A 288358-nucleotide genomic window follows, 5' to 3' on the forward strand; every position below is an offset into this window, starting at 1 on the left:
CTCCAAAGCAGACACACAGATGACTAACAGACACGTGAAAAGATGTCCAACATCACTAACCATCAAGGAAATGAAAAGTTAAAACCACACCTGTCAGAATGGCTAAAATAACTAGTAATGGCAGGGTGCAGAATAAAATGAACATCTGTGCACTACTGGGGCAGATGCAAACGGGTACAGCCATTGTGCAGAACAGTATGGATGGTCCTCAAAAAGTTACAAAGAGAACCATCACATGATCCTTTAATTACAGTACTAGCTATTTACCCAAGGAATACGAGAACACTAGTTCAACAGGATATATGCACCCCTTTGTTTATCACAGCTTTATCTGCAGTAACCAAATTACGGAAGCAGCCCAAGTGCCCATCGATAAATGAATGGATAAAGATGTGGTGTATATATACAGCAGAATACTCAACCATCAAAGGAAGGACATCTTGCCATTTGATACAACATGGATGATATAGAGAACATAATTCTAAGTGAGATGAGTCATTTGGAGAAAGAAAAATAGCATACAATTTCACTCGTGTAGAATTTAAGAAACAAATGAACAGACCGACAACTCAAGAACGTGTAACTATAGAGAACTAATGGTTAACAGAGAGGAGGTTGGTGAGGAATAGGTTAAACAGGTGAAGGCAATCTAGACTACACTTATGAGCCCTGACTAATTTGCAGAAAGGTTAAGTCACTCTATTCAGCACCTGAAACTAATACTGTATGTTAACTATACTGGAATTAAAAATTTTAAAAAGAGACAAGCCATACAGCCGTATTTGTGTTTTAGAAAGAAAAACCCAGTGGAAGAATGATATAAAAGTGCAATAACAAAAAAGGAGTGCTCAGTGAAGACTTAAAGTGGATTTTTTTTTTTTTAAAGCAGGGGCATGGAAGAGATCCAAGAAATACCAGACAAAAGCAAGCTAAAAGTTTTCAGTAAATTCGTCAAAATTCAAACAGTACAAGACAAAGAGGATTCCTTGGTGTCTTGAACAGACATCTGTGTAAGTAATGTTACTGTTTTATGAACTATAGAAAACACATGAAGGTAGGTATATAGAGGAGGTGGAGTAGGAAAGTACTATTTATAAAGTATAGGGGTTATCATGAGACCACCACGCCATTATAAATATTCAATGGGGGGGGAGGGGCACCAGGGTGGCTCAGTTGGCTAAGAGTCTGATTCTTGATTTCCACTCAGGTCATGATCTCACAGTTGTGAGACTGAGCCCCAAACTGGGCTTCACGCTGGGTGTGGAGCCTGCCTAAGATTCTTTCTCCTTCTCCCTCTGCCCCTCCCCACCCAGGCATGTGTGCTCTTTCATGGTCTCTCTCTCAAAAAAAAAAATAAATAAAAATATGCAGTAGGTTATCACAGTTGTGGAGCTTAGGAGACAAACAAACAGAATGAATTTATGGAATAGAAGATCATGAACAAAGAATTTGTAACTTAAATGCAAATGAATGATAAAGACTACCCTAAGAATGGTCATTAAAATAAAGCCTTGGAAATACCAGTATTTAAAGCTAAGACGAAGAAATTGTTCAGATCTAAGGTTAAATGAGGACCACCAAGAAGATGAAAGAAAACCAAGACAAACTGGTATTTCATTAAGAATCTAGAGCGCAAATATGTTCAAAATGCATTGTGTAGGTAACATGGTGATTTTTGCCACCTAGGAAGCATACTGCTCTCCTTCTGAAAGAGTACACATTTTATTCTGGCTACATGCCTCTAAGCTTCTGGGCATCACCTGATTTGCTCAGGTAGATTTGACAAATCCAGCCCTCTTCTCAAAGTTATTGATTCATGAATGATCATGTGACACGATCAAAGACAATGATAATGTTCTCAATGTTTATGTGAAAACTATGACATAGGCAACTGCTGTGATCTTCTAATGATGAACAGAAACCATGACATCTCTGGGGTCCATCAGATGGAGCCTAAAAAGGAAGGAAGCAGGGCAAAGAAACACTAATGCCCTGCTCTGAGGCTATTGCTGCATTTTTATAGGGATGACAATGAATTCTACCTTTGTGTATATCAGTCTGAGTTGGGGTTATTTTTCTTTTTGGTCACATTAAAAGGAAGGGTTCTATAGTATACAAAGGGCTGTTAAAAATGTCACTTTCAAAGGAAGCATTTTCATGTATAAAAAAAACTGTTCAAGAGGAGCAAATACAAAAAGAAGAAGAGATACAGATATATTTACTACCAAATTCAATTGTACATTTGGGCCAAGATTTTTTTCATCCATGCTTATGAATGAAAGAAGTGAACTGCATAATGCCAAAATATATTGTTCTAACAAAAAAGCTATGAAACAGGACAACTGAAGTTTAATGAGGATGTTGGAAATAATACAATTCAAAGTTTATATCCAGAAATTTAGAGTCTCAATCTCAGAACAATAGCCTCGTAGTAAGAAAGGTCCCACAAGGCGCTAAGGTTATGTGTAGTCCTTGAATATAAACATGAGTATCAAATATTGGTGTCAACATGATCATTCCTATCTTGGGTTCACAAGATCTTTCCTACAACTGCAAGCACTCATTTTTAAACACTCCTAATACTTTAAGTTTTCCTATTATTTTCAGTTGTTATTTACATATCTAATTTTTATCTGAAATAGTGACATTTTAGCAGAACAATATAAATGAGGACATGTGTTAATACAAGATACGTCATAGATCCTTCCTTGCCACTGTCATCAATGAGTGCAATTATATTCTCTAAAATGTCCTAGATAATTAACAGGTTATGCTGTACACCTGAAAGTAATGTACCATCATGTATCAGCTCTACTTTTGATTAAAAGAAAATTAACAGGTTATGATTAAAGAAGTAAACAGGAAAAATTACATATAGAAATCATAAAATAGCAACAAAGGTTGGTATCTCTTTTAGCGTAAGGAGGGTCTACAAAATGTGTCTATTTTTTCCTGTGGCATTTCAAGAGGTTTATTCATTAAAATTTAAGTACTGTTGTTCTTTATTGAGGGTTAAATTTTCAAGAATCTTCTTTCTGGTCAGACAGAAAAAGCCCTTACTTTAATATTTTAAGTACCTCACATGTCCTATTTATTTCACGTAAGTGTAATCTAGTATTCAAAGTGAAAGGGTTTAGAAGAAGGCATGCAAGGGTCTAAGACAAGACTCCCACCAAATTAACGTACTTCATAACAGTTTATAATGAGCTTCAGGGAAGTGTTGCCGGATATCATAACATACTGCAAAGCTATTGTAGTCAAAACAGTATGGTACCAGCAAAAAGACAAAAATATAGGCCAATACAAATGAGATCCCAGAAATAAAAGCACACATATATGGTCAACCTATCTTTGATAAGGGTGCCAAGAACACTCAACAGGTAAGAGATGGTCTCTTCAACAAATGGCCACGACCAACTGGGTAACTACAAGTCAAATAATGAATTTGGATCAGTATCTTATACCATGCACCATCACCTCAAAAAGGGTTAAAGACTTAAATGTACGAGTGGATACTGTAAAACTCTCAAAAGGAAACATTATATTTATACGCTATTAGTGTTGGCAACAGTTAAATGGACAGGACACTAAAAGCAGTAAGTAACAAGGCCAAAAATAACCAAATGGGACTACATCAAGTTCAACACTTCAGCAAAGCAAAGGAAGCAGTCAACAAAATTTAAACGCAACGTATGGAATGGAAACAATTATTTGCAAACCATGGGTCTTAAAAAGGATTAATCTCCAAGATATTTAAGCAACTCCTACAACCTAACAGTTTATTAGGAAAAAACCTAACAGTCTGATTTAAAAATGGTCTAAAGAGTTAGACATTTATCCAAAGGAGACACCCAATGGCCTATAAGAAAATGAATAAATGCCTAACGTCCCTAATCATCAGGAAAAGCAAATCAAAACCACAATGAGGTATCACCTCACACAAGTCAGGTTAGAATCCATATAATATAGCGAAGTTTATACTTCTATTCATGTGCCTTACTTTGAGTCAAGTACTTAAAAGGTTCTTCCACCTTGTCTTCCAGATGACTTGTCCTCCTGAATTATCTATTTCATCTTCAACTAATGAGTTATTTTGACTATCGCATTTCCCTACAAGAATTTCAACTGGTTCACTTTTTTTAATACTGTGTTTTTCTGTTTCACATTATCATCTTTTAGCTGAGAAAATTAAGCTATTTAACATTCTATTTCGTCAAGTATTTTTGTCTAGCATAAGATGGTCCTTTTTTGTCTTCTATAATCCTTGTACTCCTCATGTATCTTGTTGTCCTCAATCGGAGGATATCCCTCCTGATTTATGTAAACCCTGGTAATAATTTGTACTCAGTAATTCAAGTTATTCTCAAGTTTGTGTCCCTCTGCCTGAGTTTATGAAGTAGTAGAAAAATCGATCTTAAGCTGATATACCTCTGGAGGTATCATCTGGGCTCCAACAATTCCCATCCATCACTTTTCACCAGTGATAGTGGTGCGTCTGTGCGTGTGTGTTTTAAGGGAACCGGCCTCTGACCTTTCCTCTATAGGACATTATTTGCACTGGTGTCTATGGGAAGGGAGAGGTCTGGGGACCTGGCTAGCTAGCATGCCTTCTTTTCTTATCCACTTCTACTATAAACAAAATCAAGAGCTACTTTGAATCTATGAACAGTACACTAGACTATTTCTATTTTTTCCTCTGCCAAGTAGATTTTTAACATCTATGATTATATTTTAAAGCACTCCACTTCAAGACAAATTTAGAAAAGGCTCCAATTTTATAAAAGGAGTAAACTTGAAAAGATTTTTTTTTTTTACCAGCTAAAGTACTCCTGAAATTCACTATAATTTATTGCCCATACACTAGAAGAAAAAAAGTGGCTGATAAAATATTTACCTTTCCATCAATAAATGAACAACCTAAAATTAAAGATACAGCCTAAAACTTAATCCTACAACTATCACAGCTGGGAAGTCATTAAGAGGCAGCTGGTGGCTGAAATTCTGCCAACCTGAATCTATCATTCCCCAGTGTTTGTAGTTATTGTGAAAATTCAGTTCCCAGTATACAGAGATTCTCTAAATCCCACTTTTTTCCTACTTCTTGACCTTTAACAAATTGGCAAACTACAGTCCTTATAAGTCACTTGATGACTATGATAATCTTTGGGCAGACAATATTAAGGTCTCAGAGTCATGACGGCAAAACCCCATAGCCAATGCAACTTAATAACTAACACATTCAGGTTGCTAATTAAGTCAGATATTTACTTAGAAGTTGTTTAGCATGTTTTTTCATTTTCCAGATATACTATTATGTACTTAATATACACCAGAAGAGCCCAGGACTATTGAGAAACTCAGCCTTTATATCAAGACTTTAAAATTAGTCATATGCAAAGCAATATTACTGAAGCTAGTAATTCATTTATATTCAAAGAAATTCCACATCTTAAGATGTTTGTAGTCATCAAAAATACATTAAAAAACGTGGAACATGTGGACTTATTCTGAGACACTGCTATAATAAACTATTGACTTAAATTGCCTAATAAAGTCATAATTACATCTAAAGACATAATAATTTATCATTACATAAACCCTTGTATTTTATCTCTACAAAATGAACTTGCATTCTCTTTAAAGGAAAATGGGAAAAACACAAAAATCACAAGTATATACAACAATGACATATTTTCTTCTAAATGTGTTATTTTAGGGTATAATGTACATAGGCAAATAAATTTGACACTTGTCTTTTTTTGCCTTTAACAGTTTTATTGAGGGGTAAAAGATGTACAAAAAATCTGGACATTAATCTGTACTATGAGGAATATGGAGCTATGTACACATACATTAAATTATCACCACCATCAAGGTAATAAACATATCCATCATCTCTAGAAGTTTCCTCCTGCCTGTTTGGCTTTATTGTTTCATTTTTGTGTTAAGAACATTTAATACGCTCTCACAAATGTGTAAGTGTACAATACTGAAGTGTTACTCAAACGCACTATGTCCCACAGTAAATCTTCACAATTTGTTCATCTTGCATACCTGATATTCTATACCCACTGAACAGCAATACCCCAACCTTCTCCTACCCCAGCCCCTGGCAATCACCCTTTTCCTCACTTCTAGGAGTTTCACAATTTTGTATTCTTTAAAAGTGGAATCATTCAACATTTGTCCTATGATCAGTTTATTTCAGAGTATAAGGTCTGCCAGGTTTTCACAAATAGGGACTTTCTTTTTTATGGTTGAATGATGTTTCACTATATTTATATACCACACTTTATTCATTTACTCATCTATTGACAGACTCCAGGTTTTTTCCATGTCTTTGGTATTGTGAATAATGCTGCATTAAGCATAGGAATACAAATACTGCTTTCAGATCTTGATTTCAATTCTGCTGGATATATTTCAGGAAGTGACATTGCTAGAGTATGTGGCAGTTCCATTTGTAAAGTTTTGAGAGACGTCCATACTGTTCTCTATGGTAGTTACACCATTTTTACATTTGCACCTACAGTGCGACTCAACCTAACACATGTGAGGTGATACCTCAATGTATTTTTAATTCTCCTTTCCCTAATAATTAGTAATGTGCAACAACTTTTCATGTACCTGTCAGCCATCTGTGTGTCTTCTTTGAATTCAATACTGTCTACATCAAAATCCCAATGGCATTTTTTTTCAAATTTATTTAAATTCAAGTTTGTTCTAGCTTTGAGAAGAATGCTGGGGCAATGTTGATTGGGATTGCACTGAATGTGTAGACTGCTTTGGGTAGAATTGACATTTTAACAATATTTATCCTTTCAATACGTGGGCATGGGAAGTTTTTCTATTTCTTTGTGTCTTCTTCCATTTCCTTCATAAGCTTTCTAAAGTTTTCATCATACAGGTATTTTACATCATTGGTTAGGTTTATTCCTAGCTAATTTATGGTTCTTGGTGCAACTGTGAATGAGAATCAATTTCTTGATTTCTCCTTCTGTTGCTTCATTATTGGTGTATAAAAGTGCAACCAATTTCTGTACATTGATTTTGTACCCTGTGGCTTTGCTGAATTCTTGTGTCTATCCTAGCAGACTTTTGGTAGAGGCTATCAGGCTTTCCATGTAGAATACCAGGTCATCTGCGAAAAGTGAACCCCAATGTCTATCGCAGCACTTTCAAAAATACCCCAATTATGCAAAGAGCCTAAATGTCCATCAACTGATGAATGGACAAAGAAGATGTGGTTTATGTATACAATGGAATACTACTTGCCAGTAAGAAAGAATGAAATCTGGCCATTTGTAGCAACATGATGGAACTGGAGGGTATGATACTAAGTGAAGTAAATCAGTGAGAGAAAGACAGAAACCGTATGTTCTCACTCATATGTGGATCTGGAGAAACTTAACCGAAGACCATGGGGGAGGGGAATGGGAAAAAAGAGAGGGAGGGAGGCAAACCATAGGGGACTTAAATACTGAAAACAAACTGAGGGTGAATGAGGGGTGGGGAGAGGGGAAAGTGGGCAATGGGCATGGAGGAGGGCACCTGTTGGGATGAGCACTGGGTGTTGTATGGAAACCAATTTGACAACAAACTAGGTTTTAAAATTAATTAAATAAATAAATTCAAGTTCATTAACATACTGTGTAGTATTGGTTTCATGAATATCACAGGTAACACCTAGTGCTCATCCCAACCAGTACCCAATGGTTTAACAGAAATAGAAAAAACAATTATAAAATTCATATGGAATCACACGGCACTATTAAGAGCCAAGCCAGTCTTGGGAAAAGAAAATACACATCTCACTTCCTGAGTTCAAAGTGCAATGCTACATTACAAAAACAAAACAAAACAAAAAACAAAAAACTATGATACTGGCATAAAGATAAACATATAGACCAATACAAAAAATAGCCCCTAAATAAACCCTAGCATATACAGTCCATCCATCTTCAGCAAGAGTGCCAAGAACAGTCAATGGAAAAAGTGTCTCTCTTTAACGGCCCTGGGCAAACTGGATGTCCTCATGAACAATTTGAATCCCTATCTTACGCTAAACAAAAACAAAAACAAAAAAATCAACTGAAAAAGAATCCTAGAGTTAAATATAAAATCTTCAACTGTCTAAGTCTAGCAGAAAACGTGGAGAAAAAAACTTGACATCTGTCTTGGTAGTGATTTCATGGATGTAACAATAAAAGCACAGGCAACAAAAGAAGAGACAAGCAGGACACCTCTCATTAAAAAGCTTAGGAAAAAGCCAACAGCCATCAGAATGAAAAGGCAATCTAGAGAATGAGAGAAAAGACATGCTAACCACGTATCAGAAAATGGGAGGGTTAATGCACAAAATATATAAGGAACTCCTACAAATCCATTACAAAAAAATTGTAAGTCAATTGAAAAAATTTACAAATGTGTTTATAGTTATTTCAGCAAAACACTGGTATTATCACATTTGTTACAAAAAACATTAATTCCTCAGAAATGGATTTATGAAATTTGCTGTTCCCTAAAGAGAAAAAAACTGTTAAAAAACCGTTAAAAAAATTAATTGTGTAAAACATGTTTTTCAATTTACCGAGCTATTTATTCTGCAAAATATTCACTGTAGCTTCCTAATACACTAGTTCCATTTTATCAGCTTTTGTCTTCAAATTTTTAGCTTTCCTAAAGCAAATCATACACATAGGACCCTATTATATTTAATACTTGTCAGCTGTTACAAGAGTAAGTATTTCTGTTTTCTAATGGTAACTATTTCTGGTAATCTGATACTCTTATTAGTGACATCCCCCTGAAAATTATAGGTTTTAGATTCATAGACCTATGAAGTCAACAAGTGACATCAAAAGCAAACTTAATGTCCCATCTCAGGTCTCTTCGAGCCTTTCTTTGGTCCAGCCACATTCTCAGATTTTAAGGATTCATTAGGAAACATAAGCCGTCTTTTAACCTTTTTAAATATTTTGAGAGAGACAGAGACAGAGAGAGACAGAGACAGAATGCACTTGCGCACAAGCAGGGGATGTGTTAGAGAGGGAGACACGGAATCCAAAGCAAGCTCCATGTTTCGAACTGCCAGCACAGAACCTAACACAGGGCTCAAACTCACAAATCATGACCATAGCCAAAGTTGGATGGCTTAACAGACTGCGCCACCTACGCACCTCAAGCCTGGTTTCTTAATAAACCTATGAACATTTTTACTGATGGTGTTTTGTACTAACAAAGCAGGACTCCCAATTATGACAAACTAGTCCCCGGTAGGGGCACAGTTTTCCCTGCTTTTTCTAATCCTCTCCCCGATGCATCCTTACTAGGAATGGTCATCTGACAGAACAGGTCATTTCACAGAGGCTCACCAATTGACTCCTGCCTGAATGATCCACAGAGCAGGAGATTTTCTAAAACCTACTCCTAAGAGGAAGGACCGTTAACCTAGAATGCTGATTTTGCACATTCGTTAGTCAATGAAAACAGTTTAGCCCATGCATTTATTACCATGGGTTCTGACACCAGTCACAGTGTAGTATTTTGGGGAGATATCCTATTAAAAAGAATCAAGAAAACCAAACAAATGCCTTAACTAAAATATTTACTAGAGTATTTCAAAGGAAATGATATCATCTTATAGTTTTATCTGTATACAGTATCTAATATCAGGACAAATGAGGATAATAGTGTGCTGCAATTCGATGTGCAGGCTCTGCAAAGAAACTGGGTGGGTCAACAGTCATGGTCTACCACTTAAATGGTATGTCCTTGAGAAAGTCAACTGCCACCATATGACTCAGTTTCTTTTACTGAGAAAAGGACATAGACTACCTTGAATATTAAGTTAAAACAAAGAAAACACAACCTTACCTGACTGACAGTAAACAATCTATTCAATTACGATCAGTTCATTGATGAGTTAAGGTATATTTTGCTTAAGTGCAATCATGAAAAGCACAGTCTAAATGTTCAATACACATATATCCTATATGTTTTAATAGGGCCTTCAGATTACATGATTCAATCATTAGGTTTGCATGTAAGAAACTTCTATTTGCAAAATAATCTTACCTTGAGATATTTTATGGTGTATATTTATTTGCTTGGTCATTTTAAAGCTAAATCTACTAGTAAGGAACCCATACATCCATTTCTGAATCCGTAAGGAAAAGATAGATGAAATGCTTCAAGTTTCCCTTTTTCCTTAATTTTTAGCTTACCAAGTTATTAAAAAAATTACCTCACACCTAAGCTGAAGGCTTTTCAACTGAAAGCCCCAATGGAATCATCATCAATAGCAACAGCAATCCAGTGTCTTAACACCTGTTTTCTCCCCATGGACTAAATGCCTGTTTTTAATTATTATTAATGAAATAGTAGCATTACAAAAATGTCATTCCCTTTGCAAATGAGGGGCATTTATCTCAGGATAAATTGTAGACTATTACCATTCAGACTACATAGGAAAGAACTAAGAGCAAAGAGAACTTAGTTCAGTACTCAAACGGGGCTAGTTTTCACCAGCAATTCTATTTTCCCATTAAAAACATTTCCTAAGTAAAACTGAAAACTCAACCTTTCCCAGGTCAGTGAAGTTCCTACCTTATCTGACTTACTAGGATGCAGTTCTTATTCCGCAAATTTTAACCTACCAAACACAAAGTCTTCAATCTTAGCAAGGTTCAACAGGGTAATGAACAAATCCCCCAGACCAGACAGCAAGAGACCTGGAGTGTGAGACCTTGTTCCAGAACTGATTGACTGCGCAGTCCTGAGAAATCATGTCAGGTCTCAGGGCTGCCTGCTCAAATCTCACAAGAATTTTAAAGATAAATGAGCATAATTCGTCAATGGATGAGAGATCAGGGTCATGCAAACCGGCAGACGCTCACATAAACATTAAGAAATTATGACACTGATCAAATTAAATTTTGAAAACAAACCAGTTTTTAATTTTCATGTTTAAGAACACCAATATGAATTTCATTAAAACAGTAACAGCCACAATTAACACGAATAAGGAATACAAGATAGTATTGAATGCGGTTTCAGAAAATAGATTTAAGTAACATGCTTTTAGCGGTTCCAAGGTAAGTCACTGAAGAATATGGGACAAAAAAAGTAAGGTTTTAGAAGTATCTTAATAGGTTTAGAAAATCTGCCTAGGTGGTACTCTCAGAAACCCATCAATATGGGGTCAACTTTTGAATTCCAAACAATGAACTATCCAGAATTTTCAAGGTAATCAGCTTCAGATATAGGGGAAAATTAACTATTCAATTTGTTACATTTTCCCCTAAAATAGATCTAAAGGTCTTCAGCTTTTCAGCTTTTCTATTTTTAAAACATTTAGCATCTTATAATTAAAGCTCAATGTGGTAAAAGACTGTGATGAAAATTTCAACAATTTACTTTATAAAAATCCCAACGGAAAATAACAACGTGACCTTCCTAGCAAATTAGTGAATGGAATGAAACAAAGAGGAAAACCTCTACTGGAACTCTTAACAGCCAGATATTCATAAACATACTGTTTTCTTAAACATATTGGTCCATGAACCCTTTTTTTCTTGTAGCTCTGATTTAATAGGTGCATCATGTAGGGAGGACTTCAGAGTAGCAGGTCCAAAGCATCCACGTGCATGCATTCCCATGATTAAATATGACATTTCTGGTTTATTTAGCCCAAAGACAGAACTCCAACAGTAGCTGCATAGCTACCAGGCCAGCATTCGATGTGGGCCTGGCTTTCTTGCACCAAAGCTCTCTAGTGAAGGAACAATTACCCATGGGGGACTGTCACTCTGAGAAGCTAGACTTATTGCTTCCTTCTTACACTCGGAGCTTACAGACTGGTTCTAGAATTTACATCAACAGGGTATGTTCTGCTAATCCAGGGTATGTTTACTAATACAATTCCCTCTAAAAGCCTGCATTACCTGTCAGAAGGAAACCAAATCAGTGCTAAGGCAGCTGGAATGAGGAGTTCTAGTTTTATAGCATTCTGCAGTACTTTTTCAAGAATACTGTCATTATTCAGATTTTATGGAACATGCTTTGAAAATTGCTGCTCTATTTTGAAGTGTAGCCTTGCATCAAAACACTGGGGAGGGGTGTGTGTGTGCGCGCGTGCATGCACAGAACACTATACTTTGCCTTGTTAGAATCAGTTTCATTGTATTTTGCTCATTAACTCTCCCAGTAAGAAACAACCAAATCTAATATATATTACTGTGACTATTACAGAGCTGTTGCTGAGGAATATTCTTCAACTCACAATACGCCTTCGTCTCTGTACATACAAAAGTCATTCATTGTCCACATGAAAAATTGTTCTTAGCCTCTTGGGTATTGCGAAGCACTGAAATAAATACATTTGTTTATTTGGCTGTTAGAGAACTCAGAGCCAAATTTATAGCAACACCTAGATAGTATACTGACTCATATGCTTAACTTCTAAGGTTTATCCATTTCCATGGCTTCATTTTCTCATTCTACCAGCTGTCTATTTTATTTGCTGCCTCCTATTACTGCTGAAATGATGTAGGGTGTAGTTAAGTAGATAAGCAAATATTTTTATTTTAAATATAAGCAAATATTTGTATATTAGATATATTCCTATCAATTATTAATTCTATGCATTTATAATGTATATGTGTTCACTGAATAATGGGCATAAGTGAATTGTAGTCCAAAGGAAATAAATAGGGTTTAAACCTTTAGGTGACTTAATAGGATTCAATAAACATAAAGGCACACCTTTATTCAAAGAAAGCCGACATGAAAAGCATGCTTCATTTTGATTCTGAAGACCTTGGTTTGAAATCATGTGTTTTATCACTTACATGGCTTTGGAAAAGTTACATAATATATAAATGTTTTGAAATTAAAACACTATATAAACTCAAGTAATTAACAATCAATAAACAAACCAAAAGGATTAGGTATGAGAAACACCACTGAGAAATCAACTTGTGGGAATTTTCTTCCCTCATCATAAATACTCGAGGCAGTTGAGAGTTTAGCCAAGCTTACTTATAGAGTCCACTTAAGGAATTGATTAGGTGAAAGTTAAGTAAAGGGCTTCCACCAGCTGCTGGGTCCTTGGTGTTTCTCTTGGTTTTACGGAGATAAAACTGACATACATACAGCCTAACAGAGTCTACGCAAACATAATAAACTGACTTACATGCAACGTGAAATGATTATTGTAGTAAATTTTGTTACCCCAGATAGGTACGAAAAGATCGTCTTTGCTTGCATTGAGAACTTTTAGGATTTACTCTCTCAACTTGCAGTACTTCTGTGTTTAATAAAATTCTTTTAGGAAGATACACCTGGCCTGTCTTGATTTTTTATTATAGAGAATCCTATGATTTATGCATTTCTGAGGCACTGCTGTGCCAGAGAATGAATGTTGGTCATGTAGTCATTCTTGGATGCCTAAACCAGACAGATTACCAAAGGAAGGGCATTGCCTGGGCTTGCTTATACTACATGGATTTAATAGTCACTGAACAAAACTGCAGGAATGTGCAGAAAGAGGCATCTTCAGAACTCCATCTGCTGGTTTGGGGCCTCCCAGATGCTAGGTTGGTAGCTGATGATCCTGTCATGTCCTTACCTAAATCCTTAGCCAATGTTGGTACATAGCATATCTATCCCCTCCCCCAATCCCACCCCCATTCCTCTCCCACTCCTTCCATGGAAAACAAGATTTAAAAAAAGCAAACAAGCAAACATTTGATCTATACAACAAAGGAAACCATCAACAAAATGCCAAGGCTTATTTGTACATCATGTATCTTAAAGGAGATTAATTTCCAAAATATATTCATACAACGTACTAGCAAAAACAAACAAACAAACAAACAAAAAAAAACAAAAAAACAATCCGGTTTAAAAATAGGCAGAGAACCTGAATAGACCTTTTTCCAAAGACGATACACAGGTGGCCAACACATACATACAAAGGTGCTCAACTTCACTCATCATCAGGGAAATGCCAATCAAAAATCACACTACCACCTTGTATCTCTTAGAAGGGCTATTACCAAAAAGAGAAGAAATAAGCACTGATGAGGATTTAGAAAAAAAGGAACACTTGTGCACTTTCGGTGTTCAAGTAAATGGATGCAGCCATTAAGGAGAACAGTACGGAGGTTCCTCAAAAAATGAAAACAGAACTACCCTATGATCCAGTAATCCTACTTCTGGTTACTTATCGGAAGGAAATGGAAATTGTAACTAAAAACATGTCTGTACCCTCATGTTCACTGCACTGTTACTTATAACAGCTAAGGCATGGAAGCAACATAAGTGTTCACTGATGAATGAAAGGATAATGAAGATCTAGTATGTGTGTGTACACACACAGGAATACTAATGAGTCATAAAAAGAAGGAAATCCTGTCATTTACAACAACAAGGATGGACCTGGAGGAGATTATGCTAAGTAAAATAACTAAGATAGAAACCATATGATCTAACTTTTATGTGAAATATAAAAACAAAACAAAGTCATAAAAACAGAAAACAGATTGGTGGTTGCCAGGGGTTGGAGGGTGGGTGGAACAAGCCAAAAGGTATAAACTTCCAGTTATAAAATAATTGTTCCGGGGCTATAAGGTACAGTATAGTGACCGTTATTAATATGTTCTTGAATACAGTTAATATACAACATAGTACATTTTGAAGTTGCTAAGAGAAGAGATCTTACAAGTTCTCATCACAAGAAAAAAAAAAACAGTATTTGCGGATGGATGGAAGAACCGGGCCTGTGTTCTTTTCCCAATATACACAAGTACTGAATCACATTATATACCTGCAACTAGTATGTCAATTGTATCTCAAAGGAAAAGCATTTGAGACACCGTAAAATGAAGAAAAAATAAGACACATGACTGAGAATGGACAAAGCAGTAGGCAGCCCAATAATCAGGAGTTCAAATCAAAGTGTATGAAATTGGGTGAAGTTATACAAAGTTTCTGGGCTCCAGTATGAATGTTTGTTTAAAGAACAAACTATGAAACATCCAGTTTTGCCATAAAAATTACATGATATATAGATGGAATACCTAACAGAATGCACTAAACGAACAATAAATGACCATACAGTCTCAACTTTGCCAAAAGAACGTAAATGTAATCATTTTCAGCAACCTGCACAAAATTAGAACAGATATAAGACTGGATATAATCATGTGACCAAATTTGGCATTAGCCCCTGTTACCAGCCCAGTATTTGTTTTGTGTCTTTGTTCATGGCTTCTAGCTGAGGAATGCCTAATTCAAAGTCATTTCTAAATTATATTAACTGGTGAGTCATCAAAGGTATAGTCAAGCAGGTATCTTTCTTCAGCGTAACAATGTCTCTAGCATGAACAAATCATGACATTGGATGTATGCTTGCTATCTGTACACTTTCAATTATAGTGAAAATTCTGGATGCAACTTTATCTCATATCGGGGGGGGGGGGAGGCGCAGGAGAGCGGGGGTTGGGGGGGGGCACACAGAACGCCCAGGGGAGGCGTGGGAGACAGAATCTGAAGCAGGTTCCAAGTATCAGTATAGAGCCTGACTTGGGGCTGGAACCCAGAAACCATGGGATTATGACCTGAGCTGAAATCAGTCACTTGACCAACGGAATCATCCATGCACTCTAACAACTATAGTTTTGAAGCGGTTGATGTGGTCTACAAAATGACCTGAGAATCTAAGTTAATACACGTAAGAGGATATGTTACCTAGATAATTTTAGGTAGCTGAGAAGTATATATAAACATTTAATACAAGGAAAGGACTGGAAATACTATAACCTAACTATTTTTACAGATTTTTGTAGACTTGCTCAATGTGCTTTCATAGTATTAGAATTTTTGAAAACTAAAATTGGTTATTTTACTGCATTTAGGCCATGATGCTCTGCAAAAAGTCCATTTAAGAATTTTTTTTTCAAGATAAATTAAAGCAGAATGTCAAATTTGTCACCTCAAACCAAAGAAGAAATATCTGAGATCATGAACAAGGTCTTGAAAAACTGCCTTTCTTCCAAAGAATCCAGAGAACTGAGTTATTCCCAAATGGCTTCCTCCATTGCCTCCATTCAACCCAAATGGGTTGAAAATAAATACCTTGGCATAACAAAAGTGAAGTTTAATGCCAATAGAAGCAACATATAGGAGCTGATGGTACCGGGAACAAAGATGCCCAACTTAAAAAGAGATCCTAATGGTTTTGATTATTAAATTAATTTTAGACAAATGCATGAAAAGCACATTCTAAGAGAAAGATGTGACTTTGACTTTTATTTCAATGAAATATTGATTTCAACATTCAACAGTCAATCAAATGTATATTGAGTACATCTCTAAGAAAACATATATTGGGTACATCTCCAATATATGCACATTTACATATAATAGAAAATTCATTCTGCTAAGTTAAGAGCTTTCGATCAAGTCTTGCTTCTTTGTGCTTTAATTCCAACTTAGAAGCTGCGGGTTTCAAGAGAGAAGCATAAATATGTATGCTTATTCTTAGAAAAGCATATTCAAGACAGTCAGATAACAGGTACATTTAAAAGCAGGTCTAGGGAGCGTAGTTTCATAATATGGACTCTGAACTATATGCATATTCATATATAACTTCTAATAAGTATAGAATGCTAGAAGAGTTAATTTCTAGTAGACTCTTTAGTTAAGACCCTATAGAGAGGAAAAAAAAATCTATAGAAAATATAGCTGTTCTCATATTTTGTATTAGCTAAGATTTACAGAGACTTCATAAAGGAAGTAGGAGAAATGACCCATAATAGTCTAAAAACAAATAGCTCAAGTATACTATAAAAACAGACATCCAAAAATGTAAAGCACATGATGTGACTGGGTAACCTAGAGCAACACAACGAAAGGCAAGCCAAATTATGGATAAAGCAAGGAAATCAAGCCAGTTCTAGAGCAAAAATCCAAAAAGACTGGTGAATTCTGCGTAATGACAGGAGTCTTCAATCCTTGTTTGATTTACCTAGTGTCACCCAGCGAAAGCTATCATCAAATTCTACAGCCTAGAACAAACACATTTATGTGAAGATAGTTAATGAAGTTCTTGAAAGAGCTCCTTTTTAAGTCCAGAGGTCCAGGCCTTCATTAATTTCAAGGCAGCCAAGAACTACCAAAAAGTACCATGAAGTTATTATTGGTTATCTTTATGAAATCCTGAAGCTTTTATGAATTACACAGATGAAAAATTTTCCAGCTTTGAAGGTAGAAAAAATATAGCAAAGAATGTAGTTCAAGGTGCAGCAGTAACCGCAACAATTTTTTTTCAGGGAAATTAAAAGATGACCAATTAATTCAATAAGAACAAATCAAGGGAAAATGGCCTGTTGGGTTTTCTTTCATATGGAAAGAGACAAATGAATCAAAGGGAATCCATCACATAATTTTTCATGGGTTTGAAAAAAGATTTTTAATTACAACAAGGTCCATTTTCAAGTACTTTCATCAGCATCTTCAACATTTATGCAGTATATAGTTTTTATCCATTTACTCATCATAATGAGAGTGTATGACAGTGGTCAAAAGCATATGCTCTCACATCAGACTGCCCAGGCTCAAGTCCTATTTCATGCTTCTTAGCTGTGTGAACTTGCACAAGTTCTTTGAACTTTCTTAGTTGTACAGGATTATGTGCCAAGAACAAAAGCAATAAGTCCTGGTTCAAATAGCAACTTTTTTTTCTTTTAAACCTCACAAACACACTATGAAACACATCACAGTCCCATTTAAAAGGAAGAAAAATGAGGTTTAAAGACGTCTCAGATACAACCTAACCTACTTAGATATAGCTGACCCCATGATTTGACAGCATGCTACTTCTGCAGCAGTTATCGGTTTTTAAATTTGAGTTCCTAACTCTAGTCATCCTCATTGGAATCCTATGTATGCAACCATCTTTGTGTTTCAGTAAATAGTATCCTTTTTCCTAAAATGCTAATTGAAAACAGCAAATTTTTAATGTTAAGTAAAAATCTCAATTTATCCTTAGATTCTTAAAACCATTAAAATACAATTATTTATTTACGTTATGTTTAAATACTTTGTGTTCCCCTTTAATAAAGACCAATCTTTTGTTTGCTTGGTTTCTGGTCACTGCTCTTGTTCTGCACTGTTAATGGAAATCCTACTGATGAATATATAGTTAAACTACTGCTCTCGTGAAAAATGAAGCATTTTGATTTCCCTTTCATTAAAAAATTAAGTCCATGTTTATGAGAAACATTCAGTATCAAGTCATGGGTAAGCCTGGGAATCTTCACTTGGCTCTGGTCCCATGCTTCAGTATTATCCACAGCAGTAGCACTGTGTCTGTCTCTGGATGGGAAAGAGTGTTGAGTTGTGGAAATGCAGGTATCTTCCTGGTCCTCCAAATAAACTCAGAGTTAGCTCAGAAAATTCAAGTAAATAAATATTTATTTCTATCAATAAAATGTGCATGTGATATATTTGCTACAAACTCCATTCAATTACATACTGGCCATCTCAGCATTGAGAACTCTGGTGGTTGTGAGACACTACCACACCTGTGTTCAGATTCCAGGATTCATGTGGCAAAGATTCAAGAGGTACTTCCCTAAAGAGGAACCAATATGGGTTTTGAAGTCAGACACAGACCTGTGTTTGAAACCATTTTATTCACCAGAACTACAGTGTTTGAATCTGCTCAGGTCAGCTTGGGTTCTATTTACTTGTGAAAGAAAGGTACGGCATGATGCCTACTTCAGACCTAACCAAAGTTATAGGAAATCTGTATGATGAAAACTATAGAAAGCTTATGAAAGAAATTGAAGAAGACACAAAGAAATGGAAAAACATTCCATGCTCAAGGGTTGGAAGAATAAATAGTGTTAAAATGTCATTACTACCCAAAACAATCCACACATTCAATGCAATCCCAGTCAAAATTGCACCAGCATTCTTCTCAAAACTAGAGCTATCCTAAAATTTTATGAACTACAAAAGACCCCGAATAGCCACAGTAATATAGAAGAAGAAAACCAAAACGGGAGGCATCACTGTCCCGGACTTTAGCCTCTACTACAAACCTGTCATTATGAAGACAGTATGGTATTGGCATCAAAACAGACACAAAGACCAATGGAATAGAATAGAGAACTCAGAATTGGAACCGAAAATATAGCCAACTAATCTTTGACAAAGCAGGAAAGAGTATCCAATGGAAAAAAGACAGCCTCCTTAACAGATGGTGCTGGGAGAACTGGACAGCAACATGCAGAAAAATGAAACTAGATCATTTTCTCACACCAGACACAAAAATAAACTCAACATGGATAAAGGACCTGAACTTGAGACAGGAAACCATCAAAACCCTAGAGGAGAAAGCAGGAAGCAAACTCCTTGACCTCTACCGCAGCCATTTCTTGCTTGACACATCCCCAAAAGCAAAAGAATCAAGAGCAATAATAAACTACTGGGACCTCATCAAGATTAAAAGCTTCTGCATGGCAAAGGAAACAATTCATAAAACTAATAGGCAACCGACGAAATGGGAAAAGATAGTTGCCAATGACCTATCAGATAAAAGGCTAGTATGCAAAATTTATAAGGAACTCACCAAACTCCACACCTGAAAAACAACCCAGTGAAGAAATGGGCAGAAAACATGAACAGACACTTCTCCACAGAGGACATCCAGATGGCCAACAGACACAGGAAACAATGCTCAGCATCCCTCCTCATCAGGGAAATACAAATCAAAACCACCCTGAGATACCACCTCATGCCAGTCAGAGTGGCTAAAACGAACAAATCAGGAGACTCTAGATGCTGGTCAGGATGTGGAGAAATGGGCACCCTCCTACATTGTTGGTGGGAATGTAAGCTGGTGCAACCCTTCTGGAAAACAGTATGGAGGCTCCTCAAAAAATTAACAATAGAAGTCCCCTATGACCCAGCAGTAGCACTGCTAGGAATTTATCCAAGGGATACAGGGGTGCTGATGCATAGGGGCACATGTTTATAGCAGAGCTCTCAACAATAGCCAAAACGTGGAAAGAGCCTAAGTGTCCATCAACGGACGAATGGATCCAGAAGATGTGGTTTACCTATACGATGGAATACTACATGGCAATGAGAAACAGTGAAATCTGGCCATGTGGAGCAACATGGATGGACCTTGAGGGTGTTATGCTGAGCAAAATAAGTCAGGCAGAGAAGGACAAATAATGTATGTTTGCACATATAGGTGGATTAGGGGGTAGTTAACGGAGGATCATGGGGGAGAAGAAGGGGAAAAATAGTTGGAGAGAAGGAGGGAGTCAAACCATGAGAGACTCTTGAATGCTAAGAACAAACTTAGGGCTGAGGGGGGCGTTGGGGAAATGGGAAGGGGGGTGATAGGCATGGAGGAGGGCACTTGTTGGGATGAGCACTGGGTTTTATATGTAAACCAACTTTACAATAAACTGCAAAATAATAAAGGAATACTAAATATTAAAAAAGAAAAAAAAAAAAGAAAGCAAGCTTCAGAGTATCCAAGAGTTAAGTAGTTCCTGACATACAATTGGAAGGGCTTAGCTGTGAACTACTGTTCTTTTCTTTCCTTTCTCTCCTGCCAGTAATCTCAAGGCCTATCTCCTCCTCTGATGAGACTGCAGAGTATAATGAAATTACACTGAACCTATATTCAGAAGTGCAATGTTGAAATATTGCTGAGAACTGAGGTGTCTGGGTGGCTCAGTCAGTTAAGCAGCCACCTCTTCATTTCGGCTCAGGTCATGATCTCATGGTTTCTAAGATAGTCCCACATGGGGTCTGCACTGGCAGTGCAGAGTCTGCTTGGAATTCTCTCTCCCGCTCTTTCTCGGCTCCTCTCCTGATACTTCTCTCTCTCTCTCTCAACATACATGTTTTTAAAATTTTTATGTAAAAAATATTGACAAGAATTAATCATATTGGTAACTCTAAGTAATATTTAGTTAAACTGTATTCTGAGTTCAGCAGTGTCCTAAGTATTTTGCTTGTATTGTCTCACTTCTTTCAAAACCCCTAAAATAATGGTTAATTTTATTTATAAACTTGACTGAGCAATGGGGTTCTTAGACATTTGGCCAAATGTTATTCTGTGAAGGTGTTTGTAGAGAAAAAATCTCATTGTTGCTGTTTTTATTTTTTTTTTTTTTGAGAGACAGAGACAGAGAGATAGAGAGAGAGAGAGAGAGGGAGTGTGAGCAGAGTAGGGGCAAAGAGAGAGGAAGACACAGAATCCGAAGGAGGCTCCAGGCTCTCAGCTGTCAGCACAGAGCAGGAGGCAGAGTTCCAACTCAGGAACTGCAAGATCATGACCGCAGCTGAAGTCAGATGCTTAACCGACTGAGCCACCCAGGCGCCCCTAACTTATTCTTTTCTTTTTGACATTTCAGTCAGTAGACTGTGTAAAGTAGATTGCTTTCCCCAATGTGGGTGGCCATCACCCAACCAACTGAAGAGCTGCATACAACAAATTGGCCTAGTGAGAGGGAACTCCTCCTGCCTGATTCAGCTGAGATATTGGTCTATTCTGGTTTGCAAACTTGAACTGAAACAGAGGTTACTCTTCAGTCCTGAGCCTGTTAGGTTTCAGACTGAAACTCATACCGTAACCTCTCCTAGTTTTTATGTCTTTGGACTTAAATGAATTCAACACCAGTGCATCTCCTAGATAGGCCTGCACTTGCCAACTGTCCATCTTGAGACTTCCCAGGTTCCATTATTTCATGATGTAAGTCTTTGTAATAAACCTCTTTCATCTCTCCTGGTCTTTCTCAATCTCGTGCTCTCTCCCTACACACACACACACACACACACACACACACACACACACACACACACACAGCCTTCTACTGGGAATCTGGACTATTACAGTTAACTACTGTTACAACCTCAAATTTTAGATATAGTCTTAGAGAGATTATGGATTGCAGTGCCATTAAGTGGCAGAACTGCAAGTTAACACTAAATCCAATCTATATACATGTTTTTAACAGTATATATTTAGAAGTTATTACAGCCCAAGTGCAACTCACTGTATCTATCTTTCCATCCTCCAGAGATTAGAACCTACAGGGATCAGCAAGTTTGGGGGGAGGGGGGAGAAACAGCTTGAGTGCAATATAAAGTACCTTAAATCCAATAGAAAGTTATGACAGACATTTCTCCTTAGCATGGGGACAGCATAGGGAATGGCATGGACTATGGAGAACTGAGGTAATTCTCCCCAGTATGAGGAAAGCTAGAGGTAGATAGCTCTAATCAAGTCCAGCAATATGAGAAGGTGTGTTAACAGTACCAGCTCTTTCAACTATTTGAGCAGGGGTAGAAATCTGGATTTTATAAGAACACAGTTTGTAAACACTGACAAATAACAATGTATGTTCAGACTTAGCAAACCACGTCTGTAGCCTAACTGGAGGCAGAGACTAAGCCAACATGAAGGCAAGAAAAAAAACAATCTCACACTCTCGCTATCCATCCCTTCAACCACTATCCAGCCAGCCACCGATTCTCTGCAGTCTTCCTTTTCTCTTGCCTTCAGGAATCACCACTGCATGCTGCTCCTCCTCTGTCTTCTTAATCCTTGTGTCCTACATCCCACTTCTGAAAGGCAACATCCACCACTCTAACTGTATGCACTACCATAAAGGAAGAAAGAGTTGAAATATAGAGCACGTAACACTAAAAATTTTCAAAGACAGTATACACTGTGGACCAGTAGTTTCTAATGTAAAACACCAGGACATATTTTTTTTTTAATAACCAAGCCTTTTAACCCACATATTTCAATAATAACACTGAATGTAAATGGGCTGAATGCTCCAATCAAAAGACATAGGGTAGCAGAATGGATTAAAAACCAAAATCCATCTATATGCTGTCTACAAGAAACTCATTTTAGACGGGAAGATACCTTCAGATTAAAAGTAAGGGGATAGAGAAATATATATCATGCTACAGGAAATCAAAAGAAAGCCAGAGTAGCGATACTTATATCAGACAAACTGGACTTTAAATTAAAGACAATCACAAGAGATGAAGAAGGGCACTACATAATAATTACAGGGTCCATCCATCAGGAAGAACTAACAATCATAAATGTCTACGCACCGAATATGGGAGCACCTAAATATCTAAAACAATTAATCACAAACAGAAACAAGCTTATAGATAAGAATGTGCTAATAGCAGGGGACTTTAATACTCCGCTTACAGCAATGGATAGGTCAACCAGACAGAAAATCACTAAAGAAATAATGGACTTGAAAGACACATTGGACCAGATGGATCTGACGGATATATTTAGAACTTTACATCCTGAGGCCAGGGAATTTACTTTCTTCTCAAGTGCGCATGGCACATTCTCCAAGATAGATCACATACTGGGACATAAAGCAGCCCTCAATAAATATAAAAGAATAGAGATCATACCATGCACACTGTCAGATCACAATGCTTTGAAACTTGAAATCAATTACAGGAAGAAGTCTGGAAAACCGCCAAAAACATGGAGGTTAAAGAACACCCTTCTAAAGAATGAATGGGCCAATCAGGCAATTAGAGAGGAAATTAAAAAATATATGGAAACAAATGAAAATGAAAACACAACAATTCAAAATCTATGGGATGCGGCCAAGGCAGTCCTAAGAGGAAAGTACATTGCTCTCCAGGCCTATTTCAAGAGATTAGAAAAAGCACAAGTCCAAAATCTAACAGCTCACCTAAAGGAGCTAGAGGCAGAGCAACAAGAACGCCCTAAACCCAGTAGAAGAAGAGAAATAGTAAAAATTAGAGCAGAAATAAACAACATAGAGACCAAAGAAACAATTGAACAGATCAATGAAACCAAGAGTTGGTTTTTTGAAAAAGTAAACAAAATTGACAAACCTCTAGCCAGGCTTATCAAAAAGAAAAGAGAGAGCACCCAAATAGACAAAATTATGAATGAAAATGGACTTATTACAACCAACCCCTCAGAAATACAAGCAATTATCAGGGAATACTATGAAAAATTATATGCCAACAAATTGGACAACTTAGAAGAAATGGACAAATTCCTAAACACACACTCACTACCAAAATTCACACGGGAAGAAATAGAAAACCTGAACAGACCCATAACGAGTGAAGAAATCGAATCAGTGATCAAAAATCTCCCAACAAATAAGAGCCCTGGACCTGATGGTTTCCCTGGGGAATTCTACCAGACATTTAAAACAGAATTAATCCCAATTCTTCTCAAGCTATTCCAAAAAATAGAAGTCGAAGGAAAACTCCCGGACTCATTTTATGAAGCCAGCATCACTCTGATTCCCAAGCCAGACAGAGATCCAACAAAAAAAGAGAACTATAGGCCAATATCCTTGATGAATACGGATGCAAAAATTCTCAACAAGATCCTTGCAAATCGAATCCAGCAGCATATCAAAAGAATCATCCACCAAGATCAAGTGGGATTCATTCCTGGGTTACAGGGCTGGTTCAACATTCGCAAATCAATCAATGTGATCCATCATATCAATAAAAGAAAAGATAAAAACCATATGATCCTGTCAATAGATGCAGAAAAAGCATTTGACAAAATACAGCATCCCTTCTTAATAAAGACTCTCGAGAAAGTTGGGATAGAAGGAACCTACTTAAACATCATCAAAGCCATCTATGAGAAGCCTTCAGCTAACATCATCCTCAACGGGGAAAAACTGAGAGCTTTCCCCCTGAGATCAGGAACACGACAGGGATGTCCACTCTCACCACTGTTGTTTAACATAGTGCTGGAAGTCCTAGCATCAGCCATCAGACAACAAAAGGAAATCAAAGGCATCAGAATTGGCAAAGAGGAAGTCAAACTTTCACTCTTCGCAGATGACATGATACTCTACATAGAAAACCCGACAGACTCCACCAGAAGCCTACTAGAACTGATCCAAGAATTCAGCCAAGTTGCAGGGTACAAAATCAACGTACAGAAATCGGTTGCATTTTTATACACCAATAATGAAGCAACAGAAAGAGAAATCAAGAAACTGATCCCATTCACAATTGCACAAAAAACCATAAAATACCTCGGAATAAACCTAACCAAGGATACAAGAGATCTGTATGATGAAAACTATAGAAAACTTATGAAGGAAATTGAAGAAGACACAAAGAAATGGAAAAACATTCCATGCTCATGGATAGGAAGAATAAATATAGTTAAGATGTCATTACTACCTAAAGCACTCTACACATTCAATGCAATTCCAATCAAAATTGCACCAGCATACTTCTCAAAACTAGAACAAACTATCCAAAAATTTGTATGGAACCACAAAAGACCCCGAATAGCGAAAGTAATACTGAAAAATAAAACCAAAACGGGAGGTATCACCATCCCAGACTTCAGCCTCTACTACAAAGCTGTCATCCTCAAGACAGTATGGTATTGGCACAAAAACAGACACATAGACCAATGGAACAGAATTGAGAACTCAGAAGTGGACCCAAAAGTATACAGCCAACTGATCTTTGACAAAGCAGGAAAGAATATCCAATGGAAAAAAGACAGCCTTTTTAACAGATGGTGTTGGGAGAACTGGACAGCAACATGCAGAAGAATGAAACTAGATCATTTTCTCACACCATGCACAAAAATCAACTCAAAATGGATAAAGGACCTGAACGTGAGACAGGAAACTATCAACACCCTAGAGGAGAAAGCAGGAAACAACCTCCTTGACCTCCACCGCAGCAACTTCTTACTTGACACATCCCCAAAAGCAAGGGAATCAAGAGCAAAAATAAACTGTTGGGACCTCATCAAGATTAAAAGCTTCTGCACAGCCAAGGAAACAACCCAGAAAATTAATAGGCAACCAACGGAATGGGAAAAGATAGTTGCAAATGACATATCAGATAAAGGGTTAATATCCAGAATCTATAAGGAACTCACCAAACTACACGCCCGAAAAACAAACAACCCAGTGAAGAAATGGGCAGAAGACATGAACAGACACTTCTCCAAAGAGGACATCCAGATGGCCAACAGACACATGAAACGATGCTCAGCATCCCTCCTCATCAGGGAAATACAAATCAAAACCACACTGAGATACCACCTCACGCCAGTCAGAGTGGCTAAAATGAGCAAATCAGAGAACTCTAGATGCTGGCGAGGATGTGGAGAAACGGGCACCCTCCTACACTGTTGGTGGGAATGTAAACTGGTACAGCCCCTCTGGAAAACAGTGTGGAGGTTCCTCAGGAAACTAACAATAGAACTCCCTTATGACCCAGCAATAGCACTGCTAGGAATTTACCCAAGGGATACAGAAATGCTGAGGCATAGGAGCACATGTACCCCAATGTTCATAGCAGCACTCTCCACAATAGCTAAAACATGGAAAGAGCCTAAGTGTCCATCAACAGATGAATGGATCAAGAAGATGTGGTTTATCTATACCATGGAATACTACATGGCAATGAGAAACAATGAAATCTGGCCATGTGTAGCAACATGGATGGACCTTGAGGGTGTTATGCTGAGCGAAATAAGTCAGGCAGAGAAGGACAAATATCATATGTTTGCACGTATAGGAGGATTAGGAGGAACTTGACGGAGGACCAAGGGGGAGAAGAAGGGCGGAAATGGTGGGGGAAAGGGAGAGAGGCAAACCATGAGAGGCTCTTGAATGCTGACAAAAACTGCGGACTGATGGATGTGGGGGGGGAGGGGGGATGGGCATGGAGGAGGGCACTTTGGGGATGAGCACTGAGTGTTATGTGGAAACTAATTTGACAATAAACTATTTGTAAAAAAAAAAAATCTGTAACAGTCATACTTACAACTAGCCATTTATTATGCACGAATATAAAAAAAGTTTTTAGTTCAGTGAAGTTTTACATTGATTTACATTTGTTAGTAATAGTGCTTTCTATACACTTTGTAAAAAGCCTGTGTGGAAAAAGAATAGTGTTTGTGAGTACATATGTATACACATACTATAATCAAATATGTAAGTTATACTATGTGTTGTGTCTATACAATGTGTGATACATATATATAAACACTATGTATTTGCACATACTATACACACACTCTAAATCTATGTGGACACTTTATTATGCCAAGTATAATTTTATCGGTGATAGATAATGCTTTGGTATGCACAGAGATTCTCCATTTCTTTGATTCTTCTAGGAAATGGATGACTTGGTGTCAAGAATACGCTATCCATTTGTGATACATGTTATTTGAGGCTAGTAGGTGTAGTCCTATCCATTTCATATTTCACTTAAGTATTTTCCAAAGCAATGTACTAGTCATAGTGGACATACACAAGCATATTGTCCCCAGGAAACTATGATTTAATATATGCCCAGGTGAATGTATACACAGGAAACATACTAAGAGATGTGCATGTGCCAAGAAGAGGGTGAGGCAAAACAATGAGCATCACAGAACCTGTTCTTGGAATGGACATCCATTCAAGGGATTACGAGACTTTTTTTTTTTTTTTTTTTTTTAAGTTTTTTAATGTTTATTTATCTTTGAGATTCAGAGACAGAGCATGAGATGGGGAGAGGCAGAGAGGGAGACAGAATCCGAAGCAGCTTCCAGGCTCCAAGCCGACAGCAAAGAGGCCGACACGGGGCTTAAACCATGAACCATGAGATCATGACCTGAGCTGAAGTTGGAAGCTTAACCAACTGAACCACCCAGCGGCCCAGAGACTTGACTTTTTAAACACGTCATTTAAGCTCACAGATGAGTAAAATAGACCAGGTTATTTTGATGTCCCTGTGCGATCAAGCTATTGACAATCATGTATTCTGTCTCCAGAAAAGATGGCTGTATTTGATTCCAGTTATGGTCTAACAAAAAGAGCTGAGAAGTATGCTGTAGCCAACATTTGGTGGCTTGTTCAAAACTACTTCCTCAGATGATTGGTTCTTAATCAAGAAGCTAAATGCATCATAAAAAAGGACAGAGGTGGGGGGTGGGAAGAGTGGTCTGACACATATTACTATAAAACAGATTTAACTATTTCCATAAAACCCTACATGAAATGCTGATTTCATTTAAAAAGTACCCCTTACAATTACCCTGATGAGAAATGACCTAGGAAATGGTATATTCAAAGGTAACATTTATAATGGAAGCTCAAGTCAGAACCAAAGGCTTTTGGGGATGAGGAATCAATATTCCAAGCAGCATTCAGGCTTTTAAGGTTGATGTCCTGATGCCAAGCGTACCAATAGGTTATTTATACCGCTTTTGAGAAAACCCATGTGTTCTAGTGTCTTCAGGGGTGGTGATTAAACGGATTCCTACGCCAACCTCTTGGAACTTAAGTTTTTATTTATTTATTTCTTGACAAAAAGAGCAAACACAAGCAGGAATGGGGCAGAAAAGACGGAGTGAGATAGAGAATCCCAAGTAGGCTCCACAATGTGAGCACAGAGCCCAACATGGGTCTTAACCCCACCCTGAGTTCATGACCTGAGCTGATGCCAAGAGTTGGGCACTTAACAGACTGAGCCATCCAGGTTGCCCCAACCTCTTAAAACTTCTTTAGCAAAGTGGAGGGAATGCTGCTTTAATGAGAAATTGTCCAGATCTCTAGGCATTCCAATATTAGAGTCACTGAATTAAGAGAAATAAACTCTCCACTACTGACACAGAGGGCAGTCATATGCAAAAGCCATTTCAGCACACTGTAAGATCCTGAATTCAATTTTTTTTTTAATTTTTAATGTTTTGTTTATTTCTCAGAGAGAAAAACAGCGTGAGCAGGGGAGGGTCAGAGAGAAAGGGAGACACAGAATCTGAAGCAGGCTCCAGGCTCTGAGCTGTGAGCACAGAGCCCCATGCGGGGCTCAAACCCACAAACCATGAGATCATGACCTGAGCCGAAGTCAGACGCTTAACCGACTGAGCCACCCAGGTGCCCCATAGTTTTAAAACACTAATTATGAGAAGTATTGTTTCTGTGAATAATCTCTTGTAGTAAAGATGACGGAAACAAAAATGTTACAGTCACTCTACTTTTTAATAGGCCAAACTCCCAACTCTCAGCAACCAAAACAGTCTTTGACTTTTTAGCCATGGCAGACATAGTTTGGGACCTCGATTCAACTGCCATTATCTGTATTTATCAAGAAGTTAAAACACTATGGCAGACATTCTTATCAGGCTACCCGGAAACTACATCCACTGCTAAAGCTAAACCCATTTACCAGCAATCAACTTCTGATAGGGTCTAGACCCCAACAACAGGTAACAATCTTTTTAGTTCCCTCCGATTAAGCTAATGTCATTCCCTTTATCAGATACTAGTTTATAAAAGGACAGATGATTACCAACAAATGAAATTAAAGACTTCCAGCTGGGAGAGCTCTGAAATGGTCTCCTTTGCATTCTGGCCTCTAGACTCTGCTGTGTGAGGATATGGTGCTTGGGCCTGTGGCAACCATTTTGAAACCAGAGGTAATTGGAGGGGCAGAGGGACATACAAGATAAGTGAGTCAAAAGGAAGGAATTGGGGGGGGGAGGGGAATTAGAGATAATGAAAAACCTGGACTCTCTATAGTACCTGTGAGCCCCTCAGTTAACTGTTGAACAACTTACCACATGGTTTTACAGGCCCCACTGAGGGCAAGGAACAGAAATAGGTGGACTGATGCCCATTTACTCCCTTATGCTTTTAGATGAATAAAGAAGGCAGGTGACAAGGTCTATTTTCCTTGTAAATATGCTGACAATTAGACCTACTTGTAAATAGACTAATGACATTTGCTATGATCAAGAGCCCTATCACCTAGAATGCTCTTACCAAGATGTCCGCAAATAGAGATTTACAGTAGATATATCGATAATGCACAGAATTATGAGGCATGGCTTCTTTAAAAATATTACCTAACCTTCAGTCTAAAAATGAAGAGGTCTCATTGCCTAGTCACGCCTTGCTTCTAACATAACGTACGCACCTTCTCTTTTACTGTGCATGCCCCATGCAGGAAGCAAAGACATGGGGAGCTACCTATGATGTCCAGATTTCTACCTTAGTTGTCTGACCCAATTTCCTTTTTTCTCTGTTCTTCGTGTAATTAGTTAGGCTGACACTGAGTAAGACCCTGGATTCAGATTTAACAATGCTATTCTTTGTGCTGGCTCACCCATCCTATTACTAGGTTAAATAATAAATCTCATTTTTCAAGCCATTTTGAATTAGGTCTTCTGCCTATCAACTGGGGTGCTAGCCTCAAGAGTAATACAACTGGAATGTCTATTGAAGAAACAAACGTATGAATGAGAAACACATGCTAAACCAGGAAAAAAGCAGCATAGAGCAACCTGGAACAGAAAGGCTCTAGCTAAGGATTTAGGCAACAGTGGGGCACCTCGGTGGCTCAATCCGGTAAGATTAAGACTGTTGATTTCTGCTCAGGTTATGATCTCATGGTTTAGGAGTTCAAGCCCCGCATCAGGATCCATGCTGTACGTGGGATTTTCGCCCTCTCCTTCTCTCTGCCCCTCCCCTGCTCACGCTCTCAAAATAAATGAAACCCATTAAGAATTTAATCAACAACTAGTAAGAAGAGATGGTTAATTAGCACAATAACCATGCCAATGTCCTATTGTATTTTTTAAAATTTACTATTAAGTAAATAGTCTTTGGGGGTTCTTCCAGCCAACAAGCACAGGACTTTTCTCTAATTCACACAGATGGGTACCAGAGATCATTAGACAGTATCTGGATACAGTAACAGGATACCCCTGTTAGGGGACTTCGCCGAGAAAATGGATATGCTGAAATAAAAACGAAGTATGTCATAAGAAAGAAATGGACAGATTAAGAAGTTGAGTTGGTTTCCATTTCACACATTTCCACAATTCTAATACAACTATACTTAATTATGAACAAGAAGATATTAAACAGGATGTGACCAAGTCAGCTCAGTTTACTTTTCTTTTTTTGATGTTTTTATTTTTCAGAGAGAGAGAGACAGTGTGAACAGGGGAGGGTCAGAGAGAGAGGAAGACACGGAATCTGAAGACAGGCTCCAGGCTCCGAGCTAGCTGTCAGCACAGAGCCCAATGGGGGGCTCAAACCCCTGAACCGTGAGATCATGACCTAAGCCAAATCCAGACACTCAACTGACTAAGCCAGCCAGGCACCCCAGGTGAGTTTCATTTTAATTTCTCCTCAACCAGCCTTTTAATTTTCCCCAGTAAGCATTGATTTTAAGAAGTCATTTCAACCATTACATTGGAGACTTCATATCTGAGGTCACTTTCCTGGGAATGGCAATTAGTTGACCCGACAACTTCTTCTTAAAGCTATGGATAATTCCTGTTCATGTCAGCTAATCCATGCAGAGTATTCTGATTCAGAAATCAAATATATATAAACTACCATGGGCAGGTTGTGAATACATCTTTGACCACATTGGCACAGTATCAGAAACGCAAATATTGGTTTTCAATATTGGCAATATGAAGGAATAAGACATTTTCTATGTAATAATATCCTGACCATTTGTGTGTGTGAAAAAGATAGCGAGAGAAAGAGAGAGAGAGAGAAGAGAAAGAGAGAAACTGAGATTTAAGTAGCTGTTTAAGTGTGAAGAATAATGCTACAAGCTGCAAATAAAGATAGGAAAAGCATCAAGATGATAGAGTAGTTGCTTCTAAGATCAAATATTGTGGTTTTGCAAACTCAATTTATTGCATTAAAATAGACTTTAGCTTTACTCATTATCAGGGAAGTAACACAATGTCCTCTATCAGCCCTTCATTTATCTCGTTGCTAGAGAAAATTACTTATGAGACTCTTTTGGTTCTATTTTGCATAAATTTCCAACTTTAGAGAAATACACTGGAGCTCCAGGTCCATGCCTGATCTACAAGTTAATGCTAGTTCCTTAAAATAAGGACATAATGAGAATGCAAAGTAGACAAGTATTTTAATTATGATATAAATCAAAGGGAAAAGACACAAAATTCCCAGGAAAAACTGTTTTAAATAAATAGAATGATAGAAAAGAATCAACAGGTCCAAAATGGAGTCACTTGTGCTAAGCCCTTAGGAGGGGACCAAGATTTAATAGGTAACCTAATTGCAGTTTTAGCCTCTCCCAGGAATGTAACCTAGAAACTGTCAATCTGGAATTACTTGGTCAGCACTAGTCAGGTAATCTACAAAACAGAAGCCTTCTATCCCCCATAGTAAGGTAACCTTGATTGAAGCAATTCACTCTTACTAGAAACTTTTTCCTTCCCCCTTCTGCCTAAAAAAAAAGAAAAAAAAAAAGGCTTCTATATTGTAAAGCTCTTCAGAACTCCTTTTATATGCTAGATAGGATGCTGCCTGACTCAAGAATCATTGAATAAAGCCAGCAAAATCTTTATAATTTACTCACTGTTAATTGTTATTTTTTTTTAAAGAGTAAAATAGAAAACCCAATCAAGTGATTGGAGAAATTAAGTAAAATAGATGGAAACTACTGTGTTCGATCTTGACCCTGTAGGTTTCGGAAAAACTAATGGAACTGCAGTAGTTACTATGTTGCATTTGCATATATTTTTATTCTAATATCACAAAGGTGATCCATTCTATATATTGAGTGTTCTAGAAAAATAATAATACTCATTATTTGGTACTGTTATTATCTACAGAAAAGCTCAAACAGCTCATGTGGGTCTTGTCCTTTCATTTTCTCAGCTACCAGTATTACTAGACAATGACACAGTATTGAGTGGAATTAACCAGTGAGAGTGACATTAAAGACCTGTCATATCTGATTTAACAGTGCACACTTTTTTTCTACAAAATGTATGACAGAGTTGTACATAGAATGCCTGGAAGAATTAAATCTAATTTTAAGCTACATATATTTGGGTAAATATACTGAATGATTTATGAGGCAACTTTTCAAGAAGAGAGCTCAATGAGCCCTCCATGTTAATGACTTCTAGCCCAAGATGAACATACAAGCAGAAGTAGTTCTTCTTCAACAGGGTGGCCTGAACATGCAAGGAAGCACCTCACCCCCAGTTTTATTCTGCCCCTTTTCTAAATTTCACCTCAAACTCTGATTCTGAGTAACAGTTATCCAATGGTCATACATGCATTTCAATATTTGATTTTAAAAGGCTTACATTTTTCATACAGACTACCAGTACCAGTGCCCTTTTAACCATTCATATAATTTAGAGATCCCCAGGAAAATTTCAAACAAGACACAGATTTAGATTGTAAGAACCTTGGTTATTTTGTAGACCTGATATCCGTCAGCCATAAGGGAAAGGTACAACACGGTACAAATAATTTCCTAAAAAATGCAAAGTTCCCAACACTTAAGTAAACAACCATCAAAACAAAATTCCTTCTCCCTGGAGCATTTCAAAATTCCATTACAATTTCCACTTCTTACCACCAGTATAATTAGCCATCCATGTATCAGGACATAGAAAGTAGGAAGAGAAGAAATAAGAGGGGAGAGAGTACAGTAGCCCAACTACATAAACCTTTTATCTTTGTCTTGGGAGAAGTTCTTCTAACTTCTGAGGACCTCTAGGAAACTTCAGATACTTGGTCCATGAGGTCTTAAACAACTAGTCTTTAACCCACATCTTTGGATTTTGATTTCTTGCCTGTCAATAAGTCAGCTGAAACATATTCACCTAACAACTAGGATCTGCCAAGACAGCAAGAGAAAAAAATACACAAAAGTAGTTGTAGGGGACCAGGGCAGGCAGCCCCAAGATGGCAACTATGGCATCAAGATTATTCTGAGCTGAAGGTAATCAAGACCCTAGGGGCCCAAGAGAAACTTTTACCCCTCCCTTAACCACAGAAAACAACCTAAATTGGGGATCCTTCCCAGAAAAAGGGTTATTAGCAGAGATAAATTTTATCTGAGTGACCCATCTGGTATGGCAGGGCAACCATTTAATTATATAACAGCTGCTCTTCTTACTGCCGTGTGAAGTACATTCCTTTCCTCTTAAGTCCCAAACCCTACCCCTTTCTCATTAGTTCAGGATAACATATATAACCTCATGTTGCCAGTCTTCAGATTTTCCCGGTCTGTGTGGACTCCCTGTATGTATGCTATTGAATTCTATTTTCTCCTGCTAATCTGCCTTAAGTCAATCTGATTCTTAGCCTAGCTTGAAGGACACTTGAAGGGGAAATTCTCACTCCCTGACACAGTAAGAGCATAGGCTTTGACTGACTTTCAATTCAGGCTCTGTAATGTAACAGGTACGAGACCTTAGATACATGATTCATTTGCTTTGTGCCACAATTATTTCTTTGCAAATGAATAAGAAAAATAGTATTTCCATCCTATGTGACACATTACTTAAGATGTGACACATTACTTAAGATAATATTGGTGAAGTGCTGTGAAAAGTACCTGACAAGTTATTATGAAAACAATATGAAAGCCATTTATAAGAACGCAATAAAGATTATCAACTAGTAGGTCTATTGGTATGCATCAGGGACAGAGTGCCATTTAAAGAGCTTCCTGCTATTTATGACTGCTCATTTAATGCTGAAAGACAAATACCAAAATCTGTCTTTGGAGAGATACTTTCCTTGTGCTGGGAGGTAATACCTTGATACCTGTTGGTCAATCAGATGTTCAAGTTAAATATCCATATACTCATAGAAGAATGCCACCACATATCGGCCAAGTAATCTAATACTGACTACTTCTGACTGAGGTAGCGAGAACACTAGTAAAAAACTGTTAACTGAATCACTGGTTTCATTGCTTGAAACCAGGGAAAACTATTATTTTTGTTTGTTTGTAGAAAGCCAAGAGGAACTCCCAATATGAAATGGGAGAGCAGGCATGAGCCACAGGGTACTGCCCGGAAGGCTAAGAGGAGGGCCCTTGGTGATGGGGTATGGCCAAATGACTTTAGCAGCACAACTATCACATAGCTCATGCTACATGTTCTTATCTCATGCTGCTATTACTTTAGGTTGTTCTCAAATCTTCAGCAAACAATGCAGCCTGGTGTTAGCTGTATTACGAGGAAAAGGAGGAGAGCTTATGTCCATGCTCAAAGGAAAGCATTTGGCAGGGGAGGCGGGGGTTACAGCAATCTAGAGATCCAGTTACAAGAAGCAAAAATATGGCTGACAGTGAAGCTTGGAGAGAAACATACTGGAAAAAGATATGGTAAGCAAGAAACAAGATGGATGTTAGAACCCTGCCTATGTCTGAGAATTACTAAGGGTGAGTAAAGTAATCAAAGACAGGAAGGAGACTTCACCATCATGTGGTTAGGAAGCTTATCTAGCCATATGATGACAGGAAGTCTTCCTGTCTCTGATTACTTAGTAATTCTCAGGTTCTTTTCAGAGATAGTAGGGTCCTTTCTTTTGGGTACTGAAAGCAGGTTGTCCCCCAAGATTAGAAGACCTGAGGACACTTGTACAAAACATTTCAATAATTAAATTGTTTTTAAGACCAAACTTGTTTTGATTAAGAATGAAGTAAGATGTGTCAGGAGGTCATCATTTTTTTTTTTTTGGTAATAGTCAGGTTTTTTTTTTTTTTATGTTTATTTATTTTTGAGAGGGTGAGAGGGGCAGAGGGCAGGAGGGAGACACCATCTAAAACAGGCTCCAGGCTCTGAGCTGTTAGCACAGAGCTGGCCATGGTGGTGGAAGTCATCAGCTGTGAGATCATGACCTGAGCAGAAGGTGGACCCTTAACCGACTGAGCCACCTACGCATCTGGTCATCTTTTAAGAAGTCAGTCAGCTGAGCTGCTGAGAAGCTCCACTGGGAACTTATCCAACACAGAGGAATAAGCAACATTTATCACAGGAATATTTACACTATCAATGCCAAGTTTGTGAAGACTATCTGAGGGTGTTCAGTCTGCGTGTAGTAACTCTGCTAATCTACCTAGCTCTCCAAATACTTTGGACCACTTAGCTCCTGCCATGGTTCCACTGGTTCTTTCAGCTACAGTGGTAAAATCTGACCACTGTCCTCGAAGATGATCATCTTGCTCATCAATACCACTGCCACTGTCCCCCAGCACCGCATCCAGAAATACCGAACTTCTGCATTTGCACTCGCAGATGGACATCAGCACTTAACTGGCTAAGCCATTTTTCACAAGTGCAAACCTGTATAAAGGTCCACCATGACTACAATTTAACTTCATTCATTTCATGCCCACCCCTACCTGCAACAATAGTGTAATTCATCATTGATTTGGAGGATGCCATTTTTTTATTGGCTTATTCAGAGACGACATCCTGTAGGATGTTTGGCTTATGAAATTCTTAGTGAATTAGTGTTGAATACACTGCCGGCAAAGACAAATTTAGTGCTGAAATGTAAATTTGCCTCGCTAAACATAACATGCATGAAAAATGGACAAAGAAACGCAGAATGGAAAGCTAGTGCAATGTTTGTGTTTGTGAATTTTCATACCACACAAACGCACAACACATCGCAAATGCCACATCACCAAATCACAGTTCAAGGTGAATTGTATTTGTATCATAATTTGAGTTTTTCTGTGCCACGGCCTTTTAGGGAATAAAAAACAAATGTAAATAGTAAAAAAAAAAAAAATAAACAGAATGAAGAAACATTTAGGAATTCACCCAAATAGAATATCAAAAGACAGACAATATGCGAAGCTAAGAAAACAGTTTCTATTTCCCCCATTACAAAATCTTCCAAAGGAAATACAAGCTAATAAGCATATCACATGTAACTCCACACCTAAAAGGATAAAAATACTATGAACTCGGTTTTAATTTGAAAACATCTGATTGGGGGGTGCCTGAGTGTCTCGGGTGATTAGGCAACTGACTCAATTTTGGTTCAGGTCCTTATCTCAGAGTTAAGGAGCTCAAGCCCCTTGTCAGGCTCTGTACTGATAGAGTGGAGCCTGCTTAGTATTCTCTCTCATAGACTCTTTCTCTCTCAAAAATGAATTAAAAAATAAAAACTGAAGATTAAACATGAATGCTTAACATCTTTACCCCAATGCCATTAGACTGGTAGTAAAGGGGAGGAAAAAAAAAAAAAAAACATGACCAACACTCCAAGGGACATGGAGCCAAAGAACAGAAAAATAGAAAATATAATAACATACCAACAAAATCTTGGGAGCCAAAAAAAGGCTATTTAGTAAAATTATAAGAAAATTAGAAAAACAAGTGATTCTCCATCTAACAGGGAGGCAGCATGAGAAACCAAAACGACAGCAATAATCGAACTAATTTGTACCCAAGAAGTCTCCAGAGTTTTGAGAAAACTTCAATACTGAAACTATGGACATGAATCGATGAGGGTGAAAAAGATAATGATTTCTACGTGTCAATTAGCATCTCCTCAATCTCAGATCCCTTTTCTAACTTCACACCCATCAAGAGAAGATAGATTACTTCTCTGGTAACACTGACCTCCAGAGCATGTAGGGGCAGGGAACTGAGCACAGTTGTGAAGAACATCAAAGTAATGAGCCAAAAAAAAAAGGACAATGATATGAATGATACTAATGGCAGAACCACCAGTCCCTTCCCCAGGTGATGCCAGAACTCCAGTAGGGAGACTCCTATCCATGCCCCACCTACTCTCACAGGCAACCAGAAGTTTCCCTCTGGGTCAGCAGATGTCCCCAAAGAAAAGACCCCAGTGTACAAACATCTGGGGATCTTGTGGGGAAATCACTACCCCCAATCACTCTACAGTAAAGCAAATCTGTTGATGATACATGCTTATATAGAGAGAGATGCTCATTAATAGGTCTGCCTCGGTGTCTTAAGCTTAAATTGGCAGCCAAAGAAAACCAGAAAACTGTTGAGGTTCTCAACTTGAAATAATGGTCAAGTCTCAAGCCAAACAAACATGAAGTATACTTATTGTAGAAAAGACCATGCAAATGTGAAGGATGTCTTACAATTATACTACAAGTAGAGAGGTACAAGAAAATATTGGGTAACAGAAGAGGAACCAAAGACTATAAAATGCTATGTTGAGAAAGAGAAGATACTTCTTGGACATTATGAATATGATAGCAAAAAGAAAAACAAGACCAATATAAAGTTGTGGATGTCAATAGGAGCATGCCATTTGGGTTTTAACATCACAAGACGGATGGAAAATAGCAGATATTCACTAATGCAATTTCCAAACGAAAAGAGGGAAATGCGGAGTAAGTCATTTACTAAGAATATAGGCGAACTGGCATGAGCTTACCAAGAGTATGAATTTGCAGACAGGGGCCCACAGGGTCTGGTGCCATCAACAGAGGAGAGTCACTTCAAGGCAGAAAAGCATGGCATTTCACGACACTAGGAATAAAAGCTACAACCATATAATCATAAATCCAATCTGTTTCTTCTGTTTTTGAAGTTACGGCCACTATCTAACTTCCATGCTTCCTTACAAAATGAAAGAATAAGCATCAACTTTTTTAAAAAGTGGCCTTGTTAAAAGATTTCCAGAAGATTAAGATAAATACAGCATTTCCAACTTTATGATTCCATAGAACTGCTACAATGTAATTCAGAATTTTATAGTTAATCCCCTGTAAAACAGAGTAACTCTCAACAGCCTATGACCAAGACATTATTTTTACCCCAGTCCTTTTCCTCTACTTCTTATGTGACAAAACAGATACCAGATATATATAAATTACATTTTCTCTAAGTGGGAAAATTCAGCCTGTTCTAAATGCTTTGCATTTTTACTAAACTATTTTGAAATCTGGGTGTGCACATCTTCTAAGAAGTCACTGTGAAATTTTCATTCCTAAATTACTATGAGTCCATACACTTAATTTTGCTTCCACCAGTTTCAAGAAAACCTTATTTGCCTTTTTGCTCAAGAAGTTCAAAACTATTTACTTTTTTAATTTTTTAAAAATTATTTATTTCTAAGAGAGAGAGAGAGAGAGAGACAGCGCGAGCAGGGGAGGGTCAGACAGAGAGGGAGACACAGAATCTGAAACAGGCTCCAGGCTCTGAGCTGGCAGTCAGCACAGAGCCCGACGCGGGGCTCGAACCCACGAACCGTGAGATCATGACCTAAGCGAAAGTCGGATGCTCAACCGACTAAGCCACCCAGGCGCCCCAAAACTATTTACTTTTTTCCTGTAGTATATCCCTAGCACAGATGACAATTATCAGTTTATTACCAATGTGAGGAGCTTCCTCAACTATAGAAAACTTTTACTCTCCGAGTTTTTTTTTTAAGTAACAAGCACATGAAGAATACAATGAAACATTAATACTAATATTTAACTGTACATAAACACAAGTGGCAAGCTTTCAGCTAAGTCAAAGATCTGGATTTACCGAAATAACGCTTAAAAAGAACCATTCAGCTGCAGCAAGCTCATTTTCCAAACCCCACATCTAGATGCATGGTCTGACAGTAGCAATGAACTTTTAAGATGGAATTTATCCCAGAGAACATTTGCGAAGTGTAATTACCCGATCTGTAGCTAGGAAGCAGTCTCAGAGAGAGGTTCCCAAATAACAAGTCATTTTTAATAGTCAAGACTTCAGGAAGTCTACCAAGTGTCAAGGGACCTGAAAAAAAAAAAAAAAAAAGACACACAGAACTCCTAGGTTCAAGGAGTTTCCTTATCATAAGCTCCAGATGTCTTCATTTTCAGGCCTGGGACTTGCTCATCTCTTTGTGCGATCGCATCAGGATGAAGACAGGAACAAGTTTAGAGAGAAAAGAAGTGCCGGTGTAATGGCTCTGCAGCCAGATAATGCAGAGATAGCGAGTCATGTTCACAGAGCAGAAGGACACGCATCTTCTCAAATAGGGATTCTAATCCCACTGGGCTTCTCTTGGTGTCAATTTATGACCTTTAGACTTAGAAGTGTTGAACCCCTGGAAATTAACTAATGCTTTGTGTAAACTACAGACAACAGATGGGAGTGTGTTCCAGGCAGCACATTTAAATACAAAGACCATTTTGTACCTCCAAAAGCTGTTCTGCTGCCTCGGAGGATAAATCCGCGTTTAACAAATCAAACGAAGCTCCACCACTACAGGGCTCCAGTTCAGAGCAGTCAAGTTCTTCTGTGGTTTCCAAATATTCACATTAACACGGAAATGAGCAGCGTGCACTTGGTCTGCCATAAAGGATAGGTGTTTTGTTTTTTTATTCTCAAAGTGTTCAACTGGGTTTTTATGGTGCTGCAACGAACTTTTACATTGATTCATCACTCCATTACAGATTTGTGCTGTTTCCAGTACTGGTAATTAGCAATCGACAGTTATTTCAATTCAGTTCAATAATTTGTGTTCACCTTTGTATCTAAAAGGCAGATTTTTAGATAGGTTAAAAAATAATACTCTCCTGGGTTATAATCATGAGTTTTAAACTTTTTATTGTGGTAAAATACACCTAAGCTTTAGTATCTTAATCATTTTCAACTGTACAGTTCACTGGTATTAAAATGCATTCATATTGTGTAACCATCACCACCATCCGTCATGGCTCTTCATTTTGCAAATCTGAAACTCTGTACCCCATTAAAAACTTTTCCATTCCCTCGTCTCCTCAGCCCTGGTAATCACCATTCTACTTTCTGTCTCTAGGATTTTGACTACTCAGTGTTTATCACTGAAGTATAATACAGTTATTTTCTTTTTATCGGCTTATTTTGCTTCACAAGGTCCTCACAGTTAATCCATGCTGTAGCATGTCACCATCTCCTTCCTTTGTTGTGCCTGAATAATATTCCACCACAAAGGCAACTATGTGCTTTTCTTCACTGGCCAAGTGGATTGCGGCCCTGTTTGAGCTATTGTGAGTGATGCTATGAGTATCAACAACTGTAATATTTAAACGAGTACTTAAGACAACTTATTTCCTAAATACATGTAGGTACATGTTCAGACAAAGTGAGCAGCTATCTATAGGATATACAATAACAACCATCTGACTTTTGTTAACAGTTAGACATAGTAATTGTGATAAACTTAAGTACGCTTAGACCTTTAACTGGGCATATGCTAGCAGCAGTAGAAGGGACGTGATTCCAAATAAATAGGGTTGAAATTGACAGGTTTTATTTCTTGTGGAAGAAGAAGATTCAGTGAGTGTAGGAAATTGAACCTAAGTTAATCACCACATTATATGGATCCCCAAATACACAGCGAACACTAAAACCTATGCTATCAAGAAAGAAGACAGACACAGGACATAGGTTATGTTAGGTGTTGGAAAGAGGGTAATTCTCTCTGCATAATAAATGCTAAATTTTACAGTGATTGAGTACATCACCTTTTTTGGATTACACAGGCCACATATTCAACTAGAACAGTACTAGTGGGTGACATTATGCAGCTATACATGCACTGTTTTTGGTTTCCTTTATCAACAGTCAAAAAAAAAATATTTCCAATACACAAATTCTCTAAACCTTAAAAGGACATCTAGGAAGTAGGGAAGCAAACTTCATTTTTCGACTATTTTTAAGCCTAAGCCTACACATTATGCTAGAAATTTCTCCAGTTTGAGGTGCCTAGGTGGCTCAGTTGGTTAAGCGGCCAACTTCAGCTCAGGTCATGATCTCACTGTTTGTGGGTTCAAACCCCGTGTCAGGCTCTGTGCTGACAGGTCAGAGCCATGAGCCTACTTCGGATTCTGGGTCTCCTTTCTCCGCCCTTCCCCTGCTCACACTCTGTCTCTCAAAAATAAGTAAACATTAAAATTTTGTTCTTAGTTTCTCCAGTTTACTTTGATAAAGTTAAACTTCCAAAAAATTAGACTTTTGTCAGGTTTATTGAACCATTTTAGACAACTGTGCAAATATTTTTTGCTCCCAAAATTCTAACTCATTATCTGTTCTCCCCAGCACTCAGCCTAAACCAGTAGTACTAATTTGAACCTCCCATTAAAAAAAAAAAAAAAAAAAAAAAAAAAAACCTTAAGTATCAGGGGTTAATGTTAAGGGCACACTCGATTTTGACTAAACACATCTGACAATTGCTACTCTACCATAATTCAGCCTACTCACAAAAGATCTCTAACTCCACAAGTGTAAGAATCAAAGCTAAGTAAATTTCACAACTCATCCATCAAGTACCATCTCTTAAAATTAATGGTTTAATGCAACAGTTTTATGTACTGAAACAATTTTACTAAAAATATAAGTCATAGGCTATCTGGTCTATGTGTAAAACGGTATCACAGGGTCTGGGAATGACAAGCTTGCTCTCTATCCACCAGGCCATTTGGGTGAGTTGCTGCTTGTGGAGAATTTCACAATATACCTTCATCTTTTAGATCTGAGGACAAGAAGAATTCCCTAGAATGGTCATAAAGTCCTACAGTAATAAATTACTACTAACATATACTTCTAATGCTCTACATTTTCCTCAAACAGTAAGGATTTATAAAACAAGATTAATAATAATATTAACTTTAAAAAGAAACATAACCAATAGTCAGTACTAAAATATTTGGAAATGCCAGTGAACAATATGGAGTAGTAATTAAATAGCTCATGTTTCAACGTCCTAGCAAGGGTAACATTAACATCACTACACAGAATCATGTGTTGAAACTTTGAGAACTTACTGGTTCCAAAACTCATTGCTTAGAACATGAATCCTAGGATTTCGACTGAGTATACTATGTGTATTAACTATTCTATTTTCAAGAGTAATTTGTAAGCAGCAGACACACCCATGCACACCCACCCACCCACCCAGCATGGCAAAAGTTGAAAGACAAATTAGATCTCAACCATGTGTCTATGGATGTTCTGAGCCTGGATCCTGGAAAGGTCTCCATTTGGTTATATAGCTTGCTTATGTATTATGTTTTTATGTTCAATTTCAAGCTTTCATTCTCTCAAGTGACTTGTAATACATTTTTCCTGTATTCCAAATCTCCTGTTTGTCCTTGTGATTTAAGGCTCAGGAAAACAAATTTCTGGAAAAAGGCTGGGTGGGGAGGAAACCTATCCTCACATGCAAACGCTACTGAAAATCTTTTGTGGCTTATTACAGAATGTGCGGGTACATTCTTTACCTCATTAGAGTTTAAGATCAGACCTAAATGTAGGGCTTCCACTGATAGGGTTCAGCTCTTGACATGGCTTTACCTCCATTACAAAGCACATGTCTTTAGAAGAAAGGAAGTTACATTTGAAGCATGGATTTTTTTAGTTTCTTATTCCTGATTTTTTTTTTTAAACTGAAACTATAGACACACCAGAGAACATAGTGTAGCACTCATAACCTCACTACCCATACACGGTCCCTCTGCTTCCCGACAATGTCTCCAACCCATACACTTGATATGGGGTTCTTTCCATACACCCATCACACGTTGATTCCTCATCAGGTTTGTCAATGAATTTAGAAATGCATCGCTTGTTTTTATAATCTCATTGTATTTTATTTCATAATCCAAAAATTTAATTATTCCTATTTACATAGTGTTATAAAAAATTTTTTCAGAAAACCCTCCAAATTTGCCATCTTGTGTACTTAGCACGTGACTTTTCAATGCTTACTGGCCATGCAATCAAGAACAATTTATCTTAATTTTTTAATCAAACAAAGCCAGTCATTTTTTTCCTTGTTTTTTATTGTGCTCTCATTTGAAGTTTTTGTTTCTTTTATCACATTCATCCTTTTTTTGGGTGGGATTCGGTCTTTGACAATTTGTGTCTAAATAATGACAATTTCACTTGATAAAGAGCTGGATTTTACTTTTTAATGTCAATTCACTTAATATGAATTAAGAAATAGGTTAATGTGGGGTGCCTGGGTGGTTCAGTCAGTTAAGCTAAGTGTCTGACTTTGGCTCAGGTCATGATCTCATGGTTTGTGGGTTTGAGCCACGAGTCAGGCTCTGTGCAGACAGCTCAGGGCCTGAAGCCTGCTTCGGAGTCTGTGTCTGCCCCTCCCCAACTCATGCTCTGTTTCTCTCTGTCTCAATAATAAATACAACATAAGAAAATTTTAAAAAAGAAGTATGTTAATGCTTTAGGTTATATTTCCCAACTAGGATTAACCTTTAAAGAAAGGGTTTGGGTTTTTTGTTGTTGTTGTTTGTTTTTGTTTGTTTGTTCTTAGTAGTGATATTTCTGCTTTGGTTCTTTCTTCATCCTATCTCCTTAATATTCATTATTGTAAAATTCGATGGCAGCCAAGAGGAACTTTACTCTTAGACAAAAGGCAGAGGGCCATATTTGTATGAAACAACACAAACCGTAAATTACCATATTTATTTAGGCAAGCAGGGCCAATGAAATTTATTTATAACTATACATTAATCAGTAATAACATTTTTAAGATGTCTAAGCATATGCTTAATATCTCAGATCTGTGCTGTCATGAACCTTTTATTGCCTCTAAGAAAGGCTAGTAGTTTTCCAGGATATAAACTTTTGCTTCCTAGAGAGCAGAGCACATTATGAACATGTTTTCAACAGGACTTCAATTTCTGATGATAGCAATAATACAGATGCATAGTCCCACTCGTTCTGCCCTAGGCCAGACACCTTTGGATATTGCAGATGTTTCATCCTAGAAAATTTGTCAACTGCCTTTAAAAGTAGATTATACCTAATTAAAATGCAGATCATCAACTATTTAAAAATTTTTCAAGACAGTGGTGCAGAATGAAATAAATGAATGCTCTGAGAGGTAGGATGGGAAAGAATTGAAAAGGAGTCTTAATAAGCCCATATAGAGAGTAATGTGGATTCTATATACGGGGTGGGCCTCTTGAGGACAAAAACTTCCCAACCCAGGAAATATTCAGTCAGAAAATGCATTCGGGAGACAAGGGTCAATCCTGGGTCAATGAGGAAACAGAAACGGTAATCACCATGTACTTTTCGTTATTACAACCAACCCACTTTACCCTTACGTCTCGGTCATAATAGTGATGCATCTAATAGCAAAGTGTACCATGGGCTGGTCTGGTATAAAATAGAGGATTAAAGGTCTCAGTCAAGTCCACTTATTTTTAATTGTCTCAGACAAAAAAAAAAAATTTAATTTACTGACTTATTACTGCATATGGGGCCACTGGCAAACCAACTCAAAGGGAGTTTAGGGCTCTTGGACTCAACACCTATCAAGAAAAGGGAAAAGGTTGGGGTGCCTGGGTGGCTTAGTCAGCTGAGCGTCAGACTTTCGCTTAGGTCATGATCTCGCGGTTCGTGGGTTAGAGCCCCGCGTCGGGCTCTGTGCTGACTGCCGGCTCAGAGCCTGGAGCCTATTTCAGAGTCTGTATCTCCCTCTCTCTCTGACCCTCCCCTGCTCACGTTGTCTCTCTCTCTCTCTCCTAGAAATAAATTAAAAAAAAAAAAAAGAGAGAGAAGGGCAAAGGCACAGAAGTGCTCCGAGACAAACGCACTACACCATCAGCCCTCACTGCAGCTTTGCCAACCCTCCAGGGAGCCCTCAAGCTAGAATGGCCCTACAGAGTAGTCTCACGTAGGTCTGAGATGACAAGGCTTTTAAGTTCCAACACAGATAAGTCCCCACATTAAGTCAACCCTAGAGAGTAGCAGGAGCAGAGGCACTCCTCTGCAACTGAGGCAACCCCTGACAAGAGCTGGCATCTGAGGGTCCTCTACCAACAGCAATTTCCTCAATTTCTGTAAAGCCTATAAAAGGGGGAGCTGGGCAAAACATCACTGCATCTACCTCGTTGAGATTACTGGGCACACAACACAAGGGATGTCCTGAATCCCTTCATAGTTAGCATTTTTCCTCTCAAAACGCAAATACAGAAAAATTGTTAGGTGAAATACATTCATGTGTTTCTGACTGGACTCTACAGGGCAACCCCAAGTTTGATCTATTATTGGCCTTTAACTCGATTTTCCAAGTCATTAGCGGAAAGACATGTAAGAGCCACTTATAATGTTCTCCTTAAATATGCACTCTTCCAAAATATATAAAATATGCATTAATTTATACACGTGCACATATATATTATAAACCTTATCAAGCTGTTATACAGATAGTTTCTGAAATGACCATTAAAAGCTGTAAGATCTCCAGAAGCTTCTTTCTCTTAAAAGCACAAATCTTTCTCATAAATACTCATCTGCACTCCTGCCTTGTTTCCAAAAAGCAAGTCCTTTAAACTACCTCAAGAAGGCATTAGGTCATCTTTTCCTGAACTCCTCCCCCCCCCCCCCCCCCCCCCCGGAAAAAGAACAAGAAGAAACAAAAAACAAAAACAACTTCAGAAATTTATCTGCATCCTACTTCACTGTTACATCATGCTGTAGGCTGTGCTCTTACCCTGCTGGCCCCACCCAAGTCCTTTGGAAAAAGCCACACGTGACTATGTCTTTCTCTTTTTTTTTCCCCCCCACACCTATCACACACAGGCTTCCAAAGATTATCTTTCATTTTGGGGCATGGCATGGCTCTGATACTGGCTAAAAATCACTTATTTCAACTGTAGAATCAAATTGGAACACAAACCAGACCTGCCAGATCTCCCTATTCCTAGTTTGGAGTTACTTATGCAAACTCACATTGGGTATACGTTCATCTCAGTTTGCTAAGAGGCATACTCCAAGCGGTCAGTAGATACCTTACTTAGGTTATAAAGCCATGTAAGGAAACTTCACAAACTGTCACTTTGGCTTGAATGCCACGCCATTCTGTTCCTCGGTATAGGACCTCTGAACTTAAAATTCTACTGAAAAATAAAGAACACTCCACTAGTATTTTAGAGTGGGTTTCAAAGAGTTACAAATTTGTGAAAGAAGACAGGGACACGCATGGCAAAGCAGGAATCTGAAAATAACATTTCAGAACCAATCAGAAGAATTTTTTTAAGGGATATAGTAGAAAGAGCTTTTCTTTGTGGGGAGTTGGTGGGAATTAAAAGGGAGACTTCAAAGTTCCCTACTTAATTGGTATCACTGGGGTTTAATCAGCCTACTCAGCACATCAACTCTCACCAGAAGATGGATGTCAGCATGTAATAGGACGAGCATGTGACTTAAGTCAGCCCACAGCTTATTGTGGACCCTCTAGATCTTAGTAACAACAGATGACAATCTTTATTCATCTTTAAAAAAATGCCTTGATAAAGAAAAAAAAAATCTACAACTGAAGTTGCCAAGAATAAAAATTCATTGAATTCATAGCTTAATGTCGTTTAAGGGAGTATTTCAAAGGACTCTTATCATGTTTACTTTATTAAATATTCCATAGAAAACTGGCAAAATTATAGCTATCAGTCCTTAGGATTTTCAGTCTAATCTGGCTTAATTAAAAATGAAAGTTCTGTTTCTTTTCTCAGAAAACTCCCATGAACATCCTAAACACAATTTCCTCATTGGTTTTAATGTGAATATTGTCTAATATTAGAAGGGATGGAAAAATCAAAGAAATTGCAGGACAGTGAATTAGAGACAATGATTTATTTTGCCTGAAGAATAACTACTACTACTACTACCAAATGGCAGTTTCATTTAAGTTTTGGCCCTTCTGAACGGGAAGAAAACACAACATAAAAGCATCATTTATCCTGTATATTAACATATCTTGCCTTATTCTTCTATCTCTAAAGTACATCTAAGATTCAGATTTAATAAAAAATATACAATGCCAATGTTTATTTATTTTTGAGAGAGAGTGCAGGTAAACAAGAGGCAGAGCGAGAGGAAGACTGAGAATTCAAAGCAAGCTCTAGGCTCTGAGCCATCAGCACAGAGCCTGATGCAGGACTTAAACTCATAAACCGCAAGATCATGTTCTAAGCCAAAGTCAAATGCTTAACTGACTGAGCCACCCAGGTGCCCCTGCATTGTTTTCATTCAGTGAATAAAATTACTTTACATCTAGAATTTTAATCCAAATCTTTAAGTATCTGTAATATGACTATTATTCTGAACCAAATTGTAATTGACTGCAAGTGGTGGAGAACAGATACTCTATTACAAAACATTTAGTTCTAGGAAATGAAAAAGTAGGCATTTCTCACATTGGACTAGCTAGAATTACTAGTATATTTTCCCATGGGGTTCATTTTGGAAACGTTCTTCCTAAGAATTCCATTTATGATTCAAAGCCATCCTATTCCCAAAACCTACAGTTATATGACCTCAGTAATTTGCCATGCATAAATTTGAGCAAATTCATTTAGAGATTCCATGGTGATTAATAGAGGTTAACTAATAATGTATTTGACATTATATATGACTTAGGTCATGGAAAAAACTATTGAGTCTGCCTCGTAATTTTAAGATAAATCTCTAATGTCATAAATATATAGATAGGAGGAGAGATTCATTACAATTTATCAGGAACAAGATACCTATTCGAGTTATAGAATCCATTCTTTACCTTTGCAGGTCAATTCCCCAATTCATACTGCTTTCTTATAAAAATGTATGTGATGTTCAAAATACCCTCCAGTTCAGAGGTGCCTGGGTGGGTCAGTTGGTTGAGCTTCCACCCTCAGCTCATGTCATAATCTTGTGGTTTCTGAGTTCAAGCCCCACATCAGGCTCTCTGCTGACAGTGAGGAGCCAGCTTGGGATTCTCAGTGCACCCTGTGTCTGCTCCTCCTCTGCTTGCATGATCTCAAAAAGAAATAAAGCAATTAAAAAATACCCTCCAGGGGCACCTGGGTGGCTTAGTCGGTTAAGCGTCCGACTTTCGCTTAGGTCATGATCTCACGGTTCGTGGGTTCGAGCCCCGCGTCGGGCTCTGTGCTGACTGCCAGCTCAGAGCCTGGAGCCTGTTTCAGTCTGTGACTCCCTCTCTCTCTGACCCTCCCCTGCTCACACTGTCTCTCTCTCTCTCCTAGAAATAAATACAAATATTTAAAAAATAAAAATTAAAATAATAAAAAATACCCTCCAGTTCAAATCACTTAATACTATAGTGCCTTGTCTGTGCAGAGTACTCTCAGTGGCCTTACATACTCGTTCACCTGTACCTAAATGCTGGTTACAGTCGCACACCTGTATCACACTCCAGAGTTTAGACTTTTTCCCTTTCCTGTCTTTCTGATGCCACAACCCAAGGATGATATATATTCCTTCTTCTCATCAAGTTTCATTTTATAGTCTTTATCTACTTAAGTATTTCCTTCTGTAAGCATTTCTGACTAACCAGGAATCCATGCAGTCCATGTGTGTCCCTTAGAAACAGAAGCTAACTTTTAACAAGATTTAAATCTTTCACGTAATTACGTAACCAAGTGAGGGTAGAAACCACATTTATGAGACTATCTTACGAAAAACATCTTCTCATGGGTGGATGTGAGATCTCACCTCCAACTCTCCCTACAGTATACTGCACAGTCATTTCCAAGACTCTGGGGGCATGGGCAGCCAGCCCTTTTCAGATCACACGTGGAGAATTCTAATATGCCACCTACACTTGACTCAAACAAGTATTATCAAAGAAAAAATGATATGGTGATATGTTTCTATTACACTGATGTACAAAATCATCACCCAATAGTAAGCACGTTAGGTGTATACTCATGTCTGTATTACCACACTTACTTATATATCACAGAACATCTATGAATACAAAACATGTTTACCCTGTTAATATAGAACACATATGTAGTATTATACCTTGTGTCAATGCATATATGTAAAAATATATACATAGATGCACTCATGTCAGTGTCAACACTTTGGATGAGGGTTACTTAGGTGATTTTCATTTTGGCTACATTCTGTCAATGTTTTAGAACATTCTCTACAAAGCATTACAGAAATTATATGCGATTTAAAAAAAAAAATCAGAATGACTGTCTTATAACCAGGATGATTGTCATCAGGGACTAGGACCTCATAGCCTGTCAGAAAAAACATCTAGCAGTGGAGAAGGCAAGGGTTTTTCAAACCAGATGACAACTCAGCTGGAATCAACCAATGGATCACTGGGTTGATATGTAGTTCATATATAGTTACACCTTCTACTTTCTATCTCCCATATTGCGTTCCATGAAGCAATAATCCACAAAAAAGCTTCCCCAAAAAACAATCCACGATAAAATTTTGGTAAACTCTAGTCTTCTCTTGAATTTCCTACTATGCACATGAGCATAATAAAATTTCTCATAACTTTGGCACTAAGAAACTTGCTAACTTTGTTTAATCCTTGGGTCCCAAATTACTTGATCAAATTATATTAAAAGTGCATGGAATAAATGTTCCAAGAAATATGAATTTCCCAATATTCAAATTCAAAAGAGGACCATTTAATTAACAAATTTTAAAACTGGCATATTCTAGGGGTGCCTGGGTGGCTCAGTCGGTAAAGCATCTGATTTTGGCTCAGGTCATGATCTCACAGTTCGTGGGTTTGAGCCCTGCATCGGGCTCTGTGCTGACAGCTAGCTCAGAGCCTGGAGCCTGCTTCGGATCCTGTGTCTCCCTCTCTCTCTGACCCTCCCCTCCTCACGCTGTCTGTCTGTCTCTGTCTGTCTGTCTGTCTCTCTCTCTCTCCCTCTCTCTCTCAGAAATAAATAAAACATTAAAAAAAAAAAAAACTGGCACTTCTGGGTAGCTCTGGTTTTCAGCTCAGGTCATACTCTCAAGGTTCATGTGAATCAAGCTCCAGGCACTGTCAGCATGGAGCCTGCTTGGGCTTTTCTTTTTCTCTCTCCTCTCTCCCTGCCCCTCCTCTCATTCACAGGTGCTCAAGCTCTCTATCCATCAATCAACTTTTTTTTTTTTTTAGCTTATTGTCAAGTTGGTTTCCATGTAACACCCAGTGCTCATCCCCACAAGTGCCCTCTTTCATACCCATCACCCTCCTTCCCCTCCCCCCACCATCCCCATCAGCCCTCAGTTTGTTCTCAGCATTCAAGAGTCTCTCATGGTTTGCCTCCCTCCCTATACCCCACTATTTTCCCTCCTTCTTCTCTCCCACGGTCCTCTTTAAGTTCCTCCTAATCCTCCTATACGTGCAAACATCTGAATGGGTCCTTCTCTGCCTGACTTCTTTCGCTCAGCATAACACCCTCAATCAACTTTTTAAAAAGAATTTTAAAATGGGCATATTATGGTAGACAGCAAAATATTAACCAAATTAAGTTTGGCTGGTGAGCTTTCTTTTTTCTTTTCTTTTCTTTTGTTTTTAGTGTTTTATTTATTTCTAGGAGAGAGAGAGAGAGAGAGAGAGAGACAGCGTGAGCAGGGGAGGGTCAGAGAGAGACAGGGAGTCACAGACTGCAACAGGCTCCAGGCTCTGAGCTGGCAGTCAGCACAGAGCCCGACGCGGGGCTCGAACCCACGAACCGCGAGATCATGACCTGAGTGAAAGTCGGACGCTTAACCGACTAAGCCACCCAGGCGCCCCTGGTGAGCTTTCTTTTTAACGAATTTAGGACTTGTCAAAAATACATTTATAACAAAAACACATTTGTTATATATGCATTCCATAATTAATCTACTTTTAGTGGCTCAGCTTATGTTTGAGGGGTTTAGGGGCAGAAAGAGGCTCCGCTACACTCCTGGCAATGCAGAAAAGCATGGGAAAATACGTGGTTTGGGCAAAACACCTTAACCAAGAACTTGAACCATCTGTAATATCACCTGTTTATTTGGGACCTCAAATACACACATACACATCATATAAAATAGTTGGAATGGATTTAAATAGTCACTTAAAAGACATATAAAGGATACAGAGAATTTAATGATCAACCTCCAGTTAAAAAATACTCCTGTCTCTAGAGGCCTTCAGTCATTTCGACTACCTTGTTCTTCTTTCAATGTTCAGATAGGGGTTAAACCGACAAGATTAAACACTATTTGTGTCCCAGGGACACAGACCACAGGAGTAACTCCATCTCCAATAGCTCTGAATAGTCCTGTAGTGTCCTTTCCTAGGACCAAGAACTTCTCACTCGGTCAGGTTTCTAACCTACCAGGCATTGCTCACCAGTTCCTTCCTACCTTTGGTCATAGAGCAGGGTTGCTCATAGTGAGGTCCTCCAAACAGCAGGATCAGCGGCTTGTGGCGAACTGGTGAGAAATGCCAGTTCTCACAATTCACTCTAGAACTGCTCGCTGAGACACTGAAGGCGAGGCACATCGATCTGGATTTGACGCCTCCCAGAGCATTCTGGTGAACGCTGAAGTGTGAGAGCCAATACCGTAGAGAAAGTAGACAGAGATCTTGTCCTTGACATTGTTAATAAGAACCATAGCAGACAACCCTTATAGTAGCTCACAAAATTCATTTCAAATGAGCCAACAATGTTTTAATTTTTTTAAATATTTCTGAGAGAGAGAGCGCGTGAGCAGAGGAGGGTCAGAGAGAGAAGGAGACACAGAATCTGAAATAGGCTCGAGGCTAGCTCCAGGCTCTGAGCTCCAAGCTCTGAGCGTCAGCACAGAGCCCGACACGGGGCTCGAACCCACACATCATGAGATCACGACCTGAGCCAAAGTCAGATGCTTAACCAACTGAGCCACCCAGGCACCCCTCAAATGAGCCAAAAATTTTTAAATGTAGAAGTTAGGTTGTAAAATCAAGTGCACACAGTCCAAAATTTACACAAGATTTAACTGAAAATTGCATTTAAAGTTGGCATAATGATACTTGGAACGTATTTCCCCACAGGCCTAATGCTACAGAACTGTGGCAAAGGAATCCAGCCATTCCAAAGGAATCCATTCAAACCATCAAGTTGTACTATAGTATTCAGAGCACTAACTTTATTCTTGAGAGGAGTGACAATGAGGTTTAAGAAGGAACCTATAAGGTTAACAGAGGAAATAAACAGATGAAGAAGGAGGAAAAATAGTTACTCCCCTCTCTTCTTGGTGTAGTCATTACTGGTACAAGGCAAAAAAAAAAAATAATAATAGTAAGTCGTCAGTTTTCTTTGACTACATTCAAACTACCTACATACATCAGAATCCTAACTTTTATTAGTATATCCTTTACCACAGAGCTTCAATCTCTCCCTCAATTTCCAGGGTCACAGTAATAAGGTAGAGTATGTAGATTCTGTTTCTAAGCTCAGAAACTGGTGAAACCAATAGAAATGCCTCATGGGTTCAAGCAGGAAATAAGACTTAGGAAATATATGGAGTAGTGTTAAATATTGCTCCAGTATTATACAGAGGATTGAGGCTCTAAGAAATTAGAAGTACATGTTCTGCTCTCATGACACTACCTGTCAAACATACCCTTGGGCTTAACTTTCCAAGTTATCTGCCAGTTTGTGACCTCTAGGTCTCTGAACACTTCTTCCTGCTCCATCCCCAATTCCAAATTTGGGCACTGAAGGACCAATGGTAGAGAGAAAGCTATTGAGAGGTGCCTGGGTGGCCCAGTTGGTTAAGTGTTCAACTGTTGGTTTCAGTTCAGGTCGTGATCTCAAGGTTCAATGGTTGGAGCTCAACATGGGGCTTCACACCGGTAGTGTGGAACCTGCTTGGGATTTTCTCTCTGTTCCTTTTCTGCTCACGCTCTCCAGCTCTCTCTCAAAATAAATAAAAACTTAGAAATATTTAAGAAAAGAAAGCTATTGAAGTTAATTATTTCACATTTAGGTGTGAATGACGATCCAGACTATTAACAGTCTTTTAAATTCAGGTTGCTACTTAAAATTTTCAAGTTAGTCTCTACTCTTCTAATTCATGAGTCCTCTTAGCTCTTATTTTTTTAACACAACTGTGAAAATAAAGGTAAACTTCACCACAGTTGAGTACGAGGTCAGAATGGGGAGCTGTTCCATTCACGGTCCATTACAGGAAAAATGATCAATTACAGGGCCCAATATTAGAATCCTCAGCAGAAAAGAACCATCAATGACAGGCCCCAATAGGGAAAAGATGTACATTCCATCTCCCACAAGACACCAACTATCCTGGAATAACTCTTGCTTTTCGACAATGGACTTTTGTTCAAAACAATCCTTCTCAACTTCCTCCCCTTTTCTCCATAAAATAACATTCCTCTCCTTTGTCTGTTGGGCTTGTGTATGATCACACCTGAGTATAAATGTCCCAAATTACAAAATCTGTTATTGCCAAATAAACCCATTCTTTCTGGTAAAGTAACTGACAATTCTATTTTTAAGGTTAACATTGTAGATTTAATAGATGTTGGGTGCTATTTTCAGAGTGTCCTGAGGAGGGGTATAGAACGACTTTTGTAGGCATAAATCATTGAGAACCACCAATGACCTTTCACATACTATAATCCTGGGGGGGGGGGTGGTAAAAAAAAAAAAAAAAAAAAAACAAGCTTCAACAGTTGCTACAGAGCAAACAACCTGGCAAAATTCCTGTGATGATCAAGAAACAAAAGTCCAACTGAAAAACCAAAAACGCAGGAGCTTGAAACAGCAAGATGGCATCACATGCATTGTTGGGCCCCTTTTCCAAGCTGCTGGCTCCAGCCAGACTCCCAAGAAACTCTTAAGCAGGGTCAAAGTTCTAGGTTCCAGAGTCATCACATGACGGACCTGACTGGTTCACAGTTGGATGGACCTTGGACACCTCTGTCTTGAGGATCTAGCTCATCCAACAATAAATCGCCAAAGATGCTTTCGAGTGTAAAAGAAGAAATGGGTTGGAATAAAATATTCAAACACTAATACAGTATGCTCCTTATTGTGATTATACCAGTCCTCTTGGATTCACCAATACGTGGAGTTGTAAATGTGAGAGAAAAATTACACATCAACAATTTTAATTCCCACTTGTGTTTTCTGAAGAGCCTGACCAATATTCTTAAAAGAACATGTAACTAGGGGTGTCTGGGTGGCTCAGTCAGTTGAGCATCCAACTTTGGCTCAGGCTCCTGGTCAAGCTAGGTGTTGAAAGCTCAGAACCTGGATCCTGCTTCGTATTCTGTGTCTGCCTCTCTCTACTCCTCACCCCCAATCGCCACCTCTCTCTCTCTCTCAAATATAAACATAAAATATAACTAGGAGCATGTAACTAACTAGGAGCATGTAACTCTATGTATCTAGTGACTTCCCCACCAGATCATACTACCTTTTTGCTCCTTAAAATTCACTTCCCCCCTTTTTTGAAAATGTTTTAAAGTTTATTTCCTTTCAGAGACAAAGACAGAGACAGCATGAGCAGGGGAGGGGCAGAGAGAAAGAATCCCAAGTAGGCTCTGCACTGCCAGCATAGAGCCCAATGTGGGGCTCAAACTCAAGAAACCAGGAGATCATGTCCTGAGCCCAAACTGAGTCAGACACTTCACCTACTGAGCTACTCACGAACCCCAAAATTCAGTTCCCCTTTAATCTTTAGCAAACTCCTAACACAGATTTAATCCTTGTTACTATTTGCTTTGAGTAAAAACTCCTTTAAATTCAATACTCATGTAGAATTATTCTATTTGAAATATATTCAAGCCACAATGTCTTTTTTACCATTTTCTACCCATTTTTGTGATGGTTTGACCATTTCTCAGGGTAGGTGATGATAATGGAACTCTCCTGTCCTAAATAATGCAAAATCAGAATTGATAACTCATTCTCAATACTTGAAATGAGATTAGAAGAAGGGGCAGTACTAACAGGGTAGTACGGACAAAGGACAGAAAAGACAGGGGCATTTCGCAGTCAAATCTGCTTCTCAAGGAAACCAGTTTTTAGTTACTATGATGACCAGGCCCTTAAGGTGTTCAAGTTGTCATTACAATCAGCTTTTATGGATTAAAATATAGTCTTATAGCGTTGCCATGTATATACTATACTTGTCTTGGGCATGCCGGCAGTTGTCAGTAAAATTATGTCCATTCTCAAAATAGCCTGTCAGTTTCATGAGATAAGCCAGGTCAGGTTTCAGTGGAGAACAAATTGAGACGATGACATAATGTCCCTTAACTAGGGACAGAGCCTCAGCTATTAAATCTTTAAGTCCATAGGCTGTGATGGGCTTTACCTGTTTCAAGGACATGAGAAGTCAGAGCTCATGACCCAAGCCTAACTTAAGTTTATGACTGCATTAACAGGAGATCTGAGGGTGTATATAACACCCTATGTGTTACCAGGACAAAAGCCTCAACTGTTAAGAAGTGAACAAAGTAAATCCGTTCCTATAAATGGGTACCCTGACATCATTTGCATTCCCTTACCAAAATCCACTGGAGGCTGTAAAAGCCAAATATTCACATTCTTAGCATCATTGGCATCGAAGGACGGCCATGCAAAAACAGTACTTGTGGTGAGACATTAAGCAGCAGTCTGTTGGAGGGAGTACTGGCTACCAGTGGTAGCCAATCACAGAGCCACCAGCTCTAATATCACAAAGATACCGAAGGAAAACCAGAAGCAGCCTTCCTAGGTATCTTGCTCTGTAACACGTAGACAGCTGGTTATTCTTCAATCTTCACTAAAATGCACATCTAACAGATATACAAATTCATCATAATCCATTTTTCAACTTATTTATCTCATCATTGATGTTTCTAGTGTTATGTTTCAGTATTTAATAGCTTACTTTCCAAAAAGAAAAAAAAATCCCTTAATAGTATCATTTGCTCATTTCTATGGTATAAATAACCCCACCATAGTACATATGCCCCATCATGGTTATTTCAAGAGACCAACATGAGGCCACTGAACTTGGAGATAGGAGATTCACTCAATTGGCTCTCATGGGCAAGTACAAACCAGCTCTAGTCCATCACTGACATTTCTCTTATAACTAACCACATTTTCACAAAACTATTAGAATTCATTAGTGTTACTTTCAATTTCATTGTCATAGAGAACAGACTTTCTACAAAGAGAAAGGTAGAGCTCAGAAGCACTGAACGTCAAGATAAATTGGCTACATTTATTACACTGGAAGCAGCTATCAACTTTATGCAAAACTTTAAGTAGAAACTTAAAAGTTGTCTTCAGTCTCAAGCCAAATGTGCTCATTAATTCACTATGAAAATTTCCAATTTTCCTCCTTGGGTAAAAGAAGACAATCTAATTCACTACCTTTTCAGAGAAAATGTAATTGATTTGAAAACAACACTTGTGTTAAGTAACTTGCAGGAAAATGCTTTTTAGTTCCCACAAATATCCATGACCCTATCTGTAATCCAGAAAGAGAACTGAAGTTTCTCTGGTCCCTTAGCCCTTGGGTCTATTTTTGCAAATAGGGAGGCACTCCTGTCAATTACCTAAAACAGAATAAAACTGGTAATTTTAGCAGAACGTATTTTAATAATTGCTAACTATGGAGAGTATTCCCTCCAATTTCCTTAGCAAGGGTGTCTCTGGAGAAGACTCCTTATATATTAAAGCACAGCAAAATCTTAACTCTCAAGCTTTGGGTTTCTTAAGCACCAAAACAAGACTTCTACAAACGAGTTCAATGAATTACCCCAATCCTTTAGGATGGTATTAAGCATATTATTTCCCTGGAATGAGTAAGTACAGGCCCCATTACCATAGTGATTTTTTAGTTATTAAACCGCTTAGCAAGAAAATATTTCCAATTGAATTAATCGCTAGTTCTGAAAGGATGGTTTTTCAAAATGCCTTCTAATTTCTTAAGTTTCTCTGGTAAATTCTCCAATATCTTGGTCTAATTGGATTCTTGGGCTTACCCTGTGAATATCTAATTGTTTAGTGAATAACATTAAGAGCATAATTTAAGAGCATTAGTTCAAAATGAAAAAGTTAGGTTCACTTACATCGTATTCTTGGGTTTTGTTTTTGTGGTTTCGTTTGGTTTTTAAGGAGCCTCCATCCCACAACTCTGGGATCTTGACCTGAGCCAAAAATCAAGACTCAGAAGCTCAATCAACTGAGCTATCAAGGTGCTCCATATTCTGGTTTTTAATAAGAATAGTCAAAATACTAAGTCAAGTGTGTTTCAAAAGTTATTTTGCCTAACTTTAATGTATTATTCCATATAATAGTCTCCTTATAACCACTGTAGGTAGGCAAAATCAGAGATAGCAAAGCTCTGATAGAATCATCTTTCATAGCTGGAATCTGGAAAAAAATATGGAGTCTATCAAAGCAAATTTGGTCACTCAAAGGATCTGGATATGGAAGACTCCAAGATCAGAGTAGGAATAGTCTTTACACACATTCCTTTTTTTTTTTTTTTAAGCAACTGCTAAAAAATAAAAGCAAAAACTGCTTAACTTACTTCTGAAAGAAAATACTTGTACTTCAGAGTTCAAGAGGTTAAAAAATCTTTCATGACACAAATCCATAGTTCTACTTTACTCAATTAATCATGCATTATTCTGTGCCAGTAAAACATCTAAAGATGCCAGGAGATGCTAAATGAATATAAACCAAAAAAAAAAAAAAAATCATGAAAGAAGTCACATGGGCTAGTTAAATTTACATCTGGTTTAAAAAGATTAACAGCATGGGGCTGTTTATATTATATTGAGCTATTTCTAACTAAAGCATAATCAATCAATAGATCAAGTGCCCCTATCTGTGGTATCCAAACAGGAATAGACAGTTATAAACATACTGTACTGAAATACTTTATATGCGGACATTTCCCCTTTAAGATACAGGAACCTTGTGTGAAAGAATATAAGCTGTGGTTTGGGTTATTTGTTTTTTAACAACAAAGTTTTCACCCCAAATATAGGACTCTTCATGGGTATGCTCTCATTCAGATTCCTAAGGGCATATATGTAAACCATAATCATATCGAAGAGCTGCCCCTTGTGGAAATGGGTGAAGAATATGGAGTGGTGATGGGACAAAGTAATAAATGATCAAGTGAAAGTTCTCCATTGGTTGTGGCTTCACATCAAATGAACCAAAATGACTGGATTAAAAAAAAAAAATCAATCTAAAAGGTAGAAGATGTTTGTGTCCTCAATTTGTTGGTGTCTTACACTGCTTATTACAGCCTAAGAAATGACTCGAATAGTACCACTAAAAGCGTAACTGAACCCCTTATGTTGACTTTACTTTTACATCTTTCTAGGCATTTTAATAACACACTCTAAAATTTCTCTTACCATTTAACTAGGTCTACAAACCAACTTAGGAGAGAGAAGCGCTGGGTGGTGGAAACAGATACTGCCAGTGTAACAGGTTTTCCATTTGCTTTGTTTGGCATCACAGCTCCACCACATTATGCTTTCCAATGCAGAGCAATGGACTACAAAAAGCATTTATTAATAGCAGCCACCCCTATGCCTCAGAATCAAGAAAACAAAATCAACACCTAAAAACAAAAATCCTTACAAGACAAAAACCCTAGTTTTATAAAGATGCAGAAGTTAACATATTCAACAAGAATTGCATTTTCTATTTAATGGTCTCTAACCCCTTAAAGGGAATGGTCTATCAACAAAGGTTGATGTTGAAAATCAGATATACCTTTTGGACCCAGAAGTCACCCCACCCAGATTTTTTGCAGTTCTAATTAAAGCTCACTTTCACAAATGTAAAAAATAAATCACTCCCTTTTTAAAAAGGGACTCTCAGCTGCAGTGGCTAATACCAAAAGCACAGTTACGTAAAGGTAGAGTTTTCTTCATAGATGGAGTCCAGCAAGACATCTCTAAGACACATGAACCTAGTTTTGAGAAAGTAGTTTAGATCTTTTTTTTTTTCCTTCTCTCAAGGGCTTACAAAGGTAGGAGCACAATGATCAACAGTTACTCTGTAGCATTAACCTTTAACACATTTTCCCCCAAAATACTAACAGGTTTGTAGTAAATATCCTTCTGCATATTTCAGACACTTACTGTGACAAGTTGCTATGTAAGAAGATGTACGAACAGCAGCAGCTTTAAAACAATGTATGAAAGTACCCAAAAAATTGTTTTCCAACTATTATTTTAGGGTAACTACTTAAAGCCAATTCTGTTATGCTAGGGGCTGAACGATTAAAGCATCCCAGCTAAGAAAGTTGACCATTTTTCCCCTTGAAACATGAGAAGCATGTTAGGTTGCTTGGATAAGGAAAAAAGACAAGTGTGGTTTTTAAATTTGTAAACAATTATTTCTCTCAGGTACTCTAAGAAGCACCATTCTTTCTTGACTTCCAAGAGTCATGGTCAATTTATACTACTAGGGAAGAGAAATCCTGCTCTGTAATCTTCGAAACCCTTTGCTGGTCTGCGCTTTACCCAATTCCCCGGTTTCTTAGTAATTTTTGTTTTCTACTGGGATATTTCCTTTAACCCCACTTCAGAAATGCATTTGGACAGTGACTTTATCCTCGGTCTTCTTCACCATCCAGCAAACTATGTAAAGAAATCTGCAATGATCCTGTTATTTTGCTGCCCACAATCTGGTGCATTTCCAAGGGCGAGAGCAGCAGATTCAAGCAGCTGAAACTTCATCCTTTGGGAAAGCTTAACAGCTGCTTCCATTTGCAGCTTTACCGACCTATCCTGGTTTACAAGCGTTTGCTTATGTAGGCCAGACTACCAAACACCAGAAGATTCATTACAAATGAAATTTACACATGGAGGGGGGGTGGGGAGAGGCGCACTATGGAAGCCTTGCAAAAACCTTAGACTTTTTGTTCCTGCTGCTTTACTGGTTTTCAACTCGTATAGTTAAGCTCCAGGCACGCAAGCGCCTCTGACATTTCCCTTTAGTACATTTAAGATGGGAGGTGAAACTTCTCAGATTTCTTAACTCTCCACCAGGCCACACCCTGACAAGGCAAGCCCTCCTCACACTTCCCCTCCCTCCTTCCCTCCTCAGAAAAGCCTGGGCAATACTGAAGTGGATCTGTCTACTCCTTTACGGTTTTTTTTTTTAAACAAGTTACCATTCTCTAATAAAACCGATATTCAGTGGCTTTCTCTGAAAAATCAACAAAAAACAAAAATCCCTCACCAATTCTCACTTGGCGCAAAAGGAAAACTTGACTTTCTGCCTTCTCGGACCGACAGCAGCACCCCCTCCTCCCGCGGACGCGCCTCGCGTGGTCCCCCGCCCTCCCCACACGCGCGGGGGCGCGGTGACAGTCCCCTATTCCTCCTTCGCTCGGCGCCACAACTTTCCGAAAGCCTGTACGAACTTCCAGGGCACAGCCTGGGCTGAGAGCAGCGGGATACGCCGTATACCCCAACACTAAACAGCAAGACAACGAGATCCTACCAGCGCGACTCTTGATGACGTCGATGAATCCGTCCCCAGCGGCATCTTCCCGGGTCTGCTCCAGACCCCTGGGCTGAGCCATAGCCACCCACCACGTGTCCCGGCTCCCCCACACCCCAAACTTTGGAAGGCAGGTGGGTCCGCGCCGTCCGCCTGATGCTCTCCAAAGCAGGTAGCTTGCCGGAGATCCGGTGTGTCTGAGCGCGGATTTCTCTCCTCCCCGGGCCCACAGCCACGGAAATAGGGATGCGTGGGGAGGGGGTGGGGAGTGATGGCGAACTGGAAAATACAAACACTGACACCTGGGTTGATTGGAAGGGGTGCCGTCAAAATACCCAGCCCATGCTTGGAGAGGAGGAAACAGGTGCTGTTCCCAACTCCTGACTCTAAAATAGAGTGGGCGAGGCCTGCAAGGTGAAAGCTGAGGAGGGACCCGGTGGTCAATAAATCCACAAGCGAGTTGGAGACTCGCTTTTCCACGCTGCGCAGAATCGATGCAAAAACAGGAGCAATTAGGGAGCCGCTTGCCAAAAGCAGCACATGAGGTCATGAATGATTTAGCATTGCCACTTATAAAATGACTACACTGGGGATAAGGGTCACTTACTTTTGCTATCTGGGTCACTTACACGTGCGTACCCCACCGGTGCATCTTGACTTCAATGCACTGGCCAGCAATGGGGAATAGAGGCCGAGCATAATCATATTTCTTAGGCGATTTCACCAAATCTTCCCACCCTTCTTTGAATGTGTATATTCACTCTGACCGCCTCCTCCATCCCTACCTCCCACCACTGAGGCTAGAATTAGATTGGACTATAAACAGCTCATATGACTTTATTTTCTAAAAATGTCAGAAGTGACTTTCATTTGGTTGGTATCCTTACTCCCCCACCCCACCCCACCCCTTTACACATGTAATTCATCCTGCACTTCTTCCTACAGGAGCCAGGTCGCCCTAAATCCTGTCCATCGCCTACCAAAGAGAAATGAACTTTACAAGAAGAACTTGGCAAGGGGCCTAGCAACAGCTAAGGAGTTTCTTTTCTTGTTTTCTTCTGCATTTTCATTCAGAGTCGATTCTCCCCCTTTTCCAAAACACCACTTCTCTACCATTGGGAGACAGTGGAATCATCTGAGGAGCTTTACAAAACTCTAATGCCTAGTTTCCAGCGGCCCCCCACCCCCACCCCTCGACGATGATTAATTGTTCTGGGCTCTCACCTGGGGCATCAGGAGAATTTAAAAAAAAAAAAAAAAAAAAAACCAAAAAAACCCTTCCAGATGATTACAATGGGCAATCAACTTTGAAAAACATTGTGATAAAAGGACTTATAAACAGTCAATTGGGTGCCTTCATCAAGACAATTTTACCAGTAACCCTTTTCTAGTCCCACTATAATACCTTTGATTAAACACATGTTTGCTCTCCTGTTTTCCCTTGCCAGATTGGCCATTTGCATGGCAGTAGATAATTTATTTTGACAAGAATGTAGTAGTTAGGCTTAGTTCCACAATCTTTTGGATTAAAAATAGACTCAGGATGGAGTCTCAAGTAGGTGCCTCTCAGCTTCAGTCTGAGTAGTCATGCTTTTTGAAGATCTGGGTTTCTTGCTGCTGTTTACAGGCAGACCTCTTAGGTTTCTTGAGTGTCTATTCTTTTAGATTTCAGTCTTCTATCAAGTCCATCAAGTCAAAATATTCAGAGAAAGCATATCTTCTATTTCAGAAAAGAGTGAGAGTTGTCCCGAAGTTGTTAACAAAAATCACAAAGACTGTGCTACCCTGTGTTTTATATTATCATGCTTCTATAATCAGAACAGTAGGTATTAGTACAAGGCCAGCCAAAGTGGTACAACAGAATAGAGTCCAGAAGTATAAGCATCCAAATCATGATTTTGGCTCGCAGTTCATAAGATGAAGCCCAGCCTCGGACTCCATGCTGACAGCACAGAGCCTACTTGGGATTCTCAATCTCTCTCTTCTCTCTTCTCTCTCTCTCTTAAAATAAATAAACTTAAAAATGGAATAAGTAATTATGATGTTTTCTTAGAGTTAGAATTCAGTAAATTGTATAAAAAATATAGATTGAAGATTCATATATACAAAATAAAACCTAATAAATGAGGAATCTATGAAAGTTTACATTGTGAGGACATTCTGTTTTTAATTTTAAAAATATTTAATTTTCTAAAAATATGTATTTTTTGGGAGAGTACGAGTGAAGGGGGGGTGGGGACAGAGGATCTGAAGGTGGCTCTGCACTGACAGGCTGAGAGCAGCGAGTGTGAGAGCATTCTTAAACCAAACACTAATTCCAAATGACTTTAAGGACAAAACTGTCACATTCAACACATAAGAAGTAAAAACTTCTAGAAAGCCAAAGACCTAATAAAGTGAAAACACAATAGAGAGAGAGAGAGAAACATTAAAGCATCTATAACAAAGGCTTAATATCTCTATTTTAATAAAAGTCTGCAGATTTATCATTATGTTTTTATATTTATTTATTTTGAGACACAGAGAGTGAGTAAGCAGGGGAGGGGCAGAGAGAGAGGGAGAAAGAATTCCAAGCAGCCTCTGCACAGTTAGTGTGGAGCCAGATGCAGGGTTTGAAACTTATCAACCATGAGATCTAGACCTCAGCCCAGGGGTGCCTGGGTGGCTCAGTCGGTTAAGCGTCCGACTTCAGCTCAGGTCATGATCTATGTTTTGTGGGTTCAGGCTCTGTGCTGACAGCTAGCCCAGAGCCTGGAGCCTGTTCCAGATTCTGTGTCTCCCTCTCTCTCTGATCCTCCCCTGTTCATGCTCTCTGTCTGACTGTCTCTCTCTCTCTCTCTCTCAGAAATAAATTTTAAAAACCATTAAAAAAAAAAAGACTTGAGCCGAAATCAAGGTTCAAATGCTCAACCGACAGAGCCACCCAGGTGCCCCTACAGATTGATTTTTAAAAGACAATCCAATAAGAAAAAAAAAATGAATACATAAACAGAAAATCCACAAAAGAGGATGTGCAAATAACAAAGAAACTTAGGAAAATGTATAAACTTTATCACAGTCAGGAAAAGGAAAAGAAGATAATATCTCCTGTCATCAGATAGAAGGAAAAAGAAGTGGAATCATATTCAATGTTGGAAAGGGAGATAAAAAAAGGCATTAATGTTCCCTACTTGTGAAGTATTGATACATTTTAAGAAAATAAGCCAAGAATAGCTATTAAAATGTATATAATCTATTGCCCACCAATCCCTCCTTAGGAATCTATCTTAGGAATCACCATTATGTAAGGATATTAAAGGTTTTTTTCTGGAAGCCTTATTTATAAGAACACAGTCACTGAAAACAACTTAATATCCATTAATGAGGAATTCATCAAAGCAACTTTATTATTCCAAACAATGGAATATTATACAGCTAGTTAAAAAAGGAGTATCATTTGTACCCAAAAATATGATCAAAATGAACCTAATCCGGTGCCTTATTAAAAGAACAGTATATCATAATAATGTTGGTTTTATTTGGGCAGCAGAGGTTCCTTTTAACACTTGAAATTCAATCACTGCGATCCATCATATTTGAAACATGAAGGGTAAAACTGCAGAAAAAGTGTTGGAAAAATTTACTCCATCTCAAAAAATAAGAAATATAAAACCTCCTGGCAAACTCAGAATAGAATTAAACTTCCTTAATCTGCTAAAGTGTATTTATAAAATGAATTTTATAGCAAATACCATATTTAATTAATATACTAGTCAGTACTACAAGATTAAAAAAAACACCAAGTAAAATGTTAGGATTTGGGAAGAAAAATGAAGCTGTTATTATTTACAAACTATATATATACATAGAAAATACAGAGCTGTCAGATAAAATTTATAATTAATAAGTGAATTTAAGGTTTCCAGATGTCATGCAAGTATCCAAAAATTAATTGCATTTCTATAAACAATTAGTATTTTAAAGTAATATCATCAATAAACATCAAATATCTATAAAAATATACAAAATATGTGTCAGCCTTCTACACAAAAACAATAAGAATGAGAGGCCTTAAAGAAAATCTACATAAATGAAGAAATATACCATGCTCATAGATAAGTAGAATTAATGTTATAAAAATACAAATTCCCCAAATGGATCTGGAGACTCAATGAAATTTCAATCAAATCCATCTGGCATATGTGTGTGTGAATTCTAAAATTTGTATAGACATGCAAAAGGGAAAAAGCCGAGCCAATCATTTTAAAAACAAAGCTGGAGAATTTGCACTGATATTAGAAATTATTATGGAGCTATTGTAATTCAAACAATGTAGCAGTGGTACCCTAATGGAACAGAAGTGAGAGCACAGACTTAAACATATATGGTCACCTGATTTATAACAAAGATAGCTCTGCAATTCAGTAGGGAATAAAAATTCCTTTCAATAAATAATTTGGGGACAATTAGAAATTAGAGTTTAGAGTTAAATGTGAAAACTGTTAAAGGAAAAACAATAAAACTGCTAGAAGATAACATAAGAGAATAGCTTCATGACGTTGGGACAGACATTTCTTAAACAGGATGTAAAAGCACTAAGATTAAAGGAGAAATATTGGCATAATGACTTAATTAAAGTAAGAAATTCTAATTGTAGGGGTGCCTGGTGATTCAGTCAGCTAAGCATCTTTCTTCCGCTTACATCATGACCTTGCAGTTCCTGGGTTTGACCCCCAGGTCAGGCTATGACAGCCCAGAGCTTGGCATCTGCTTCTGATTCTGTCTCCCTCTCTCTCTGCCCCTCCCCTGCTCGCACTCTTTCTCTCAAAATTAAATACATATTAAAAGAATTTTAGGGGCACCTAGGTGGCTCAGTTGGTTAAGCATCCAACTTCAGCTCAAGTCATGATCTTGTGGTCAGTGAGTTTGAGACCCACTTCGGGATCTGTGCTAACAGCTCAGTGCCTGCTTCAGATTCTGTGTCTCCCTCTCTCTCTGCCCCTCTCCCACTTGTATGCTTGAGGGCTCTCTCTTTCTCTCTCAAAAATAAATTAAAAAAAAAACATTAAAAAAGAAATTCTATTTGTCAGAGAGCCTTAGTAAAAGACTGAAAAAGAAATATCTGTGTATGAATAAAAAAACTGCTAGTATCGCAAATATACAAAGTACTCATACAAGTCAATAAAAAAGAAAACCCGATTTTAACAAAAGGACGTAAACCTTGAATAGATGTTTCACCATAAAGAATAATGGCCAATAAAAATATGAAACGAAGTTAAATATTATAAAAGTATCAAGATATGAACATTTAAACCACAAAGTAAAACAACTGCGTACCCGTTGTAATGACATCAAAAAAACAAAACAAAACAGTACTAAATATGAATGAAATGCAATTCTTGTACATTGTCGATGGGAGTGAAAATCTGCACTACTTCTTTGAAAAGCCATTGGCAGAACATTCTAAAAAAAAAGTATGCCTCGTGTTTGACGCATAAATTCCATCTTTTGCCATATTACCACCATCACCAGCCACAACAAAAATCTAAGTGTATTAGAGGTGAGGACAATACCTGCATCATTTTCCATAATACTCAAAATTAGAAACAACCCTCATTTTCAGCAACAGAAAACAATAAAAAATTATATAATCTATAATTATGAAATTATAGATTCATAAAAATGAACGCTATAGAGCAGTGAAAAGCATGGGGGACTGCTATGTTCAAGGGTGTTCATAGACTCTACAAACGTAAGTTTTTTAATGTTTATTTATTTATATTGAGAGGGAGAGACAGAGACAGAGGGAGTAAGCATATGCAAGTTTGGGAGGGACAGAGAGAGAAAGAGAGAGAGAGAGAGAGAGAGAGAGAGAGAGAGAATCCTAAGCAGGCCCCACACTGTCAGTACAGAGTCCATGTGGGGCTTGATCTCATGAACCGTGAGATCATGACCTGAGCCAAAATTAAGAATCAGACGCTTACCCGACTGAGCCACCCAGGTGCCTCCAAACATAATTTGAGTGAAGGACACCAAACACGAAAGATGCACGCACAGTGATTCCATTTACATAGGGATTAAAAGCTGTTAAAACCAAATTACGGTGATAGAAGAGAAAATAGGTTATCTTTGGAGGGATAATCGGATGATTGGAACTGGACAACAGGGAAGACCCTGGATTTTTTGTAACATCTGTTATCTTGTTCGGAGTGATAAATATACTTCTTCACTTTGTAAAAACTATGCAGTGCATTTATGATTCATATATTTTTATGTATGTTTCCATGTGAAATTCCAGTCTGAAACATAAGCATGGGTTAAAATTACATATAAATGTCTAAACTTATCTGTCAAATATTATTATGTGAAACAACCAAATTGTAGTTTAGTATTTATAATACCTCATTGAAAATTAACTCTGTATGACTATATATTGTTTCTACAAGCATAAAGAAAAACATAGATATGAACACACAAAAGGGAAACTATGACATTTTAAATATGAGCAAGATTTTGTGAATTTCTGAAATGCATAAGCTTTGACAGACTGAGAGAGTGGGTAACTAGAACTGTTGCTCATTATTTTATTCTACTGCAGACATCTTCAAAAGTTAATTTGAAGTCTGCCTGGAAACGCTCTGGTGTAGATGACCAAGCAATGGAAAGGAAGCTATTACAATCTTCCCTATCCCAAATCCATACTGTTGTATTTGTTTGAACATATACACAAGGTAGACTTCTTAGCATTCTCTTAATTAAAATCTATGAGGTTAGAGAGGCTAGAATACCTCTCTAGATCAGCCAGTTACTTCTACGTGAATGCTTAAATGACACACAGATATTTCATATATTGTTCACATGGGGAGTCGCCCAACTAAAGGAATTTCATGGACCCCTGTTAACCTTTCAGTTATTCTACATCAGGAAGTATTTGCAATGAGGGAAATAAAAAGGCATTCAAATAATATGTTAAAGAGTTTCAGATTACCAGCTAAAGCCATTTATTTTTTTCAATTGCCCAACTAGAATACGAATAACATGCTATGATTAACTGAAACTCCACCACTTGAATTATGAAAACATCATGGCATCCCAGCAGCTCTCAAAAATGGCACATCTCGATGATACTACAAATAAGCATTCCGCATGTAGTTTCCCTTAGCAGATAATACTGCAACATATTTCAGATGTGTGTTTTATGCATTGTCATCACTTCTATATAGAGGTATCCATTGATGACAAGAGAGAACTTTCATGAATCAGTGGGACTATTGGCTTTCTCTTAACAGATATTTTAGAAAACACATTTTGAAATAAGTGTATTTTAGGGATGCAGAGAAGCCTTTTTCCCCTAGAAGACTAGACTAGTTGATATTTTTAGATTCTTGTCATGGATTTTGCAAAATTTTCTAAGAAACATTTTCTACACAATCAAGGGTAATTTGAATCACCACACTTTGCCATTCTTTCCAAACCTTTTTTTTTTTTTTTAAGGGAATCCTTTGAAATGTTTGACTACTAGAATGATCTAAATTTAAGCATTTTCTTCTGGTATGCCCTCACACTGGGAGTATTTTAGTAGAAGATGGAATGTTGTGTTGATATTGAGGATATATTGATAAGTAGATCTAAAACCCAGATAGTAGACTTTTCTGTGTAATATCTGAAATGTTCCAATAAACCATGCTGTCAAGATCAGTTTTATAGGTTGAATCTTGCAATGAGGTTAATTTTCCTTAATCCAGTTGTTACCATCACAGTGTGTTCCAGAGGTAGAAACTCTCATGAACTTTTAAAAGTCTTTATACCAGGGAGCTGGAGTGGCTTCGTCAGTTGAGCATCCAATTTCAGTTAAGGTCATGATCTCACAGCTTGCGCCAGCCAACACAGAGCCTGGAGCCTGCTTTGGATTCTGTGCCTCTGTCTCTCTCTGCCCCTCCCCTGCTCTCTCTCTCTCTCTCAAAAATAAATAAACATTAAAAAAAAGTCTGTATACCAAGAGCAGATGCCATTTTTTGTTCATATAAACCCTTACATGCTATAAGGGACAAGTACTGAGGTTTCCCATAAGATTCCCCATCATAAATGATCTAAAAGCATCAAATGAGTGGGTTTCTCCAAATGGTTTCTTTTTTTTTATGTTTTTATTTAAATTCCAGTATAGTTAAAATACAGTGTAACAGTAGTTTCATGTGGACAATATAGTGATTCAACACTTCCATACATCACCCGATGCTCATCATCAGTGCACTCCTTAAGTCTCATCACCTATTTTTTAAATATAATTTATTGTCACATTGACTAACATACAGTGTATAGAGTGTGCTTGTAGTTTGGGGGGTAGATTCAGGTGGTTCATCGCTTACATACAACACCCAACGCTCATTCCAACAAGTACCCTCCTCAATGCCCATCACACATTTTCTCCTCTCCCTCACCCCCCATCAACCCTCAGATTGTTCTCTGTACTTAAAAGTCTCTTATGGTTTGCCTTTCTTCCTTTCTATTTGTAACTATTTTTCTCCCTTCCCTTCCCCTATGGTCTTCTGTTAAGTTTCTCAAGATTCACATATGAGTGAAAACATATGATATCCATCCTTCTCTGACTGACTTATTTCACTCAGCATAATACCTTCCAGTTCCATCCATGTTGCTACAAATAGCATGATTTCATTCTTTTTCATTGCCAAGTAGTATTCCATTGTGTATATAAACCACATCTTTATCCATTCATCAGTTGATGGCATTTAGGCTCTTTCCATACTTTGGCTATTGTTGAAAGCATTGCTATAAACATTGGGGTACATGTGCCCCTATAGATCAGCACTCCTGCACCTTGTGGATAAATTCCTAGTAGTGCTATTGCTGGGTCATAGGGTAGTTCTATTTTTAATTTTTTGAGGAACCTCTACACTGTTTTCCAGAGCGGTGGCACCAGTTTGCATTCCCACCAACATCCACCACCTATTTAATCCATCTCAGTTCTTTGGATAACGGGTCAAAGAATAAAACGTCTACAGTCTTACCTTTATAGCAATTCTCTTGTGGGCCCTAACACCTCAATTCCAATTTGACTGTAGCTCTGTGTGATCCTGATCAAAGACCATTTCTATACATACTTACCTTGTATGACTCCATGACTGGCATTTATAGAATGATCTTGATAAAGTTCATTTTATAGGGAAAATTAGGTAAATACATAGAAGACTGATAAAAAAAAAACAAAACATTGTAAAATAATTACAAATGTAGAGGAAGACGTTGACGCTTCATATATCCCTTTGGCATATACACCATTCCCCACATTCTTCTAGCTCAAGTACTGGAGACTTTCTGCCTGAGGGCATTCTCTGGTCTTTGGAATATGTTATGTTCTTATTTAGAGCAGGCATGGAAATAATGGAAATAGTGCCCTAGAAGTAGCCTACAATCAATGACAAATGGGAGTTGGTGGATAAATATTACAACTTCGTGCACCAAGATGAGATAACTCTGAGACACATATTCTTCACTATCTCCCAAAGGTCCCCAGCAAGATTGAGATGCTGAATTAGTTTCTTTCTTTGTCTCTATCACTTTCCCATTTCCCTGTTAGTGGTATCAGTCCCAAATTTATCATTTGCTTTCAAATTCTTGTCTTAGGATCTGCTTCCTGTTATAGTTCTGCAACTTATTATCTCTGTAACCTGGATAAACTTCTGGATGTCATTTATTTATTAAAAGGCTGGAATAGATTACTTGGTAACTAGTGTCACAAACAATTCTAAAACTATAATTTTTGGAGACCCCATTTTTACCAAAAAATATCAAATGCATTGCCATGCATGATTAGATAATTGAGAAGGAGGAGTAAACACTTTTTTTGAGGTAGAGTTATAGCAGAGCTGTTTTCAGAAGTCCATAATGTCAGGTAAAAGGCCAGCCTAACAGGCAAAAGAACAAAGCATACTAGTTTCTGAGTAAAAAATTATTTCCAAGTTAAAATTACAAAAAATTAGGGGCGCCTGGGTGGCTCAGTTGGATGAGCGTCCAACTTCGGCTCAGGTCATGATCTCACAGTTCGTGGGTTCAAGACCCACGTTGGGCTCTGTGCTGACAGCTCAGAGCCTGGAGCCTGCTTTGGATTCTGTGTCTCTTTCTCTCTCTGCCCCTCTCCTGCTCATGCTCTCTCTCTCTCTGTCTTTCAAAAATAAATAAATGTTAAAAATATAAATATATATGCATATATGTTAAAATTACAAAAAATAAAGTTGTAAACAGTAGCGGTCTCTTCAATATGTACTATACAAATAAAAAAAATTTTGCATTAGGCCAGGGTGTCTGGGTGGTTCAGTTGGTTGGGTGCCTGATACTTGATTTCAGCTCAGATCATGATACCAGGGTCATGGGTTCAAGCCCCACATAAGGCTGTGCACTGAGTGCGGAGCCTGCTTAAGATTTTCTCTCTTTCTCCTCTCTAAAATTAAAAAAAAAAAAAAATTGACATGGGCCAAGTCACAAAGTAATTGTTGATTGAACATTTTTATCTAAGATAGAGGCAAAAAAGAACAATTATAAGTTTAACAAATTGATTAATTTTACAAAATATGTCCAAGTCTTGCCCAAATCTTTCTATTAACCACACTGATCCTCATTTTCAGTTCCAAATGCTCTACCAGAACCCTGACACTATCCACTCAAGAAGTCTATTATCTTTTCCATTCCCTCAGAATTGGGGAGGCCTTGATAACTTCCCTGATGATTTTAATGTGGCTAAAGTATTCAGGGTGACTTCCAAGGTTAGGTCATAAAAGGTGATAAAACTTTTGCCTGGTTGTCTCTTTTGGAATGCTCACCCTGGCAACCCAGCCACCAAGCCGTGAGGAAAGGCCATGTGTAAGTGCTCAGACTATGAACCCATTAAAAGTCCCAACTAACAGCCAGTGTCAACCATCAGATCTCTAAGTGAGGAGGGGGGAGTCTTTAGATGACCCAAGACCTCAGCCTTTGAGTAATTCCCTGTGATATCATATGGAAGAGATCAGCTGTACACGCCAAGCTCTACCCAAATTTGCAGATTTGTGAGCAAAATAAATGCTGTCATTGTTTTAAGCCACTACATTCTGAGGTGGCTTGTTATATAACAACATGTTACCAGAACAATTAGTAAAGTGGAAACATTACCTGCCAGATATGTGAGGATTAATGAAATAATGTACGTGAGAACAGTTTGCTAGCTGTAAAATCCTACAAATATAAAAATTGTCATTTACTTGTCGACACCACAGAACTCTTAATACATAGGACATATAAGGCATACACATAAATATTTCATAAGTGCCTCGTGAATGATTTAAAAATGTGCTCTAAGATAATAAATACAAAGAATCAAATTCTGTACATGACAAAATTAAGTATGAGAATTCATACAATCAACATATATTTCTCTACACTGCATACATGTATTTGGATTTGTATTCAACTTGTCTACACATGATTTAAAACTAAACAAATTTGATGTGTGACGAAAAGTTAAGTCTTTCAAACACTGGAAAAGTATCTTCTGCAAATGCATAGGCAATGTATTCAGTCTCATGGTTTCAAGTACATTATTTTTCAGCTACAACATTTCCCATGAAATCTAGATTTGCGATTGAACTACCTATCCCATTTGGCCATGTAGATATTTAAAAGCCATGTCAAGTTCTTGACTGCAGCCTCTTACCTATCAATATGTTCTTCACCCATCTCAGTTAATGGCTCTAGCATTTACCTAATTACCTAGGCTTAAAACCCAGGTGTCATTTATTTTTCTGTGGCGCCTCACATCAATTCTATTTCTCTCAGATGCAAAATGAATCTATCAATAAATCCTATGAGATTTCACTTCAAAATATATTACACTGGGAGCTCCCATGACTTCACTCACCATACTCAGTAAGTCACCAGTGTCTATCGGAATTGTTCTCTGTGCTTCTACTCTTGCTCCACTAGAGGCAAGTTTCAGACAATATCCAGAATAATCTTTTAAAAAAACTTAGCAGGTCATATTGTTCATTCTTAATTCTTCCAGTGGCTTCTCGTCACACCTGGATTGTAGCCCCACTTCTTTGAGCTTACTTCCTGCTATTCCCTCTCCTCACTCATATTGTTCCAAATATACCCATGTCTCATAAAACATTCCACCCTCCAATAGTATGGATTTGGCTTTGCATTGACCCAAAACACCAGAAAAAGACACTAATGACTTGCCTTATTGAGACTAAGACTACGTTTTTAATATCTGACCACCACCTATTTATCTTATTTTATGTGTGCTTAGGTGTATGTGTTTAATAGGGGGAGACATCGGGGCGCCTGGGTGGCTCAGTTGGTTGGGCCGCCAACTTTGGCTCAGGTCATGATCTCACGGTTTGTGGGTTTGAGCCCTGCGTCGGGCTCTGTGCTTACAGCCAGCTCAGAGTCTGGAGCCTGTTTCAGATTCTGTGTGTCCCTCTCTCTCTGACCCTCCCCTGCTCATGGTGTCTCTCTCAGACCAAAAAAAAAAAAAAAAAAAAAAAAGTGTTAATGGCAGAGACATCTATATCTATCTATCTATCTAGATTTAGATTAAGATATACAGATATAGATATCCTAAGACTACAGATCTAAGTAAACATTTTTGTCCTAATGGAATGTGCAGTCCTTGGGGAAGGTAGGAAAGCATTGATTGAATAATCACACAGAAACTTGCAGGTCTGTCACAGTGAGAAACATGCTGTTTCAGTGCCTATAATAGCAGCATTTGGCTTCTTTGGGGAAGGTAAGGAGAACTTTTTTGAGGAAGAAATGATTCATTTGATATCTGTAAATAAGAGCTAACAAACTGAAAGATCCCCCTTTTGAAGTCCTGTCTAGTAGAGCCAATGGCCTATTCGTGGTCCCTTCTGAATACAAAATCCACATTCCAAAGTCAGTACCGCCAAAATATGATTCTTAATCTTTCCTACCTACTTCCACCAGATCCGCTATTCCAAGTGCCTTCTCCATCACTGTGAATAGCAACACCAATATTTGAGGCCACAAGATTTAATGTCATTCATTTATCCTCACTTTGCCTCTCATACCTCACCTTTAAAATACATCCAGAATACAACCACATCGCACCAGCTTCAAAGCTTCCCTGATTCAAGCCATCCCATCACTCACCTGAATTATTTCATACCCTCCTATATGTTTTTGGGTTATGACCTACTAGTGAGTCCTAAAATTAATTTACTGCCTTGGAAACACAGTAAAACAATGTCATAAAAATAATAGAATAGAAAATATTGAACTGTGTAATGCATAGAGAAGCTAAATATTGTTTTGTAAAAAAGGTATTTCCATTTTATTTACACATATATGGATGCATATGCATATGTCTATCTGCATATGTGCAACTATATGTATGTATATATTCTGAATCTCAATGTAAAATTTTCTCACTGCCCATTAATTCAAAACATTTTAAAGGTATTGTAGTGTTTCCCTGCTTCAACTTTTAGCCTCAGTACAGACTATTCTCAAAACAGTAATCAGCTCTCAAAAAACAAATAATCCAGTGAAGAAATGTGCAGAAGACATGAATAGCCACTTTTGCAAAGATGACACATGAAAAGATGCTCAACAGGGACACCTGGGTGGTTCAGTCGGTTAACTGACCGACTCAGGTCATGATCTCAGATCCTGTGTCTCCCTCTCTTCCCCTCCCTTGCTCGCTCTCTCTCTCTCTCTCTCAAAAATAAATAAACATTAAAAAAACGTTTTAAATTAAAAAACAAAAAAAATATGCCCGACATTGCTCATCCTCTGGGAAATACAAATCAAGATCACATTGAGATACCATCTCACACCTGTCAGAGTGGCTAAAATTAACAACTCAGGAAACAAGAGATGTTGGCAAGGATGTGGAGAAATGGGAACCATCTTGTACTGTGGGTGGGGATGCAAACTGGTGCAGCCACTCTGTAAAACAGTATAGAGGGTTCCTCAAAAATGTAAAGATAGAATTGCCTTATGATCCAGCAATAGCACTACTAGAAATGTATCCATAGGATACAGGAGTGCTGTTTCCTAAGGACACATGTACCTGAAAGTTATAGCAGCACTATCAACAATAACCAAAGTGTGGAAAGAGCCTAAATGTCCATCAACTGATGAATGGATAAAGAAGATGTGGTTTACATATACAATGGAATATTAGTTGCCAATGAGAAAGAATGAAATCTTGCAAATTCAATTGCAATGAAAATTTGCAATAACGTGAATAGAATTGGAGGGCATTATGCAGAGTGAAATAAGTCAGTCAGAGAGGGACAGATATCATATGTTTTCAGTCATATGTGAATCTTGAGAAACTTAACAGAAGACCATAGGAAAAGGGAAGGGTGGAAATAATTACAGAGAGGGAGGAAAGAAAACCATAAGGGACTTTTAAATACAGAGAACAAACTGAGGGTTGATGGCAGGTGGAGGAGAGGAGAAAATGTGTGATGGGCATTGAGGAGGGCACTTGTTAGGATGAGCACTGTGTGTTGTACGTAAGTGATGAATCATGGGAGCCTACTCCCAAAGCCAAGAGCACACTGTGTACACTGTATGTTAGCTAACTTGGCAATAAATTATATTTTAAGTAAATAAATAGGGGCTCCTGGGTGGCTCAGTTGGATGAGCATCCAACTTCAGCTAAGATCATGATCTGGCTGTGCATGAGTTCGAGCCCCATATCGGGCTCTGTGCTGACAGCTAGGAGCCTGGAGCCTGTTTCGGATTCTGTGTCTCCCTCTCGCTCTGTTCCTCCCCTGCTTGCACTCTGTCTCTCTTTGTCTGTCTCAAAAATAAATAAATAAATTAAAAAAAAAAAGACCTGTTCTCTGGCTGGAGAACGGGGCAGAGAAAGGATCAGTGAGTAATGTATTGAACTGTTGAGTCAATACGTTGTACACCTGAAACTAATATAATATTGCATGTCAATTATACCTCAATAAGAAAAAAGAAAACCAAATAAAAAATAAAGTGCTGATATTGATAGCTGATATATAGTATTTGTTTACTAGATTATAGTGGCTATTATTAACTCTGTTAAATAATTATCAATAAAAAAAATAGTAGTGTCTAATGTTGACTGGCAAGGAGAGTTGGTACAGATGAACAGCAACCCCTAGGGATATTAACTTTTCTGCCTCAACAGGACCTATTGCATGGTCCTGTTGACCTACGTGTGTAATCTGAAAATTATTTTAGGTCACAGCAAACTGGAATAATATCTATATCTGGTCAGAATATAAAATCCTGCTATAGGCTTGTAACATCAGAAGATTAAAAACTAACATTTCAAAGCTGCAACAAATTTTCTGAGTCACAAGAATTAAATGCTGATTGTTCCATTGTTTGGCAAAAAAAAAAAAAAAAAAAAAAAAAAAAATAAAAAAAAAAAAAAAAAAAAAAAAAAAAAAAAACCACACCCTAACATTTGAAAGGATCTCTTAATTTCACAAATGCAAAGCCCCCATACTCTTCAGAAATAGAGAACTTTGAAATGCCGTGTTTTTTTACAAAGTTGTATAGGCAGAGATCATGTTTCCTTTTGAGAAGTAGTTATTGTGTCTGTGTGGATTTAACGTCCACTGTATATGAATTGGTGCTTATTCCCATGGAATTCTGTGTATTCTTATTTGAGTTATTTATTTGCTGGTGACAAGAAGCTGAGAAGAATCGGATTTCTAGAAGGACTTAGAGACAGAATCCTGATGTCACATAGCTGCAAAATGTAAATATTAACAGTAGAGGCTGTTGATGTTGACGACGTTGGTATTAGCCGCAGTGGATATCTAGGAAGGATGACTGTAACCGAATAGCACTAATCAAATTCGAGGTAGCAGTAAAAAGGCAGGAGCGTGCTAGACTGGAATTCTTTTTTTTTTTATAAATTTTTTTTTAATGTTTTATTTATTTCTAGGAGAGAGAGAGACAGCATGAGCAGGGGAGGGTCAGAGAGAGAGGGAGTCACAGACTGAAACAGGCTCCAGGCTCCGAGCTGGCAGTCAGCACAGAGCCCGACGTGGGGCTCGAACCCACGAACCGCAAGATCATGACCTAAGCGAAAGTCGGACGCTTAACCGACTAAGCCACCCAGGCGCCCCTAGACTGGAATTCTTTAGAGGATAATTGAGGCAGGGGTGTATTACTATCCTAGGGCTACCAAAAAAAAACAAAAAACAAAAAACAAAAAACAAAAAACTGTTCCAAACTAGTTTCAACAGAAATTTATCCTCTTAGGGCTACGTTCCTTCCGAAGCCTGTAGGAAGGACCCTTCCTTGCCCTCCTCCAGTTTCTGGTGACTGCAGAAATCCTCAGTGGCCCTTGGCTTGCAGCTGCACCTCTCCAATCTCTGCCTCCACTGTCACATGGTGTTCTGTCTGTGTGACTCTGTCCAAATTCCCCTCTTATAGGAACACCAGTCATTGGAATAGGGCCCACCCTAATCGAGTATGGCTGCATGTTAACCCCATTACGTCTGCAAAGACCTTATTTCCATATAAGATCACATTTACAAGTGCTGGAGGTTAGAACTTGAACATAATTTTTGAGGGCCAACAAAATTTAACCTAAAACAGGGCAGGGAGGTAAGTTCTTTACATGAACTTGTCTTAAGAAAAAAAAAATTATTTGTAAACTAAATGGAAGTCTGGTATATTTATTCTTCCAGTCTGCTGGGGCTTGGATATGTCATATATATATAGGTAGTTAATAAAAGAATCCATGGTCATTGAGTCTAAGTGAGAATCTGCTCAATAATCAGGTAGGAAGGTTTGAATGAAAAGTGTATATACAACAAAAGATATCATATGAAAGAGTTAACAAACCTGTTAATTGCATGATGTAACTTGGAAAATATTTAGTGTTTTGAAATTTTCAGAGGACTACTATTCATTCAAATATTTTCCTTTTCGCGAATAGAGAATAACACGTTTACCTTTATATGAGAAAAACAATGTCAAGGATTAGATATTAGCCATGCTTCTGAAGATATTGCCACAACGGAAATTCATCATTAGTGATTTTGGTCAAAAAAAACTTAACATAATTTGCATTGTGAAATATTTACCGAACTGCCATATGTCCGTGGCATAGTGCCATGTTGCTCTGGGGCGTTTGACACCAGAGATTATTATTTTCACTTAAAAAAGGCAAAGTGGATGGAACTAGACTATATTACGCTAAGTGAAATAAGTCAGAGAAAGACAAATATCATATGATTTCACTCATATGTGGAATTTAAGAAACAAAACAGATGAACATATGGGAAGGAGGGAGGGAAAGAGAAGAGAGAGAAACAAACCACAAGAGACTCTTAGCGATTGAGAACAAACTGAGAGTTGATGGAGGGAGGTGGGTGGGGGATGAGCCAGATAGGTGATTTTTTTTTTTAATTTTTATTTATTTTTTGAGAGAGAGAACATGAGTAGGGGAGGGGCAGAAAGAGAGGGGGGCAGAGGATCTAAAGCAGACCCTGTGCTGACAGCAGAGAGTCCAATGTGGGGCTTAAAATCATAAAACCATGAGATTATGACCTGAGCAAAAGCCTGATGCTTAACCAGCTGAGCCACCCAGATGCCCCTAGATGGGGGATGGGTTTTACGAGAGCACTTGTTTGATGAGCAGTGGGTGTTGTATGTAAGTGATGAATCACTGAATTCTACTTCTGAAACCAATATTGCACTGTATGTTAACTAATTAAAATTTAAACTAAAAATAAATGCAAAGCATGGTAGAGGAGTAAAATGAGATGTTTACAAATGCAGTAGTAAAGCTGGGATTAGAAGATACATCTAATGCAAATATTGTTTTCATATTTTCCTAATTGTCAGACAATATTTTATGGAAACCCATCATGATTCTTCATAACTTACTATACATGATATTTAACATATTTAAGTCATAACAATACTGTAGTATTTAAATAGTTTCTATTATAGTATTTAACTAATAATATAAATTATTTATTAAAACTATAATATAATAGAAAATCTTCTTTAAGTTTTTTTTAAAGTTTCATTTGTTTATTTAGTTTTGAAGGAGAGAGTGGTGGAGGGGCAGGGAATGGGGAGGGGCAGAGACAGAGGGGGCAGAAGATCTGAAGTGGGCTCTGCACGGACAGCAGAGAGCCTGATGTGGGGCTAAAACTCATGCATGAACTGTGAGATTGTGACCTGAGTTGAAGGAAGATGCTTAACCAACTGAACCACCCAGGAGCCCCATATAATAGGAAAAATCTTGATGGCTTCATATTAAAATATAACTAATGAACACACACAGGGTAAAGTAATGGTATATTGTGTGTTTTTTACAGTACTCACACTTCTTAAAGTTTCAGTGTTACTCTGATGGGCAAATCTTTTTTTAAAAATATTTTTAGTTAAATTCTAGTTAGTTAACACACAGTGTAATATTAGTTTCAGGTGTACAACACAGTGATTCAACACTTGCACACAATACCTGGTGCTCATCACAAGTGCACTCCTGAATGCTCATCACCTGTTTTACTCAATCCCCCACCTAGCTCCCGTCTGGCAACCATCAATTTGTTCTCTATGGTTAAGAGTCTGTGTCTTGGATGGGAAGATCTCACCAATGACCTCCCCACTAAGAGTTCCTGACAGGTGAATGCTTTGAATGGTGATGATAATGATGGCGATGATAATAAATATATAGCCAAGTTTAAAAATTTACTACTTTATTAATAATGAAGCAACAAGCCTCTAACCTGTAATGTAGCACTTCAGTGGTAAAGTCCAGGGGAAAACATGCCTTCAGATTAGAAACCGAAGTAAAGCTTCCTGTTACACAGCTTTTCTAAATTTCACTCCACACTCCTGGCCTGGCCCAAGACAGTTTACCCTATAAAATGAGACAGGCCAATTAATCCTTTAGGGATAAAAGACAGTTTGGCACTCAGAAAATGTAAAGTGCAGGAGAAAGGCAGCACATAAGAGCTCAAGGGCCAATAGCTCTTTGTACATTTCTGTATGCTTTGGATAAAAAGTTATTTTATCCACCTTGGATAAATTCCTCTTGAGGCAAGCAGGTGACTAAAACAGTTAATAATCCAAACCAATTACAAAAGCCATCTGTGAGAATTTTAAAACACTCAGAATTCAAAGCAATCCATATCAAAATTTGAATGGCATTGTTCAAAGACATGGAACAAAGAATCCTAAAAATTGTGTAGAACAACAGAAGACCCCATATGACCAAAGCAATCTAGAGAAAGAAGAACAAATCTGGAAACATCACACTCCCTGATTCCAAACTATATTACAAAACTATAAAATCAAAATAGTATGGTAATGCCATAAAAAAAATAGGCACATAGATCAATAGAACAAAATAGAGAGCCTAGATGCAAATTCATGCTTATATGGCTAATTCATTTACATCAAAGGAGCCAAAAATATACACTGCAGAAAAAAGTCTCTTCAATAAATGACAGCCACATACCAAACAATGAAACTGGACTACTATCTTACATCATACAAAAACTCAAAACTCAACTCAAAATGGATTAAAAACTTGAATGTAAAACCTGAAACCACAAAAATCCTTAAAAAAATCATAGGTGGTAATCTCCTTAACATAGATCTTGGCATTGTTTTTTTGTTTTTTTTTTCTTTTGATTTGACACCAAAAACAAAAGCAACAAAACAAAAACAAACAAGCACAACTACATCAAATTTAAAAGCTCCTACACAGCATTAAAAAACAAACAACAAAACCATCAACAAAATGAAAAGGCAACCTACAGAATGGGATAAAATATTTGCTAGCTATATTTATCAGATAAGGGGCTAACATCCAAAATACACAAGAACCTCATACAACTCTTAAAAAATTATCTAATTAAAAATGGGCAGAGGAAATGAACATTTTTCTAAAGAAGACATACAATTGGCCAACTGGTATGTGAAAAGGGGCTCAACATCACTAATCACCAGGGAAATTCAAATCAAACTACAAGGGAATATCACTGCACACCTATCAGAATGGCTATTGGCAAAAAGACATGAAATAAAATGTGTTGGCACAGATGTGGAGAAAAGGGAACCCTTGTGCACCATTGGTAGGAATGTAACTTTGTGCATCCACTATGGAAAACAGTATGGAGGTCCTTCAAAAAATTGTGAATAGAACTATCATGTGATCCTGTGATCTTACTTTTGGGTATTTATATGACAAAAATGAAAACACTAACTCAAAAAATGTCTGCACCCCATGTTCATTGAAACATTATTTACAACAGCCAAGACATGGAAGCAACTTATGTGTCCTTCAGTGGATGAATGGATAAAGAAAATGTGGTATATATATGCAGCCTAAAAAAAAGAATGGAATATTGCCACTTGCAACAACATGGATGGACCACAGAGGCCTTATGCTAAGTGAAATAAGTCAGATAGAAGAATACAACTACCATATGATTCACTTATATGTGGAATCTAAAAGAAAATGACCTCATAGATAAATAGAATAGACTGATGGTCACCAGAGACATGGAAGGGGGGTGGGGCTGTGAGTGAAATGTGTAAAGGTACAAAGATCAAAAGGAGCAGACTTCTAGTTATCAAATAAATGAGTCACGGAGATGTAACATGCAGCATTGGTGACTGTATCTGATAATACTGTGCTACAGGTTTGAAAGTTGCTGAGAGAGTAGACCTTGAAAGTCCTCATCACATGTGTGCCTGGGTGGCTCAATCAGTTGAGCGTTTGACTCGTGATTTCAGCTCAGGTCATGATCCCAGGGATTGAGACCCATGTCAGACTCTGCACTGAATGTGGACCCTGCTTAAGACTGTCTCTTTCTCTCCCATTGCCCCTCTCCCCACCTCGTGCTCTCTCTCTCTAAAATAAAAAAAAATAATAAAAAATGAAGTCCTCAAAAAAAAAGGTATAAGTATGTATGGTGATGCATGTGAACTAGACTTACTGTAGTTCTCATTTTGCAGTACGCAAATATCAAATCATTATGTTGTACACCTGAAGTTAATATAATGTTATGTGTCAAGTATATCTCAACATAAAATAAAACATGGTCACAAATTATTTGACACCTCGTTCATTGAGAGGTGGGATGTATATACCTTTCTACTGGATTGAGGCTATTTTGTGAAGCTTCAACCAATATAGTATGGAGGAATTGATGTTGTGTGGCTTCTAATGGCTAGAAGCTTCCTCCATATTTGCTGGAGCATGTGCTCTTGGAGCATGGGGAAACCATGTAAGAAGTCTGAATACTCAGACACTATTGTGCTGAATAGGACATACCTAGGTATTTCAGTTGACGGAATCCACTGAGCCCCACATTCTAGCCATCTCTGTCAAGTCAACAGACATATATGTGAGGCCTCCTCAGTAGACCAGGCCACCTCTCAGCTAAACAACATCACTAAGAAACTTCTGTAAACACCACTGCTCCTGTTTTAATTTCTGACTCACAAATGTTTGTATTGTTGCTATGTAGCAATGGATAACATAAACACCATCACTTGAGGAAAATGAGCTTTGCCTCTCCCATCATTCATTCCTTTTATATACATTTATAATCTTAACAAATATTTATTGAGTGTGTTCAATGTGCTATGTGTTTTCTGAGACCTAAGAACATAATGGTAAAGGAAACTATAAAAATTCCTATTCTCATATATCTTATGCTCTACACAGGAAAGGCAAATAAAAAGTATAATAATGTATATGCAATATATCAAGTGGTGATGATTGCTAAAGATGAAGCAAAATAAGCATGATAACAGAATAGAGAAAGCCGGGGGTGAATTACTATTTTATACAGTGTGATCACAAACGGCCTCTTTGATAAGCTGTTATTTAACTAGAAACTATCATGTAATAAAGTGAGAATGTGAGTCACATAGGTATGTGGGGAAGAATATTACGGATAAAGTGGACAGCATAGAGACCCTTAGGTAAACTCAATGTTAACCTCAGATACTGAGGAATTTGTTCAATTTTATGGTTTTGGTACAAGCTTAAGTGTGTGGGTATGCAGGTGATTACTAGGAAGTAGCTACAACATGGACAGCAATTTCCTCTTCTTTATGGAAGATTTCCACAACATAACCAAAGGAAAATTATAATCTCTTTTTCCCAATACTTATGACCATTGGTACTAAAAATGATGTTTTCTGTTCCTAAGAAATTATATAACACTCACAATTGATTCTTGTACTGATATTAAAAACAGAAGCAAGAGCCTGAATGAAGAAACCAAGATATAAAATTATAATAAGAATTAATATGGAATGTTTATATTCTTTATTGTTGCATACACCCATTCATACATATATCTACCAAAGTGTTAAGCTTTTTATTATTGATTTCCACAAAGTTAGGAGAAAAGAAAGAATGTAACTATTATCTAGTGTGATAGGACTAAAACAATACTGATAAGCAAAACATAAGTAAGTGGATACTGTGTCAGAGACAATACTATGTGCTCATCAAATTTTATTTCAATTTTCTCTTTTAAAAAGCCTGTATTTTTCATCCTCCTTAGCAGCTAAGTGATGATCAAGAGTTCCTACCAGGCCTGGCCAGAAAACTACCTGTAGGATTCATCGATATTCTCTCTTCCAACTACTGGTGGTCCTGAAACTCATATGCTTTAAATGGTGTAGCCACATGTGATAGAAGGAACTTAGATCCCTAAATTGCCACTTAGACTACTTCCCAGGTGAGCCACCTAATTCATGTTGGTGTGTGATGTGAAGAAGTAAAAAATAAAAAAATAAATAAAAATAAAAAAAACAAAAGACTCTGTTTTATCATACTGCTAGGATTTCAGGGATTATTTGTTATTGCAGAAAAACCTAGCATGTTCTCAGTAAACATGCAGGAAAGCACTGGCCAGAATGTAACCATTTGTACACATCAGCATGAAAATCATTGATGTTTTCTGGTTTCATAGTGATTTCTTCAAATGGATCCAATTATCAATTACCAAAAGGTAGCTTGACTTGCCTATAGCTTTTGCATTTAGGTATTTTCAAGCAACTTCTCATTGGTCAAACTCATAGCTTAGTGAGTATCAGAAGCATCTTCTCTACCAGAAAAATTATGCTGCCTCATTTCAAGCCATTACAATATTGGCAGCTGCTGAAGCCTCTATTAATATTTGTGAAGGCAAAACTACAGAACCTCAGTGATTCTAAACCGGTTCTATTCTAAACCCTTGCATGTTGATCAGCTTTTCCTTTCGCTGCCTTTACATATAAGAAAATATTGACAAATCAGAGATCTAGATTCAGTAAAGGAGTAAGGTAGGCATATAAATGAGACATAATTCCTAGTGAAATTCCCATATCCTTACCATTAAAAATAGTGAAATTATGTTTACCCTCTCTAGCTGTCCCCAAACATTTGTCCTGACCACAATGAGTTTTGTCTTCACATTGCTTCTGTACATACAAAATTTAGCATTTTTTAACTGAATGAATCATTAATGCTTGGCCCCTTATACTTTGCTATACTCTATCTATTCCTCAGTTGAGCTCCTTAAGAGATTATCCAAGGAATGTCTGTTATTTTTAATAGAAGAATATAACAGATGTCCCTTAAATGTTATCTTAAGTCCTAAGGAGTTGGCCTAAGGAATAGATACATTAATAGATATATTACCAAATTTTAATGTTAATGTGTTTAGCTTTTTATTGTATAACATACTAGTGACTTATGTAGAGGTCTTCAGACTTAGTGCTTCTGCCCAAAAGCTACTTTTATCACTGAGAATGACTGATTATCTATGAACTTACACATTACACCTTACTAGTCTTGCTAGCACTATGGTGGAAAAGGAAACAGTTCACCATATCCATGCCACATCTCAAAAGGTAGATGGTATTAGTGAGTATGACTTCATATCTTGGGAAAATATAAAAATGACAATAAATCTCCATTGTTTTCCTCTATGGCTAACTCAAAGCTCATGAATACTGGAGATAAAATAACTCTAGAGATGAAATGTGACATATGCAACAAATCCAGCAAATCCAAGTTCCTTGACCTTGTCTAATGGCTGTATCCATCCTGTGGAATTTTAATTCTCATGTTAATCCATCAATGCACTTTAGTGGGTCATAAAAGAAGTTATAGGTAATCATAAAAATATGTAGTTGAGAGATGTGTGACATTGAAGTCAGAAATTTAATTTTCTGTGGAAAAAATGAGAGACCTCACTGTGACAGATTTAAATTAATGTATTAGAAAAATAGATTAAATGCATACAGGACTGGTGACACAGGAATCATGAGGAAAGCAAAGCTTTGGGAAAAGTCATTAAGACAGAAAGTGAAGGCATCTGAGACATGAAAAGTGATGTAGGTCCCAAGAATTACAAACTGTGTGTAATGCGTTTTACCAAAGTTAAATTAACATGTTCCTTTTCCTTGTGATGAATCAGTACAGTAGCCCTTGGGCACACAAGTTAAAGTGAGACATAAATCAAACTGACCTGATCAACACTCAGTAACTGAGATGATATAAACAAGTGGCCAGCCTTTACCAACATCTTACTGTAGTTGACGATCCTGGATTATGGAGACAGCAAAGTAGACAACAGAGAGCACTGGAGAATGGAATTCTGGGTTTAGAGCCATCAGTTTCATTAAACTTGGTAAAAATGAATCTGGTGGCTGTTGAGTTTTTTCTACATAATGCAAATGAGAGTATCACATTCTTTCTTATTATGCAGTTGAAATTGAGAAATGAGGTAATTTCCGTAAAAGTAGATTGAAAATAATATCACCCAAGATAATTGTGAAGTATTAGATTACCTCCAAAGAAATGAGTTTAGGTGCATAGTAGTGTTCCTTTGTCTGGAAGACAACTACTGGGCATCAATTGTAATCTCATATCTATAGATCTCAGGTGAATCCAGACTAGGTTTTAATCATCAGAAAATGGGTTAAAATAAATCATCTGGGCTAAACATAAAGTGATAATTCAGGTGCACATCTGTAATTCTTACTGAACACTAATTAGACCTTTATTGGGACACTGGGATTTGCACTCATTCCCATGCTGTATAGAAAAGTTAGACAAACTGAGCAGAATCCAGATTATGAAAAAAAAAGAATAACATACTATTATATAGATATAATATATATACATAAATATATATACATATATACATAAATATATACATATATACATAAATATATATACATATATTTATTTATATCTTCTTTATCCACTTATCAGTTGATGGATATTTGGGTTCTTTCCATAATTTGGCTATTGTTGATAGCACTGCTATAAACATTGGGGTACGTGTGCCCCTATGAATCAGCACTCCTGTGTCCTTTGGATAAATTCCTAGTAATGCTATTGCTGGCTTGTAGGGTAATTCTATTTTTAATTTTTTGAGGAGCTTCCACACTGTTTTCCAGAGCAGCTGCACGAGTGCATTCACACCAACAGTGCAGTGGGGTTCCCCTTTCTCCAAACCCTCATCAACATCTGTAGTTTCCTGAGTTGTTAGTTTTAGCCACTCTGACAGATGTGAGTTGGTATCTCACTGTGGTTTTGATTTGTATTTCCCTGATGATGAGTGATGTTGAGCATCTTCTCACGTGTCTATTAGCCATTTATAAGTTTTCTTTGGAAAAGTGTCCTTTCATGTCTTCTGCCCATTTCTTCACTGGATTATTTGTTTTTTGGGTATTGAGTTTGGTAAATTATTTATAGATTTTGGACACTCACCCCTTATTCGATATGTCATTTGCAAATATCTTCTCCCATTCCATTGGTTGCCTTTAAGTTTTGATTATTTCCTTTGCTGTGCTGAAAGTTTTATCTTGATGAAGCCCCAATAGTTCAGTTTTGCTTTTATTTCCCTTGCCTTCAGTGACACATCAAGGAAGAAGTTGCTGCGGCCAAGGTCAAAGAGGTTGTTGTCTGTTTTCTCTTCTAGGATTTTGATGTTTTCCTATTTCACATTGTGTGTGTGTGTGTGTGTGTGTGTGTGTGTGTGTGTGAAGTAAAAGAGTGGTCCAGTTTCAATCTTCTGCATGTTACTGTCCGGTTCTCCAGGCACCATTTGCTAAAGAGATTGTCTTTTTCCCACTGGATACTGTTCCCATGTTTTTCAAGGATCAGCTGTATTTTATATTTTCTCTTTGTCTCATAGTATTTCTGATCCAATTTTTTTCTCCATATCTCTTACCTAATTCTTTATATGGCATAATTATTCCCTCCAGACATGCTTACTCAGAAACTCAGATATTCCTTTCCTTTCCCTTCATATTCCACATTCAAATGATTGGCTATGAGCCACTCTACAATTGTACCACCTTTCCATCACCTCTCTTAATTCTCACCAATGAAATTCAGAATTCAATTACTTAAAATTCCTGCTTCCAATATCATGTCCCCCAATTTATTTTGTGGACTATTCCAACATTTACCTTCCTAAAGTGTTTTCTTAAATATCTTCAGTGAATCCAATTATTCTAAAGCATTGGATCTCAAAGTGCAATCCCAGGGCCAGCAACGCTACAATCACCTGGTATCCAGGACCAACTGAATCAGAAATTCTGGAGATGGAGCCAAGCAATTCGCATTTGAAAAAGCCATTCAAGTGTTCTTTTTTTTTCTTTTTTTTTTTTTTTGTACTGATAGACTATTTTTATAGAAGTTTTAGGCTTATAGTAAAAACTGAGCAGAAAGTAGAGAGCTTCCATATACCCTCTCTTCCCCACACATATATTTTCCCTATTATTAATAGCTTGCATTAGTGTGATACACTTGTTACAATTGATGAGCTGATATTGATACATTATTATTAATTAAAATCCATAGTTTATATTAGGGTTCATTCTTTGTATAGTACAATCCTATGGTATTTAATGAATGTATAATGTCACGTATCCACTAAACAGTATCATAGAGAATAGTTTCATTGCCCTAAAACTTCCTTGTATTTCATCTCTCTCTCCCTCTCCTTGAGCACCTGGTAACCACTGAAAATGTTGTCTCTATGGTTTTACCTTTTTCAAAATGTTATATAGTTGGACTTATACAATATGTAGCCTTTTCAGGCTACCTTCTTCCACTTAATGATATATTTGTAAGATTCCTCCCTGTGTTTTGTGGCTTAACCACTCATTTATTTTTGTAACTGGACAATATGCCATTGTATAGGTATACCACAGCTTTTTGTTTTTAATATTTTTTTATTTATTTCTAGGAGAGAGAGAGAGAGAGACAGCGTGAGCAGGGAAGGGTCAGAGAGAGAGGGAGATACAGACTCTGAAGTAGGCTCCAGGCTCTGAGCTGGCAGTCAGCACAGAGCCCGATGCGGGGCTCGAACCCACAAACCGCGAGATCATGACCTAAGCGAAAGTCGGACGCTTAACCGACTAAGCCACCCAGGCGCCCCTACCACAGCTTTTTAGTCTGTTCACCTATTGAAAGCCATCTTGGTTGCTTCCAATTTTTGGCATTTATGGATAAAACTGCTATAAATCTATAAGTATCCACATCCAGTTTTGATGTGGACATAAATTCTCATCTCATTTGGATAAATACATAGAAGCATGGTTGCTGGATCATATGGTAAGAGTATGTTTAAAGGTATCTTCCAAAGTGACTGTATCATTTTACATTCACATTGACAATGAATGAGAATTCCTGTTGCTCCCCATCCTTGCCAGCATTTGGTGTATTCAGTTTTTTAGATTTTGGTCATTCTAATAGGTATGTAGCAGTATGTCATTTGGATTTATAATTCTCTAATGACATTTGATATTGAGCACTTTTCATATGCTTATTTTCCAGTAGCATATCTTATTGTTTGAAGTGTCTGTTCAGATACTTTGCACATTTTTTTTACAAATAGTTTATTGTCAAATTGGTTTCCATATAACAACCAGTGCTCATCCCCACAAGTGCCCTCCTCCATGCCCATCTCTCCCCTCCCCCCACATCCATCAGTCCTCAGTTTGTTCTCAGCATTCAAGAGTCTCTCATGGTTTGCCTCTCTCCCTTTCCCCGACTATTTCCCCCCTTCTCCCCCATGGTCCTCAGTTAAGTTCCTCCTAATCCTCCTATATTTTGCACATTTTTCAATTGGAGATTTTGTTTCCTTATAGTTGAGCTTTAATTTTTCATTATATATTCAGGTTATGAGTCCTTTCGCACATATGTGATTTGGAAACATTTTGTTTCAGTCTGTGGTTCATCCTTTCATGATCTTAACAGTGTCTTTCATATAGCAGAAGTATCTAATTTTAATAAAGTCCAACTTATCACCTGTACCTAAAATTGATACTGTCCTGAATTAAGCCTAAAAGGAGACTCATTGGGTGACTATAGGTTCTAGTTAGCTGAAAACAGTTCTGATTTATACCCACTGCATGAAGGAAATAATTGAGAGAATCTCCTATTCTAGATTATACAAAAAAAGTACATGGATACACTACTGTTAACCTTTTAAACAATTTTTCACCTAAGATAACATAAACCTTGCATTGATCATTGAACTCCTTAGCGCATGACTAGAAAAAGTCTCTAGGCAAATGCCTAAGCATTGGAAACATAAGATAAACACTCCATAATAGTCTTAAAATGTTAATTCATCTCGCCACTATGAATAACCGTGGTGTGTTAGATATTAAAACTATAGTTTTTATGTATATGATTGCAATGAAAGTTCTTAAGTTTATTTTTTACTACATATCAATATAAATATCTTGGATTTTCAATACAATATAAATTATTTATTTGGGGATATATATCAAATCCTATCACTAGGAATCTTGATAATTAGTATTGCAGAGAGAAGATACCTGAAAGTTACTTTCAGTTTCTCAGATTGTGCATGTAAATATATACAATGACTATTAATCTTATATTCCCCAAAGGAGCCCACAAAAATAATGAGAGACTTTCTCTTAGATGGATGACTTTTCAATTTGCAATTAAAAAGGGGGAAGGAGGCCCTTCATCAAACGTTTATTTAGGGAAAAAGGGGAGCCATGAAAGAACTGAAGGCTATTACTAATTAATAATATAATGTTACAAAGCAGGAAAAAAAATCAAACTTTTGTTGACTTCCTGAAAATTTTAAGCAGTTTCATTGATTAGATCTTGAAAGTGGTAAGATTTCCTGGAAGTACGTAAGAGAATTTATAATGTGTTCAGATCTTTATAAGTATTATTTATATGCACTGTTGTTTTTAAAGTAAAGAAATTAAATATGTCTTATTTTAGAAAGCACATTGTTTACAGTAAAAAATACTACATTTTTCAATTATTAAACCTCTATTGATTGCACAGGTCAATAAAAAATATCTTGTTTGCTAGCCTAAGAGAAACTTTACCTTATAAAATAATTTAATTCCAAAGTTTCTCTTTATTCTAGAATAAACAACCTTACTCCAAATTTGCTTCTCCACTGGATTGGATTCCTCTACTTTGGACTTCCTTCACATTCTGTCCCTCTTTCAAAGCGTGTGTCATGTTTCATTTTAACTACTTGTTTTAATGTGCCTTCTTCACCAGAATATTCATTCTATGAGGATAGGCAATGTATCTCTGTATCTTTTGACAGTCATCACATATCATGATGCTTTGAATGTAATAGGGGATCAAGAAATAAGTACGTATGAGGCAAAAGTTGATCAAGTTTTATAGATTATATATGATAACACAAATTAAAATCTGATTGATTTTTTGCAATACAAAAAGAGGTACATTAGAGTAAATTCCTTCACAATCTAATCTGGATTTACAAAATGTATCAAAATAATGTTAAAATCTACCAAAAATTGAATTGCACATGTGAAGTTACTTTAATCTACTTAACTATATTATTCTCTGTTCCTTGCAATTCCCTAACATTTCCCATTGTTTCCTTTCATTGTTCAGCCTCCTTTTCAAGCATAAGCTCAAATATCATGTACTCAGAGAGTACATTCCTGACTATTTCTGTATTTCAACACCTCATTTATTACCTGCAGAGATATTATCACAAAATTCAGTCACCTTGTATACAGGTTTACGATCTATTTCCCTCTCATTAATTTAAATTCAATACAGGCAGAGACCTTGCCAATTTCCAGCACTATATTCCTCAGTATCCAGCAAAACGTCTGATATAATTAACCAAGGAATGAGTGAATGGATGAGTGAATGGGTATGCAAATATATACGTATGTTACAGGAAGTTCAATAATACAGTATTTATAAAAACATGAAAAAGTAAATAAAAAGATAGAGCTATTGGGTTTGCCACAAATAATGCATGATATATTTTCATTCTCGGTCTCACAATAAACTGCTTGAGTTCAGAACTTGTCAAATCTCTCTTTTGGAGATCTAGGATCATTACTATTCTAAAGCTAGACATTTTAAAAACTCTACCTCTAATTTGAATGTAGATTAGGGCTTTGTGCTTTAAAAAGGCTTCTTGTGGGACACCTGGGGGGTCTCTGCTGGTTAAACATCTGACTTCAGCTAAGGTCATGATCTTGTGGTTTGTGAGCTCAAGCCATTTTGGGCTCTGTGCTGACAGCTCAGAGCCTGAAGCCTGCTTCAGATTCAGTCTCTCTCTCTCTCTCTCTCTCTGCCCTTTCCCTGCTCACACTCTGTCTCTTTCTCTCAAAATAAATAAATAAATAAACACTAGAAAAATTGTTTTTAATAAAAAGGCTTCTTGCTATGAAAAAGATTGTATCATTTGCTCTCTCACTTCTTTAGAAATTACTTAAACTAAGCACACTTATTAGTTTCAAAATGTAAGGAATATTATTATTTGTATATATGGAAGACTATTTGACTGGGCATTAAGCTTAAGATTGATCAGAAAAAGGATTAAATCTGACAGTTAGTTGCTCTAAATTGGATATTGCTATTCTTTGAAACACATTTTCTGTAGTTTTATGTAATCACAATATTTTATTTACTAGGTAATAACAATACTCATTTTAAAGAATAAAGTTTGCCCATGTGTGTAATATTTTATATAAGCACATTTATTGTCAGGTTCTGGCAAGATATAAATGGGTGATTAAAAAGAGTTTAATAAAACTTGCTTTAAGTTGTGGACAGGGTCTAGGGAAGCAGAAAGCAGTAATACAGGGCATGGGCCGATATCAAGAGGGAGTCCTGGGCACCAGAGAGGTCAGCCTTCCAGGGCAGAAAATGCAGAGAGTGAAGCAGACGGGATATATAAGCAAATCAGGCACAACACAACATAATGCACATATAAATGAATTCTGGAAACCCTTGCATTTGACACCAAAGCCTTATACATTTTGAGAAAAAAATAGTAATTTTATTTTTATGTCTCCCTCTCTCTCTCTTTCTCGCTTTTCCTCATGCTTTGTATCTAGAAGGAGAGTTGAATTAAGGCGGCAGAGAACAGGCAGTCTTGCATACATATGCTCTTGCTAACATTCTTAATTTTGAGCACATTAAATATAATAATACACACTAAGCTCAACAATGATATTGTCTGCAATCATGTAGTCAATGAGATGACCTAGATTGGCCTCACAATTAGAGAAATACAAACAACCATACTAAAAACAGTTTGAGAACTTTTACTACCTGAGATTACATATGATTTGGAAATTTCCCTTTCTTATAGACCTAATTTCCTGATTCATTTGTTTCTTAGGATGTTGTGTATGCAATTTGAGTGTTAGGTATGCATTTGGGGAGTTTTAACCTGGAGGTACAGTAACAAGAGGACTATAAGGCATATAAAAGGAATAATACTGTAAAGTATCTTAAGATCATGGTGGTTTTAAGGTAATTCATAGCCTGGCATATCCAGACGGTTGGCACTTTGTGTTCCTCTTTGCGCAGGGCTGACGGACTGTTGAAGATGCTTTCTGCATGATGAATCTTATCAAGGTCACCTTTGTGGAATTCTCTCTAGCTTTTAAATAATTTTTCATATAATGGGGTGAAATGAGAATAATAATAATGATGTACTTTTGACCATCTTGAGTAAAATGTGTGGGAGCACACCCTTTACATAATAAAAAATAGAGAATAAGATGGGCTCAAATTCTTGTAATAGGGAAACTGAGTGGAAAGGAAATTACTCAAGAGTTTCTTCCTTTTCTTTTCTATCCTTCTTTTCCTTCTTTCTTTCTTTCCTTCCTTCCTCTATTTTTCCCTCCCTCTCTCCTCTCTCTCATATTCTCTCTCTCTGTCTCTCTGTCTCTTTTTCTCTATTCTCCCTTTTCACTAGGCAATGCCCTAAATCCCTCTAGGGAATCAGGATAGACTCGTGTTTGAAATATATATCCTATTGGAATATTTGACACTAAAGGGGAAATCAAGCCCACATCATATAACAGACAATTTTGTGAAATTCAGATTAATTGAAGTTGCATTACATAAAGCTTATTATTAGCACATATTTTACAAAAACATGTAAAATACTTAAAATTATTGAAATGGACCTAGTACTTTTAACATTTCAACTGACATATTTTCACTCCCCCTTACATCATCTACCTTTTTATCTATCTCCAAGGCTGAACCACAAAACTTACCAACCAAGTAAACAAGAGATGGAATAAGAGAGTATGTACAACAAAGAATAAGTAGGTCAAACAATAGCTTGACTTTGAAATTTCCCTCTCCTCGTAAAAATTGAGAGAAAATAGTCTTTGTGAAGAGCGAATAGATTTATCAATCTCAGAAACTTGTAACAAGTCAAAAGCCAGGCCTGCTGAACTAACTAGATCTACTAAAACTTAGATATGTTCTTCATCATGTGGACTATGCCTTCCAACACTAATGAAGAACCATTAAACTTAGTGGCACCAGAAGAAAAGAAGAATATGGTATTAGAGAAGTCCTTACCACAAAGAAGAAAAAACGGGGAAAGTCCATACTTTTCCCTGTGAGTGATAGTTGGAAAGAAAAGGAAGAAAAGCAAAGGAGAGAAGGGAAGGAAGCTAACAGTGAGATACATGTGTCTTGGCTTTTGTCCTCCATCTCAGCCCCAGTCCCTGAATGCACATGGCTTACGTCAGGCAGAACAAAAAGTAGAGATTGGTCTTTTGTTAGATATTCCCTTACAGAGGACTTTCTAATCCTATTCTACCATGGAACCAACTTGGGCATGGGGTAGGGATCTGTAACAGAGTAAAAATTGCATCAGAGAGTGATTAGACAAAGAAAGAACAGTATTAGGTACTCATGGGATACACTTGATTTTAGGAGGGATGACAATGGTAGAGAAGGATCCAGGAATAAAGAAATTCCCACATGCCTGTAAGGTGAATCAAAGAAGTCAGCTGTTTGCCTGGCTGAAATTTACCCTCTGTCCAAGGCTAATCAGAAGGTAGGGGATCCGGAACTCCAGGTGCTATAAGATTGAGCCTTGTATTTAATGAAAGATGAATAAGAACAGAATTGCCTGCACTATAAAAAGAAATGTCTTTGTGTGGTGGACAAAATCATGAGGAAGATTAAATAAGGAAGCCATGTTTTCTTTGCACTTCTGAATGTAATGATATTGCATTTGTGACTCCACAACATGTCAGGACTAGCCTGGAATGTCTAAGAATCTGGGTGTAGCAAGAATTTATATACACCATGAGTGAGATGAAACTCCTAAACTAAAATTAGTGAGAGAAACCATGTTGAGGCCTTGGCTACAGTTGTGAAACAGATGGTTTCATTTGCAGAGTTGCATATGGGCAGAAACTGTATAAGGAAGGGTCATCTTTAAGAGTCCATCTTAACTCTGTATTTTTGCAAGGACTGAACTCATTTTCAGAAAGTAAAATTCAATTAAAGCAGCAGAAGTGGTCCTAAGGTTTGGAGGTAAATTTGTGTTTGAGAGGGAGAAAGCAAGAGTATCATGCTTACTTGAAAAGTTACAGGAAGCTGGAAAACTGGTCTGAACAGAGCTGATCACAGCAAGTGACCATTTACCTCTCTTCCCAGAAAGCAGAGGACAGAGACTATACAATGACTGTCAGGTTTTAGGCAAAGGCAGCTACACATGCCCTGATGATATAGACCCAGCTGAGGCTCTTTGTCACACAAGGGAAACTCTCTGATATTGAAGATTAGATCATATATGGCATTAAAGAAGCTATTTGTTCCTATACTGAATTAACTGGGATCCAACAATATCCGTCAGGAGCAACTTCTTTCCTAATGCACTTTTTTCATCATGGCCTTTCCTTCTATCAACTTTGATCCCGCTTTGAAAGCCGGAATTTGAAATAGATAATAAGATGTAGTATGATCATTGGGAAATACAGGAGTGGTTTAATTAAGGATAATGACTGAAGAGGCAGAGTTTTTCCTAAGGACATGGCATGCCTTTTGAAGTAATTCAAGAATATGTTGCAGGCAAACCAGAGAGAGGAAGAAAAATGGGTGAGGATGACTTTCTAAAATCTGGAGCTGTAGGAATCTCCAAGAAGGGCCAAGAAGGGATGGCCCGCCTCAGTGAAGAACTACCTGAAACCTAAGTAAGACATGTGAAGTTGAGATAGGCTGTCTCACTGAAAGCACAAGATCCCAGAGGAGCTAAGGTACCAAATCGGAGAGTGGCTGAAGGCAACTGTAGACAACACGAAAAATGCAACTGAATGAAAACATTAAGTAGATTCTAAAAGAGCTAAAAGTTTTCTAAGAAGCATAGATGTATAGCAAATCTGGGTCTATTTCAGGCTGAAAATCCCAAGAGTTGGACTGAGCCCAGACAAGGTTGAGGCAAGGAGGAGAATTGTATTGCCACATTCAGTAAACTGTATCAGCCAAGTCAAACTCTGGCCAGATTTTTGTTCCTTCAGGAGTAGGCACTTTTTCTCAATATATCAATTTCATTGTTTTTGTCTTACATTTTGAATTTTTCATTTTTTACCTCTTTTTTGGATAAGTTTTTGCAAAAATGTCTCCATTTTTAAACTAATCTGAAAAGAATGGAGGCTCATTCTAAAATAAAGCAAGCTGTTTCCAAAGAGTGGACTGATGAAGAGAGATGTTATGTTGGAGGAGGTTAGAGAAAATGGCATCTGTTTTCCTCACCAAGGAGATGCTGCATTCAGATGCTACAATTCCATTCAGATATGAAGCAGGAATCTAGACGTGGTCACCCATTTTCTCATTTCAGAGGAAGCTATGTTTTGTTTAGCTGGCATAATGCTTAAAAAATGAAATTTACTTGATTATCTTCAGTTAAGACATGCATTCCCCAGTTTAGCCTGAGGTCCACTACTGACTGCACCTTACACTGACTTCTATTTTGTCTCTTTTCTACATACTTTCTGTAGGGATGTGGATGTATAACTCTGAGAATGGTAGCAGTGTATTACTAATCTTTCCCCGACTAAAGTGTAAGATCTGCAGGGGCAAAGATTTATCTCAGGTTTCTTTGGTGCCATACTTGAACATCTAGGAGATTGTCAGATGTTCCATACACATTAATTGAATGAATTAATTAATAATTGGGGACAATATCCTGGCTTTAAGAAAAATCTCCAGGCACACCTGGGTGGCTCAGTCAGTTAAGAGTCCAACTTTGGCCCAGGTCATGATCTCGCGGTTTGTGAGTTTGAGCCCCACGTCAGGCTCTCTGCTGTCAGCACAGAGCCCACTTCAGATTCTCTCTCCCCACTAGTTTTGGCCCCTCCCCCACTCATGCTCTTTCTATCTCAAAATAAATAAACATTTAAAGAAAGAATAAATTTCCAGGGGTTGAACCTCTAGCATTATTGACAGAGTTCTCATATTACATCTCAGGTACGAATTTTATAAATGTATATTGGGATTTTAACATTTTAAAAAAGCATAGATACTAAATTAAGCATAGTAGGAAAGTGATATTACCTGAAAGTTCAACTATTTAGGCCAAGAGATATAAAACAAATATCTTTTAAAACTGAAAATTAGAGTATAACAAATAAATTTAGCAAATAGATGTTATGTAGAGCTGGATTAAAGAAATAAATACCTGTGAACATGACCAATACTTTTGCCCGGTGAAATTTAACTAAATTTAACTGAAATTATTTATTTATTATTTATTTTTTTTACTTCTTAAGTTTTTCTTTGAATTCTAGTTAGTTAACATACAGTGTAATATCTATATCTATATCTATATCTATATCTATATCTATATCTATATCTATATCTATATATCTACCATGTCTTTATCCATTCATCAGTTGATGGACATGTGGGCTGTTTCTATAGTTTGGTTATTGTAGATAATGTTGCTATAAACATAGGGTGCATGTATCACCTTGAATTAGTATTTTTGTATTCTTTGAGCAAATACCTAGTAGTGCAATTGCTGGATTAGAGGGTAGTTCTATTTTTAACTTTTTGGAGAACCTCCATACTGTCTTCCACAGTAGCTGCACCAGTTTGCATTCCCACCAACACTGCAGGGGGGTTTCCTTTTCTCCACATCCTCGCCAACACCTGTTGTTTCTTGTGTTGTTGATTGTAGCCATTCTGACAGGTGTGAGGTAATATCTTCTCGTAGTTTTGATTTGTATGTCCCTGATGATCAATGACATTGAGCATCTTTTCTTTTCATGTGTCTGTTGGCCATTGTAGGTCTTCTTTGGAAAAATGTCTATTCATATCTCTTCTCATTATTTTTAAAGGATTTTTAAATGTTAATTAATTTTTGTAAGAGGGACAGAGTGTAAGCAGGGGAGGGACAGAGAGAGAGAGAGGGAGACACAGAATCCAAAGCAGGCTCCAGGCTCCAAGCTGTCAGCACTGACCCCAAAGTGGGGCTTGAACCCACAAACCATGAGATCATGACCTGAGCTGAAGTCAGACGTTCAACCAACTGAGCCAACCAGGTGCCCCTATCTCTTCCCATTATTAATGGGATTATTCATTTTGGGGGGTGTTGAGTTTTATAATTTCTTTAAAGATTTTGGATACTAACCCTCTATCACATATGTCATTTGCAAATACCTCCTCACATTTTATTGGTTGCCTTTTAGTTTCTGCAAAGCTTTGCTGTGGCAGAAGCTTTTTATTTTGATGTAGTTCCAATAATTTATTTTTGCTTTTGGTTCCCTTGCCTCAGGAGGCATATCAATAAGAAGTTGCTACAGCTGATGTCAAAGAGGTTACAGCCTATGTCTCCCTCTAGGATTTTTATGGTTTCAGGTCTTACATTTAGGTCTTTCAGCCATTTTGAACTTATTTTTGTGTATGATGTAAGAAAGTGATAGAGTTTCATTCTTTTGCATGTTGCTGTCCAGTTTTCCTAACACCATTTGTTAAAGAGACTGTCTTTTTCCCATTGGATATATTTTCTTGCTTTATTAAAGTTTGACCATATAGTTGTGGGTTTATTTTCTGGGTTTTCTCTTCTGTTCCATTGATCTGTGTCTATTTTTGTGCCAGTACCATATTGTTTTGTTCACTGCAGGTTTGTAATATAACTTGAATTCCGGATTTGTGATGCCTTCATTTTTGTTCTTTTTCAAAGTTGCTTTGGCTATTCGGGATCTTTTGTGTTTCCATATAAAGTTTGGAATTTTTTTGTTCTAGCTCTGTGAACAATGCTGGCGGTATTTTAATACAGATTGCATTAAATGTGTAGATTGCTTTGGGGAGTATAGACATCTTAACATTTGTTCTTCCAGTTAACTGGTAAGAGTATATCACAGATTCAAAATTTTATAATTGTAACAAACATTAGCACTTGTTTAGTTTATTGCACATTATTTTTTGTCTTGCCTTATTTTACTTTTTGTTTTTCACTCTCATCTTTCCCCATGACATATGGTTGTTGTTGTTGAGCTATGAATTACAATTAACTGTCCCTTGATCACTGGGATAGCCACATGACCCTGACTTGGCCAACTGCACTTATCAACAGAAATGCTGAGAAAAATCCTGAGGATACTTTTAGTTTGTCAAGTATTCCAGGCTGGCTTTGCACAGTTGCATGAACTAATAAATTACTTTCTTTGTATAAGTTAACCATATTTGATTTTCCATTATGTGTAACTGAAAGAATCCTGATTAATGGGCAACATTAATACCTTAATTATATGGAAGACAAAATTGTGCTGAAAGAAGTGAAGGAAATTACACCATTCTACTATACAGTGAACGATCTAAGAATAGCCTGATGGCCTAATATTCCTTTTTCTTTAAACTTGTCTTTTAAACTTCCCTGACTCTTTTCTTGACTCTGTCATTTCTTCTTTTTTTGTGAAAACATCTACTTTTGTACTATTTATGTGTTGGGATATTGATACTATTGGGTCCTTTTGCTTAAGTACAACTTCTGTCAGTTCTGCAACTTCATGACTACTTAGTGTATTCAGTAGCATCAAATGTCTCCAACCATCTGTTTGCAGCTTATTATAGAAATGGGATTAATTTGCTTTAGGGGATTCATAAACGAGCTCCAGAAAACCCTAAATGTCCTCTCCATTTGGAGTTCTATACCAATTCTCTCTTCTCAAATATTTTCTTTCTTATTCAGTTAGAACAGAAAAGTTGAGAAAGCCCTTAGCCATCACCGACCATGACTTTGTCACTCTTCTAATTCCTACTTCTAATTTTCTACTTTATTTTAATATTAATCATTTTTAGGAAAAAATCTAAATTATCTAAAAATATCTAAATATCTAAAATTATAAATTATTTTTAGTCAAGTGTAATCAAGTCTCCCACTGGCCAATAAAATCAATACCCCTTCCACAGTGGACAGCCCTAATTGAGAAGCGGCTGGTCAGAATAAGTCTATATTTGCATATAACCATCCAGATGTCACCATGTGACTAGTTTTCATCAATGAGATTCAAGTGGAAAAATGAGGGCCACTACTGGGTCAAGGCCTTGAAAAAACAAATGTGCCACTTTGTTTGCTTTCCTTTCCTTTTCTTAACTGAATATTTAAAATTATAAGGTCTGAGAACTGTACTGTCTGATATAGTAACCATGTGTAACTGCTTAAATCTAAAATAATTAAAATTAAATACATTAAAAATTAAGTTTCTCATCCATCCTAGCTGTATTTCAAAAGTCCAGTAACTGTATTCTCATCTTTACAAATCATGCTGTTGAACAGCATTGGCTCAGAAAATGGAGACACAAGATGGAAAGAGGCTTGCTCATTGGATGTTATTGAGAACCACCTAGCCACTGGACACGTTATGAGAGGGTGAAATAAACTGCTGGTTAGGTCAAGTATACATTTCCACATTTGAGGACACATACTTCTAAATATTTTGGTCTACCCTAATTAATATGGAAGATTAAAGGTTATCGTTAAATCACTTTTAACATCTCATCAAACATCTGGAAGATGCCTTACCTTCTTATGTATTTTCTTTGACGGATTCTTTTCTTTTAACATTCAATATCAAAACAAAATAGAGTGTGCACTTTGAAGCAAAATGGTTTAAGAAAAAGTATTCACAACAAAATAGCCTGAAAGTTTCTTACAGAAATGCATTCACAGTGTGGGAACAATGCTGAAAGTTCAGGTTTCCTCTAACTCCTGGTTTCCTTAGAAGATAATATCTTCATAAGCATGAGGATGTGAAAGGCACATTCTTTGGACTCAGAGTCTTTGGGTTTGGATATTGGTTCTGCAACTTGATATCTATAAATGTTGTAGTTTTATGGCTATTCATAAATAACACCAGTTGAGAGAGTTAGAGAAGTTAGGCAGATGGAGATCAATGCATCAGCTTACTTGATGATAAAAGCTGGATTAGCGAATATGGATTAAATGCATCACCATACTAAGCTTCATGATACTCGTGACCACACCAGTTCAGATTTTGACACAATGAACGACAGGAAAACTTTGAGTCTTGAGGGAGGACTCACCCACAATTGTTGCCCCTCACTGAGGGGGAAAATTGGAAAACAGGGCAGAATGGGTGTGAATTCCCCAAATTAGGAATTTTGATAGATTAGGATCACATAATTTACATATTCAAAACAATTCCTATACTTCCCAACATGATAACTCATTTTCCCACCATGAAGAGACAAAAAAGTAGAGCAGAGGCCCAGAAAGATAGGGAGAAAATGTCTCTTCAAAAAAATCAGAGAAAATAAAAGAAAGGTTTGGTATTACAAATCTGTTTCTTTCTATGGAAAATGGAAGTGGTAATAGTACTTGGGATTGCTATGAGTATTAAATGAGATAATTTGTGAAAGAATTTAACATAGTGTCTTATAAATGGAAGTCTTATGAATTGAATTATTAGTAATAATAGTAGTAATGGCATTTATTATTAATATTATTATTATTATCCGTTGTCTAAACTTCTGTAACTGACTACTCATTATTTAGTAAACTTACTGGAAAATTTATAACATTTCATTTAGTTCTGTCTCTCCTTCTCTCTTTGCCCCTCCTCCACTTGTGCTTACACCCTCTATTTCAAAATAAGTAAACTTTAAAAACAATTAAAAGGCTTTATCTATTAATATGAATTTCAGCTCTTTTTCTAATAACTTTGCTAAGTAAAATTATACATTATTTGGCAAATCACTTATTTCTATTACAAGTTTATGCACGGCTTCTGATTTCTTATGTGCCCTCAACTTTTACAAATTAAAACAGTCTAGTTTTCATAATTACACAGCCTGCTGTATGAGCAGGCAACACCCGGCCGCCATGACTTTTGTGCAAAAGTTACTAGTCTGTATGCTCTTTTCTTCAAGTTTCCCTTGATGCTTTGCTTCCCTATAACCACCCATAGCTGTAAATAATACTTTCTCTGAACTCTATAGCTATAAATACTGCTCCTATGAACTCTCAGAGACCTAATATTTTACTTTTGATTATGAAACATTCCTTTCTATGCAGAATTATCATATTTAGACACATATTTCATATATTAGTCTATATGTTTTTGAAAGCAGAATCAATGTGGAACTCATCTGTATTCTAAATGCCCGATAGTATGCTGTCATAAACTACATTAAAGAATTATTGAATGGCTTGTTAGAGCTCAAGGATGAACAATTCCAGTCCTGTTAAGTCCAAATGTTCCCTAGTATTTTTCCCATCATAAATGCTAATTGTAAGACTATATGAAAATTATGTGTTTTTTTATCTCAGAGAATCAATGCTCAACTTCTTTAGTTGAAAGATATAACTTTCCTCTCAGATATTTATAAGCACTTGTTTAAGTGCTTAAGGGCCAGCAGTACTCAGTGGTCATTGAGATGGACATTCTTCTAACAGACTAATTTACACACCTTTCTCCATCCGCTGTGTGGATTCTCAGGAGAATCCTCGGTCCAAATCGTTCATGCCCAGAACAGTTTTGAAGTGGCAACCTGGATAGCAACAGCTGAGTGTCCTTTCTCGGAGACTCAACTGTTTGTTCCTTTGACTCTGGGGCAAGAGCCATGGCAGGGGCTTTGTGGGCACCACTGCTGTCAAGGAACAAGTTGGTTTTGGATCATTATCTAATTCTGAAGCCAGCACCTGCACTACCTTGGGAGCTGCCTGGTGAACTCTGGACACTTGGGTGCTGGGGCTTGGCCAGCTTGCGAGGGAGATATGGAGAGAGAATCATGGACTGCGAGTGGCCTGCTTCTCACAAATGATTTCCAGAGTTCGAAAATTAACTCCCATATTCACCACCCCTGACTTTTTCTCTTCCTCTCTCTCTCTCTCTCTTTCTGTCTCGTGATGTGAACAGTTTATTTTTAAAGGTGTGTTTTTTTTTTAATGCAATGCTACTGTTATAGGGGTGTACAGAGGTGACACATTGTTGCCTTAACTATTCTTCTTTTTACCCTCTGCACAAAGGTAAACGTCTTTGTTACCTCATAGTTAATGGTATAAAATAGAGGTTGGCAATACAGGGCTAGAACTCAGGAACTGTGACATTATGACCTGAGCCAAGATCAGGAGTTAGATGCTTAACCAACGACATCACCTAAGTGCCTCAAGTTAAAAACGTGGCAAACTAAAAGGTTTTGGACTGGTTTGATTTAAGAAAGTTCTGAATTGGTTTAAAAACAAAGAAAATATATGAATGACTTGGACGCAGTTTCTGAAGAAGTGGTATATGTTAATAGTGAGATAGCCTAAATGTCTGTACCTCTTCTTGGACATATTGAAATAAAAGACAGTTACACAGATACATACTCAAGAGGGAAACTGTCAGTGAAGAGAAGACAGAAATGAGAAAGATATATCAGTCTCTTTCACATGAGCACATAGCCTTTTAAAAACTAACTTGAAAAACAGTAAATTCTATTGTGATGTTTAATTTTTTTAAAAAAAATTTTGAAGGGGTACCTTGGTGGCTCAGTTGGTTAGTAGTAGACTTCGGCTCAGGTCATGATCTCGCGGTTTGTGGGTTTGTGGGTTGGAGACTGCTTCGTATTCTGTCTCCCTCTCTCTCTGCCCCTCCCCCACTTGCAGTCTCTCTCCGTCTCTCAAAAAATAAATAAAAGCATTAAAAAATTAAAAAAACAAAAAAGTTTTGGAACACTGCATTCAGTTTTGAGTATAAATCTTAAAAACGCATATGAAAAACTGAAAAAATATATAAATCATAAAACAGATTTCTAGTTTTTGTTCTTTTATATTAGATACCTAAAATATACAACACTGTAGGCAGGCAACTGTACACACACACACACATGCACACAGATTCACAGAGATGCATATAAGCAGCATAGCACATGCTACTTTATACATGAACATTTTATTATTTATTTATTTATTTATTTAATTTTTTTAAAATAGTTTTTGTCAAGTTGGTTTCCATATAACACCCAGTGCTCACCCCCACAAGTGCCCTCCTCCGTGCCCATCACCCCCCTTCCCATCTCCCCCATTCCCATCAGCCCTCAGTTTGTTCTCGGCATTCAAGAGTCTCTCATGATATGCCTCCCTCCCTCTCCCCCACTATTTTTCCCCTTCTCCTCCCCCATGGTCCTCCATTAAGTTACATGAACATTTTAAAAAGTACATTAATACTTCTATTTGTTTGTTCTCTCTCTATGTATAAATAAAAGATATCTACATTTAAAAATATTCCAGGAAGTTTCAGTATGTCCACTGTATTTCAAGTTTTATAATTTGTACACTGTTTAGTTTTATCTGCCATACTGAACCGTGTATAAAAGCTAACAATAAAGAAACATCTCTGTTTCTACACTGAGGTGAACATAGACTGAAATTGGATACAAACAATGAATTCTATTATGCAAAACAGAAGATATGCAAGCTGAATATGTTGAAGTGTTTTAATGGCTCTTCAACAACTTCCAATAAAGAGAACATAGATGTAAACACATTTTTTTTCTTTCATGGCCTGGCCCCTCTGTTTCAGTGGTCTTCAAACCTAAAGGGGTTTGAAAAAACTTTTTATTCATTGCACATTTATAATGTGATATTTTTTTAACCTAAGTTTAAGCAGTTGCAAAAGATATCATTTCTGCCATAACATATACATTGATATTTTATTTTCTTAAAAGTTTTTTAATGTTTTATTTATTTCTGAGAGAGAGAGAGAGACAGCATGAGCAGTGGAGGGCCAGAGAGAGAGGGAGACATAGAATCCGAAATAGTTTCCAGGTTCTGAGCCGTTAGCACAGAGCCCGATTTGGGGCTTGAATCCACAAACTGTGAGGTCATGACCTGAGCTGAAGTTGGACGCCCAACCGACTGAGCCACCCAGGCGTCCCTATACATTGATAATTTAAAATAAGCCAATTACATTTGTCTTTTAAAATATGTCATATCATCCAAATACCATAATGATCTGATACAACACCGTTGTGAAAAATAATGCATCCACAAAGCTCTTATTTCACAATCAGAAGTTTTGTATTATTCTTCTATTCGAAATCATACTAACATTGTACTGCTGCCACATAATCTTAGCATAATAGGAGATATTTTATATTTGAAAGTCTTTTATTGGTCATAATAATGTAGGTTTTTTTAAATAAAACATGGATCTAATTTGACATTATTTTTACAAATGTTCTGTCACCATAAAGCTCTAACTGATAAATCTCCTTCTGTTTTCTTACCAATTATAAATATTAGTGGTAAATAATCAATCAAAGCAACATTCATATTTTATAAATTTTAAGAAAAAAAATCAATCAACCCAAAGTATAAAGCCGTTTCAGGAGTGTATTTGTAAATGATTTGAATGAGTTAGGTTTTTTACTTCCTCAATTGGTTTATGTATCTGTAGATGGATATTAGCTATTGCTAGTATAAGTCAAAATATAATGTCAATTCTATTTCTATTTCTCATTTTACACATGTAAGTGCTGACTAAACTTCTTTATAGACATAAATAGATGATAATCGAGTTATGTCATACCAATATCACTCAAATATTTGTACGCCTTCTCAGTTATTTGGAAACTAAACCATCTTCAGTTTTGTTGAAAGCGAAGAATTGAAAATCACCTGAACTGCAAAACAATTTGATACCTAGTTATTAATGGTATTAATTCTCTTAAAGTTAACAGCGATATTTGTAAATTGTTCCATTGTTAAAACTATAGGTATTTATGCGAGTAGACAACCTTAATATGATAAGTGAAAAGGAAGTAGTTCTCTTGTAAAGTAAGAGAGGGTGAGAGAGAATGAGTGAGAGAGAGAGAGAGAGAGAGAACAATTGAAGAGGCAATAAGGAGTCAAGATGATGTCTTGACCCTGCAACTCATTCTCACTGACACAAATCAGTTTCAGGATAGAATGGTAGTTGAAATTTCTTGGCTTAAAATTATCTACATCTCTATATCCTTTTGAAAGTCCTTAGATACCTCCTGGATACCACTTTTCTAATTCTCTTTTTCCATTACCATCTTATATTTACATGTGTTGTCACTTTTTGGGGATAGAAATAGACAGGAGTGAGGGGAATAAAGTCAGCAGGAGGTACATAACTGCCAGAAGCCACATGGATGTGATTATCATACATTAGCATGGTAGGAGTGACAGCCAAGGAGGTGTGACTGAACTCCATGATGGTTAACAGAGTATGGGTACCTGGGGGCAAATATATATGTGTAGCCAACTAAAGTATTACTCAGTTTGTGCCATTAAAATAAATAAAACATCAAGATCCATTGCCTACCTCCCAGCTATGCTCGTTTTGAGACTTGAAACACACTGACTGAAATGAGTCATGATCTCCAGGAGAAAGAAAAAACAAAAAACTCTCCAATACCTTGGAAAGGGATAAACAGTAATGGTTACACTAGTTTTCCCTCCCAAACTACTTACACTCATTCACTCAGTTACACTACAGAAAGAAAAATACCTACACACTTCAAGGAAATTGACAATGATACCAAAGAGGCCATGTGTATCATTATGCACCCCTTTCCCATTAGAGGGAGACACACGTGGGGAACAGGTGATAGAGTTCTGCCTCAGGTTTGGCTTACCAGTGGGTACACTGGGCACATGAATCCACCTGCTGGTCCCTTCCCTGTACCTGAATGTATAAATGTCATTGATATACTTGGGAGTTAGCATAACCCCCACATTGGGTGTTTGACCTGTGGGAGTAAAAGCTAACATTGTGGGGGAAGTTAAGCAGAAGCCTCTGAAATGGGTCTGCATCACCCAACATGCTAAATCAAAAACATTTTGCATCCTGGGCAGTGTACGGCAGAATTTAATGTCACTTGTCAAGACACAAAAGATTCAGAGTGGTTGTCTCCATAACATCTCCATTTAACTTATGAGTCTGACGCCTGCAGAAACTGCATGGATCCTGGATGATGACAGCAGACTACTGCAAAATCAACCAAGTAGTAGACTCCATGACAGCCGCGATGGGAGAGCGGATCATCCCAGCCTCGGGTACGTGGTTTGCAGTCAGTGATATGGCGAATGCATTATCTTTCTATTAGTTTGCATTCATATTGAAAGAACAAAAGCATTCATAGTTTTTCTCTAGGATTATGTTAACTCATTTGCCATCTGTCATGATATAATACCAAGAGAGCCGGACTATCCAGCCATCCTGCAGAACATCACATTCATCCACTATGATATTCGACTAATGTCTAGATGAGCAAAAAGTAGCTAGCATCCAAAAAGTCTTGGTGATATGCATGCTCTCAAGAGGGTGAGAGATAAAGTCGATGAAGTTTCAGTTTTACATCCCTCAAACTTTTAGGGACATGCTTGGATATGCCCTCCAAAGCAAAAGAAAAATCAATATGTTTTACACAGAAGGAGATGCCACACTGGTGAGCATCTTTAGGTTCTGAGGCAGCATATTCCAACACTACAGAGACTGCTCTAGCCATTTCACTGTGTGTCACAAGTTTTGAGAAAACCCTAGAGTATGAAAAAGTACTGCAGTAGGTCCAGGTTGTGATGTAAAAGGGTCTGTCTGTTGTACAAATTGGTACACCCTATGATATTGGAGGTATTGGTACTGGTGCTGGAAAACAGTGCTATGTGGGGATTATGACAAACTCCCATGGAACAATCACCACTCAGAATTCCCCTACTGCCCAATCCTGCTTCTCCCTGATTTTTTTTTCCACATTTGTTGATCATTCATAAATATCACAGACTCCCAACACGGTCTCAAGATCTGCTTCTAGGGAATCCAGCCTGCAGCAGAACGCAGAGAAAGAGTTGCCTTCGTGTCCATGGAGAAAAGAAGGTAATGTTCCAAACACACAGCCTAGGTTGTACTACGGCATGTGTTGCTTCCTTATTCCTGACTTTTCAAGACCACCTCCCTCCAGGGTATTTTGGGAAAACAGTGTCTCATCAGGTCTACTCTTCAGTCATTTCTCTCTTCACTCTTTCTCTGCTGTCTTTCCTCTTCATTGCTCCTGGTTCTAGCAATAATGGCAATAGCTATCTCTCAATAGGTGCTTTCTATGTGACATGCACTCCCCAAATCCTATGTGTCAATTAACTTATACAACAGTCACAATAGCCCTATTATCACCCCCATTATACAGATGAGGATATTGAGCACATTGGGGTTGAGTAATTTCCTTGAAGTCACATAATTAACAAGGAAAAAGCTGGGCTTTGATTCCAAATAGCCCATCAAGAGTCAATGTTCCCAACATTGTATTTTAATTAACTGGAAACACCTACGATTTATCAATGTCCCATTTGGATCTAGTCTTGGTATTACTCCTGTTCTTTCCTACAAAACACCACTGAACAACCACAACCAGAGCAATGAGAGTTTTAATGAATGTCTTAGGTGTTACAGAGTGATTTCTTACAGGGTAATAGAAATTTAACGTACAATCTCAGTCTCAGTTTTCATAGTGTTGTGCCCGACTCACGAGTCCCCAGTGACCTCAGAAGCCAATACCGATGCAAGAACAAAGGGGTCTTTATTACAAGCTCGAGCAGGGTCTCACCCGCCTACTGACACAGCAGCAGCAGCAGCAGGGGGGAGCCCCTAACAATAGCGAGCAGGGTTTTTAAGGGGTAAGGGATGGGGGTGTTACAGTATATATGTTGTACACCAATCACATTTGTATAACACCCTGGCAACAGCTTCGACCATTCAGTACCTGTGAGGTGTCCGTTACTTTTGGCGGAGCCCCAATGATGGCCCTCTGAGACTCCTTTGAAAATGACCAATTATGAGGTGAGTTAGACACTGGGGAGCAACCCTTGTCTCAGTCCGCAGGAATGTTACTATCCTCCTCTCATTGGCTAATTGGGGAGGGGTCTCAGCCTTGAACAATCTGCAGGTTTGGTTGTTGTTGTTTTTTTTTTTTTTTATAGACTGCTGCTATGTGCAGCCCGAGGTTGCTTTTAATGGGGGTCTTAATTTTAAAATGGCATTATTTAGGCTCTTCACCTTCAAATGCTGAGGAACAGAGTTTAAACACCACTCTCACACCACACACAGTTATGACCTAATAGTCTTGCTCTAACTTTTCCTGGAGGTTTACAGTGTGCAACGGAATTTAAAGGGTGCAGTGGTAAATTCTGGGGTGGAGCAGGAAACCAATCGAATTACCCAGAATAGACTATCCTAAAACAATCCCATCAAAAGAAGTAATCTATTTGGGTTACCCATTCTATTTGTCTACTCTCTGCCTTTTGCTTTTTAAAGATAAAATGCTACATGATTCTTTTCTATGAGAATAATCATTTCAAAATAAATTAAAGTCCTTTCAAAATCAGCTAGTCTATTATAAAATAAGTAAGTCATGCAGATATAATGTGCAGAATGGCAACTACAGTTAATAATACTGCATTGCATATTTGAAAGTTGCTAAGAGAGTCAGTCTTAAAAGTTCTCATTACAAGGAAAACATTCTGTAACTATGTGTGGTGAAGGATGTTAACTAGACTTATTGTGGTGATGACTTTGCAATGTATATAAACAATGAATCAAATCATATACCTGAAATTAATATAACATCATGTCTATTATACCTCAATTTTTTAAAAAAGCAGGTCTGGAAATAATATATACAAAGACAGTAGGGAGAATTGTTTGATTTATGCTTGCTTCTTGCCCTCTATTCTGAATTTTCTGAAATTGATTGCTATGGTCACCTATGTTCGTATAGATCATTTCATTTAACCCAAGTGTATTTTCATGTACTGGATTCATTTACTCAGTTTCATTTTCATTTCATTTACCTGAATTCCCTCTCTTTGTAAAAGCAGTTTTATCTTACTGTATATAGTGTATGCATATAAATATGCATTTTAAATCTCACCCAGGTAAGATATTTCTTCACTATATTTTATTTACATTGCTATGAATTCCTTTGGCCCTTACACAATATTATAATTTTTTAGCTTTATAATGTATTTTGTTTCTTTAAAGGAAACATCTTCTTCATCCTTGATATTTTTCAAAATAAAAGCAACTTTTTGTACCTATTTATTCTGCCATATGAATCCAGAATAATTTATTAATTCACATTGTTAAAGTTTATCTAATTATTTTTGAGAGAGAGAGAGAGTGTGTGCATGAGTGGGGGAGGGGTAGAGAGAAGGAGAGAGAGAATCAGAAGCAGGCTCTGCATGGTCAGCACAAAACCCAATATGGGGCTTGAACTCAGGAACTGTGAGATCATGACCTGAGATGAGATCAGGAGTCAGGTGCTTAAATGACTGAGACATTCAGGCGCACCCAGGATAACTTATTAATTAAATATCTGTTGAGACTTTCATATGAAGAGCTTTATAATTTGATTCAAAGACAGTGGACATTTTGTTTATTTTCTTAATATTTATTTTTGGGAAAGACAGAGTGCAAGTGAGGAAGGGGCAGAGGGGGTCACAGAGAATCTCAAGCAGGCTCCAGGCTCTGAGGTGTCAGCACAGATCCTGATCCAGGGCTTGAATCTGTGAACCTTGAGACGATGACGGGGAAGTGGGATGCCTAACCAATTGAGCCACCCAGGTGCCCCTTAAGACAATAGACATTTTGAAGAGATAGATTCTAGTGCAGATTTTTTTACAAGTTTGTGTTTTTTTTTTTTTTTTGGTGGAATATTCTGTATATAACAAACTGTATTAAGAATGTTTAATAAAGTTGTTAAGAGTGTGGATTGTGGGGGAAACTGGGTGGCTTAGTCAGGTAAGTGTCTGACTCTTGATTTTGGCTCAGATCATGATCTCAAAAGCTTGTGGGACTAAGCCCTGCATTGGGCTCTGAGCTGACATCATGAAGCCTGCTCGAGCATCTCTCTCCTAATAATAGTGATAATGATAATAATAATAATAATAATAATAATAATAAATACTTTAAAAAAGATTGTGGATTGTAGATTCAAATGGCCCAAATTCAAACTGCGCTTGACCACTCACTGGTTATCTGACCTTATGCAAGTTACTTAATATTAATGACTCTTTCTTTCCTCATCTGTAAAACAGACTAATAATTGTAACTATTTTATAAGGTTGTAAAAGTTAAACAGGGCAATCCATATAACTCAGCATAATGCTTGGCACAAAATGCTTTGTAAATATTGTTGCTGTTGTTATTATTATTATTATTATTATTATTAACTCCATCATCCTTAGGATAAACACAAGAATTGTTAAATTGTCTTCTAAGACCTTGACTAATCTCACCCCTATCTGTTAGTAAAACAAGTGTTTTGTGTATTAGAAAAATATCTAGATTTACATTACAGAGATAAGCAAATTCAAATTGTATAGTGACTTGAAAAGATTTTTGCTTCTAAATTACAGAATATAGATTCAAAAGGACAGAAAATCTATGAGAAGAACGTTTGAACAGATTTTGACTTACTTTCCTGACTACATTAGACCAAGCCAAACATTTTGGAGGAAAGTCATTATAAAGTTCTTAGAGGTCATATTTTCTGGACTTGGATTCATTCTTCTTTGAAGGTCTCTTGGTTCTTTGTCTATGCTAATAACTGAAATGACACGCCTGTCAGAAATTGGTGTTTATGGTATTTAATTTTATTTGTTTTTAGGCCAATCCTTGGATAAGGTGCATCCCTGTAGCTTCTCGAGGCTTAATCACAAGTCATCTGAATTTATTAACAAAACCATGAGCTGAAGTAAATGACCCATTAGTTTAATGCTATAGTTAGTTATTTGATAAGCATTGAGTATCTTTAACCTGAAAAGACATATCTTGTAAAAACACAAATTTCTCTCAGAATCAATATGGTATTTCCATAAATGCTTCATTTTCTGGGATCTGGCTCAGAAATGCATGCTCTTCCATTTCTATGATCAAATTAGACCATAAGTTACATGCTGGCTGCTTTTTGTTGCTGTGGGATGCTGGTAGCCTATTATCTCACTGCTAATGGTAGCCTTAGAGGCTTCCCATGGTGTTCCTTCCAAAGTTTCCAGGCCATTGTTTTAAAAATATGTTTAGGTCTTTTATAGCAAATGGTTGTTAATGTATTGTTTGTAGAACAGAGGAGAAGTGGAACATCACAGTCTGTGCTGGTGGAGAGCCATTTTCAGTTGCTGCTTTGCTATTAACATGAAAGGATCTTAACAGTTTCTCAGAAAATTCAGTTCATTGTACTCAATTTATAATCTCTGTGGGGTTTATAGAATTTTCTCCAGAAGATAAAATTCTGTGTTTGAAAGAATGAAAAGAGGTTATCTGTGAGATTATAAATTGTACTTAAATGTATATTTTTCCCATGTATGTACAGACTGTTAAAATGATGCATTCTGTTTGTTGTATCCCATTCAAATGTTACTTTCTTTATGACTAATTACAATTACAGGGATAAGTCTACAGCTTAGAAAGTTAAAAAATCCAGGATGAATGTCCCACTAATTTCAACAGATCTCAGAAGTATTAGATCATGTAGAAATATATGGGCTGGTGACCTAGCTAAAAAAATTGATACAAATAAATTCTTGTTACTTGATATATGCATCTATACATCTTTTAGATATCCCCATGGAATCATTTGCATTCTTTTGCATTCTATACATAAGGATTCTAATGAGAATATAGATAGATGAATAATGCCTTTTTTACCTTTGTAAAAAAAATTATCTACCTAAATTCAAGTGAGTTAACATACAGTGCAGTATGGGTTTCAGGAGTAGAACTCAGTGATTCATCACTTACATATAACCCCCAGGGCTTATCCCAACAAGTGTTGTCCTTAATGCCTTCACCCTTTTAGCCATCCCTCATCCACCTCCTTTCATCAACCCTCAGTTTGTTCTCTGTATTTAAGAGTCTCTTATGGTTTCCCCCCAACTCTGTTTTTATCTTATTTTTCCTTCTCTTCCCTTATGTTCATCTATTATGTTTCTTAAATTCCACATATGAATTAAATCCTGTGATATTTGTCTTTCTCTGACCGACTTATTTCAGTTGGCATAATATACTATAGTTTAAAGTTTAAGCCATGTTGTTGCAAATGGCAAGATTTCATTCTTTTTGGTCAGCAAGGAATATTCCATATGAATGGATAATATTCCAATATTCCACAACTTCTTTATCCATTCATCATTCAATGGACATTTGAGATCTTTCCATAATTTGGCTATTGATGATAGTGCTGGTATAAACATTGGGGTGTGTGTGCTCCTTCAATTCAGTATTTCTGTATCCTTTGGATAAATACCTAGTGGTACTATTCCTAGGTCATAGAGTAGCTCATATTTTATTCTTTTCAAGTTTATTTATTCTGAGAGAGAGAGAATGAGTGAGCAGGGGAGAGGCTGAGAGAGATGGGAAAGGAGAACCAAAGGAAGGCTCTGCACTGTCAGCACAGAGCCTGATGTGAGGCTCAAACTCACAGACTGTGAGATCATGACCTGAGCTGAAACCAAGAGTCGGACTCTCAAACGACTGAACCAGTACCCCATCTAATTTTAATTATTTTGAGAAACCTCAATACTGCTCTCCAGAGTGGCTGTACCAGTTTGCATTCCCACTAGCAGTGAAAGAGGGTTCCCCATTCTCCTCATCCCACCAAAATCTGTTGTTTCCTGAGGTATTAATTCTAGTCATTCTGACAGGTGTGAGGTGGTATCTCATTGTGGTTTTGACCTGTATTGCCTTGATGATGAATAACACTGAACATCCTATTCATGTGTCTGTTAGCCACCTGGATGTCTTTGGAAAAGTGTTTATTCCTGTCTTCTGCCAATTTCTTCACTGGGTTATTTGTTTTTTGGGTGTTGAGTCACTGTCCAGTTTTCCCAGCTCCATTTGATGAAGAGACTGTCTTTTTCATTGGATATTCTTTCCTGCTTTATTGGAGACTAGTTGGCCATATATTTGTGTGTCCATTTATGGGTTCTCTATTCTGTTCCAGTGATGTGTGTGTGTGCGTGTGTGTGTGTGTGTGTGTGTGTGTGTACGATACTGTTTTGATGATTACAGCTTTGTAATACAGTTTGAAGTCTGGAACTGTGATGTCTCCAGTTTTGGGGTTTTGTTTGTTTGCTTGTTTTATTTTTGTTTTTTTTTTTTTTTTTTTTTTGGTTTTTTGTTTTTCTTTTTCAGGATTGCTTTGACTCTTCAGGGTCTTTTCTGTTTCCAAAGAAATTTTAGAATTGTTTGTTTTAGCTCTGTGAAGAATGCTGTTAGTATTGTGAAAGGGATTGCACTGAATGTGTAGATTGCTTTGCGTAGTATTAACATTTTAAAAATATTTGTTCTTCCAATTCATGAGCATGGAATGTTTTTCTATTTCTTTGTGTCTTCAATTTTTTTTCATAAGTTTTGTGTAGTTTCCACTATATAGATCTTTCACTTCTTTGGTTAGCTTTATTCCTAGGTATTTCATGGTTTTCAGTGCAGTTGTAAATGGGATCAGTTTCTTGATTTCTCTTTCTGCTGCTTCATTATTGGCATATAGAAATGCAGCCAATATCTGTATGTCGATTTTATATACTGCGACTTTGCTGAATTTATGTAACAGTTCTAGCAGTTTTTTGGTGGAGTCTTTTGGGTTTTTCACGTAGAGTATCATGTCTTCTGCTAAGAGTGAAAGTTTGACTTCTTTCTTGCCCATTTTTAGGCCTTTCATTTCTTTTTGTTTTCTGATTGCTAAGGCTATGATTTCTAGCACTATGTTGAACAACAGTGGTGAGAGTGGATTTCCCTGTCATGTTCCTGTCCTTAGGAGGAAAACCCTCAGTTTTTCCCCCACTGAGGATGGTATTAGCTGTGAGTCTTTTATATATAGCTTTTATGATGCTGAGGTATGTTCCTTCTATCCCTACTTTCTTGAGGGTTTTTATTAAAACAAGATGCTGTATTGAGTCAAATGTTTTTTCTGCATCTATTAAGAGGACCATATGGTTCTTATCCTTTCTTCTATTAATGTGCTGTGTCATGTTGATTGATTTGAAAATATTGAACCAGCCCTGCAGCCCAGAAATAAATTCCACTTGATCATGGTGAGCTGTGTTGGCTCAGCGTCCATGTTTTCCCACTAAATAAGCAGTTGCCAGGCACAGTGGGGCTGGATTTGGTGTAAGTGGGTCCCACCTCCACTGGGGACTGCTGTGTTGTTCTCCCACAGTGTTGGTGTTGCGGGGAAATGGCAACACCTCAATGTCTCGCCCCTGGACTAGGTATCTTAACCACCCTGCTGTTCAGGCAGCCGTCACAGAATAGCAAGGGTAGCCAGCTCCCCTTGCACCATAGCTCTCCTGTGTTTTTTCTTTGACACATGGCTGCAATTCAAAACTTGAAATCTTAAAGGACCGGGCACCACATGGATCTGGCCCCCTCCTCTAGAGTAGAGCCTCTCCACCTGTGTCTGAAGTCCCTTGTCCTGAAGAACAGTCCCACGCCCGCAGAGTGTGCACAATCTATGGTGTGGCACTGCTCAAAGCACCAAAAGTTATATTCCCTCTGGGAGCATCTCTTTCCCTGCTGATGAAAGGCCTTTTGCTGGTGCCTGCAGGGCTTTTATCCTTGGAGAGACAATTAACCCTCCTTCAAAAGCACTCCAGGAAGGGGAATTTCTCTCCCAGTGCACTCCAGAGATTCCGACACCATACTATGCATGCTGGAACCAGCTTCTTCCTCTCCAGGAGCATGTGCCACAGCTCTGCTCTAGAGAAAGTGGTACATTTCCAAAACCTCAGAGTTTAAGCTCCAAATGCTATTTGCAAAAAAAAAAAAAAAAAAATCTGTGACATTCAGTACTTCTTTGTTAGGAGCCATTCTGAGCCCACTAGTCGAGAAAACTCCTGGTGAGGTTAAAGCAAGTCTGCACGGTCTCTTGCCAATCAGATGACGACTGATATCCACCCCCACTCAATTATTTCTGCTTGAGCACCGACCCCTAAGGTACCTTGTTGATCAATATCAGGAGTGACTTGCCCCCTTATTCCGGCCCTGGTAGGATGATTGCACCTTGTGAAGGAACGTATTATGGGAACTTCTTCTTTTGATTATGAGAACAGACATCGTGTCTCCAGCAGCTCCTGTTTCCCTCCATACTTTCCCCTGAGCTATGAACAGGCTAATGACCCCTAGTCATAAAAGATTGACCTTTACATGTACAATTCTGTTTCTACCGTTGCGTTAGTCCAAGATGTTCATACAGCTCAACATGTAAATCAACTAACCAAAAATGTCTCTGATGCCCTAGCTATCAAGGAATCATAAAACTAGACACAAAGGTAAATGCCCTTGAAGAGGCTATTCTATGTATTGGAAAGGAGCTAAACTCTTTAAAAGTATGGTTGGCTCTCCGGTGCAATAAAGCATATAACTGGAAAATCAAGTCTTGCCCGGAGACAAAGAGCCTAACTTAGAGAGAAGGACAGAAGATAAGTTAGTACATACGCCTTTGCTAACTGATGGTGTATAGCAGCCCCTTCCCTAAGGCCTACTTTCCACAAACACCTTCCCTTACCCTGGCAGCTGTGATGAGGATGGATAAGGGTATCTACAAACCTATGACTTAATCTTAACGTTATTAAAATGTGAACACCTTGTTATTTTCTTAGTTACTCAACCTCACTATAATTGGAACAGTTCTGCAAGAAGACTTCTGTAAAACCTGTTTCTGGGGCGCCTGGGTGGCTTAGTCGGTTAAGCGTCCGACTTTGCTTGGGTCATGATCTCACGGATCGTGGGTTCGAGCCCCGCGTCGGGCTGTGTGCTGACTGCCAGTTCAGAGCCTGGAGCCTGTTTCAGTCTGTGACTCCCTCTCTCTCTGACCCTCCCCTGCTCACACTGTCTCTCTCTCTCTCCTAAAAATAAATAAAACATTTAAAAAAAAAAAACCTGTTTCTGTACATTTTCCAAAAACATCTTATCACAAAGAGCTATCCATTGTAAACATTCCATTTCCTGATGCCATGTTAACATTTGACCTATAAATAAAGACACCAAAACCGACAGGACAGAGATGTCTGCCTGGTGATCAGAAAGAATCTCGGGGCTCTCTCATTCTCTTTCGCCGACATCGTCCATCCTTCAAGGACCCCTGGACCTGTCAGAGCCGGCGCGGCCTCTGACACTTCTTGCTCCCCAGTCTATGGTCTAGAGGAGTTTCCCTCTTATATGAACTCATTTTCTCAACTTCTCTCTCTTTCTCTCCCTTTTGTCTCTCCATAGAAAGTGTTCCTTCCTGTCTATGGCACTACCATTTTTCTCTCCCACAATTCACTTAAATGCACCTTGCACCCACCAGACTGTCTCTCTCCAACTGTGGAGATCCTTCTACTACTCCAGAGATTGATTCCCTGGGTATTCCAAGTGCTCTGACCTCAATACAGTTGTGTTTGAGGGATGAGAAGAGCCTAGGACCCCCCTATTTCTCCATCATCTTAACTCCTCCCCTAGATGAATAATACTTTATGTGGAGCAAAAAAAAAAAAAAAAAAACTATGAAAAAAAAAAACCATGTAAATGATTACATCATTAATAACCACAAGGTGGGGCACCTGGGTGGCTCAGCTGGTTGACCGTCAGACTTCGGCTCAGGTCATGATCTCACGGTTCGTGGGTTCGAGCCCCGTGTCAGGCTCTGTGCTGACAGCTAGCTCAGAGCCTGGAGCCTGTTTCAGATTCTGTGTCTCCCTCTCTCTCTGACCCTCCTCTGCTCATGCTGGCTCTCTCTCTCTTTCTTTCTCTCAGAAATAAATAAAACATTAAAAAGTTTAAAAACATAACCACATGGCATAATCTATTCATTTATTTAATATTTTATAGCATGCTCGTTTTGTGCTGGGTACTGGGCAAAAACAAGGAAAAATAATCCAGAAGATTTGGATACCAGGGAAACCCAATAAAGAATGTTTTAATAAGAAGGGGCGCCTGGGTGGCTTAGTCGGTTAAGCGTCCGACTTTCGCTTAGGTCATGATCTCGCGGTTCGTGGGTTCGAGCCCCGCGTCGGGCTCTGTGCTGACTGCCAGCTCAGAGCCTGGAGCCTGTTTCAGTCTGTGACTCCCTCTCTGTCTGACCCTCCCCTGCTCACGCTGTCTCTCTCTTTCCTAGAAATAAATAAAACATTAAAAAAAATTAAAAAAAAAAAGAAGGGATTAGTAAACAGTGTTAAATGCTGCTAACACTTCAAGAGTTCAAGATTTCCATAAGAAAATAAACTTGATGAAAGCAGTGCATTTACTTAATAAATATGACTATGAAGGACAAAGGGAAAGAAAACATTGGCTTATAAAATCCAGACGAAATGTGTGATGGAAGCTATATAGGTGCAGGTCATTTGATATGGCAGAAGGACACCTTAACTAAGAGATGCTTCAGTGAATCCCAAGATTTCAGATATAATACTATTTATCTCCATTGTGCATTAGCAGACTTTGGTCCTTATTGTTATCAACTTCAATTACCTTGGCCAGTATAGTACATCCTTTCTTGCATCTGTGGTTTTATAAACAAACAAACAAACAAACAAACAGAAAAACAAAAACAAAAACTCTGGGGGCACCTGGGTGGCTCAGTCAGTTGAGTGCCCACCTCTTCCTTTCGGCTCAGGTCACGATTCCAGGGTCATGAGATATAGCCTTGCATCAGGCTCTGTAATAATCATGGAGCCTGCTTAATATTCTTTCTCTCCCTCTGCCCCTCTCCCTAGCTTGCATGCTCATCTCTCTGAAATAAATAAAAAATTAAAATCCTCTAAAGGTCAAGGGTTAATCATAGGTTCAAGTACAAAATAATGCTCACTAAATCCCCTGAATGAAATATTCCCTGCCCCCAGAAATCCAAGTCTTTAGCTCAGCATAGCTTGAGTATGTGAATATGAGAAGCACAAATTCTTCAGGTAAGTATTGAAGGTTATGTTGATTGTGAACACTCTTACTTTCACTCCTTGGTTCCTAAACATATTTATTCAAACTACTGATGCCACGTCATCATTTATCAGCATGAGTTCAATGCATACACCATGGCCTGAAGGAAAGCACTCAAAAATCCAAATTGTTGTCTCTGGGTTGGTGACTTTAACTGGACCACAAAAAAGTCACTATTCTATGAGATATTATATCATATCAGCTGTACCTGGGTGATAAACACACAGTACAACTTGTAAATCTTATTGTCATGAGCCTATTCGTGCACCTTTTTTGTCTCCTTTTGTCCAACATAATGTTGAATAGTGTACCATATCAAAAAACAAGAAATTACATACACTGTCACATTGTGATGCTGGTACAAACATTCAGGCAGAAAGCCAAATCCATTTCTGGATTATGTATGAACTTGAATAAAGATTAACAAATGATGCCTCCAAGGAACATGAGATCTATAATCTACCTACCACCAAGTATCCAACTGATCTCCTTGAGGAATAGTTTATCTTATCAAAGACCCAGTAAAAAATATCTGTTGCCCACAGATTGGGCTCTCAGCAGCAGTAGAAACTACACCAGCTATGCTAAGAGGAAGCTCATACTTTAGAACTAATGCAAAGCCTTTACCTTTGCTTTCATGACTAGTACCCACTGTGCAAAGGAAGGGTGAAGGGAAGTAGGATGAATCACACTGTTCACCTAGTTTTTACTAACTTTTATTGTGGTAGATGTTATCTGGTTGAAATTTATGTGAGACAAAAAAATCAACTTGTCATGTACCCACTCCCCTGAAACATTCATATTCTGTGAACCAAGCTAAAGTAATTTATTCTCCAACAAATGGTTAAATGACCCACCTAACCTACCTGTTTTCAAAACAATAGGTGTTGGTTGAAGAAGAAGCATCAGCAGAGTAAAGGTAGGGGCCATGGGAGTTTCGACTACTTGTTCATGGGTATTCTTATTTTTCTTAATCCAAGTCCAGAATGTGAAACCTCACATTATAACGGATCTTGATTACAGTGCCTGACCTTATGCCTTAGTACTGGAATCAGCTATTATTTTCTATAAAGAGTCAGAGACTAAATATAGACTCTGTGGGACATAAGATTTCTGTAGCAATTACCCAATTGGTGGTGTAGAGTGAAAGCAGCCATAGACAATATGTAACTGAATGTGTATGGCTGAGTTCTTTTTTTTTTTTTTTTAATATTTTTATTTATTTCTAGGAGAGAGAGACACACACACACACGGCATGAGCAGGGGAGGGTCAGAGAGAGAGGGAGTCACAGACTGAAACAGGCTCCAGGCTCTGAGCTGGTAGTCAGCACAGAGCCTGACGCGGGGCTCGAACCCACGAAACACGAGATCATGACCTAAGCGAAAGTCAGACGCCCAACCGACTAAGCCACCCAGGCGCCCCAATGTGTATGGCTGAGTTCTTATAACATTTGTTTTCATCAACAAGTGAAAAGCTAGATTTGGACCATGGGAGACTAGTTTGATATGTATTTTGTAAAGCAGAGAACAGTCACCTTTGGATGTATAGATAAGATTGCTTAGTGATTTGGTGTTCTCTGTTCAGTTACTCTATCTTTCCTATAGGCAATTTTTCAAACAGAGATTCATTCTCTGCAAAAGAAGGGATAGAGTTATTCTAGAAATGTACCACGTCTCTCTGATATATGTTATCAAGGAAACATATATATTCCATATAAATTTGGCATTATTGGGTCCACTGGATCATACGGCTCATGTAGCAGGTATGATCTAATCTGACAGCTTACAATCAGATCCAGTACCTGAAGCAGAGTCTTCTCTTTCACTGGATCCCACTGAAAATTGATAGAATTCCAGATCATTCAAAATAAATCAGAGCAGTTTTCCCAAATGTGATATATGCTGCCTCCAAAATCTAAATAAGCCCAGCAAGCATGAAGTCTTTCCTTAGTCGTGACGTGGGAAATTCAACTTAACCATTTCCTTAGAGGATATGCTCTAGTATGCCATAGACTAGTGAATCCCTCAAGTCCGCCAAAGTGACTGAGTCTTGAATTTGTGTGGGATGTAACCCTCACTTGGCCGAATACATTATGGAATATAGGAACTTATAGAATATAGGGAACTTGTAGTTCATGCTCACTAGAACTGATAACTGAGATGTCATCAATATACTAAACTTGCTTCATATTTTCTAGGATATCTTGTCTCTCTTAAAAATCTTCACAGGGTTGGCTGGCTGGCTCAGTCAGTATGCAACTCTTTTTTTTTTTTTTTAAGAAAATTAACATTTATTTTTTTAAAGACAAAGAGAGACAGAGTATGAGTGGGGGGGGGGGAAGAGAGAGAGAGGGAGATACAGAATCTGAAGCAGGCTCCAGGCTCTGAGCTGTCAGCCCAGAGCTCGACATAGGGCTCGAACCCATGAACTGTGAAATCATGACCTGAGCCAAAGTTGGATGCTTACCCAACTGAGCCACGCAGGTGCTCCTAAAGTATGCAAATCATGATCCCAGGGTCATGCTCAATGTTGGGTATGGAGCCTACTTGAAAAAGAATCACCATGACACCACAGGGGGAAAAAAAGAAAATTATTGACCAATATAACTGATGAGAAAAGATGCAAAGTTTCCCAACAAAATATTAGGAACTAAATTCAACAATGCATAAAAAGAATCATACAACATATTCAAGCTTGATTTATTCCATGGATGCAAAGATGGTTCAACATCTACAAATCCATCAATGTGATATACCAAATTAATAAAATGAAGGATAAAAATCATATGATCATTTCAACAGATACAGATAAAGCATTTGACAAAATTCAACATCTATTTACTAAAAACTCAATTAAGTGGGTATAAAGGGAATGTACCTCAATATGGAGGTACAACAATGGAACTGAATCAAAAGCCAAGAAACAAACCCACGCTTATATGGTCAACTAATTTATAACAAAGAAGGCAAGACTATACAATGGAGGAAAGAGAGTCTTCAATAAATAGTGTTGGGAACACTGGACAGCTACGTTCTAAATGAACTGGGACTACTCTCTTAGCTCATACATAAAAACTAACTAAAAATGAATTAAAGGGGCGCCTGGGTGGCTCAGTCGGTTGGGCGGCCAACTTCGGCTCAGGTCATGATCTCACTGTTCATGGGTTTGAGCCCCACGTCGGGCTCTGTGCTGACAGCTAGCTCAGAGCCTGGAGCCTGCTTCAGATTCTGTATCTTCCCCTCTCTCTGACCCTCCCCTTCTCATGCTGCCTCTCTCTCTTAGAAATAAATAAAACGTTAAAAAATTTAAAAATGAATTAAAGACTTGAATGTAATACCTGAAATCATAAAACTCCTAGATGAAAAATAGGCAGTAAGCTCTTCCACATCAGTCTTGGCGATAATTCTTTTCTATTTGATACCAAAAGCAAAGGCAACAAAGGCTAAAATAAAAAAGTGGGACTACGTCAAACTAAAAATTTCTGCACAGCAAAGGAAACCATCAGCAAAATGAAAAGGCAACATACTGAATGGGATAAGATAATTGCAATCCATGTATCTGATAAGGGGTTAATATCTAAAATATATACAGAATTCATACAATTCAGTAGCAGAAAAAACAATCTAGTTAAAAAATGGGCAGAGGTCCTGAACAGACATTTTTCTAAAGAAGATATACAGATCATCAATAGACACATGAAAAGATCCTCAACATCACTGTTGTATAATCCAGCAATTCCACTTCTGGCTATTTATCCAAAGAAAATAAAAACACTAATTTGAAAAGATATTTGTGCCCTGTGTTCATTGTAGCATATTCACAATACCCAAGATAGGAAACAACCCAAGTGCCCATCAATGGATAAATGGATAAAGAAAATGTCATATGTATATACAGTGCAATATTATTCAGCCCTGAAAAGTAGAGGAAATCTGCCATTTGCAACAACATGGATGGACCTAGGGGGCATTATGTTGAGTGAAAGAAGTCAGAAAAAGAGATCATACTGTAGGATCTCACTTATATGTGGAATCTAAAAAACAAACTAATAGATACAGAGAACAGACTGATGGGTGCCAGAGGCGGGAAAGAGGGGAGTGGGCCAAATGGATGAGAGAGTCAAAAGGTACAAACTTCCAGTTATAAAATAAATAAGGCATGGGAATGTAATGTACAGCATGGTGACTATAGTAAATAATATTGTATTGTGTATTGGATGTTGCTAAGAGAGTAGATTGTAAAAGTTCTCATCACAAGAAAAAAATTCTGTAACCCTGTATGGTGATGGGTATTAACTAGCTTTATTGTGGTGATCATTTCACAATATATGTAAATATTAAATCATGTTGTATATCTGAAACTAATATAATGCATGTCAATTATAACTCAAAAAAAACTTATCATGAAGTCATACATCCATTTAAAGACTCTGCTACTGCAATTGGCTATATCTGTTTTTAATTTATCTGTTTATTTAGATGCTCAGTTTTTCATCATTTATCTAGTGGAAATACTTTACAGCTGGCTTCCTTGAGTTATTTAGCAAGAAAACAAATAATTTTAAAAAGGTTGTTAGTCCTGTTTGACTCATAAGATGTTCAGTGTGTGGCAGACCTTTTTTAAGACAAAAGGAGAGGGAAAAGATTCTACATTCCTAGCTTATGATAAGTACCCCCAAATCTCAAATGTCTAGACTGTATACTTCTCAGACAGTAGTTCAACACCTTATTTTAACCTTCTGAAATAAAGTTTGATATAAAGATCCTGTAATAATATGAAGGGCCCAGACATCCCTAAAATCCCAATCACATGTAACAAAACTTCAGTTCAGATTGTTTCACAATCCAATTTCAGAGCCTTATCCAACCTTACCACTGAAGGAGTTTTTCCTTTGGTATTATGGAATAAAGCCCTTGATAGAGGATTAATTTCCAATGCGGCCTTGCCAATGCCTCTAAATTGTTCAATTCTCTCTTATTCAGTTCTAAAACTATCTATGCTCTCTGACAATGACTGGATGTCCTGGACCATACTGATTTTCAGTTCCTCCTAGAAATAGCACTAGCTAGGTCTCAAGGTGTTCTGGGTTGAATTGCCTCCCCCTCCCACAAAAAGATATATTGGAGTCCTATTGGCCGATACCTCAGTATGCAACCTTATTTGGAGGTGGGAACTTTACAAAGGTAATCATGTTAAAATGAGGTCATTAGAGCTCACTCCATACGCCCTTATAAAAAGGGGAAATTTGAATGCAGAGACAAACGCACAGGGAAGAACACACATGAAGATGAAGACAGAGATCTGGGTGATGCTTCTACAAGCCTAGGGACACCAAACACTAAGAGAACAGCACCAGAGGTGAGGGAAGAAACATGAACAGATTCTTCCTCACAGTCTTCAGATGAAAACAGCCCTGCTGCATCCTCATCTCAAGACTTGTAGCCTCCAGAACTGTCAGAGACAAAAATGTCTGTTTAAGCCATTAGGTCTGTGATATTTTATTACAGCAACCCTAGAAAACTATATATAAGAGGTCTATTTCATTTGAGCAAATCTAGTGAAGGGATGATGTTATGTGTACATTTTTTCACATGAACACTTGTTTGGCCAGAAAAAATGTAGGTCATATGAGTGCTTGCAAGGAAGCCCCCCTTTTAAAAAAAAATAAAGTTTATTTTTGGGGGAGAGAGAGAGAGAGAGAGAGAGAGAGAGAGAGAGAGAACACAAGCAGGGGAGCAGTAGAGAGAGAGAGGGAGACACAGAATCCAAAGTAGGCTCCAGGCTCTGAGCTATCAGCACAGAACCTGACCTGGGGCTTGAACTAACCTGTCGAGAGATGGTGACCCGAGCCAAAGTTGGTCGTTTAAATGAATGAGCCACCCAGGAGCCCCAGGATATACCTTTTAAAGCCAACAGCTCCCTATATTTTCATTTCACACTAACCATACTATTTTCTTATTTTATTCTGATATTAAAACCTTACAACCTGTTTATTTTCTTTTATAGCTACTAGATCGTTTCTTCTTTGTCTGACACAGCAGTAAAGTGAGCTCCACACCCTATTGAAATCAAGTCTGCTGGGACTTAGGGTTTCATCCATTCTGACTTCTCTTTTTGCACCAGTATAAAAAAGTGAGTATTTTCAAGACTTGGAGATTCTTTTTTTTCCTCTCTCTCTTTGTACCAGCCCATACTCTGATTCTCTGTAATCACGAAAAGGTTGACATTTCAGGATGCCAAGACCAGTTAAAGATACAGTCTTTATCCTGAATCTAATCCATGAAAAGCAATATCCAAGTATTGTCTATACTCCACTAAATGTCCCTGTGTGAAGGTGAGGATATTTAAGTCACATCAATTTTGATCCCCAGAGCTGCTTACCTCACTAAAGGACCAGGTGTCAGTGATGAAATGCTCTGGCCCATAGACAACTTTCTGTAGAGAAAACACAGAAAATACTTCACTGAAGGGTGGGAGTACTCAACTTTTTTTTAAAACTTTTTTCTGAGGTAGAAATTGTGGGTCCATGATTAAATGCAGTGACATTTTCTTTTACCTTAATTGAGATACAAAAAGACACAAGTCTCCTTGATTTCATTATGGAGACATTCTACCAGATCTAAAAGGTGCTGGATCCCTAAACAGTGGAAATAATTTCCAAATGTCAATTATTTTCACTCACTGTAGGTGTGCAGCTTATTTTTCAAGAAAGGGTCCAGCAAACTATTTAAAAGAATGATTCTTATTTATTAGTCCAATCTGTTCCCAACAAAAGCATGATCATATAGCAATTCCAGGACTCTCGGTCCCTATTTAAAGAATGTACCTTAGAAAAGAATAGCAGTTTATGAGTTTTATTCACTTCTTTTTCTTTGGGATCATTTGTATGCCAATGGATACAATCAACATGCAAACATCTGCATGTAAATTGACGAAATACATTCAGAAACAGTTTTAAAGTTCCTAAGTATTTTCCACTAACTTTTGACATATTAATCTAATACTAATTTATACCTTTTGGATTTTGTTTTTATTAATTAACTTAACTTTGTTTTTATTAATTAACTTAACTTAAAAGTTTATTGTTTTCACGAAGCTGTTAAATTTAATTGTTGCCTCAGGAAGGCCTGTTGAGTTCGTGTCGACCTGACAGCAAAAGTTCTTGGAGAATTTTGTGTGATTATTGTAAAATATTTTTTACATACAAGATCTCTTTTAATTCCCACAAGACCCCATGAGGTAAGTGTTAATATTTCCAACAACAGGGGCGCCTGGGTGGCTCAGTCAGTTAAGAGTCCGACTTCAGCTCAGGTCATGATCTCATGGTTCATGGGTTTGAGCCCCGCGTCGAGCTCTGTGCTGACAGCTAGCTCAGAGCCTGGAGCCTGCTTCAGATTTTGTGTCTCCCTCTTTCCCTGTGACCCTCCCTTGTTCACGCTGTCTCTCTCTCTCAGAAGTCAATAAAACATTTTAAAAAAGTTAAAAAAAAAAGAATTTCTCTTTGAGCTAGTTCCTAAGTAACTCCAGGATCCCCCCCCCACCCTTAACAATTTCTTATGCTATGGTATTAAGATTAAAAATTAGCATTAAATAATTGCATCTGCTCACTTGGAATAGCATGTAGACTAAAGCAGCCAGCATCTAATGCTTCAGCACCCACACAGTTGAACTTCACATTCTGCATTAATATTCTTGGGGGAAGTCCCAACTTAATTATTTCCTTTTCATCTCCAGCTTAGTTCTGATAAAAGTATTTCCTTAATATTGCTTTTTAAAACACTTGATTCAACAACACTTTTTTTATCTTGTTGTATTAGGACACAGTTCATCTTCCTTTAGAATTTTCGTTAAATGGCAAGAGCAAAGTGTATCCATTTAGCTATTTGGAATCAAAGAAAAGGTTGCTAGCTAGTTATCTGCAAATGCTTTAGCTTTGTTTTTATCTACACAAGAAACGTTTTGCACTGAATTATAATTTTTGTCTGAATTTTTTTTATTCTAAAGAAAATCTCTGTCTAAAAATATCTAAATGTCCAGAAATGTGTGAAGAAAAAAGCAAAAATATAAATCACTGCAAGTACCCTGGTCACAACCCACACCACAGAGATATCCAGTAGCCATAGTCTGTGCCTAACACATGTATATATTATTTTATTTTACTTTATTTTTTTTATTGTGGCAAAGAAACATAAAAAATTTACTTCCCCAACAGTTTCCAAGTGTACAGTGCAATAATGCCAACCATATCCACGTGATTGTTGCAACAGAGTCTCAAACCTCTCCCATCCTCCGTGACTAAGACACTGTGCCCAGCAAATGAAAAGCTGCTGTCTCTCTTTCCCCGCAGGCTCTGGCAACCACAGTTCTATTATTTTCTGCTCCCATGACTTTGAAAATTTTAGATGCATCAAATAAGGGCCATCATGCAGTCTTGTCTTTCCGTGACTGGTTTATTTCACTTAGCATAAAATGTTCAAGTTTCATCCATTATGTGACATATGACAAGATTTCCTTCATTTTTAAGGCCGAATAATATTTCATCTTACGTGTATACCACATTGTATTTATCCATTCATCCGTCAGTGGACATTCAGGTTGCTTCTGCCTGTTGGCTATTGTGAATACTGCTGCAGTGAACATGGGTATACAAATAACTCTTTGATATCCTGCTTTCGAAGGTTTATGAAAAATAATCTTTTATTTCCTTTATAAATTTTTATAGTTCACATTCCTTCACATTTTCTTCTCTAAATCATTAACCAACAATTTCTCGTATGTAAGTCAATCTGCTAATGCCTGTTTATCCTTGGATTTACTGGGAAACTATCCATTCTTTAACATCAATATCAATTATATATATGAAGTTGTTAGTATGCTTGTGAATTGCATTTTTAGCACATTGGTTTTTAAAAATAAATTTAACATACAGGTTTAATTATACTTAAATTAACAGGAATTCACTTGCCTTCAGTGTAACTATTTACTCTAATTATTGGAAGGGTGAATCAAAGCAAGAAGAAAAAATGGTATCAAATTGTAGAAAATCCTGTCGTAAACATTTTAGCTGGTGTAATAAGACTCTGCCTGTGCAGTTTTAAGGGAAATGTAAATAGTTTCATTGTTTACCCTTTCCTGACTACTCCCAAATTCATAAAGATGAATTTGGAAGGAAATGGTAAAAACAAAGGAGCAGCTAACATTGAGTGTTCTTTTTCTTAGGATCAGTTGAATTTCAGGGTTTTTCTTTCTTCAATAAAGGTGACAAAACACCATGCTATCCATGCAAGCATGTAATATTTCCCAACAGAGCTACGTTTACATGGCATCTTTCTAATAAGGACTTTGCATTAATTCATCCTCAGGACACTGACATTAGGCATACAGCCAAGTTGTAAGGGAATTATTCTTAAATTTTTGGCATCACCCAATCAGATAACCTTTTAATTCTCTAGAGATTAGGGCAATTGACAATAGGATTCTGTTGTCCCAAGCTACTTCACATGAAAGACATTTAAACAAGCTTCAAAGTGGTTTGCCCAAGAGGAAAGGTTTCCTTGCAATTAGGAAGAACACTTAGCATACTACCATCTGTGCCTTCTGTCAGCTTTTTATGCATACTGCTTTCAGATATGCATCTTCCATTTCTAATTTTATTTGTTTACTTTTTAGTGAACACAGATTTTATCATAATCAGTGAATATTACCCATAATTTAGATAACAATGACATTTTAACATCTTGATTAACTACATAGTCTAAATATTTATCATTTTAAAAAATCTGTCAGATGCACAAACACCCAATATCTTTTGCACAAGGGATAAGTGAAAATTAATTATATTAAATTAATTAAAATTCAAGAATAAATATACAATAAATATATTTAAGGTGGACGTTTCAGAATCCTTCCTGGTTTGTAAATTATCTTTGGCTTTCTAACACATGTTTTTTTTTTTTTTAACCAAATATGATCCTTCTGATAATAGACATTGATATACCCTCTTTATGAAACATGGATTTAAGGGTTCAGCTTTCGTGTAAGATTGCTACTCGTTGGAAACAAGAGGTTACATATAAAAGCCATCACTCACTTGTTATTAGTGTTAACCCTAGGAATATATATATATATATATATATACACATCTCTACAATATCTTCCCCCCCCAAAAACCTAATTTGAACTTTGATGTTCTTAAGAATCATATTTACAATTTTTTAATGTTAATCAATTACATTTCTTCAAAATGCCCATTATGGGGCACCCGGGGTACCTCAGTTTGTTAACATCTGACTGTTTCAGCTCAGGTCATGATCTAACAGTTTGTGAGTTCAAGCCCCGCATCGAGCTGTAAGCCGACAGAGGGAAACCGGAACAATCATGATGTGAACCTCTGGATTAAGAAACAGAATATTACCAGCAGCCCAGAAACTCTTCTTAAGCACTAACCACTATTTTCTGACTTGTAAACCCATAGATCAGTGTTGTCTGTTATTAAACTATATATAAATTAATCCAGACAGTTCCTGCTCTTTTGTATGTAGATTCTTTAGAAATAAGAAAACAGTATTCATTCATTTAAGTATTTATTGAGAGTTTCATCTTTTATATCCTGAGGCAGAGAAGTGAATGAAATATAAAAATATATCCTGCCCTTGTAATGCTCATACTTCAGTGGGGGAAAGTGATCATAAATATATTTAATGAATAGAGGTTGGAGGATGATAAGTGATACATAGAAAATACAGCATGGGGGGTTTCCAGGGAGTGTGGTGGGGATGAAAGGAGGCTTATCTACATTGTTTGGCATTGTAAGTTTTTCCATTGCTGTGTGTTTTCTGTTGCCCAGAGATAACAAAATTCAGTTATCCATTCACCTGGGTAATTTCCACTTTGGGGCTACTATGAGCATTGCTTCCATGAACATCCTTTCACATTTCTTTTGGTGACTATATACACACTGTTAGGCATAGAGGGAGAATATTTGAGTCACTGGGGTGTGCTCACCAGCAGTGTATGGAGTTCTGGTTGCTTCACATCCTCACCAACATTAGTTATTTTTAAAAATCTTTTTTCATTTTAGACATTGGGTGAGTATAGAGTGTCTTAACACCTTTTTAATGTCAAAACTATTATATATATTTAAATTAAATTTAAATTTATATATATATAAATTATATATTAAATTAAATTTAAATTTATATATAAATATATATAAATTATATATTAAATTAAATTTAAATTTATATATAAATATATATAAATTATATATTAAATTAAATTTAAATTTATATATAAATATATATAAATTATATATTAAATTAAATTTAAATTAAAAAAATAAATTAATAAATATATGTTACATTTTATTTATCTGAGAGTGAGATAGAGGGAGAGAGGGGAAAAAATAAGGCAGGGATGGGCAGAGAGATGGGGAGAGCGAATCCCAAGCAAGTTCCACACTGTTAGCATGGAGCTCGGTGCAGGGCCCAAATTCATGAACCCTAAGATCATGACCGAAGCCAAACTCCTTTGCTTCACTGACTGAGCCACCCAGATGTCCCAAAACTATAGAATATATATTTGTTTGAGAGAGAGACAGAGACAGAGACAGAGACAGAGACAGAGAGAGCACACATGAACCAGGGAAGGGCAGAGATCTTAAGCAGGCTCCACATCCTGCACAGGAGTCCTGAGGTGGGACCCCATCTCACACTGTGAAATCATGACCCAAGTTGAATCAAGAGTTGGACACTTAACCGAATTAGCCACCCAGGTGCCCCTACAATATTTTAAATAAAGGAAAAAATGGAATAAATCTGCCAAATTATTATATTAAACTGCATGTACTTTTCATGTGAATTTCTTAGTTCCAACAAACAAAAGAGTTATGTTTAGGTGATTACCACATCATTCTGTCATCATGGTGTTGCAAAAACACACAAACAAACAAACAAAAAATGGAATGCAGTTTTCCAAGACTGGATAGAAATTATTTAGATTGTGAAACTTTTTACCAATTCCTAGAGATAGAAATTGCTAGAGTTTAGATACTCTAAAAGGATAATTATGTGTCAATGAGAGCTCCCCCATTCTACCAGTTTCTTCATTAATTTACTGTAACATTTTCTAAATGTAAAGGACTATGACTAGACCTCTAATTGCCTCTGGGCAATTGCACATTAATACTCTACCAATACTGGGGCGCCTGGGTGGCTTAGTCGGTTAAGCATCCGACTTTTGCTTAGGTCATGATCTCGCAGTTCGTGGGTTCGGGCCCCGCGTCAGGCTCTGTGCTGACTGCCAGCTCAGAGCCTGGAGCCTGTTTCAGTCTGTGACTCCCTCTCTATCTGACCCTCCCCTGCTCACGCTGTCTCTCTCTCTCCTAGAAATAAATAAAACATTAAAAAAAAATTAAAAAAAATACTCTACCAATACTAAGCACAGTGATTAGGGTGATTAGCCTATGGAGAAAAGAACATTACACTGGGAATCTAGAGACTATTTTCATGATTTGTCTCTACTTCTAACTAGAATTTGGCGTTTAAACATGTAACTTAACATTTATTTTGTAACGTCCCAAGGAAAGTTCCCATCTCAGGACTTTGCACTTGTGACTACATCTTTTCCATGGCTCACTCTGTCACACCCTATGTAGGTCTCGCTTATATTGGAATCTATTTAAAAGGCCTTTCCTTGTCTTTTTATTTCTTTTTCTAATAAAAGCCATTTGTTTACATTTTATAATCTTTCTTTTTAAAAATCTTTTAAATTTATTTTATTTTATTTTATTATTTTTATTTTTAATAGTTTATTGTCAAGTTGGTTTCCATACAATACCCAGTGCTCATCTCCACAAGTACCCTCCTCCATGCCCATCACCTCCCTTCCCATCTCCCCCATCCCGCCTCAGCCCTCAGTTTGTTCTCAGCATTCAAGAGTCTCTCATGGTTTGCCTCCCTCCCTCTCCCCAACTATTTTTCCCCTTCTTCTCCTGCTTCGTCCTCCATTAACTTTCCCCTAATCCACCTATATGTGCAAACATATGGTATTTATCCTTCTCTGTCTGACTTATTTCACTCAGCATAACACCCTCGAGTTCCATCCATGTTACTACGCGTGGCCAGATTTCATTCTTTCTCATTGCCATGTAGTATTCCAATGTATAAATAAACCACATCTTCTTGATCCATTCAAGTGTCCATTGATGGACACTTAGGTTCTTTCCATGATTTGGCTATTGTTGAGAGTGCTGCTATGAACATTGGGGTACAGGTGCCCCTATGCATCAGCACTCCTGGATCCCTTGCGTAAATTCCTAGCAGCGTTACTGCTGGGTCATAGGGGAGTTCTAATGTTAATGTTTTGAGGAAACTCCACACTGTTTTCCAGAGTGGCTGAACCAGTTTACATTCCCACCAACAGTGGAGGAGGGTGCCCATTTCTCCACATCCTAGCCAGCATCTAGAGTCTCCTGATTTGTTCATTTGAGCCACTCTGACCAGCGTGAGGTGGTGTCTCAGTGTGGTTTTGATGTGTATTTCCCTGATGATGAGGGATGCTGAGCATCGTTTCATGTGTCTGTTGGCCATTTTATAATCTTTCCATACTTTTAGAATGGGTCTCTGTGTGTATATTAAACATATCATCATCATGGGGCACCTGGGTGGCTCAGTTAGTTAAATATCCAACTCTTGATTTTGGCTCAGGTCATGTTCATGAATTTGAGACCATATCAGACTTCAAACTGATGATGACCTTACAGAGCCTACTTGGAATTCTCTCTCTCTCTCTGTCCCTCCCCTGCTATCTCTTTCTCTCAAAATAAATAAATAAACTTGAAAATAAACATATCATCATCATTATTATTTGTATGAGAGACATCACATCTATACAATTAGCTGAAATACTGAGTAAAATAACATCAATAGTATCTCTTATTATTTTTAATATCAAATAATCTTCTTCTAAAGATTCAGAGATGTCCAATCCTGCACAACAGCAGTCTGTGTTTTAATTATTTGGTCTACAGTAAGTCAGAGTAAATGATTCACAGCATTATAAATCATACCATTCTCACCCTCATTTATCACTTTTCTTCATTTCCTCAAGGATAAAAGTAGCACCTTAGTCACATTTCTCACCTTAGTCATTAGAATTTTATATTCTTGCTAATATTTTACTATGCAAGTTTCTTTCTCACATAGTAAGAGGCCCTTCTTTCTTCTTCCACACTATTTAAAAGACCATCCTTATCTCACTCTTACCTCCGAACTTCTGACTTGTCTTTTAGCATTATCAGCATTCCACATCTATACAGTGAATGAATTTGCTTTATTGTTTTTCTGTTTTTCTTCAATGGAATAAGCTGTCATTGTGACTGCCTGTCACATAGGAAAATCTCAAAAACATGCTTTAAATAAATGAATTTTGTTTTGTAATCTCTGAAATGATTAGACTAGACAAAATGATGAATAAAATATTTTATTTGACTAAAATTTTGATACAATGACTAATAGAAATAATTATCTTCCATGGAATCATGACTCCCCCTCCTATAATAGAAAGAATTCTACTTTGAGAAAGAAGAACAAAACTTGAGGCATCACACTCCCTGATTTCAAACTAAACTTCATAGCTGTGGTATGCAAAATAGCATGGTACCAGCATAAAAACAGAAACACAAACCAATGAAACAGAAACAAGAGCCCAGAAATAAACCTATACACATATGGTCAACTACTATTTGATAAAGGAGCCTGGAATACTCAATGGGGAAAGGAGAGTCTCTTCAAAAAAAAATGGTAATGGGAAAATGAGATACTAATGTGCAAAAGAATAAATTTTGTTTTATACTACCCAAAATATTAACTCAAAATAAATTAAAGACTTAAATGTAAGACATGAATTCTTCAAATTCCTAGATGAAAACATAGGGAAAAAAAGCTCCTTAATACTGTTCTTGACAATGACTTTTTTAGATATTACACCAAAAGCATAAGTATTAAAAGCAAAGATAAACAAGTGGGACTATATCAAACTGAAAAGCTGCCACATAGAAATTAGGAAAAATCCGCAAAATGAAAAGGCAATCGACAGAATGGGAGAAAATACTTGTTAACAATGTGTCAGATAAGAGCTTAGTATCTAAAATACATAAAGAACTCATACAACTTAACAACAACAACAACAACAACAGCAAAAGCAACAAATCTGAAACACTGACCCAATGTGGTGGCATTAGGAGTGGAGCCTTTGATGAGTACTTTGATTTAAAAGATTTTATGAGGATGGGGTTCCCATAATAGGATTGGTATCCTTATTGGAAGAGGCCAGAGTTGGTTCTCTCTCTGCCATATGAAGACACAGCAAGGAGGCCTTCTGCAAGTCAAGAAGAAGGCTTTCACCAGACACTGAGTGTGCTGGCATCTTGCTCTTGGAATTCACTGTCTTTGGAACTGTGCTAAGTGAATATATGATGTTTACGCTATCTAATCTATGATATTTTGTTATGGTGGGCTAAATTGACTAAGATAGGATTTATGAGAAATTAGCCCTATAAAGTTTAACTGGACAGTATAAGAATAAAATAAAGTCATACAAAAATATTCTATTGAAAATGGGCAGAGGAACTGAATAAATGTCATTCCAAAGACTTGTACACATGACCAACTGATACATGAAAAGGTGTTCAACATCACTAATCATCAGGGAAATTCAAATCAACCTACAATGATGTATCACTGTACATCTGCTAGAAGGTTACTATTAAAATGACAAGAGATTGGGGCACCTGGCTAAGTGTCGGGCTTTGGCTCAGGTCATGACACACAGTCTGTGAGTTCAAGCTCTACATCAGGCTCTGTGCTGACAGTTCAGAGCCTGGAGCCTGCTTCAGTTCAGATCCTGTGTTTCTCTCTCTCTCTCTCTCTCTCTCTCTCTCTCTCTCTGCTCCTCCTCCACTTGTGCTCTGTCTCTGCCTCTCTCAAAAATAAATAAACATTTAAAAAATGAAATGAGATTAAACATTTTGACAAGGATATAGTGATAAGGGAACATTTGAACACCATTGGTGGGGTTATAAATGGGTATAGCTACTATGGAAAACAGTATGGAGGCCTCTCAAAAAATTAAAGGTAGAACTATAATATGATCCAGCCATCCTACTTCTGAATATATATCTGAAAGAAATCAATCACTATCTTCAAGAGATATCTGTACCCCATGTTCCCTGGAGCCTACTTATCATAGCCAAGACATGGAAACCACCTAGGTGCCCATCCAAAGGTGAAAGGATAAGGAAGATGTGGAGTACCTATAAAATGAAATATTATTCAGTCATTAAATAAGGTAATATGTAAACTATTTGCAACCACATGGATGAACCTTGAGGGAATTATGCTGAGTGACATAGGTCAAAGACAAATACTGTATGATATCATATGTGAAATCTCAAAAATCAAATTCACAGAAAGAGAGTAGATTGGTAGCTGCCAGGGTGGAGGGGTTAGAGAAATGAATGAAGATATTCAAAGAGTACAAACTTTCAGTTACAAGATGAGTTTAAGTTCTGGGGATCTAATGTACAACATGATGACTATGGGTAATAGTAACACTATAATGTATACTTGAAAACTACTAAGTGAGTAGATAACTATATGGGGTGATGGATATAGTAATTAACCTTACTGTGGTAATAATTTTGCAGTGTATATATATATATATATATATATAATCATCACACTGTACACCACATATTTACACAATGTTATATGTCAATTATATCTTAAAGAAGCTGGAAAAATTCTATGTTCCATTAAAAATAAGTTACCAAGAGCAAGGAGGTGGGGAAAATAGGGAGATGTTGATCAAAATGTGCAAAATTGCAGTTATGCAGATTAATTAAGTCGAGAGATTTAATGTACAGCAATGGTGACTATATTTAATCATACTGTATCACATAGTGGAAATCCGCTGAAAGTAGATTTCAGGTGTTCTCATCACATGCAAATTATATAGTAATTATGTGAAGAGATGATATATTAATTGGCTAGATAGTAGTAGTCATTTCACTGTGTATATATATATATATATATGTCAAATTATTTTGTAAACCTTAAATATATACAAGATATATTTGAAAATTAAAACTAAAAATAAATGAAAATAACATTCCACATTGGGAGTAATAAACACTGTAACCCTTTATCTCTCATTTTATACTGAATTTTATACTATTTTGTATTGTTACTTACGGATTGTGTGTTTGTAGGCATGCATGTGTGTGTGTGTAATGCTTTTCAATATTATAAATTTCTTCAAAACTTTAATTGTTGGAAAAATCATCTGAAATGTTGAATGACACTCTTCGAGGCACAAGGAATATGTTCTAGATACAATCTTCACAGTGCACAACTCAGATGGACAAATTTTATAATTTATAGTGATTTCTCTATTGAGTCCCTCTTCAACTCAATAGGACACAATTGGACTTTGTCATTTCTGTAAAACAATTAACTATTTTTTTTTTCATTCAATTCAGGATTGTCTACATTTGGAAAGGATTTACTTTTCCTTTTCTTTTCCCTGAGGTGGTATGTAATTAAGGGTATATATGGGGTGCTCATATAGAATTTTAAATGTGTTAGACAAGGGTTATCTGGTTCTAGATTCTCATGTGTCCATTTCATGCATCCTTTGGAACATTTATTGTTCTGTCATGCTCTTGACTGTAATCATCTTCCATCCTAACATTTACTAAGGTAGCCAGACTCTTTGAATTCCTCGTTATAAGGCCCATGCTATTTTCTGCCATATCACCTTGTTATTTCAACAATGTTACCCTCAGGATCTGCCAGCTAGCACTCTCACTTATTTACAAGCTCTATTTTTTTTTAACATTTATTTAGTTATTTTGAGAGAGAAGGAGAGAGAGAGAGCGAGCGAGCGAGCGAGCATGCACCAGAGGGGTAGGGACAGAGACATGTAGGGACAGAGAGGGAGGGAGGAAGAATCCCAAGCAAGCTCTGCCCAATGTAGATCTCAAGCCCATGAACCTATGAGATCTTGACCTGAGCTAAAACCAAGAGTCTGATGCTTAACTGACTGAGCCACTCCGGTGCCCCTGAAAGTGCTATTTTTTTAGCTTACTTTTGAGCTACTCCTGGGAGCAGAGGAAAATTTGGCTTCTCTTCCTTACCATTCTGGATACTGCAGGAACTAGCTCATGAACTCCATGAGCTCCATGAACTGTTTCAGACCAGAATGATATGCTTATCCAAACTTTATGTCCTTGCTTATTTTATTTGCTCTTGCACCATGCTGAAGTGTAAAAAATGCTGGAATCTTCAAAACCTCTGCATTACATGACTAAAAAAGCACATATTCTAACAGCTTAAAAATGTTTTAATCTGCTTTGGAGTTCTATCCCTCCTCCACCCTCATCAACAGTTGGAAGGGCCTCTAATGAGGCCTCATGGAAGATTCCATCTCAGAAACTCATTCTAGCATCCACTCTGTGTGCTTCTTCTTAGACTCTGTCCCTCTTTCCCAGTCAAGGAGTTTCTAGTTAAATTCCACCATGGCCAGCGTTGCACTGGACAGTAAAAGTCTTGTTTGAACAGTAACTGCCAATGGGGAAGACAAAGCTATTATACAGGGAGACAAACACATACAAATATACATTAAGTAACTATTTCAAAATATCACTTTGCAATAGACAACCCTACTCCATTATTGCTCATAGAACCTACAATGAAATAAGCACATGGTAAAGGCTCAGGAAATTTTTGAATTGAAAAATGTATTTGTTCTAGGGGCGCCTAGGTGGCTCAGTAGGTTAAGCTTCTGACTTTGGCTCAGGTCATGATTTCTTGGTTCGTGAGTTTGAGCTCCCCTGTAGGGCTCTGTGCTGACTGATCAGAGCCTGGAGTCTGTTTCAAATTCTATGTCTCTCACTCTCTCTGCCCCTTCCCTGTTCATGCTCTGTTTCTCTCTCTAAAAATAAATAAACATTAACAAAATTTAAAAAAAGGAAAAATGTATTGGTTTTAATAACTATAAGACAGAAGTATTACATATGAATTGATATGCCTATTTTTGAATTAGATTACTAAGGATTAAACGTAAAACAAATACGTATGTCAGAGAAATACTCAACACCTTGGGCGATACTGAAATCAATTTAGGCTAAAATCTTACCTCAAAGAGTTTATATGCTAATAGAAAGAAACATGATTGTTCACATATAACTCTAAAACACAGCAGATTGTGTGCTATGATAATAAAGCATATTAATAGTTACAATTTGTTAATATTTGCCAAACCTTATGTTTGGTACCTCACATACTTCAATTTATGTATTGCATGTAACAACCAGTGATGTTGCTATTATCATCTCAATATATAAAGAAAAGGGAAATGAAGCATTTAACCTAGAGAAGCTGCATTCTAGAAGAACCCAGAGAAAGAAGTAATTGATGCCAGTGGATTAGAATTCAAGACCTGCTTCTTTGATGGAAACACAATTGTACTGGGTTTTCTTTGAAAATGGGTAGAATTTTCACAAACATATTTAGAGAGTAGCTTAATGACACCAAAATAATAACAAATATTTTTAAGTGAGAAGGTGACAATAATCAGGACCATATTTTGAAGACAGCTTTGATAGAAGTACAAAGAAAATACTGGAAAGTATAAATTTTTCTTATCGAGAAAAACAAAAACTAGATGTTAAATTCATCTTCATTCAAAATTGACACTGTGAGAAATGTGTATTTTAATAACTTTCAAAATCCCTGTAATTTAAGCTAGTCTATAAAATTAGAGATCAACTATGTACCAGTGCTGAAAAGTACAGTGAACTTTGAAGCCAGTGATATCTATGTAATCAAAAAAGGGGACACTTAAATGTTTATTGTTATCACACAAATTTCAAAACTGTCATCATTTAGAAATTATATTGTATCAGTTAATGAGTACTTAAAGCCTATTTTTCAATCTTTGGAAAAAAATATACAGCTATAGTCATCTAACATAGTGATTTATTGACTTAATCAAATGACGCTTCTCCACTGAACCAACAATAAAATTATTTGCGGACTTTGATAGAGTGTACATGGGCATTATTTTTGTCACCTCGACATTATGTTTCCAATGTGATATTTAAGAAATTGGAGCAAAATATCAAAAAGATTACACATTTTGGAGGTCTATGATTTTATCTCAATTACAATTCAACTTTTTTTTAATGTTTTATTTATTTCTGAGAGAGAGAGAGGGCATGAGGAGGGGAGGGTCAGAGAGAGAGAGAGATACAAAATCTGAAACAGGCTCCAGGCTCTGAGCTGGCTGTCAGCACAGAGCCCAACGCAGGGCTTGAACCCACAAACCGCAAGATCATGACCTGAGCTGAAGTGGGACACTTAACCGACTGAGCCACCCAGGTGTCCCACAATTCAAGATTTAAAAAGACTTTTAAGTAATGACACTTTCCGATGTAACTCATAGATTTAATAATTAATTATTAATGTCTCAGTTTTGTGTGATCGGCAAAATTATGGGTCTAATAAAATGAAGATTATAGCTTTCATAATTGGATAGATTAATTAGGTTCCCACAGATACACATACCATATGTTTTCATTGCTATTGATGAGGATTATGTTCAACAAAATACTTATTTCACTGGATATTAATAGAATTATGTTATAAAGAATTTGGTCAAAATAGTTGGAGAACTATTAAATTCAAATAAAGAAAACATAGTTTCATTTTGTTTTATTTTACTATAGACTTTCTTTACTTTTAATATGTTCATATGAACTGCAAATCTCTAAGAAAGAATGTATGTAGTATTTGTCACGGTAATATGATCATAGAATCCTTTATTTCCTAACCATTTCAACAGACTATTATGCTATACAATACACTTTGAGTATACTATTGTACGCCATATAGCAAGGCTTCTTGTAGTATGGTTGCTTTCTTATTCAGATTTAAATAGCCATGAGACATCAGGGAAAATGCATGATTACTTCATATATGTATATCTGGTTTACTACTCTAATCAAATAATACTTAGATGGAGCCTACTTGGTCACATTTCATAACACAATGGCTATTTGATGCCTGGCGATTGCTTATTTTGCATTTCCACAGAGTCAAAGATTTAAGTACATGTAGTTTATTCAGAGGGAGAAGGAACACCAGCAGGAACAAAGCGACATGAGAGAGGGAAGACAAGACAGTTGATAATAGGTGTGTTCTTATACCACCTACAGTAATGGACAGCTAGAAATTAATTCTGCAAGGAAACCTTAAAAACAGTGCTAAATAAAAAATACATATCCATATTACTCCAGCTATGGGATGCTGGAGCTATAATACTTTTATACCCACATAGTAGTCAATCATTTGTTAAGGGTTGCCCTCACGGGCTGGCAGTGGCAAGTTGTGAGAGAAATTATTTCCTAGGCACTTCTGGGCAAAGTAGTCTTTAGCAGTACTCTCCAACACATCATCATCAGAACATTTACTAATCATAGGAAAATTTTTCCAAAATTTTCTAGTGTTTATGGAGAACTGAATAAATTGCAAAGAATCATTTGATTATAGACTAATGAGAGTTCAGAACAAAATGGTAAAGAAGGCATGCGTTTCTAATTTCCTAGTCAGACGAATATTTTTTAAATGGGTGAAAAAGTCTTGCGGGGGGGGAAAAATTACTAAAGCAATGATAAATAAGGAAAAGTACCACAAGTGGTCAAGAAATGTTGAGAGAGTCCTAAAAGGTGGCACGTAGATAGAGTGGAATTGACTAGAAAAATGAGTTCTCAATACATGCAAATAGGTTGTTGAGAGCTTCTGTGGTATCTGCAAGATAAGTCAGTTCATGAAGAAAAGAAAGGAGTTCTAAAGGGTACATCGGGATGATTAACTAGAGAACATTGTTTGGAGAAGCTATGTTTATCGCTTTCTACTTCCTCTTTTATTTATGCTAAGAACCTGACCAAAAGCTGTAGGCTAAAGCAGTGGCTGTGAGCTCCAAGGCTGGAAACGAAAAGCAGAGCTCAGATTGCCATTAGATAATCAGGAGAAGCGTGGGATCTCTCACAATCAAAAGATATCCCCATAAAGAACATCTTCTTCCCTTCATTTAGCCAGAAAAGAGATTATGACACACAGATTAGGCAGGAGGTCAGAGGTGATCAAAAATAATGTTGAGCACGCAAATATGAATTAACAAACGTGAAGTAAACAAACATCATAGAAAGTAAAATGCTGAAAGTAAGCAACAGTAAATGTAACACTCCTCACCTTTTTGAAAGAGGGGGAAAGACACTTAACAGTTTGTGGCTGAGTGGAACAGACTGCTAAGGAATGAATTATCACATAATAATGAGCCAAAAGTCCTTTTTCAAGTCAGGTTAAATGAGTAAATGCTGGGGAATAGGAGAGAAAAACTGAACTTTGGCAACATAGATCCATATGTAAGAATGTTTTTCTAGTTGGAATTCCAAGGGGGAAAGTTTAGAGGAAATGTGAGGAGAAAAATCACTAAATCATGGGAAAAATTTTTGGTCTTTAAAAAAGGCCTGCACTGCGGCACCTGCAATGGGGCACCGACTTCGGCTCAGGTCATGATCTCACGGTTTGTGGGTTCGAGCCCTACATTGGGCTCTGTGTACTGCAGGACACTTTTTCTGTGTTGTCCTCTGAGAAGCGTTCATTGCTGGGTGGGGCCTGCTATCAGAGCAGATGTCTACCCCCAGAGCACCCACCACTGAGGCGGCATTTGGACTGGTCTATGTGGTTGTCTTCCCCTGTCCCCAGGGCAGGAGTCACTTCAGAGTGATTCTGGCCCCTGTCAGGACTGCTTGCACACTGACAGGCTTATGGCACCACTTTGGATGGGCTCTGGCCAATGGCATATTGGAGGAGAGAAGTCCAAAGAAGAATGTAGTGGTGGTACATGCAGTGTCAGCAAGGTCCATGCTGGTGTATGTGGGAAGCAGTTTGCAGTCTCTGAGACCCAGGCAGACCAGGTTGGAACAAGGTTTGCATATGTCTGCTAAGGTCCTTCAATCCACAAGGCCAGTGCTACTAAAATTTCAATGATATTGTTACTTCTGCTACAGATCAAATGACTTAGGTCAGCAAGAAAGGAGTGTGTAAGCTTGAAGCAAGTTAACCCTTAACAGTGACGGGAGGGCTATTACACTGGAAGTGAGCCTGCTAATTTTTAGTGTTCCAGGGGTTAAGTCCTACTAATTGTAAAAACTCACAAAGTTCAGCCCATCTGTTTTTCAAAGCTAAATGTTTATTCCCTGTGTAGGCTCTCTCTGTGTGGGGTGCCTGGCATGAGATTTTGTTTTATTCCCCTCTCCACCCCCATGGTGTTCCTCTATTCTGCAGATACTCCCATAAATCTCTTTAGCTCTGACCACATCTCTGCCCTTCCTACCCTTTCAGATGAGGCCTCGTATCTACATGTAGCTGTGGAGAGTCTGTTGTGCTAGTCTTTTGGGTGGTTGAGTGGCTTATTTATGCTGATGTGGGTGTGATTTAGTTGTATCATGAGATGAGGTGAGCTTAGGGTCCTCCTACTCCACTATCTTCCTGGAAAGATATTGCCTACTAATTTTAAGAAGCGGAAAGTCAATCTACAGGGAGTATTTAAGAACTTTATATACATCCTATACAAAGTCATTTAAGTTGTATTTAGTCAATTTAACTAGTATTTTTATACTTTACCAAATTCTAGTATTGAGCATTCGGGGAGTTGTAGTAACCAGAAAAAATGGGAGTAGAAAAGAGATATACCAAGAAATTCTCTTGGGTGTTTGATTTATTGATCTTTTTTTTTTTTTTTTAAGTTAGGTAAGAACATTGTCTTTCTTCACTATATCTCAATACTCATGATTGGCGTTTTCAATAATTTTGTAAATAGTCTAGTAAGATGCTCACTTGTGTCCCAGAGGCCGACTGCATGATTTCACAAACCTCAACCTTTACAACCGAAGCCCTTTAACTATCTGAACAGCCACATCTTCCCTTTAAAGCCCCACTGGAAACAATATCACAGCACTGAGGGTAAAGCAGCAACTACAGATTTGTTCTAGAGACCAGGAAGTTGATACTGAAAATCTCTCAAGTATTTTTTCTGTTGTTTCCTTCCTCAATTTATTGAACTCATCTATAAATTTTTGCCATTTTAGAACTGTGTTTTTAGTCTTCACCTTAATTCATCCCACCAGGACACTTATTTTTGAAAATAGTGGGACATTTTTGCCCTGAAACTAATATTTTTTTCCTGTTATTGGAGGTAAGAAAGTAGAAATATGTACCTGAGAACTACACTTGCTTTCTGATAAGTTATTATTATGGTGTTTGAATTATATACATGAACTTACTTTTTTTTTTTTTTTTATTATTGGGTATCTTTTCTCTTTACCCGTTTGTATTCTGAATTAATCCTTTAAAATAACTAGATATCTTATGGGGCGCCTGGGTGGCTTAGTCGGTTAACCATCAGACTTTCGCTTAGGTCATGATCTCATGGTTTGTGGGTTCGAGCCCCACTTCGGGCTCTGTGTTGACTGCCAGCTCAGGGCCTGGAGCCTGTTTTAGAGTCTGTGACTCCCTCTCTCTCTGACCCTCCCCTGATCACACACACTCTCTCTCTCTCCCTCCTAGAAATAAATAAAACATTAAAAAATAAAATAAAATAACTAGATATCTTAGTAATAGATTTTTTTTGGTCAAGTATATGCTTTTAGTAAAGCCTGACAAGATCATAAAATAATGGGAGAGTTGTCCAATATAGAAGTATAGGAAGCTCTTGAACTTACCTCTTCCCATGGACACACAAAATATCCAGGTGTATATGGAAAACTTCCTTCTGAAAAAGACCTGAAAATATTCTGAACAGCTCCTCCACCAAAAAGGATAAAATGTCTGTATTGAGATGAATGGGAAAAGCAGAAATGCAGTCTTAACAAAAAGTCTACCTCTAGCACAGCACCCCAAATCGGGAGTGATTTCATAATTCAGGTGCATCTCCCTGAGGACTGAGAAGCTTGTTCCCCACAGCAGGCATCCCAATTCTTAGCACCTACACTGGAGAGATGAGACCCCAAAACATGTAGCTTTGAAAACAACAGGGCTTATATCCAGGAGACCCAAATAGTGGTAGGAAACAGAGATGCCTAAAGGGTTTGAATGCAGACCCACTCACCCCAGGGCCCAGTAGCAGTTTTAACATTGACTAGACTACTTGTGAAAGAGATCCATTTGATAATCTTAAAGTCTGCTGGAGGAGCAGAAGCCTGCTTGGAATCTCTCCCAGACAGAGTTGTTAGTGGGCACATTTATGTGGGGTTTTCCCTCTACCTTGCTAATGCTGGCAGACACACACAGTTCCTGCACTCACCCACAGCCCTGCCAAAGCCAGCAGGCACACACATTCCCTAAACTCTCCTGATGCCCAGCTAAAGTCAACAGGTGCTTCAGAGAGGACTGGCCTGCTGAAGCTGTTTGCACGCACAGTTCCTGCACTCTTTAGCTACCTCTCTAAAGCTGACAAATATGCACACACCACACAGGGCACTCCCCTTGACTGCCTGACTCTGGAAGCAAGGGGAGTTTGTGTTCCTGAGTCCTATGAGACTGTGACATGCATAGATAGTTCTTGGAAGGCAGTCACCTCCAGGACACTGCACAAACAGTAGACTGAAACATACCCATAGTATTCCTGTGAAAAAAGGCATATTTACTTGTCCTGGAGCTTTAGCCTGAACAGACTTCAGGTTCATCACACCTAGAAGGTGAGAAGCACACTACAGAGGTGCTCTCAAGGAACAAAGCATGGCGGACACTATCTCTGCGTTTTCCGTGTCCTCCATATAACTCACTAGTACCTCCCAGAAAGGAGCCTATACATTTATCTGCTGCCCCAGTTTTTGCAACTGTTGCCCAGGGGACATCTCCAGACTGGAGATGTCTGGAGGCCAGCAGTATTTACCAGTGAACACTCACAGGAATGAATGTGTTTGCATTAAGTTAAAAGCTGCAGCCTGAGAGTCTCGTTGCCAATCAACCTGACTCTAGGTGCTGACTGAGATCCCTCCCTTTGTAAGAATGCCAGGTCCTGGCACACTCTTAACAACTGGAACCTATCCAGAATAAATCAGCCTGCTTAGGCAGTCACACAAGTTTGGGAGAAAATCAACAGCTAGGGCAAGGTTGAATGAAAAAGTTCATTTACACAGACTATTCATCCAAGACTGGGAGAGGATGCTGTTTCACCTAATGCATAGAAACAAACAAACAAAGAGTCAAGAAAAATAAGGAAAGATGAATATATTCCAAATAAAAGATAAGATAAAACCTCAGGGAAAGAAAACTAACAAAATGGAGGCAATTTATATGAGAGTTCAAAATAATAGTCATAAAGATGCTCATTGAACTTAGGAAAAGAACTGATGAAGAAAGTAAAAATTTTAACAAAGAGAAAAATGTAAGAAAGTACCAAATGAAAGTTAAAGAGCTGAAGAATAAAGTAACTGAAATGGAAAAAAAAAAAAAAACACTAGAGGGGTTCACTGGCAGATAGGTGAAGCTGGGGAAAGGATCAGTGAGCTAGAATACAGGACCGTGAAAACTTATCCAGACAGAACAGCAAAAAGAAAAAAAAAAAAATGAAGATAGTTTAAAGGACCTATGGGGCAACATTAAGCAGAATAACATTCACATTATAGGGGTTCCATAAAGAGATGAGAAAGACAGTGGCAGAAAACTTATTTAAAGAAATAATAACAGAAAACTTCCTTAACTCAGGAAAGAAATATACATCTAGATCCAGGAAGATCAGAGTTCCAAATAATGTGAATGTAAAGATATCCATATGTTAAGCCATAAAACAAGTCTCAAATAAGTTAATGATATTGAAATCATATCAAGAATCTTTTCTGATTACAACAGTATTAAACTAGATATGAATTACAAAAAAAAAAAAAACCTAGAAAAATCACAAATATGTAGAGATTAAACACCAGGCTATTGAATAACAAATGGGTCAACCAAGAAATCAGAGAAGAAATAAAAAATATCTAGGTATAAACGAAAAGAAATATGGTGTACAAAAACCTACGAGGTGCCACAAAAGAAGTGCTAAGAGGGAAACTCATCACCATACAGGCCTACATCAAGATATAGAAAAAGCCTAAATAAACATTGTTACTTTAGACTTAAAATAACTAAAAAAAGAACAAAGTCCAAATTTAGTAGGATGGAAATAACAAATCTCAGAAAAGGAATAGAGTTTAAAAAGCCAATTGGAAAGATAAATGAAAACAAAAGGTCACTATTTGCAAAGATAAACAAAAATCAACAAACCTTTAATTAAACTGACCAAGGAAAAAGAGAAGGCGCTCAAAAAAAAAATATATATATATATATATAAGAGAATATACAACAGATACCACAGTATCTGATATGCATCATAAAAGACTACTATGAAGAATAATACACCAACAAGTTACCCAATTTAGAAGAAATGGATAAATTACAGGAAAGATACAATCTTCCAAGGTTGAATCATGAAGAAATAGTTAATCTGAATTGGCACAACAGTAGTAAGGAGAATGAATCACTAATCAAAAACCTCCCAACAAACAAAAGCCAAGAAGCAGATGACTTCAATGGTGAATTCTATGAAACCTACAAAAAGATTTAGTATATATCCTTCTTAAACTCCTCCAAAAAAACCTAAAGAGGAAAGAAGCCTTCCAAACTGATTTTAGGAGCCCACCATTAATCTGACACCCAAACCAGAAAAGGACACCACACACACAAGAAAATTACAGGCCAGTATTCCTGATGAATATAGATGCAAAAATCCTCAACAAAATTTTAGTGAACAAAATAATTTTAAAGGGTCATACACCATGATCAAGTGGGATTTATTTTGGAGATGCAAAAATTGTTCAACATTCACAAATAAGTCAACATGATATACCATATTAACAAAATGAAGGATAAAAATTATATAATCATCTCAATAAATGCAGAAAAAACATTTGAGAAAATTCAACATCCACTTATTCTAAAAATCCCTCAACATAATGAGTACAGAGGAAACAGACATCAATGTAATAAAAGCATGACATATCCACATCTAACATCATACTTGATGGTGACAAGCTAAAGGTTTTTCCTCTAAGATAAGGAACAAGATGATCACTCCCACCCCTTTTATTCAACATAGTACTTAAAGTCCAAGCTAGAAGAATTAGGCAAGAAAAGGAAATGAAAGTCATCCAAACTGGAAAGGATGAAATAAAACTGTCACTACCTGCAGGTGACATGATTTTATGTATAAAAAACCTTAAAAACTTCACCAAAAAACCTGTTAGAACTAGTAAACAAATTCAGTAAAGATGCAGGATATAAACTCAATAAAGAAAATTCCATTGCATTTATATACACTAACAATGAGCTATCAGAGTGAGAAATTAAGAAAATAATCCTCATTTCCATTGCATAAAAAATAAAATGCCTAGGAATAAATTTAACCAAGAAAGTGAAAGATATGTACACTGAAAACTATAAAACACTGATAAAAGAAATTGAAGACACAAAAAAACAAAAATAAAGGTTGAAAGAATTACTATTGTTAAAATGTCCATACTGCCTACAGCAATTCACAGATTTAATGAAATGCCCATTAAAATTTTAATGGGAATTTTCATAGAAATAAAGGAAATAATCCTAAAATATGTATGGAACCAAAAAAGACCCCAAGTAGCCAAAGTAATCTTCAAAAAGAAAAAAAAAAAAACAAAGCTGGAGGCATAATATTCCCTCATTTCAAATTATATTACAGAGGTGCAGTAATCAACATAGTATGGTATTGACATAAAAGCAGACAAATAGATAAATAGAACACAATAGAGATGTCCAAAATAAACTCATACATTATGTGGTCAATTAATTTATAACAAAGGAGACAAGAATATACAATGGGGAAAGGAAGTCTCCTCAACAAATGGTTCTGGGAAAACTGAATAGCCACATGCAAAAGCATGAATCTAGAATACTATCTTATACCATACACAGTGATTATCCAAAATGGATTAAATACCTGAACATAAGATGTAAAACTACAAAATTCCTAGAAGAAAATGTAGGCGATAAGCTCCTTGATACTGGTCTTGGTGACAATTTTTTTTTGGATCTGTTTTCGAAGGTAAAGATAACAAAAGCAAAAATAAACCAGTAGGACTATATCAAACTAAAAAGATCTGAATAACAAAGGAAACCACTAACAACAAGAAAAGGCAGCCTATTAAATAGGAGAAAATATTGGAAATCATTTATCCAATAAGACGTTAATACTCCAATATATAATGAACTCCTACAACCCCATAGCACAAAAGTAATCTGATTTAAAAAGTGATCAGAGAACCAAAATAGACATGTTTCCAAAGAAGACATACAGATGGCCAATAGACAGTGAAAAGATGCTCAAAATCGGTAACTATCAGGGAAATACATATCTCACCACCTCATACCTGTTAGAATAGATACCATAAAAAAGGCGAGAGATAACAAGCATTGGTGAGAAGGTGGAGAAAAGGGGACCCTCACGCACTGCTGGTGGGAATGTAAATTAGTGCAAACATTATGGAAGACAGTTTGGAGTTTTCTTAAAAAAATAAAAATCACTTATATGTGGCATCTAAAAAACAAACAAAACAAAGATACAGCGACATAGATATATAGAATAGAATGGTAGTTGCTAGAAGTGAGGATCACTGCATAGTGGAAGAAACAGCTGAAGGGTTCAAAAGGTAGACTTTCAATTATAAAATAAACGAGTCATGGGATTCTAATGTATAGCATGAAGACTATAGTCAATAATATTTTAGGTATATTTGAAGGTAGTGGCTCTACGAAGAAGAGATCTGTAGAGTCCTACAGAAACTGGCACTTCAGGGATCTCTCCTATGTGTGTTTCATGTGTCCTGCTGTTGTGACTGTGCCCGTCATCTGCAACATCTCTGTGCTTTGTGGGCAGAGTGTCATTTTTGTAACTTTAAACAGTGAGGCATAGTAATTTGGTTTGTTGTGTTGATCATTTTACAGTGTATACAAATATCAAACCATTATGTTGTACATCTAAAACTAATATAATGTTCTAAGTCAATTATACGTCAATAAAAATCCTAAAATGACTTAAAATGGTGATTGTTTTAGTTAACTACATATGTATAAATAGATCATATGTATAAATACATATGTATAAATTTAAATACATATTTATAAATAGATCATCCCACTGGCCTTTATTTCAGTACATATGTATCAATAGATCATCCCATTGATCTTTCTTTGGATAGTCCATAAAGTTAACTCTAAAATCTGCATTTTAAAAAAATTCAATGCCAATATCAATTATTAAAAATTATAGATCATTTTGGGGCGCCTGGGTGGCTTAGTCGGTTAAGCGTCCGACTTTCGCTTAGGTCATGATCTCGCGGTTCGTGGGTTCGAGCCCAGCGTCGGGCTCTGTGCTGACTGCCAGCTCAGAGCCTGGAGCCTGTTTCAGTCTGTGACTCCCTCTCTCTCTGACCCTCCCTGCTCACGCTGTCTCTCTCTCTCTCCTAGAAATAAATAAAAAATAAATAAATAAATAAAAATTAAAATTATAGATCATTTAAAATATATGAAATAATTATATAAAACAGTAACCATACAGATAATTTTATATACTCAAAAGTTGGGAGATGTGTGTATATGTGTGTGTGTGTTGTGTGTGTGTTCAAAGATGACAGATTGAAGAGATATATGATAGATAATTTCACAAAATGTAAATGTGGATCATTTTACCAAATGAAAGAATGTATTTTATAGCAAGGAGAAGAATAGTATCAGAGTACTTATGGGAACATTATCCTGGTTTTCCTGTGTACTTTTGAGATTTTTCCCCCATCAATAACTCATACAATTTAATATACTCAAGAAGCAAGACAATAAGAATTCGGAATATATTTAGACAATGATCCTCATTCATTAAAATACATTACTACTGATTTCTTGCAGCAATAATCTTCAAATCTATGACACAAGATCCTAAATAGCAAATCATCCTTTAATTGCCACAGCAATTTTAAGATAATACTTGAAAAGAAATCCAAATATGATTAATTTGTTTAAACATTACTTTCTACTCAGAGAAAAAGTATAAAGTAAGGGCATCGGCATAAGTTCTCATGTGCATTAAAAGCCCGGTGTTTCTTATTTGGGTATTGTTGAAATATTGATACATTGAGAATTTTTAAGGAAATTCTGTAGGAGGATTTGAGAATCTCTACTATTATATAGCTTTAGGGATTTCTCCTTATCCTTGACCTGAATTTAAACTGCAAGATTCTGAGGAAGTTTTATTTCTTCCTTTGTTCTGTTCTTGTACACAGTAGGTTCTTCCAGTATCAGGATCCATGTATACTTTCAATTCTTGTAAATTTTTATTTGTGACTTCTTCAAATACTCTCAACCCAACATAATTCACCCTATTATTCAGAAATCTTAATAGAGAAATGTTGCAACTTCTGGATCTGTCTGTCTCTAAACTATTTGTTCCTGGTCCTCCTGTTTTTAAATGTTTTTCTTTTTTTAATTTGTTTCAGATAACTGCTACACCCGACCTTTCAGCCTACTCATTCATTCTTCAGCTATGGTTATTTAGATAATCAACCTGTGTTTATGTAGGTAAAATCCTGTGCTAATATTTTTACTTTATTTCATCACTATTGCTTTTCAAAATGACAAATTGGTTTATCCTCATAACTGTCCATTTATTGGTCATGAATCTTCATTTTTATGATTTCTAACTAACATAATGGGCATAATTCCTTCGTTTATTGATGGTATTAAGTGCATTTATTTTAAGCCTGCACTGATGACTCTAATATTTCTAGTACTCCAGTATAAGTGTTACCTTCCATTGGGGTGTTTCTTCCCATGGCATTGGCCTTATTTAGGTAATGGGTGTTTCAGGCTTATGTACTCACTCTCCAGTGAGATTTTTTTTTTCTCATGCCTCCTTGTATGCATCCTGGATTGTGATTGCTTACAAGTCATGTTATTAGTGTCAGCTCTAGCTTTATGGCACTCACATTGGCCCCACTTCTCAGGAAACTGTCATAATATAACTGCTTTGGTTTCTTTGTTGCTTTGTCGGTTTATTGTAAGTATTTATAGAAATGCCTTTCCATTTCTCTTTCTTGTTTTGAGTACAATATAAGTGTGTGCATAATTTTTTATATTATATATTTGGTGTTAATGCAGGCAAGGAAAATTCAGTATCTTTGAACTTGAAATCTGAACCTTGTCATCTTTGATATGTTGTTGTTTTAATCTCAGTTTTCAATCTTAGAATTGTCATGACATCTTTCATGGTTTGTGTAATTTTTACAAAATTATTATTCATAACAACACCTGTGTCATTTTTTCTTCTAAGTTTCTTTGTAGGTGCTTCTCTATAAAAATGAAAAGCCCTTCTCAATTGTCTACTTAGTATTCATTTTTTCTTAGAATAAGATATTTGGAGAACAAAAATATCTGGAATCTAGTCATAATTTTGACCCTATCAAAGTGGGGGACATTAAATGATTATTAATTTCTCTACCTTTAAAACTGGGAAAGTATTAAATCTCTCATCAGTTTCTAAAATGAGATAATTTTGACTTCCAATATCAGGTTGTTATAAGAGAGTCTGTATGCTAGATAGAATATATTTAGGCTCCACACAGTTGGATAAGCTAAAAATCATTAGTATGTTTAAGGCTTCTCTTAAAGACAGCTTAGGGCCTAGTTTTTTACTGATTCCCTTGCTTTTTAGGTTGTGGTCTAAAGTCACCAATCAAAGAATCAATAAGTCTAGACATACTAATAGTTGAAAATAAAAATGAATAGGATGAGAGATTATGGCACCTAATAAACATGAGCTTCTGTTATAAATCGACCCATAGCTTCTGTGTTACTTGAGGCAAGTTCATAAGTATCTCAATACTTCCCAGTAAGATTAAATTATAGTACAAAATTTAAAATCCATAGATATTTGATGCATTTCGGTTCTCTTTCCTATTAAATGGACTGCATTTAATGGTAATGAGTTTTTCTTAGTATTTGTTTACTATCAAGTATTCCTGCCATATATTTTCTGGTATCTGATATTGTAGATAAGGAGCCCAACAGACTTCTAGGAAAGATGACAGAGTAGGAGGACTCTTATCTTACCTTGTCCCACAGATACAACAAGATAACAGTCACATGAGTGTAAATAACCCAGAAAATGACCCAAAGACTGGCAGAATAGACTATTCACAGCTAAATGGAAACAAGAAGTCACAATGAAGAGGGCACACGAGGAAGAGATGTGTCCAGGAGCTAAATGAAGTATAGAGGGACAACTTGAGCACAAAAAGAGGAGAGAAACAGACTCTCCTATCAGGGAGTATACACAGGGAAGATGAATCTCCATAACTTTGGCTGTGAAAACTAGAGGGGCCGAATTTCATGAGTTCATCAGTTTAAGTTCTGCTCTTTATCAGCGGAGCTTAAAACCTGGAACTTCAAAAATAAGCAGGCTCTTGGGAGACCTGCCAAGGTGAGAGGACACTGAGTCCCTGCCCTTGAAAAGCGGGCAAAACAAACAACTACACAGAGACCCATCACGGAAGTAGCATTTTGAAACATGCCTGGAGTACATGGGAAGGAGTTTCTGTTAGTAATCTCAGAGCCTGGAGGGGCAGGGATCACTGGGAAACTTCTCCAGCAATAAAGAAGACAGCAGTTGCCATTTCCCCCTCCCAACCCCAGCATAAATACATGGACATCTGCAGGAATCAGCACAGTGCCAACACTCCCTCACAACCTGCTCATAGATTGCCCTGCCCACATATTTTCCAGTGGACATGCCCCCAACGGTCAGGCAACAGCTCCAAGTGCTTGCTCACAAAAGACCCATGTAAGCCTTGTTTACATTAACCCAACATCCCGCCCTCGCACGCTTCTTCCTATCAGCTTGCTCTGACCATACTTGCCTCGGTCCCAAACAGCTGGAGGTCCCCCTCCCCCCACTGGCAGGGATCTTACTGGTACTGTGTGCCACACCCCTGCCTTACTCATTTCAGTGCTACTGAATTTCTGGCAAACACATGGTCTCACTTATCTCAAGCCCAAGGCACGCACTACTGGCCCACGAACAACACAAGGACCAAACCCTTCCCACAACAGACAAAGAGAATCATTGCAGATGACTGGACTGAAGGCAAAACAGCCCAGCCACAAGAGCAGGGTACACACAACACACATGGGAGACACCCCCAAAGTGCCAGGTTTTGAACAGGGAGGATTGCACTGCAGGGCACTACAGGGTATCTTCTTCAAAAGGCCATCATTTTCAAGATCAGGAAACATAGCTGACTTCCTAACATGAATAAGCAGATACAGAGAGCTAGACAAAATGAAGAGACAGGATTATGTTCCAAATGAGAGAACAGGATAAAACCACAGCAAAAGAGCTAAATGAAACAGAGATAAGCAAAATGCTTGATTAAAAAAATCAAAGTAAAGGTCATAAACATACTCATTGGACTTGAGAAAAGAGTGGAGGACCTCTGCGAGACCCTCAATAAAGAGACAGAAAACATAAAAAAGAACCAGAGATGAAGAACTCAATAACTGAAATTTAAAATATGCTAAATGGAATAAACAGCAGACTAGAGGAAGCAGAAGAATGGAGCAGCGACTTGACTTGGAGGACACAGTAGAAGGAAGTAATGAAGCTAAACAGAAAGATAAAAATAGACTAAAGGAACTCAGCAACAACATCAGTAATAACATTTTGCATTAAAGGGATTCCAGAAGCAGAGAAAAGGGAGAAGAAATTTTATTTGAAGGTACAATCACTGAAACTATCTAGAATCTGGGGAAAGGACAGAGAAATCCAGAACCAGGAGACACAGAGAGTCCCCAACAAAATCAACCCAAGAAGGTCCACACCCACACACATGATACTTAAAATGGCAAAAAGCAGTGATAAAGAGAGAATGTTAAAAGCAGCAGTTACATAAAGGGAAACTCCATAAGGCCATCAGCTGACTTTTTCAGCAGAAACTGTGCAGGCCAGAAGGGAATGGCATGATATATTGAAAGTCTAGAAAGAAAAAACCTGCAGCCAAGATACTCTATCCAGCAAATCTACCTTTTAGAAGAGAAGGAGAGATCGTTTCCCAGACAAACAAAAGTTAAAAGAGTTCATGACCACTAAACCAGCACTACAAGAAATGTTAAAGAGTGAAACAGAAAGACCAGAAGTAGGACAAAGAAAAGTAGGGAACGCAAAAGCAGTAAATATAAGTATATCTATAACAATCAGATAAGGGACTCACAAAATAAACAGTGTAAATTATACACATTAAACATAAAGCATGGAGGAGAGGAATAAAGAATGGGTTCAATTTAAGTGACCATCAACTTAAGATAGACTACTATATGCACAAAATGTTATATATAAATCTAATGGCAACCACAAATCAGAAGCTAGTAATAGATATAAACAATATAAAGGAAAAGAAATCCAAGTATATCAGTAAAGACCCAAAAAACTGTGGAAAAGAGAAGGAAAGAAAAAGAACTATAAAAACAAGCATAAAACAAGTAACAAAGTGGTAATAAGTACGTAGCTATTAACAATTACTTTGGGGGCACCGGTGTGGCTCAGTTGGTTAAGCATCTGACTTCAGCTCAGGTCATGATCTCATGGTAAGTGGATTCAAGCCCCACGTCAGGCTCTGTGCTGACAGCTAGCTCAGAGCCTGGAGCCTGCTTCAGATTCTGTGTCTCCCTCTCTCTCTGGCCCTCCCCTGCTCACACTGTCTCTGTCTCTCTCTCAGAAATAAATACAACATTTTACAAAATGTAAAAAACAAAACAAAACAAAATAAAACAAAACAAAAAAAAACAAGTACTTTGAAAGTAAAGGGACTAAATGCTCCAATCAAAAGACACAGGATGAGGGAATGGATAGAAAGGCAAGACCTATATATAGGCTGCCTATAAGAGACTCATTTCAGATCTAGAAACACATGTGGATTGAAAGTGAAGGGATGGAAAATAATTTATCACACAAAGTGCTTATCATTGAAAGAAAGCTAGGGTAGCAATATTTGCACTGGACAAATAAACTTTATAAAAAGATTGCAACAAGAGACAAAGAAGGATACTATATAATCATAAAGGGAACAATCCAACAAGAAGATATAACAGTTTTAAATATTTATGCACACAAAATGGGAACACCCCAATAAAACAGGTAATAATAAACATATAGAGATTAATTGACAATAAACAATAGTACCAGGTTATTTTAACATCCTACTTACACCAATGAACAGGTCATCCAAATAGAAAATCAACAGGAAATGATGGCTTTGAATTGTATATTGTACCACATGGATCTAAAAAATATATATTCAGAACATTCTATCCTAAAACAAGAGAATATACATTCTTTTCAAGTGCACATCAAACAGTCTTCAGAATAGGTCACATACTAGGCCATAAAACAAGTCTCAACAATTCAAAAAGATCAAAGTCACACTACGCATCCATTTTGATCACAATGCTATGAAACTAGAAACCAACCACAGTAAAAACCTGGAAAGAACACAATACATGGAGGTTAAATAATATGCTACTAAACAATGAATGGGTCAACCAGGAAATCAAAGAGGAAATTTAAAAAAAAACATGGAGGCAAGTGAAAATGAAAAGTCTACAATACAAAATCTTTGGGATATAGTAAAAACTGTTCTACTGCATAGAAGGTGGAAGGTGGAAGGATGAGTGAAATAAAGGAAATTACAAATACACTTACTTGAGGATGTCTGAGAAATGTATGGAATTGTTGAATCATTATATTGTATACTTGAAAATAATATAACACTGTATTTTAATTATATATGAATTGAAGAAAAATTCTGATTTTAGTTCTTTCAGATAGGTGCCCAGGAGTAAGATTAATGATCATCATATTTTTTAGTTAATCAACGAAACTCTACATTGCTTTTGATTGTGACTGCACCCTTTTACATTGTTGGTAAGAGTATACCAAAGTTCCACTATCTCTATGTCATTGTCAACACTTATATTTTTCTTACAGCCATTTCTACAGGTGTGAGGAGGTATCTCTTGTGGTTTTTTCTACATTTCTCTGATAATTAGTGATATGGAGCACCTTTTCACATTCCTGTTAGCAATTTCTATGTTTTCTGTAAAGAAATGTCTACTCATGTCCTTTGCCCTTTTTTCTTGCTATTTGTTTGTAGGAATTTGTTATTCACTTTTGAAATTAACCCTTTAACAAATACATAATTTTCAGGTATGTTTTCCAATTCCATAGGCTCCTTTTTACCTGCTGATTGTTTCCCTTACTGTACAGAAGCTTTTGTGTTTCATGTAGTCCCACTTGCTTATTTTTTGAAATATATAAAAAAGCGACTAGAAAAACAATAGAAGTTGTTTTTTTTTTTGAAAAGATAAAAGGGACAAAACTTTAGTTAGATTAATTAAGAAAAAAAAGAGAAGACTCAAAATTAAAAATGAAATAGGCAATGTTACAATTGTTGCCACAGAAATACAAAAGTTCATAAGAGACTATTGTGAAAATTAGATACAAAAAATTAGATAACCTAGAAGAACTGGATAAGTCTCTAGAAATATACAGCATATCCTAGCTGAATCATCAAGAAACATAAAAAATGAAAAGACTAATGATGAGTAAGGAGGTTGAGTCAGTAATCAAAAATCTCTCAAGATAGAAAAGCCCAGGACCAGATGGCTTCTCTGGTGGATTCTACCAAACATTTAAAGAAGAATTAATGACAATCCTTTTCAAATCTTCCAAATAAGTAAACAAAGAAAAATAATACAGATATAGTAGCAATTCCAAACTTATTTTTCAAACCCAGCATTACTCAGATACCAAAGCTAGATGAGGACACTACAAGGAAAGAAAATTATGGGCCAATTACTCTGATGATCATAGATGTAAAAATCCTCAACAATTTCTAGAAACCCAAATTCAACAGAACATTCGAAGGATCCTATACCATCTTCAATTGGGATTTATCCCTGGAATGTAATGATAATTTAACAAACACAAATCAATTAACACATTAACAAACTAAAGTATAAAAAATATATGATCATCTCAATAGATGCTAAAAAAGCACTTGGAAAAATTCAGTATTTTTTCATGATAAAAATCCTCAAAAAACTGGGTACAGAAGCAATATAAAACAGCATAATAAAGGGTATATGTGACAAGCTCACAGCTAACATCATACTCAATAATGAAAACCTGATTTTATTCTAAGATTAGAATCAAGATTAAGTAAGTCCACTCTCATGACTTCTATTCAACTAATACTGGAAGTCCTCGCTAGAGCAATTAGGGAAGATGTAGAAATAACAGATGTCCAAATCAGAAAAGAAAAAAATAACATTGTCTCTGTTTGCAGATAGTATCATATCATATATATATATATATATATAAATATATGTAATAGTTTATAATAATAAATAATAAAATAAATCTATATAATATATATATACATATATAATAGAAACTTCACAAAAATATTACTATAATTGATAAACTCAGTAAAGTTGCAGTATACAAAATCAACATACAAAAAGCAATTGCATTTCCATACACCATCAACTAAATGTCTAAAAAGAAAATTAAAAATAATCCCATTTATAATAGCATTAAAAAGAATAAAATACTTAGGGATAGATTTGGCCAAAAAGATGAGAGATTTATACATTGAAAATGAGAATACATTGATGAAGGAATCAAAAAAGACACAAATAAATTAACACATCCCTTGTTCACAGATCAGAAGAATGAATATTGTTAAAATGCCCATACAATCCAAAATGATCTACAGATTCAGTGGATTTTCCACAAAATACAAATGGAATTTTTATAGAAATAGAAGAAACATTCCTAAAATTAGTACAGAATAACAAAAATCCAAAAAAGACAAAACAATCTTGATAACAAAGCTGGAGTCATTACATGTTCTGATTTCAAAATATATTATAAAGCTCTAGTAATTAAAACAGCATGTACTGGTATAAAGATAGACAGACAAATGGAACAGAATAGAGAGCTCTGGAATAAATCCATGCAGATATGGACAATTGTTCTTCAACAAGTGAAGCAAGAGTACACAATTGGGAAGAGCACAGTCTATTCAACAAATGTTGGGGGGAAATGTATATCTTAATGAAAAGGATGAAATTGGACTCCTTACACCATACATAAAAATAAACTCAAAATGGATTAGACTTAAACTTAAGACCTTAAACTATAAAACTCCTAAAAGAAAGCATAGAGACATAGGGGGTAAAGCTTCATAACATTGATCTTGGCAATGATTTCATAGATATGACATCTGAAGCACAAAATGACAAAAGGAAAAATGAGTTCAAATTTGTAAAACAGAATACATTGTCAAGAACTTGGAGCAAATCTATTCATTAGCAATATCTTAAAGATTAAATTGAGGAGAATATGAGAATTTATGGAAAAAGTGTGAAAATAAATAGGAGCATTAAAAAGCTATTTTACTGATTTGTGGTCTGGAGATGCCTGTATTACAATATGATAAACAAGGAAAAAGAAAAGTTCCTTTATATTTGTAAAAAGAAATACAAATTTAACTTGAGTATAGCTATGGTCCAATTGTTTTAAAGATTTCCTTAGTTATTTAACAGGCAGATATTCCATAATTTGAAAAACTGAAATAAGCTCAATCATTATACAAACTGCGTGACATATGAATATTTAAAATACTACTTGTTAGTTACAAAGATAGCTGGTAAGGCATATACCATATACTTGTGAGTAAAGGTGGTGGAAAATTGATGCTTCAAGTACTCAATCTCACTTACCCTGATGCTTCTCTGTCTGAATGTATTCAAAGAGTAAACAAACAAACAAACAAACAATCATCAAATCTTGGGTTATACATACATTTGCTAATGGTTTTGAACAATTAAAACTTGATGACCAAAAATGATCATCTGTATTTTATTACCTGAAATATAATACAGGAAAATTATTTCAAGGGTAAACAGAAAAAGAATGAAGAATAATAACTACTACGCATTTTCAAGATAGGTTTAAGAAACTGAATAACAACCAAAACTGTTTCCTGTAAAAGCTGTATATATTTTTTTAAAAAATTAAATTTTTAATTCAAATATAGCAAACATACAATGTTATACTAGTTTCACATTTGCAACATAGTGATTCAACAATTCCATGCAATGCCCTGTGGTCATCACAATATGTACACTCCTTAAAATGCATCCCCTATTTTACCTATCCCCCCATCCACCTCCCCTCTGGCCCCCTGCCCTGGTAACTAACAGTTAGTTCTCTGTAGTTAAGAGTCTGTTACTTGGTTTGTCTCTCTCTCTTTTTTTCTTTGCTCATTCACTTTTTTTCTTAAATTCCACATATAGATTGATGGATAAAGAATATATGTGCATATATAATAAATAATGGAATATTACTCAGTCTTAAAAAGGAATGGAATCTTGCCATTTGCAACAACATGGATGGAATGGATAGAGCTATAGAGTATAATTCTAAGTGAAATAAGTCATTCAGAGAAAGATAAATACTATATGATTTCACTTGTATGTGGAATTTAAAGTTGTATGTACTTTAATGTCATTCACCAAAACTCAAAGATTGCCTTCCTTCAAGCATGAAGGAGAAAGTATCCAAACCTTTTCTGTATTTCTTTTTTGGCCAAGAAAGTGAATTAACTTTATTTTCAGTAGTGTGAAATCTATTTCTGCTTTAATGGAGTAATTTTAAGCTCCAAATTATCTATTCATAAGATCTTCCATAATGTTCTGGTATCTATAATTTTCTTCAAAATAGTTCATCACAGACTTATATTATATTATATTATATAAATATATGATATACATATTAATCAGTTCAACCCTCAATTCCATGTGCAGTCACTTTTAATGGAAAAATCCATACTCCATATGATTTCACTTATATGTGAATTAAAAAAAATAAAATGAATGAATAAACAACTTGAAAAAGACTCATAAACACACAGAACCAAATGATGGCTGCCAGAGGGAAGGTGGGGGGGGGTGGGCAATATGGGTAAAGAAGAGTGGGAAAGCTTCTAGTTATGAAATGAAAAGTACAGCACAGGGAATATAGTCAATGGTATAGAACTGTATGGTGACAGATGGTAGCTACACTTGCGATGAACCTAACATAAAGCATAGATTGCTGAATCACTACACTGTACACCTGAAACTAATGTAACATTTTGCATAAACTATACTTTCACAAGAAAACTAAATAAATAAAATTCTGAAAAGCTATTTCATAACACTTTACATGTTATTCACTTGTTGAGGCATAAACATATCAACTGGTGACAGATTTTTATTTACGATTTTATTCATACTTAGAATGAATGCAAAAAACACTTGAGAGGAAATTAAAAAAATAAGAACCAGTTTTGGAGCGCCTGGGTGGCTCAGTCAGTTAAGCATCTGACTTCCGCTCAGGTGACGATCTTGTGGCTGGTGGGTTTCAGGACCGCGTCAGGCTCTGTGCCAACAGCTCTGAGCCTGGAGCCTGCTTTGGATTCTGTATCTCCTTCTCTGCCCCTCCCCTGCTCATGCTCTGTCTCTCAAAAATAAATGTTAAAAAAAACCTTTTTTTTGGCACTGACCAATATTTTGTGGGACCTGGGTGGCTCACTTGGGTACCTGACTTCGGCTCAGCTCATGATCTCATGGTTTGTGGGTTCAAGTCCCGCAGTGGGCTCTGTGCTGACAGCTCAGAGGCTGGAGTCTGCTTCAAATTCTGTCTTCCTCTCTCTCTGTCCTTCCCCACTTGTATTCTCTTTTTCTCAAAAATGAATAACCATTTAAAAATAAAAAAAAAAAAGTTTTCCACTTTTCCTAAGAACTGTTTCTTGTTCTAATGATTGATATATTAAATAGCACATGATAGGAAATTATCCTGGACTCCAGTTAGTTGAATTAAAATCCAAGTCTACTTAAAAGGATATAGAATGGCTCAAAGGAATGGGCTCTTGTGGTATAATATAAAAAACACTGAGTTCAAGTTAAAAGACTGGAGTTTCATTCTCTAGTCCAAACTTATGAGCTGTGCCAGTTGGAAAAAAAAAAATTAGTTGAGTATGTAAAATCCAAGCTCTTTATTTGATAGAATTGAGAAGAAAATATGATTGTTAACATTTAGGGAGGATACACTATATCTTAGTCATTTTGATTTATAGAAATCAAAGCCTCAGTCTTTATAATCCTACAAAATAAGTAATTCCTAGCATTTATCACTTATTATATTCAGTGTGTTTTTAAAACACATTAAGTTTACACATATTATCTGGCAACTTGCTGTGTTGTTTAAGATAAAAACAAAATGTAATATGGAAATATACTTTACAAGGTTAGATTTTATATTTTCTTTTATATACAGAAGATAGCATTATAGAATTATGAAAATGTACTAATTGAATGAAACAAGACACCCACCAAACCTAGCTGAATTACATTACAAATGATCTCATTGTTTTAAGAGGAAAGAAGTCTATGCCTCATTGATGTCAGAATTGTATGTAGTGAAGGCAGTGTCCACCTTGTAGTTGGCTCGGTGTACTGTGGCCTCTGAGTCATCGTAATGTTTGTGCAGGACAAAGAGAGAGAAGAGGATGAAGGAAAGACAAATAATACCTTAGCCTAAAGCCTCTTCTCATATTCCATTGGTCAAATGAATCATCTGATCTATTTAACTGCAAGAGAGGTCAGTAATTGCAAATGCATATCAATATAAGGAATTGTCAACAGTAGTCTTCTGTACCAGCCAAAATTATTATTAGAAGATTTCAATTTTTGAAACTATAGTTTTCAGATGATGAGCCATTTTGGCTTAACTTTAAGAGATGCGCCACCTGAATGAACATCTTAGCATAGGGAATTTTTTATATGGTATATTTGGAAGTTGTTACAATTATTATTATGATACAGCTTTCTGAGGTTTTTGACTAGAAAAACTATTTTAAAATTTTAAAGTCTTAATTAATTATTTTGAGAGAGAGAAACAGCATGAGCAGGGGAGGGGCAGAGAGAGGGAGGGAGAGAATCTCAAGAAGGCTCTGCACTGTGAGCACAGAGCCTGATTCAGGGCTCAAACTCATGATGTGAGATCATGACCTGAGCCAAAATCAAGAGTCAGATGCTTAAGTGACTGAGCCACCCAAGTGCCCCTACTAGAAAAATTTTATATCAATCACTCTCAAGTGTGCAGCATAAAAAAGAAACTGCATCAATATGAATCTCAGAAAAAGCATGAGAAACATGGAACAGATCAAAATATAAGCATAAAAGAACTATATGTCCTAAAATATCTAGAAATAAGGTCAGACATACCAATATCAACTTGAACATGGAGGATAACATATATAATGCTTAAAAGTTCAAAGATATTTAGAATACTTAGGAAACAGAACTTTCAAAATATATCAGAATAATATGCAGTAATGGACATTACTATTTATATCAGTCTATCACCAAGTGTACAAGGAGCTTTTTACCAAGATTAAAAGTGCGCTGAATCATAAAACAAATCTCAGTATGTTTTAAAAGTTTGAACTATGTGGTTGTATATTCTGTGACCAAAATGGAATTAGAAGACAAGTCAAAAAAATAAGATATCTAGAAAATAAACAACTATATTTAGTAAACAGTTTCTAAACTATTCAAAAATCCCCAAAAGAGTAAGAATTTTAAGATCTTGTATGTGATTAATAACAAAAGGACAACATATCAAAATCCGTGGAGGAATAAAGGCAAAAACAAGCATCAAGAAGAAAGTGTAAGCCTTGAAGATAGTTTTTAAAAAAGAAGACATGTTTTATATAAACAATAAAGATTACATTAAGGCCAAATGTAATAGAAAGAAAGAAATAATAAAGATAAGAGAAAAACAAATTAATAAAAAGTTTCCAGCAATGGAAGTGTTTAGAGACTCAAACTTTAGTTCCTTAAGAATTCAAATAAAATTAATAAAACCATAAGAACATTACACAGAAAAATACAAATTACTAATAACAAGGAAAAAAGGTATCACTGCAGATTCTACCTATTTAAAATAATTAAATATTATAAACTTTATGCAAATAAATTAGTCAACTTAGAGATAAATTGGAGAATTTATTTAAAACATGTGGTTTCTCAAAATTGACATGACAAGAAACATAAAACTTTAAGAGCTTATATGTGAATAACAATATATATTCTCACACAGAAAAGTATAATCCCAAATGGGCTATTTGGTTATTTATACTAGTTACAGCAGAAATAACACAAATCTTAGAAATGTTGTCAAAAAACAGCAAAGGAGAAACCACTCCTGAGCTCATTATAAAAGGCCAGGTAGACCTGGTACCAAATTCTGTCAAAGGTATTAAAAGAAAAGAAATTACAAATTTTTATCCTTTATGAGCATACATGCAAATGTCATTAACAAAATATCAATAGAACAAGTACAGCAATAAACAGAAAATGATAATATAGTAAACAAAAATTGTATTCCAGGAAAGAAGGATTAGTTTAATTCTTAAAAACCAATCAATGGAATTACTTAATTTCATTTACAGAATAACAGATGAAACCAAACGAACATTTTGATATGCATAAAAAAGCATATGATATGTTTCAGTACCTGTTCATGGTGAAAACACTCAAAATTAGCAATGGAGGAGTTAAGATGGGGAGTAGTACAGGTATCCTGGACTTATCTCATCCCTCAAACACAGCTAGATCAACATGAAATCATTTTGAACACCTAGGTAATGGATCTGAGGATTAAGAGAACAATCTGCATAATTTGACGGAGAGAACATGGCAAGTACATGGTGAGGAGAGGTGAACTGGGGGAAAGCCACTATGTGGTGGAGGGAAGGGAGCCTTTTCTTGGAGAGGAGAAAGAAGGGGGAGAAAGAGCAGTGTGTCAATTTCATGCAAGAAAAGAACTCCCCCAAAACTACTGACTGGGAAATCATGAGGAACTGACTATCACAAGTTTTTATAAATAGTAGAGCTGAAATTCTGAGATTTTGGAAGTCTGCACCATTTGCTGGTGTAGATTTGGGCATTTAGTGGTGCTTCTGGGGAGGAGGGAAGGCCCAGGAGCAGATAGTGGAGAGCATGGTGTGGGGATCCCTGAGTTGCAGTGAGAAAGAACATTTTCCTTCCTAGAGTGCTTTTGGAAGAGGGCATATTGCTTCTCCAAAGACAAAAGGTCTGGTTGGTGCCCTCTGAGTGGTTCTTCAACAGTTGGAGACGGAGGCACATGTGGAGGGCAGATAAAGTGCTCATAACTTTTTGCTGTGCATCACTACGAATTCTAGGAGCCTGCACATCCTAAGACTTATTTTCTCAGACAGAACAGTGCCAGAGGCAGAGCTGTGAGGCTCTCCTCCACAGGAGGGGAGCAGGTCTGTGCCATGTTGGGTCCTCTAAGATTTCAGTTTTGAATCCTGGTCATGTGCCAGAGATAAAACACAGGAGACCTATGACACCCAGTGTATGGATGGCCCTGGTACAGATGTGTTAAGGGCAGGGCTCTGACAGAAGCCTGGGATGTAGGAGGGGAGACTGTCTGTGAGGGCTACCTGAACAGTGGTGGTACGAGCACCCCTACCTGGGGACAAGAGAGTGGGGTGACATCATCTCCTCCCCACCTACCAGCACAGTTAGACTTCAGTGAACAACACAATGCCCCCAGTGGAGGTGAGAGCTGCTTCCCCCAAACCCCACTCCCCTGCACCTTGCAGGGACATCTTTTCCAGGTCAGGTCTGACTGTGAGCCAGCACTGTGGACCTCTCCCCCAGCAATGTGGACCTCTCTCCCAGAGGACCAGCACATGTTCCCCACATGTACCAAGTCAACTGATCATAGAGTGCTCCAAAGCATTAGCTTCAGTTTTGGTGGAACTGGGACCAGGTCATTTTTTTTTTTTTTAAATCAACTTTATAGTTTCTTAGTTTGTTTGGTTTATTTTTCTTTTCTTTTTTTTTTTTTTTTAAATCAGGCTTCTTTTTTTCCCCTTCTTTTTTCTTGCTTTCTTTTTCTTTGGAATTAGGCATATAGCTTTTGTTTGTTTGTTTTTTGTTCCTTTCCATTTTCTCATTTTTTTTTTGATCAGCTTTTTTAAAACTCAGGGTTATCTTAACAAACAGATCAAAGCATATTTAATTAAAGGTCCAAACACTCCCCAGTGCAAGCAAGGAGGAACTCCGCTGAGGACCAACATGGAGGAAAGAACAACCAAATCACAATAGCAAAGTGCATACAGGATATGCCAGAAACAGTTCCTGAATCAGCAGGCCATGGACAGTATATAACCCCTCCTTAATTTTGCGTTATTTTCAGCAACAGAAAACACAGCAAGCTTTCAAAAAATGCAAAAGAGAGAAACCTAGACAAAATAACAAGATGGAGGAATTCTCCCCCAAAGAAAGATCATGAAGAAACCACAGCCAGGAATTTGCTAAAAACAGATATAAGTAACATAATATGAACAATCATTTAGAAAAAGCAGTCATAAGAATACTAGCTGGGTGTGAAAAAATATATAGAAGACACCAAAGCAACCTTTGCAGCAGAGATAAAAGACCTAAAAAATAGTCAGTCAAAAATAACAAATGCTATAACTGAGAGGCAAAACTGACTGGATATAATCCCAATGAGAATGAAAGAAGCAGAGGATAGAATAGGTGATATAGAAGATAAAATTATGGAAAATAATGAAGCTGAAAATAAGAGGGGGGGAAACTATTAGATCATGAATACAGACATAGGGAATTCAGTGATTCTACAAAGTGCAATAGTATCCATATGGTAGGAATCCCAGAAGAAGAGGGGAAAAAAGGAACAAATTTGTTTATTTGAACAAATTATAGCTGAGAACTTCCCTAATCTGAGGAAGAAGATAAGCATTCATATCCAAGAGACAGTGAAAACTCCCCTCAAAATCAATAAAAACAGGTTAACACCAAGACATATCATAGTGAAACGTGCAAAATACAAAGATAAAGAGAAAATCCTGAAAGCAGCTAGGGACAAAAGTCCTTAACTTACAAGGGTAGACACATAAGGCTAGCAGCAAATCTGTCCACATAAACTTGGCAGGCCAGAAGGGAGTTGCAGGATATATTCAATGCACTGAATGGGAAAAATATGCAGCCGAGATTTCTTTATCCAGCAAGTCTGTCATTCAGACGAGAAGGAAGACGAAGAGTTTCCAAGACAAGAAATAGTGGGAAACTTCTTCAATATAACTGACAATAGCTTCTCTGAAAACAACCAATACTATACTCAATGATGTATTTTTCAATATTGTCTCCCTAAGAATGAGAATAAGGCATAAGTGTCATTCTTAATACATTTATTTAATATTTTACTGGAGCCTCTAGTTGTCTAATAAAGAAAAAAATGGCATATATATTAGAATGAAAGAAATGATATAGTCTCTGCTCACAAAACTTGTATATAGAGAATGCTCAAAGAATCTATAATAACAAATATTTACTAGCATTAATAAATGGATGAATCAAAGTCACAGGATACAAGAATACAAGATACAAGGTATACCTCAGAGATATTGTGGGTTCAGTTCCAGACCACTCCAATAAAGTAAATATTGGAATAAAGTGAATCAAATGAACATTCTGAGTTCCCAATTCCTATAACAGTTATGTTTATACTATACTGTAGTCTTTTAAGTGTGCAATAGCATTATGTCTGAAAAACAATGTACATACCTCAATTCACAAGTACTGTATACTAAAAAGTGCTAATCATCACCTGAGCTTTTAATGAGTTGTAATCTTTTTGCTGGTGGAGGGTACCGCCTTGAGGTTGATGGCCCCTGATTGATCAGTGTGGTGGCTGCTGAAGGTCGGGATAGCTGTGGCAATTTCTTAGAACAAGACAACAAGGGAGTTTGTCTTTTATCATTGTTATCAGTTGACTCTTCCTTTCTTGAGTGATTTCTCTGTAGTATGTGATTTTGTTTGATGTCATTGTACCCAGAGAACTTCTTCTAAAATTGGAGTCAATCCTCTCAAACCCTCTCACTGCTTTATCAACAATATGTAATATTCGAAATCTTTTATTTTCATTTCAATAATTTTCAGAGTATCTTCATCAGAAACAGGTTCCATCTCAAGAAGCCACTTTCTTTGCTTATACATGAGAAGCAATTCCTCATCTGTTTAAATTTTATCACTTGATTCCAGCAATTCATTTACATCTTTAGGCTCCACTTCTAAGTTTACTTCTCTTGCTGTTTCCACCACATCTGCAGTTACTTCCTCCACTGAAGTCTTGAATCCCTCAAAGTCATCCATGAGGGTTGGAATCAACTTCTTTCAAGCTCCTATTAATGGTGATGTTTTGACCTTTGCCCATGAATCATGAATTCTTAATGGTGACCCAAATAGTGAATCCTTCCCAGAATGTTTTCAATTTGCTGTGTCCAGATCCATCAGAGAAATCATTAGTGATGGCAGCTATTTCATTACCAAATGTATTCTTTTTTTTTTAAGTTTATTTTATTTATTTTGAGAGACAGAGCCACAGAGCATGGGAGGGGCAGAGAGAGAGTGAGAGAGAAGCCCAAGCAAGCTCTGGGCCATCAGCACAGAGCCTGATGCAGGGCTCAATCCCATGAACTACAAGATCATGACTTTAGCCGAAATCAACAGTTGGCTGCTTAACCAACTGAGCCACCCAGGCATCGAACCAAAAATATTTCTTAAATGATGAGCCTTAAAAGTTGAAATGACTCCATGATTCATGGGCTGTAGAATGGATGTTGTTAGGAGGCATGAAAACAATATTAATCTCACTGTACAAATTCATCAGAGCTCTTGGGTTACCAGGTACATTGTCAAAGAGCAGTAATATCTAGAAATATTTTTTTTTTTTGAGCAGTAGGTCTCAACAATGGGCTTAAAATATTTAGCAAACCATGTTGTAAACAGATGTGCTATCATCCAGGCTTTGTAGTTCCATTTATACAGCATAAGTAGAGTAGATTTAGCATAATTCTTAAGGGCCCTAGGATATCTGGAATGGTAAATGAACACTAGTTTCATTTTTAAGTCACCAGCTGCATCTGTTCATAACAAAAGAGTCAACTTGTCTTTTGAATCTCCGTAGCCAAGGACTGACTTCTCCTCTTTCGCTATTATAGATAGCTGGCATTTTATTTCAATAAAAATTCTAAATGGCATCATTTTTCAATAAAAGTTGTCTCATCTACACTAAAAATCTGTTGTTTAGTGTAGCCACCTTCATTGATTATCTTAGCCTGATTTTCTGGATACCTTGCCACAGCTTCTCTATCAGTTCTTGCTGCTTCACTTCGTACTTTTATGTTGTGAAAATGGCTTCTTCCCTTAAGTTTCATGAACCAACCTCTGGTAGCTTTTAACTTTTCTTCTGCAGCTTTCTCACCTCTCTCATCCTTCACAGAACTGAAGAGAGTTAGGGCCTTACTCTGGGTTAGGTTTTGGCTTAAGGGAATGTTGTGTCTGGTTTGATCTTGTTTTCAGGTCACTGAAACTTTCTCCAAGTCAGCAAGAAGGCTATTTTGCTTTCTTAGATTTTTGTGTTCAGTGGAGGAGCACTTGTAATTTCCTTCAAGACCTCTTCCTTTGTATTCACAACTTGCTAACTGCTTGGAACAAAAGGCCTAGCTTTTGGCCTACCTACATTTTTACATGCCTCTCTCAAAAGCTTAAGAATTTCTAGCTTTTGGTTTAAACTGAGAGATGTGTGGCACTTCCTTTCACTTCAACACTTAGAGGCCATAGTAGGGTTTTTAACTGCCCTAATTTCGGTAGGTTGTGTCTTGGTATGGGGAAGCCTGAGGAGAGGGAGCGAGATGAAGAAATAGCCAGTAGGCGGAGCAGTGAGAATACACACATTTATCAGTTAAATTCACTGTCGTCTTTGGGTGTGATTTGTGGAACCTCCAAATAGTCGCAATAGTAACACTAAAGATCACTGAAGACAGATCATCATCATAAATAGAATAAAAATGAAAAAGTTTAAAATATCACAAGAATTACTAAAATTTGACACAGGGAACCAAAGTGAGCCAATGTTCCTGGAAAAAATGGTATTGATAGACTTGCTCAATGCAGGGTTGCTGCAAACCTTCAATGTGTCAAAAAAACCGCAAAATATGTAAAACATAATAAACTGAAGTATAATAAAACAACGTATGCCTATACAAAAATCAATTCCAAAATCAAAAAGCAATTTAAAAAATTTTAAATGAAATTCTGACAAATAATGCCAAACAATGAAATGTTTAGTAATAAATTAAACAAAAGAAGTATAAGAATCTTTACTGAAAATTAGAAAATACTCCTGAGAAAACTTAAAATCTTAAGAAATGTAGAGTAATACTATGTTGTGGGTTAGGAGGCAGTACTGTTAAGAAATTTATTTCTCCTACATTTATCCATCACTGCAATACAATTCTAGTCAAAAGCTCCACAACTAATTTTTGGTATGTGACAAATTGAGTCTTATATTTGTTTGGAAATGTAAAGGACATAGAACAGTCCAAAGAATTTTGAAAGACAAGAATCAAGGTAGAGGATTCATATTACCTTTTATCAAGACTTATTTTCAATCTACAGCAATTAAAACAGTGGTTCCAGCATAACCCCAGACAAACCATGGAAACAGAATAGAAAGTCCAGAAGCAGAAACTGTATATATATCTTTTTGGTACAGATGCCCAAAAAAAGTCAAAGAAAGAAAGTCTTCTACACTTATTACATATTGCTGAAAGAACTCTATATAGATATGGGAAAGAATTGACCTTGATCCTACTAGGGGCAAAAATTAATACAAGATGAATCAGAAGTATAATTATAAGAGATAAAAATTTATAGCTTCTAAAAGAAAAAAAAAGTACAATATGTTAATAACCTGAAGTTATGCAAATATTTCTGTTATAGAAAAGAAAAACTAGAAATAAAGAAAAAATTATAAAGTTGAATTTATCAAAATTGAAAACCTTTGGTCATCAAAGACACATTTTATATGATATTCTTTTCTTCCCTTTCTTCGCACATTGGTGGGGGTGGAGGTGGTAGTGGTTGCGGTCATTGCTATTGATTTTTTTTGTTATCGTTGTTGTTTTTCTTTTCCCTCCTCCTCTCCTCCTTCTCTTACTTTCTTTAATGTCGCCCATAGAGAGTCAGTAATATACATTTACAGGTAATCCACATCCACTTTGCAATAACTGCAAACCTACATTTCTGGGTAGTGTACCTTAAAATAACAAAATTCTAATTACTTCATTCTGTCCCTTGTATCATTGCTGCTATTCATTTCACTTATGTATAAGTATACATAAGCATATTTATCCATAAGATATATACCTAAGCATATATAATTGAATACATTGTCGGTGTTATTATTTTGAACAAATTGTTATCTGCTATTCCATTAAGAAAAATAAGTTTTCATTTTACAGTCACTGTTCCTTCCTGATATTCTTTCTTACTTTGTGTATTTCTGCATTTCTAACATATTATTTTTGTTCTCTCTAAAGAACTTCTTTTAGCATTCCTTGTAAGGCGGGTCTACCACTAAATTATTTCTTAAGTTTTCTTTGTCTGAGAAAGTCACCTTCACTCCCTTCACTCTTAGAAGATAATTTTTTAGAGCACAGATTTCTAGTTTTGGCTTTATTTTCCCCTAACATTTTTAAAATGTTTTATTTATTTCTGAGAGAGAGAGAGAGAGGGAGGGAGAGAGAGAGAGAGAGAGAGAGGCAGCGTGAGCAGGGGAGGGTCAGAGAGAGAGGGAGATACAGAATCTGAAGCAGGCTCCAGGCTCTGAGCTAGCTGTCAGCATAGAGTCTGACATGGGGCTCGAACCCATGAGATCATGACCTGAGCTGAAGTGGGACTCTTAACTGACTGAATCACCCAGGCACCCCTCCTCTAACATTTTAAATATTTAACCCAACTGTCTTCTAGCCTGTATGGTTTCTGAGGAAATGTTGGATATAATTCTCATTTTTGTTCCTCTTTATTTACAGTATTTTTCCCTTCTGGCTTCTTGCAGAATTTTTTCCTTACCTCTGATTGGCCTAGATACAGTTTTTCAGCATTTATCCTGTTAGGTGTTCTTCAGCTTCCTGGATCTGTGATTTGATATCTGAAATTAATTTGGGGAAGCTCTGAGTCATTATTGTTTCAAAAGTTCCTCTATTTCTTTCTCAATTTCTTCTCTTTTAGGCATTCACATTTGTGTACATTACACCTTTTATTGTTATCTCACAGTCCTGAATATTCTGTTTTTTTAACTCTTTGTTCTCTTTGTTTTGTAGTTTTCAAAGTTTCTATTGCTATATCACTAATCTCAGACAGTCTTTTCAGACAGTCCTACCATTAGATCTCATTCTATTTGTGAGTCTATGTCTCTGGACTATGAACTTCATAATAAGACTTTCTCAGTCTTTTGTTTGTTTTGTTTTGTTGTTTTCTATATGTAAGTGAGACAGGATGATTACAGTGGGCTGGGATTGAGTATTTCCCTTTTATCACATTGGTTAGGCTATGAAAATACTCCACCAGGTTAGGCTCTGGCTAACTAGTTTCCATTGAAAGCAATCCTAGTTAAGAAGAACAGTGGTTTCTGGCATATTTCAAAATTGTTCCTCCCCCTCCTGCCCCGCCCCCACCCCAGCCAGAAGGAGGAGGGGATATTTCTCTGATATTTACTTCGGGAACCTGCTCAGGCTCCTGGAGATAAATTTCACAATATAGTGGGTCTCCCTTAGCAGTGATCCCTGCCCTCGTATTTTAAGCTCTCAGAGTTGTCCACGCTGAGCTTTTAGCAATTTGTCAATTGAACTTTAGGTTTTCCTAACTTTGCAGTAGTCCCCACAGTAGTTTTTGCTTAAAGGTCTCTGCTCTGATAAGCTGTTACTCCCTCTATTCGCCTCTGTCTTTTCAGTGTTGAGGGCAGTAGTTTGTCCTGTCTTTCCATCTTTTATGGATCCAAGAAGAGTTATTAATTTTTCAGTCTGTTCAGTTTTATTTGTTGTTAGGATGGAGTAGTGACTTCCAAGATCTTTACACGAGCTTATGTAAGTCTAAAAGATAGGCAGAGAAAAGCAACTCTTTATGGTTAAAGTATTATGAAAATATTATGATGAAAGTATTATGAAAATATGAAAGTATTACTTAGGTGTGCTCAGGTATTTGGAGGGGGGATGTTTAAAAATAAAACACTTGGGGCGCCTGGGTGGCTTAGTCGGTTAAGCGTCCGACTTTCACTTAGGTCATGATCTCGCGGTTCGTGGGTTCGAGCCCCGCGTCGGGCTCTGTGCTGACTGCCAGCTCAGAGCCTGGAGCCTGTTTCGGTCTGTGACTCCCTCTCTCTCTGACCCTCCCCTGCTCACGCTGTCTCTCTCTCTCCTAGAAAAAAAAAAAAACATTTAAAAAATAAATAAAAATAAATAAAAATAAAAATAAAACACTTAATGGGGTGCCTGGGTGGCTCAGTCGGTTAAGAGTCCAACTTTGGCTAGGTCATGATCTCACAGTTCAGGGGTTCATGTCCCGTATTGGGCTCCATGCTGACAGCTCAGAGCCTGGAGCCTGTTTCAGATTCTGCGTCTCCCTCTCTCTCTGATCCTCCTCTGTTCATGCTGTTTCTCTCTCTCAAAAATAAATAAAAAAGTAAAATAAAATAAAATAAAATAAAATAAAATAAAATAAAAAAAAACATTTAAGAAAGGTACTTAGAGTTTTACTTTAAAATTGCTGGTTTCTTAACAATATTTCACATTACACTAATAATGTCCATTTAAATATCAACCACCTTTAATCATAATGCACTTCAACAGATACCATTACTAAATTAACAATGGCAAAGTAAACTAGTTTCATTATGTAAATGAAAAAAGACATCAAACTCATCTATGTTTTGTCAAGTCAAACTAAAACTATAGTGTAGGGGGCTCCCATGCCCATGCTCATTCCACACTCAGCCAAGTGGCCTGTGGGTGGAGGGTCAAGGCGGCCTCTTGGGACCCGCCACGGTGTGCAGCCTCCTCCCATGCTCCAACTTGGGGGGTCCTCCTGAACACAGGAGCGGGACTTTGTGGCAGCTAAGCCAGATGGGGTGCAGCTGCATCTCTTTGGGTATGTGATGCAGTGCTTTAGAAGAGGGGCTTCAAACTGGTGGGGATGAAGACGCTGCAGGCAACAGCAGGAGTGCGTGCTGAGTGTTACCGTGACCTGCAGAGGAAGCCCTTCTCCTCATACCTCACTAGCTACATGACCTCCAGCCCCATGACGGCCATGGTCTGCGAAGGCTCCAGTGTGGTCTGCTCCTTGAGGGTCATGATAAGATACAGTTGAGGCTGCCCTTGGCCCTATAGAGAAAGGGGTTGGGGGATGACTTCAGCGTCCACATCAATAGGAACACATTGTCCATGCCAGAGACTCGATGGAGGAAGACTAGAGGGACATTCAGCTACAATTCCAGAGCAGGGGATAGTGGACTGGGCACATAATGGCCACCAGAGTAGCATCTACCAGCCTGAACACTCAAGCTGTCCTCAGCCACCCCGGCAGCCACCCAGGATCAACTACTGTCCACAAGAAGTTGAGCCCACCCATGGTCTGCCTGTCTGTCCCAGATCACCTCCCTGTCAACCTTCTGCCGCACCCCAGCCCAAAGCAACAAAAAGATGGTCTGAGCAATGAAAATTTATGCGCCATTTAGTTCCTAAAGCCTGTGAGAAATCAGACCAAATCCTTTCTGTAGCAAAGTACCTGGAAACCACTGGGGTGTCTCCAAATGTGTGTAGTGTGACCTCCTTCCTCCCAAAAGGGAGGGACATTAAAATTCACTGTACTGTGTATGGGGGATGAATTGCTTATTACAGTTTCTGCCATCTCTGAGGTAGCAATGAGGACATTATGCAAAGTTGTAAGAGTTTGAGAGTAGAAATAAAGCTTATTCTCAAACATACCCACACAAAACTATAGCAGTTTGGGTACTACAGTAAGTACATTAATCTACTAGTTCACTGTTCATACTCTGGTTTACACTAATTTTACACGTTTTTTTGAGTTCAGATATTTTATTTTTTAATTGTTATTTATTTTGAGAGAGAGACAGAGAAACAGACAGAGGGCACATTTATGGGGGGAGGGGCAGAGAGAGGGGGAGAGAGATAATCCCAAGCACACTCAGCGCTGTCAGTGCAGAGTCTGGCATGGGGTTCAGTCCTATGAACAGTGAGGTCATGACCTGAGCCCAAATCAAGAGTTGGATGCTTACCTGACTGAGCCACCCAGGCACCCCCAAGTTCAGTTATTTTAAAAAGTGGGAAAATTCAAAAATCTCAAACTGGTGATGCCACCTCAGCTGAGGAGTACAGAATGTTTCTCTAGATAATGTGTCTCCAAGCATTAGCTAGCAATAACTTTTCTTTTTGTATCACAATTACAAGAACTTCTTGAACTGGAATTTTCAGAGAAGGCATACAAACGTACTGTTGTACTATGGAGGAAATTATTCTGAAGAAATGTTTCATACTGTAACGTCTAATGTGCACTGCACATTAGACATAGCCTCCTTTCTTTCCCTTTCCTTTCTTCAATAAGGAGAAAAAATGGTCCATATTTTTAATTTTTATTTTTTATGTTTATTCATTTTTGAGAGAGAGAGAGAGAGAGAGAGAGAAAGAGACAGAGAATCTGAAGCAGGCTCCAGGCTCTCAGCTGTGAGCACAGAGCCAGGTATGGGGCTTGAACCCATGGACTGTAACATCATGACCTGAGCCAAAGTCAGACCCTTAACCAACTGAGCCATCCAGGTGCCCCAGTCCATATTTTTTGAAATCTATTCTCTTTATGATGACTTTAAAAGATGCTAAAGTTGTATAGATAATCCACATATTCTTGATCCATTCATCAGTTGATGGACATTTAGGCTCTTTCCATGATTTGATTTTCTTTGAAAGTGCTGCTATGAACATGGGGGTATATGTGCCCCTATGCATCAGCACTTCTGTATCCCCTGTGTATACTACATGGCAATGAGAAAGAATGAAATCTGGCCGTTTGTACCAACATGGATGGAACTCGAGGGTGTTATGCTGAGTGAAATAAGTCAGGCAGAGAAAGACAGAACCCATATGTTTTCACTTCTAAGTGGATCCGGAGAAACTTAACAGAGGGCCATGGGGGTGGAGAAGGAGAAAAAATGGTTGGGGAGAGGGAGGGAGGCAAACTATGAAAGATTCTTGAATACTGAGAACAAACTGAGGGCTGATGGGGGAGGAGGGGAAGGGGGGTGATGGGCATGGAGGAGGGCACTTATTGGGATGAGCACTGGGTATTGTATGGACTCCAACTTGACAATAAACTATGAAAGAAAAAAAAAAGATGCTAAAGTTAGGTTATCATTCTGAGGATCACCTTTCCTTGAAGTTCAATTATTTAAGCAAATTAATGTTTTCTGTCACTTAGAGAACAACCCAAAATGAGCCATTTGACTATCATTAACATAATGGTTCTAGAAAACTAACTGGTACACAACTCATATTCAAAGGGAAAAATGCATTTGAAGGGTTTCTGTGACTTTTTTCTTCTTTTCCTTCCCTTCTGTTTAGATGATTCATAGGGCGCACCTATGAAATTTATATTTTGGGAAAAAAAAGAAATTTAGATTTTGGGGAATATATGTGCATAGCATAATTACAGCCTTCTTTACTACACCAGTACCTGAAGAATAACACTCATTTTTACTGAAACTTTTATATGTTGAAATAAGATTCACTTCACATATTATTTTGCAAAATCCCTGCTTAGGTTTAAAGTGTTGATTTATTTCCTAAAACCTTGTAATTCCTTACCATAATACTTTACAACTACAGGTTATCCAATGAATAGGCACAAACCTCTAATAATTTTACCCCATTAATAAGCATTGTATATATAAGATAAAATTATTTTTGTTATAGAGAAAGCATAAAATTTCTCTAGTGAATGCCTATTATTAACACACACATATAAAAAATACTTTCCTTGTCAGACTTAACAACCAATAATGCATTAATATTTAGTGCCGTATTCCAGCAGACAAATTAGGGAAACAAGCACTTGTCTTGTTCTTTATCAATATAAACACTCCTAATTTAAGTGGAGATGGAATATTTTCAATCCTCACTTTAAGTTAAGACATACCTTGGAGACAAAAATAGTCAGATATGTAATTTGCCTCTTAATTATTGTCACATGTTCAGAAATAGAGGTTTTTTTTTTTTTACTTTTTAAAACAAAACTAATTTCTCAGACCAAATAATATTATATCTGAGGCTAAAAATGTCAAATTCTATTGGCCTCCATACCCACACCATGCACACACATAAACAGACATACACAAAGACTACTTTTTCTTTTATCTAAAGCATTTTTTCCAACTTATAAATATGGAGAATTTTTCAAAAAAGAAAGTAAAATCCTTAGCTAGGAGCTTTAGATTTTTTTTTTTCTCGCTCCCTAACACCTCCAAACACACACACTGGCCCAACTATGCTTATAAACACTAGATAGACTGATTTCATATTAAAATCACTAGCATATCAACCACTCTGAACAACACAAGTAGATTATTTTCTGAGCATTTATTTATCTCCTCAAATGTTGCAATAAATAAAGCTTCTGGATGCCCAGTTAGCAATTTGGGAAAAGCTGGGGGAGAACATCTGGCATCCTTTTATCTCCCTGTGGTAAGCAGGCAGAATAACTCTCTCTAATAAAAAGAAAGAAAGATGGGTGTTATATGGAAACCAACTTGATAATAAACTATTTAAAAAATTAAAAAAATATATAACTCAAGAAAGAAAGAAAGTCAGTCTATGCCCTAATCTCCAGAACCTGCAAATACATTACCTTAATTGGCAAAAAAAAAGATTTTAAAGAGTTTTAAGGACCCTGAGATAGGGAGATTACTCTAGATTATTCAAGTAATCACATTACTCCTTAAAAGTGGAAGAGAGGGGCGCCTGGGTGGCTTAGTCAGTTAAGCGTCTGACTTTCGCTTAGGTCATGATCTCGTGGTTCGTGGGTTCGAGCCCCGCATCGGGCTCTGTGCTGACTGCCAGCTCAGAGCCTGGAGCCTGTTTCAGAGTCCGTATCTCCCTCTCTCTCTGACCCTCCCCTGCTCATGCTGTCTCTCTCTCTCCTAGAAATAAATAAAAATATTGAAAAAAAAAAGTGGAAGAGAAATCTGAAGATTGGATCAGAGAAGTGAGACAATGAAAGCAGGAGAAGAGATGTGAAATGTGACAGACTTGAACTGCTATTGCCATTCTGAACATGAAGAAAGAGGGTCATGAGCCAAGGAATACAGGTAGACTCTAAAAGCTTGGAAAGACTTTCATGTGATAATCAACAAGGAAAAGAGGGCCTCAGTGTTAACAACTGCATGGAACTGAATTCTGCCAACAGCCTGCATGACATGGATTCCCTGTTAAAGCCGCCAGGGAAGAATGCATCCCTGTTGACCCCACCGATTTCAGCCTGACGAGACCTACATCACACTCTGAACCTAAAGAATTGTAATATAATAAATCTTGTTGTTCTAAGTCTATAAATTTGTAGCAGCAAGAGAAAATGAACACATACTTTTTACAAGTATTTTCTACCAAAAAAAACCCTTTAATTGAAATGAATGTATTTTATGTATTTTTAAAATTAAAACAATTATAGTTTATTATTTTTGAGACAGAGAGACAGAGCATGTGCAGGGGAGGAGTAGTGAGAGAGGGAGGTGCAGAATATGAAAGAGGCTCCAGGGTCTGAGGTGACAGGACAGAACCCAATGCGGGGCTCAAACCCACAAACCATGAGATCATGACCTGAGTCAAAGTTGGACGCTTAACCAACTGAACCATCCAGGTGCCCCTGTATTTTTTTTTTAATTTTTACATTTATTTTTGAAAGAGAGAGAGAGAGACAGACAGACAGCACGAGGGGGCAATGGGCAGAGAGAGAGGGTCACAGAGTGAAGCAGGCTCTGCAATGATAGCACCCTGTGCAGGTCTCAAACTCAGGACCTGAGTCGAAGTCAGATGCTCAATCGACTGAGCCATGCAGGTGCCCCAGAATGAATTTGTTTTAAAATAAGAAAGGACTTACGATTTTCTACTAAATATTCTTAAATAAGTTCTACGATTTTGGAGCATTCTGGAATGATATATCTCTTTAGAAAATGATTTATGTCTTGTTTAAACAAGTGAAATTCACTTTATCTTATTCTCTACATCATCCTAGATTTGAAACATGGTTTCACATCTCAGCCTTATTTACTGGAACCTTGCAATTCTAAAAAGTATACAAAATGAACAGCTCCTGTTTCTGTACCACTTTAACTAGATGCTCTACGTCCAGGATCAAACAGTAATCCTTCAGCTTTATTTTTATACTTAGACTTTTCCCCCTTCACAGTCTTTGCCAAATTACAGTGGTAATGGCAGTTACTTTTTCATAAGCAACAGGGTGTCTGCAACATTGATTATCAAGTGATTCTGAGATTCCCAGTGCTCACACGTTATTCTCACAAGACTTTGAGCATCATAAACTAACTACAATATTCATTCATCATCAAGGGAAGGATCTACTGTTTCCCCTTAAAAAAAATCACAGCCTACCATTTCTTTGTCTGTTTCTGCAACAATGACTCAGGGTGCAAAGCAGTGTGATTTAGAGCCAGTCTAAACAGTCACTTTCGTTTTGCAAAAAAAAAAAAAAAATCCTAGAAGCAATCCAAGTAAGAATAAAAGTATTTCAGTTAGCTGTTTTATGCTGTATCCTTGACTGAGAACTTGTTCCAACTGGGAATGGGGTTTTTAATATCTTGGCTTATGTCAAATGTAAATAGTGAGTACAAGTGTAATTTTTCTTTTTGTGACTGTTCATATTTTTTTTTACCTCACTTGTTTATTTATACTAACTTTTTAACAAAATTTTTGGTTATTTGTCCTTCTAATTTAATCAGTACTCGAATTAAGTTGCCTTTCTGTCTCTTAAAGCACAGAGCTCATTGGATGACAAATAAAATGTCCTCAACAGAAATGCTAACTTGAATCCTTGCCCTCAAAGAGCTATAATCCCAGAGAAGAAAACTTTGTGTTAAAAGACAGCATTTCATAATGATAAAACCCCTAAGAGATGTATTGGGCATAGAAAATACAGATGCAATGAATCCAGGGTACACTTAATTAGAGAGGGCTTCTTGAGAAATCTGGATTGATAGACCATCATTCTCAACAGAAGCAATAAGGAAAAAAAAAAAGAAAGAAAGAAAGAAAAAAAAAAGGTTAAGAGTCTATCCAGAAAGATCCAGGAAGACAACTGAGTACTTTGTTAAAAACTGCCAGCATGCAGTTGTGTATATCTAGAAGGCAAAGAGAACAACCAGACAGAAAATTTTAGAATACTATTTTGTTTACATTATATCTGAAAAATAAAATTGGTGTTTCTGAACAGGGGAAGGGAGGTAGAAAAGAGATCTAACATTTGTACAGCAGTTACTATAAGCCAGACACTGATATTTATGGATGCTATCCCTGTAAATTCTAAGAGCAGTCCAAGAAATAATACTATCTCTATTTTATTACAAAATAAAACAAAATTCAGAGACATTGAAGTCATGTGAGCAGTAAGTAGCAGGATTTAAATCTAGGACAATCTAATTCCAAGAAGTTTGTACTTTTTCTACAATACTGGGAGATTGGACCCTCCCTCAACACTATAATATTCTTTATAGAATAATATGAAAGCTGATTTAACTTCTTCTCCATATAAGCTTATCCAGCACTGAAATTCTGAAATTCTTAATTTCCTTTTAGCAGTCTCTCTTAAAAACAAAGAACAAATTTTGTTTTACTTTCATCTTGAGGCCATTTTTATATGTATTTTAATTATTTTCACTATTTTTATGACACACTGAATCTGCACATGGAAAGACAAAGGCATTGTATGAAGATATCCAGAATCATTGATACCAATCTTGCATTTTGGAAGCTTCCTTTTTACTAAGTATGTTTTCATTAGTGGTGGATTTTTCCTAACTGGATAGATCTCCAGATCTAATTATTCCATTTAATTGTCATATGATAGCAAGTAATGAGCTCTGTATCACCATGAGTCTTCAGAATTGAACTTTATATACAGTTATGTTGGAGGTAGGGCAAATAATTAGTAAAGCTCCAAGATTCTGACATATACATCATTACACATGAACATGTTTTACATTCCTAACTAGTTAAAAGCTTGAAAAGGAAAAAGGAAAAACAGTTTTGATCATTCTCAGTTATCAAAGTACCAAAATAAAAACATGTTTCATAGTCATTACTATTGAAACCACAATAGTTTAGACATTTACATAACACAGCAGCAGAGTTTAAAGTGTGAACTTTCCTGAAAATCTACAGTCTGTACCTTAGAAAACATTCATAGTCATTGATTCATGAACTCAAAGACTAGACCTAAAAACATGAATAGCTATACTGGCCAAATGTACACATTATGATATTGATTGCGGTATAACTTCTAATATGTTTTTAATATGAAGAAACAAGTAACTAAAATAAAGGAATGGTCAATATATTTTATCCACAAAATGGATATTATATTTTATAGATATAAAATTGCATTTAAAATATTGATATTACTTAAAATGATTATAATGCTAGAAAAAAACATATAGTACATTTAAGATCACCCATAAGAAAAATGAGTTGAAAAAGATTCTTAAAAATATTAATATGAATTAATAAAAAATGATGGCTTATGAGTGATTTTTAAAATTTGTTTATCATTTTTGGAACTTTCTACAACAGACATTTTTACCTAAGCAAAAAGTTTATTGTCAATTAAGCAAGCTATTTTGCCTATAAATCAAATAATTTAATTTATTGATTCATTTTATTTTTTTCCTACCTAGCACCCCTATGATTTCTCCTAGGACTTAAAAATTACCACTTATTATTCTCAATCAATGAAATAATTCAAGATGGGTTTGGAAGCATTCCTTTCCAGTTTAGGTATGATGATTAAATTTATGTGTCAACTTGACTGGCCATGGGACAAGGGAAGGGAGAATGAGAAGTGGAACAAGTTACAAATACTAGCTATGACCATGTGACCAGTTATAGACAGAATTGTAACTGTTATGAGTATTTCATACTCACTTTGCTATGAATACATTTGTGTGTATTTGTTCTTTTTCCTTTTTGACTTTTTCTCTTAGTCCCTTTTTATATAACTTAAGATTTACTGATTTTATATCATAGAATTTAAGTATTATTACTTTTTCATAATAGTATTTAAGTTATGGGACATCAAGGAGAGTACACATCACTCCAGGACTTTACTTCCTCTTCTAAGGAAGGGATAAGTTTTCAGTTGTACACAAAAGAGTTTTATCATGTTAGGCAGAATTATGACCTTGTTTTTGTCTTTAGTTGGAGATAAGGTATAGTTGAAGGAGATGCATATGGGTGGTAAATTGACAAGGGGTGGATATCTGATGGTTAATTTTTATTTGTCAACTTCAATGGCCATCATAATGTGCAGATTATATTTTATTTGTGGGTGAGTCTGAGGGTGTTTCAGAATTAGATTAGTATATGAATTAGTGGGCTCAACAAAGTAAATTGCCCTTTCTAATGTGGTTTGGCACCATCCAATCCTTTGAGGGCATGACTAGAACAAAAAGCAGAGGAAAGAGGACTTTCTCCCATTTTTTCTGCCTCACTGAGGTGGACTTCCATCTCTTATCTGCTTCTCTTCTCCACTGGGATTTACACCACTGGCTCTCCTTGTTTTCAGCCCTTCTGACTAAGGCTGGACTATAATATCAGTTTCTGTGGGTGTCCAGCTTGCACAGGGCAGATTGTGTGTTTCTCAGCTTTCATAGTCACATACGCTAATTCCTTATATACTACTGGTTCTGATTCCTCTGCATAAACATGACTAATATAATTGGATTTGAGGTAATAATTTTTTTATTTGCATGTCATTTTAAAATCTCAAAGTTTAATTTATACGTACATTTTACCAATTATAAGTGTCCAATTTGATGAGTTTTGTCAAAATCGATGTCATTTTTATTTGTGATTGCTATTTTTTATGTGCCAAGTTTGAAGTTAGGGTGTGAATAACAAACTCCCCCATCATCACAAATGCAACAGTGCTCAAATCCCCAGATTAGAATGCATTTCTGTTTCTTTCTCTCTTCTAATCCCTTCTCAACTTCCATGAAATTTTAAGAATCCCACTGGGGTCCCCAATACTGTTGAAAGCCCAAGCCCTGTTTTTTCCTTAGGCATCACTACAGATAAAACTTGATAAACACACTCTACACATAGAAGTTAAAGATCTTCAGATGCCATAAGAAGTTAGTTACTTTGAGAGGAACCAGTCTTGGGTAGCAACCTGAAAACATAGGTGCCTATTATAAGGGTAAGTGGCACAGATAGCCAGTCATATTTCCCCAAAGGTAGCATAGCCACATTACAGTTAATAAAACAGATCCGTGATACTGTTATTTTGAGATTCTAAGCTATCAGCCCTCATCTAAATGGTATCCTCATAACCAGCCTCTAGCAATCACAAAACCTGTCTGAGTGGTCAAACATGGAGGGGTGGTAAGACAAACTGGCAACTAAGAAGCCAAAGTTAGAATCTAGAAGTCATCATGAAAACAGAAGCTTCTTGGGGTGTCTGGGTGGCTCAGTCAGTTAAGCATCTGACTTTAGATCAGGTTTGAGCCCCGCTCCGGCTCTGTGCTGACAGCTCAGGCTGGAGCCTGCTTCAGGTTCTGTGTCTCCCTCCCTCTATGCCCGTCTCCCTCCCTCTATAGCCGTCTCCTGCTCTCTCTCTGTCTCTCTCTCTGTCCCTGAGCAGGGGAGGGTCAGAGAGAGAGGGAAATACAGAATCTGAAGCAAGCTCCAGGCTCTGAGCAGGCTGTCAGCACAAAGCCCAACGCAGGGTTCGAACCCATGGACCGTGAGATCATGAACTGAGCTGAAGTCAGATGTTTAACTGACTGAGCCACACAGATGCCTCCAATTTTTTTTTTAAAAAAGAAAAAATATAAACTTCTTTGGAATTCTATAAATATTTATGAAATGTTAAGGCTTACAAGGGGTATTGAATGTGAACTGAAACAATTTTACTGAGATAGCAAGAGGGAGACTTGTAAAATGGGCCCTTTAGCAACCTGACAATTTGTGAAAAGCCCTGGAGCAGAGGTTATATATTTTGCCAAGACTTTCAAAAATAAAACCAAGGAGATTGAAAGTATAACATACAACAAGATTGAAGGAAGAAGAAGAAGAAGAAGAAGAAGAAGAAGAAGAAGAAGAAGAAAAGAAAGAAAGAAAGAAAGAAAGAAAGAAAGAAAGAAAAAAAGAAAGAAAGAAAGAGAAAGAAGAAAGAAAAAAAGAAACTGGTTAGTAACTTTTAAAGGAAATATGGTTTGCATAGAAAAATCTCTAAAAAGAATTGGATTTAACACAACGGGACAAAGTCACAAGGTTTCCTGAGTACATAGGTATATCAGGAGAAAAAAGCAAGGTGGAAGGGTGGATTATGGCCAAAAAAACATAATTATATTTGAAGTTGAAGCCTTAAAGAAATTTTATTTAGAAAGATTTTTACTATATGTTTAACACAGTATCTTTGAGTGTCCCTTAAACTCCTATTTTCTGAAACCCTGAACCTCTCTAGTCATTGCATTGTAATTTATGCTACTTTTCAGGAATAAGCCTAAATTTCCTCTTCTCTAAACTGGGAATAATAATGTTTGCCAAACAGGAATTTTATGAGGATTAAGAGCTGTAATGCATATAAAATCCTTAACAGGGTATCCAGAGGTTAAGTGTTACAGAAATGAATGTGGTTCTAAGCTGTTGTTATTCTTTTTGTTGTTGGTATTATTAGTGATATCCTTTGCCAGTAAGTATCCTTAGAAATTTACATTAGGATGTTCATTATCTATGGGTGGTATCAGGGAGGAAGACTTTCCTTTTCCTTTTGAGGTCCTTCTAGCTGGATTTAGAAACAAAATTGATGTGAGACAGTTTAACAGAAGAAAATCAAATTTAATAGACATACATTCAGAGAATACATGCAGACAAGAAACTCCAAAAACTATGAGGCAATGTGAAGCTCATATGGCTAAGGAAAAGGGGACTAAAGACAGAGGGGAGGGGGTGTCATTAGCAGGAAGGGGAAAGGAGATATTTGGAAAACAACGACTGCCCTGTTACATAAATAAGTCTCTCAGGTAAAAGGGAGTCTCTGCCAATGCTGTTCACAGCTCTCTGCCCGACACAAGGAGGCCGGGCCATTGAGGGGGAGGTAAAAGAGCTTTTCCCCAAATCTCTTGTGTTTTCATTGCTTGTAACTCAAAGATAATGTTCATGCCAAAGTGGTCCATTTTGGGTTGGCCTGTCTTTGGCCTCTACAGTGGCAGAGAGTTAAATTAAAGGACCAGAGAGAGCATTGCCTGAGGCAACAAATTGAAATAACCTCTTTCCCTCCCTCCTTTGTCTTCTACACTTTTACCAATGTGAGATCTCTGGATCTCAGGGTCATATCCTAGAATGTTAGATTTGTGATGAAATATAAAAAGAATCTAGGAGAAGGGCAACACCATAATTATCAAGAAACCTGACTCAGAGTGTCTGAGTGGCTCGTCTAAAGTCAGCTAATAGATTTAGGAGAGAGCCAAAAAAAAGAAAAAAAGAAAAAAAAAGAAAAAAGAAACCAACATTATGAGTGGACTTTGATAACTATTCCACCAGATGACAAGATAAAAGTACTGGAGTTCAAGGACACTTAAAGCTTTGAGGAAATACTGGTACCTACAAATAAGGCTGTAGTCTCCAGGTGCCTTCATTTCTTGACACAAAAAGTTCTTACTCCCACACCTGATGCTACAAAGAACAGGAAATCCTATATATAAAATCCATCTTTCCAGCACTTTATAAACCGATGCCCTCTCTTCTCTCTACTTTGTTTTTTCTCCCAGCTGTCAGGCATACATTGACATTACTACTTAAGTGACACTCCATTACATATATTTAAAGAATATTTTTACCTCAATTTTCAAGAGCCTGATTAATATAGCACTTTTTTGTCAAAAGAAAATATTGGATCACATTTTCATCTTCAGTCTTACTCTACTAATAATCAACTAAATTATTTGAATCAGATGAGTTTTTAAAAATATTTTCAAAGAACAATCCATTGACATTAAAAAAAAACCTCAATATACTATTGATTAAGAAGAATTACAAATGTATAAACTATTTGCTGTTTTAAATTCACTCATTTTCTTCTGGCATTCCATGTTCCTGATGTTGATTTTTATGAGGTCACAGAGTGACCTCTCATGACATTTTGACTTGATTCACTTAGTAGGGTAGAAGTGACAAAGAGGCTGTCCAAAAGCTTTGTTTCTAAAGAAATAGTCTCTCTCACTTCAGACTCAAGATGATGAAGTTTTGGGGTGATGGGGGGTTCGTGGAGTCCAGATTCAACAGCCAAGAAAGATGTCTTGAAGACGTCTTTTGTCCAAAAAGGTGATTTTATTAAAAAAACAGGGACAGGACCCATAGGCAGGAAGAATTGCACTGGGGTTGTGATGGGAATTCATTACATACCCTCAGGTTGGGAGAGGATCAGGGATACAGTAAGTCTATAAGGCATTTTAAAAGGATGGTTTATGCCACTTATTACGGTTTAATAAAACCCCAGTCATGAGACCCTTCAGATATGTATCAGAGGTCTATAAGCTTGGAGTATGATTGCCAGCATATATCTTGGGGCAGTTGTGATAAAGGAAGTAGACTTAAAGGATCCTCAAGGTTGGGACAATGTTAAGTCAAGGTTCTCTTTTGCCCCTACCAAAGTGTCACCATCTAGGCAGCTGAGCTCCTAGAGGGAGGTCACTGCTGATTTCAAGGACTTATCAATGGGCTGTAGGCACTAAGGGAATTTAGTTTTTCATTTGCCTTAGGTTCCCTCCCACATTACCATGGCAAACACTTTTCTTTGTTCTTGGGTAGCCAGGAGTGTCTGAGGAATATCACACATATTCCAGCTGGGTGTGTGTGTGTGTGTGTGTGTGTGTGCACGCGTGCCCACCAGCCTGTATTTTGCCCTCAGCTTGCCCCAAGCTCCCTCATCAAAGATAAATGGAGACTATCAGAGGTATTAATATTTACATTCATAAATTCCAAGTTGGGGTTTTCTCCTTCCACTCACCTCCCAGTGATTTTAGGGCATGCAGACTATGAAATGGGCTTGCCCCAAACCTGAGCCTGGAGGCTTAAGAGGGAAATAATTCACTGAATGGAGAAACGAACATGATGAAAATGCGACATATGAACAAATAAATAAATGACCTTTTAAAATATCTTTATTTATTTAAACTTCACGTTGTATCGGTATAGAGTACTTTTTAATACTGATAACCCCCCACTACTGAAAATGAGACCTTAGAATGTGATCTGGCTTACTAAATTCTCAGAAGAGACATTGGCATAGTGTTCCCAAAAATCTTCCCAAATAATACTGCAGGTAACATAGGTAACTGGATAAGTCATCATATTAGTAAGTGGTTATAAGAGTTTTGCAAAGAATGGTAACTGCTTGGTAGTGGCAGTGAACCAGAGCCCAGATAATTTTCCATATATTTTAAACTCAAAATATTGAACAGGACAAAGTAAAAACACCAATCAAGAAGGTAGATTCATGAACCAACGTCCATATGCATGCATGCATACACATACAGATGCACAATCATAGAACCAAAACCTTTTTCAGATCTTTCCACATCTTAGTATCAGGAACCAAAATAAAAATATACAGAGACAGCAACAAATGAATAATATGGAATCTTTTTCTTTTTCTTTTTAAATACTTATTTTTGAGAGAGAGAAGGAGGGAGAGAGAGAGTGCACACATGAGCAGGGGAGGGGCACGAGAGAGAGGGGGGACAGAGGATCTGAGGCAGGCTCCTTGCTGACAACAGTGAGCCTGATGCAAGACTCCAGCTCACAAAGTGTGAGATCACGACCTGAGCTGAGGTGGACACTCAACCAACTGAGGCACCCAGATGCCCCTATGGAATCTTAATATAACAGCTTTTATCTACACCTATCTAAGACAGAAATATGTTCTCGTTAAGTAGAGAGTATAGGGGTGGAAAACCTTTCCCGTTTTCCCTTCTAGGTTCTTTGAGTGGTCTAACAATTAAATTGACATAAGACAGGTTAACAGGAGAAAAAAAAAATTCAGACATGTGCATGAAAGACATGAAACCCAAAGGCAGTCCAGTAATTGAGGTTTATATGCCATCTTGAACTAAGGAATAGGATAGGGGCCTGAGGCTTTAAAGGGGAGGAGGGTAATTCACAAGGAGATGTTTGGTAATCAAAGGTTTGCCATGACATACAAGTAAGTCTCTCAGATAAAAAAAAATTATCTCTGGTCGTAGCTCTTTTCTTGGTACAAAGCCCCCTGTCTAAATTCTTTTAGGTAGTTAAGGGAGAAGCAGGTTCCTGAGCCTGCTGGGTCTTTATTGCCTTCAGTTCAAAACAATCCCCATGCCCAAGTGGCACATTGTGGGACAGCACGTGCTTCTCCCCCTCAAGAGTGTAGTATTTACTTGTTACCTTCAGCCAGCTCTTTCTTAGCAAATAAAAGAGAACAGATTATATATCCTTGACTGCATTTTCAGGGTAACCAAACTGCTATAGAGAAGAAAGAGTCGGTAACTTGGCAAAACAGCAATTTATGGTTTGCCGGAACAATAGCGCAATATGCGTGATTACAGTCAGCTGACTCAGGGATCCAGGACTCACAATATACCTTGGTGTGAGATGATGGATGATGTTTTTGTGCTCATTGTTTTGGTGAAGCACGTGGTCCTACTAGCTGCAAGTGGCTGGGGCTTCTAGTCCAGCTATATGCCCAGGGAAGACTAGGGGAACCAGGAATTGTTCTACAAAGTCTTTTCATAAAGAAAATAGAGTTCTGCAGTTATTTTTTTTTTTTAGTTTTGTCATCAAATGCTTATAAAACTAGCAAACATATTTTATAATCAGAGAAATGTGACAACTTAAACAAAGTGTCACAAGGAAGAGGGGTGATCTGACATAACAGTAATTTCCCTTATAATGCATTACAAGAAACAAAGTTCAACTTTTGAAATTATGAAATCCTACTAATATGGCAGTGATAAGGCTTGTCAGACTAGAGGCTTGGACATTTGGAGCTGAATTAAATAACTGGTCTTTAATCACTTAGTTTCAAGAAGTCAAAACAAAACAACATATGAAATAGTGTTTGGAAATATCAGCTCTGTCATCTCCCTACTAGCTGCCGTTCACATACTAGGCAGCATGTCGCAGATATTTTTTTAGCTTTATGCAGCTCCTATTATTTTACAGGAAGCATTACATCTATCTATTTCTTTTTAACTATATGGGGCCTTCCCATTCTCCTGAAACACTTTGCTCTTCTTTTGTAGCAGTGTTATCTGCCAATGAGGTCTCTGGAACAGGTTTAATGGCTAAAACAATGCTGCTTTGGAACTAAAGGTTGGGTGTGGAGGGATGCCACTGTCCTCTGAGCTGATAAGGTTACCCTGCTTGGGGGAGACTGTTGACATTTCCAGGCTTTTACTTACTTTTCATCAAAGGTTCAGTGGAAGTCTGCCACTCTAACACCAGCATACAGGAGGAGAAACAAGTGGTGTCTTTTTTCTGTTACACTGTGTGCATGAGCTAGAAATGCCTTATACTGCTTGCATTACACCTTTTCATCTGCACATGTTGACTGTCACGTTCAGTAAAGGCCTACTGAAGGCTCTCTGTTTGGAACTACCTTCGGGAATAAAAATAATAATTTCAGATTTTTGAATTCTTAGATGGATTATTTTCCATAATGGTCTTTGAATTTTCCCGTAAACTCAGAAAACACATTCAACATTTTCTTGGACTCACATTAATCTAGTGTTTCACCTAATCCCCCAAGTCCAAAATTAAGTACGGTACTCAGAACCATGAAGTAGACATCTGAGGTAAAACAACAACAACAACAACAACAACAACAACAACAACAAAATCGTTTGCCTGGTACTTTTCAAAGAATACAGGAGTACCTGGTGCAGCACTCACTTGATTCATACTCATGTCTAGTATACCTGAAACAATTATGTTGACATTGACAGAAGTACTGAATGTCCCTAAGAAGAGCTTCTCTCTTCTGACTTGCTCCAACTACTGTGGGTTTGCTCAATGGGCTCTCCTCTACCTTTTCCCCCAGATGAAGAAGATGCTGAGTCATGGCAACATTACATGGCACTGAATGTACTGTATTAAGAGTCTGAACTTAAAAGTGCTCACTTTGAAGATATCCTCTGAACTAATCAATAGTATTCTGCTTTAGCATGTGCACCTTAGTTTGTAAATAAATTACATCTCTCCATCAGACATATGCTCTAGGGAAAATTCAGTAATCTTTTTTTCTCCCTGGGGTAAAGGGTAGCTCCTCATCTTCAAGGATCCTATCAATATATAAGATAAATGCTTGGCCGTAACATCAAGTCCACCAAAAGTCTCAAAGGCTTTTATACAGAGGTTGCTTCAAGGATTCCGAAAAGGCTTAAGAATATTGGTTGTGTTTCCTTTCATTTTAACTTCACTTTAGATATTAACACCAGGCTGATAGATTGATCATGAAGAAGGTTTAAAAGGTAGAAGTTATGTTTGGCAAACATTTTGTAATATCCACTCAAGCATAAAAACAGGCAGAAAATATTTATTTTAGTAAGAGAAAAGGAGGAAGGACACCGTATGTTTTTATAGACACTGCATGCATGTGCAGACAAATTTAAACAAGGTAGTCAGAAAAGGCTTAGCTGAAGAGGTTGTTGTGATTTGATGTCTGAATTAGAATGAGCAACATATGCACAGTGCTGGGCAAGCAGTATATTTCAAGTAGATGGAAGAGTAAGTATAAAATTATTGACATGGAAAAGGGCTTGCAATGTTCAGGAATAAGCATGAGTGATATGGAACAAGAAGATAATTATAGGAGATGTTTTGGGGAATGTATACTGGAAACAGGTAAATTATGAAATAGTATGCATTTCATTATGAGTTAAATCAGAAACTAGTCAATGTTTAATTAAGGGAATGTCATATCAAATATTTACTTCAAACAGCAATGTATGGAGAATTAACAGAGTTTGATCAAGTGTAGAAACAGGAATGTTCTATCCGTTATCCAACTAAGTATTAGATAATGGCATCCAGAACAAGTGAGTTTTCAGTGAAGATGAGGAGAAATGGATGGATTTGAAATACATTTTGGAGATAAAATTCATGGAACTTGCTGATAAGTGTGGGACGCAAGGAGTAAAGAATGAGGACAAAATGAAGGATAATACCTAATATTTTCATTTGTTTAGGTTTTGTTTTGTTCTTGTACCTTGCAATGAGCTAAATTTTGGTGCTGTTTAATATTATTTTGGAAAATAAGAAAAATGTTTTGGGAGAAATGGGTATCAAAAGTTGTGTTTTAAACACCTTTCATATCGCTGGTATCTCTTTGTGTGTCCAAATTTCCTCTTCTTATAAGGACACCAGTCAAATCGGATTGGGGCCACCCCAATGGTAACATTTTACCTCAATCATTCTTTATAGACCCTATGTCCAAATACATTCACTTTTGAAGTACTGGGGGTTAGGGCTTTAACATATAAATTTGCAAGGACATAATTCAGCCCATCATATATAAGCACCATGTTTTTAACTTTTCAAATTACACCTTTGTGATTTTAGTGGCCCCACAAACAAATATTTGACATGTTCACTCTCCATTCTCTATTTTGAAATATATGCTTCAATAGATCAACTATTTCAAATGTCATGTTACCCATTTTTTTCCCCGATATATGCAAAGTGAAATTTCATGTTAGTTTCAGGTTGAGCTCTCTGGAAAGTAGATGCTGAGATGGAGTTAAGAGTAAAAATGTTTACTGTAGAGTAACAGATGGAGCAAAAAGTGGGAGGAAGTAGGATTAGACACAAGGAGCTGTCAGAATATGAATGTGAAGGGAAGTAGAATTTGTCACCCCCCCCAAAATATGCCTCTTTGGCATAAGGATTATTTTAAGCTGGTTATTTTTAAGAAACACCAGACATGGGAGATGCTGGGAAAACCACGTCAAAGTTACTCTTCTGTAAGGGATATTTACATTTATAAGGGAAATCTTCATTTGTAAGGGTATCTCCTTTTCTGTACTAAGAAGGGGAGGCTGATTCTAAATCTCTAGAAACTCTTATCCATGTAGAACCAAGTGCTTAAATCTGCATAACGACCTTACTCTTGGTTATTGTGCTGTGCTTGATAACCTTCCATAACTGGCCTCTCTCCTTTTCCCCAACATCTCCTATTCTTTAGCTGGAGATGTTATTTATGGGGGTGGCTTGGGCCATTTCAGGGGGTTACTCAGTTTTCCTGGGAGTCTTCCTATATACAGAAGGTACACATGTCATTAAACTACTGCTTGTTTTTCTCTTGCTAATCTTTTATTATGGGGGTGTGGTCTCAGACAATAACCTATAAGGCTAGAGAGACAATTATTCCTCCCTCCCCACAATTCTGACCTGACAAAATTACTAACAGCTCAACTAGGAGGTCCAGATAAGAGATTACTCAATAAGAAGATCCTCATGGGGAGGCCCTCAGATCATCATCTTGCTCCATTATTGCTCCACTGCCCTAGAAGATGATAGCTTTGGCTCAGAAGTTAATGTGGATGTTGGTCAAACTAATTGTTCAAGGCTGTCAACTAATCATAATCCTTGGGGCTAGGCAGCAAGTACTTCAGGAGGGGATCTAACTGGTGTCTATCTAGATCTGTCACAAAGTTTAAGTCATAAACATTTAATACGCATATAAACAAGGAAGAACAAATCAATTCAAATATCTAAACAATAGTAATAATTGACATTTTTTGGCCATTTACTATGTACCAGACACTATTTGGCACTTCATAGCATTATCTAATTTTACCCCATCATCCTCAACATAAAGAAGAGAAAAAAAAATTATAACTCTACAAAATGAATCCTTTTACTGTCAATGATTGTAGTTTTCATATTTGGGCACCAAGAAACATTAATTACAAACCCATTGTTCAGTAAGAAATACAACATATATCACATTTTTATTGCTGCATATGCTGATGTAAAGAGATTCAATCACTATAAGAGTCATTTGTTTAGAATAATATTCTAGCATAAAAATAGTACAAAATTCCAAATAGAAATTAATGCAGGCCATTTAATAGCCTTCCCAAACCAAATTTATTAAAGGATATGCATGCTTAGATGCATGTTAACTCTTAGTATTAGGTTACAACCATTTCCCTTTTGTAATTATTGATCATTAGGTTTTACAGATTTTCAAATAAACTAAAAACAAAACTTCATCAGGTTTTAAGGAGAGTGGCATTTGCAAATCATACAGCTTAAATTTCCATTTTTAACTTTTTCATTTTCAATCCAAGTCACTTTACCTCTTAAGGTAAATATACAGAAAGAAATAGAGCAATTAGGTGAAAAAATGTATTCACTGGCTAAGGAATTAGAGCTATGTCCATTAAGATGAAAGCTATCTGTGAAAAGTAGGTGAATTACCAGTCCAAAGCATATATACTAAATAGGATGCCATCTATAAAGGTGATTATCAACTTAAGCAGTTATATTTTGAAACCTCATAGGCCTGCTTGGTACCCTTAAAAATAAATCAAAATTAGATAACTTATACCTAGATTCCATCTCTGTAAGCAAAATTAAAAATGGTAAATTTTTTTAGGTATGATTACACAATAAAAAAAACAAAAATAGGGAAAAGTCAATTTATATAAAAATTTATATTCTACAATGATTAGTAGTTCCAAAATATTTTATCTGTTTAGAAAATTAACCTTCCCTTTTGTCAAATGATTACCTTGGAGAAATTCATTTAAACAGTGAATAATTATTAACATATTTTTTTAATCTTTAGAAAAACTTGTTTTATATGGTATAGTATCTCTCTTTTATTTCCCTCTCTTTAAGCTGTAGCTCTGTTAAGACTTGGCAATTAAAGAGCAATACATTCACTGGCAACTTATCTTCAGCTATCTTTTTAATTAGTCTCCAGAGAAAAAAATTCCAGAATGTTCATATGCCTCTCCAAACACAACAAATATTAAGTACAACTTTGTTCCATATATAGTTTTTTTTTTATCACATTGGTTCTGTGCTATGACATTTTCTCAAAACACAAATTAAATATATTTTGCAGCTCCAATCTTTGAAAATAGTATTTTGTGTAACTCTGCTAGTTCCATAAGCATCTTTAAACAGGAAATATTTTTAAGCCTTCTTTATCTGCTTTCCATATTATAATCTAGGCAATATATCCCAAATTAAAACTTTTCAAATATCAAATCCTCTACCTCTTCAAGAGCCCCCTCCAAAAGATAAACAGTTAAATCTTGCAGTGGTCGCTAGTAACCTACAATATAATAAAATCTCTTCTCCTTAGCATGGCATGCATGGCCTCCAAAGAACGGTCCCCACTTGTCTTTTCAGACTTATCTCTCAGCACTTCTGTCTCAAAATTTAAGGACTAGCAAAAGCAATGTTAACTCTTCTCTCCAAGTTTACCATCTCTACTCATCTTCCTTACTATTTTCTATGGGCAAGTGTCCTTTTTCTTTCTGTGTATGTGTCTCTAATTTCACTCATCTCATTTTATTGTGATTATTGATCCCTGTACAAGAGTTTGGTTTAACAGGGCCTATGCTGTAGACATCTTTGCATCACTAATTTCAAGCTCTTACAATTCACTTATGCAATATTTTCTTCCAAATTTACAGTCACCACAATATTTTGAAGAGCTCATGTATATTTTTCTACATAGACACAGCCTGGTACACAGACACTGGTATCAGAATGCTCAAAATTTAAAATGAATATGTTCATAGTGACAATATCAAATTTAGTCACTTTCCCTTTTATATTTCCTTTGCATAAGGCAACTTTCTCCTAATATTGAGAGAGAGTGAGGGAAGGAGTAAAGGAGGGGGAGAGAGAACTGACTTTAATGAAAAGGAAAAGAAAAATTTAGTACCTTTCCCCCCATTAACCTCCTGCTGGTGGCTGGCATTGCGTGTACAATATATTTACTCCCTCTGCTTTCCTAATGTTGGGCCTTGCCTATCAGAGTTTTTAGAATTTCTATTAAAGAGTGATTCTATTTACTTTCTGTAGTAGCAACCTAATATATCTTATCTTGTCAGGTGCTGAGCATGGAATAGGTTGTATTTCTAAACACATAACTATTGAATTCTGGCTTCTTAGAAATGTTTCTCTAATGCCCTAAATATGCCCTGTTGTATTGCTCTTATGTTTCTGCTTACACCTTTGTATTCTAGTTGGATCCTCATTCAGCTTTCTTCTAGTAGGCTTGTTTTTCTGCGCTAAAGCTTCTCTTGATTTTGGTAACTTAGAGAAAATACCATAAAGCTAGCTTTATATTTTCTCATTTATAAAATTTCCTATTTGCATTATAACTGTTTGAATCTATTACTTTTTCTGATGATAATACATTGGTGGGAAACACGGAATGAGGTAGTTTTGCTACATGAATAATTAACTCAAAGTCAATGGTATAAAGTAAATATTTATTATTACAATTCCCTCATAAGTGGGAATACCTGGTTTAGGTTAGACTAACTCAGCTGGGTGGCTCTACAATTAGGCTCTGTTAAGTATCTGTAGGTTGGCCAGTATACTCTACTTGAGAGCCAAGAAGTTTAGTTGCAAAGCTCAGTTTCATGTACCCTGCATCCATGAACTTTGAGCAATCCTAGGTAATTCAACCCTACCCTATCTAATTGAAGACTCTCTCAGTTTGGTTCCTCTGAGAAGCAAATAATGGTATTAGACAGACAAGAGATTTATTAAAATAAATTTTTCTGAAAGATAAAAAAGAATGGGAAGAGGACTACATAGGGAGAGACTTCAAATTGCAATGAAGGTCTGGTCTCTGTGAAAGAGGAGAAAGAAGGAAGAAGAATTTGGTAGAAAGAGCCTCAGACTATAGTGATTGGGACCAGCCTGAAAAACAGTGTAGCATTTGAAAGAATGCAGCGATATATCCAAAAGGTGTGTCAGCTGGAGACTTTCAGCAAATTTCTCTTCTCCTTCTAAGTTCTCATTTGAAGGGAAATTTGAGTGGCATATTAATGGTTGCTACTACAACTCTCTCCAGAAAATGGATATTAGACTTTCTTTTTACCAACTAAGAATAGACGAATGAATTTACTCTGCATTACCTAGAGTGTAAACTTAAAAACTTCTTGATTAATAAAACCATAAGAAAAAGAGAAAAACATATTTGTATTGGGGAATTACTCAGTGCATTTCTTTACTGTATCTGTTCTTGGTTGCTAAGTTAGAAACAAACAACCCATAATAGCCAACATGATACTGAAGAATAACAGTGTTAGAAGACTGGCAATACCCAACTTTAAGACCTACTATAAAACTGCAGTAATCAAGATAGTGTGGTAATAATAAAATAAGAGACAAATGTATCAGTGGAACAAAACTGAGATCCCAAAAAGAGACCGACAAATATAGTCCACTGATCTGTGACAAAAGAGCAAAAGCAATTACATGGAGAAAGGATATCTTTTCAACAAATGGTACTAACATAACTAGACATCCACATGCAAAAAATTAAAAATTAAATATAGACAGAGACCTTATACCCCCTATACCTTTCAGAAGAGTAAATTCAGAATGTATACTAGATCTCAGGATAAAATGCAAAAGTATATAATTTTTAGAATATAGCATAAGAAATAATACAGGTGACCTTGGGAATCAGTTTTGATACAAAACCAAAGCATGGTCCACAGAAGAAAGAAAATTGCTAAGTTGACTTCATTGAAATTAAAATGTTCTGCTCTGTGAAAGACACTGTTAAGAGAATGAAAAGCCAGACAGTGACTTGGAGAAAATAATTGCAAAATATATATCTGATAAAGGATTTGTGCCGGGAGCCGCACCGGCCTCTCTGGATGGCAATCACAGCAAGGAAATGGCAATGTTTGCACAGCTTCTGCCATGAGAAATGAAGACTAGTATCTCCTTCTGCTACTACTGGCTCATGCTGGAAATGAGCCTGCTGGTATTGACCAGGCCTCACAAAATTCCATATCAGACCCATATTCTGAATACAGATACCTCATAAGGAAAAGCATATTCCTGCCTTTACAAAAGAGACTTTAGATGAAAGCTCTATGGGCAATTGTCAAAAGGCTCTTCCTAAGGGCCTTGCAGATCCAAGACTTAAGGGGTTAAGAACACAAGAGTTACAACTGAGCCTGGCCCTGAGACAAACAGCCTATTTCAGGGCAGAACATAAGTTACTACATATATCTTTGCTAATTGGTGAAGCATAGCAGTCCCTTCCTCAAGGCCTACATTCCACAAACACCCTCCCTTACGCTGGCAACTGGGATGAGGATAGATAAGAGTAGCTAAAACATAAACCCAGGTGCAAAGATGGACACATTTAGGGCCCCCATGTTAGTTTCCACAAATAAACCGATTCAGAAACATTTATCTTCTTGAGGGCCAGACAGAATAACTCCTAGCTTATCTATATACAATTTAACTTGTATGTTATGCTGTTTTTCTCTATGAACATTCTGTTAATTGATATCACAAAAGGCCTCCCATTGTAAGAAATTCCTTTCTATGACTTCATCTTGTTGCTGAACCTAAAAATAAAGATACCAAAACTGATAGGACAGAGATGCCTGCCTGGTGATCAGAAAGAATCTCGGGGCTCTCTCATTCTCTTCCGCCGACACCGTCCATCCTTCAGGGACCCCTGGACCTGTCGGAGCCGGCGCGGCCTCCGACAGATTTGTATCCAAACTATATAGTAAACTCTTAAAACTCAGCAATAAGCAAACAACCCACTTAAAAATAGCAAAAAATCTGAACAGATACTTCACCGAAGAAGTTGAACAGATAGCAAATATGCATATGAAAATATACTCAACATTATGTTATTAGGGAATTGCAAATAAAATGAGATAACACTACATACCTATTAGAATGTCTAAAATAAAAAAAAATCTGAAAATACTAAATGCTGATGAAAATGTAGAACAGCGTATACTCTCATTCATTGCTAGTAGGAATGCAAAATGGTACAGCCATTTTATAAGATGGTTTGGCAATTTCTTACAAAACTACACATAGCTTACCAGACAATCCACAATCATACGTCTAGGTATTTATAAAAATGTGTTCAAAACTTATGTCCACCCAAAACTCTTACGTGGATGTTTACAACAGCCTTATTCATCATTATCCCATACTGGAAGCAACAAAGATATTCCTCAATAGGTGAATGAATAAAACTGTGGTACATCCATACAGTGGGATATTTATTATTCAGCACTAAAAAGAAAGTAGCTATCAAGCCATGAAAAGACATGGAGGAAACTTAAAGGTTGTTGCTAAATAAAAGATGGCATCTGAAAAGGCTATATGCTGCATGATTTCAACTGTATAATATTTTGGAAATGATAGAATGATAGAGTAAAAAAAAAAAAATCAATGTTTTCCAGGGGAAGGGATGAATAGGTAAAGCTTAGGGGATATTTATAGCAATGAAAACATTCTGTGATGGAGCTTTCCTGTGAGATACTATAATGGGGGACACATGACATTATGCATTTATCAAAATCTATAAAACAGATTATACAACACAAAGAGTAAACCCTAATGTATTGTATGCTTTTTATTTAATGAAATATCAACAAAAATAATATATCAATATCGGTTCATAAATTTTTAACAAATGCACCACACTAATTCAAGAGATGTTTAAAAATAGTGCAAAATGGGAGAGTTTTTTTTTTTAATTCTCTGTTTAATTTTTCAATGAACCTAAAACTGCTGCAAAAGCCCCTTAAAGTCTATCAATCTAAAACAAAATCTCAGCATTTATTTATGCATGTTGTAGTGATCTTTGTATCTCCTTTGACAGATTTTAGAAAGACATAAACTGCCTTCTTGCTTCTTCCTCTTGCTAGTTAAATATTTTGGCCAATTCTCTCAACCTTAGTTTTCTTCTACGGGAAATAGAGTTAGCAATACTAAATCCATACTACAGTGAGGGTACCTGTCTGGAGGAGCTTGTGTGTGGGATCTTCAGTACATGTCACTTTCCTCCTTGTCTTACAAATATTCTTTCCTCATTACCAAATGGGAACTATCTGAGCCGAAAATACTTTTGCATGCTTTCTTCTTCTGCAATGTTTATTCAATCACTCTCTCCCTTTCCCCATCACCTCTTAAATTTCTCCTTCTAGTCTACCCTTTGCTGTTTCTTCAGATCTCAGAACACAACTAGCTATAAAATAGCTAGATGGCTCACAATAAGGAAGGGGTAAACTGTTCAGCATTAGAATAAAAAATTCTTTTTGCTGAATTGTTGAGGTAGTAACTGTATCCTAGTCTCAGCAGCACGAGAAGTCCTAAGAATAATCATAAATAAAACATGATTCCTGCCTTTAAGTAACTCACAGTTAGAAAAAGGAGATGCATGTAAAGAGACCATACTTGATGTAGTTATCAACAACTCAGGATGAATTCATTTTGGGTACTTTTCTCAGACTATACTGAAGAGGGAGAGGTGGCCCCAGCATAAGAATGCTGGGAGTTAGGCTGGAAGAAATTAGGGTTTAGTAGCAGTAAGTAATATTCCACTTAGTTTGAAGTTATATAACTTGAAAGCAAATACCATCCCTCCCCAAATTCTGTTTTCTGCTCCCACTACAAAATGCAATTATCAAACATGTCTATCAGTGGAAATCAGGGGGAAGAAGTTATTCAAGGATATTAAGCATTACAGAAAATTTGGGTTTTTAATCATTTCATGTTATTTCTAAGGAACTCATTGTAGTTATATTGCTCCACAAAATTAATATTCCTAGAGTTTATTTAGGCTCTTTCTCTTGCATGGATACATTTTTAATATAGATTCCAAACAGAAGTTAATGATTTTGTTTCCTTTTACCTTTCCCAAATTAAGATATTATTTATAATCAAACAGTATGACATCTCAATGTGGGAGGTTAAAATACACTTTAATCTAGCTCTCCTTTTTACTAATATTACTAATGAATTGAATGTTTCCAGGATTGTTTTAATTATTTTTATCTATGAGAATGGAGAGTCACAGAACATTTCCTACACTAATGATACTTGTAGAATTTAAAAGTAAAATGATCTTCAGCAGCAATTAATTTATTAACCTGCATTTTAAATATTCGATGTATAATTTTCATAATACATCCATTAATTTCATTAATTAATTAACAGAGTACATATCATAAAGTAATACCCACAATTCTAGGTAGTCCCAAGTTCCTGAAGTCCTCCTCAGAAAAGTCATAGGTAGAATGCGATATGCATGGTATTAGCTCTTCTGGGTAATATGATATAAAACTAGATCATCCACGTATAATTCTCATCTTACCTTCCCAATTATTTCAGTCCTTATTTTTTCTAATAAATGCTTTTCATATTGTTTTATATTATTCCAATGTCAAAGAGGCCAAAAAAAATCACAAATTCCATGAAATTAAATCTCCCTTCCAGAGATATTTATTAAGTGTCAACTTGGCATTCATGACTTTAGAACTCCTGAAAGATATCACAGAATTAAAATCACTGTGAAAATACTTCCAGAAGTGTACATCTTTCCAAAGCAATATTTTTATCATCTGTATGTCCATTGATTTTTTATTGTTTCTCACTATTTCTTAAATCCTCAGTGTTTTAAATAATAGTTTTATATTTGAATATAAAAATAACTTATTTCAGTATAGAGATTTCTAAAAAGAATAAAACGATAACTGCCATTATTAGGCATTAGGCCAGAATCTGGACAAATATTATTCTTACACTAAATATGGGTATGCTTATAAGTCTGTTGTACTTCAGAGATTAAAATTTCTACAGTAACATTGACTATTCACTAGTTGGTACAAACAGGAAGGGCATATTATGAAGAATAAAATGAACAATTTCACAGAATTTAGATTTTCTGCAATGAGCCTATCAGCCAAAAAATAGGGAAACTATTATTAGTAGTAGTAAAGTTTGGATAAAGAGGAAAGCAACTTTGTCCCAAATGCCTCAGGAGAACATTAGAAGCATCATTACAAAGCCAGATATCCACTCTTCTATCAGCTGCACATATTTGAAATTGACTGTGATCTGACACTTTCCAAATATTTAAATTGTATCCGGTAAAGTAATTATCATAACATTTGCCTTGGTCCTAGGGATAGTCCCTGTTTCAGTGTTAAAGCATAATCATTTTATTAATAATGGTAATTGACTAAAATGCAAATAGTCAATAGAGGAAGGTTATTGGTCAAAATGACTTTGAAGATCAGCAATTGAACTTGGCAGTTTGATTTAAAGAAAAGTAATATCCAGCTGGTAAGGACTTGTGTCATCAAGTAACAAACTCCACTTCAGGGTTAAAATACTCTTCGGTGACCTGACATTTATCTCTCTCTCTCTCTCTCTGTATACATATATATACATGTGTATATATATATACATATATATACACATGTATATATACATATACACATGTATATATGTGTGTGTGTATATATATATATATATATATATATATATTCATTCCATCTAACCTCCTTTTTATTTTTATTATTTTTTTGAGAGAGAGAGAGCATGTGTGTGTGTGCAGGGAGAGGAAGGGGGGAGAGAGAACCCCAAGCAGACTCCATGCTCAGAGTAGACCGTGATGTGGGGCTCGATCTTGGCACCTTGGGGTCATGACCTGAACCAACATCAAGAGTTGGTTGCTTAAGTGACTGAGCCACCCAGGTGCTTTTTAAAAGAACTTTTCCTTTAGTGAAAATGATGCTACTGAATTGAAAGTCTTTAAATACGAAAGTGTCATACTATGTGACAGTGATGTTTTATTTTTTTTTAATTTATTGTTTAATTTACATTCAAGTTAGTTAGCATGTGGTGCAACAATGATTTCAGGAGTAGATTTCTTAATGTCCCTTACCCATTTAGCCCATCCCCCCTCCCACAACCCCTCCAGCAACCTTCTGTTTGTATTTAAATGTCTTTTATGTTCTATCCCCTCCCTGTTTTTGTATTATTTTTGCTTCCCTTCCCTTATGTTCACCTGTTTAGTGTCTTAAAATTCTTGATATGAGTGAAGTCATATGATATTTGTCTTTTTCTGACTAATTTCGCTTAGTGATGCTCACCATCAAGTTTCTGTCTCAGTTCTTTGCACTTATTTCCTTTGGCTAGAAATCTCTTTTCCTACATACCTAATTGGCTCCCTCCCTTACCACCTATCACTTCGAGAAGTTTCAATGCTGCCTTTCCCCAGTGCTCCTGTTCCCTTTATCCTATCAATTTCATCGCAATTATCACAACTTGATATAACATGTGGCTTTATTATGTTTATGTTCTGTCATTTTGCTCTAGAATAAAAGCTCCATGATGGATAGTGATATTTTTCCCTACTTGGTCTCTGGTGTCTAAAATAGTAACAGGTACACTCAATAAATATTTGTTGGATTAACTAATTAGATGTCATAATTATATAAATAGAATCACAGAATTTCACATAGAAGGAATGTATGTTAGGGGCACTTCGGTGGCTCAGTCGGTTGAGTGTCCAACTCTTGATTTCAGCTGAAGTCATGACCTTGTGGTTCGTGAGTTCAAGCCTTGCATCTGTCAGTGCACTGACAGTACAGAGCCTGCTTGGGATTGTTTCTCTCTCCTTTTCTCTGTACCTCCCCTGCTCCCCCTTTCTGTCTCTCTTTCTTAAATAAATAAACTTTAAAAGAAGAAGTAATCTATGATAATTAGAAAGGGATAGGAAAAGAAAATATGAATAGGAATATGAATACAAGGTGAAAAGAAATTAAAATATGTATTTACATCTCCAAAATGACAACTAAACTCTACCATCATTTGTCTAGAGATCCAATGCTAATATCAGGAACAAAGAGCAAAATATGTGAGAATTAAAAGGAAATGACTCTTTCTAATGATGATTAACCTAAAATGTGATAGGTTGATATTTGTTTTTATTAGAAGTTTTTATTTAAATGTAGGAAAGAAAAGTATGAAATGGAGGAAGCAATAAATGTATTATAGATAAGATTTTCATTATTAATCAAAAGTGTTCCCCTAGTGTTATCACCCATTACTTCCTAATTCATAATTTAATTTCAACCCTTTTATGTATATTTTAACTTTTAACTAAGTTTGACAGAAATTATGACTAATGAAAATATACCACAATATTAGTACACTGATGGCAGAAAACAAATATTTGAACCAAAAAACTATTGCTTTCCAAAGAATTTTCTTAGAAAAATTACAGTCTTACCACTGAAAATTAAAACAGTGATCTAGGTGAACTGATACATTATTGCTTCCATGTTTGATTTCTAATAATGTTAGTACTTATATGCTTTTAAATTATGTGATCCACAAGAGTATATATTAAAAACATTCTACCATGTAGTTTAAGATAAATACAAGTGATCACAAGAGATATTATTATACTGTTATCTGTAATATTTTCTAGGTATTGAGACAATTTCATAAAAATCAATTCTATCCTCCTTCTTTTCATTTACTGGTTTAACAAATATTTTTTTGAGTGATTATAATGTACCAATACCCTGGGAACAAAAATTGAAAACCCCTACCCTTTAAAACAGACCAGCCAGCCTTCTTTTCTTCTTTCCTTTTTTATTCCCTCTTTTTCTCCCTTCTTTTCTGTCTCTTTAAATCATACAAGTAATACAGGAATATACCATTCCTCCTTCCTTCCTTTTTCCCTTCCTTCATCCCATTTTTCCTTCCTTCCAGAGGTAATACAGGAATATAAACGTAAAACATCAAAATGATACAAAAGTGTAAACAGTAAAATATAAATACATTCCTTGTCCCTCCTTCTTGTATTTTACTATTTAGAGAATCATATTTGTCTAGAGACTGGTGACTATTTGTCCATTTAAATTTCCATTGACTTAACTTACACATGGATACTCAGATATCCATATATACTTTTGTTCTTTACATAAGGATTTATAAAATTTTTATTTCCCTAATAATATATACTTTATTTGTAAAAAATAACTACAAAGCATTACACAGAGAAGGTATAAGCCGGTTTATTTAACCATTCTCCTATGATTGTTGTTTTAAATTTGTTTTCTTAGGCTATACAGTCAATGCTGCAATGAATGTCTAGAACAGTGATTACTGAACACATGTGGTATTTCCATAAAATAAATTCTTAGAAGTGGAATTTGTTAAAAGTATTGGCTTTTCACATTTTGATAGATACCAATTAATTACCTTCTGGAAATGTTTAACACATTTACTTCAATAAAATTGTATTCACATACCCATTTTGCTACATTTCCACTAACATCTAATATTACTGATCTTATGATATGATTAAGAATTATGATACTTTGCAATGTTCTAATCTACTCTCTGATATTTTTTAATAACCGTGTGCATATTATCATATAATTATTGGCCACTCATATTTTGTATTTTCTGACTTGCCCTCAGGTAGTTTGTTAACCACTTTTTATTGGGTTGTGTCATTTTTATGGAATATGTACAAAGTCATGTTTTTTTAATGTTTGTCTTTGTTTATAAAATGACTTATAATTTTTTCCTACATTTTACCTTTCCATTTGACGTTATGATATATATTAAATATGTTACAGTATTTCCTACATTGTATCTATTTGACATTATGATATATATTAAATGTGTTAATGTTTTTATTTATGGCTCCTTCTCTGGTATTTAGGAAGGCCTTCCTCACTGTGACATCTAATTTTTCAACTGTCCTTTTTTTAATTGTATAGGTCTCTTCTCCATCTAGAATTTATTTCTATGTAGAATTTAAATAGGTCTAAATTAATTGTATTTTTTATTGGATAGTCAATTGCACTAGCAACCATTTATTGATTTAGAAGATAGCTTGTTCTTCACCACTGCTTAGGAATACACCACTTTATTCTAGACCACAGGCATGCCATGATTAGAGGCTACCACTCTTTCACCTAGGAAATTTTTATTTGTAGAGTGTGATTTTCCTTATTATCTAAACCTGTTTTTCTAGATTTACTTTACAGTTTGCATGATGACCACTTTAGCTAATTTATGTTTAATCTGGAAAAGTCTAGTTAATACAGAGGTACCTTTTTTTTTTCTATTTGGAATATTTCTGGTATAAAAATCACAACACTTTATTTTAAGCACTATTTATTTTAGTTACATCTTCATGGGGATATGTTGTTTTGATGATTCTTTTTATAGAGTACTAATTATTTCAGGGTCAAAAACTCAGCTCTGCACTTAACTCTGAAACATTACTCTGAAAATATTGCAAAGGCTTTTGTCCAAAGCATGTGAAGTCTACCTTGAAAATTAGTGTTTTTCCAAATAGCCCTGCTTTTGATTTTTTAGAATCAACTAAAATTAACTTTTTTCTTCAGGAAAGATTAAATTTATACCTACCAAAGCAATTATGATTGAACATCTGACTGTTATATACAGAACCATTTTCCTTAAACATATAAATTTTGTAGTTGTTTTAGTAATTTGTTTCTAAATGTTGAGAGATATTTAATATACTTTATTCTACATGATTTTGATAATATCCTTTACTTTTACTAGGAAAATCTGAAAACACAGTGCACCCAAAGTACATAAATATCCTTACATGTATGAGAAAAATTTACATAGTTGATGTGGTAAGAAAATTATAAACATAGAATCAGGGTCTCTACTTTTATGAACACTCTATTTTTTTCATACTATGAAACATGAGAGATTCTCTTGGCATCTACAAAGTATTAGTAAGGATTTACTTTACAAGATTATATTATATGTTAGTGATAATATAATTTATACTTTATAAAACACTACATATCTTGTAATACTTTCTAATCCTCACTCCTTAGCAACAAGCAGTTATGGGAGTACATTGGATTAAGTATTCTAATCTCACATACTGAATAGTCAACCTCTTTGTTTCTAATTTGTCACAAAAAGGAAATAGGGTAAAAATATTCTTCCAAATATGGAATTAAAAAGTCAATCAATTGGAAATTTAAAGCAAAGTACTTTTCCTCTCCCTGTATCTCCTTATTTTAAAGTAGTATTTCTTTTTAAAACTGTAAATAAAGTGTTTATTTTGGTGTATTCAGATAATAGAGTTACATAGAATATAACTTTTATACTATTTCTATGCATGTTATATACATGTGCATATAGCTCTTTTACTAGGAGACTATTAAAGTTCATATTATCTATAAGCCAGTATTGTCCATTCTTTTATCCCTCACATTTGTAACCATGTTATTGTGCATAGCACAAGGGACTTTACACATGTTAATATTATGGGCTTTAAATAAAGAGATTATTTTAGATTTTTTCATGTGGGCCTAATACAATCACATGAGCCCGTAAAAGCAGAGAACTTCCTCTGCTTGGAGGCAGAAGAGAGATGAGAATGACAGAGAAGTCAGAGAGGTTCCAAGTGTGAGAAGGAATGAACATGTCTTTGATTTCAGCCAATGCCTTGATTTCAGCCTTCTGCAACCTGGAGCCAAGAAACCAGCTGAGATAACCTAGACTTCTGAGCTACAGAACTGTGTTATCCAGGTATTATTCATATTGTTATTTTAATACTATTATATCATTCTATTCATATGTGCATATTGCATTATATTATTATATACTAAGGTCTATACTTTTATACTTAACATTTAAATAATTTAATGCAAAATACTCATCTGTAGAATAAAATTAAAAAACTATTAAACTTAAACCTTTATTTCAATATGCATGTTATGAAGGAATGTTCTGGTTAGAGGGAGAAAGACAGATTTTTAACGTAACTTTAGCTTTAGCAGTAGGGTTGCTCAGATATCAGCTGCTTAGGGAATACTTACTTCAGATTGGTTTTCCAAAGAGGGAGGGATCAATCTTGTGAATTGCAGCTGAAGGCTGGGAAATTCACATTTTATCAGTAAGTATGGAGAGGAATAGGGTAAAAGTATCTGAGGGCATAGTGGAAAATTTTCAATCCTTTGTGGTCTCTTACATTCCACTTATCGAGTAATGAGATGATCTGAGTTCATTTTGTACATGTTCAAAGCTTATCCCCATGAGCAGCAAACTTTTGTACTTAAATATTTGTGATATAAAGCTTCTGAAATGGGAACACAAACTTCCTAAAGGGTTTTTTTCTTAAGGAAAAAATAAAATTTATTGAATTTCTCTAATGACCTACAACAATAATATTATCTAGCGATTAGGGTATTTATTTATATGTTAAAGTGGAAAGAAAGGAGGAGAGAAAGAAGAAAAGAAAGGGAAGAACAAAGGAAAGAAAGAAGGAATGAAAGGGAAGAAGGAAGGGAGGGAGGGGGAGAGAGAGAGGGAGGGAGGAAGGGAGAAGAAAGAAAGAAAGAAAGAAAGAAAGAAAGAAAGAAAGAAAGAAAGAAAGAAGAAAGAATCTATGTTTAAGGTATTTCGGTAGATGGATTTTATTTTTGAAATATTATTTTTTTATTTTTAAATCTTAATTTAAAATTTTATTTTTTTCTAAATTTTAAATTAATTTTTGTATTTTGTATTTATTTATACCTGTACTATCTACCATCACCTGTTTCACATTTTTCTACTTCCTTTTTAATAATTATTATATACATTATAAACATAATGTACAACATATTTTATAAATATACTCTCAAACTTGGAGGGCATAAGTTATCACTGAGCAAAATCATCTTACCACTTTCTTTCCAATCTCATACTCTGAAGATAATTATTGGTAACAGTTTGCTGTGCAATTTTCCAAATATACTCCATGACTATTCAAATACAGATAAAGTAAACCAAAGCAAAGCATTATATATATACTATACATATTATATGTAGATAAATATTATGTATGATATGTATTTCATATATATACACATATATCCAAGTCTGTGTGTGTGTTTTAAATATAAGTTAGATCATATAATTTTGCATTAAAAAACCTTATTAAATTCTATTAGCTATTTTCCTGCCTTGATACACAGAAATTTGTGACATTCTTTATTAAGTCTCATTTGTATTATAAGTATACCTATATCTAGCAGCCTTTTTGCATGTTTTTTAAAAGTGGGTTTATTTGAGAGAGAGAGAGAGAGAGAGAGAGAATCCCAAACAGGCTCTGCCCTGTCAGCGTAAAGCCCAATGTGGGGCTCGATGCCATAAATATTGAGATCATGACCCGAGCCAAAATCAAGAGTTGGATACTTAATCAACTGAGCCCCCCTGGTATCCCTGAACTTTCTAAGTTAGTCTGGCTTTGTAAAACCAAAGAATCTAACCAGTTAGAACTGCACTGTATTTACTATACTGTTATGACTATACTGTATTTACTCATGTGGTAATGGCCTAAAACATCTCCTTACAAATAAAAGTGGCTGAGCCTAAGGAACTTATTTCAAATATCATCTTCTCTGAGCAGCCTTTACTAACCATTGTCGATAAAGTCACTTATCCCAACACACACTCCCACCTCTATTACACTCTGTGTATTTCCTTTACAGCAATTGGCCTAATATGAAATTAGAATATCTTTGCTTTATGGTCACTAAATCTTAATTAGTCAAAATGATTTTCTGTCCTCTTTACTCTGTTTCCCAGTATTTAGACACCTCCCTGACACACAGTGGAAAGTTAGTAAATACTGAAGGAACGACGAGGTGGATGGATGGATGGATGGATGGATGGATGGATGGATGGATGGATGGAAAAGTCCCTGTTGTATGATTTTTACTTCTTTACAGAATTTTCGTTCTTTGTTTACTTGTTCTCTCACATTGTGGAAAATGAGAATGTGAGATCAGTGAACTCTAAGGAAATGACCAAAAGTGAATACAAGCTAGAGGATCTAGACTCGTAGGAGTGGTTTCATGAAAAAGTAAACTAAAGTTGAGCTAAAACTTGAAAAAAATAGTTAAGAATAACATGCAGTGTTTTAGAATCATTTTCAGACCAAGACTCACAACAATAAAAATCACAGTTTAATTTATTGGGAGTACATGGGGCAGTGCTATGAAGTGACAGAAAAATGTGGAAAGTCTCAGCTCCTATTTTGTTTCAATTTTTTTTCTGTCAGACTGAAAGTGCATTAGACTGAAGGGGATAGAACAAATACTGTCTTGAAAAAATAGAACCTTGAGAAAAGAAGAAAGGGGAAGACAATACCTTACTCAGATGAGTTGTATTGCAAGATGCATATGGGGTCTTGGCATGGGATCCCCTAAAAGTCAACTTTGACACTAGGATGTGGGTTGTAGGTAACTGATTTGAAAGGTTAACCAAGGAAGCACAAGAAGGAAAGGCTAAGGCGGGGAAGGGAGAAAGGCAATCAAAGGTGAATCAGTGAGTGATCTATACTGTATTTACACCATATCTGTAAGACCATCTGGGCCAGCAGCTTTTAAACTTCCCCAGTTTATTTCAGTATGCAGCCACGTTTGAGAGCCAATGTCTGAATCCTTATTGTTTAAAGTGTGTTGCTTAGAGCAGCAGCAGGATCAGCAGAAGGGAAAAGTGAGACTGCAAAATCTTGGGTCCAGCCCCAGACCTGCAGAATCAGAATCTTATCTTTAACAGGATCACCAGTTATTCATATGAACATTCAAATTTGAGAAACATTCATTACTGTACATTGGAATCACTTCTAGAGCTTTAAAAGTACTAATACCCCAAAACAAAGGGTACCAATTCCAGAAACCTAGGTATCCAGCTTTTTATAGGTCTCACCCAGCTGGTTTAATCATGTGACAATGTTTGCTGATCAATGTTGTAGATAATTTCTGTGAGAGTTCTTCTTTAAAGATGTTTATACACTTTCCCTATAGTATCTCAAAGCTTAGCTCCTATTAAAATTATTATGCTACTGTCAGATTATACTTCTATGCTTTACTTTCTTGGTCATTTCTGAATGCCATTCCTTTATATTTTATTCTACACTTTTTCATGTCATTTTTTTTCCTCTACTATTACTTCCTCATTTGATACTTTGGAGACTACATTTACAACTAATTTAGAGTTTTCCATCATAGCTGATGTTAGAAAAATGTGGAAAGTTTAAAAAAAATACGTATGTCTAGATGCCATGCCAGAAATTCTGATTCAATGATTTGTTGTAGGGTCAGTTACTTTTGTTTTGTTTTGTTTTTGTTTTATTTTTACTTGAAAGCTCGGTGAAGATTTTAATGTGCACTTAGGTTCAAGACCCTCTGAGCTTATTTATATTACCTGGGACCTTGAAAGACAAACAGAAAAGAGCAAATGATCATGGAACACCTATTAAATGCCTTCCTGTGGAAGCCTCTTAATAGTTTGGTCTGTGCATTTTCATTTTCTTATTTAGCACTGTAAACCTCCATTGTTATAATGTTCAACAGATAAGTGGTGAAAACTATGGAATAAAAAATCCTCAAAAAATATATTAATTGTTGCAATGCCCCTGAGGGAGGTATCTTTCCATGCTGCTGCTGAGGTGATGTGGCTGAGTGAAAATCACCAGGAATTTATGGTGATTAAAATAAAATGGATCAAGTTATGAGTAATGTTTTCCTAGTTATGGAACAGAGACCTGTTAACACTTGCCTCATATTTTTTCCAGGACACAATCATGTTTGTCCTGCTAAAACATAAATAACCAAATGTATCAAATGCTAGAGTAGTTCTAAATGTGAGCACTGTTGAATTTCCTGGATTTTCATGAAGATGCTTCTATTGATGGACAGAAGGCAGATACCTTTCCTTGCTGTGAAAAGTTCCACTTTATTGATTTTTTTCCATTTTCCAAATAAAAAATGATTTCTATTTTCTCATTTTCAAAGAAATTTCACTACCATCTATTAAATGGGCAAAATGCCTACTTAAGTAGTTGTGATAAGATAAATTATTTATAGGCCATAGTTACTTGATCTATAGGAGATGCTCAGTATGGTTCGTTCAGTCCTGAACATCTTATAAATAATATCCAGCAAGGGGTAGCACTATGTTTACTATTAATGATAACAGTGAGCATGGTAGTCATATATGCTTATAGGTATTCTAAATTTATTTGTATGATGAGATGAGTCTAGCTAGAGTTTCCCAAAATGAGAATGTGAAGAACTGGTTCCCAAAATATTTAGCTTCAGCCTCAAATAGATTCTGTGATAAAAATCATTTGGAAAACATTAGGCTGAAAAACTTTCAATAGATTTCTCTATGAGGGACTATTCAGATCCTTTGGTATTTTTGTATTAAATTAGAATGTCCTGGAGAGATACAGCTGTATAGGATATAGCATTTCACAAACTTATCTAGACATTTCGGACATCTTTTTATATTTTGAAGTTTCTATTCCCTGGAGCACATTTTGGACATGTTCATTCATTAAATCATTAACATGTGCTACATCAAATTAGTCTCTTGAACAACTTTCTCTGAAATGTGCTTTAATGTTCTATGTTCAGATTCTCACATAGTTGATAACAAGAAAGATTCCTGTGGTATAAAGCTTTCAACTTTGCTATAAAATGTTATTGATGTCATTGTAGTTCTTATAATACAATGTTTTAAGATAAATTTCTATTGAAAAATTTTAGGACTTTATGTCCAGGAATACTTATAATTCCCTTGAATGAGTGGTACACTTTTCCATACTGATTATGAGAGACATGTCAGTATGTCATGTTTGGCCTTCCTTGCCCTCAAGTCAAAAGTCAAATTTTATGTACATTCACAGTAAATCTAAAAAGCTCTAAGTTTTTGGATATTTTAATCACTTCCTTCCTTGGACCAAATAATCAGAGTCTACTCTGTATTCTTATTGTGTATGGATTTTGCTTGACCACCCCCACCCCACACACACACAACTTCAGAAAGTTGTAGTGGAGGAGTAAACTTTAGAAATGGAATTCAGTGTCTCTTATCCATTTTTCATGCTTCTTCTAGGCTATCTGTAATTATGCCCAAGCTTCAGTCACTCTGTGGTTTTCATTCTGAGACTCAGCAGGGACCATTTTTTTCTCCTCAGGAAACCTTGTCATTTGAGTAGGAAAATGCCTCCTTTCCAGGCAAAGCTATCAGAAAAAACATCCCTTTCTTTCTTTCTCATCGTCTTTGCATGAAAGAAATTTCCAGTGGCAGAAAGTGCTCTGTATCAAAATGATTAAAAAGTAAATTGTAATTATTATTTTAATGAATATCTATAAAGTTTATATGGCCTTTTCTCAAGTTAACTGGAGTTTCCACTTATGATCTCTTGAGATTTCCTGTTGAAATCAGTTGAATCAGTCCTCTCTTTGCCATCAGATCCATTCTACCCCTTCCACTGCTCTGTCCGCCTAATCAGACATTGCCTACTGAAGACTATACTTCTCAAGTTCCCTTGCCAAAAAAATTCCTGTTAGATCTGACCAGTAAGAGGTAACTGCAAGAGATTGGCTGAAGAGAGGAAGAAGTTGGAGTATTTCCAACCCCTCTCTCTGAATAAGCAGTGTCTGCATGAAGTTGCTGCTTATGCAACATGTTTTCTCTGTGATTCCTGCTATCGAACCAAGGTCTTCATTCATGGTCTTCACTAATACCTCTCAGCCCCAGTGGTATTACTTTAACACCACTTCTTATCCCCTCTTTTATTTATTTAAAAATTTCCCAGCTTTACTGAGATATAATTAACATAATATTGTATAAGTTTAAAGCATATAATGCAAAGATTTGCTATATGTATATATTGCAAAATGATTACCTTGTAAGGTTTGTTAACAGATCCATTACCTCATAGTTACTTTTGTTCTGTTTTCTTTTTTCTGTTTTTTTTGTTTGTTTGTTTGTTTGTGGTGAGAACTTCTAAGATCTACTCTCTTAGTAACTGTCAAGTACATACTAGAGTATGTTAAGTATGGTCACCATGCTATACAGTAGGGCCCCAGAACTTATTCACCTTATAACTGAAAGTTTGTACCCTGCACACACCTTCAACCATTTCCCTATCCCACCCCCACAGCAACTACAAATCTACTGTTTCTATAAGTTTTCTTTTATATTCTACACATACGTGATATCATGCAGTATTTGTCTTTCTTGGACTTATTTGACATAGGATAATGCCCTCAAGTTTTATCCATATTGTTACAAATGGCAAGAATTCTTTCTTTTTAGGATAGAATAATCTACTATATATCTACATCTATATCTATCTTTACCACAATTTCTTTATCCATTCATTTGTTGACACTTAGATTATTTCCATGTCTTGGCTCTTGTAAATAATGCTGTAATCAACATGTTGGTGATGGGGGTGCAGACATCACTTCGAGATAGTGATATCATTTCCTTTAGATATATACCCAGAGTGGAATTGTGGGATCATGTGGTACTTCTATTTTTATATTTTTGAGGATCCTCTATACTGTTTTCCGTAGTGGCACCAATTTATATTCCCACCAATAGTGTGGTATGGTTCCTTTTCCTCCAAATCCTCATCAGCACTTTTTATCTCGTCTTTTTGATAATAGCCATCTGAAGAGGTGTCAGATGAGATCTCATTGCAGTTCTGACTTGCATTTCCCTGACAATTAATAGTGATGTTGGCCATTTTAAAATTTATCTGCTGGCCAAGTATATATCTTCTTTGAAAAAAAAAGTGTATTTAGGTATTTAGCACATGCTTTAATTGAATTAATGGGTTTTTCCTTTTTTGCTGTACAGCTGAATGAATTCTTTTTTTTTTTTTACATTCATATACATGTTTTTAAGCTTTTATTTAAATTTCAGTTAGTTAATATACAGTGTGATATTAGTTTCAGGTGTACAATATTGTGATTTAACACTTCCATACAACACCTTGTGACTTTAACTGAAAGAATATTTAGGTCAAAAAATATAAAATAAATGTTGTAAAAATGAAAATTAGAGGATAATGAATAAATTTCTTTGCAATAGCAAACAGATGTCATGTGGAAGTGGATTAAAGAAATTGAATACCTGTGAACATGACCAGTATTTTTGCCTGGTGAAATTTCACTGATAAAATTATTTAACAATTTTTTAAAATTTTTCTTTGAATACCAGTTAGTTAACATACAGTGTAATATTGGTTTCAGGTATACAATATAGTAATTCAACCCATGCATACTTCACCCTGTGCTCATCACAAGTGCATTTCTTAATCCCCATCACCTATTTAACCCATTGACCCACTCACTTCTTTTCTGGTAACCATCAGCTTGTTCTCTATGCTCAAGTGTGTGTTTCTTGGTTTGGCCCTCTCTCTTTTTTTCACTGTTGCTCATTGATTGTGTTTCTTAATTTACAGAGATGAGTAAAATCATATGGTATTTGTCTCTCTCTGATCTATTTAACTTAGCATAATACTTTCTAGCTCCATCCATGTTGTTGCAAATGGCAAGATTTCATTCTTTTTGATGGCTGAGTAATATTCCATTGTGTATACATACCACTACTTCTTTATCCATTTATCAGTTGATGGACATTTGGGGTATTTCCATAATTGGGGTATTGTAGATAACGCTGCTATAAACATCGGGGTGCATGTATCCCTCTGAATTAGTATTTTTGTGTTCTTTAGGTATACCTAGTAGTGTGATTGCTGAATTATAGGATAGTTGTATTTTTAACTTTTTAAGAAACCTCCACCCTATTTTCCACAGTGGCTGCCCCAGCTTGCATTCCTACCAACAGTACAAGAGGGTTCCCCTTTCTCCACATCCTCACCAACACTTGTTGTTCCTTGTGTTTTAGCCATTCTGATAGGTATGAGGTGAAATCTGATTGTAGTTTTGATTTGTATTTCCTTATATATTTTGGATATCAACTCATTATCAAATATATGGTTTGCAAATATTTTCTCCTGTTCTGCACACTGCCTTTTCATTTAGTTGATTTCTTTTACTCTGCAGAAGCTACTTAGTTTGATATAGTATCCCTTGTTGATTCTTTTGTTACATGTGCTTTTGGTGTCATACCCAAAAATCATTTCCAAGACCAATGGCAAGGAGATTTCCCCCTATGTTTTTTTTTTTTTTCCTAGCTTTATGGTTTCAGGTTTGACATTTAAGTCGTAAATCAATTTTGAGTTATTTTGGTAAGTGTCTCGTCCCCTTTATCCCTCCATCCCTAGGAAGGGTAAGAGCTTCTGGATACTGAAAATTTCTGGGTTACTTCACGTTTTGGTTTGTGTTTTCATCTCCTCCAACATGTTTAAATATTTTCTATTGAACGATCAGGTGAGGGGTTTCTTTTCTTTCCTGGGATCATACTAAAATATTATTTTAATTCTGAGTTTTATTAAATCCTTGAGAAACAATATATTCCAATTTTTGGATAGAAAAATTTACATAGTATATATTTTAAAATGTTGTCACGAAGTAGTGACATACCTATATTCATCTATCTAGCATTCTATATATCTACACATCTATCAACATTAACACATTGTGACTTTAGAATTTGGTTGCACTAGTATCTCTACACACAAGACATGTAATCACTGACAAATTATAACAATTTCCTTTGCACATGTATAAGGCTTGGGTTGATTTTACATTCAAACTAAAAGTATAGGGGCACCTGGGCGGTTTAGTCGGTTAAACGTCCAACTTTGGCTCAGGTCAGGATCTCGTGGTTTGTGAGTTTGAGCCCCGCATCGGGCTCTGTGTTGACAGCTCAGAGCCTGGAGCCTGCTTTGGATTCTGTGTCTCTCTCCCTCTCTCTGCTCCTCCTCTGTTCATTCTCTCTCTCTCTCTCAAAAATAAATAAACAAATTTTCAACACTATTTCAATACAAATTCCATATCAAGATGTTGGGTGTGTCTCTTGCACTACACTGTTTTCCAGAATTCATATGGGTAGAAAGATGAAAATAGTGCATGCAGTAATAGCTAAGCATGGCTGGTAATAGTTTGGCATTATGGTTAAGAATCATTGTGGAAATATACCATTTATAATGTCTGCTGATGATGTATAAGTAATTTTGTTGGATTGCTGCTGGGAATTAGTTTTATTCCCCTTGCTACATGCAAATTTTCCATATCATTTGAATAAACACTTAAGTATGCAATGGTCTCACCAGTTATAATTTTCATTTGTCTTATACAAGAATGAACATCAGTACATGGTTGTGAAAACTGGTTTTTCTTGCAAGGTTTTACTTCTCTTTCCTTCTGAACTAACATGTTCACAATAGAATAGGGCAGGTCAGGGAGAGTATAGGTTTAAAATTTAGTTTCGCTGAAAAAAATGAACATGGGCACTCTGAGTAGTTAGAAAGTATCATTGATTTTTCTCAGCATGATGATTGGTACAGAATCTATTCTGGAGTTTCTTTTTCATCAAAAAGGACTTAAGGTAGACTTAGATAAAATTATAGTATTAAGAACAACTTCTATAGAGAGGAAAGCATTGGAACATAGGTTTTCACAATGTTATTAAATGTATTTACATCATGTAAGTAATGGGGCCCATATAAGCAAGAGGATTTTTTTTTTTATCTTCTTAATTTTGAGTTTCAATCAGTGGCTTTATTTTTATTTATTTTCAAAATATTAGTTAGAGTTAGTAAAGAAGATGCAGGGAAGCAAACACTGCCATCCTGAAATGTATCCCTTTGGCAGGTAGATTATATTAGGCTGGTTATTTTTAAGAAACAGAGGTTGCTTCAAAAAAAAAAAAAAAAAAAAAAAACCTTTGACCTTTCTCCTAACCTCCTAAAATAATTTAGACAGAGGACCTGCTCCAGGAAGGGAGTTACCCACCACAGATAACTACAGCATAATATGAACCTGGGGTGGTAGACATGTAGGAATTTAGCAAACTCTGCTTATTAAAATTCCTGTCTGTGTCCCATCTTTTCTGTATGGACCAGAAAGTATTTGTTTACCAAATATTTACTCTTTTCGTCTCTCTGTGAATTGCCATCCTTCCTTTGAAGTCTCAGACCACTACCCTGGTATCCTTAGCTCTGGATGACATATAAGCTTCAATCACTTGGCTGCCTGTGGGCTTCATATTCTTATGAAGTGCCCACACATATGCAATTAAATGTTATTTCCTCCTGTTAATCTGTCTTATGTCAAGTTAATTCTTAGAACAGTTACAAGAATCTTGAAAGGTAAAGGGAAATTTTTCCTTCCCAATAAAGGTTATAAATAACTAGCTAATACTTACAAAAATAGGGACAAGAGAAGTAAAGCAGATGGTGTTTAAATTCTACCTAAAGCAAACTGATTAGATTTTTTGTTTTTGTTTATTTGTTTTCTTTACTTAATTCACTTGTTAGTAAGGAAATGAGTCACCCTCACTTAACTGTCCCTAGGATTTTACAGTCAATTTCCAAAATAACTTTTTAGAGTATAAATAAACAAAACATACTGCAATAATGACATATTTCCAGTTTTGTAAAAGTCAATCTCTAGAAAATTAACTTATTTTGTTCTCAATTAAAGTGAAGTTTGCCTTGGGTTTTGTGCAAAAAAAAAAAAAAAATCACTGAGGGATGCAGATTGTTTCAAGCACCCTGAAATACTGAAGTCTATTCATTCAACTAGCATACATCTGGCAGTCCCTAACTTGCTTACTTACACTTTTGACTAAAATAGTTACAAGAATATAGATAAAAAATGATAAAGGAATTAAGTCATTAATTATATGAATCCAGAAGAAATATTGACTAACATCAAAGACTGTGAAGCAAATATAGTAATATTAAAAAGAAGACAGTAGGGAGCTACATCAGCTTCTTTCTACCCACTGTTTTCTTTGGCTTCAGTGAAAATCAGAACACTATGTAGCTATTTATCTAACAAAGGCTAATACTTGAGGCATAAAAGGCTGGATCACTTTGGTCTCCCTATATTCATCGCATACATAGTAGTTCGGGAAGCTAGATTATGGGCATAGACTGCTGATGAATGAAGGGGAGAAATATTTGTCACCCCAAAATATGCCTCTTTGCATAAGGTTTATCTTGAGCTGGTTATTACAATATTTTTTTAAATGTTTTATTTATTTCTGAGAGAGAGATAGAGACAGAGTGAGCAGGCGAGGGGCAGAGAGAAAGGGAGACACAGAATCTGAAGGAGGCTCCAGGCTCTGAGTTAGCTGTCAGCACAGAGCCCTACATGGGGCTTGAACCCACGAACCGTGAGATCATGACCTGAACTGAAGTCGGACACTTAGCCGACTGAGCCACCCAGGCACCCCTTGAGCTGGTTATTTTTAAGAAAGAGCAGACATAGGACACACTCTGAAAACCAAGTAGAAGTTACCCTTTTGTGAGGGAAATTTATACGTATAAAGGAAATCTCCACTTATAAGGGTGCCCTTTTCTCTGTATCAAGATGAGAAGGATGACTCTAAATTCCTAGAAATTCTTATCAATGGAGAGGGCATGGACCTAAATCTTCATAGCAACACTACCTTTGTTTACTGTGTTCTGAGACTCTCCTGTAACGGGCCTCTACGTCAACATCTTCTTTTGTCTCTTGCTGAAGATGGAATTCAATGTGGTACTTAAGCCCATTTAAGGGAATTATTCCATTTTTCTGGGACTCTCTCATATACACAGGAGGTATATATGTCATTTAATTATTATTTACTTTTCTCCTGCTCATCTTTTATTCCAGGGGTTTTCAGCCAAGAACCGAGAAGGGTAAAGGGAAGATTATTTTTCCTCTCCGTACTAGATTTACATTTTGGAAAGTATAGTTTTTCACAAATATAAGTGTTAATGCAAGGGTATAATTTGGAAAACAATTCTAGTAAGAGGAGTATCCTCCAAGACTTTGGAGTGTCCAGGAAAGGAAAGAATCAAACTTCAAAGCTTTCTTCCCCAATCTCAATGAATGGCTGTTAGCTGTTTTTTAAAATGTTTATTTATTTTTGAGAGAGAAAAAGAGAGAGAAACAGACAGACAGACACAGAGAGATGGAGGGAGGGAGGGGCAGAGGAGAGGGAAACGGAGAATCCCAAGCAGGCTCCGTGCTGTGAATGCAAAGGTTGACACAGTGTTTAAACTCACAAACTGTTAGATCATGACCTGGGAATTTGACTGACTGAGCCAGCCAGGCATTCCAGGCTGCTAGGTATTTTTAATTGAAATGTTCATTTGGTACAATTATATCTGAACTCAAGATGCTTTCAATTTTCTCAACTGACAATAAGAGATGAAAAAAAAATAAAGCAAAAATATTATGGAGATAAAATCTTTCTCTGTATCCTTGAAGAAAGAATGTATCCCTGCTATGTTTTAGGGTTGTTTTGCTTTGTTTTGCTTTTATAAAGACAATGGAAAAAGATTTCAAAATAATTGCTTTTTTTTTTTTTTTTAACTTCAAGGGAGCATGACCTAGAAAAAAACTAAAACAAAACATAATTAAGCAATAACAAAATGGGATGAAACCACATGACTTGTTTATAAGGGGTAAAAATCACATCACAATACACTTAAGTTTAATTACTTTTAAGTTTTTCTACCTTGCAGAAAATATTTTTTCCTTTACATAACTGAATTTTTTTTCCATTTCAATTATATTCAACATCACTTCAATGTAATCTTTTAAAAATTTAAAGATAAGGAAAAAATATCTTCTAGTCACTGAGAATAAATTCTTCTATTTTCCTCTTACAATAATACGATTTCAGATTTTTTAATATCAATCTCTGAAAAAATGAAAAAGAACACGCTGTATTCTGTGGTGAAAAATTGTAATTAGTAAAAAATAATGATGATCTTTTTCTATTCTTTAACAGTCTGATTCAGAATGATGGCATTATATTATCAACTTATTAAGCACAAATTAATGTCAAAAAATAAAAAAAGAAACAAAAAAACCCATAGGAAACAGTAGCAGATAAATATTTTTAGGGAAATTGTAATTTACCTATCCACATTTAACATATATGTTAACATATATAAAATAACGTATGTTTTTTTTTAAAAAACATCAGTATTTCCTGGGATTATGATAGATTGAAAAAATCAAAACTGAATAAAATAAAGCATTTTAAGCTTGTTTAAACGTTTACAAAAAAGTATCATATAAACTATAAATTGTATGAGCCGTAATCTCAAACCATAGTTCTTTACATTTTTAAATTAAGAACAGCATAAAATATGAATTCATACTAAAATAATATTGGAAATTGGAATGCAAAGAACTTTTCTGCTTTTAGTAAAATGTAATGAGAATAGACGTTATACAAAATAATATTTTTCATTTCTAAACTTTCAATAAGAGTAGCAATAAACTAAATAAGCAAAACTTAATAACATCTAAATTAAACAAATAAACTAGTCTAAGGAATTCCAAAGAAAGGAAAGTAAGGATGCAGGAAATTGTTGCTCTTGTTCCTTATGAAAGAAGTTAGTAAGCCTCAAAAGATGATGTTGTATCTACTCAATTATAATTCCCAAACATAGTTTTTTTTCAAAAAGGAAACATAAAACAAAATAAAATTAATCTGAAACCTAAATCATGAATAAAAAAAATCCATCTTAAATACAATTAGAAATCAGAAGGCAATATAATAAACATGTTTACAACTATAGTACTGTCAACAGATTTTAATATTCATAAAATGGATCATTTTCTAGAAATCAAGGACTTAGCTAAAAGAAGAGGTAGAAAACTTGAAGAGAAAGATAACCATGGAAGAGACGGACAAATAATTAACAATCACCTCTAAAACTAATTGTTAAATGGATTTTTGGTGAATATTTTAAAGTTTCATAGAAAAAAGAAATAATTGCCCTACTTTAAAAATAGTTGAGAAACAAAGAGAAAGAAGAAATGTACCCAATTTTGTATTTTATAGAATTGATAAAACTGTAAATCATAAAACAAATTAGGAGAACTACTGACCAAACATATTTACAAACATTTATTTTTAAAAAGCCTTAGTAAATTACCATAAATGTAAAAAAAAATATGTTCTAATATAATGGAGATAGTATTATAGGAGTAAAAAACATTGTCTAATACATTCCAAAATTTTAAAGTGATAATAGATTTCTCAGAAAGAGAAATACTCCTAAAAGATATCAAAATTGCTTTTAAGGAAATCTATCACCTATATTTTTTTTGGTTGTATAAAAATATTTTACTAGGTATTCTGGAAAAAAATGCTTCATCTTCAAACAAGTTTGTGAACATACATACAGTGGAGTATATAGAGGGCATATGTTGATCCCTCAATTTCATTTAGAGCCTGCCTTTCTTGCTTCTTTAGCCAACTGTGTAACCTTTGCTCGACCAATTATAGTAGCACTGGCATCAGTGATCTTTTCAATATCAAGCACAAGCACAAAACCTAAGTGGGTCTAAATAAGCCCTTCTCTGCACGTGGATACAGATTCACCAACCAAAGAATGCAAATCTACATATGTCAGTTGTCCTTTTCGTACTGCACAAAAAGATTGAAATCAACATATGGGAATAAATAGGAAAAGAAATAAGAAAATGATAGCCCTTGACAGGGGCTATCAAGAGCAAAATGAAAATTTTGCTCCTGGATACAGACAACCTACAAATAATTTCTCCTATAAACTAACATAAAAGAAATACCTTCTTGAGAAAATTTGAGTGTGGTTTGTAATTATTTAAAGTATTTTTAAAGTTTTAGGTATTAATTAGAACATATTTCTCTGTCACATAACATCACAGAAACTTTTCTAAACTTAATTTGCATCGTGAATCAACAAAAGGCTGGCCAAATATTTTTTTAACTATGGAATGTACTTTTCTTTCTTTGAGAACACATGCTAGATAACACTATCTCATATGCTAAAACAGGCCAACTTCACTCTTGATCTGTTTCTTTTTACACTTGTTTTTATACTCCTTTGCTCAGAATAGCCCAGTCTTATCTATAATCTATGAATATCTGTACTATTGCATTCTAAAACAGGAAATAGAGTGAAGAAGAAAAAAAATTAACCTGTCAATTTTGCAAGCACTTAATGACCTTCTGGCCTAATGATTTTTATTTAGCGTAGTGCAAGATTTCAGTTCCTGGGCTATGAAGTAGTATAATCTACTACTTTATACCTTAAAAGGCAAAAATTCTTCTAAACACAATCATGGATATCCATGTTAAGACATTACTTGACATTATACTGAAAATCACAAAAAATGGCAAAGATGAATGCCATTACTAATCTCAGAAAATGTTAAAGAAAAAATTTGGTCCAAAGCAATAATATTTCAGTAGTCAGGAAAAACATGAAATAAAAATTTTTTTAATTTTTTAAAAATGTTTTATTTATTTCTGAGAGAGACAGCATGAGCAAGGGAAGGTCAGGGAGAATGGGAGACACAGAATCCTGAAACAAGCTCCAGGCTCCGTGCTATGTGGGGCTCGAACCCACGAACCGTGAGATCATGACCTGAGTCGAAGTCAGACACTCAACCGACTGAGCCACCCAGGTGCCCCAGAAATACCATATTTCTGACTACATTTATATATAAGCATATACATTCTTCTAACTTATATGTATAATCTTATAATTGTGGCTTCAAAGTAAACTTCAATAGATTATTATTATCATTAATTTGTAACCTGGCCGCAAGATTAAGAAGCTCATCTTCATGGGAATAACATGTGTGAAAATAGGTAACATTTTGCAAATGAAGAGTGTTTTTTTTCTTTTTTAGTATATAGCTATCTGATAAATTATAATATTTAAATGTGTAGTTGTGACATGATCATCTATGTACTGATTGGAAAAGAGAATAACTATTGCAAACACAGTTGTTTCCAAAAACAAGAAGATATGCTAGAGACAGAAGAAAGAAGTAATGAAGAAGACATGGACTAGACCACAATGATCTTAGGTTACTTTCTCTTGATATAGATGCTTGAAGTATTTGGGGTGAAAGATGTTCACTACAGATCAATATCTGTGAAGAGAAGTGGAGGTAGGGACACGTGGGAGAGAGGGGCTGGTGACAGGATAGGACATAGTCAGAATACAATTGAGACCTGAGCATTCTCAGCCATCCCAGCAGGAAGCTCTGGAATGAAGATGGCACAGTTTCCTCAGTTGGGCAGAAATAGACAGGCCTTTACAGGAGACTCGGACTACTCGAGGAAGAGCGGTGCTTTGGTTAAGGCAGTTCTCAGCAACAAACAAAGACCCTGAAGCAGCTGACAGTGGGAGGCTATCTGCTGACCACACTCCCAGCAGCTGGGCAACAAATACTTTCTTTAAAAGTGACCTAGGTGGTGCTTCTCCATGTCTAATACTAAATGACTGAGAAAAAAAGATTAGAGAAACAATTAACTAAAGACATTAGATTCTCACACCTTTCCTCAAAGAATATCCCAAAGAAATTAATATTTATTATAAAATTCTTAATTAGAATAATTTTAATTCTTAATTCTTCTTTCATAGGAAATTCTTAATTAGAAACAATGCTGCGATTCCACTCCTTGCATTCATAAGTAAAGTATTTCTCCCTGATTTTAGAAAGATATCTAGCAATACATATACCAATGAAAGAAATCACAAGGGAAAGGATTAATAGATAAATATAACTCTGGGAATATCTTCTTTTTTTTTTTTTTAAATTTTTTTTTTAATGTTTTATTTATTTCTAGGAGAGAGAGAGAGAGAGAGAGAGAGACAGCGTGAGCGGGGGAAGGTCAGAGAGAGAGGGAGTCACAGACTGAAGCAGGCTCCAGGCTCTGAGCTGGCAGTCAGCACAGAGCCCGACGCGGGGCTCGAACCCACGAACCATGAGATCATGACCAAAGCGAAAGTCGGACGCTTAACCGACTAAGCCACCCAGACGCCCCTGGGAATATCTTCTAATTCCACTGTGAGCAATATGGAAATTGCCTCTGTTCTAAAACACCCAAAAGTCCTGCATTTCTGAAAGGGTTAGAACTAGTCAGAATATTAAGAGAGTGCCATGGCTTCACTGTGTGGTTTTGCAGTTTTTGTAATCGCAAAGGGAAGGAAATCATCCTGGGGTCCAAAGGAATTGTCAACTAACAGGAGTAAGTACAGCCAGAATTTTCAGACTACTCATTCAATAAAAAGTAGGTCAAAAAAGTCTTCCTTCCGTCACAAGGAAATGGCAAGGAAGCGTGTCTGTCTTGGCTTGTCTCAGAATGCAGGTGGGTAAGGGGCTAGACATTTTCACATTAAAATTAAAATCACAAGCCTATCCACAACAAAGTCCATAGTTCCATTTTTCACTATTTAAATGATGCAAGAACTTCCAGGCTGTCGGTACCGCTGAGGCACCAGGAGGAAGCAAGCACAAACCTTTTCAGAGCTATATACTCTCAGCCCAAGTATCTAAAATTAACAAGCAAGTATTAAATTTTTTAACATGAATAAAATTCAAGAACACAATATTACATGAAAAACAGAACTTGTAGAACATTACAGAACTGATTTATGTGCAATGTGTAACCAGCAAATTGGTTGTGTGGGGATAAATATCTACTTAATCATAGCATAAAATCATGCCTAGGATTCCGTACTACTAATTCTGGATAGTGGTTTACTCGAGGATGAAAGGAGGAGGGAGAGAAATGAGTTTGGAGAAGGATACTCAGGAGTTTCAAATCTATCATGCTTTATTTGTTTACTTTTTTTAATGTTTTATTTATTTCTGAAAGAAAGAGAGGCAGCATGAGCCGGGGAGGGGCAGAGAGGGAGGGAGACACAGAATCCGAAACAGGCTCCAGGCTCTGAGCTGGCTGTCAGCACAGAGCCCAACGCGGGACTCACACCCATGAGCCTTGAGATCATGACCTGAGCCAAAGACGGACACTTAACTGACTGAGCCACCCAGGTGCCCCATGCTTTATTCGCTTAAAAAAATCTTGAGCAATTATGCTAAAATAAGACTGTGCTTTGGTTTGGATCTCATTCCTTTTATTGTTTTGACTACTTGCTGGAAAATATCTCTCTCATTAATAGAAAAATTCTTGTATTATTTTTTTTTTCAAAATTGTCTCTGGTTCCCTTTCTATTAAATGGATGGAGAGAATTGATAGGTTCATAATCAAAGTCCTTAGAATGGTGCCTGAACATTTTAAGTGCTATAATTATAATAGTTATTATCTTAACATTTTTTAAAAATTTCATCAACTATTTAGTCTGCCCCTTTTTCTGAGGAGGAAAGCCAAAGGGAGAGGGAGAGAGAGAATTTTAAGCAGGTTCCATGCCCAGCATGGAGCCCCACATGGGGCTCATCTCACAGCTGTGAGATCATGACCTGAGTTGAAATCAAAAATCGGATGCTTAATCTACTGAGCCACCCAGGAGCCCCTATTCAGTCCTTTCAATACATTTCTTCAACTTTACCTTCCAACACTTATATCAAACTGATAGCTCCAAATAAATTCCAGTTTTATATATGGATTTTATTATGTTTTAACACAAAAGCTTATACTTTTATTGCAATTATTCAAATACGTTGGTCAGTCTTTTTCTCTGTGGCCTTGTGATTATTTTTAGGCTTGCATAAGCCTCCTCCATCAAAAATGTGATAAACACCTTAATTTTGTTAGTGGTTCAAAGAATACCAGTGCCATCATTCCTTTAATGCCACACTTTTCCTATTCTTGAATTCTTCATTTAAATCCTACTTTGGCTAGCTGGAGTGTACCTTTGAGTAATGGTGCCAGAAAAGACACACAGTGGTTTGTTTTTGTTTTTCCCTGAACCACCACATGTTTGAGAATTTGTTTTTCTCATTTGCAGGACAACCTAAATAATTATAGAATTTTTGGATCCAAGTATTTGTCTTCAAATACGTATGTGTGCCCATTACCATTATATATGTAACAGTGCATATCTATCAAATATATGAGGTATTAAAATAAAAGGGAGAAATGTCCCTGAAGAAAAACTAAGCTTTCCAGTTGAAATTACTCCACAAGTTCTAAGTTGAAAGGAACTCTTATAAATTTTCAGATGGTGAATAGGTAACTTACAAAGACATATCAGTAGCATAGTTATAACAAATTCAACATCAGAAAGTGAAATTAAAAGCCAAATGCACCAAATATGACAAAAAAGATAATGTGATATAAAAACAATGATATGCAAATTACATATAACAGCACTAGCCTTTTATGTGACAAAGGACATAATTGTGAAGTACGCATGAAAACATTCTCCTAGAAATAAAAAGAAAATCTGACAAATCTGTATTGATTGTGGCCTTCTTTATACTCCTTATAAAATTTGATCTATCAAATACACAAAATGTAAGCAAAGACAAAGGTATGAATGCAATAAAGTCAACTGAAGATTTATTCATTCAATAAAAATATATTGAGCACCCACTCTGAGGAATGTGGAAACATTCAGTGACTCAAACTAACAAGGTTGGTGCCCTCATTATGCTAATATTTAAATGGGGGAGACAGAAAATTTTTAAAAACATATTTAAAGTTTGTTATAAAATCTACAATAAAACTATTAAGGGTGATAAAATGAAAAGTATCCCAATCCCATCTGGTGTGGGGGAGAAACAAGGAATTATGGGAGGGGGGGATAGCCTTCAGCTTTCAGCCTCTTCAGGGATCACATCAGCTGCAGAAAGCTGCCTTGTCCAATGTACCCCTTTTTCAAGGGGGGCCCACTTCCTAAGACAGATGAAGATAGGGATGTAAAGGTCCAACCATTTCACCTCAATGTAAGATAACTCTGATGAGTGGATATATTCTCCCAAGCACCCCATGGGACTGGCTAAGCTGTTGGGCTTCAATCAGAGCTCGCTATCTCCCCCTGCTTGAGCCTGCTTTTTTCTGATGCCTGCAGGTGATAATCCCAAGGTCACCTCATAATAAAGACAGCGTACAGTAAACTTTGTCTTGGAGCCTGAATTCAGGAGACTACAACCTGTGAGGTAAGCAGGAGTTGGAGAGTACATATAGACCTTACTAGGTCATTGTAATAAGTGTGGTTTTACTGAAACTTCATTAGGATTCAAAGGAGATTTTTTAAGCATATTTTCCATATATGCAAAAAACATCTACCAATATGGATCATATATGTGGCCTTAAAGAATACCTTAATAAGTTCAAAAAATTGTATTTAATATATACCACATTCTCTTACTCTAATGAAACCACCTGTGCGTGTTTGGATGGATGGTAGAATACAACTGAGGACCCCATGGTGTCCAATGATCTCCCCTGGCTCCAGAATAGTTTTTTGATTTCTTAAACTCTTCACATTCATGAAATTATTCTGGATTGACAAATGTTCTTTCCTTTGGATTAGAGAGTGCTAGTTTCATGAAATTTGTTGATTCTTAAGAGGCATCAATTCAAGAAGGATTTGTTTAGTACATTTTTATCTTTCAGACACCTTTCTAGAGGCTGGATATTGAGTGATGAAAATGACATACTAGGAAAGTGAATTGAAAATATAAAAATTCTCTCCGTACCCCCTGTACCTTCCTCCATCCCTACTCCTCCCTCCAATCTGCTCTCTTTTCCTCTCTTGCTACAAATTTGTATCAGAAATCCTATTCAATTCAACAAATATTTATGACTACATCTTAAGTATGAGGAGGCAATGACCTGTATGCTGAGAACAAAACAATGGTCTTCTGCCTTTAGAAAGAGGTATTTACTCTCAAAATTCCATGAGGTTTCTTACAGCTGACCTGTAGAATCTTTCCATAGGTGCAGTGGGTTTTCTGTTTGCCGTTTCTAGAGGAAGCTGAGCTATGTTGATTTTGCTCTTGTTATGACTGCTTCACTGGGAGGAAATATGTCTGACCCAGATTTGTTGTGGCCACATGCTCCCAGAGGAACACCTGAAGCAGACCCTTTTTTAGGCTGGTTTGTTGAGAACGGTGTGTGTGTGTGTGTGTGTGTGTGTGTGTGTTTGTGTGTGTGTGTATCCATCAACTTTATAGTAAGCTCTAAGACCCCTGAAAAATGGGTTATTAAAAAGGTTCTGTTAGAGTCTCCTTCACTAATTATCAGGCTTTGAAATCAGAAACAAAATGTTAATATAAACATTAGGATATAAATAAAAAGCAAACAAAACCCAATAAACTGCACTAGGGCAATTCAAAACAGAAATCTTAGTCATGCTCAAATATTTACTCAATTGTTTCTTTCTTTAGGAAATCTTTGATGACTCCATAAATAGGCTGAAATGTTCTTTATCTTTAAATCCTTATAGTTCTTTATGAATTAAATAGAATATTCTCACAAATCTTGAAGATATGATGCTGTTAATAGCTTAAATTAGGTGATATCCTATAGATGGCACAGATTATAGACAAATATGAATTTTTGTCCTTCATGTCCTGAGTAAAGATGGTCAACATCTACACCCACAGATTTACATAGGCACAGACTAGCTTCCTTGGGAAAAAAAGTGATAAGGACCATGATCGCCAATCTTCTCTACACAATGGCATTAGTTGGTTATCTTTAAAAATACTGACACTTGGCTCCCCCCTCCAAACATTCTGATTTAACATATCTGAGGTGTGATCTGGGCTCACTTCACTAAAATCACTGAATTATGATCATAACCCTCCTTCTGCACATCAGAGGTAAAGGTATTTAAATATGTCTGATAAGCTGGGGCGATACCCTTCAAAATCCAATTGTGAAAAGGGACAATGTTCATTCTTAAGAAGAGATTTACTACAAAATAGGGGCCTGGGTATCTGAGCTGTCCTTCGTGTGGATGCCAACTGGGGAAATCCTGCAAGGTCCTTTTCTTCCCTGGATACCTTCGTGCCTCATATCAACTACATCAAAAGTGCCTGAATGCCTTCTGTAGATTCAAAAGAATATGAACATCAAAGGACTACATCAATTGGTGCCCTTTCGGTTTTGCAGTGGGGTCCTGGTAATTATGCATAATAAAGGATGTTCTATTTTAACTTGTCAAATCACTTCCATTGTGGAAAATTGTCAAGGATACGCCCTAGTGACAAATGGTAGACATGAATGGAATAAGGGGATATGTGGTGTGACTAGCTTGGTCACAATGTCATCTTCATGTTGTATCTAGGGCTTCGATACTATGATCAGAAACTGTAACTGTCCAAGGCTAGCATTCATGCAGAGATACCCTCAACTAGACTACAGGGGGAGTCCTTAAGAGGTCACTTTCTGCAGAATGCAGCATCATCCAGTGGCATGCTTCAGGCAAGGAAAATCAGGTACCTGAAAGAGGGTGGGTATATGTAAGCAAACTTGAGGATCTTCTGAAATACTCAGAAAAGGGAAACCTTTTTAAAAGGCTGAATTTCTTGCTAAATTGGCATGTCAGCATTAGCCAATTTATTCTGGCTACTTAATACTGATAGGACCTTATTTGGTAGATTTGTTGAATTTTATATGAACCTATATTTTATATTTGTCATTTTATGATAGAGCCTTTGTCTATGCTGACAGCTCAAAGCCTGGAGCCTGCTTCAGATTCTGTGACTGCTTCTCTCTCTTCCTGCCCCTCCCCCACTCTTGCTCTCTCGAAAATAAAACCGTTAGAAAATTTTAAAAAAGGTGTGACTTGAGGTTTCTTAAACGGACTATAAAATAAGAAGCACAACAGTACCTGACAAATAGGGTTGTTGTTAGAGTCAACTGAAGTATTTTAGGTAATGCACTTTGTATTTATCCTGATACATAGCAAGTTACTAGTTATTAAGTATTATTTATTTTATTTTTATATCCCCTACAATGGACAGTATAATGGTTGGTATATGATAGCCACTTAATAAGTATTTCTTGGAGAGGAACTGTATTCTAGAAATCATTAGTCTGTTCAAGATTTATGTATGACTTTCTAGGTGTAGGAAGGGGGTGTATTCTGAAAGGAGAATCTTTTTAAACACAGATATTTTTTATTCTAACAGAATTTTTCTAAAAAAATTGAAACAGCATGATAGAAGAGCATATATTAGATAGAAAATTCTATGATTTGTAGCCAAAAGCCACACGGCAGCTTCAAAATGTTCTGCAAACGTACTGCCCCCCACATTTGGAACTAAGCTGACCAGCAGGCTGAGACAATATATTTATATGTACTTCCAATATAGGCCTACTGGCATCCCTTGTACCTTAAGTAGATTTTTTTTTCCTCTTAGTCTTTGACAGTTTGGAGGGAAAAGAAAATAACTTCACATTGCCATTTTATAGTTTTATTGCTTAGGTATTTCATTCGACTTCTTCAGGCTCAGCTTCCAAAGATTCATTCATCTAAATCAGCCTTAGGCCTCACTTATCTCCAATCCCCCCAAATCATGTTCAGACCGATGGCATAAAGCAGTGATCTCACTTTAAATTTACTTAACCTTCTATTTCAGAAGTTACAATGTGATTTTTTTTTTATTCTGCTCAAGCAATCACAAATTTTAAGTTTCTTTCAGTTTGTTCTTCAGTGGAAGCCTTCAGGATGCACTTAAAAAAATCCATTATGAGCAAGAGTGGCAAGCAAACAGGACTCATTTCCTCAGCGTTCATGTGTTGATATCCTGGGGCTTCCCCACCTTCCTGAACTGTTGATGACATTCAAATTTTCAAAGTTACTCATCACCTGGAATGTAGCTCCCATTCTCTTTTCACTTCTATTTTCTCTTTTAAATGGGCCTACACGTAACTCTCATGAATTATTATCAACTCATACATTGGTTCTAACTCCTCCATTTCTTAGACATCTCTCAATCTGAATTTAGCTGATTAATGAGTTAAATTGTTTTAAATAACTTTATCCTTGAATGCTTAAATTTTATGAAAATGTGAGCACCACATGAAACATTTAAGAAGGATGTATATAGGGGCACCTGGGTGGTTCAGTCAGTGAAGCATATGACTTCAGCTCAGGTCATGATCTCATGGTGTGTGGGTTTGAGCCCTGCGTCAGGCTCTGTGTTGACAGTTCAGAGCCTGGAGCCTGTTTCAGATTCTTGGTCTCCCTCTCTTTCTGGCCCTCCCCTGCTCACATGTTGTGTCTCTTTCTCTCAAAAATAAATAAACATTAAAAATTTGAAAAAAGATATATATATATTATATATATATGCAGGAAATATTTCTGTACAGTGCAATATGAGATTTTATTTATCTTTGTGTGTAATAGAAAAAGATACTAGTTATTCAACTGGCAAAAAAAAAAAGTCAAATAATATGCTTCAAAATTGTTTCCTAGTCTAACTCTAAAGTCTCTAAGACAAAGAAACAGTGAAAATGTGTCCTTCTAAACACTGTGAACAAGGTTAAAAATACTTCTATGTGAAAAGAATTCTTTTGTACAGATGAGATGTTGGTTTGGCCCATAAAACATTTTTTAGCTGTTCCTTATATCTCCTATTTAAAAAAAAAAAAAATTGAGGGGAAGCATCTGATGTGAGGTTTTGCCTTTGTCAACAATAAACTGAAAAATTCTCCTGTTCTATATTCATTCAGATTAAGAAGCCAGAAATTTGTATATGTCTCCCTATGTATTCTTGTTACTAACAAGGAGAAGAACAAGGTTTTAATAGCTATTGGAAGACTTCCAGTGGAAAAAACTTTTAAAGTTGTTTTACAGCCAAAAAATAATGGTAATTAATTGCACAAATTCATGTCCAAGAATCAAATGATGATAATCTTAGAAGATAGAATGGAACTAATATAATATCATATGCCAACTATACTTCATCTCAAAAATGTTGAGAAAGAAATAGAATGGAAATCCCAGGACTGTGCCTACTGCTATGGAATAAACCTAGTAGGGAAAAGCAGTTGTAAGCCCAACCAGACATGATGACACAAACTAAAGAAGGGAGAAATAAGCTTTTCCATGGCATATTTTCCATTTTTTAATCATTATTGTTGTTCCCTTAGGAGATTGCCTTCCTGGGAACTATTACTGGAAAAGCAATGTGCTAGAGCAGAGAAGTAGTGGCTCAGATCTGAGTCCTAACTGCCACATTCTGGTCATGTTGTGTCCAAGTTAATCATTTGCAAAATTATAAAATTGCACTGGTCTAATCTACATTAGTAAATTTTTATACCAATCAAATGACACATAATATATGCAGATTCCTTAAATTATAAATTCCTATAAACATAAGAGTAATTCTGATTCTAGATAGAGCTTTTCCCAATATTTAATCTTAGTAATTTTCAACTGTTTAAGTTCAGGAAATAATTAAGCATTAATCAAATATCCTAGGGCATGTGACTTGTTTTAAATGCTTTTAAAATGATCCCATCTTTGGTTAGGTTCGCTACGACTCCTTGTGGGCTTGGCTATGTTATTTGTTTTGGCAAATGTGAAATGAGTGGACATGACAAAAGAGTCTTGAAATACTCTTTTACATTTGGTCTTGCCCTTTTGCTCTGCCATCGCCATGAGAAAAGCCTGCCCAGCTCACCCAGAGAGTCTGCTAATCTCTGAGGAAACAGGGGCAAGCGCAACAGACCTCAACCGAATCTGAGGCCAGGAGCCAGGCTCAAATGAAACCAGCGTAAATCCGCTCAATGTCAAACAATTCACAGATGTTTAAGAGAAAAAAAATGATGCCAGTTAAAAGCCGCAGAGTGGGACGGCTTGTTAAGCAAAATTATGGTGAGTACAGTTTAATCTAGAGTTGCCATGTCATAAAGTCAACAGAGAAAATCCAAATGAGGAGCACTCTTAGAGATTTTTAAAAAGATTGAACGTCTAATTTTCTACAGGCAGAAAAGAAACTCGAGAAACTTCTTTATGCCAAGAAAAGTGTATTTTCAGCACAGACCACAAAAGGAAGAATAAAAGAGGAGGAATCTTGGTAGAGCTAAGAACTATGGAGAGCAATGGATTGAGGAACCACTCCCCTCAAAATATAAAAAGGGCCTAATTAAGAACATTCTCTACCCCCATATATATTACTTTAGCAACATTTGCTCAGTAAGATTTCAAAATCCTTATGGACCAGCTAATGCTATGTGTCACTCTTTATTCTCCTTTTGAACGTGAGCACACCTTGTTTTTTTGTTTCATAATAGAGGTGTCGTCTTTTAAGTCATAGGTCCCTGATCAAAAAGAGATGTGTGGAATTCCTGAATCACATGGTGCTCTTATTTTTAATATTTTGAGAAACCTCTATGCCGTTTTTCAGAGAGGCTGAACCAATCTACATTCCTACCAACAGTACCTAAGGGTTATCTTTTTCCACATCCTCACCAACACTCATTTTTGGCTTTTTTGATAACAGCCAATTTGACAGGTGTGAGGTGGTATTTCATTGTGATTTTGATTTGCATTTCTCTGATGAATAGTGATATTGATCATCTTTTCACATGCCTGTCTATGTCTTCTTTGGAAAAATGTCTATTCAAGTCTTCTGTGTATTTATGAATTAGCTTTTTTTTTATATTAGGTTGTGTAAGAGGTTTATATATTTTGTATATTAACCCCTGGTCAAATGTAAAATTTGCAAATATCTTCCCCTATTCAATAGGTTGCCTTTTTAAAAATATTTATATAGAGAGAGACAGAGACAGTGTGAGTGGGAGAGCAGCAGAGGGGGGAGAGAGAATCCCAAGCAGGCTTAATGCTGTCATCACAGAGCTTTACACAAGGTTTGATTCCATGAACTGCAAGAAAGGATCTGAGCTGAAATCAAGAATCAGATGCTTAACCAAATGAGCCACCCAGATGCCCTTAGGTTGTCTTTTTATTTGCAATTCCACTTCTAGGTATTTATCTGAAGAAAATTACAATAGTATGAAGAGATATATGTTCATTGAAACATTACTTATAATAGCCAAGATAATGAATCAACCTAAGTTGTCACTGATAGATGAATGGGTATATATGGATATAGTGTGTGTAAAGACACATGCACACACACACACATGAATATTACTTGGCCATAAAAATGAATGAAATCTTGCCATTTGTGACAATATATATAGGCCTGGAGAGTATTATGCTAGAAGAAGTAAGTCAGAGAAAGACAAACATAACATGATTTTACTTATATGTAGAATCTAAAAAAATAAAACAAATGAACAAACAAAACAAAACAAGACAGACCCATAAGTACAGGAAACAAACTGTTGTTTCTTACCAGAGTGGAAGGGTTTGGGGGACAGTTAAAACAGGTGAAGGAGATTAAGAGGTACAAAATTCCAGTTGCAGAATAATTGAATCATGGGGTGTCATGTACAGCTTAGGGATTACTGTCAATAATATTGCAATAATTTTGTATGGTGACAGATGGCAACTAGTCTTCTTGTGGGTATCATTTCATAAAATATAAAGATATTAAATCACTATGATGTACACTTAAAACTAACAGGATATTCTCAATTATACATCAATTTAAAAAAGGAGATATGTGGAGGAGGTCTTAATCTTACTTTGACTGGAGCCACGCTCAATCAAGCCCAGTCTAGAACAGATGAACCCCCCAGTCACATCTCATTTGCATTAGTGAGATAAAAATATTATAACCCACTGAGTTTTGGGTTTTGGGTTTGTTTTACAGTAGCGTTTCTTTTTAATATTGCCAATGTGCCATTATTTTTTTTTCCAGTTAGTTAATATATAGTGCAATACTAGCTTCAGGTGTACAATGTAGCAATTCAACACTTTCATACAACACTCAGTGCTTTCAGTTGTATTAAGAAAATGGCTGATAGAAGCATCACCGCTAGACTAAAGTTTTATAAATATGAAGGAATCTGAGTAATTTCAATTGTTAGCCCATAGAGTGAATTACAAATTTGTCTATGGTGGGAACATACCATGTACGAGTGTGAAGCTTTTACGTAAGTTTTAAGTCAAAAGAGTGGGGCATGTAACAAAAACAGAGTAAATTTTTGTTTTAATCTTTTTAAATTCTGTCACCTTTCCTGACCATTATGACTTCTTAGTCTTTCTTTTTTTTTTTTTTTTTTTTTTTTTTAATATTTTTATTTATTTCTAGAAGAGAGAGAGAGACAGCGTGAGCAGGGGAGGGTCAGAGACAGAGGGAGTCACAGACTGAAACAGGCTCCAGGCTCCGAGCTGGCAGTCAGCACAGAGCCCGACGCGGGGCCCGAACCCACGAACCGCGAGATCACGACCCAAGCGAAAGTCGGACGCTCAACCGACTAAGCCACCCAGGAGCCCCTACTTCTTAGTCTTTCTAATGGAAAAATGTGCTTTTCAGTGACAAAATGTTGTTTTTTTGATAAGATAAAGGACAATATTATGAACTGTATGAAAAAACAGATACCATAAAGCCATGATTGCTGTAGTGATTGTTTTCTTAGAACAATTCAAAAAAATATTAATTGAAGCTCCTACATAATAAGCAATATCAATTTCATGGAGTTAATGGGCTGAAGTAAAACAGACATTATATTTATTAAACTAAATAACCAAATGTACCTCAACACTCTTGGCACAAACACAGTTTTAAAAATGGAGAGGTATTTCAAAATGCTTAAAAATAAATTTAAGAAAAAGATCAAAATATTTATGTAGAATATATAATCAATATAAAGAAATACTAAAAATACTTGTGGACTTCCCTAAAATCCAGCTGTAACTTATAATGTGTCTTGACATTAACACTGTAACTCTGAAGCAAAATAATATTAGAAGCTGATGTTTTACTTAAGCAAAATATGTAAGTGTAATAGACTTTGCAGTTTTTTAATAGGAAAGTTAGGATGATAATCTAAGATAAGAAAATCTAATACGTTTTTCCGTGGGAGCTATGACATTATAAACATTTCCATTTGTTGTACTTATTTACCTTTTAAATGTTAGTATGAAATAAAAGCACTCTACTAGACACATTTTCTAAACTTTTATAAACAGATGCCCCTTTGCTAATATGGGAACAAACTAATTTCTGAATCTTAATCAAACTGCAAATGCTGTATTGATATATAGATAAAATATCCCCTCCCCCAAACCTGATAGTTTTGAATTTGAGAATATATGATGAACGTTGGCAACTGAATATAAAATTAATTGAACCACACAGATTTATTACTTTGATAGCTTTATCAAGCATCTTCTGAAATTTGATAGTACTCTATCAAAGTTATAAGTAGAAATTAATATTATTAATAATAATAATGTGATTATTACACATGTACAGCCAATTGGGGATAATATTGGTGTACAGAAGTTGGCACAAAAATTGACTTTGACAAGTATCCAAAAATCCTATTTTATGAATCAGTATAAAAGATAGTCAAAAAGAGTTTAATTTTGGGGGCATCTGGGTGGCTTAGTTGGTTAAGCGTCCAACTTTGGCTCTGGTCATGATCTGCAGTTCATGAGTTTGAGCCTCGTGTAGGGCTCTGTGATGACAGCTCAGTGCCTGGAGCCTGTTTCAGATTCTGTGTTTCCCTCTCTCTCTTCACCTCCACCACTCATGATCTGTCTTTCTCTCTCCCTGTCTCTCAAACAAAAAGTTTCATTAAGGGGCGCCTGGGTGGCTCAGTCGGTCAAACACCGGCTTTGGCTCAGGTCATGATCTCACAGTTCATGAGTTCGAGCCCCATGTCGGGCTCTGTGCTGACAGCCAGCTCGGAGCCTGGAGCTGCTTTGGATTCTGTGTCTCCCTCTCTCCGACCCTCCCCTGCTCACACTGTCTCTCTCTCTTAAAAATAAAAACAAACATTAAAAAATTAAAAGAAAGTTTCATTAAAAAATCTATCAGTTTAAAAAAGAACAATTATAATAGAAGTTTATAACAATACTAATGAATTTAAGACATTACATTCTTTTTGTCCAACTATTGTCTAATTATTTGAATCGAAGCATATACATGACTCTTGCATCATTTAATTCTTCAAAGGACCATCTAAAATAAATCATGTGGTTAGACTTTGTAAATTTTCAATGGTAATAATTAATGTCTAAATTCCTGGAGCTGAACTTTAACCCCATTGGAGGGATGTAAATGGATGCTGTCTCTATGTAAGCCCTGTCCACACATGAAGAGCCGGAGAGGCTTTAAAGATACCACTTCAAATGAGAGTTATAGTAAGAGGGCTTGGTCTATACAGCGTCACTAAAATGAAGTTTGTTTAACTAAATCATTAGTTGTGGAAAAACTGAACAAAACTGGGTAAATATTTTCACATAGTGATAAATACAATATATTTTTATTCTATCTTCCAATAAGAAGAGTTGTTTTGTTTTTGTAAAGAGAAAGCCATTATTCATTTTGTTGGTTGTTTCCTAATATATCTAACTAAACAGCTACTGAGAAAATTTGCAATATTAATATTTGTTCCATTTTTCCTGCTCTTCCAGATTTATGAACTTCCCTATTAACTTAGAAAAAAATCAAGTTGCTGTAAGAAAAATTAAGATCGCCATAAAAATGTTCAGTTTTTATCCTAGACCACAGAGAGTAGTTTTATAGACTTAAATCACACACAGTAATTTTACTAGCAAAAAACTTTCATATTTAAGACAGGGGCTTGCTTAGATAAAAAGCACTTGACAGTCAAAAGCCTGGTATTTGAAAAACCTTGAGTTTATGCTACTTCAAAAGCTAGTTAATATTTAGGAAGAGATTGGAGGAGAGTCCCTGAGCTGGGAAGGAGGCAAGTAGCAGTTGCAACAAGACTAAAGAGGATGCAGGAACTCATAAGGAATGAATCAGACTGGGTGAAGGAGGGGAGGATAGGAGGTGAGGTGCAGAAAGACTACAGACCACTACTGTTTATATCACCAGAAAGCTGCACAAACATGAACTGGTACTTATAGATTGTATGTTATCATGATGAGTGGTGACATTCACTCTTTTTATCACTGCTGAGAGCTATCCATGACAGCTCTCTGTATCACTTGAAGATTTGATAGCTGAAATCAGAGGTACTCATGATTGATTGACTTGTTCAGCCCTGTTTCATCTGCATATATAAACAAATCTCTCTGAGAAAAAAGTCATAGAGTAAAGCTTTCAAAACAGAGGGTGGGATCCTGAGTATCCAAACCAGGCATGGTGGTAAGTGCTATGACTGTTTAGAAGCGAAACCGTTTCTAAACTTTCCAACCCTCATATTTGTATGAATCCAAAGCAGTGAGTAAAATTTACTACCATTCTAGGTGTAGCTACATGTTTTATGTGCTACCATACAGGTGAATGATTCATGTGGTAATCAGACAATATAAAGGAGAGTGCAGACACTCATTTATGATAGATTGTACTCAGGTGGAATCATGATTATTGAAAGAGTAGGAATTTTCTGGTCTTGAGCCAGAATATTCGTTTGGGTGGGTATACCTAACAGAAAAAAACAAACAAAAAAAAACCATGATATTGAAAGCATCAACATACTAGAAAATGTCACTATTGTGAATTGGGAGATCAATGATGAGAACTTATAGAAAGACTAATGGAGAAATGGGGACTAATCGAGAAATCAAGGTGATTTCATCATTCTAAATCTATTAGATTTTATCCTATAGGTCAAGAGGTGCCACTGAGGAATTTTAAAGAGGTGAGTGAAATGATAAGGTTTGAATTTTACAAAAATCCCAAGATTAAGGATGCCAAGATCAAGACTGTTTAGACAGAAGAAAAACCTTGGAAATATTATAGCCCTCGAGTTCCACTTGAATTGTGAGTAGAAAAAAAATATGTGATCCCCTTGGATACACTTGTAAATAATGGAAAGATAATCCTGCAATCAAGAGTTTAAATATTTTGGAATAATTTATATTTTATTTTTTTTTTTACTTTTTATTAGTATCATTTTAATTTCATTACAGATTATTTGGTCTTCTCTTTATCAGCCTTTGATTCTTGTGAAATATGAAGTGTCAAGTTCTATGTCTAGTGCATACCTATGCATATGCCAACAGGCTGGAGAAGATGGTATTAAGTGGTCAGTAAGTAAGTACTCCACTAGGTGTTTTTAATGTCTAACTGCCTAAGTGATAGTAGGTGAGAAATAGTTAAATAGGAACAGAAGCTCAGCTACTCTAGACACGTATAAACAGTTTTGGGGTTTGAAAAAAAAAAAAAAAATACGGTGGTGTTCACTTTTCAGTCTGAAAGATTTATCTATTTCATCTTGGACCACAATCAGAAAATAAACTTTTCTTAACAAAGGATTTTAAAAATTCCTTCAGATGGTACCACACAAGAAAAATGCTTTCTGTTCTGGTGAACCAGTGAATACAGAACATGTATAAATGACACCAATTTCTTAAAATAGAAAAAAAAACACATTTATAGAGTCACACAGAGAGAAATATCAGGATTAATTGCTTGTGAGAAGAGGAAGAATAACAAAGAAATAGAATGTCCTCAAAGAGGAGTCAATAGAACATACTTGAAAAATCTAAGAAATAAGGAATCAAGACTGTGTCATAAAAAAAAAGAAAACCTCAATTTTAGGTACATTAGGTCAAGAGTTTTCAGTTGCTTCTTAGTGAGGGTTAACAGTGAAGGTCAAAGAAACCTTGAGTGGAAGGTATTCCCTCATCATATTCCTATGTAAGGCCAGATTAAGCTTTTTCTCTTTAATGGAGGTTTTATTAGTCCCAACAAATCCTTTATTATCTTTTACAAATCTCTTAGTTAAACATGCCACCCAAATATCGTCCTAAATAGATAAAACTGGACTGAATGGTCCTCTTCTGATTTTTTCTTTACTTTTCAAACTTTTATTTAATTCTAGCTAGTTAACATACAGTGCAATATTGGTTTCAGGAATAGAATTCAGTGATCTGTCAGTTACATACAACACCCGGTGCTCATTATAACAAGTGGTCTCCTTAAATACCCATCAACCCATCTAGCTTATCCCCCACCCACCTCCCTCCATCAATCCTCAGTTTGTTCTCTGTCTTTAAGGGTCTCTTATGGTTTGTCCCCCCCTTTCGTATTTTCAACTGTATTTTTCCTAAAATTCTGCATACAAATGAAATTATTTATTTGTTTTTCTCTGACTTATTTTGCTTAGCATGATACACTCTGGCTCCAACCATAGTGTTGCAAATGACAAGATCTCATTCTTTTTGAAGCCTGAGTAATATCCCATTGAGTGTGTGTATACACCAAATCTTCTTTATCCATTCATCAGTTGATTGATATTTAGACTCTCTCCGTAGCTTGGCTATTGATGACAATGCCACTATAAACATTGGGGTGTGTGAACTCCTTTGAGTCTGTATTTTAGTATCCTTTGGGTAAATATCTAGTAGTGCAATTACTGGATTGTAGGGTAGTTCTATTTTTAACTTCTTGAGGAACCTCCATACTCTTCTCCAGAGGACTGCATCAGTTTTCATTCCCACTAACAGTTCAAGAGCATTCTTCTTTCTCCACATCCTTGCCAACAGCTGTTGTTTCTTTAGTTGTTAACTTAGCCATTCTAAAGGTGTGAGGTGGCAGCTCATTATGGTTTTGATTTGTATTTCCCTCATGATGAGATACTGAGGATCTTGTGTGTGTTAGCCATCTGGATGCCTTCTTTGGAAAAGTGTTTATGCATGTCTTGTGCCCATTTCTTAACTGGATTATTTGTTTGTTTGTTTGTTTGACTTTTTAGTTTGATCAGTTCTTTAAAAATTTTTAAAAAATATTTATTTATTTTGAGAGACAGAGAGACAGACAGAGTGCGAATGGGGAGGGGCAGAGTAAGAGGGAGACACAGAATCTGAAGCAGATTCCAGGCTCCGGGCTGTCAGCATGGAGCCTGATGCAGGCCACAAACTCACAGACTGCAAAATTAAGACCTGAGCCAAAGTCAGATGTTCAACCAACTGAGCCACCCAGGTGCCCCTGATAAGTTCTTTACAGATTTTGGATACTAACTCTTTATCGGATATGTCATATGCAAATATCTTCTCCTGTTCTATAGTCTGCCTTTTACTTTCAATGATTGCTTCCTTTGTTATGAAGAAGCTTTTCATTTTGATGAAGTCCCAAAAGTTCATTATTGCTTTGCTTTCCCTTACCTCTGGCACCATGACTAGTTAAGAATTTGCTACAGCTGACGTCAACGAGTTTGCTGCCTATGTTCTTCTACAGGAGTGTGATGATTTCTGGTCTTACATTTAGGACTTTCATCCATTTTGAATCCATTTTTGTGTATGGTGTAAGAAACTGGTCCAGCTTCATTCTTCCACATATTGTTGTCCTGTTTGCCCAACACTATTTGTTGTTGAAAATGAGTTGACCATATACCTGTGGGTCCACTTTTGGGTTTTCTATTCTGTTCCACTGATCTATGTATCTGTTTTTGTGCCACTACCATACTGTCTTGATGACTAAAGGTTTGTAATATAGCTTGAAATCCAGAACTGCGATACCTTCAGTTTTATCTTTTTCAGGATTGCGTTGGCTATTCAGGGTCTTTTGTCGTCCCATACAAATTTTAGGATTGTTTGTTCTAGGTTTGTAAAAAATGCTGGTGGTATTTTGATTGGAATAACACTAAATATGTAGATTGTTTTGGGTAATATAAACATTTTAACAATGTTTTCTCTTGCAATCCATGAGCGTGGAATGCTTTTCCATTTCTTTGTGTCTTCTTCAATTCCTTTTATTAGTGTTCTACAGTTTTCAAAGTACAAATTTTTAACCTCTTTGGTTATTTTTATTCCTAGGAATCTATTTCTTTTTTGGTGCAATTGCAAATTGGATCAATTCCTTGATTTCTTTTCCTGCTGCACTGTTATTGATGTATAGAAATACAACCAATTTCTGTACATTGATTTCATATCCTGGGAATTTTCTGAATTTACATATTAGTTGTAGTAATTATTTGGTAGAGTCAAGTTTTCTACATAAAGTACCATGCCATCTGCATACAAAGTATGACTCCTCCCTGTCAATTTGGATTCCTTTTATTTCTTTTTGTTGTCTAATTACCAAGGCTAAGACTTCCAGTACTATGTTAAGTAACAATGGTGAGACAGAACATCCTTGTCTAGTTCCTGATTATAGGGGAAAGTCTCTCCATTTTTCCTTACTGAGAATAATATTAGCTGTGGGTCTTCCGTATATGGCCTTGATGATGTTGAGTTATGTCCCATCTATCCCAACTTTGTTGAGGGTTTCTATCAAGAATGGATGCTGTATTTTCTCAAATGCTTTTTCTGACATATGGTCCTATTGAGAGGACCATATGGCTCCTATCCATTCTTTTATTAATGTGGTATATCACATTGATTGATTTGTGAATATGGTACCAGCCCTGGAGCCCAGAGATGAAACCCACTTGACCATGGTGAATGATACTTTTACTGTACTGTTGAATTTGGTTTGGTAATATCTTGTTGAGAATTTCTGCATTCATATTCATCAAGAATACTGGGCTGTAATTCTCCTTTTTAGTGCTTTTTTTTTTTTTTTTTTTTCTGGTTTTGGAATCAAAGTAATGCTGGCCTCATAGAATGAGTTGGGAAGTGTCCCTTTTGTTTCTATTTTTGGGAACAGTTAAAGAAGAATAGGTATTAAGTCTTCTTTAATTGTATGGTAGAATTCCCTTGGGGAACTATCTGGCCTTTAGACTTTTGTTTGAATGGAGATTTTTGATTACTGTTTCAATTTCTTTGCTTGTTACGGGTCTCTTCAAATTTGCAGAATCTTCCTGTTTCAGTTTTGGTAGTTTGTATGTTTCTAGCAATGAATCCATTTCTTGCAGATCCCACTGTGTTGGCATATAACTTTTCATAATATTCTAACTGATTGTGACTGTATCTCTATACAGTTGGTTGTCATCTGTCACTTTTCGATCATGATTTTATTTATTTGGGTCCTTTCTCTTTCCTTTCTTGATAATTCTGGAAAGGGATTTATCAATTTTGTTATACTTCTATACTAATTTTATTTGGTTATGGATACTACCTGGGAATGTTCTCTCAAACTTCTCACTCCATTGCAAGTGGTATTGGTGTGGGAAAGGAATCCATAAGGGTACAAGTAAGATTATTTCATGAGGTGCCTGGGTGGCTCAGTGGTTTAAGGGTTAGACTTCAGCTCAGGTCATGATCTCATACAGTTTGTGAGTTTGAGCCCTGCGTTGGGCTCTGTGCTGACATTTCAGAGCCTGGAGCCTGCTTCAGATTCTGCGTCTCCCTTTCTCTCTGCCCCTCCTCCCCAACTCGTTCCCTCTCTCTCAAAAACAGAAAGACTTAAAAATATTTTTAAAAATATAAAAAATAAGTAGGATTACTTTATTCATGCATTTAATAGATACTTAATTAGTGCGTACTGTATACCAGGTTCACTCTAAAAGATTGCCCTGGAGTTTGTGACGAAATGAAGACTGGATCCTGTGTAAGATTTAGTATTTGCCAAAAAAGAGTGGGTGGGAACATTAAGCATGTGAAATGGAGTCTTAAGTGAAAAATAAGATGCAGTGTTTGAATAGATAACATTGAAGTACACTGGCTTCTTAGAAACTAAAGTTCAAAGATTTTGATGGCATAATGAGATGTAGCCTTTTACATTTTCTTTAATGAATATGTCTTCTTTTGCAGAGAAAGTATAAATACAGAGGTACTTGAAGTCAGGTTTTGAAATGTGAATGTTTTCCAGTTGTCAGTATGCTGTGATACATTTTTATCGTAATCTTGAATAATTCTTTGAACCAAAGTAACTACTAAGTCAATCAATAAAAAAATGTTTCAAAGCTTATCTATAATGACATCATGAAAGAAGCCCTATTTTCTGAACTACTGAAAGAGCATACTTAGGGGTAGCCAAAATTCTTAACTTTTCTTTCAATATATTTTTAAAGTTTTTATTTAAATTCTAGTTAACATACAGTACAAAGTTAGTTCCAGGTGTGCAATATATGATTCAACACTTCCATACTACACTCAGTACTCATCACAAAAGGGTAATCCTTAATGCCCAACATCTATTTAACTCATCCTCCCACCCACCTCCCCTCTGGTAAATGTCAATTTGTTTTCTACAGTGAAGAGTCTGTTTCTTTGTTTGCCTTTCCTTCTCCCTTTCTCTTTGCTTGTTTGTTTTGTTGGTTAAATTCCATAAATGAGTGAAACAGTACGGTATTTGCCTTTTGCTGACTGACTTATATTGCTTAGCATAATACCCTCTAGCTCCATCCATGCCATCACAAATGGCAAAATTTCATTCTGTTTTATGGCTCAGTAATATTCCATTGCAAATATATACCACATCTTCTATTTCTATAATTTGGCTATTCTAGATGTCGCTGCTATAAACATCAGGGTACATGTATTCTTTCAAATTGGTATTCCTGTATTCTTTGTGTAAATACCTAGTACTGTGATTACTGGAGTGTAGGGGCAATTCTACTTTTAACTTTTTGAGAAACCTTCATACTGTCTTCCACAGTGGTTGCAATAACTTGCATTCCCACCAACAGTGTAAGAGGATTCCCCTTTCTCCACATCCTCACCAACACCTTTTGTTTCTTGTGTTGTTGATTTTAGCCATTTTGATAGGTGTGATGTTATATCTCATTGTAATTTTGATTTGTATGTCCCTGATAGTGAGTTATGAGTGTCTTTTCATGTGTCTATTGGCCATCTGTATGTTTTGTTTGGATAAAATATCTATTCATGTCTCTGCCATTTTTTAATCTGGATTACTTGTTTTTTGGGTGTTGAGTTTTTTAAGTTTTTTTTATAATTTTGGATACTAACCCTTTATCAGATATGTCATGTGCAAATAGCTTCTCCAATTCTGTAGGTTGCCTTTTAGTTTATGTTTTTGTTTTTGTTTCCATTCCTTTAGGACATATATCTAGAAAGAAGTTGGTAAAGCCAATGTCAAAGAGGTTACTGCCTGTGCTCTCCTCTACGATTTTTGTGGTTTTGGGCCTCACATTTAGGTCTTTCACCCATTTAAAATTTATTTTTGTGTGTGTTGTAAGAAAGTGGGTGGGTTTCATTCTTCTGTATGTTGCCAACACCATTTGTTGAAGAGACTATCTTTCTCCCATTGGATATTCTTTCTTGCTTTGTTGAAGATTGGTTGACCATATAGTTGTGGGTTCATATATGTTCTCCATACACCTATGCATATCAATGTTCTGGAAAGTTTTTACTAATCAAAGAATTTATCAACTTGTCAGGAGCCATTTCTGAACTCACTAGTGGAGAAAACTCCTTGTGAGCTTAAGGCAAGTTTGCAAGACTCTTGCTATCAGATGACAACGGATATCCACCCCCATTCAATTGTTTCTGCTTGAGTATCGACCTCCCGCCAGGCATCTTATTGATTGGTATTTGGAGTGACTTATTCTGGCCTTGATATGCTGATTGCACCTTGTGAAGGAACCTATTGTAGGAACTTCTTCTTTTGTTATTATGGGAGAAAACATATGTGTTTCCTGAAAACCTGTTTTTTCTTAATACTTTCCCTTAAGCAAACAGGCTATTGGCCCCTGCTCACAAAGAACTAACTTTGCCTTTGCTATGCTGAAAACATTGTCTTGTATTTTAATGCTAAAGATAACTTCCTCTCCCAGAGGATAAGCATCTAAATCACCTACCTCAATCACTATTGATAACGGTTATACATGAGACTTCTACAAATCTATGTTCTGGGAAATTCTTACATATCAAAGAAATTTATCATCAGAATGCCACTTCTGGACTGTTCCCCATATGCCTATGCATATCAATGTTCTGGAAAGTTTTTACTGATCAAAGAGTTTATCATCAGAAGGCCACTTCTGTGCCATCCCCCAAACACTTAATCGTAGAATAAAGTGGAGTCTCAGACAGTGTGGAGATGCCTGGTTGGTAACCAGAAAGATTCTCACGCCTCTCTCATCCTTCTTTCACTGACACCGTCCATCCTTCAGGGACCCCTGGACCTGTTGGAGCAGGACTCCAGTATTTTTTATTCTGTTTCATAGACTTATGTGTCTATTTTTGTGTCAGTACCATACTGTTTTGACCACTAAAGCTTTGTAACATAACTTGAAGTACAGAATTGTGATGCCTCCAGCTATGCTTTTCTTTTTCAAGGTTGCTTTGGCTATTTCAGATCTTTTGTGGTTCCATACAAATTTTAAGATTATTTGTTCTAGGGGCACCTGAGTAGCTCAGCTGGTTAAACATCTGCCTCTTGCTTTAAGCTCAGATCACAATCTTGTGGTTTTGTGAGTTTGAGCCCCATGTCTGGCTCTGTGCTGGCAGCATGGAGCCTGCTTGGGATTCTCTATCTCTCCTCCTCCACTCACACTGTCTCTCTCTTAAATAAATAAAATAACTTAAAAAAAAAAAAGATGTTTGTTCTAGCTCTGTGAAAATATCCTGGTGGTATTTTGGTAGGGATTGTATTAAATATGTAGATTGCTTTGGTTAGTATAGACATTTTGACAATGTTTCTTTTTCTAATCCATGATCCTGGAATGTTTTCCCATTTCTTTATGTCATCTTCAATTTCTTTCATTAGTGTTTAACAGTTTTCAGAGTACAAGTCTTTCACCTCTTTGATTAGGTTATTCCTAGGCATCTTAGAGTTTTTGGTCCAATTGTAAATGGGGACAATTCCTTAATTTCTCTTTCTTCTGCTTCATAATTGGTGTATAGAAATGCAACAGACTCAGGCAATGATGGATGTTAGTGAAGATGTCAAGAAAGAGGAATCATTTAGCACTGCTGGTGGGAATGCAAACTGGTGCAGCCACTCTAGAAAACAGTGTTAAATTAAAAACAGAACTACCCTAGGACCGAAAAAAGACAAGTATCAGATGACTTCACTCATATGAAGAATTTAAGATACAAAATAGATGAACATAAGGGAAGGGAAGCAAAAAATATATATAAACGGAGGGGAACAAAACATAAGAGACAAATAGAGACAGCAAACAGAACTTTGCTGGAGGGGTTGTGGGAGGGGGGATGGGCTAAATAGGTAAGGGGCATTAAGAAATCCACCCCTGAAATCACCGTTCCACTATATGCTAACTAACTTGGATGTAAATTAAAAACAAAAACATATAAAGATATAAAGGATATTTTGGGGGCAAGTGGGAAGTAGGGATTGTATATGTTTACTGAATCAATGTTAATAAACTTATTGTATGTGATTAGAAAAAACACCTCATGTAATTTTTTTTTTGTTATTTAAATTCCACTTAAGCTTCTTTTAAATTACTCTATGTTAAGATTCAAATTTTTAGGACTAAACATTTTGGCCTTTAGTGATATTCTGTTTGCAAAGTGCTCCAAATGCCCTTAATAAAAAAATTTTTAGTTGTTGAAAAAAATATAGTAGCTAAGTGGTAACAGAGATTTTATTGAAATACAATGAAAAAAGAAATTAACATTCATGTTATCTATGATGGCAGGATTCATGGAAGCCTTAATTCCACCATTAGGATGGTTTAAATTATAAGCAAATGTATCATAAACAATGCCCTTTTCATTTTTTAGCCACTTCAATCTTTGTCCCTTGAATGGAGTTAAAGGTGAATTCATGTTTTTTTTATTATGAATTTCACTCAATATAGCTAGATGTCAATATAATTAACTCATTTCTAATAATCTAGAAATCACTAAGCTTTCAAAACTTGGATCAGAATGAGAATGCTATAATTATCTAATTTTTTCTTCACGTTATGTAAAGACAGATTGGTTATATATTTTTTTAAAAATTTTTTAAATGTTTTATTTATTTCTAGGAGAGAGAGAGAGAGAGAGACAGCATGAGCAGGGGAGGGTCAGACAGAGAGGGAGACACAGAATTGGAAACAGGCTCCAGGCTCTGAACTGGCTGTCAGCACAGAGCCCGGTGCGGGGCTCGAACCCATGAACCACGAGATCATGACCTAAGCGAAAGTCGGACGCTTAACCGACTAAGCCACCCAGGCACCCCAGATTGGTTATATTTTCAATAGTGAAAAATGAGAACCAATAAACGAGTTTAAGAGTACTTTTCTTTTTTCCTCCCCCAACATCATCATTTATGTTTTTCAGTTTCACTGTTTCTGGTGAGTTATGGATTGAGTGCAAAGACTACAACAAACACACACACACACACACACACACACACACACACACACACACACGTGGATAGCAATGCAGTTAGCTAAGGAAACCACCTATTCTGGAATTAAGGAAGACACATGGAGCAGGAGTTAAACAGTATCTTGTTGCAGGTTCCTCTGGCTCCTAGAATCCCTAAAGAATGCTTTTCACTGTGTGGGAAAATGTCTACCAAGGGGTATGTCCTACTTAAAGTAACTATCTCTTGCTGTCTCATTCAGAAATAAATGAAGAAAATAACCATGAGATAAAGTATTAACAGACTTCATGGACCTCGGACTTTTTGATCCCCAGCCAAACTTCACATCAGCAAGACCACATTCCCTAGGAAGCAGGAAGAGAGCAAAATGTCCTGATGTGAAATATTGTCCAGTGAAATATCAGGCAATATTGTCCAGAAGGTTCCAAACAATATATCTATAGGATTCTAATATTCCAGAGATACATTTCTACCTCAAAACATTTAATGATATAACAATTTAATAGCATATATCCTCCTTGAATTTTAGGGTGATATGAAAACATGAAAATTTGGGAAAATATTATATTTTATTGGAACAGAAAAATCTTGATTCTATCATTCAGTGCTCTCAGTGAAAGAAGGCAATATATGAAGTAACAGAAATGCAGGTGAAAAAACTTGAGAATGATTTCATATAAAAAAGCCTCATTTGTTATTCCCACTTTGAATATTACGTAAGTGAAAGTAGTAAGATTTGTTTGTTTAAAGGGTTTATTTATTTTGAGAGAAAGAGAGATTTATGAAATTATATATTTATATATTAAATCTATCAAAATCTATAATGCCAAAAAAGTTATGTGGTGATTAAATTATAAGGTTTTAAATGATTTAGTACACAGTAATATATCTTGTCACTTCCTAAGTTATTTCAAATTTGTATAAATATATAATTAAGGAGTTAACAGGTAATCCTTATTTGAAATTCTACAAAGATAAACATAATTTTTTAAATGTTTGTTTATTTATTTATTTAGAGAACACAAACAGGGGAGAGGGAGAGAGAGGGAGAGAAAGAGAATCCCAAGCAGGCTCCATACCATCAGTGCAGAGTCCAATGCAGGGCTCAAACTCACGAACCATGAGATTGTGATCTAAGCAGAAATCAAGACTCATATGCTTAACTGACTAAGCCACCCAAGCACCTTGAAACCTAATTTTCTATCATGATAGCTATTGTTACAGTTGACTAATACTCTGTATTGGGTAAATCATAATTTTGATGGACACTAAATATTCCAAAATAGACTTTATGGCCTATCATATCATTATGAATTTAGCACATTTCTATTAATAAAATGTGCATGAATTATGTTTGCTAGTGACAGTGAAGTATGGAACCAGTATTAGGGACTACAGAGAATTACAACAGAGACTCGGCAAGTTTCGAACAAGGAGAATTTTAGCAATGTATGCACCTATATTTAAGTTTTTCCTCATTGATAGAATGTAATTTTATTTGATTACAAGACAGTAATTTACGTTATCAAATATGTAGAAATTTGTGAAATTGAGGAAATATCTTTTGAATTTTTTTTTTCACTTTCTATTCCTTCTTTCATAGTTAATTGCCTTGAATTTGGCTTTTGTCCTCTAGGTAACTTTTAATTACTTTCCTTCTTATCACTAGGACTACAGGTATCTTACAAAAGATATTTGTGCCTCTCTCCTAAAGGATGAGATGGGGAGCATGAGTGGCTTAATGGTTTAAACTTCAGACTTCAGCTCATGACCTCACGGTACATGCTTTTGAGCCCCATGTTGGGTTCCGCACTGACAGCTCAGAGCCTAGAGTTTGGAGCCTACTTCAGATTCTGTGTCTCCCTCTCTCTCTGTTCCTCCCCTGCTCATGCTCTGTCACAATCTGTCTCTCAAAAATAAACATTAAAAAAATAAAAAAAAAAAAATAAAGGTTAAGAAAATCTTACCAAACTCAGGCTCGCATACTCTAATACCCCTTTCATTTCCAACTTAATGTGTTAGTGTGGTTTCTTTATATTGGCTTTGATTGTTCCTAGTTTTATCCCTGATAGTATTTGTTTGTACATTCATTCATACATTTATTCAGGGTCTGTTATTACTTTTCATTTAGTTGACATTTACTGATTTCTATGATGTGTCAGGTACAGTACAAACCACGAAGACCAACATTAATGAACAGGGCAAGAACAATCATTACTTTCATGGCACTTGAGCAAGAAAGAGCCATTTTACAAAAACAATTATTTAATTTAAATGGTAATGTGTGCCATGAAGGAAAACAGCAGAAAAAATGAGGACTGCAATGTTGGGATAATAAATCAAGGTCTACAGGGAAGAAAAATCTTCACTTACTATAAAAACAACATTTAGGCAAGTACAATTTTAAATTGTAGGAATTAACCATAGGAAGGAATTAAAAAAGGGTAAGAAACCCAGGCAAAGGAATGAACACATTAAAAAGACTTAGCAGGCACAAACCTGCTGGAGAAACTGAAAATTGGTAAGGTGTCTGCAGCATTTTGAGAAAGGGAGGAAAAAGAAAGAGATGAGGCTGAGGAATTAGGCAATAGTTAGATCATGTAGTGATTTGTAGGCCATATTATAGATTTCAGATTTTATTCTAAGTGAATTTAGTGATGAAAAGCTAGAGCAGTTCAAAATTAGGTTGTTGGCAAACTTTAGGTTTTTTTCATGGTTTGCTTTAAAGTTGTGATCTCAGGAAACTGAAGTTCTAATGATGGTGTTAAACATACAACTTGCTAAATGGCTCACAAGATCAAACCTTGACTCAGTTGTTTTGGAACTCATTTGTTATAGAACCAGGTCAGATATTTATTCAATAAGCTTCAAGCAACATTGCTTATAGCAAGGTTAATATAAATATTTCAGTGATTTTACTGGAAGTTACCATTTACAATACACATAAATTAACTCCAAATAAACAAACAAAAATAAATAAATAACCAGGCTTACTGGAGAGCAAAATTATTTTCTCTCAACAAAAATATATTTTTATTTCTTATACATTTTCTTAGAATAAATGCATGTCTTTATTTATGTTCAGTTGTTTCCCTTATTCTTTTAAGTAGTCTTGATTACATTTATTAAAATGTTTAACTCTTAGAAACCTTACTTTCTAGGGAAAACTAACTAGTAAACAATTGTGAACTGCTAAATCAGAATTCTTTAGATTGGCAAATTTATTAATGTATTTTATAATTTAGAAAGGTATTTCTTCATAGTATAGTCTTTGATAAAGCACAAAACATATATTGCTAACAGACCAAATTTATCTTTAGTTTCTCTCTAGTAATACAAAGATAAACCTATGTTAAGTGTTTAATGCTTTTTTTTTTTATCTTATTGGGAAGTGATTAGGTATTCACTCAATGTAACTCATTATTTAACACTAGCAAAACCAGTCATATTCTTTAAAATTGCATTTTACAGTTAGAATTTAAAATATTTTATATTTTGAGTCTTTTATATGGTCCATAATATTCTCATCAAGGAAATATTGTAACTATAGATGACACTGTATCTATTACACTCAGAGGAAATAGTGCTATTTACAGGATATTCACAATTCTGTTTTTATAGTTAACTCTATAAACATTTCTGCTCCAATATTTTCACTTAGATTTTTGCCTCAATTTAGAATATCTTTCTTAAAAATAGAATTTAACAAATAAAAGTCAAATACGTGTTGTCTGTTTATAATTATTTTGAAGGTTTTCAGATTTAGAAACTAAAAACTTCTCTGATTTCTTTTCATTGCAGTACAGAATATAAATGTAATCAGTTAAAAATCAGTGGTTGATGAAAGGATTCATTCCACAGGTTGACATAGTATACACCAGCACTGCAGAATTTTCAATTATATTACAGACATTTGCACCTTGACTATTTTATGTTAGTCCCTACTTGCTGAAGTAGGAATCAATGCCACTAAGTTTATACGTTGTTTTTCGTTTTTTTTTCAGTAATTTTATTATGCTTATAGCTTCCAAATATGAACTTACTGGGCTGCATTCAATGAATGCTCTATTTAAAGATTTCCAAATCATTTTGAACTAAAGACACCAAAACTTTAAGAAAACATATACATATTCACAAACAAGTTCAACAATCATTGTAAGATATCTAAGTTGATTTACAAAGGGTTAGAGAGAGTTACAAATTTACTTTAAAAAAAAATCCAAACTACTAAATTCCTCTTGATAATAGGTATCAGGGATAGGAAATGAGGTTATGCTGAATATTCTTTGAGTCTTCAACAGCATATCATTACAAAAATTTAGTCATTTTTCCTAGAAAATTTGTTTTATCTTCCATATTTAGATTCATAATAATCCATCTGATAGTATTTTTTGTGAATGTGGTGATGTAGGGGTCATGTATTCTTTGTATATGGGTATTCAACTAACATAGTATCACTTATTTTAAAACAAACAAAAAGACAAACAACATGTTCCCCATGATCTGCATTAATTTTGTCATTCACGTATGTTCACAAGTATATGCATGTTTCTTGACACTATACTATTCCACTGACCTACATTTTATCTTTGCACCAAAAACACACGGTGCTAATTACAGAGGCTTTATAATAAGTCTTGATATCCTATAAAATGACTCCTGTATATTATTCTTCATTGAGACATTTTTTATTAGGCATCATCCCTTTCATTTCCATATAATATTAAGAATAAGCTTTTAACTTTTAACCAAAAAAGTCCTCACAAATTTAACTGGGATTTCACTGAAAGTATATGTGAATTTATCAGAATTGACATGTTTACAATATTGATTCTTATATTTTATAAACATGATATATCCTTCCATTGATTTGTTATTAAAACCCTTTTTTTTGGAGATGTCAGAGGTCTGTAGCATAATTGAGGGTAAGGTCCAGAGATAATCCATATATTCCACCTGCCTCTACCTATGCATAGCCTCCCCCATTATCAGTATCTCCCACCAGAATGGTACATTTTTTACAAATGATGAGCCTACATTGACACATCATATTCACCCAAAGCCCCTAATTTACATTGTGATTTACTCTGGTTCTTGTACATTCTGTAGGGTTTGGATCAATGTACAATGACTTGCACCTACCGTTATAGTATCATCCAGAGTATTTTTACTGCCTAAAAGGCCTCTGTGCCCTATTTATCCCCCCATCTAAGCTGGCCACCACCAATCTTTTCACTGTCTCCATAGTTTTGCCTTTTCCAGATGTCATATAATTGGAATCATACAGTATTTAGCATTTTTTTTCTTTCATAGTTTATTGTCAAGTTGGTTTCCATGTAACACCCAGTGCTCATTCCAACAAGTGCCCTCTTCCATGCCCATCATCCCCCTTCCCCACCCCCCACCCCCATTAGCCCTCAGTTTGTTCTCGGCATTCAAGAGTCATGGTTTGCCTCTGTCCCTCTCCCCAACTATTTTTTTCCTCTTCTCCCCCCCATGGTCCTCTGTTAAGTTTCTCCTGATCCACTAATAAGTGAAAACATATGGTGTCTGTTCTTCTCTGTCTGACTTATTTCGCTCAGCAGAACACCATCGAGTTCCATCCATGTTGCTACACGTGGCCAGATTTCATTCTTTCTCATTGCCATGCAGTATTCCATTGTATAGATAAACCACATCTTCTTGATCCATTAGTCTGTTGATGTACATTTAAGCTTTTTCCATGATTTGGCTATTGTTGAGAGTGCTGCTATGAACATTGGGGTACAGGTGCCCCTATGCATCAGCACGCCTGTATCCCATGGGTAAATTCCTAGCAGTGCTATTGCTGGGTCATAGGGAGTTCTAGTGTTAATTTTTTGGAGGAACCTCCACACTGTTTTCCAGAAAGGCTGCACCAGTTTACATTCCCACCAACAGTGCAGGAGGGTGCCTGTTTCTCCACATCCTCGCCAGCATCTATAGCCTCCTGATTTGTTCATTTTAGCCACTCTAATTGAGTAAGCCTGGTTATTTAATGAAGAAAAACTTGGGACAAAATCTAAGGCCAAAAATGTTGTAGAAGGTTTACGGAAAAGGAATCTTTGGAAAGGAATTTTTTGTGTGGTTAGTATGGGCCTAGATTAGGATACATTTAAGTAAGTGAGTTTTAATACCTAAAGTAGATGGGCACAAAATTAAAATTTTATTTTGTAATTGTTAAAGGACAAGTTTTTTTTTAAATAATTGGTCTGTTCTTAATAAGAAAATATAGTTTTTCTTTACTTTTAAAGAAATTTACTTAATAAAAAATCAAGAATTCTAGGTTTTGCCAAAAAAAAATCTGACTCTTTAAAAGAGCTAAATGTTTCTCACAACTGTGTAACCTTCTATATTTGCCTCTGAAATCTTTTACTGTCACTTTGGTTAAATAGACAGCTAAAAATTGTTTTGTAATGATTTGAATTCCTATTTTATCAAATGTTTGAACCCTTTGATATTTTTGGACAAACTTTCCCAAATCAAATTCTAAAATAAAGTCTTTCGGGGGCACCTGTGTGTTTCAGTTGGTTAAGTGTCTGATCTTAGTTTCGGCTCAGGTCACGATCTCACCGTTCATGAGTTCAAGCCCCACTCTGCATTGATAATGCAGAACCCACTTGGAATTCTCTTTCTCTCTCTGTCTCAGTCTCTCCTCCCCCGCCCCATACACAAATAAGCTTTAAAAAATGTAAAATTAAATAAAAGAGTCTTTTGACCATAGTGTAACTTCCAAAGAGTTCTTGGAACATTTCAAAAGATTTGTGTTCCTTATTAAATTAATTAGGCTTATTTGTTATAAGCTAGTATTTGTTCCAGGTTAACACTGGAAGTATTGCCAAATAAGCGATACTAAATATTCTTAGATTATATTTGTATAAATATACATTATGGAAAGAAGTTATCTAAAAATATGAGACTCCTAAAAAGCTGCTATGCCCTGGTATGTTATTGTCCTGAAATATTATATGTCACAGAAATAACCAAAGTTCCTTCTCAGCTGCATTGTAATGAAGTAATCAAGTCCTTAACTATGGCTGTTTTTAACTGTTTTATTATTTACAGATAGTTCTACTTTTACTCAGATGTTTTTACAAAAGTTTCCTGTAAATGTGTTTTGTCTTCAATGAGTACAGGTTTTGTTTTGTTTTGTTTTTTTTAATGTTTTTTATTTATTTCTAGGAGAGAGAGAGAGAGAGAAAGACAGCGTGAGCAGGGGAGGGTCAGAGAGAGAGGGAGTCACAGACTGAAACAGGCTCCAGGCTCTGAGCTAGCAGTCAGCACAGAGCCCGACGCAGGGCCCGAACCCACGAACCGCGAGATCATGACCTAAGCGAAAGTCGGACGCTTAACCGACTAAGCCACCCAGGCGCCCCAGTACAGGTTTTTAATAACCTTAATATCATAAAGCTAAACTTGGTAAAAATTTCTAGAACTAATGGAAGAGCTAAATTCAAGCAGAACAAGAATAATATGGGACTGACTGAACTAAGGAGGACAATTATAATTTTATAACTTTGTTGAAAATATTGCTGACTTTTAAAAAATACTTTGTTTTTCCAGATTTAAAGAATATTTTTCTCTTAAGCTAACTAACTTAACAGTTTGATAAAATATATCTCTGTAAACAAATTGAAACATTTCTTTTCCTCTCTACCTGATCCCTCCAGAATTCAGTAACTCTCACTGAGTATTCTTGTATTTTCCTGGCAATATTTATTTGTATAAGCTCAGTAAGAATCTGTCTTTCTTGTAATAGACACTATTAGAAACATTGGTTATATTACTACACCTTTGAGTGGAATGTGTAAAGGCCAAGGGCAGGTGCCACCAAGAGGGGTCATTTTGGCATTAAGGTTATTTTGAATTAAAAAGTAATCAAAACCTAGCAGATTCAACAAAAGCTCTTTATCTCCCCCCACAACTGCCTAAAAAGAATTGAGACAGAAGACCTGCTCCAGGAAGAGAGCTATCACCATAGAAAACTACATTATGACATGAATTAGGTGTAAAGGAATGTAGCAAGGCCATTTGATAAAAGTTCTCTGTGTCCTTTTTTTTCTCAAAAGCCTAGCAAACATTTGTTTACCAAACATTTACTCTTTTTTTAATCTTCCTGTGAATTGTATTCCTTCCTTTTGAAGTCCCAGACCTCTACCTCTTTCTCCTTAGTTTGAAATGACATATATACCTCTTTTTGCCTCTCTTTGGGATTTCCATGTCTGTATGGATTCCCTGTATGTACAAAATTTGATTTTATTCCTGTTAATCCGTCTCATGTCAATTTGATTCTTAGTCCAGCTTGAAGGACTTTGAAGGTTAGAGGAAATTCTTCCTCCTTGACAAACATATTTGAGAGAGAAGTACAGAGACTCAGATATGACCAGACAGCTTTAAGGAACTAAGGTTGACTTTACAGAGCCACTGAAGACCCTTGGAAATATCAGCTTGGTATCCTGCTTACAAAATTCCCAGGAGCTTTACCAGGTGAGTAAAGAAGGTCACTTACTGCAGATTCAGGAACCTCAGGACATTTTCAGAGCCTCACAAAGAGAGGAATTCACACAAATGTATATGTGTTACTACTAAAGTAGGTATTTGGTTTGGCTTTTGGCCTGGAGAGGCTATTAAAGTTCAATCTAGGGTTCTGTCGGTTAAGCATCCAACTAGATTTTCGGTTCAGCCATGATATCATGGTATGTGAGATGAAGCCCTTCATTGGGCTCTGTGCTTATAGTCTGCTTGGGATTGTGTTTTCCTGTCTCTCTGTCCCTCCTCCACGTGCTCTCTCTCCTTCAAAATAAATAAAACTAAAAAAAAGTTTAAGCTAGAGGTTTCTTATTACAAGTTTCAGCAAAGTAGATTTTTTAAAAGCTAATATGATCAGTCACTATTCTTGCTATGCTTATGTAAATCATCAGGCCAAGTTTATTAAAAACTACATTTACATTTACTTTGTAAACAAAGTAGTCTTAATTTAGCTATCTGTGGTAAAAATGAGGGTGATTATAGAAAGAAAAATATGTTTCATAACACCTCTTTATAAATATTTTATTCTACTACAGCTCATTATAAACTGGACTAGAACCTCATTTCTTCTACTTTCCTCCAATGCCTGGCTACAACTCTCAAAACTAATGTTTTTTTTTTTTCTTTTATTCCCATTTTTCTGACTTAAAATAGTATGAGAATACAGCCTTTTTCCCTGAAGCCATGCAAACTCAGTATAAATGACTTGATAAAAGCCTCAGAAAGTCACCACAATAACTCATGTATAGACAATTATTAGGCCTATTGCTTTACAGGCCACTCAGAGATCACCAGGGACATTAAAACTACTAACTGCGAAGATCTGTGAGACGTCCACTGCCTACTTCCACTCTATCTGAAGATACTTTAAGCCTAACATCTAGAAATTTTGACAGGCTGGCCTAAGAACTCAGAAATTGATTCACAAGTGGATATACTCATTCGCCAAAATTTTTCTTTTATTTCTACAGAAATGTCTCTTATTTAACATTTGATTATTTAAACCACAGACCTAACTTTGAAAACACACCTGCATTACTGCCTTCTGAAAAGAATTTAATTGAACTGACCTATTGTCAGGACTAAGAGACTGGTTCAACAAGATGGAACAACCTACTAGTTCAACTTTTAATGTGTGAAACTCCAAAAAAAATTTCAGAGGAGAACACTATAGGGGTCAAGGGCAGGCCACTCCAAAATTTACCACTTTGGCATACTGATTATTTTAAATAAAAGTTCCTTACGAGACAATGCAAGAAGGACATTCAGTTAGTCCTCTTGCCCACTGAAAGCAGGGAATAAATCTCACATGCCAAAGTATCTTCCCTACATCAGGAGGAAAAGAGACATCCTTATCATCAGAAATAGGAAATTTAGAGCAAGGAAGGCAAGTAAACAACCCTGGTTACTGTTTAGTAATTTAGTGTTCCAGCCAAATTCTATTTAGAATTTCTTACTAATTGAAGCTTCCAAAGTTATGTTTCTTTGTTTTGCCAATTCCTCACAAATTTATTGTCTCTTTATCTAAAAAGTATAAAAACTGCCTGCCTTGGTCATTTCTTGGAATGTCAATTTCCTTATTGGTCCTCTGTCTATGTGTAATAAAATATTGTTTTTTTTTCCCCCTCTCTTATTAACTTGTCTAATGTCAATTTAGTTCTCAGTCCAGCTGGAAGACCTTTAAGGGTAGAGGAAGATTTTTTTTCTTTGCCTGTGACTATTACCTACTGTTAATATTTACTATAATTCATGGCCTCTTCTAGTTAAAAACTCATGACCACACTCTATTTAGAAACCCTGAACCAGTCAATGAAAGATACAACTGTGACTCCAACAGACTCAAACTCCACATGTCCCTAAAATGGTGCAATTATTGCTTTTACTCTAGTCCTATAGGTCACCCTGTTCTTTTTGACTGATTTGACAGCTCTTACGCTTGGGTCATATATTCCAATATGGTCCACACTAAGCTACCTGGGAACTGTCTGAAACCAATACCCATTCTGGACCATTAAAAATGTTGTTCTTGAGGTGTCTGGGTGGCTCATTCGGTTGAGCATTTGACTTCAGCTCAGGTCATGATCTTGAGGTCTGTGGGTTCGAGCCCTGTGTCGGGCTCTGTGCTGACAGCTCAGAGCCTGGAGCCTGCTTCAGATTCTGTGTCTCCCTTTCCCTTTCTCCACTCCCTCACTTGCACTCTGTCTCTCTCTCTCAGAAATAAACATTTTTTTTTCTAAAAAATGTTGTTCTTTATATATTTTATCTACTGTAGCCTGGGAAAATCATGGTCAACTTGGAATCTCACTTATACCAGGAAAGAGAGACTAACTTATTTGCTAACTTGAGCTTCTCATGGTCTTCTCTGCTAAGTAGCAAAACAAGTATCGGTGGAGCCTCTACATAAAGCTTAAGTCTTTGTAATTCCAAGCACATCTTCTGAAACTTAAAGAACTATATATTACATATATTCACAGACTGAGGAGTCACAGTTTGGTTAAATGTCCTCTTAGTCCTAAATCTGGTATCTTATAAACCTTAAGCTGTTGACCAGCTACTCATAACGGACTCTTGGCCATCTTTAGTAAACAAACATATTTAAGCTATAAGATAAAGATTATAGGTGAGCATAAGTTCAGTCAAAGCATTCATAAAGAATTGGCAATTCGGAATGGAAACCTTCTTGGTAAAATAAAGATCACCAGTGTTTGCTGGTGTTTTATAGATACTTCCAATGCCGTACCCCACTCTATCCCTATAGAACATTCATGCTTATCCTAAATGTTCACCTTTCTGTATGTAAAACCTTTCATTGACCTTGTGGCTTGGTGGGAAGGATTTCTTTCTCAAAGACTCTGTCTCTCATCTTCAGTATGTGAAAAAATGAGTTAATACTTCCAACCAGGACAACTGGAGGACACCTTATCTCTTGTCACTTAGCAAAGTGAGAAGAGACAAGGGCTTTTATGAGTTTCCTATTTATCTTAACTTCTTTTCCTATTATCGCGGTTGTCAGTATTCTCCAAAAAATATCTAAAAAAGTAAATAAATAACGGTTCTGGAAATAAACAATTCACTTCCATTATTAAGAGGAATTCTGTGTCAAATGCCCTATGTGTTTCATTGATAAGAGTAATTTAAGAAGTTTAAGCAATGATTAATCCATCTGATTGTCAATGTCAATATTTATTCAAATTGCTCAGATTTATCTTTTGTCAGGGTTCAAAAGCAGGAATGATTCTGTAATAGTTTACTATTTTAATAGCAGATATATTTAGTACATTGATAAACAGAATAAGGCTTAAGAGTTTTTAAAATTTTATTTTTACATATTGAAAGTTGACAACTCTAATGGATACTTCAAGGGAACACTCAGCTCTTGCTAAAACTTTCATTAGTTTACATGCAGCTCAGTGTTGCATGTAGGGCATTGTATATGTAGGATCTTGGTGTACTTGACAGTCATAGGAAAGCATTTTTTTTCATTTCTATAAGTGTATCTCAAAGACAGCCCTAAATATTATATGTAAGTGATTTAAACAAAAGTGAAATTTGCTTTGATAACACCATCAATCATTTAAAAAGAAGGGGGAAGAAAAACAACCTTATTCTTTGAACTAATGTCTGTCACCTCTAGTGACTTTAAATGACCATAAAGTAGTTATTAAGTTTCTTTAAGAATAGTAACAAACGGTTTGGGAGCTGATTTACTTTGTTTTAAAAACACTTTAGTTTTTTTTTTTTTTTTAATATTGCTTCTACCACGTAAGTTGTGCCAATAAAATTTTTTTGAAATTTTTACAGAAAGCAATTTTTACTTGCATGGAGTTTCTTAAACTCACCCAGAATGAAAGTACTATTGTCTGCATTTACTCGGCAGTTTTTTTTAAGTTGGCATTATGGTGTGATTTCTTAAAACAAGTGCTCTGCAAAACACTTTCAGTTCTTCAAGGCTCATAATACTACATAGGAGGAAGGCTAAAACAACCCATGAACTTAAAAAGTCACTACGGGGAACCCCTGTCTTTCAAAGTTCATGTTGTGCCACTTTGCTTTTACTAAAAACTTGCACTAGTGCCTGTTTTTGTGAACTGAAAGAAATCCAAAGAGAATTTTTGCTTTTACCAAAAGCAAAACAAACAAAAAAACCCATTTACTAGGTGACAATAGCATTCCAAGTTTCTTTTCCAGTGAGCTGTTAAAGGAGGCAGCAGTGCATCTGAGGGTTGAGAGTGGCCCCACTAAGCTTCTTCCCAGGATATACTCCGTATTTCAGCATCTGGACACCGTAGCTTTGAACTGTGTGAGATCTGCACTTTATCTTGATTTATTTTTTGCATTGGTTAACAAGGTGTGTCCTAAGGTATCAGGAGAGCCTAAGAGAATTTATTTTTTAGACTGGAAATGCTCAAAAATGTTTTTATATAAATTAAAGTTAACTCTTTTTTTGTTTGTTTGTTTTATGTCATTTTGGCTTACAAAAGCAATCAGAGGGATGCCCTACTTTCAGACAGTGGGGGAAACCTGTACACTAAATTACAAAGAAAAATAAAGAAATAAAAGCAAAATTAAGCACATGGATAACATTGTCATCATGAACTTTAGGGTAGGGTACAACACGATAGCTTGTGGTTTGTGAAACAGTGATGAAATTGAGGATATATAATTTCTAAATTGTAGAGTAAGGAAAAACAAGGTAATTTCTATTTCTTTGTGATTGCCTTTAACTTCATTGGGATTTGAAACATGCTTTAAATACTTTATCAAACAGCAGTAAAAGCAGTTTGAATAATACAGTCAGCAATACTGTGCACTAAACTGCAATAGGTGACTGATGCCAGCCTTCTGTGACCTCAAGGATAAATTCAAACCAAGAAGAACCAGAAAGCCAATTAAGGGGAAGCTGCAGGCAATATTTTTTGCATAATCAGATATGGTAGAAACATAATATATTAAGACAACCTAATGGCCTTTCGCGTGTCTATGTGGAAATCAATAAATAAACCTTACAAAGCAAATTATACCCTCTGATACACCTTCAGTAACTGCTTACATGCATGTATACCCCTTCCCCTTTTTGCACATAATCCCCTATAAAATGACAAGCTTCAAAGTAGTTCTTTCACAGCAATCTGAAATACGGTCTCCTGCCTGGGGTTTTAATCCTCAGTAAGATGATAATTAAGCACTTACTAACCTACTTTGAGGTTGGCTTTTTCTTTCAGTTGACAATTTGGGGAACACAAAGGAACCCCAGAAGAGATGCTACTTAATTGCCTTAACGCCATAAAAAACTGGAGCCTTGGTACCAACCCAGATCCCTTGTGTTCAATCCGACCTGAATGGAGCCAAGATGACTGGTGGATCCTTCCTGGGATCCAGACGTCTCAATCTGGTAGAACGTCAAGAGTCGTATTTGTTGTGTCTTTTCTCCTGCAAATTTACTCAAGGGCATTATTCTATACATGAAACAGGCTTCAGATCTTATCTGTTGTCTCTTCTGTGTAAGTCAGAAAGGGCACCATTCTGTGTAGAGCACAGGTTGCAGGTCTGTTGGAGGGATGAATTCTCATCCCAGAAGTTTGTTGCCACAATATTGCCTGTTTGAATGCTTGATGCAACAATTATATAGATGAGATTTTGACTGAATGTCAAGACAAGGGACATGAGCTCCTCTCATTAGAGAGTGGCAGAGGTTAATCTCATGCCATGCAGTGGTCCCAGGGGGATTTCCATTTGTGATACAAGTAATTTAGTTGCTCTTTCAGGGCATGCATATAGGAGCTGGCTACTCAGCTTTCTGAGCACCTTTGATATAGCTAGGCTAAACAAAGAGAAAACTGAGACACCAAGTAAATATGGTCAACCAACACTAGGATGACACCTGGACAAACATGATTGTTCTAATCAGCACAGTGATCCACAACTAAAACCCCCTAGTAGTACTGAGCATCCAAACCCACTAGGATGGTAGATAAATCATCACTATTGGAAAAATGGGATGGAGAACCACTTTCCAAGACCCTGGCTGGATTAGTATTTAATACACAAAGATTATACACTTTCACATTCCTAAATTAATGGAAAATTATACTAAGGATAATTTTAGCACTTAAGTGGCCTAAATGAAGCATTAAGTTCCTTTGAAATACCTAATTAATCTGCACACCCAATTCTGGTTATTAAACTCAACAACCAAGTGGGATGCATATTTTGATTGGTATTTAGAAGCTTCTAAAAGAACACTCACAAGATACTATCTATGTAAGAAACTAGAAAGAAATGATCTGAAATAGTGACAAAATTGAGCTCTAAATATCAACTCCTGAAGTACTTCCAACTGTTCCACTTCCTTCTTATCCTTTAAAAGAGCTGCCAAGGAACAAGGCATTAAAATCAAAGCCTCCTTCTCCTTGCCATGCTAAGGCAATTATGGCTCTAGGGTGAAGAGTTGACCAGATTGAAGCTGATTTGCAGAGTCTGAGAGGAATTTTTTAAGGCCTCCCCTAAGTTAAAATTAGAATATGTACCCAGAGGGCAAGAAGCAAACTAGATGGACAGATCGACCTATAGAAGGTCATTTAAGTTGCAACCCAATTCCTTGAAGGATTCAAAGCAATTGTCATTATCTTACAAATCTTTGCAGATCCAGAAATATGTTCCCAGAAACAACTCTAAGTCCTTCAATCTCTCCTTTTAGCCAATTCCCAGACCTCCCCTATTTAACTCAAAAATCTTATAACCTCCCTGGGAACTCTTATCTAGATCGTTTCCTATTCTTAAAATTGAAGGTGGGGGGAGAAAACCACACCATTTTAAAAAATACAAATCGGGGGTGCTTGGGTGGCTCAGTCGGTGTACGCTCCAGACTTCAGCTCAGGTCATGATCTCAGGGTTCATGAGTTCAAGCCCTGCATCAGGCTCTGTGCTGACAGCTCAGAGTCTGAAGCCTGCTTCAGTTTCTGTGTCTCCCTCTCTCTGGGCCTCCCCTGCTTACTTACTTGCTCTCAATCTTTCTTCCTCTCCCTCTCCCCCTTCCTCCCTCTCTCTCTCTCTCATATAAATAAAAACATTAACAAGTTTTTAAATAAAAAAAAAATACAAATGGCTGTAGAAGCATCCTTGCCCAAAATCTACCCCACAGTTTCTAGAAGATTACTTGTCAATGATAAATACAAATCTTAAGGGTCCTCTCCACAAATATTAGCAGAAAAAAATCTTTAGCCATCTGAGCAGATGTCCTTAAATTAGTCTATCTACCAAAAAAATAGTTTGGACCCAACTGTTATTTTAAAAACTAGGGAATTCTGCATTATAATACCTGTCTCATGACTGAAAATTTTAAACAGTAATTATAATGATTCTGTTTGTATCTGTCAGTACATATTGTAGATATGTGGTATTTTCTACCTCCAGATGGTATTACCAAAATTAGTTAAAGAGCTCTATTTAATTGGCTCAAAGAAAATTAAGTGCTTTTATGAATTCTGAAAATAGCATTAACCCAAATAAATTCCAAGTTCACATGATCTAACATTAATCTTTAATAAAGCTAATTTAAATTCATTAGTTTAATTAAAACAGGTGGGTTTTAGAATTATCAGCATTAAAACTAATACTTTTGTTATACCTAGGTTTACTGAAGTCAAATAAGCTCAGGTTACCAGGGTTACATAATTTGTCAGCAAGAAACACAACTCAAAGATGATGGTTAGCTGTTTAATGTCATGAAATCCTCATTCGTAAACATAATTACTAAGAACAAGTGAATTAAAAAGATAAAAGTTTATGAATTTTTAGCAATATTTTTGTCTACTTAAAAAGTTTTCTCAAATGCTTTCTTTTTGGTAACTTAAAACCTCAGAGTTTTGCTAAGATAAGATACATGATGGATAGTCATTAAATATCCAGGTCCTTTGAAACATTAATTACAGAACATAGGTTTAATCTAGTTTTGACTTCCTATTACAGAGAAAAAAAATATCTGGATCAGTTAACAAATACACTTTGTGCTCTATTTTAGGATTTTAGTACAAAGAATCATACTTTCTAAAAATTTTGAAATATATTCATACATTTCCAAGCTAACAAATCCTGATATAATAGTTCACAATTCCTTACTACTTCATTTTCACTAAAAATTAAGGTTTCTAAGAGTTAAGGATTCTAATAATTCCAGTAAGTAAGACTACTGGGAAATAATAAGAGGAAAAACTATATGTAAGGAAAGTGAGATAGATATTTTGGGTTAAAAAAGGAGGGGGTATGAAGAATGGAAAAACACTCTAGATCTAGAGAGTATAATGTTAAGTGAAGGAAGTCAGAAAAAGACCAACATCATATGATTTCATTCATATGTGGAATTTAAGGAAAAAATGAAGAAAAAAGAGACAAAAACTGACTGAACTATAGGGAACAAACTGATGGTTACCAGTGGGGAAGTGGGGGAAATGTGTGAAATAGGTGATGGGGATTAAGAGTACATTTATCATGATGAACACTGAGCAATATATGGATTGTACAATACAATCACTATATTCTACACTTAAAACTAATATAATACTGTATGTTAATTATAGTGGAATTTTAAAAAAATAAAAAATTTAAATAAGAATAGAAATAAGTTTTTATAGTGGGTAAAGAAAATAATTTGTCCTAAAAGGAGACCGTCTAGAGAGAGAAAACTTGGGACAAAATCTAAATATAAAATAGTTGCAGAAAGGTTGTGAGACAAAAATCTCTGGAAAATAATTTTATCCATGGTCAGGGCTAAGACTGGAATGAATAAGTTTTAATATCAAAAGTACAATGATTTAAGATTGGAAATGGCATATTTCTCTGTTAAAATGACAAGATTTAATATTAGATTATTGGTCTATTTTTAATTGGCAATTGTAAACAAAGATTTTTCTGTATCTTTAATATAATCTACCTAGAAACACAAAGTTTTTTATGTTTTGTCTGTATCAGAGCTTTGATTACTTAAAGTTGAATTTTCTTAATGTTGCAAATAACTAAATTTACTAACAACTACATAACCTATATTAGCCTTTATATTGTATTTAGAATCTCTTATTGTCACCTTGATTAAATAGATAATTATTATGTTTGCAATGATCTGTAATTTAGGCATGTGCCATTAATTTTTTTTTAGCATTTAAACAATATTTTTGACAAACTTTCCAAACTTCAAGTTCTAAATGAAGTCTTTTTGTCTAATTAGACTTGTTTATTTGGTATGTCAAATTACATGGGAAGCATTGTCAGAAACATGATGGTAAAACTTCTTAGGTTATATTGTATGGGTAAATGATATTAATATAACTGCTCCAGAAATTACCTGAAATTCTAAAGTTCTGATATATCCTGGTATATTGTGACCGCTTCAAATCTAATTACTGAAGTGCTGTGTGTCACGGAAATATGTTCCTGTAAACTGCATTAAGATGAACTCTCATCACATCTTTAACCATGGTTATTTTTTAGTTTTTTTGTCATCTAGTTATTGTTTTACTCTGAAGCTCCTGCAAATATGTCTACAGTTACTGTTTTACTCTGAAGCTCCTGAAAATATGTTTCAACTTTAAGGAGAGTAATGAAAAGGACTTTTGACACACAGATTCCTGAGACTGTTAAGGTCATAAAACTAAACCAAGTAAGAATTTCTGAGGGGCACCTGGGTGGCTCAGTCATTTGAGAGTCTGACTCTTGATTTTGGCTCAGGTCATGATCTCAGGGTCTCGGGATCCATCCCCTTATCAGGCTCTGCACTGGAGCATGGAGCCAACTTGAGATTCTCTCTCTCTCTTTCTCTTTCCCCTTCCCCTGCTCACTATCTCTTTCTTTCCAAATTAAAAAAAAAAAAAAATTCTGGAACTAGTGGGAAAATTTAATTCAAACACAACAAGAATTAGTAACATGGGGCTGGATGAAATGAAAAAGATTCTTGTAAGTTTTATGACTCTTGCTTGAAACACTATTGGTTCTCTAATGTTTGCTCTTCCATATTTAAGGACATTTTTTTTTAAGATATCTATGACTTAAAGCAATTTGGTAAATATTCTTTTGTGAACAAATTGAAACATTTATCTTTTCTCCTTACCTGAACCCCCCAGAATTCATAAACACTCAGTGAGTATTCTTTCTTTCATGGTAATTATGGTTGTTTGTGAAGTTCCATAATCTGTTCTCCTTTTAACAGGATACATTTAGAAACATTAGCTTTATTACCAAGGCTTTGACTGGGATGTCATATTTGAGGGAGAAGTGCATAGACTCAAACATAATCAGACAGCTTTAAGGAACTAAGTTTGACTTCACAGAGCCAATGAAGCCCCTTGGAAAATTCAGCCTGATACCTTGCTTACAGGGTTGAGAGGTTACCAGGTGAAAAAGGAAGGTCACTTCCTGGCAGGCTTAGTAACCTCAGAATGTTTTGGGGATCTTGAGTAGAGCGAAAGTAACCCAAATAGATAGGTATTGCAGGTAAGTCTGATGGTTATGTGGAAATATTGAGGTTTGGAGCCAAAAGCCAAGAAAGAATTTTTGAGATGTCTTCAGCCCAAAAAAAAAAAAAAAGTGGTTTTATTCAAGCACGGGGACAGGACCATGGGCATAAAGACCTGCACTGCAGTCGTGATGGATGACTGATTATATACTTTCACGTTGGGAGGAGGTTAGGGGCACCACAAGCCTCCAAGGTATTTTGGAAACAAGGTTTTCAGGATTCTGAGGGGGCTAGTTATTATTAAGAAAAGGTCATTTATTACTGTTTAGTAAAACTCAGTCAGGAGACCCTTCAGATGGGTATCAGTGGGCCATATACTTGGAGGATAATTGCTAATGTTTATTTGGGGGGTTAGATGTAAAGGAAGTTTCCAAAGGAATTTTTCTACGTTAAAGTGTACTTACAGGCTACTGGGGTGTAGGGATAATGTTAAGCTAAGATTGTCTTTTGCCCTTAGCCAAGGGTCATCATTGTGGCAGTTGAGTTCCTAGAGGGAAATCACTCTGCCTGTCTCAAGGACTTGTCAATTCACTGTAAATTGTAAGGAAATGTAATTTTCTTTTCTTTTGCCTTTGTTTCTTACATCAATGGCAAGCATCTGGTTTGACTTATTAGCCTTGGGAGGCTATTAAAAGTTCAATATGATATTCCTTATGATAAGTTCCAGCAAATCCAATTTGAAAAAGAACCTCTATTGTCAATCACTATTCCTGCTGCACTATGGCAATTACCAGGCCAAGTTTGTTGAAACTGGACTTATTTTTAGACAAATTAGTCTTAAATTAGCTATCTTGAGTGGAAATGAGAGTGATTTTAGAGAAAATTATGCTTCAGTAACATATCCAGTTCAGATTAACAGTCTTTGAATGTTTACTTTTTTTGCCTCCAAAATGGGTCTGGGTCTTAATTTCTTCTTATTTCCTTAAATATCTGGCTGTGACCTCCAAACTAACAGATCCAACTTAATCTCATTCTTTTTTCATTTTTAAAATCTGCACTTTTTAAAAAGTTATTTTAACTCCAGTTGGTTAATGTACAGTGTTATATTAGTTTCAGGTATACAATATAGTGATTCAACACTTCCATACATCACCACGTGCTCACCCGGGTAAGTGCACTCCTTAATCCCCATCACCTATTTAACGTATTCACTTGGAATCACTGAAAACAAAAACTGGCCTGCTTTTCCTGAAGTCCTGTGCAAACTAAAGCTAGACAACTTGAGTTCAACTTCAGAGAAATTGCCACAATGCCATGTTCACATGATCTTCATGCCTATGCTGTTTGGGCCACTTGGAAAGCTCACCAGAGACATTCCTACTGCAGACCAGGAATATCTGTCAGATTGCCACTGCCTGCCCTCACTCCCTCTGGAGAGGCTTTGAGGCTGACGTCTAGAAATCTTCTCACTGGCAGAGCTCAGACTGCTGACACTGGGTTTATAATTTGTCTTAACTTAACCTGTATTTTTTAGTTTCCATAAGAAACACCTCTTATTAAATTACCTGAACTTTGAAAGGACTGCCTCCTAAAATGAGACACAACTGAACCGACCTATTCTCAAGACGAAGACTGTTGGATGAGATATGGAGCAGACTTCATACCTAAGGTCCAGAATAGAACAGTTCTACTCCAGCTACTAGGAAGCAATGTTGATCTGTGTTATTTTACTTAAAAAAATCTTGTCAAGGGGCGCCTGGGTGGCTCAGTCGGTTAAGCGTCCAACTTCGGCTCAGGCCATGATCTCAGGGTTCGTGGGTTCGAGCCCTATGCCGGGTTCTGTGCTGACAGCTGGCTCAGAGCCTGGAGCCTGTCTTCGGATTCTGTGACTCCCTCTGTCTCTGACCCTCTCCTGCTCATGCTGTATCTATCTCTCTCTCAAAAATTAATAAAACATTAAAAATTTTTAAAAAATCTTGTCAAAAGGATAGAATATTGATTTGTAGCCATATCACAAGGACTTTTCAATGAAAAGTTATTCCAGATATGGAACATATGTGAATGGATGACTCTCAGTTATGGCAGATTAAGTCAAAGGACACCATTTTGCTGGGGATAAGCTGATCAAACCAAATATCAGTCTTCTTAAGTGATCCAATACCCAGTCTCAGGGAAATATTTAGCTAAGTAGTTTAGTTCTGAAATTCTTGGCTTAAATATATTTTAATATTTCTACCTATGATATTAGCCTTTTTACAGTTAACATGATTACTACAAATTGTTCGCCTTTTGTATATTATGGTTTACACAGACTGACACTAAGCTAATAATGGTAGAACATTTAGACAATATAAATACCATGTATAGTTTTAAAATAATAGTTGATGATTTATATCTTTACACAATGAAACATCTCAGGTTATAAAAATCCTAAACTTGAGTAAATTTAGAAGTTAATAGATGGTTATCTTTTTCATGGCGTGCTTGCTTCACATATATCACAACAACTAGGAAAGATCCTTCTAGTGCTATGGGATGAAAAGATACTTGGTCACCATGGTCTCCTACAGGTTGCAATTTGACCAAAAGGATGAAATAGGCACTAAAACTGCAGGAGGTGACTGATGTCAGCCTCTTGTTGACTGTCTCAAGTGACTTCAAAGAGAAACCCAAACCAAGAAGAACCAGAAAACCAGTTAAGTGGAAGCATGTAGTCAATACTTTTGAACAGTCAGATATGATAGAAACATAATGTATTAAGATGACCTAATGGTCTTTCACATGTCTATGTGGAAATCAGTACACCTCAATTTTTACAACAAAACAAATTATACCTTGTAATGCTCAATTATACCTTGGATGACTGATTCCAAGTACGCATACCCCTTCCCCTTTTTGTGTATAATCCTCAATAATCTAAGCTTTAGAGTAGTTCTTTCAGAGCAGGCAGAAATACTGTCTCTCAGACTATGAGTCCTCAGTAACATAACAAATAAAGCATTCACCAGCCTACTTTGAGGTTAACTTTTTTTTTCAGTCAACAATACCTAATTGAAAATGTAATTTTACCATGTAATATGGTAAAAGATTCATTCAATTCAGGAAATTCTTGAATCTATTACTCACAAAATATGGAAACACAGGATAATAATTGTATAATTTAAGATCATAAAAGGCATCTGGTCTCAATCTCCAGTATATAAACTGATTTAATGTGTTCATTGAATAGTTATATTTCTTATTGTCTTGGAAGTATAACTTTTTTTATAATTAAATATAAATAATATATCCTTTTTTTTTGTTCAAGCAATCAATATTTTGGTAAAAGCTTTGTAAAAGAAATGCATTCTTTTTAAAATAATCAGTGTTTTTAGGGATACTTCTTAAAGGTCACTTATGAAATTCTATTTAATTTAAATCAATAGCTTCTTCCTGGATGGCAAGTAATTTAAATACTTTGAAATGATTTTAAGTTTTTAAAAAATCAAGTGATTTATTTCTGTATCAGTGAAATGTATGGTATGCTCTTTTAATTTTCTTAAAATAATAACAGAATAATTACTCTGAAATCTGTGTTTTGTTTGCCATGGGCAATATGGACCACTTTAATGAAAAATAGAATAAATTCTAATAGAAATCATTTGGGTAATTCCGATCATCAAAGAGGGAAAAACAAAACAGAACAAGAAGACAAACAAAAAAGACAATTGTACTTTTTCTTATTTTTTTCCATTCGGGCAGTATATGAGGTATAATCATAACAGCAGCAGATGTATATATATCAAGTGTGTGTATATGTATGTGTACGTGTGTGTTTGTGTGTGTGTGTGTATACACACAACCATAAGTTCTGTACTTCCAAGAGGCCATCTTTGAAGTCTCTGTACCCCTTCTAAAGAAAATTATTTTGTTCAAAATATTTTTTTTAATTCCTTGGAAATGTCTTATAAATCAGAGACATGTGCTAGCTTTGCCATACACATTTTCAAGAGGTAAATGTTCTGTATAACCTTAGGTTATTTGTATGAATATGCTTCAAGAAAAAAGAGTTAATAATCATTGGGCACTTTCCAAAGAATGGATGACTTACCCCTTTCAGTATGTCCAAAAGAGAAATTTCACAAATTATTCTGAGAATAGAATCTCTGTTAAACTGAGTGTAAAGTTCTGCATGGGGATCATTTTATAGACATTTTATGTAAAGTTTTTACATAATTGTTTGCAAAATGAAATAACCCAACACAATAATATCTGACGCTGATTATTTTTGAAATGAACTACACTTCATATTTTAATGCTGAATAATAAATATTTCCATTTCTATCAGTAAGATATTATCATTTCACATAAGTAGTAAGATTTCTTAGAATTAAGAGTAGACCTTTGAAAAAGTTTATTTATTTATTTTTGAGAGAAATAGCACACCTGTGCATATGCAAGTGGGGGGAGGGGCAGAGGAAGAGAGAGAATCCCAAATAAGCTCCATGCTCAGCACAGAACTCAAAGCTGGGGACTCAATCCGATTCCCACAAGATCATGACCTGAGCAGATAACAAGAGCCAGTCACTTAACCAGTTGCTTAGCTGACTGAGCCACACGGGTGCCCCAAAACTAGCATTAAATGTCTATTTATTTTGAGAGGGAGAACACAGGCACATATTTTTGGGGGGAAGGGCAGAGAGAGAGAGAGAGACACAGAGAAAGAGAGACAGACTGAGAATCCCAAGCAGGCTCTGCACTGTCAGAGCAGACCCTGAACCAGGGCTCAATCACCCTACTGTGGGAACATGACCTGAGCAGAAATCAAAAGCCTGATGCCGAAGTGACTGAGCCACCCAGGTGCCCCACCTAAAAGTAGCTTTTAAAGAAGATTTTAGAACTTTTTTTTCCAGTAAATAAACAAGAGAATCAGGCTACTTAAATATTTTACTAATGATAATGGGATTCAACTTACCTTTCAAAAATACAAAATCTTAAAGATCAACTTAAAAAGGCCTCATTACTTTAAGAATATCTCAAATACCTAAAATTTTCAGTAACTGCTGCTGAAGGGTAATGGCCATGCAATGATCATGGCATACTGGATGCAAAATATTGTTCAGGGACGTGTGAGTACAGAGCTTGGTAGTTTTCCCACATAAAAATGTTCCCTTGTTGATGCTGAATGCCATCCAATGTTGGAAAAGCCCAGCACTTATTAACATACATTTTGTATATTTGTGACTCCTCCCTAAATGGAGACGAACATGCTAAATATAAAAAGGCAATATAAAAATAATAATTGAACTTACCAGTCTGTTGAGACACTATTTTGCACAATTGTGTCACTGTAAATGATGTGTCCTCTCAGGTCCCCTGGAAGCCAAAAGTAGCTTTGTTAAGTATCCTGAATCTGTGACAATCTTATTTCCAGTAAAATTTGGAATCTTTGGTAAAATAAATCAGAAGTTTATGGTAATGTTATTGAATAAGTATGTATTTATAATTTTCATGCTAATCTACAGTTTTCTACTCCAACTACTCAATTAATTATACTATAGAGAGAAAACATCCTTCCACTGCTGCTTCTCATTAGGGTTTGAGGGAACGCTTATACATGATGAATTCCTTCCTGTGTGAGGAGTGATTATGTGCAACGTTCTGGTTACTTAGACTTCTCCAGACCTTCTGTTCGCATTGAATTCTGTGCAGCTATAGTTCCTTCAGTATTTACACAACTTATCAGAAATAGTAGTTGATACACCCAATCGAAACATTAGTTCATAATCCAAACCAACAAAACACCTGAAGAGTAAACCTATATTGAAAGAAAAATAAACTGAGAAATGGGTACAGAAGAACTAAACATTCTTGCAAAGCAAGATAAATTTAGTAAAAGAAATAAGACAATAGATTAGCAATACAAGAGAATAACAGTTTGTAAGAAAGTATCACAGGTAAAATGTTAATATAAAATATAATAGGAGATGACAGGATAAATAATAGAATATACACAGCTGAAGAAACATTTGTTAATTTAAAAAACAGGCTGAGAAACTCCCCTGGAAGAAAAAACAAAAAACGAATAAAAATTATAACAGACAAGTTAAAAAATACATATGGTATAAGTAGAAATTCCAAATCCAAATTATAGGAATCCTGGATAAAGAAAAATGAAAACAACAAAAATTTCTTAAATAGTGGATATATGTTTCATAAAATGTAATTCCAAAATAAATGTATAGGCTGGAGGAAAAGTAACATCAGATTGAAAAAATCCACTGAGTGATAAAGACAAAAATTTTACTAAAATTTAATATCCAAGACAAAGAAAAATTTGTGAATAATTTTTAGTGGGAAAGAACAAAGAGTACACACATTAGACTCCTCAACTAAAATATTTCAAAATGAATTAGGGGTCTGTGTGGTATGTGCAGGATAGCTAGCTTATGCAAATATATCTTGAATGCCCCTATTAATCACTATCTTAAAAATATAAGGATCATATCCTCCCTCTGTATTTCCATCAAGCAGAATGTGCAAGAAAATGTGTTTTTCAGTGTTCAAGGTCAAGGGCTCTGAGGTGGACAAACTGGAGCGTCTCCCTTGTAACAAACAGTATCCGGGTGGCAGATGTTGATCTCCTTGGAAACGCTGGCCATGCAGACCGGGGAAAGGCCACTGATAGCTGCTAGGGTAAGTTGCCATGATAGAAAACCTTGCTGCACATAAATCCCAGTAGCAGGTGTCTAGTCAGCTGCTCCTGGGCTCCCTGTATGTAAGTTTCCCCAATAAACCTATGTCTCGATCATTGTCTTCAGGTCTTTTCTTTGGCCTCACCAGACCATCATGCACCCTTAGTTTAGGGTCGGTGTGGTGCAACTGAACAAGGTTGATTTTTGGCATTTAGAGGATAAAAAATTTGAGCCTAAAATTGGTAATTTTCAATGGTAGTATCATTAAAATGTAAAATCATAATTAAAATATTTTTAGGCATTACCAGACCACAAAAAAATTGCCACACACAAAAAAAAACCCATGTAAAACACAACCGATTTTTAGAAACTTATTCAAATAAGAGGAAGGAAAAAATCTTTAGGTAATACTGCAAGATATCAGGCAGTAATTTTGAACATCTTGATGAATTTGGCTATTTAAAGAAATACAAACATATGTAGCAAAGAGAAGATAGTATCTCCACAAAAAAGTCTTAAACTTAATAAAGTATTAACATAGTATCAGAGAGATAGGTGAGACTCTAGGAAATGAGAAAATGAGAAAACTCTTAGTTTTTAAGGAGCATTACATAGATCATTTTTAAAGGTATGTTGTTTAAAAGAGACACAAACCCAAAAGGAATGGAAAGTTTGTATGTATAAAGACAGAATAAAGACATTATAACATATTAATAACCCAAAAATCTGGTATAAGTATACCTCTGATAACCTTTAAGAACAAAAACTTACCAGAAAAACATAACAATCCTGTAGTGGATAGTCTGTGGTGCCACAAGATCCTTTATCTTCAATACTGAAAGCTCATTCCCTAGCTTTTGGAAGTATTAGTAGCTAAGAGCTTGCAGGTGAGTTCATCTGCTTATTATTGCCTTCAACTGAAGAGTGTTTTCTGAGGTCACACCCACAACCAATGATTGGTTAATGCAAAAATATAAAGACTCCGTTTCCTTACACAGCTTTGGACTATTCTGCAAGGTCCATCCTAGCTTGAGAGCTCCTTGCAAAATTGGCCAAGTCCTTTATTATCACTGCATCACAGCCCATTTTTTTCCTCTTCTAAATACTAATAACTTAAGCCCTCCACAAGTGATGATATTATGAGGAATTCCTGAATGGTAATCTCCACCTCAGAGTCTCCTTTAAAGGGGATCTGAATTGCAACAGTTGGTGTCTAGACTGTTGCTAGAAAGCAGATGCTAAGGTGATACTTTAAAATTGATCACCGGTGGCTCAGCTAGCAATGAGAGCCCCATCACTGGTGGAAGATGGAGCTCTGAAAACACCTCCATCTGGTAGCATGCTGGTGGTTAAAACTTGCAGCCATGGTAAACTGGAATGGTGTAACATGGAAGGGTATGCTCTAGCTGGGATAATGTATCAGTCATACGCTCAAGTATAGAATAACTAATGATTTTAAGAATGGAATTAGGTGGCTGTTTTTTGGGGGGAAACAAATGCTTGAAAGAGACACAATAAAATACTGAGAGTAACTAATCACAGTTGAAGGATAAATGTGAAACTAAAAATGCTTCATTAGCATCACTAAAAAGCATTTATGTCCCTGCTAGAAGAGGGAAGAACAAGTTGAGGACCAAGCCCAAGGCCAAGAGAAGCAGAGCTTAAGATTTATTTGACTTTTCAACCCAATCAGTTCTGCTATGGGAGGGTCAGGTCCCTTTTTGGAAAGAGTTGGACCCTAAATATGATATAGAAGACATCTAAATTGATGAACTCCATATTCCCTTGAATCCTTTGGGTATTTAGAAAAGGACTGCTCTTTCCTATTAAAGTCCATCACTTCCTCTTTGTCTGAAGATGATACAGAAGCCTCTGCCTTATAAGCAAATAGCGCCCCCTTAGGAATATATTTCTACCACTTATCCTAGTCATTGGATCAAAAACTGGAATTAATTTCCATTATCACCTAGCCAGAGAAATGCTGGGTTTCCTAAGAAAGAAGAGACCATATCCTAAAGGAGAAGCATGGCTGCATTGTCTAGCCACTATATACCTACAAGAGCCAGAGAAGTATTTCCTGAACTGGATTCTGAATGTGCTGGATGAAGAAATAGGAAATCTGGACATAAACTTGAATAATAAAAAGTATATTTCCCAGAGTACAGAATTTAATACCCTGGGGAGGACACTGGAAAAGGTACTAATTTGCTGCTAACATGATTCTTAGAAGTTTAGAGAAGTTCACTTTGGTCACAAGTGAAGTAGAAGTGCTAGAAGTTCCATGATAGAGAGTGGAGGAAGCTAACAAAAGTCTATGAGATGAGGACACGCTAAAGTGGTATGTTAATACAGATGGAAAATCACCAGATAATTGTGTTAGATGGCAAGCCCAGATAATTTTCTGTTTACCACAGCAGCAACTAATGCTCTACTAAGAGGTACAAATGTATCATGGTTTCAGTTCAGTAGTGGCTATCTTCAATCAGTCAAGGGTGCTGCCAGAAGACTCTTTTGCTGTAATAAGCTACCTGATAACAACAAAGATGATAGTTTCCAAAATAAGAGAACATGGGACTGTGCTTAAACATTGGGGCAAGGTTGGCACAGTTATTTTAATATTGAAGTCAGAGTGACAGCAAGGGTGCCTTGACCTACAGAGATTTATAGATAGTTATTGAAATATAACATTCTTAGAAACAAGAAAGATGAACAGCCAATAAAGGCATGGATCAGTTTATAAAACTAGAATAACTAAAGGATGGATAATCAAGAGACAAGACTGCTACCCCAATAAAGCTCATAATCCTGTGCTTAGTTCCTGAACTGACACCAGTTTTTTGGATGAGAAACTCACTGACTGAAGGAAAATCTGATTCCCCAGAAGGAATTCTATAACAGGGGAATATGGTAATTATCCTCTTAGTCCATTACCCAAAAGACCTATATCCATTTACTAGTAATTGCACCCTAGGAAAAGAGAAACATTCAAATAATTAAAGTACATTTGGACATGAAGTCTGAATTTTTACTGATACTTGGAGACCTGATGCATCATCATGCCACAGCTGTTGGAACAGCTGTATATAGAGACCAGGTAATGCCTGGAGTTCAGTCCCAGTAAGGCTCAGAATGTTCACTGGGTTCAAGTACCCACCTGTTTGTTACTTCCCTATCCCTCAAATATATAATTTAAGTGGGAAAACTTGAGGACTGACATAAACCCCATGTTAGTTTTTTCTCCCCCTGAGCAGTAAGACCTATAAAACCCAAGTGAGGGGCCTTGGAAACTTCTTCCACTACCCCCTTCTCCAATCCAGCCCTCTGAGGTAGTAAAATAGATACAGATATGTGCTTATATCTATGAATATACATAAACAGCCATGGGGGGAATGCAAGTAATCTCTGTCAACTATATATACCTAAAGGTTGCAGTGGTTGTGATTCCTATCATATTTCCATTAATTCACCAGTCTGGACATTCAACACCTAGACGGATTCTGGATGTTGTGTTAGTGAAAAAACAAATTTAACCAAGTACTAGCTCCAAATACAGCTGTTTATACAGCTATGTTATCTTTGCTAAAGCAGGTTAATAAAGTCTCAGTACATGTGACCATTAATCTCATGAGTAGATTTTCTTCCATCTCTATCAGAAAGAGTTCTCATTTACTTGGAATGTAGGCTTCTTTACCTTCTTTTAAAAAATAGAGAAAAATTGGATCATATAGACATGCTGGAGAATCATAGTGTTCCACTGTATCAATGATATGATGTTAATTGGACCAGATTATCAGGAAGTGGTAAATACTTTGAAGGTCCTTACAAGGCATGCGCCCTCCACAGTGTAGAAGAAAAGCTCCATGAGTATTCAGGTTCCTGGCATATATGTAATGTTTGAGAGTCCATTGGTCTGGGGCCTATTAAGGCCTCTTCTCCAAAGAACAAATTCCTTCATCTTATACATTCTAGTATTAAAAAAGTAGCACAGTGACTGGTAAGCCACTTTGGATTCCAGAACCAGTCATATACTATGAAAATAGCAATCACAAGAGAAATGCAATAGCAATACAAATATCAAACAAAATACACATAAAATGTTACTTGAAGTAAAATGATTAATCTTATAATGATAAAAGGTTTAATCCATCAGGAAGGTATAATATTTGTAAACACATGTGCATCTAATAACTCAGTACCAAATGAAGAACAAACTGGCAGAAATGAAAGAATAGACAATTCAACAACAATAGTTGAACCTTTAACACATCCATTCAATAATGTATGGAACAACTATGTAGAAGATAAACAAGAAAATTAATGACTTGAAAAACACTGTCATCCAACTACACCTAAAAAACAACTCCAGAACATTCCACCCAGCAAGAACAGAATATATATTCTCAAGTGCAAAGCAAAATTTTCCAAAATAGATCATATATTAAGATACAAAATAAACCTTAATAAATATAAGAGGATTGAAATCATTACAAGCATGTTTTACAACCACAATGCAATGTAAAGAGAAATCAACAACAGAGATTGGAAATTCAATGTCTGTGAAAATTGAAAATCACATTCCTAAAAAATGGGTTAAAAAATAATCAAAAGTGGAGCAGTGGCTGGTACAGTTGATAGAGCATGGTGCTCTTTTATTATTATTATTATTATTATTATCATTATTATTATTTTAGAGAGAGAGTGAATGAGTGCAAGCAGGAGGAGAGGGACAGAATGAGAATGACAGTGTTCAACAAGCTCCACGCTCAGCATGGAGCCTGATGCAGGGCTCAATCCCACAACTCGGATCAGGACCTGAGCTGGAATCAAAAGTCAGATGATCAACTGATTGAGCCACCAAGGCACTAGGGGTATGCACTCTTGATCTCAGGGTCATGAGTTCAAGCTCCATGTTGAGCGTAAAGCTTATTATTAATTAAAAAAAAGAATCAAAAGAGATATTAGAAAATACTTTTAGACGAATGAAAATAAATCCACAACATACCAAACTTATAGGATACAGCTAAAGTAATGCCAAGAGGGAAATGTAGAGCTATAAATGCCTGTATTAAAAAAGAAGAACTATCTCAAATTAATAACCTAACCTTCTGCCTTAAGACAATAGAAAATAAGGAACACACTAAATTTAAAGTAATCAGAAGGAAGGGAATAATAAAGTGTTTTTTAAAGTTTTTATTTAAATTCCACTTAGTTAACATACAGTGTAATAATAGTTTCAGGTGTACAATGTAGTGATTCAACACTTCTGTACATCACTCTGTGCTCACCATGAAAAGTGCACTCCTTATTTCACCCATACCCCTACCCACTTCCCCTCTGGAAACCATGTTTGTTCTATATGGTTAGGAGTCTGTGTCTTGGCCTCTCTCTGTCTCTGTCTCTCTCTGTCTCTCTCTGACTCTCTCTCTCTCTCTTTCTCTCTCAAAAATAAATAAATAAGAGTTTAAAAATAAATTAAGTAATAAAAAACTTACAAAAAAAAAAAGAAAGAAAAGCCCAGGCCCTGATGTTTTGCTGAATTCTAGCTAACATTCAAAGAAGAATTAAGATCAGTAACTCACAAAATCTTTTAAAAAATAAGACAATGGTTCCCAACTTATTTCATGAGGCTGATATAACCCTCACAACAAAATAAGAGAAAATTGCAAAAGAAAATAAAATTATAGACTCACATATCTTATAATTATGGAGGAAAATTTTTTCAAAAACTGTTAGCAAACCAAATATAGAAATATAGGAAAAATTCTATGCTATGATCAAGTGGGATTCATCCCAGAATACAATGATGATTCAACATACAAAAATCAATTAAAGTTTAAAAACTAAAGTAATAAAGTTTAACAATATATTTTTTAAAAACACGATTATCTTAATTGTTGCAATGAAAGCATTTGACAAGATCAAAATCCCTTTCATAATTAAACTAGAAAAGCATTCAACAAATCAGGAATAGAAAGAAACTTCCTCAAACTTTTAAATGGAACCTATGAAATATCCACAGCTAGCATCACAATTGATGATACATAGCTGAAAGCTTTCCCACTAAGAACAAGAACAAGAAAATTATGCCTACTGTTGCCACTTTCATTCAACATTGTACAGGAGGTACAAATATTCATAAACTGATGAATGGGTCATCAACAGTGGTATATCCATACGATAAACTATTATTCAGCCATTAAAGGGAATGAAGTACTGAAACATGTTACCACATAGATGAACCTTCAAAACATGTAAACTGAGAGAAGTTAATTGAAATTAAGTTAATTGACTGGTCACAATAGACCAGATATTATATGATTTCCTTTATATGAAATAGCTGGAATAGACAATCCTGTTGACGTAAAGAGTAGACTAGTGGTTGCTTAAGCGTTTTTTATAGACGTAAAAAGTAGACTTAGGGGTGGAAGTGGACAAATAGAAGAATGATAGGTAAAGGTACATATTTTTTTGATGTGTTAAGAAACATATAAATATCATTTTAACTATTTTAAATGTACAGTACAGTAGTGTCAACTAGATGCACAACGACGTGCAACAGATCTCTAAAGTGTTTTCATCTTGCAAAACTGACTTTATATCCCTTGAAAAACAACTGTCTACCCCTCCACGTGCCACAGAAAAAAGCTAGTCTAGTTTCTAAGAGTTTGATTAATTTAAATACCTCATACATGGTTTATTTTTGAGGAGATGAAAAAGTTGTAAAATTGTGGTGCTTGCTGCAAATCTTGTGCATATCTGAATAAAGCTGCGTAAAAACAAAACAAAACAAACAAAACAAAACAAAACAGGAACATCTTCATCTCATGTGGGACAAAGAGGATGCTTCTACCAGCAAGGGAGGTTAAGCAAGTTTTGAGTTAGTCAGAGGGCTTCCAAATCCTTCCAAATACCACCATCTTATTTTTCAGGGTCCTATTTTTATCTCCTTATCTTTCCCATAAGAAACTTGGTGAGGCTGTGAAATCTATCTGTATTACAGTTCAATAATCCACAGAAACAGACTTTGTACTTTGTACATGATTTTTCCCTGTGCTAATCTGAAGTCTTTGAATTAAGACCTTTTGAGGACTGATGATAACAGTACCATGAGCTGGGATTTTAAAACTCTGAGTTTATAATTATCTTTCTTTAAGGCCTGCATTATAATTAAAAGCAGCTAGTCTTCCCTCACTGTACCTAGACTCCCTCAACTTTTCATCACAGAAATCTGTGCTCCATCAAAGTTAGCAGATGAGAGAGAACTAGCACTCAAGCTATTGAACTATGAAGTATTCACATTAAAGCATAGCAAAAATTCTAAGTAAACAGATATAAATTAAAAATATCAGCAGGTACTCAGGCTTTTTTGACATAAAAAAATTTATTTATTTATTTATTTATTTTTTGCTTTGTATGGGTAACAGCTCCATGTGTCATCCAATTGTCTTTTAATCTCCAGATAAAAGAGCATTATATCAGCCAGAGGGTGGGGAATGAGATTCTTTTGAACACCAGAAAGCTGAGGTTAGGGATACTGCTCAGGGAGAGTTTACTTTTTTCCTTTAAGAAAGTATGTTCCTTTGGGTGCCTGAGTGGCTCAGTCAGTTAAGTGACTGACTTCAGTTCAGGTCATGATCTCATGGTTCGTGAGTTCGAGCCTTACATCAGGCTCAGTGCTGACAGTTCAGAGCCTGGAGCCTGCTTCAGATTCTATGTCTCACTCTTCTCACTCTTTCTCTGACCCTCCTCTGCTCATGCACTCTCTCTCTCTCTCTCTCTGAAAAGTAAACATTAAAAAAAAAGAAAGTGTGTTCCCTTTCTGATACCGGATTTGATTCAAGAACCAAGGTTAACAAAAAATAAAATAAAATAATCTAAAGTATTTAAGTTGTTGGTGTAAGTTATTTCTGTTTAGTGATTCAAAACTTCAGTAAAAGGGGGCAGTCTGATGACAAGAATTGATCATATCTTGCACAATCCGTGTCACCAGTACCTGTTTTCCTCTTGATAGAGACTCTGGAACCAAGATAAATTATGCTGAAAATTGCTGCATCTGCTTCTGCCCTAAGCTGCCACTTTACATCTGATAAGAATTTGTACCTTGAGAAAATTAAATTGGAAAGTTAACCTTTTTACTCTCTGTGAGTGTGATTTTGCTTCCTACCAATCCATAACACATCTGATACTCTGATCCTAAAATTTCATATATTACCTGTTGAAATGCTTACTCAGAACTTTGTGCATATTAACTTAAATTTGATTTTCATAAACTCTATTTAAAATGAGTTCAAGCAAACATTTATGATTGTCTGTCTTTTGTAGAAAGCCAAGTGTCACTCTTTGGCAAACATTAACTCCAGACCAGACCAAAATAATTAGCTTTGGTAATTACTTATAGTTTTTCAGGAATAACTGAAATCATTGCATCCTTACTTCACTCTATAATTAAATTGATGGATTCTTCTTGTGTGAGAACTTGTGACCTTTAAGTCTCCCTATTCACAATATGTTTCATAGCTAATGAAATATATTACTTCAAGTCTTCCTTCTCTATAGAAAAACATAACAATCAAAATGTTCCAAAGCATACTTAACTCAAAGACACTCAAGTATATAACTCACATTGAGGCCATTAGTTTTAAATATTTCTGGTTTTATAAGTTTTTACTTGTCTGCTGGGCCATTTCCCTCTCCCACACATGTGAACATTGGTTTAAGAAATGCATGGATAGTGACGTATGGTTCTAAGAGCCTCAAGTTCTGTCAAGGTCTTTCAGTGTCAGTGAACATGCATTCATACAAGTAACTAAAATGTCAATTTAAACTTCAAATAGTCTCTCAAATCAATAAATGAGTAATCAACATTTAACCATAGATATATAAGGATTACTTTCCCCTCATTAGTCTTGAAATAGTATGTAAAAGTATTTAATAATATTGACATTAGTGTCAGACATAACTGAGTTTTCTAGCCTCTTCCACTTATTAGCTGTTTTGTTTTGGGTTATTTAATCTTTAAGCCCTTATTTTTCATTTCTCTAAATAGAATAATGCCTCATATCCTATTTTATTGATTTAAGAAGATACATATAACTTAGTAATATAAACATCAAAAGTATCCAAGGAAACAACAGTTCAAAAACAATTATGAGTGTATCTGATAGAAAATAGTATAATTGAAGGATGGTTTGTTTGATTGTGAAATGTTTGGAAATGGAATCATGTACAGGATTCTTGGATTTGTGACATTATGATAGAGTCTATGTGATAAATCTATGGATAAGATGGGCAGATCATAAAAGACAATCACTTTCATGGCAAAGGATTCTCTCTGAAAGTATATGAGAAATGATTTTTTTTTCAATAATTTGGTTTCCTAGGTACTGAGTGCTCTTAAATGTTTAATATCATTAACATTATCTATCTATCTATGTATCTATCTATCTATCTATATATATCTACACACACATCTGTGTGTAAAATCTGGGGGCTATGTTGAAGTAAACTATCTCAATTTCAAAGAAAATATTTTAATTTGGAAAAGATAAAATCCAAATATTCAGATAAAACTATGTCTATTTTAATAATAATTATGAGTAAATATCAGAAGGATTGGGAAAGTAAGATCTAATAACCAATACTGGAGCAATTGATTCTCTTTAGTTTGAGAAAGGAAGTTGTATATTTTCTAAGTAATCCAAATTATAGCTGTTACGTTTACTTTAAAAAAAAGTGAAATAATTCATTTACATTTGTTTATTGACTTCTAGATCACCATTACTATTACTGAAGTAGAAATAAGAGATGATTCTGTTATATATGGTGGATAGCTTGCTTGGAAAATTAAGGTGCTTATTTGATGAAAATGTTATATCATGCTCATTGTGATATCAAGGTAAGAATGTCAACTCTTTCTAAGTTAACCACTACATTTAATGTAATTTCATTTAAAAATCTCACAAGAAGTTTATGGACCTTGACTAATGGATTCTAAACTGCATAACTGTCCAAGAGTAGCCACAGTTAATTTGTTGAAGAAGAACATGGAAGGAGACTATACTACTATAAGAATTACTATAAAGTTATAGTAATTAAAACCATGTGCCATTAGCACAGGGGTTTTAACACCCAGTCAAAAGAACAGAATAAAGATCCTGAAAGCAGATCCAACAGCAATATGGAAGGTCAAAATATGACATAGGCAGACAAAAATCATTGGAAAAATTTTGGATACTTCAAGTGATGATGGTAAAAATGTTAAGGAATAATTGGGTTTTACTTTCTCCTATACACAGAAATAAACTCCAGAAGTATTAATGACTTAAATAAGGGGAAAAAATCAAAATTAAAACTATTAAAAGCACACCAGCATAGATATCAGAAGATACAGTGTAAAGTTTTAACTCTGCAGTTAAGAATTATAAAATCTCAGAAATTTTTCAACTCCTTAGTCAATAGGAAAATATGTTTACTTCATTTATCTAGGATTTTAATAAATCATGATTTGCATAATTATAATTGTGAATTGCAAATCAACAACTTTATGTAGTGACATACTGATGGAATGAAAGAGAAGGTCTACAAATAATATCAATTATACAGGCTCTGCCCATTAGGTCACATGTAAAAAAGTATTACAGCATTTGGTCCAAATGATCAGTGGATATACTTATAGATTAAGTAGATATACATAGATCAGTGGATTTTCCCCTCACCTAATCCAAGTAGAGATATCAACTTACTATAATGCTTGAAAGAAAGAGATAGTTTCAGGCTGTGGTCAGTGAAGAAGAATGTAGTGTCAAAAACTTCCCATTTATAAAGATAGATAGATAGACAGATAGACAGACAGATAGATAGATAGATAGATAGATAGATAGATAGATACCCATTCCTTTAAGTATTTCAAATTGGTCTCAAGGCATGCTTTGCTGAGTCTATAGAATAGAATAATTACAGTTGTTTGTAGCATTTTTGAATTCCCTTAGAGCATAGCTTAACTATAACCGAATTCTAATTTAAGAAGTTAATTTAGAAAGACAATAGTGAGAGCAGTCATATTTCAAAATATCATGGGAAAAATGACATACCCCCATCTGCTGCTGTGTTCAGTGACCAGTGTCCAATCTTGTTACAGATTTTTTTCTCTACACTGCTTCTTTTATAACTAGCAGGAACTTGTACACTGATCCATTTCACTAGGATTGTGACCTTGAAATGAGATCCCCTACTTATTAGCCTATTAACTCTTAAGGTGAACTCATTAGACATATTAGACGATACTTCTTATTAATTCAAGTACTTAATAGTTCCTGATGAAGCAAATGTAATGAATATTTAAAAGATAAGAAACACCTACCAATAATTACAAACTTAAAATTTTTTTTCAAAATAATTACATGTAGCAAAGTTCAAACAAAAGTTTTATGCAAAACAAAGATGATGCTTCAAAGTCTATTCTCATTCTCTGTCACTATAAATAAAGAGCAAACTTTTAATGATGGCACATAACACCATTGTTATTTTAACCCAATAGTTGGTTAGCTATAAACTAGTATCAGGTGATATAGTAATGCAATTAAGTTTATTCACATATCATGTTTGCCTCAAGAAGACATCAATTGCTTTTGTTAACCAGAAGTAAGAAATGATGAAAAAGAGTAGTAACAGCTGAAGTGAAATTTGAACTATTTGATCTATATTCCAAAAGATGTAACACTTTCATGAACAGGTGACCTGGCTCAAACTAAAATAAATACCAAGCAGTGGCCCAACAACTCTTTAGTAAGTGAATTATTTTATTATGATCCTGAGATAAGTGATATACAATAAACATATGTGTCCTATATCCATGTTTTCAATGTCTTCACAATGTATATATAAAATTAAAAAAATAATTTAAAAATCATGAAAACATAACAAATATACATCTTCTGTATTTTTACTTGTGCTGCCATACAGAAAGATTCCCTTCATAACTCATGAACTCTGCTACTTGCAGTTTTCTCTTTTTTTTTTTTTCCAGGCAGTGGTTTCAACCCTTATTATTTTATTTTTTTAATCTGCAGATAACTTATTTATTTATTTATTTATTTAATATTAATTGGCTTTAAAAAAAATTAAATCCAAGTTAGTTAACATATAATGTAATAATGATTTAAGGATTAGAACCCAGTGATTCATCACTTACATATAACACCCAGTGCTCATCCCAACAAAGGCTCTCCTTAATGCCTGTCACTCATTATCCCATTGCCGCACCCAACATCCCACCAGCAACCCTCAGTTTGTTCTGTGTATTTAAGAGTCTCCCAGTCTTATTTATTTTTTCAGTTCCAATACCTTTTTATCACTTGCTTTCTAGACCTAAAATCAATTCTCTAGATTTTTCTTTTCTTTTAATTTATTTTCCCCAGATTTATTGAGATATAATTTACACACAACATAGATTTTGATTTGACTATATTAGAAAATCCTTCCTTGACTACATTTTCTAAAGCAGCATCCCATTAACAGATCATTTCTATTCTATTCAAACCTACAAAAAATTACAAGAATAATAAAGGAACCCCTAGATATTCTATACCCGGATTCACAAATCATTTATATTTTCTTTATTTGCTTCATTGTTATCTCTGTAAAAGTGCAGATAAAGACAACTTATTTTTTTCTGCACCACATGAAAGTAATTTTGAAAAATTTCCCTTTATTTATAACTATTTTGCTATGTTTTCTTAAGGGGAAAAAAAGAGACTTTCTCTCATGCAATGAGAGTATGGTTATGATAGGTAAAGAGAATTAAGAGTACACTTATCATGATGAGCACTGAGTGATATATAGAATTTTTGAATCACTATATTGTACACCTGACACTAATGATTTTTTGTTTATTTATTTAGAGAGAGAGAGAGAGGAGGGGAAGGACAGAGAGTGAGAGAGAGAGAGAGAGAGAGAGAGAATCCCAACCAGACTCAACACTATCAGCACAGAGCTCAAAGTGGGTCTCGAACCTGCAAACATAAGGTCATGAACTGAGCTGAAACCAAGAGTCTGGTGCTTAACTGACTGAGCCACCCAGGCGTCCCTGCACACCTGAAACTAATTTAACACTGTATGATAACTATATAGAAGTTAAAATGAAATAAAATAATAATAAAATAGAATACTATTCTAATGGTGTGATAGAGCTGGATGATTCAAACACATTTAGGAATCTTGCAAGTACTTTGTTAAACTGCGGGTAGGTTGGAATCAGCCATGGTGAGAGTATTTAGTCCATGGGAATTGATGAACACTAACATTTATGGCTTCTATTTTGGAGTTCCCATTTAATAGCCCACTACTAACATTATCTAAACCAAAGGCCTTATAAAATTTGTGAAGTTCCCCAATATTATCCCTCATAACTATTTATTTTTCTCAGTCCAAATTTGATTCAGGATCAAATTTGCATTTATTACCATATTTCTTTACTCTTCTTAATGTGGAACTTTTCTTCAACATTTCTGTGTGTTTCTTGACCTTGATATTTGAAGAATGCAGTTATTTTGTAGAATATACTCAGGGTTTGTCAAATGTTTCGTCATAAGTAGGTTCGATTGTGCACTTTTTGCAGGAATACCACAAATGTGATGTTTTGTCCTTTTCAGTACATCATTTAAGAAAAAAGGACAATGATTTGTCCCCAAATCAATAATAGTAGGTTTAAACATTTGGTGAAGGTGATGCCTGCTGGGATTTTCCTCTGTAAAATTACTATTTTCCTTCTTGAAATTTATGTGGAACTACTTTGAGACTACACAAATATCCTCTTGCTTATTTTACCTTCGAATTTCAGCATTCATTAATGCTTTTCTAAATTTATATTTTCCTATATTTAGAATTAAAGAGCTATATTTAGTAAGAAGGACTTAGTATTTAGTAAGGACTATCCCCACCCACCATTTTCTTTCTTTCTTTCTCTTCCTTCCTTCCTTCTTTTCCCTTCTTCCTTCCTTCCTTCCTTCCTTCCTTCCTTCCTTTCTTTCTTTCTTCATTAATTCATTTGTGTATATATAGCAGTATAAATGATAATTTACTCACTGTGTTATCAATTTTACAATCATAATTAATTTTCTTGGGCGTTTTGCTTCAGATCGGGGCAATGGGATACTCTTTACGGTGGTTTCCAATGGGATTTAAGCAATTCTTGCTTTCCGGAATAAAAATACATTTCCAGGCTCTTTTTTTTTTTTTTTTTACATTTCTTGACCCAACCAGAAAACCAGCCATATCTCTAAGTAGCCCTGGTAATTTTTATAGCATGGAATTTAGAAATCAGGATCTGGGAGCTGGGTATCTTTGACATTAATTATATGTCAAAGCTTCTGGGCTCTTTCAGTGAAAAGACATAAGAAATAAAAATTTATATATTTTTCTGTGTGTTATTTATGTATTTTCCTCAATGTATGCATATACTTCTATGTATGTATCTGTGTGTGTGTGTGTATATATATATATATTTGAGTATATACTGATCTCTCCAACTCTAAACTCAAAGCACAGAGAATATTCTAGTCTTTCTTCTTTCCATGTATGTATATTACTTTTCTAATAATAAGAAACCTAACTCTCATTCTGTTCAATATATTGATAAATTCATCAAGGATAAACTACATATAAATTAGTTTAAGAACAGGTAACTTTCAGAACTGCGAAAAGCACACTTGCCAAATACTAACTAGAGTATAATAATTTTAACAGTTTTTAGATAAAATTTACATACAGTCTAAAGAACATATATTCAATATACAATCAATTATATTTTAAATGTTCTATTTATTTTTGAGAGGGAGAGAGAGAGAGCAGGAGTGGGGGAGGGGCAGTGAGGAGGGGTGCAGAGGATCCGAAGCAGGCTCTGTGCTGACAGCAGCAAGCAGGATGCAAGGCTGGAACTCAGGAACCCTGACATCAAGACCTGAGCTGAGGTGAGGTCAGACGATCAACCGACTGAGCTACCAGGCGACCCTACAATCAAATTGGTTTTGACAAATTTATGCAGTTATTTATCATTCCCAAAGGTTTCTTCCATATACCTTCCAGTTATCATCTTCAGAAGATTTTTCTCATTTTTGTCATAATAGATTAGTCTTGATTATTCTAAAGTTTCACATAATTAGAAAATTACAATATGTACTTTTGTGCCCATATTCATTTTTTCAGCAAAATGTCTGATAGTTATGAACACTATTGTATGCATACCTAGCTCATTCAATTTTAAATGATGAGTTCAGTTTACCAATTTTCCCATTAGTGTTCATTTGGGTTGTCCCCAGTTTCTGGCTATTATAAATAAAGTTT

At 36.2% G+C, this 288358-nt stretch overlaps 1 pseudogene; it reads right to left on the reverse strand.

The window, feature by feature from the left end:
- Positions 1 to 166856: 166856 nt before the first annotated feature.
- Positions 166857 to 168880, reverse strand: LOC120246390 (annotated as a pseudogene).
- Positions 168881 to 288358: the final 119478 nt, after the last annotated feature.

The sequence above is a fragment of the Hyaena hyaena genome, unplaced genomic scaffold (assembly GCF_003009895.1).
Source record: "Hyaena hyaena isolate Hyena2069 unplaced genomic scaffold, ASM300989v1 scaffold_470, whole genome shotgun sequence".
NCBI lineage: Eukaryota > Metazoa > Chordata > Mammalia > Carnivora > Hyaenidae > Hyaena > Hyaena hyaena.